The sequence below is a fragment of the Apodemus sylvaticus genome, chromosome 5 (assembly GCF_947179515.1).
Source record: "Apodemus sylvaticus chromosome 5, mApoSyl1.1, whole genome shotgun sequence".
Taxonomy (NCBI): domain Eukaryota; kingdom Metazoa; phylum Chordata; class Mammalia; order Rodentia; family Muridae; genus Apodemus; species Apodemus sylvaticus.
This window is the reverse complement of record NC_067476.1, coordinates 143,805,102-144,083,955: the sequence shown is the minus strand read 5'-3', so window position 1 is coordinate 144,083,955 and position 278,854 is coordinate 143,805,102. Positions and strand designations below refer to the sequence as shown.

The following is a 278,854-nucleotide window of genomic DNA, read 5'->3' as shown; positions in this document are numbered from 1 at the left end:
TACCATCCCTGCGGTCTTTTTAGATTAGCTCGGGTCAGTGCACAAGTAGGGCGGCCTGAGGGCTTTGACCAGCGAGTAGGAGCTGCTAGGACGAGTCGGACTCCCCCTAGCCCCTCCCCCTTCAACTCAAGCACCTCACAGTCTCTGGAAGAGGTCTCTGTCCAAGGTAGGAGACCTCCATACAATAGACAAGAGTGCCCCTCATCGCCCCGCAACCATCCCTTCCTTCACATGCTCACTGCAAAAGCCCCACCTCCTGCTAAACCTTGACCAAAATCTCCTCCCTAGCAAGACTGCGAAATATGGACACCGTCAGGCACTTGATAGAAGCAAAGAAAGTGAACTCGGGCACCTCACCTTCCCAAAAGGTTTTGGACAGAAGAGACTCTCCACCCCAGAGCTTCCTCCAGACAAGGGTGTCCATCCATCCCCTTCCCCGCTCCCCTTTCCTGGAGGAATTCCTTTGCCCACCTGACATATCAGTCAGAGAGTCCTAGTACCTTTGTAATGACCTTCTCGCGTGCCCCTCCACACCTTGAGATGGTCATGGATGTCTTCTTTGACAAAGAGGTCCCAAGTACTTAGCTTCTCCCTCCTTTGCAGTGCTTTTGCTATAGGAAGCAGGATGGGATGCAGGGTTCTTTCATCAATGAGAAATGGGGCCATTTATGTATTCACTTTTTTACGACCCTAACTGTGCATGGCTATTCTGTTGGAATTACCAGAGCAAGTGTAGCTGCCACCTGCACTCCTTACCCGCAATTCTTGGCTCTGAGACACAGTTCTGAGAGATCGATTTATCCTGTCTTCCACCTTCAAATATCCTGACTGGGCCTCTTTTTTTTTTTTTTTAAATACTTTTTTTTCTATATTCTTTGTTTACATTCCAAATGATTTTCCCTTCCCCATGCTGGGACTCTTTTTATTCCTAATTTTACAGATAAGCCAACCCACAAGCCTGCAATGCAATGAAGTGTCCTGCTCAGTGTTATCCAGAACCAGAGAGAAAGCCAGATTAGAACCCAGGAAGTTAGATGCTTCCCCCAGGGTACCTTCCCCTGTGGAAACCTCCACCCCTTCTCTCAGGCGGTTGTCTGGTTTTTTTTGATCCTTCACTGCCCAGAGAAATGAAATCCAAAATCAGATCTCAGTTCCTCTAGTTAAAATGAACTGTCAGCTGTTGGGAAAGGAACTCCTTCTCCTGCTGTTTGCAATAAATGCCTCTTCCCAGGCAGAAAGTGGCTGTGACAAGCTCCCAAACAGCAGGATAATCCTGCTTCTGGCTTCACCATAACCATATCCGAGCTCTGGGTGCTGGATCTAGCTATCTATCTTCCAGCTTCCTCTTATCTTCATTTCTTCATCCCTACCCTGTGAGAGCAGCTTTATATAATTATTCAAGAATCCAAAAGACTCTTGTATGCAAAATGCTTATAATCTGTGTTTTGTACCTAATACGTGGAAGCCGTTGCTACTGGTATTTTTGTTACTGTACCCCAACTGCTCCTTATTTTTGTGTGGGGGACAGATGTGTAAACAAAAAGCATGTGACTGTGTCTGAGCAAATAGGGCTAGGATACTTTTGGTCTCAGCCCCACCTGTCTCTGTCCCTGCCCCTTCCAGGTCTGATGTGACCCCGGGATAACAGAATGATGGTCACAGAGAGAACATGAGACCTGGGAGGTGGCCTCAGGAGGTCAAAGCACTAAGCCAGCTGAAGATAAGTTAGGCTGTGCTCTAGTGAAACCAACTATATGACCCTTAGTAGAAACATCGCATATACACATACATGTTTTTCACATACACACACACACACACACACACACACGCACACACACACACACACCACACAATGACAAATCAAGGGACAGAGACATGCAGAAATGAGGACCAACCTATAGCTTTAAGTACATTGGGAGATTGATCCAGATTGACAGAACTACATAGAGATCAAGGACAGCCCAGCACACAGACAATGCAGCATTCGTACTAAGACTGGCCACCGTGCAAAGAAACCAGACGTGGAGGATTCCTTCTCACAGGCAGATAAACACGATCAGACACAAATCAACACAAAGGATAGAAAGGGACATGGAGACTCGTACACCAGTAGGCTCCCAGACATGAGGACAGGGACACACACAGTTCACACCGAGGGCAACTGAGAGCAACACTCGGAAGGACACGGCCTTCCGTGATCACTGATTGTGAAGAGGGGAGAACAAAGAAGGAGAGGGGGCAGAGAGACAGAAAGAAACAAGAGAAAGAAAGAGGCTGCCAGGCAGAGCCATGAGCCAGCAGAACACAGAGGGGGAAGAGGCTAAGGTTCCATAGCTTTTCCATCCGGCTGAGAACTGGGGAGTGAAGGCTATGGGGGGCGGGGCGGGGGGAGCTGGAGCAGAGCTGCCCAGTCTGGAAGTGGGTGGGGGAGTCTTCTTCTAGGGCCATCATGGGTTCTACTGTCTGGGGGAGCTTGAGCTTCCTGAAAGAGTATACATGGAGACTCCCAGGACTCCTGCGGAGCCTGCTGATTCTGGGTCTATGGACCAGGATTCTGGGGTCCAGATAAGACATATCTGTTTTCCTGATGCAAGAGCACCAGCAGTCACTGAAGCCTTTCGGTATCCAGGGAGTTAAATGCCTGCCCGACTGAGATGGAAGCCACTTTGTGGTGTTGGGGGGGGGGAGGAAGAGGTAGGGTTAAATAGAACTGGGCTTATCTCCCAGAGCAGGCAGTGACATGGGGGAGGGGGACCCGGAGCCCTTGAATTAATGGCCTGAAAAAGCAGTCATCATGAGCATCATTTCGGGGCTGAGTGATCACAGACAGACCCCTTTCCCTGCCCCCACTGTGGCTCAGAGCCTTCCTTTGCCTTTTCCTGCTGAGGGGGCAGGCTCTGATGATATCCTGGGGTGGAAGCATCCTAAGGTTTTTCCTAACAGCAGGGAGAAATCATGTGGTCTTGTCCAACAGCAGAATCCATTTTCCTCATGCTATGTCCACAGGCACAAAGGAGGGGCAGACAGCCAGACAGCTGGTTCCGAGTGGGCAGTATACACATGGAACAAAGATCCCGTTTCTGCATACAGTGGCGCAAACTAGAGGGTAGTTTGCTGGCTCAGGGTAAAACACAGTCAAGTACATTAGTGACTGTAAACCCAGAAAGTTTCCTTGCTGAGTAGAGAGAGGCTCAATGTCCTTCCGGGGGCAGTGCCTAAAGATGACTAGATTTCATTATTGTTGGGCCTCTAGGTTCAGGTTTTCTGTGGAAAGCAACCAGGGGGCAAGGGACAGGCGGGCACAGTCCTTGCTCTTGGAAGTCCTTAAAGTCACAGGAAGCTGCACAGAATTAAAGGAAGAGCCCCGGGCCTGATTGGTGGATTTGGATGATGTGCTCCTTTGTGAAAATACAGTCCTTCCCATCACATGTGTGTGTGTGTGTGTGTGTGGTGTAGTGTGTGTATGTGTGCATGTAAGTCTGGCCCTAAATTCTGATTTCTGTAACTCACGTGGCTTCCATACACACACACACACACACACACACACACATGAGATGTAAGGTTGTAAGGTCTTATTTTTTGTTGTTGTTTTTTTTTTTTTTAGACTAGCTTGAGGACCATGCTCAGATCTAGAAAGTTCCTTTTGGAACCTGACATTACAGATACAATACCTGAGAGAGACAGAGGGACAGAGGCTCTGATCCAACAAACCATGTTACAAGGATCCTAGGCTCCAGGAGCTCAAAAGCAGTTTTTGAGCCTTATACTCTGGGGCCTGTTGGGGTAGTGTGAGGCCTATGGGGCTTTGGGTGTGCTTGATGCTATTGAAGGCCTCTCTGGAGATTATTCCTTCACTGTCTCAAGGTGAGACATTTTCAAATACACCAGTGAGTGCCAGTAGCTTCATGTTCTTTTGTTATGGTAGTCCACCACCACTGTAGGTGGTTTCAAAGCAGAGACTGCAGAACAGGACGCTCATTCAGAGATGACATTGTATGGGCAGTGGCACAAACAGAAGGAGGGGGGAAGCCTGGGAGGGACCATGGTGGCTGGGGCAGGGGTGGGGGTTGGGTTACTGAGGGTAAGGGAGCAGGCCTTGCTTCAACTAGAGGCTTCTTTGGTCAGCCTTTGCTGGACAAAACCCACACTCAAGTTGGGTTTGACGGCTCAGGCAATTGGGAGACAGCCTTGGAGGCTAGCCTGGGCTACATGGTGATATTCTACCTCAAAAATTAAAAAAACAAATAGGGCCAGTGTGATGCCTCAGGAGGTAAAAATGCATTTACCTGGTGATTGGTATTTGATCTCTAGACACCACATCAGGAGAGAACTGACTCCCTGGGGCCATCCTCTGGTCTCTCTCCCTCTCCCTCTCCCTCTCCTTCTCCCTCTCCCTCTCCCTCTCCCTCTCCCTCTCCTTCTTCCTCTCCCTCTCCCTCCCTCTCTCTATATGGGTGTGTATATATAACATACAAACACACATTAATAGTAAGCATTATTATAATAAACCTAATCAATGAGTGAAACAAACAATTATGAGGCTGTAGCTAGTCTGACATGCACAAAGCCTTGGGTTCCATCTCCAGCACAGATAAACTGGGTATGCTAAGACCTGCCTCTGCCAGACTCTGGCAGTTCAGGGACCAAGGGTTCCTCTCAATTTCAACCCTTGTGGACATATGATGGGGGCCACAGTTCCCTATCTGGATCCAACCCTGGTGAGTCCATGGTCCAAGGATTCAAACTGGAAGCTTCTATCAGAAACGTCTTTTTTGTTGTTGTGTTTTTTGGTTTTTGGATTTTTTTTTTTTCCGAGACAGGGTTTCTCTGTATGGCTGTCCTGGAACTCTGTAGACCAGGCTGGCCTCGAACTCAGAAATCCACCTGCCTCTGCCTCCCAGAGTGCTGGGATTACTGGTATACACCACCACCACCTGGCTTTATCAGAAACCTCTTGCAGTTCTGTTGAAAGCTAGATTGAGTTGAGATATCAAAAGTAACATTTGGGGCTGATGAGATGGCTTTGTGGGTGTGGCACTTATGTGCAAGTCTGATGGCCCTTGGTCAATTCCTGGGACCTCCAGTGGCAGAAGAGGCTCTACTTCTGAGTTTTCCTCTGACCTCCACACAGGCACTAGGACATGTGCGCATTCTCTCTCTCTCTCTCTCTCTCTCTCTCTCTCTCTCTCTCTCTCTCTCACACACACACACACACACACACACAAATAATAAGATTTTTTAGCCAGCCTGGTCTATAGAGTAAGTTCCAGGACATCTGGGGCTACATAGAAAAACACTGTCTAAAAAAAGAAAAAGAAAAAGAAAAAAAAAAAGGCATGTACCACATGCCTTTAATCCTAGCACTTGGGAAGCAGAGGCAGGTGGATTTCTGTGAGTTCAAGGACAGCCAGGACGACACAGAGACCCTGTCTCAAAAAAACCAAAGCCAAACAAACAAATAATAAAATAAAAATAAAAGACTTTTTAGATTTATCTTATGTTTTACCTGGATGCATCTGTGCACCACATACATGCCTAGTGCCCACAGAGGTCAGAAGAGGCATCCCATAGCCTGAAACCAGAATTACAGATGGTTGTAAACCACCATGTAGGTGCTGGGAACTGAACCCACATCCTCTGAAGGAACATCAATTGCTTTCAATCAGTAAGCCATTTCTCCAGCTCAAGAATAATTTTAGTAGCATTTAATAAGCATTCATTCTCCACTAGGTCAAGGCTAAATGTACAGTTTGGGTTACAGCACCAGAAACAAGTCTCACAACATCACCGTGAGTGTTAATAAGTTTCATGTCCATTTTACAGACTGAGACATTGCAATATAAGATTAAGTAGCTTTCCCAATGCCTCATGGCAAGGTGGTAGAAGGCCAAGATGCAAACCTAAGACCAGAACAGCCTCTGTATTCAGGCCAGTCTGCCAGGAAAAGCTTTGCCAGGGAGGGGGGTTACAACCTGGTATGACCCCCTCTGGCCAAACACATCAGCTCTAGAGCATTCTACCTTCAAGGGCTCAAAGGGCCTTGATCTGGCCTCTGTGGTTGTCATATGCCCTGGGCTTTCCAAGAACATGTAGCTCTTTCCACAGGATAGCTTGGACTCCTGGGATACTTAGCTGCTTCCTAGAATGGCGTTAGAGCTCTGATTGAGAATTACCTGATTTCCTATTGTATTATTTTACATCTAGAATATCTACCAGCAGGTGGTTCTAAGTCTCTTGGATGACCCAATCCTGCTTTAATTGCCGTGGGTCTTAAGATAAAAGAAACAGAGGGGGACTAAACACTGAAGCCAGGGAGCCGTGATCACCAGGTGAGTGCAATTTAATTTGTGTCGTGGCCCCATCCATCACGTTGCATTAATTGTGTTATTTTGAATTTGCTGGTTTCATAGCTCCACATTGAAGTGCTTTATTTTATTTGCACTTCCAGTTGTATGTTGCTAGAAGGATAAGACGTCTGTCTGAACCCAGTTTTCCATGTGTGCCTGTTCTAGTAACATTATAATAAAGATAATGTGTCAACTGCCGGGATGCGACTCTGGATTCCAACTCCTTAAAACTGGCTTGTGTGTTATTCGAGTGTGAGAAGCATGCGTTTAATTCAGTCTGACCAAGTAGAAAATAAGCTCCGCACACTGGTGCCCCCCACTGCCCCTGCCACCTGGGCCGGCCTCCATCCATTTGGCTCCCCCACCGCTGCCTTCGAGGGGAAATATGACAGCATAATGAACAGTTGTACGACGTGCTATAAAAAGGCAATTAAGGGAACTATCAGACTGGGACAAGCCAGCACGACCTGGTTAATAGCTCTGAGCTCTGAGTGGGGCCGTGGGGAGGACTGGCTAAAGGAGGGGGAGGGGAGCTTGCTGTTTACAGTGAGGGGCTGAAGTTATTCTAGCAACTGTCAGCTAGCAAAGAGCACCTGCCTGCCGGCCTCGTGACCGCTGGGTCCAGGGACAACTCTAGGGTCATGTTGGAAAAGAGTAAAGCTCAGCTCCCAACCCTGCTGCTGGTGGCCTTGACCTGGGCGAATGACCTCCAGTCTCTCTGCTACAGTTTCCTGTTTTGTTAAATGGAATGATCAGCGGGGAACTGTGATCCGGAAGTGGGGGAAAGGATACATTCATTGTTTTTATTTGGTGTTCTTGTGTGTGTGTGTGTGTGTACATATACACATTCATATATACATACACATACACACACACATACACATACACATACATCATATATGCCATGTACAATACACATGCACACACACAGATGTATATGTATATATATGGGTATTAGAATCACTTTCAGGCTCTGTGCTAATTAATCCAACAATGGCAGGCTATGAAGAGAAGGTTCAAAAATCCAGAAGTTTCTCAGTCTGTGAGGCTGACGATTCAGCTGGTCTTCAGCAGATGCTGGAATTCTGAGGAAGTAGGCTCTAATGCGGTGATTCTCAACCTTCTTGATGTTGCGACCCTTTAATATAGTCCTTCATGTTATGGTGACCCCCCAGTCATAAATTATTTCATTGCTACTTCATAACTGTAATTTTGCTACAGCTATGAGTTGTAATGTAAATCTATGAGATGCAGGATATCTGATATGCAACCCCCAGAAAGGTCATGATCCACAGGTTGAGACTGGCTCTAATGCCAGTGAAGGAATCGACTTACTAGCAGGGCAGAGTGAGCAAAAGCTTCCTTCTTCCATGTCCTTATATAGGTTTCCAGAAGAAGGTGTGGCCCAAGTTAAAGGGGTGTCTTTCCACCTGATCAAAGGCATGTATCTTCCTAGAAGTGGATCTACCCACTTCACATTAACCAAAAATAACCTCTCACAGGCATGCCCTCCTCTTCTGGATTATAGTATATTCCAAATGTAGTTAACAACCAAGAATAGCCATCTCAAGGTCTTTCAATGACTCAATGACTCAATGACTTTCAATGACTCTTTCAATGGCTCACTGCTCTAGCTAGATTGTCTGCCCAGCAAGTCCCTGGAATCCATCTGTCTCTGTTTGCCAGCACAGGGTCACTGGTGGGAAAGGCCACTCCCAGCTTCTTACACGAGTGCTGAGATCATGCGTATGCTAACTCATACTTATGTGCAGCAAAACTTCTGCACAGGAAGCCATCTCCCAGCCTGGATGGGAAGGTTTTCATTGTTGAATGTCAGTGCAGCCAAAGGAACTCAGGTGGAGGCTTTCTGTGATGCCCCAGTAGGGATCTCCAGTTGAGTACAGTCTTGGGCTGTGGTGAGTGCTAGAGGCTAATCTGGGCCCTTCACCCTTCATGGGGATGCAAGCTCTCTGGGCAGCTCTAGTCAGCCCAGGCCATTCTTTTTCCCTTTAGGATCCTTCGCATCACCACCTCCACTCCCCGGGCCTGCTGCCTTCTTATTTTCTCTTTGTGGTTCACTTTCAGCATGTGGCCTGTGGGATGGGGTCAGAGGTTCTCAAGCTCGCCCTGGTGTTCGCTTCCCTTAACTTCCAGTGCTGGTGGGAGGAGTGATGGGCGTTCATCCTACACAGGGTAGGAAGTCACCACCCGGCACATGGCAAAGGCCCCATGGGTATCAGTTACTGCTTAGATCATGAGGCTCTGGGTTTGTATTTAGTACGCAGCTCTGCCTGGCCACAGAGTAAGTGTTTGGTAGCTGCCTGTTGTCTGAAGTGTTGGAGGAAATTTCACCTGGGTCCTGCTGTCTATCAAACCTCTGAACCCATTGTCCATCAGTCCCATAGGGAGACGAGCCTGCCCAGTGGCTGGAGAAATGAGCCATCTGTGGAGTGGTCCCTGTACATCCCCACCACATCCTGTGCCTGAATTTCCCAGCACCCAGGGAGTATTCAGCTTTCCCACCACAGGGGTTTATCTTAAAATAGGAAACCAGTGTGCTTAGGGTCTGCGGAGACCCCATCCCCCTACCCCTGCTGCTGCAGATGCAAGCGGCTGACAGCCAGCCCAGTGACAAAGGAGCAATCAGCAGTCATTAGGGCTCATTTAAGGACAGCTCAAGGATGGCTTGAAAATCCCAGCATGCTCCTCACTCCAGATAGAAGAGGGTCTGAGTCCCTGGGCTCTTTCTCTTCAGCACCTACCCCAGAGGAGGGCTGTGCCAGGCAAGTGGCCCAGGACTCTGTCACCTTCAGGCCTGTGTGCTGGCATCCCTTACCACTGCAGGCTGCCTGTGAGGGCACAACATCACTCAAGTCGGGTTTGGTTCTCACCATTGAGCCACCCTCACGTCAGGAGCAAAATTGATCCCCAGCCCCAGAGCAGAGCAGAGGGCAAATCTGATCTCCTATGTGACCAGGAGACCCATTCTACCCACACAGAACCTCAGTTTCCTTGCCTGCTTGCTGGGCATAATTAGACCTTCCCCTGAGAGTGGTCAAGAGGACTGAAGGAAGTGCTTACATGTAATATGAACCTACATACATATTCCACAGGATCACTGCTCATTCTTAGGTCTCTACTTAGAGACTACCTCCAGTTTGCACGTAAGTTCTCTTGAGTCTTCAAGTTCCAAGCTTGTGTTCTGCTCCTAAGTGTTTTGACACCCTCTGTGTGTTTCCCTGGAATGTTGCACACATATGTGGGTGTGGGTGTGAATCGAGGTGCTCAGTATGAGTTGTATCAAAGAGGAGGCTGTCCACAGACCTGTGGTGAGACCACTGTGCTGAGAGCCCAGAGAGGGCTGAATGAGATGCTGAAGTCACTGGGAGCAGAGTTCCCATTAGCCTGGACTCGGGGAGGTGGGAGTGAGTCACCCAGCTCTGTATGTCAGCAAGACTCACCTTCTTCTCACCCTTTCTGGGATGTTTTCCTCTCTTGAGACCTCCTATGCTTGTCCAGGGAGTCCTGCTGGACCATCCAGCTCACAGTGGTGTGTAGAAATCGAACCTGCCTTTCTCTAGCCACAGATTGACTCTCACAGGATGCATATGGGTGTAGTCTGTGTTCTTGTCCCAGCATTTATTATAAATCGTTCTCATTTTCCCCATCTGGTGGGCTGAGTGTCCCTGGTGTATCACCTTATTACAACCTTAGCTTCAGTCACTAACTCCAGCCCAAAGGACCATTCTTGGAAGGATCCCAAGGTTCCAGGGCACTGCCTGAAAGGCAGAGGCTTCAGGAGAGCTGGGACCAGGGTCCCTCTGCTTTTTCTCAGACTACAAGATTCTCAGACCAGAGTTAGATGATTGGGTCTAGCTGGCCAGATTCCTTAAGACAAAGAGACAGTCCTACCCCAGGGGAGTCACCTTTGAGATGAGAGATTCAGAAGCAGTTAGCACTGAGTTTAAAGATGCCTTTCGAAGACAACCAGTAAGAACTCACCCCAGCACTAAATATCACTGTTCGCAGTGTCACACAGCGTCGGGGCATGACCCAGTAGAACTGCTGGGAGTCTCTTGACGAGATACCAGGTCTGCCATTGCTTCCCCAGGTGGGTACAGATAGGGTGCAGCAAAGCAGGGGCAGGGATTGGGATTTTGCCACCAGTCGCGTCTTTCCTCTTCTCCTTTTCACTCTGTCCCAGGATGACCTCTGACCTCCCCATGGAGGTTTTTCTTCATGTTTTTATCTCTAGCAGCCACCACCAGCTCTGCCCCTCTGTCCCCATGGGAGCACATGCAGGGACCACAGGCGACACACAACAGAGATGTGTAGTTTAGGGAAGTGACTTTGAAAATCCCCAAGGCTCCACAGAATCCATCTAATGTTTCTGCTCTAAGATCAATAGGTGAGGAGACCCCCAAGCCTATAATTAGCTTGAAACCTCGAGAGGGGCCGGAAGGAGATAATCACTCAGCATCCCCAGACAGCGGGCAAGGGACACAACCTCTTATTGCAGATTTCCCCAGAACAGAAAGTTCCAATACTTCCTCCTTTTCTAAATTCACTTTTATTTCATACGATTCAGAAATGCGTGTGTCTACATGTTCATGGTATGAGATGCATGTGATGAACTATACCTCCTATCTCCGCTACAGCTGACTTGAACTGCTTATGGCTGTTCCTGGGGAGGCAGCAGTGGCTGTGAACACAGTGGGACACACAGGCAGATGTCTCATTTACCCTCTCCGTTTGCTTATTTGCTTGTTTATATTTGTTTTGCTTTCTTGGTTTTTTCTAGATTAAAACAATCTTCTAAAATTTTGTTTTATGTGTATACATGTGTGTGCGTGGGCGCACACGTGCCATGGTGCAGTGTGGAGGTCAGGGGACAAACTTGTGTGAATCACTTCCGTCTCTAGGCCAGAGAGCAAACTCAAGTGGTGTCAGGTTTGGTCGCAAATGCCTTTATCTGTTGAACTATCTTTTCAGGCTCTTAATTATTTATTGGCATATATTAATTAGTTAAGCATAATAACGTGATTCATACAATGTGCCCGATCTACTCACTTTCCATTGCTCCCTTACTACTGATGTTGTCCCCTTTGACACTCACACCTTTTTAAATTTTGGTTTTGTAACCTGAAGAGTTTCATTACCATTGCTTACAGTTGCCTGGGTGAGAGCCACTTACCACTGAAACCCTCTCTTTGCCCCAAGCCATCACCTGCCTTAGCTCCTCGCGGAGGGGTGGAGCCTTATGCTAAATGACAGGAAGTTGATGGGACTGATATTAGGCTGGTTCTTTCATTTATTTATTTTCTATGCAAAACACAGAGCACTCCCCACCCTCTGGGCCCTCTGGTTTTAAAAAATTGCCTTTGGAGTTCTTTAATTAAAAATGTAGACATTGGGGTGTAGGTGAGGTTGGAGAAGACAGCTCAGAGGTTAGAGCTGCTGCTGTTCTTGCAGAGGACCTGGGTCTGGTTCTCAGCACTGAGGGGCCCACAACAGTGTCCTCTTCTGGTCTCTGTGGACCCCAGGTGTGCATACAATTCACATACACACATACAGGCAAAGAATGCATACACACAAAATGGAAATAGTAATCTTCCAAAAAATTTCTGAAATGAAGACATTATTCAGCATTTTTGAAGAGCTGAGAATGAACAACGGCCTTTATTTTTTCCCTTCTCTTTCCTCTTGTAAGCTTTGTAATCTGTAGTCCCCAAATAGGCTTTTCCCTTTCTTTTGTTCCCAGCACCACCAATCTCTTTCTTCACTCTCTAATGCTCTACCCAGCACTGGTTCCTGTGATTGGTGCTGGATTGTAAAAATAAATTTACTTACTTTCTTCCCTTGGAGAAAATGGTGCAGACATGGCCACCCCCATGAGCCATGGCTGAGGGTAGAAAAACCTTAGCTGATTTTCCTACCTGTGCCTTGTGTCTTCTATGCCACCTGGAGTTCCCTCTTTTCTTGACTTCTCTTAGCCTTTCTATGCCTGTCTGCCCACTGAGACGTCCAGGGGAACCAACTCCTCCTACTCAGAAGCAGTAATGGTTCAGCTAGGCTGAAAGACTTATAAGGAACTCTAACCAAGGGTGGGTCTAAGATAATTTTAATTTATTTTTTTGGGGTACTGGAAATGTAGGGTTTAATGTGGGAAAATGAGCCAGGGATATGGGGTGGAGGATGCACACAGAAAAAAATGGTTTCTGTCTAAGCATCAAAGCCTCCCTTCCCAAACATCAAAGTCCACCCATGGGAACCTCGGGGCGCTGGACAGCATGGTATAAGTTTGTTACAAGACATTTTTTTCTTTTTTTCCTTTCTGTTTCTGACAATCTCACGGAGCACAGGCAGGATAAGCTGGCCATGAACTCCTGACCTTCTTCTACCTCCCTAGGTCTAGGTTTTATGAATGCAAATGCATTATCAGAATTTAAGTGGGCCTCTGGGGAATCAACCAAAAAAAAAAGTGTATTGTCTTCCTTTGTTCAGTTGTGGGCACGAATGCGTGTGCAGAGGCGTGTGCCTGCCACACTGCACAGTGAGGGTCGGAGGACAATGCTCAGGTGCCAGGTGGCTCTTTCCTTCTGCTACGTGGATTCTGGGAGTGAACTGCGTCATCACGCTTGTCCTTTTTGCGTTTCCTTTGACTGTTGTGTCAATGTTTTCTATGGTATCTTCTGCACCTGAGATTCTCTCTTCTATCTCTTGTAATCTGTTGGTGATGCTTGTACCTGTGACTCCTGATCTCTTTCCTAGGTTTTCTTTCTCCAGAGTTGTCTCTGTTTGTGATTTTTTTAAATGGTTTTTACTTCCATTTTTAACCCTCAATTCTGAACATCTATACTCCAAATGCAAGGGCACCCACATTTATAAAAGAACCTTTACTAAAGCTCGAAGCACACATTGCACCGCACATAATAAGAGTGGGAGACTTCAACACTCCACTCTCATCAATGAGCAGATCAGGGAAGCACACACTAAACAGACACACAGTGAAACCAACAGAAGCTATGAACCAAATGGATTTAACAGATATCTCTAGAACCTTTTATCCTAAAACAAAAGAACATACCTTCTTCTCAGCACCTCACAGTGCCTTCTCCAAAATTGACCATATAATTGGTCACAAAACAGGCCTCAACAGATACAAGAAGATTGAAATAGTCCCATCACGTTTGTCCAGTAAACACTTTTACTTACTGAACTGTTTCTCTCTGAGTTATGTTCTTAATACACAGAACAGAAAAAACGGTACCCAGACAAGCCTGCTGGCTGCAGAGAGATGCCAAGAACAGAGTGAGAGGCTCAATGGGCCTGAAAGAGTATGAATGAAGACTCTTGGTTTTTCGAGACAGGGTTTCTCTGTGTAGTCCTGGTTGTCCTGGAACTCACTCTGTAGACCAGGCTGGCCTTGAACTCAGAAATCTACCTGCCTCTGCCTCCCAAGTGCTGGGATTTAAGGCATGTGCCACCAGTGCCTGGTGTGAATGAGGACTCTTAACTTATAATGGCCATTTCCTTTGTTGGGAGCATATGTCGCATCCAGTTCTTGCAAGGCTATACCAGCGCCTACCCTCAAGACACACAGACACTACTTACTAACTGAAGCCAATCAGTGTCCCAGAAGCCACATGAGGTGGAGATGCTTGTCACCCACACAGTGCCTATGAGGAGGCTGAGGCACAGAGACTGAGTATCATAAGCGGTTTCCCTGTTTCCAGAGTCGGTGACCACTGTGAGATACCGTCCCCAGAGAGGGGTCCATCTCTCTGGGTCTCAGCATTTCTTATCAGCATAATAGGTCTCACAGGACATCAAAGGACTGATCTGAGGATTTAAAGTGACAGTGCTTATCGAGTATCTTGCCCAGTGACTGCTATTAATATGATCTGAGGTTATTATCAGCAATAATGCCATTTTCAGGCTGCTGGGAAGGGGTCACTTCAGGGCAGAGCCCTGGGAAGACTGTTTTGTGGGCCAGGAGGTGAGAAAGTAGAGGATCAAGGAGAGCTCATTGTTTTAATAAACTCACTCTCAGTCTCAGTCTCTGTTTCTTCGTCTCCTCAGAGCCGGTCCTCTGCTGGCATGCTAGGCTCCCTCTGGGCAGGGAAGTCTGTTCTGCTCCGGTTCCCATTACACACTCCGTTGAGCATGGGAGAAGGGGAGCCAGCCGCCAGCCGGCAGTAATTAATTGCCTATTTGGACTCCTGCTGTGGCCTGGAAGGGAGGATGCTGGACAGCTCCCTCTTGGCCCAGCCCATTGACGCTGAGAGCAAGGGTCTTGCCCATCTCCCCACAATATCTACTCCGAATCCATGCCCAGGCCGGGAGGGACCTGGGCAGCATCGGGACCACATCTGTTCACTGATCTTTCCGTAGTGTTTCTTCCACTACCTTCTCAGAGAGCTCTGCCCACCATGGGGCTTTCTAGAAGGCCAGGAGGGTGGCTCTCAGTCCAAGGAAAGAACCTGAATCCAACATTTTTTGAATCCCTGTATCTCAGTCCTGGTTTTAATACACATCGGCTATGTGACTTTGGGCAGGACACCAGCCCTCCTAGATGGTCCCTGTCCACTGTCCTCCGTGGAGTGGGACAGCAATGGCGACAGGCCCTCTTTATCCAAGGTTTTGCTTTCTGGGGTTTAGTTGCCTGCAGACAACTGAACTCTGAAAATCCAATTTGTTTTGAATCTCTCTAGAGAGGAGACCACATTTTGTTAATGGTTCCTGTGATACTCATTAGAATTGTCCAGATTGATAGCAATGGTAGTTAATCTTTGTGTTTCATTTATAAATGAAACTGTTCTGTACCATGTATGCACACAGAAAGAGTATGGATCTGTGGCTCAAAGCTGATGTTTTAAGGAGCACGACACCTCCCTCACAAACAGGGCTGTTGACTCTTGCCTGCTTGTGCTCACTGTCCCTCCAGAGTCTGTTCTCTGGAGCATTTCACACCAATCCCCCCCCCCCCAATCTATGCTGTCTAGGTGAGGTCTCCCTTAGGCTTTATGGACAGATGTAGTCTGGCTTAGACATCCTGTGGGGATTTTTCTAGTAAAAATCAAGGTGTGTGTGTGTGTGCACTACTGGACACTACTGTATATATATATATATATATATATATATATATATATATATATATATATATATACACTACTGTTGCTTTTAAGTTACAAAGGTCTGACTCAAGTCTAGTTGCAATTACCCACATCAAGCAGCCCATAACAGCTTGTAATTCCATGCACGCACACACGTCTGCACAAACACACACATTATTAAACATATAATAATACATTTATTATATATGAAATATATTAAACATATAATAATACATTCATTATATATGAAATATATTAAACATATAATAATACATTTATTATATATGAAATATATTAAACATAATAAATATATAATAAAATATAAATAATTCTTTAAAAACAACAAAGGCATGGAAAAAAAGAAGAAAGAAGAGAAAACACCATCACCACCAGCAACAACAATAAAGACTGATTGGCTGTGGTGATGCACACCTTTAATGCCAGCACTTGGGAGGGAGATGCAGGCAGATCTCTGAGTTTGAGGCCAGCCTGGTCTTCAGGGTGAATTACAGAACAGCCAGAGCTACACAGAGAAACCATGTCTTGAAAAAACAAGGCAACAATAAACAAAAATCAAGAAAGAACAACAAAGGCCTTACCAATACCTGTCGTTGGTAAGTATGATGATAAGCTGTAGAAAAAAATAATCACCAGCTGCACTTTGCAAGCCTCAAACCATAAAACATATCTACAGTTGTCATTGTCATCATCATTGTCACCATCACCACCACCACCACCACCACCACCACCACCATCATCATCATCATCATCATCATCTGGCCTAAAGACATTCGCTGAATTATAGATATATCCCTCAGTCTTTTGGCCACAGCTGGCAGGCAAGCACCCTGGAGTCTGAAGGCAAGTTTATGTGGATGAGAAGAATTATGACAATTAATTAGTAATGCCAGCCCTGGGTCCTTGATGGGATGAGGAATCATTCAATGGACATGCAGTATTAAAAAAAAAAAAAAAAAAAGATGCTCATGGAGACAGGTGTTGGTGGCGTACACCGTTAGTCCCAGCACTCAAAAGAAGACAGAGGCAGTCAGATATGAGTTTGAGTATATCCTGGTTTACACAAAAAGTTTCGGGACAGTTAGGGTTACATAGAGAAACCTTGGCTCAGAATAAAAAATGTTCAGGGATGGAGATTGGAGGGATAGCTCAGTAGAGGACCCAAGTTCAGTTCCCAGCACCTACATAAGGTGGCTCACCACCATCTATGACCCCTGCTCCAGTCTCTCTGATTCTTTGGCTTCTGTAGACAGACAGACACAGACACACAGACACACAGACACACACACACACACACACACACATTTAAAAATAGAATTTGAGTCTTTTAGCAACACTTCTGGTATTTGAAGTTAATGTGGAACTCCAAACTAGAGGACATGAGGGTTCATTAGAAGCAGGCCTGATTTTATCCATCCAAAGCCAGAGTTCATGAGAGCCCTTCCTTCCCAACGGTGCAGTGGGGGTCTGGATTTGAGGACTAATGTTATATTCTTCTCGTTTTGTTTTTGTTTAAGGCAGGGTCTCTCTGTCTAGTCCTGCATGTGAGAACTCACTGTACTAGGATTAAAGGTGTGTGCTAGCACACCTGGCTTCAGATTCTCTGCTCTCAACATCTGGAGAGAAGCATGGACGAGAGGTTCCCAGGAAGGCAGCTGGAGGCGCTAGGCCTGGAGGTCTGTGGTTGCGCCTCCTGGGCTGTGTGCTGACATTCTCACCTGCCACCTGCTGGATGATGGTGTCACCCCCTTCATCCTCACAATGGAGTTTGGGATTTGGCTCAAGAGTCTGCAACCAGAACTATGCCTCTCACTGTCCTATGGTCCACATCCGTTGCTAACTCTCAGCCGCAGCCTTGCCAAAGGCTCACTCCCCTTTTCCCTGCCACAGTTTCCACACAGAAGCAAGGATGGCCCTGTGTAAGTCTGACCCTGTCCTGTCCTGTGGCTTTCCTCTCATTCACCTCAATGGCCAGAGACATTCCTGAGGACCTCGAGGTCCTGCACCACCTCCCTGCCTCTCCTCTGATGCTTTCTTCATTAGACCATCTTGCTTAGACTCGCTTGTCATGTTTGCTCTTGCACTAGCTGTCCCCAGCACCTAAGGAATTCTCTCCTCCCATGTCCACTGACTTGCCTCTCACCCTCCTTGGCACTTCCAGGCGGCCTTATGAATGGCCAGGGTCAGCTCTCAGAACCAGAGGAAGCCTCGGGCTGAGAAGTGTGAACTGGGGATCTGAAACGGGCATTGGCCCATGGACTCTGGGACAGTCCGCCAAGGCTTTCGATCAGCTAAAGTGTGTGGGGAATGTGTGGGCAAGCCTCAACAGCCTGCCTGAGGCCATCACTGAAGCACCCCATAACCTTCCCTTCCAGACAGCCTCAGAATCCTTGTCATTGTGGTGTTTGAGACTGCCACATGTTCTTTGGGGACATTCGGAATAAAGTCTGTTTGGGACTCTATGATTCCATGTACACATGAAGAAGCCCCCGGGGCAATGGGGGAGGGGGAGGACAGGCCAGAACAGTGAGTGACATTGCGTGTAGTGACACAACCTGGTATTTGTCAGGGACTGAGACAAAGCCCGATCTCTGACCATGGGGCTGACCTTTAGGCATCTGGGTCCCATCAGAGAAGGATCTTTCTTATGCTATACATTCCTGCAGGAAACCGCCAGAGCAGATGGCAGGCCTGGCCAAGGGAGGCAGGCAGGGTTTATAGAGAGCAGTACCATGTGATAGTGTCCAAGCTGCTTCCCTCTCAGCCTGAGCAGAGGAATCCTGTCCAGATGGAGCCGCCAGGGCTGCAGCTGCTGGAGGTCTGGGCAGAGTGTACCCAGCCTCCTACTTGCTTCCCAGTCTTGGGTCTTCCTGGGTGGCCCCAGCAGGATGGTGAGTTGGGGAGAAGTGTTAAGGGATGTGGTTGGAGACATAGCCTGTGATCTCAACAATGCCTTGAAAATGGAGACTTCAATAGATTAAATGCATCAGGCACCTGATAGATCAAAGCAGGCCAGGTGTGGGGGCCTTTGTCTATAATCCCAGTGCTCAGGAATTAGAGACAGGACCAGGGGTTGAAGGCCAGCCTTAGCTACATAATGAGCTTTAGAATAGCCTGGGTTACCTAAGACCCTGTTTTTTTGTTTTGTTGTACACACATGAACACACACACACCTACACAGTTAAGGAGGCAGGTATACTGTAAGGACATTTACTATTGAGCCATCACCTGTCACCTTCCACAGTGGGGAAGGGTCTCAGACATCAGGTTGGAAAGTAATGACACTCCCTCTTGCAACTTTCTTCTCTTTGAGAGCCTCACCCAGCTACAGGCTAAGGGACCTGGTGGGCTCATCTTTTCACCTGCCTTAGGACTGGGGCACTGAGGAGTCAGTCTTAGGGTCAGGAGGTAAGGCTGGCACTTTGTCGCAGGCTCTACAACTAGTAAGAGAGAAAGCAAGTGCGGAGAGAAGAGAAGCGAGTCACAGAGAGTAGCTAGGAAGAGGGGCTGCTCACCCGTTTGTTTTTCTTGCTTACACCACTGGGCTCAGAGATAGCATAATAACATACCTGGGTCAGACGGACCGGGATGCAGTGGACGGCTGGTTCTTCTCTCCCATCATGTCACAGGCTAAGGGTTGCTCCCAGAGCTGACTTCCTAGGTGTTTTGTCCCTGTGTAGGCTGGAGAGTTCAAAACCCAAAAAGTAACTAACTTGACTAAGCGCTGCCTTAGTCCCCATCAAATCACACCTTTGGTTGCTTCCTGGGAATCTTAAGCAGGAATCCTTGTGATTCAAGGACGTGGGGAGCTGTTGCGTACTGAAGCTCCCTGGCCCTGCCTTGGGCTTGGTGGCCACTGAGGCCCTCCTTGCTTCTCCATAAAGGCAGTTTCCTTTCATCGGTCTCTGCATCTGATACCTTGTGGGTGTCATCTTTGCCCTGGAAGGACTGTCCCAGGTTAGACCCTCCACGTAGCAGCTGAAGAGACGTGTTTCTTCATCCCAATGAGAGCCCATGAATATCTGCCCAGATGCTCCTCAGAGTGTCCCTGGAGCACTGGGAAGGAAAATAGGGACTCCAGTCCTCCTAGTCATTAGAGCAGGGGCAACAGGGAATTTGAGAAATCCGCCGGGTATGTTTACACTGTCTCCCTGACTTCAGTGTGCACAGTACACAGCTCACAGCCTCGCATGGTCGCATTGTAGAAAGGAGGCCTTTGCACAGGACCAGACTGCCTGACTTATAAATGCTAATTCAGTGATAATTTTACAGTGTGTGTGTACAGATACACACATGTGAAGATGTCTCGCTCTGAACCACCAAACCACACCCAATCACACATTATCTCATGTAACACCCAGGCTCACAGTTTATCACAACATGGAACTGAATTCTGTTAGAAAAGTCCATGTTTCGCTGGGTGGTGATGGCACATGCCTTTAATCCCAGCACTTGGGAGGCAGAGGCAGGTGGATTTCTGAGTTCGAGGCCAGCCTGGTCTACAGAGTGAGTTCCAAGACAGCCAGGGATATACAGAGAAACCCTGTCTCGAAAAACCAAAAAGCAAAACAAACAAAAAAAACCCAAAAAACCAAAAACAAACAATGTCTCATGACCTGTGGTCTTCTAATAACACAGTTACCCATGACATAATGTCGTGGGGTGTCCACCAGAGAAGACTGCTCAGACGCTCAGACACGGATTTAAGCCAATAGAAAGTCTTTGTTAGCCAGCAACAATTACACTGCATGTTTGGGATCCCAGTGTAGACCCAAGCCTCTCTCAGGGTGACTGTTTAAAAAACAAAAACCATGTCCAGGGTCAATATACTCTGTTAACAAGAACAGTTTGCCAGAATCAGAACTACAGAAGCTTAAGGTTAGTACATTTAGAGACTTTCCCAGAACTCTATAGACTTTGTGGGTTAGGTCTTTGTTTTTATTTTGGCAGGTGATGCTGTCTATGTGCTGAGTTTTATAGCCTGAATGTTACTTCCATCATGGAGTCAGTTGTGCTAAAGTGTGGGGCTTACTAAGGTCTGGGACCCTGTTACAATAATACATTTACATAATAGAACAGTGTTGCATAAACACACACACATACACACATGCACACATACACACACAAGTAACTAAGCCCATGGGAACACTCACAGACTTCTACACACTGACAAAAAGAAACCCACCTTGATCAAAGCCTCCACGGAACATGCATCATAGTGAAGGTCGTCATATAACAACACTCCCTCCTCAGCAGCATGCTCTTGTGGCCTAGGGTAGAGCAGCAGTAACGTACAGCCCTGACTCACTAATTCAGTCTACAGAAGCAGAATAGGGAGTGGAAAGAATCCTGTGAGGAGAAAGGGTGACTTTGTTTGAACAGATGTCTCATAAAAGGGCCTGGTATTATTTAGCTGCTTTCCTGAGCTAATGGATTCCAGTAGCTCAGGAGTCTGGGGGATTTATTAGTGGCCCCAAGAGCAATGGCTTCCACCCTCGCTGATTTCTTACTTCCTGACAGTACAGCACCCTCCATCCCCAAAGTGATGCCTTGTTTGAAGAAGAGCAGAAGCCGAGCAAATATTTGTGCCTCCAGGCCCCACTTGGCACTCGCTGCGTTGGAGTTCTCTGCTGGGACTGACAGCAAGCCTTTGCAGGCAGATTCTGCTCTGCACAGCCTGGGAGAGATGCCAGGACCCTGGCCAGGGTCTGTCCTGCGCATTCATGTGCTGCTGGGATGGCCCCTCTCTCCACCTCCCTCATTGCAATGCCTCCTCTTTGTTCAGAGCATGCTTCTTCAAAGAATGGTCCATGCCCCAGCCCGCAGCCCTCTGTAATGTAACCGCTGGCCCATGCCCCAGCCCACAGCCCTCTGTAAGGTAACTGCCATCCCAGCCTTCCACACTGTTCCCTTACAGACCTCGGATGCCATCCTCCCTCCCATCACTTCATGGTCATTTCTGCCTGTAACCAAATTCTTTCTTTTCTGACTTCTGCTGCTTTTTCTGCCTCTCAGACGGCCCCTTCCATCTCCTCCTGAACTACTTGTCAGTTTTTAACCCACACCCTCCAGACCCCAGTGCCATTCATCAGGGTTGAGCCAAGGAAAAGAGGAGAACGCAGACATCTTGATACCCTCCTTCATGACTCTTAGAACTACAGAAAGCAGAGGAGGGTATCCATACGGAGAGGAGTCAGGGCAATGGGACTCATCTCAGACTAGGGCTCTGGTCTGGACTTGGAAGCTCTGCCCCATGGCCAGTCGAGAAAGCACAAATGGGAAGAATCCAGGAAATTCAGGTTCCAAGAGTCAGAGATATGGCTGCTCAGTGTCAGGGTGGGTTCTATTGCTGCGGCAGCACACTGCGTCCATAAACAACCCGGGGAAGAAAGGATTTATTTCACTTGCATTTCCGTATCACAGTTCATTATCAAAGGAAGGCAGGTCAGAAACTCAAACAGGGAAAGAACCTAGAGGCGGGAGCTGATACAAAGGCCACGGAGGGGTGTTGCTTACTGGCAAGCTCCTCATAGCTTGCTCTGCCTGCTTTCTTGTGGAGCCCAGGACCCAGCCCAGGGATGGCATCGTTCCCTCACCAGCTACCCAATAAATGCACCACAGGCCAATATTGTGGGGACATTTTCTCAATTGAGATTCCTTCTTTTAAAACTTCTCTAGCTTGTGTCAAGTTTGAAGAACACTACCCAGCACAGGGGACTTGCCTAGCATACAGAGAAACCTGGGTCTAATCCTAAGTACCCGTAAACACAACAATTTGAAGTATTCAGAGGCCATTGAAGTAGGAGGGTTACTGAAAGTTTGAGGTCAGCTTTGGATGTATAGCGAGTTCCAGGGCATTCAATGTGAGACCTGGAGTGGGGAGAAGGAAAAAAAGGAGGAGGAGGAGGAGGAGGTGGTGGAGGAGGAGGTGGTGGAAGAGGAGGAAGAGGAGGAGGTGGAGGAGGAGGAGGTGGTGGAGGAGGAGGAAGAGGAGAAGGTGGAGGAGGAGGAGGTGGTGGAGGAGGAGGAGGAGGTGGAGGAGGAGGAGGAGGAGGTGGTGGAGGAGGAGGTGAAGGAGGAGGAGGAGGAGGTGGTGGAGGAGGAGGAGGTGGAGGAGGAGGAGGGATGAAGTGGAAATTTCTGGTTTCTCTGGAGACCCAGTTGTGTCATGTGATTCTTTTTCTGGAAACTGACTTATGAGAGGATGTTTTGCTGAAGCAGACTCGCGGGAGGATGTTTTGTTGAGAACAGACCCATGGTGTTTTTCTGAAAGCTGACTGGTGAAGGAACATGTGGTGCTTTGCTGGCGTGGACACTTGAGAGAACACGTGACCTTTGGAAAGGGGCTACGTATAAAGCAGCAGACAGTGCGTGACTCGCTGGCCTTGCTTCACCCTGCTGCTCGGCACTGGCCTTTGCTGACAGCACTCTGGCCTTGGTTCACCATGCTTTCTTCTCTGATCTTTGCTTGTCATAACGTTGTAGAGAAAAACACACCAAAAACCTTATGGTGGTGTTCTGGCTGCTTCTGGCCGCTTTGGGACACTTAGGTTTATCCGTGGAGCCTCTTGGTTACTTCTGGATGGAACTGGTAGAGCTGATTTAAGTTTCATGGATTTTTTTAATTCCCTCCCTGTCTACCCTCTGACTGTTCCGCATCTTGTACCTCCTCCCCTCTCCCCTGTCTCCATGAGGATGTCCCCACCCCCACCTCACCAGACCTCTAAACTCTCTGGGGCCTCCAATGTCTTGAGGGTTAGGTGCATCTTCTCTGACTAAACCCAAACCCTATAGTTCTCTGCTGTATATGTGTTGGGGGACTCATATCAGCTGGTGTATGCTGATGAGGTTGTGGAGAAAGAGGAATACTCCTCCATTGCTGGTGAGATTGAAAACTGATACAACCATTCTGGAAATCAATCTGTAGGTGCCTCGGAATATTGGAAATAGATCTACCTGAAAACCCAGCAATACCACTGTTGGGGATATACCCAAAAGATGCCCCACCATGCCACAGGGCCACATGTTCCACTATGTTCATAGCTGCCTTGTTCGTGATAGCCAGAAGTTTGATGTTTTGCAAATAGACTAGACTGCTGACAACAAATATTGGAATCACCTCAAAGAACTCCTTCTAAACAGTCCACGTCTCCCTTGTCCTATTAGCCATCCTCCTCCCATACCTTGATTGGTGGGTTATAAGGAGGTGGAAGAGTTTAAGAACCCTTATTAAAATAGGTTTTTTTTTAAATAAGCCTATAGAGGAGGAGCAAGAGGGGGGAGAAGAGGAAGAGGGGGAACAGAAAGAAGAAGAGGGGGGAAGGGAAGAAAGAAGGTGTACCTTTATGTTTTTAAACTTATTTTTAATATGATTCTTAAATGCTTTCCCCCCTTTTAGCCCACCACCAACCAGAGGTAGTGGGAAAGAAAGGATAGATGAGAAATGGACCTGTTTGGAAAGGTTCTTTTGGGGAAACTCCAATCTGTGTTGTCTGGAAATAGACAATAGTTTAGTTCACAGGTCAATAGCAGCAGCTCAATACATTCGTAAACACTTTATGAATACACCAGCAGTCCAGTTCAGTAGAGTCAGGACTGCAAACACAAATCACCAGTGGTGGAATGACCTAACAGAGACAGCCAGGCCTCAGCATCTGCACAAGTCAACAGGAAGGGCCAGCAGGAACACCAGGAGAAATTCTTGTCTGTGCCTCTCTCATTGAATGAAGATCAGTGAAGACGTGAGACCAACAAGCATCTCACAGCCAGCTCTGTAAGCACGCCTAGCTCAGCCTCTGTCACTGTCTGATCATTCCTTTTTATACTTCCTCTAAACATCACATGTCCTCCATGTGTCTTGTCTCAGCACAGGTCTTGCCTCAACACATGCATCTGTCTCAGCTGACATCACTCTGTCAATCAGCCTGAGTCAACAAAAGCGACAAAAAAGCCGTCCCATGCCACCAGAAGTTTTTTTTGGTGCATTTCTCTCTATGGAGTCCTGACAAAAAGAGCTCAACTATGCAAAACTCAGGAGACAGCAGGTGTTGGCAAGGATGTGGTAGAAAAAGAGGAACACTTCTCCCCTGATGGTGGGATTGCAAGCTGGTACAACCACTCTGGAAATCAGTCTGGCGGTTCCTCAGAAAACTGGGCATGACACTTCCAGAGGACCCTGTTATACCACTCCTGGGCATATACCCAGAGGATTCCCCAGCATGTAATAAGAACACATGCTCCACTAGATTCATAGAAGCCTTATTTATAATAGCCAGAAACTGGAAAGAACCCAAATGTCACTCAATGGAGGAATGGATACAGAAAATGTGGTATATTTACACAATGGAATACTACTCAGCAATTAAAAACAATGAATTCATGAAATTCTTAGGCAAATGGTTGAAACTGGAAAATATCATCCTAAGTGAGGTAACTCATTCACAAAAGAACACACATGGAATGCAGTCACTGATAAATGGATATTAGCCCAGAAGCTCTGAATACCCAAGACACAACTCACATATCAGATCATTCCCAAGAAGAAAGAAGGAGAGGGCTCTGGTCCTGGAAAGGCTTGATGTAGCATTGTAGGGGATTACCAGGACAGAGAAGTGGGAAGGGGTTGATTGGGGACCAGGCAGAGGGAAGAGGGCTTATGGGATTTATGGGGAGGGAGGAACCAGGAAAGGGAAAATCATTTGGAATGTAAACAAAGAATATAGAAAATTAAAAAAAAAAAAAGGCAGACCAGTGCATGTGTGTCATTAGCAAATCCTTTAACACATCTTTTCACATGCTTGCTTTAGTAGGACATTTTTTTCTCCTGTGTCTGTTTTAGCTAAACATTCCTTCATGTGTCTGCCTTAGTCTTTCACCAGTGGCCACTTCAGGAAAACACTCTTTTACGAATTCGCCCCAGCAAAACACCATCTAACACAACTGACTCTCTAAAGAATCCTTAAGTTTCCACTTCAGGAAGGATGAAAGGGAAGAAGGAAGGAAGGAAAGAGGGAGGAAGGAAATGTTAGATGCTGGTTGCAGCCCCTCTTTGGGCACATTTCCGCCTGCTCTAGATGCTGGAGAGGCTGCTTGGACTCAGTCCGCAGCTTGGACAGACCCCTTACTTAACACTGTTTATTCTGCCCTATTCCTTAGGCAGGCTATGTGAGGCAGAGACAAGGGGGAGAAACCGCCTGTCTGCTGTCAGTCATTAACACCTGTGTCTAGAGATAACACGATTAATCCCTAAAAATAGAGGCCAGAAGATTTGGCTCTGTAATTGACTGAAGGGCCCCAGGATGGCAGGAGGCAGCTCTGGGGAAACTCGGGAAGGACGGGGGGCCTGACAGCCATCTAAGGTCAAAGACCAGCTTAACTCCTCTTTCCCTAGGTAGAGGGGCTGCTCTCTGTTCCCTTATCTCTGCGAGCCAGTGACGGTCTGTCCTCTAAGGTTGCTGATGACTTGTATGTTATCAATTCTGCCTGTCATCGCCAGGGCTATGGGGCTGTCGATGTCTGATGAACAGCACCTGAGCGCCAAAGGGACCCTGCTCACGGTCTTATCTTGGGCCTCTGTATCCTTCTGGGGTTCTATGTTCTGGTCCCTTTGGGGCAGTCACTGAACCCACAGCTTTCCCCGAGGCACCTAGATAAGGCACGGTCTGGATCCTGACGCTCTGAAGTCAGTGAATGGGGGAGGAACAGTGGCCAGCTGGCATCTCTGATCCAGGATGTTGTCTGTTGGGGCACTGCGGCTGCTCTGGCCACATGAAAGGCAGAGAACTCGGTTTCCAAAATGTTCCAGGATTCAACACTCAGCCCCTTGGTATTCCATGCCTTTCCTCTGTTGTAAACTGATTTCTCCTCCAGCTGAGGGAAATATAGGTCAGAACCAAGGACAGCGCTCTGCGAGGCCTTTCCAAGAAGGGAGATCTGGAGGGAAAAGAAGAGGATAAAGGAGCTGAGAGGGAGGGTGTGGTGAGGAAAGGGAGGAAGAGTATCCCCCAAAGCCCAGTGGTAGTGAGACGTTTCTGTGTCTCCTCTCTACGTTCAGCGTTCCGTCCAGCTGACCGGTGGTTGAAGAAAAGATAGCTCAGCTAAGGAGAGACTAAAGGAATTGGAGGCACTTAGACTCCAAAGGGTATAACTGAATACAACAGATTCACACCTTGAGGGAAAGGTCAAAAATAGCTCTCAGAGAAATAAAAGAAGAGCAGAAAAGGTTTTTTAAAAGAGTAGAAAAAGATTTATTAGTTGCAGTGAGCAAGGAGAACAGGGTTGTTTCCAAAACAGCCCCTCCTCCATGAACAAAAAAATGTGTGACTGTTAAGGTCGCAACTAAAGGACACAGTGTGGAGCGTGTGTAACTCAAGGTTCAAGGAGTTCACGTTCACAAGGCTAAAATGGTGGATGGGGAGACGTTTGGGCCTGGTTGTAATCATGAAGACAGAAGCCAGGAGCACCTCTGGGCATGCTCGAATCACAAAGTTTTAGCTGAAATAAAGAAAGGGCATCTTAGCAATGTACTGGTGTAGGAGACTGTCCAAGGCGCCTGCCTCACTTAGCAGCTAGCCAAGGAACTCATGGCAGCAGCAAGAACAAAACAGCTCTGCCTTGTCCCAGGAGAAAGTGTTTGTTGGTTGTATTCCTTGATTAGTTAGCCCATAACTTGTGAAGTAAATGCTACCAAAGCTCTCACAAATAAACAGGAATGGGGAGTACTTAATATCCCTCCTGGGTGGGCATCACAATATAGCAGTGTCTGTCTTTGGAGGAAGTAGTTTCCTGCTTAGTTCCGCCTTCACCCCAGTGCCTGCCTATTATCTATTTTGACTATATGATGACTTTAATGTGTGTGTGTGTGTGTGTGTATGTGTATTTGTGCACAAATGCATGTGTGTTGAGTGCCCATGAGTGTGCATGGGCATGTGTGCGTATGCATGTGTGTGTTCATGTGTGTGCATTTTTATGTTGAAGGCCTATGAGTGTATGTATACTCAGAGGCCAGAACAAGGTGACTTTCTGTAAAACTCCTCACCTTATTCAAGGTCTCTCACTGAACAGAACAAGACAGTGAAGCTCACTGTCTTAGTTAGGGTTTTATTGCTGTGAAGAGATACCAGGACCAAGGCAATTCTTATAAGGAAAACATTGAATTGGAACTGGCTCAGACTTTCAGTGGTGTGGCCCATTATATTAATGGCAGGAAGCATGGCAGCATGCAGGTAGACATGGTGCTGGAGAAGGAGCCTGTGATGCTTAGGCAGCAGAAGGAGACTGTGTTACTCTGACCAGACTGGAGCATATATCAGATCCCAAAGTTTACCTCCCTACACTTCCTCCAACAAGACCATGCTTCCCAGTAGTGCCACTCCCTATGGGACAATGGGGGCCAATTATATTTAAACCACCACACTTACATTTTCCACTAAACTGGGCAGCCAGCTAGCTACAGCAATCTACCTGGCTCTGTCTCCCTTAGGGCTGGAGTTATAAGCATACATGGACCAAACTCAAGCTTGTCAAATGGCTGCTGAGATCCAAACTCTGGTCCTCATGTCTGCCCAGCAAGTGCTTTTACACTCTGAGCCATCTTTCCATCCCTCCTTTTGATATAGAGTTCTTTCCTTAAACTGGCCAACTCAACCCTGCTTGTTAAAACAGAGTAGAGTTTCTACTTCTTGGCGTACAAAGCTCTTGGGTTTCTCTGAGCTGCAATCATCCAATGCATGGTGTGGCTCCATTAGGCAAAGGAATTGCTGTTTAGAGACTGACCCAAGGTTCCATTGTCAAGCTACAGTGAATTCCCAAGGACCAGGGAAGACTTAAATCTGAGCTAATGAACCCACCTTGATCATGCAGGGATATTTCATACATATCTGGCTATTCCAAGGTAAGGATAGTAAGCCAGGAAGGATGAAGATCAAGCCCCAGTTGGCTGTGAGCCTGCCACGGTCCTGGGGAAATCTTCCTTGGCTCCAGGCTACAGAATCCCCAGCCTCGGACTGAAAATCAGCACACGCTACTATTTTTCTTTGGAAAGTGGAAAGGGCTTTATCACTTCATAGCCTCACTCCATCTGACTGCCTGAGCTTGTCTTCCACCGGAACACTGAGCCATGGGAGGGTGGGTAGGAGGAAACCAGGCAGCTCTGATAAGTGAGAGTTGCCATATCCTAACTCCTGGGGAGCAGGGTATCAGAGATCACTGCTGATGATCCATATACACTGAATCCCCGGGGACTTTCATTCCTGAGTCACAGGAATGATAAGGAAGGTATAACTTCAAAAGGAAGAAATAATACTGCCACAGTGCTCTCTAACGAGCCCTCTTCCCTCCGACTGCATCCTGCTAGTGACTTATTTCTTGACTGGGGTCCAGCCTCTCTTCGGGATCGGGGACAGTTTGTGTAGCTTCATGGATGTCACAGTGGTCCAGAGGTGAGAGGGGGAGGGGTTGGCGGAACCCTGTGAGCAGAGACTGCATTGGGGAGTTTTTAAATTATTTTTTGATTTTGTTTGTGTGTGTGAGGTCATATATCTGGTGTATACAAGCACATGGGGGGAACAGGTGCCCATGCTTGGTACAGAGGCCAGTGGGGGACATCGGGTGTCCTGTTCCACCACTTTCTATCTTAATCCTTTGAGGCTGAGTCTTCTCTGAGCCTGAGCTTAGCTGGAGGCCAGAAAAATCTCAGCCATTCTCCCATCTATAAACAATACTGTAAGCCAGAGCAGTTGTCATGGTTTGAATCTGCTGGGCCCAGGGAGTGGCACTATTACAAGGTGTGGCCCTGTTGGAGTAGGTGTCTCACTGTGGGTATGGGTGTGGGTGTGGGCTTTAAGATCATCATCCTAGCTGCCTGGAAGCCAGTAGTCTTCCACTAGTAGCCTTCAGATGAACTCTTGTTTGTTTGTTTTGTTTTGGTTTTGGTTTTTGTTTTGCTCTTTTGAGGCAGGGTTTCTCTGTGTAGCCCTGTCTGTCCAGAAACTCACTCTGTAGACCACTCTGTAGTCCAGAAATCTGCCTGCCTCTGCCTCCCAAATACTGGGATTAAAGGTGTGTGCCACCACTGCCTGGCCTACACCATTCCTGACAGGATGCTGCCACGCTCCCATCTTGAAAACAGACTGAATCTCTGAACCTGTAAGCCAGCCCCAATTAAATGTTGTCCTTTAGAAGACTTGCCTTGGTTATGGTGTCTGTTTATAGCAGTAAAACACTAAGATAGCAGTGTATGGCTTTCCTGTGGGACCAGGTTACTTTGAACAAGTCAATTAAGGTGTCCTGCAGTTTCCTCACCCACAAAATCGGACTGCCAAGGACACCTACCCCACTATTCTGTGGATAGAATTGATATTTCTGAGCTCTACCTGTTCAGGGTCTGGAAAATTCTCCACAGATGAGGAGCACCCATCAATCCTCAGCAGAATGTCAAGGCATTCTCTCATTTAAAGAAACAAAAAGCAAAAACCCAACCACATGCATCAGCTAGAAAGATTAAGCAGTTAGGAGCACTGGCTGCTCTTCCAGAGGACTGGGGTTCAAGTCCCAGCACACAATTGCAAGTCCAGTTTCAAGGGATCCAGTATCTTCTTCCTACCTCCTTGGGTACCACATGTATGTAGTGCACAGACACACTTGCACGCAACACACACACATAAAATAAAAATGCATCTTAAATAGTATTAAATTGCATGCAGTTTTATACACTTTCCTCTGGTGCTCAGCATCAAACCCAGGCCATGGGCATGACTAGAAAGCTCTGCTACCAAGCCAATCATCCCATCTCAGACACGGGGAGCTTCCACTGGAGTCTGGAGTTTCTCATGGCTAAGGAGTTCATCACTGTACAAGTGTCTTAGCAAGGGTTTTACTGCTGTGAACAGACACCATGACCAAGACAACTCTTATAAAGACAACATTTTGCTGGAGCTGGCTTGCAGGCTCAGAGGTTCAGTCCATTATCATCAAGGTGGGAACATGGCAGCATCCAGGCAGGCATGGCACAAGAGGAGCTAAAAGTTCTGCATCTTCATCTGAAGGCTGCTAGCAGAAGACTGGCTTCCAGACTGCTAAGATAAGGGTCTAAAAGCCCACACCCACAGTGATGCACCTACTCTAACAAGGCCACCCCTACTCCAATATGCCCACACCCGCTAATTGTGCCACCTCTTGGACTGAGCATATACAAACCATCACAACAAGCAAAATCCAACTCACATTCCCTGGCCTGTGGATCAGTATTGAATACACACCTTTGTTTAAAACTCAGAGAATAAACATGAGTGTGGCCAGAGAGGTCAAGGCTAATTCTCAAAAGGACACCCTTAGGGGTTTCTGGGCTCAGAAGTCATGGGTGGAAAGGAGACCCCAGAACCAAGCCTGGCTGTGACACACCAGCTTTCCATCTCGGGAGCCTGGAAACCTTCTGCTTGGGCAGTGGTGTCAGTAGTCCCAGCTCCTTCCAAGCATCAGAAGTCAATAAGGCCAGGTCTGTGCCAGACATTTGCTTCCTCAGATGAACCAGTGAGGCAGAAAATGCAGATAATAAAGAGAGCGAACAGCGGGCTTCCCCAGCTGCTGGGGTTGATCCCTGGGGAGGGAGGAGTCAATGAGCTCTTGAGCTGGGAGTCTCAATCTCTTCATCTTTACACTCTTGCACAGACCCCTTCCTGGGCTGTGCAAGTGAAAGCCATGCAGTGAAATGAAACTCGACAGGCTCTGGGAATATCTGGAGGTCTGTGATGGGGGTGGGGCAGGGGAACTTGCTTCCCTTGAAAGAGACATGGTGTCACCAGCTGCTTCCCAGAAGGAACGTCTTCAAGTATCTCACCATGAAGATGCTGAATACGCAGGAGGGCCCTGCTTTAATCCCCATGGATAGTAATAGGGGTAACAGGAACTCACCCCAAGGAAGGGAATGTGTGTCAAGTACTAGACCAAACGCATTGTCTATGATACCCCAGTTAGACCAATAGCAATCTCCCTTAAAAACATTCTTTTAGATTTATTTATTTTAGTTTACGTATAAAGATGTTTTAACTGTATGTATGCATATACACTGTGTATATATGTACATATGGTTTATATGTATGTATGTGTGTGTGTGTGTGTGTGTGTGTGTGTGTGTGCGCGCGATGCCCAGTGAGGTCAGAAGAAGGTATTGGATATCCTAGAGATGGAGTTATACATATCTGTGAGTTGTCATGTGGATCCTGAACATCAAAGCTAGCTCCTCTAGAAGAGCTGCCCTCTCTCCATCCCCTACAACAGCCTTATAGCCATGGTCCTATTAGCACTCCCATCTCATGGTTGAGGAGACTAAACTCAAAAGTGATACTGTTTCCCAGACTGGGGATGTGGCTTAGTGGTCGAGTACTTGACTGGCATACACAAAGTCTGGGTTCAAACCCGCTGCTGTATGGATGAAGTATGCCTGTGCACACCAGAACTTGGGAGCTGGAGGCAGGTGTTCGGGATCATCCCCAGCTACACAGTAAGTTGAAGGACATTGTGGAATACTTAGACCCTGGCATTGTTTTAAGGGCTGTATCATTTCTATGGGCCAACCAAACCCTCAGTGGGTTTGAGAATCATACCTGCCTCCAGTCTGTGACCAGACTGCCTCCGTCATCACCCTGGTGAAACCACCATCCATTTCATTCATAGTCTTCAGTATTTGGTCAGCCTTCTACTGAGGCTGCTGGTGTAGCTCAGTGGAGAGCACTTGCCCAGAATAAACCAGGTGCTAGGTTCCATCCTCAGAGTACTGCAAAAGAGACAAATAGTCGTCAGTAAGGCAGGAAAGTGATCATTAAACCAAGTCTCTGTTACTTCCTTGCCAGGGGGAACTTGACCTTTACTAGAAAAACCTTGGGCTGGGCATTCTTCTAACATTGAGTCATGTGCGTGACTGTCTTAGTTGGGGTTTTATTGTGAAGAAACACCATGACCAATGCAACTCTTATAGAGGAAAACATTTCATTGGGGTTGGCTTATAGTTCAGAGGTTCAGTCCATTATTGTCATGCCGGGAAGCATGGCATTGTGCGGGCAGACATGGTGCTGGAAGGGCCAAGAGGTCTACATCTTGATCCAAAGGTAGTCAGAAGAGGTCTTCTGAGGGCATCCAGGAGGAAACTCTCTCTTCTGCACTGGGTGGAGCTTGAATACTAGGAGACCTTAAAGCCCACCCACACAGTGATGCACTTTCTCCAACAAGGCCACCCTCCTCATAGTGCCACTTCCTGTGGGCCAAGCATATTTGAACTGCCACAGTGACATTCTTGAGTTCATTGTTGACTGGAACCTTTCCTTCTCTTGCAAGTGAGGCTGAGTCAGGTCGGTGTCCTTCCATCTAATCTAAACAATGTGCAGTATCAATAGGTTTTCCTGACTCTGGGACATGACTCAGTGGTAGAGTCTACCCAGCATAAAGCCTCAAGCCCACTTCCCATTATTTCAGAGAGATTATTCTAAATACTCTACTTGTCACTGTCTTCCAAAAATTAAGAATTTAGTTGCTTTCTGGACCTGGCCGATCAGAAGGTGCCATCATGGCTGTTGACAGCTGCCACAGCAAGGACCGAAAGGTTCGGCACAAGGAGCCCAAGAGCCGGGACATCTCCCTGCGGCTGCTAGTCAAGCTGGACAGGTTTCTGGCCACACGGACCAACTCCACCTTCAACCAGGTTGTGCTGAAGAGTTTATTTATGAGCCACACTAACTGACCACCTTTGTCCCTGTCCTGGATGATACAAAAGATGAAGCTTCCTGGCCGGGAGAACAAGACTGCTGTGGTTGTGGGAACGGTCACAGATGATGTGCAGATTCTGGATGTAACCATGCTGAAGGTGTGTGCACTGCGGGTGAGCGGCCGGGCCTGAAGTCGCATCCTCCAGGCTGGGGGGTAAGATCCTCACCTTTGACCAGCTGGCTCTGGAGTCTCCCAAGGGCCTAGGTACTGTGCTCCTGCCTGGTCCTTGGAAGGGCAGAGAGGTCTACCGACATTTTGGTAAGGCCCCAGGAACCCCACACAGCCACACCAAACCCTATGTCTATTCCAAGGGCGGGAAGGTTGAGCATGCCAGAGGCCGAAGGGCCAGCCGAGGCTACAAAAACTAACCCTGGATCTTACTTACTGTTAATAAAAAAAGCTTTGGATGTTGAAAAAAATAAATTAGTCATCCCTAATTCTAGTTCACCAAAATCTCCCACCTCCCAAGATCAACTCTGAGACTCACTAAAAGAGCGATGGTTTGGAGTTCATAAAAAGATCAACGATTTGGGGCTGATATTCTTTGTTTGTAGAGCATCCCCACCAGTGGTGTCCGAGTGGTGTGCCACACGCCTGCCATTCCAGAGCTCTGGAGGCAGATGTACTGGCTAGTTTCGTGTGTCAACTTGACACAGGCTGGAGTTATCACTGAGAAAGGAGTTTCAGTTGGGGAAGTGCCTCCATGAGATCCAGCTGTGGGGCATTTTCTCAATTAGTGATCAAGGAGGGAGGGCCCCTTGTGGGTGGTTCCACCTTTGGGCTGGTGCCCTTGGGTTCTATAAGAAAGCAGGCTGAGCAAGCCAGGGGAAGCAAGCCAGTAAGAAACATCCCTCCATGGCCTCTGCATCAGCTCCTGCTTCCTGACCTGCTTGAGTTCCAGTCCTGACTTCCTTTTTGTGATGAACTGCAACATGGAAGTGTAAGCTCAATAAACCCTTTCCTCCCCCAACTTGCTTCTTGGTCATGATGTTTGTGCAGGAATAGAAACCCTGACTGAGACAGCAGATATGGTAAGATTGCCTGCTCAAGGTTAGCTTGAGTTAAAATGAGTCTGTTAGAAGGACAGGCATTGTTGTGCATGGAAAGGATCCTTAACTTTAATGACATAGCATAGCACCTGCCAGGGTGTTTCTTCTTGGCCAAAAAAAAAAAAAAAAAAAAAAAAAAACGAACCTATATAGGATGTCAATCCCCTGGAGACCACAGGGCAGGCATTTGCCTCTGGGAGGGGTAGATTTGATCAAGAGAGTCTCTCACCAGACAGTCAGTGCTTCGGACAGCTCAGCCGCAATTACAGGAGTCTCGGTGGAAATCTGACTAAATAGAAAAGCATTTTTTACATTATCTTTTCTCACTTCATTATTTAAACAAGCGTCCCTGTTCATACACACGCCTTCTCTTTACACTCTTAAGCCTCCGTCTTAGACTGTTTGCCTCTCAGCCTGCAATTCCCCAGCAAAATGGCTAGCTACAATCCGAGCCTCACAAATGCCAATTTTAATTAAAAGTGCAATTTTCAAATCTACCCAAAGCTCCGATAGGATATGGCACATTTGCTGCCCCGTGATCCTCCCGGCTGCCTTGTTGATTAAAAGGGGTGCTGTGCTAAGTGCTTTGTCAAATCTTCACCAAAAAGAGGATAGGAGGTTGACATTTATACCTTTATACTGGCAAGAAAAGTGATATATTAGACTCTCTCCTGTTGCAACAAAAGCTGGAGTGTGGCTTAAAGGAGGTGTTAGGCCAAAAGGTCCCCGGTGACAGCTCTGTTCTGAAGCTTCAGCCTTCTTTGACTGATGCTGATGTTGGGGATAGTGAGGCTTGGGATAATGGTGATAGAGATGGGGGAAGGAATGGGGGTGATAGAGGTGGGGCAGGGATGGGGTGATAGTGGAGGATGCGGAAGATGGGGTGATGGAGGGAGTGGAAGATGGGGTGATACAGGCAGTGGTGGTGGATGGGGTTATAGAGGGAATGTAGGGGGTACAGGTAATGGAGGTGGAGGAGGGATGGGGAGATCCAAAGGGTGGAGATGGGAGTGAAGAAGTGGGGGTGGAGGTGATAGGGAGGGATGGAGTCAGGGTGATGGGGGAGGGGGAGTCACCATGCCCTTTTCAAATCCGTCTTCACAGTCAGTGTCCTTTGCTTCTATCCAAGGACCTTGATGGGGTCCTAGCTCTCTAGCATTACTGAGTACAAGAAAAAAATTCTGGCTAGGCAGTGGTGGTATATGCCTTTAATCCCAACACTTGGGAGGCAGAAGCAGGTGGATTTCTGAGTTCAAGGACAGACTGGTCTACAGAGTGAGTTCCAGGACATTCAGGGCTACACAGAGAAACCCTGTCTCAAACACACACACACACACACACACACACACACACACACACACACAAGAAATCTTCAAAATCTCACTTCAAATGCAGATTCTTTGAGTCCACTTGTAGAGATTCAGACTTGGTAGCTGGCATATGGCCACAGGACATGTGTGTGTGTGTGTGTGTGTGTGTGTTTGTGTGTGTGTGTGTGTGTATACCAGAGGAACACATTGGGAAATGTAATGGCTAATAGGGGTTGACAGCTTGACTGTATCTAAAAACACAAACCCAAGCTGTGGGGTATTCTCATGAGGGATTTTCTTAATTAGATTATTTGAGTTGGAAGAACCACCTTAAATGTGCTTTAACAGAACCATGCCTTTTGGTAGCAGCCCATAGAAAAGGACTCAGAAGAAGAAAACTTGGATCTTGTTTGCTTGCCCTCGCTGGCAAGTTCATCTCTCTTGCTACTGTGGCATTCTGTCTTAATTGGGGCTTTTGTGCCGTGAAGAGACACCATGACCACAGCAACTCTTGTAAAGGGAAACATTTCATTGGGTCTGCCTTACAGGTTCAGAGGTTCAGTCCATTATCATCATGGCGGGAAACATGGCAGCAGGCAGGCAGACATGGTGCTGGAGGAGATGCTGACAGTGCTACATCTTGCTCCACAGGCAGTAGAAGGAGACCATATTCCACACTGGGCCTAGCTTGAGCATAGGAGACCTCAAAGCCCACTCCCACAGTGACACACTTACTCCAACAAGTCTACACCTATTCCAGCAAGGCCACACTTCCTAATAATATCACTCTCTATGGGCCAAGTATTCAAACACATAAGTCTATGGGGCCATTCCTATTCAAACCACCACACACTCCTTTACCAATATTAGACACTATTTCTTGGGATTCCGACACACACTGAAAACCAACAGCTTTCCAGGAATCTGCCTGTCCTTCAAGGCCAGGTTGAAACATCCAGCCTCCCAGACTGAACGGCTACTAGACTCTCAGTTTCTCCACTGTGCGGCAACCATTGTTGAAATACCAGGATGGTATTGTATAAGCCAATCTAGTCAATGCCCTTTATATATATTGGATCTCACCAATTCAACTAGACTGGGTGACCAGCCAACTCTGCTCCCATCCCTGTCCCCCAGCCCCAGGGTTACAGGCATTACGCAGCTATGCCCAACATGACATGGTCCTAGGGATTCAAACTCAGATCCTCAAGTTGCTTACCACTCTCTTTACCAACTGAGCCTCCTCCCCAAACATGAAACCTGGATTTCAGTGACGTTCCTAGTGATTCCATAAAGGAAGTCTTTAGATAATATGCTGAGAAAGTCTACTTTAATACCTCCCAGGCAACCTCCGTGAGGTTCTGAGCTGGGACATGGGTCCAGACATAACCCTGTGCAAGACACCTAAAAGCACGACCCTCTCCAGCCTTGACACATGCATTCTAGTGTCTACGGGAAACTCACTATATTATTCACTGCCCTGTCAATAAAATGGAAGATAGTACACCAGATGACAGATTAATATGGTGGTAGTTTGTTTTGAGACAGAATCTCCAATCCAAACTAGCTTGAAGCTCACTATACACCTGAAGGTGATCACACACTGCTAATGCCCCTGCTTCCACCTCTCAATGATGGGACCACAGATGCTCACAATAACATTGTGGGGTGTGTGTGTGGAGGTGTGTGTGGAGGTGTGTGTGTTCGTTCACTGTGTGCGCGCGCATGCGTGTGCGTGTGCGTGTGCGTGTGTGTGTGTGTGTGTGTGTGTGTGTGTATAATATTGGGAGTGGACCCAGGGCTTCATGCCCACTAGACAAGCACTCTGAGAACTGAACTATGTCCTCAGCCCTGACTTCATTCTCTAAACGTGTAAAAAACCTCCTGCAAACCAGTAATGTGAAGAGAAATCATTTGACAGAAAGCTAGAAAAGGCACAAGTTATCATTCCTGGAGAAGAAAATATAACAATAGATGCAGGAAAAGATAACCACCAATAGTGGCTAGGCGTGAATTTAAAAAATAGGTAAAGTTTGGCCATTGTCTTGGATTTTTGTTTCTGCATATCTCTCTTCTTTGGTCAATTGTTGATGATATTATATGAGGCAAGTGGAAGGGTGTGGGGAACTCCCCAAGAATTGATAACACCCAGTGTTGAAATGTTGTAGATAAATAAGACTCTCCTGTGTCTAGAGTAAATGTGTGAATGACTGTAATCTTTGAGAGAGTAATCTGTCAGGGTTCATTAAAATCAAAATGTGAATTCTTTCACTTAGCACGTCAGCTTTGGGTATCTATTCTGCAGAAAGAAAGGCTTCAGGATGTGTGGGCATGTGCAGTGGACATCTATTGAACATTCCCTGTGCTGGTGGAAACTGGAAATTACCTAAGAGTTGAGTAAATTCTTCTACATCCAAACTCAGGAATATTCCACAACTATTGAGAAAAGAAATTGATTACTACAGAAAAGTTGATCATTAATCATGTTCATGGTAGGTAGGAACATAGAAATATCGAATCACAGAGAAATTAGTACAATGTGTGTTCTGGCTAATTTTATGTCAACTTGACACAAGTTAAAGTCATCAAAGAGAAGGGCTTCCATAAAACCAGGCTGCAGGCAAGCCTTTAAGACATTTTTTTTCATTAGTGACTGATGGAGGAGGGCCCAGCCCACTGTGGGTAGTGCCATCCCTGGGCTGGTGGTGCTGGGTTCCATAAGAAAGCAGATTAAGCAAGCTATGAGGAGTAAGTCAGTAAGCAACAGCCCTCCATGGCCTCTGAATCAGCTGCTGCCTCCAAGTTCCTGCCCTGTGTGAGTTCCTACCCTCACTGTTTTTGATGAAGAACTGTTATCTGGAACTGTGATTGAAATAAACCCTTTCCTCCCCATTGTTTTTGGTCATGGTGTTTCATCCCAGCAATTGTAACACTAATTAAGACAATGTGATACCATTTAAAAACAAATAAGCCCTGGGCTGTGTTTATATGTGTGTGGTGTTGGAGGGGGTTATCATGAAGAACATATACTGATATATTTTTATTAGATGCCTGGCTTGTTGTGTGGGCTCTGGGATCTGAACTTTGGTCCTCATGATTGTGTAGCAAGATCTCTTAACCTCTGAGCCTTGCCTCTAGTCCTAATTTGGGTTCCTTTGTAAGACAAGTTCACAAGGGGACAGGACACGACACTGCTGTCTACATTTATGTCCACATTGCAACACTTGCCCCAGAAGAGCAGATACCTCTTACGAATAACTATATACGGTTCATCAATAGCCAAAGAACATAAAGTCTGGATTCAAGCAACCACTCAGTTTCCCCAGAGTCCTACCTCCCTTGTGACATTCATGCCCTTTCCCAGTCTGACTCAAGCTCACTTGTGTCAAAGATCCTGAGTCACCCAGAGACAGAGCTTCAAGGCAATGCCCACCCTGCTTATGGTAGTTAATTGTCACTGTTAGCATGGTCAGACTTAGAACAGCCTTGATGAGTGTTAAGGTGCACTTACTGATTTGTCCTGAGAGTGTCTCTAGATTATTCACTGGGAGAAATCTGCCCTGAATGGGATGGCACCATCCCGTAGACTGAAGGCTTGGGAAGAACAAAAATGGGGAAAGAAGAATGCTAAGAGATGGCGACCTCTGCTCTCTTTCTCTCCTTCTTGGTCTGTCATAACATGAGCCAGGATGCTCCACCATGCTGTTCCTCTATGACAGACCGAACCCTCTGAAATCACAAGCAAAACTACAACCTTCTTCTCTTCAGTCACTCCTGTCAGGCACTGGGTCACAGGGATGGAAAGTAACTAGTGCTCCAGTGTGCATCTGGAAACACTGTCAGTTCGGTTCTGTGATCACATTGCACTCTTAGGGACCTAACCTGTCCCAGAGACTTGCAGGCAGAAGGCCAAGGCAAGGCCAGAGCTCCTCAGGGCCTCACTGAGCATCAGCTGGCTTCTTCCTCAGTCTTCAAAATGCTCGGGTCTGTCTGAGACTCTCTGGAGGCTAAGCCATGTGTATCTCATGGAGATGGTTTAAGAGGAATCTACAAGACTTCAGGTCTCAGGTGCACACACACACACACACACTCACTTGCATTTTCTCTCTCTTACACACACACACACACAAACATACATGCATGCGTGTGCATGCACACACACACACACTCACACACCAGAGTAGGGTCGTACCTCCAGAAGGTTCCATGAGTTACTCTCGGCCTTCCCGCCTTCCTGCTGGCCTTCTCGTGGTTATGCACAGTGTAGAGAACCTGGGACAGAGGATTTCCTTTTATTCTCTACTTTATTTTTACCATTTTATATGTATTTTTAGATATTTTGCCTGCATGCACATCTATGCACCACCTTCATATCTAGTGACTTCAGAAGCCAGAAGAAGATGTTGGATCCCCTGGAACATTCTAGTTGTGAAGCAGCATGCATGTGTGCTGGCAACTGGACGTGGGTCTTGAAGAACCACGAGTGCCTGTGAACATGAAGCTGTTGCTCTAGCTCCTATTCCTTACTTAAGAAATAGTCTACAAATGCAGATAAATTCAAGAATCTGATTGTGCACAGTTCACCCAATAATGCTAGCCACCATCACAACTCTAACTCAGGTCAGTGACTAGACCCTCTTCTAGACCTGCCCTTGGAACTCTCCTCTCCTATGTCCTCTTTCTCTCCCCAGAAAAAGTCACATTCTGGCTTCTGAAGTCAAGAACTCCCTCACTTTCTTTTACAGTCTGCTGTCCTTGTGTGCATTCTCAAACAATATTTTATTTGGTTGGTTGGTAGGTAGGTTGGTTGGTTTGCAGGAAGTCTACATGTGGGGTCTTGTGCATGCTAGGTAAATGCTATAACATTGAGATACATCCTCAGCCCACTGGGCTGCATCCTTAATGTTTCAGCCTTACCTGCCTGGTACCTGCCTGGTACTGGATACAGCTGAGCTTGTGTCACTCTTGTTTGTTGGCGTTGCTGTGAGGAAGACCTGTCATGTTGATGTGTTGCATGTTCCATGTTCCCACTGCTCTGTCTGTGATTACACCACAGTGTGTCATTCCGCCCATGTCAGGGACTTTGGTCATTTCGTGTAGTATCTCCTAGGTGCACATGCCCCTTAATGTGTTTTCTGCTCCTAGAAAGAAGCACAGCTCTGTCCGAGGACTTGCACACCTCTGACTTTATTAGGCAATCTCCAGCTGATTTTCCAAAATGACCACGTGGCCCTTGTGGGCACAGCAGCAGCAAATGAGAATTCTCAACAACCCAACATCTGACCACAGGTCTTTTTGGATGATCTTTACTTTGAAGCCTTTGACAGGGTTGGTCCTACTTTCTAGAACATTCCATTTACCTAGGTCACAAGGACTCTTATTCCCAGAAGCCTTCTGGGACTCCTGTAGTCCATATTACCTGCCACCCTTGGCTCCCATAGCTCACCACACCTCCCAGCCCACAGTAGACCTCACAGTGCTTAGCTGCAGCCCTTTCCTTCCACCCTGCCTCCCACTGGCCTTGGGACTCCTGAAGATAGGATGCACGTCTAGGACAGGTGCGAAGTTGGTGTTTGGTCCATAACTGTTGAACAAATTGGTTGCAATCCCTTCCTTCCCCCAACCCACGACTCTCCTCAACCACTGGGAGGCCAGGTAACTATTAAGGCTTTTCATAGAATTGTTGCCAAAACAACAAATAATAACTCTGGGGAAATTAATTGTCAGATCTGCTCTTTTCATTAGTGGCTCATCAGAGGACTGTGAACCCCCAGGGGGACTCTTAAAACTAAGTAACCGATCAGCATGGGAGGAGGCATCTTCTCCCCGGAAGCCCCCTCCACCAACACAACATGCAAACAGACACACCTCCTGTGAATTGCCAGGCTTGGCCATTTAACACAGTTATTACCAACTCCCCCTTCGTGAATTACAGGCAAGAGCCTCGGGAGAGCTTTCAGAGTTCTTCAAATGGATGTCTAAAAGCCTGCCGTTGCTCAGACTGGCTTAGCTAATGGCATTTATTACTTGGAGAACAGGGTATTTACATAAAGCTGGATTTTTATTAGAGTGGTCAGGTGGTTCCTGAGAGGGAGGGTAGAAGGAGAAGATGGAGAAGCACAAAATTCTGCCTCAGCTTCTCGGCAGATGCTGTCGAGCTCTGACCCCACGGGAAGGCTGGTCCTCTCACATGTCAGTACAGGAGCAGAGCCTAGGGATTGAGAGTGTGGCGGCCCAGGTGAGAGTGCCCAGCACAGACCACCTCTGCATTTCCCTGGTGTGCAGAATCAGGACCGTGGACAGCTCACAGGGGGCAGGGCATCGACTCCCTTGGTTGGAGTTACCCTTTCTTCGGTAAGACAACAAACACCATTAATGTTAGCTCCTTGATGATTTCACACATAATATATTCCGGTTACTCTCTCCCTGATCTCCCTCCCACCCCTGTCAATTCTAACTGCTCACCACCAGTCCCTTTCCCAGATGAAGACTTTCAGTTTTGTTTTGTGACCCATTTAGAACAACCAGAGCTATCTTTGTGACCATTGGATCAGTATTCTCCATTGCACCTTCAGGAGGTCACACAACAAAGGTAATGCCTCTTCCTCTCCCTGAATCTATCAGGAGGCAGTAGCTCAGCAGTGTGGACAAGGACCCCCTAAACTCCCCTTCCATCCCCTCCATCCCTTCTTTCCCATCCCTTCCATCCCATCCCCTCCATCTGTGCTTTACTCTGACAGATCCGCTCTTATGCAGACCCCAGGCAGTCACCCACAGTGGCTGGGAGTTCATGGTTGCAAGGGCTGTGGAGTTCGCAGATGTCAGGTTTTTAATTGAAGGTTTAGGGGAGGTGTCTCACTACGTTCAACCCTAGTCTGGATCGTCGGAGACAGTGAGCCACTGGCTTTGCCAGCAGTTGGAGGAGGAGAGTTCTGTATACTCTAGAGCATAGCAAGGCAAGATGAAGGTAAACTCAGGCCACTGGGTACTGGTTCAAGGAGCCTCTGTTAACTGTCCATTGCTATATGGGGCCTAAGAGATGGCTCGGAGATGAAGAGAATATAATATTCTTGCAGAGAACTGGAACTCCGATCCCAGATTGGGTGGATCACAAACAGCTGAAACTTGTGCTCCAGGGTATCTGATACTCTATTCCAGGCACACCTGTATTCATATGCAGATAGTCACACACACACACACACACACACACACACAGCACCTTATTATTCTTCATGAGTCTGTATTCTCAGGAGATTCCTCTCCTAGACTTGCATGGATAATCTATCCAATTGCAATCAGCTGCCAGATCACTTGGGGCCAGGGATCAGATTATGAGTATGGAGTTAATGAAGGAATTAATGAAAGCAAGGAGCCTAGAAGAGGAGCAGGTGTTTGGAGCGATGAATATTTAAGTAATTGCCGCCTCTGGGATGCGATGCTGAGCTGAGCAGGTGTACCGCTACGCTTTGTTCTCTCAGAATTCCCATTCTACAGATGAAAACACGAAGACTTCCCAGCGACAGTGATGTGACTCAGAACCCAGGAGTTGTGGCTTCAGAGCTAGCAGTTTTGATTTCAATACCCCATAACCTTTCAGAGTGGGTAAAATACACATACCTGACAGCACACACAATATGCAGACACCACAAACATCCACCCAGAGCCGGGAGAGACAGCACACACCTGTAATCCCAGTACTCTGGAGGTGTAGTGTTGTGTGACTTTTCCTGGGGAGAGGGTACCAACAACAGCGTAAATAAATTATCACATTAAAGCTAGCTTAATGGACCAATGAGTTTTGGGGGGGGGTTACTAAATGGGGAGAATGTGGTGGGTGAGGGGTTATCTACAGGATCACAGATGGCTCAAAGGCAGCTGTGTCCCTGACAAGCCCACCTCAGGAAGGTGATAAATTAAAAAGCCACACTAGCACAGGAGATGTCTCATGGAGCCTGCATCCCTAGAGGTTCCTACTCTTCAATCTGAAGACTGGCCAGAGATGTGAAGAGCTACCAGTGGTTCCTAGCCCTGCTCACTCTGTCCATCCTACACCAACATACCTTTCATTGCTTCTCTGATGGGCCAGGCACTGCCTCCAGCAGTGAATGAGGCCATGCTGAAAGAGCTTCCAGTAGACACCCACAAACTTCTTCCATCTTCCCTCAGAGGGAGAGTTGACGTCTCCGAAGCCAGTCGGGTTTTTCTCTGCGTTGCTTTCTGTGAGGCACGAGCTCATAGCCTTGAGCTGGACCCAAGAGTCTCAGAGCCCTTCTGCATGAAAGTGTATCCTCTGCCTTCCTGGGGTATCACACCCCAGAGGCTGGGCGTTGGTCCTTCACTCGGGGAGGATAATGGCAATATCTAACATCAAACATCAAAGGGAGACCCAAGCCCTTCCTGCAGGTGCCCTTTGGTCCCCCTGGTGTTCCAGAGTTCTTGAAGTGTGTATGCAGACTGCACGCACCCCAGTGAGACTACCACAAAAGCATCCCAGAACACAAGCAGTTAAAAGAAACTGTTGAAATGCATCTTCTTTTATCTGTCTGATTTTCCAACACAAACTGACAGACCAGCAGGCTTAATTCAAATGAAATGCACGTAGTTGGCTCTATAAAAAAATGACTTTATCGTGGCGAGGAAGAGCGATTAGGAGAAATAAATATGTGTGTGATTGAAGACAGGATGCTCAGTGACAGGAGATAAAGAACGTTTCAGCCCAGGCTGGACTGCTGAAGCTCCGGAGGCTGTCCCCCTCACCCCTCAGAGGTAAATGGCCTCAGAGTCAACCCTACCACAGCCGCATGTGGCAGCTGCCCCTCAACACAGAAAACAGCCAGTCCAGGATACCCCGGGCACCCTGGCCTCCTGATGTAGTTGGCACAAAGGAAGCAGAAAGGGAAGATGGTGTGTGGCCCCAGCCTGCTTGGGTCTGGATGTCAGCTGTCCCCTGTAACAGCTGTGTGGCCTTAGGAAAGTTGCTTAGCCTAACCTCACTGTCTCGGCTGGGGAACGGAGCTAATGATAACAGCGTGGACTTCGTCGCTCTATTTTGCTGCAAAGAGTAAGTCCTTAACACACATAAAGCAGTGACGGTTGGCTGGGCAGGTGGCTCAGTTGCCTGCAGCCTTGGGTTCAAGCCCCAGGACTGAATAAATCCACTGTGGTGGTGGATGCCTATAACTGCAGCATTGGAGAGGTGAATGAAGAAGGACCGGAAGTACAAGGACAGCCTCAGCTACATCTCGAGTTTAAGGCCAGCCTGAGGCATAAGAGATCCTGTCTCAAAAAAAAAAAAAAAAAAAGGTGATGTTCCACTATGGAAGCCAGGCAGGACAATGGTGCTAGCTTATTTAATCACTTTACCTACTGCTTTCCCTAGCCTGGGCGGGGCCACTCAAATAGGGCGGGGCCTGGGCGGGGCCACTCCGACCTATTTGAGCTAGGGATATTTGCAATGGAGCAAGCACGCCTGCAAGCTGCTCCACCAAGCAACAGCAGCCGTGCACGAAGCTGCCTGCTAGCAGGACAGCTGCGGGGCTAACCTCTGCAGGTCAGAGACTCCTGGCACTTGGTAGCTGTGTGTCGTCGGCAATGCTTCTACCTCTCTGAGTCTCAGCACCCAGCAGCCCTCATGTCATAGGGAAGGACGGATAAGTCCTTGCAACAGGCAGCTCAGTCCTGAGAGGGAAGACTCAATCAACGCCAACAACTACTAGTATCCATCATCCTGACCTGTCTCACCTGGAGTCTAGCTATTATCTAGCGGGTTGGTTTCCACAGGACCTCTTGCTCATGCAAGTATCACGCAAAGTGCTGAAACCTATTCTCGTACTCTCTCTGCCTCCTCCCCTCGCTCTCTCCGTTCCTTCCTCGGCTAGATAATGCTGCCTCAGACCCCAGCTAAACCCCACAGAACCAGAGTTCTGGGTGTCATCCTTACCCACCCCACCCCCAAGTGCCCAGGATCTAGAATACAAAATAACCAATCCTTTCTCCTCAAGGCCAACCCCACTCCCCTCCATCCCCCTCCTAGGATGCCGGGTAGTCTATGTGAAGTCAAGGCCCTTCCAGGAGCCCCCCGGGAGCCCCCTGCTGTGGGCCCCGAGGCCTGGATCCTTCAGGTTTGGTCCGGGCCTTAAGTGGGTGTCCACACAGGAAGAAGGCTCCTGACTCTGCATCCTAGAGAGAACATCGATCTTTTCCCAGCGGCAAAGGGCTGGGGATGGGATGGCAGCTGAAAACGGGAGCACGGTAACAGGCTGCATCTAGGCTAGCCTGATACTTAAGAGGTCCAAAACCAAAACCAAACCAAACCAAACAAACAAACAAACAAAAAAAGGGAGCACCAGTCCCTGAGTATCAGGACCCCTCTCCGAACCCTCTTTGAAGCATGAGAGTTCCCTGAAGAAACGGGAGTAAGGTCTAGCCTGAGGCACAGAGCCACAGACCACAGGATAGGTGGTTTCACCTGGAGTCTACCTGCCCCTGACAGCTTGGAGCCAACTTTGAAGTCCACAGCATCTCCACCATGGAAACCACAAAGTCCTGGGCACATTCCTCGTTCTTCCTCTGTTCCTGGGCAAACTGCTGACCCACCCCCTCCTTCAGGTCTTAGCATAACTGCCCCTCCTCTGGGCAGCCTTCCTGGCCAGGGCTGCCCGTGGATGCTTCCCGGCCTCCTGGTAGGAACAGGAACAGCGTTATGTCCTCTTTGCTGAAGCCCAGAGAGGTTAAGCAACTAGCCAAAGGCCACACCGCGGGGAGGAGAGGAGTGGGAACTGAGGTGTGGAACTGGAGCCGCATCCCAGCAGCCGCACTCCACGACCAGTCTCCTTAGGCACCATCCTGTCTCATTCCTAAGAGCCCAGCTGGGCGACTCAGAGCTGCAGCTCGGGGCCTCATAGTGAGATCTTCAACTACGACTTTAGTTTCCAGTCTGCTAACATGGTTAGGGATAAGCTGTGTCCAGTAGGGAATGGTAAATGTGAGCTCTGGCACACTACAGCTAGAGGAGTCCTGGGGGCCAGGGCATGAACCCTGGCCAGGCCACTACCCGGCATGCCCTTCCCCTCCCTGGGTCTCCAGACAGAACCACAACCCACTGCCCACAGTGTGCCAGGTAGTGTGTGAGGTTCTCTCATGTGTCATGATAAACTTCAGTCTGGATGGTCACTGTCATTTGGGAAAGGAGAAACTGAGGCTGGGAAATGTGAAATTCCTCACAAGGGGAAGGGCGGCACCCAGTTTGGTGGAGGAAAGCAGTGTGCAGCCCTTTAGGCATGGTGAGAGGGAGGAGAGACCGAGCCAGCCTATCTTTTTTACATGAATAGTTAAGAGGCAATTATGATGCTAATTTGCAGCAGTTAAGGGAGGGCAGAGCTGAGCAGGGACTGGCCCTCTCCCAGGAGAGTCCCCGGCCTGGCGGAGACAGGGCACACGCATGGCTCCCCAGAAGGAAGCAACTCCTCTTATCTCACAAGGTTCGCCTCCACCAGACTCCTACAAAACCAGGGTGAGGTGAAAATGACTGGGGACAGCCCTGATTCTTCCTGCCTCAGGACAACTAAAACAATTGCACAGGACGGGTGCCTGTGCGTGTGTGTGCGTGTGTGTGTGTGTGTGTGTGTGTGTGTGTGTTTAACTCCTGTGTCTCAGTTTACTTGTCTGTAAAATGGGGCGATGTCGTGCCCATGCCAGGTTTGAAGGACACTGGACACGGCACCTGGCATGTCCTGCTGCAGTGTCCAGGGTCCCAGCCTTGTGCTGAAGGAAGAGACAATTATGTGATTAGGCAACAGGTAGGGAAGGCTGGGAAGTTATGGATCAAGATGATAGTGTGGGTGCTGCTGGCTGGGGGAGAGGGCTCCATGGTAGAACACCCCTCTGTCACGCTCAGAAGCAAGTCTACACTGGCTGTCCTGATGATGCACACCTTTAATCTCAGGCCGAGGTAGGCAGATCTCTGAGTTCAAGGCTAGCCTGGCCTACAAAGTGAGTTCCAGGATAGCCGGGGATATCCTGAGAAACCCTGTCTCAAAGGAAGAAAAGAGGAAGGAGGAGGAGCAGAAAGAAGAGGAGGGGGAAGAGGTGGAATAGAAGAAGAAGAGGAGGAGAAGGAGGAGGAGGAGGCTACATTCACCAGAGGCTAGACTGAGGGTGAGGGGTACTGCCAAAGTAGCCTCTCACCACCTGTGTCCCAGCCACAGGCAGAGGCCGCTTATCACACACACATACACACACACACACACACACATGTTCCCGGCCCCCACACACAAGCACATATGTCTTAGAATTGAGGCTGGGCTGAACCACTGGAGTGGTTAATGCAATGCTTGTTCACAACATCGGCTCATAAAGAAGGGACTTGACCACAAGTGTGTCCTTGTGACAGGAGCTGTAGCCATGATCAAGAGCCCTTGAGAAAGAGACAGTGACAGAGATTAGCATCAGGTGAGGCTACTTCATATTTATATATATTTCTTACAATTTAATAATTACTAAACAACATAATGTTACATATTATAATCATATAACATAAATATAAACATATATACATTTATATGTAAATATAAAATCATGTTTGTCTTATAAATTATATAAATATATTTTTATAGATTTATATTTACATCACATCAGAAAGAGCCTGGAGGAAAGGACAGCCTGGCTTCCTTCCTTCCGGATCAACTCTCAGAGCCTGTCCAGGAAAAGGAGGATTTATAGCCAGGTACCCAGAGTGCTCAAGAATTTAGTATTGCTGTTGTTGTAAGACATTTTCTCCTTGTAGCCCTACTGTGCTCCTTTAATCCCAGCACTTGGGCAGTGGGAGAAGGGCAGAGGCAGGCAGATGTCTCTGAGTTCAAGGCCAGCCTGGCCTACAGAGTAAATTCCAGGAGAGCCAGGGATTCACAGAGAAACTCTGTCTCAAAAACCAAAACCAACAAAACAAAAATTAATAATAATTATTATTTTTTTTCAAGACAGAGTTTCTCTGTGTAGCCCTGGCTGTCCTGGAACTCACTCTGTAGACCAGGTTGGCCTCGAACTCAGAAATCCACCTGCCTCTGCCTCCCAAGTGCTGGGATTACAGGCATGCGCCACCAGCACCCGGCTTCTAATTATTATTTTTTTAAAAATAATAATATTATTATTTATTAATATATCATTTTAAAAATTATTTTTTTAAAGATAGGGTCTCATGTAGCTCATGCGTGCCTCAAACTAGCTATGGAGCTAGGAACTCGAATGTCTAACTGCCCCACCTCCTAAGGGCTGCAATTACAGGCGTGTGCACCATCACATCCAGTCTGTGCAGGGCTGGGGATCAAATCCAGAACCTTGGGCATGCTGGGTAAGCATCCTGTACAGAGTGGGGAATTATGTTCTGTTCCCAGGGTTAGCTGAGGCTCTCCAGCCTGTACCCCGATCCCCCACCCCCCACCCCCCTCCCACCCCCATCCCCCACCCCACCCCCATCCTCCACCCCACCCCCATCATCCTGACCCCAGGCTGTCTTGCCTCTCTGAACACTCATTCCATAAGAAGACAGAAGGACCTTTCCACCCCTAGCCTGGCAAGTGAGAGGCCGGGAGGTGAAGACTTTGAGAGTGGGGACCTCATAGAGGGTTATCAGTGTGTTGGGGCTGAGGAGTTTGCTTCCTGCAAAATGGCTGCGTGGGGGGGGGCCGGGTGGCTGGGTTGTCCCAGGCCCATCTCCAGTTCATTCATTGATGGAGACTTGAAAAAAAATACTGATTTTCCCCCAGCACTGGAGACAGAGAGCAATCTGGGTTGCTATGCAACCAGCGCCTGTGCCCAGCAGATAACACCGGAGGAATTAACTGTCCTTGTCCTGCGCGGGCTCTGGAGGAGGCGTTGATGCCAGTGATTGGACCGCAGCCTCCCCCACCTGCCAACCTCTGGCTCCGTTATGGAGGGGAACCTGGAGCCAGGTCCCAATCCCTTGCTTCCAAAGCATCCAAAGGGGAGCCCTTGCCTCCAGCTTAGGGGGTACCAGGCTGCAGGGTGAGGAGGGGGCTGTCTGAGCTCTTAGATGCTGGATGCCCCTGCCCGCTTTGATCTGCAAATGAACTGTGAATTCAAAACAAACCTGGACTGGAAGAGAAGCTGTGAGGAGGCCCTGGCTGCTGACAGGCTGTTGAGGGGCTAGCCAGAGCTGGAAACAAGATAGGCAGAATGAGGCCATCTCCTGGGGCCTCAGAGAGGCCTGTGTGCAGCGCCGGCCTAGCTCGCCGGCCTCGCTCGCCGGCCTAGCTCCTGCAACAAGCCTCCAGGCCCAAAGAGGAGCCTTGCTGGGGTGAGAGTCAGTTGGTCCTGAAGAAGACAAGACCCTTGAAGCTGAGGGGGGGGGGGGTGGCTTGGCCTTCTGGGAAGATCAGGAACTGACAGATCCTGGGTCTGGAGAACCGAATGCAGCCTGTCTGAGGGACTTGGGAATAATGGGTGGGGCCTAGGGAAATGTAGCAATACACGCCTGAGCTTCAGGCTGAGCCAGCGACACAGTTCCTGTGCTGTTGGTGACCCACCCCGGAGCCCGCACCCTGGGATCCACACACCTTCCCAGGAGCAAGGCAGCGAAACCGGCAGATGTGGGTATCCTAACTGCTGTTTCTTTGTTTCCATCCTGGGCAAAGTGGAGATGACTAAGAGTCTCTTTTCTAAAATTTAGCCCCCCAAGATGGTAAATAAGTTTCTTTTTCCACTTTCATATAAATATGTTATTTGCTTGTAGTGTGGGCAAGTGTTCAGACCCAGAGCCAGGCTATGTGGTAGCAAGACCTGGGTTCAAATGCACGCAGAGCTGTGTGACCTTGGGCCAGTCACTTGACCTCTCTGAACATCTGTCAATCTGTGTCTCTTCCATGAACGAATCCTGAGGATGGAAGGGACTGTGTGCCAGGCTGAGCTCATGACAAACTGCCTTCACTGTGGGTGAAAGCAGGCTCAGCGTTGGTTCTTTCTTTTGGTTCGGACTCGGGAGATATATGGTATGTGGAGATATATGTTGCGGTCCTCTGTAGTCCTGGGCAGCTAGATGCCAAAGGACTGCAGGGTCTAAGCCACAGGTTGCAAGTCGATATCCCCAGGGCCAGAAGATGCAGACTGGTGATGAGGAAACTTCCTATGGCCCAGGAGAATTCCCCAGCCTCAGAGGCCAAGTTCACAGGCCTTCCCTCCAGGCTGGCAATGGCCGGCCCCCATTCCCACCTTCCCCTCCGTGCCCCACTTACTGAGCAAAAGTCTTGTTTCTGAGTTGCCATGGTTACCATTTCCTTGTGCACTCTCACACCAGGCTCCGAGCTCACAGGCCGGGCCGGCATTATTAACTCATTTATTCGGAACGGCAGCGGAACTTGGACCTTATTTTTAACCCTTTGGGAGGTCATCCTAAGGCTTTATTTTGTGGAGACAGCATTCCTGAACAGGAAATGCTCTTATTTTAACAGCACCGTTCCAAGAATTTGGACAAATGTTACTATAATCCATGGAATTCTCTCTGGGCTAATTAAGATAGTTTCCTTACCCGCAGAGTTCCCTGTACTCCCTTGTCCATCCCTTTAATCACGGAGTAGCCGTTGTGGACTGATTTGTGAGCGGAGAAACCTCTGAGGAAGCCACACACGCCAGCCCTTTCAGTTGAGTCACAGCCGTGGTGTTAGGTCAGGCACACCCCATGAGGATGAGTTTTACACTTCAGGACCTGGGGCCCAGCAACAACCAGCAACATGCCCAAGGCTCTGAAGTTCCTCTCAGAGCTACCAGGACCCCCCGCAGACCTAAAGCCCCTGGGCTCTCCAGTCTTCAGCAGCATTTGGACGTAAGGCCCGACGGTCTGCATATAGCTGAGAACCCAGCCATCGAATCTTTAACAGGGTTTTATTTGGAGATCTGGCAACACTCCAAGAACTGGTTGTTCCCTTCTTTAGCCAGTGGATTCCATAGATGAGGCAATCGGTAGATGGTTTTTAAAGTTTAGTCCTGCCCTCTGGGATTATAAATGCCATGGCTGCCAAGTCAAGTCTTACATTCCTCCCAAGCCAAGATGGGTAGTTCAGATGCCTTCGAGGCTGAAAGTTAGTTCAGCACACTCTCCATATATGTGGGAGATTCCTTCCTCAGAATGAAGGGCAAGTGTGCCTGCCTTGTGCTGGAGAATATGCAGCTCTCCTGACTGCAGGCCTTTACCAACCCCAGGTCTCAGCAGAGGAGGCTGGGGGATGGCCAAAATTGGACCTTACCTAGCAACAGAAACAGGGTATAGTAAACATATGAATGCTGATGTAGTTAGGGGTCCACTTGGTCTCAACTGTGAGGTGTTTTATCTTCGTCCAGCAGGGTTATTGTCTTAGGGTTTTACTGCTGTGAACAGTCACCATGACCAAGGCAACTCTTATAAAGGACAACATTTAATCGGGGCTGGCTTACAGGTTCAAAGGTTCAGTCCATTATCATCAAGGCAGGAGCATGGCAGCATCCAGGAAGGCATGGTGCAGGAGGAGCTGAGAGTTCTACATCTTGTTCTGAAGACAAACAGAAGGCTGGCTTCCAGACAGCTAGGATGAGGGTCTTAAAGTCCACGCCCACAGTGACACACCAACTCCAATAAGGCCACACCTTCTAATTCCGCCACTCCCTGGGCCAAGCATAGGCAAATCACCACAGTTACCTTGGAGTTGTAGGCAAGGCCAAGTTTTATAATTGGGGCTTTGAGTCCTTGCCTCTGTGGTGACCCAGGCTTGCCTTCACTCTGGTCTCAGTCTCTCCCATGGGGTGTTCTCAAATCCTGTTGACATGCCTCCATCAAGGGGTGAGGCACAGAGGGCCTGGCTGACCGGTCTGCTTCTTAAAGTTAAGGTATGATGTCATAAGGATGTGAACACTAGCCTTCCGGTCTGTCTTTCTGAGATGTGGTTAGAGTCTAACAAAACCAAGCAGGGACAAATACTAGCATATGATGGGTAAGACAGTAAAACCAGTCACTTGACTGGACTTCTGAGGGGGTCACCCACAGCAGGCCTGGGTAAGCGATGTAACCCCCAACTCTGGTGTTCAAATCCTTCCTGGGGCTGGTGAAGGCTGTGCTTTCTCAGTGAGGTGATCCTGGGCCACACAGGGTCTTCCACACTGGGTGGATCCCACTAGTTCTAGAAACCAGTGTCTGGCTAGAGGTTAGCTGCCGAAGGCGTGGGAGGGACTGAAGGAATCCCAGCCCATTTTCTCAGGGGCTAGTCTGTTTGCTGGCCTTCATAACCTAAGCACTGGTACTGTGGGACACATGGCTTGCTACGTTTTTGTAAAAAGGAAAGGCTCCCTGTATGCCTGGCCCATAAGGTGGTGTCCAGGAGCTGTTGGCACCAGTGACTGGCCTCCTGAGACTGCTGCTTATGGGGAAGTTTTAGGAGAGGGGTTGCTAACAGGCAGACTGCCCTGCCTGCCTCTTCACAGGGCACATGGTTGTTCGAGGGAAACTTCTCTGCTGAGGGACTTGGAGCTCGTGATGTCACCCTCCTGGCTTCTGCCCACATCCATTCTTTAAAAGCTGGACATGGCCGGCTAGAGAGTCGACTCAGCAGTTAAGAGCACTTGCTGCTCTTGTAGGGAACCCAGGTTCAGTTCCCAGCATCCACACGGCAACTCACAACTGCCTGTAACTCCAGTTTCAGGGGATCCAATGCCCTCTTCTGGCTTCTGTGGGCATCAGGAATACACACGATACACAGATGTACATACGTGCAGCCAAAGCACATAAGGGTAAATATATATTCATTTAGACAGGACCTCACTATGTAGCCCTGGCTATCTTGGAACTCACTATGTAGACGAGGCTGGCCTCAAGCTCACAGAGATCCACCTGCCTCTGTCTCTAAAGATGTGCACCTCCACACCGGGCTTAAATAGATAATTTTTAGAAACTGGTTGCATAGTGAATACTTATGCAATATTAATGATGAGCAACATATTGCAGTGTGGAGATGAGTGGGAAAAATAGAGATGAGAAACCAGGGCTGGAGATATGGTTCAGTGGTTAAGAGCACTGACTGTTTTCCGAGAGGTCCTGAGTTCAATTCCCAGCAGCCACATGGTGGCTCACGATCATCTGTGGGATCTGATGCTCTTTTCTGGTGTGTCTGCAGATAGCAACAGTATACTCATATACATAAATTAAATAAATAAATCTTAAAAAAAAAGAAAAACTAGAGTCTCACAGAATGTAAAATACAGTATCGATGTTGAATATTAGAATGTTTGTACCATACAAGCAAACTCAATGTTACTAATTTGAAAGGGTTTCTATTATTATTATATTATTATATTTTATTATTATTATCTATTATATTAAGGAAACTTTTGGACATTGCTTTCTGGCAGAATTTTTAAAAACGTTTGTGTGTGTGTGTGTGTGTGTGTGCACATACATGTACACATGCATGCATCCCATGGTACCCATGATACATACACATGACACATGGAGGTCAAAACACAAGTTTCCAGAGTCCGTTCTCTCCTTCTACCATGTGGGCCCCCAGGCTAGAACTTAGCCATCAGTCTTGGCATCTAGAGCCTTATCCACTGGGATACACCTTGCTGGCCCTGCTAAGTTTCAAAGGGCATGTGTGACACATACCGCAAATGTGGTTCAATAAATGTGACACCACAGAATTTCTTTAAAATTGAATTTTAATAAAATTAAGTAAATTAACTTTTTAAAATTAATTTTAAAAATCTGTCCAAAAACTGAAGGAATTACCAGTGGAAAAGCCAAAGGCTCTCTCCCTGAGACCTGTTATTCTCAAAATGTCTGCTTGGCTGGACCAGACCTGAGCAGACCCCTGACCTCCTTTAGGGTTCCAAGTGGAACAGGGTTAGGGTACCCCAAGGAAAAGAGCATCGAGCCTGGCATCTGCAGCGTGAAGAGCAAAAGGGAATGGGAGCCCCTGCACCCCCCCCCGCCCCCTGGGAGGGGAGCCCAAGGCTGCTGCCAGGGCCAGAGGGCGTGGCTTGCCAAGGGGTCTGCTCTGGGCCCAGCTCACAGCTGGGGTGGGGCTATTTGCCATTTCTCTACTTCTTACTTAGAGCTCTGGGGGGAGGAAGGGGGGGATACAAACAAGATCAAAGTCAGGTAGCCATAAGGTGTGGGGTTCCGTGAAAGGTAAAGAACCCAGAGTGTGTGTGTATGTGTGTGTGTGTGTGTAGTCGTATATTTTCCATAAAGAAGAAGAATCTTAACGAGAGGGAAAAGCAGGGGAAAGCGGGGTTTCCTGCATTTCCCATCCCTAGCAGCCCTGTTCGGCTTGCTCCCACCCACCCCTCTCTGTGACTCACTCCCACCCCCCTCAGATCCATCAGGGCCCATTGTTCTCTGGTCTCCTCAGTCCAAAGCTCTTGATGGATTTGGTAATTGGGGTAATTACGGTAATTTTACCTTAAAGACAGACAGCTGCGGATTCCCTATTGGGGAGCCCCTCCCTGGGCCGCCTGCCAGTATTCAAGGACAATGACAAGTGGCTCCCATTCCCCTCCCCCAGAATACAAAGTGGCTGGGTAGGGGTAGGAGTAATACATAGACTGCCTCTCTGGCAGCCCACGGGAGTGGGGGAGGTGGGGGCTGGGACAGCACAGGGTCATTTTCCTCTTTACCACCCAGCTTTGGTTCTAGGGATTTGTCAATCCAACATACACACACACACACACACACACACACTTTTCCCTTTCAGGCCTGAAAATTCAGGCAGATAAACCCCACTGTCCCCGGTACGAGGACGACGTCCCTGAGCAACGCCTAAAAGGTTTCCTTGAGCCCATCCTTGTAATCTCTAAGGATGAAGGACAAGAAAGAAAGATGGACCTGGGTGTCATTTGCCCCAAACCTGCACCTGCGGGGCTCGGAGGAACCAGAGCCCGCGCTGCTCTGCCCCCAGCGGCATCTTGTGGAACTGCATCCTAATCCACTGCCCCAGCCGCCAGCACCGCTGGGGAAGATCGCTGAATGCTCGCTCTGTCTTCAGAATTTCAGTATGGAAGGGGTCTCAGAGAGGCCGAGATATTCCACCAAGGCCACCAAAAATGTGTGACACTACTACCACCACCGCCGCCGCCGCTGCCTACACACACACACACACACACACACACACACACTTTTGCAGGGACATTAAGAGTTGTGTTTAGGGGTAACTGAGGCAGTCCTTGGGTAGACTCAAAATTCCAAGTTGGTGGTTTCCTTCTTCCAAACCCTGCTGGAATGCATCTCATCTCCTGTCTCTCACCAGGCAGCTCACAGTTCTGTCACCACGCAGGATACCCCAGCCTGCAGCATCTCTGCCAGGAAACAAACTTCCTCACACTTTAGCTCCGAGTACACTGTCGTCCCCCGACCCCTCTTGGGGAGGGGGATGGTCCTTCCACCTGTCGCTTGCTTACCCTCCCCTTAAGCTCCACTGTGTTTAAGCGCCCCGTCTCTGGAAGCTCCCCTTTCTCCATACATTGCGGGGAAACTCCAGGGCCGGCTGCATCTTCTCCTCTCCGCACACTGAGGAACCCCTGCCCCCTCCACCGCCCCGATCCTGTTCCTCTCGGTTGCCAGTTGTAATCATACAGCAATTTCTGAGGTGCCCTATGTTAACGTAACTAATTTCTTCCACCAGACTGCAGACTCAAGAGGAAATGCGGCCTCTGTTTGGCCTCCTGTAACTGAGAGAGGGAATCTGTTGCTGCGTGTTGGGAATCCACATCACTGACCAGCGAGAGACGCTTATCTGGCTTGACCCGCAGCCTCCCTGCCTTAATCCTCTGCTAGGCAGCACCTCTGGGTCCCACTCTCCTCCCCCAATGTAGGGCTCAGACTTCCTGGATAGGACGCTCCCACCCCAAAGCCCCACCCCAAAGCCCCACCCCTGTACTGAATAGCAAATCCCTGATTTGACTGGAAGTTGGGGGCGGGGAAAAGGAAAAAGCTTGACCTGAGATCCGGACAAGAACCAGACAAGAAAGCTGTAGGGTGGACTGAGCTGTCCCTCTGCCCCAGCCGCCTGAAGGCCTCTCTGATTCATACACCCTGGGGAATTTCAAGGCGACTCTGGCTAGAATTTTTCCAGCCCCTTCTATTTGCAGGTCTTTGCGGCCAGCAGTCCCCACCGCTGGTTCCTTTACAGCAGTTTGGAATCTGTTCAAGTGTCATGTCCTTCTTGGATGCCTATGGGCTCATTCCACCCGCCACGCTACCTGGGCACCCATGACCCATGACGTCATTGGGGTACTCTGTACAAGGTCTTGTCTGTCACGGAAGTGGTTTAGCCTGCCTGCAGGTGGGCCGCGCTGGGGTTGCTGAGAAATCCGTCACCCGTCGTCCCCACCCCACCCTCACCTCCACATCTCATAACCAGGAACAGGAATCCGCAGGATACACTCCACCGCTAGATGGCGGACACGCGACTGAGGCGCAGAACTCCCCAATAGCTCTGAGCCCCAGTAGCCCACTGGCCTCCTTTGGAGGGCCCGAATCTGGACCACGCTGAACCCCACACGTTCCTAGCTTCCTCTCTCCTCTCTATCCATTCGATTTTCTCAAAATGTGATGCCTTTCATTTCTGCATTGATGCCTGTCTTGCCCGTCTATGAGCTCTCTGCAGCCTGGGTCCTTTCCTGCCCTTTGCTATACTCTGAATGTAGCCCAGCCCAGAGCTGGGCACCCATAAGGCACTCGCCACAAATGCTGAAAGCCTGTAGGCCCCTGACTCCATCCCCATGGTTCTCTCTGCAACTTGAGCAGAGTACAGTACGCGCGCGCTCGAGCAGATGTCATGGTATCCACGGCTATGTCTAACTCCGCATAGCCCTGCTAAATGCTGCCTTTCCCTGGGAAGCATGCCGTTGGCCACCAGGCTATTCTCATCTCCTGCTGGGCGTTACTGCCACCCTTTGCCCTACCCATTTGAGGACATCTGGCTAATTCCCATCATTCTTCCTCTCAGACATGTGGAAGGGGGGGGGGGGTGCCCTGCTATAAGAGCCTTAGCAACTTTATGTCAGTCCCTTGCAGACAGCACAGTGTCTGAGACTTTACTCTTGGACTTCTAGCTTTAGACCTGCCTCGATGTGCTTCCTAGAGAGGTTGTCTTCCTGCCTCTGACTGTCTTCCCCATCTCTGTGTCCTCGCCTGGCCTTTCTTGTGTGCTTTGGATGGGGAGAGGATTCCTATGATGCCTCTTTTCCCCATCCAGGCACCAGTACTATTGACTAGCACCCTACACTATTGTCTCTTGGAACATCTATTGACTTTAATTTGGTTATAAAGCACCTTAAAGGCTTCCTTTCCAAATATGGTCACTTGGGGGTCAGAGCTTTAAGTTTGGGTTTGGGGAGGATGTGATTTGGTTCCTAAGAGACTCCAGCCCAGTCTGCAGAGCCTGCAAAAGCTGAGCCCCAACTGTGAGTTGTACTAAGCCGGCAGAGAGGCTTCTGTGAGATCATCAATCATAAAGATGGGACTGGCTGGAAAGCGATGAGTTCTCAGATACCGCGGAAGATGAATGGGGTAACGGGCATGCGAGTGAACTGGACTCCTCCCCCACAGGCAGGGCAATCGCCTGCAGTGGTAGCACACAGCCAACCCGGGGGTCCCATAGGACATCCAGCACACATGGTGCCTACCTCCTGCCAAGGTTAACCAACTTTCTAACTACAGAACTTTTGGGTCATTCCTGCTAGTTGAAAAAGTGGACGTGGTATTCGATGAGACCAGCAAAGGTGCTGAGACCCACCCGTGTGGGGAGAGTAGCAGTTACCACTGCAGGCTGCCGGCTTCTCCTTAACAAGGGGATGGTTTGGAGAATGGTGCTATGGGCATGCCCCATGAGCTTTCTCATCTGTGTTTACCAAACAGGCAGGTCAGATGGAGACAGACGACGGACCGAGGACATGAACACATTCGCTCATGCAGGGGAGCAGCTTTTACTATGCGTGTATAGTGTGGTTGAAGCCACAAACGCAAGAAAACCCCTAAGTGGTGTCTGCCCCTGAGAGGCTGCTCCCCAATCAGGGAGACGAGCGAAAACTCAGTCAACGAGATGGTTGCCGACAGTGTTAAATGCTAAGAAAAAGTTATTGATGGAAAGATTCATTTATGAGAGAGACAGACAGACAGACAGAGAAAGGGAGAGAACACAAGGAAACAGCTTCAGGGGTGGCCTCTTGGAGAGGGGACATTAGACCTGAGACCTGACGAGGAAGGAGCTGTGGGAAGGATTCTACATGGAGGAAGGACAAGGGTAAAAGCTCTGAAGCAGAAAGCGACATGGGTTCTCTGGGACCTAGAAGGACGTGCATGTGTCCGGTTGTGCAAAGGCAAATGACGGCGGAGAGGTAGAGTCAGGGACATAGGCAGCCTGGAGGCCAGAGAACAGATTGGGACACTGCTTTAAATGCTGGAGGGTCTTCTAGGTTTTCAGTGCAAAGTTTGTCCCACGATTGAGATTATCATCATCATCATTGTCTTCGTCATCATCATCATCATCATCATCATCATCACCATCATCATCAACCTCCATTACAACCACTACCTCCATTTCCTGCACTTCCGCCAGCATCACTATTACATGCTTTAGGCCTGAAGAAGTGCTGTCAGTTGCATGTAAGTCTTTCTACGATGATTTGCAGCCCTACTCCATATGAGGGCCTACCTTAGGAGTGTGTGACACACACCAGTGGAGTCTTAGACCCACCACAGTAGCAAAGTGTCCCTCAGGTACCCATGAGCACCTAACTTGGGAAGGCAGAGGCCCTGCTGAAAGCAGGTAAGCTGTCTTTATGCCGTTCTGTTTTCTGTCCACAATGTCTGAGCACATTCAGTTCCCGAGTTCTTTATGTCCGCTCTGGTTTGGAAGTTCTCCCACTTCTAAACTCACATATAAACTCACATATAATACCAATACAGTATTTTAAATCTGTAGAGGAAGAAATGGCTCACTCTTTCAGAGAGCCTGGGTTTGACTCCAAGCACCCTCACAGTAGCTCACAACCATCTGGTTGCCTTCGTCTGGTCTCTGTAGGCACCAGACATACAAAGGGTGCACAGACACACACGCAGGCAAAACACATGTAAAATAGGTATTTAAATGGTCTGTCTTTACACAGTCATAGCACCCAACATGGCGCCACCACTATTGCCACCATCATCATCACCATTACCATCACCACCATCATTGCCACCATCACCACCATCACCATCATCTTATTAGCCACTGTCATCACTACCACCATCCTGTGACCATTACTATCATCACTCCTATCACCACAAGATCACCCTCATCCCCATCAGCATCACCACAGGATCACCCTCATCCCCATTAGCATCACCACAGGATCACCCTCATCCCCATCAGCATCACCACAGGATCACCCTCATCCCCATAAGCATCACCACAGGATCACCCTCATCCCCACCATCATCACCACAGGATCACCCTCATCTCCATCAGCATCACCACAGGATCACCCTCATCCCTACCATCATCACCACAGGATCACCCTCATCCCCATCAGCATCACCACAGGATCACCCTCATCCCTACCATCATCACCACAGGATCACCCTCATCCCCATCAGCATCACCACAGGATCACCCTCATCCCCATCAGCATCACCACAGGATCACCCTCATTCCCACCATCATCACCAGAGGATCACCCTCATCCCCATCAGCATCACCACAGGATCACCCTCATCCCTACCATCATCACCACAAGATCACCCTCATCTCCATCAGTATCAACACGGAATTACCCTCATCCCTACCATCATCACCACAGGATCACCCTAATCCCCATCAGGATCACCCTCATCCCCATCATCATCACCACAGGATCACCCTCATCCCCATCATCGTCACCATCATCACAACCATCATTACCAGCCATTGGATGAAGTAGATGCTATCGGTGCAAACCCACGTCTGTCCCTCCAGCATCACAGAGTCCGTGTGCAGTGACCATCTGAACTGTACCTGTATCTCTAGTCAAGAGTTCACTGGCAGTCAGAGGCGCTCTGCCAGGCCCCAGACAGTCCAGAAGTGTAAGGGAGCAATGTCCACCACAGTCGGGAGCAGCCTGTATCAGTGCCTGGACTTGACTCCTTCCTTCGTGCTCCCATGTGCCCACTACCCCTGTTCTTTACCCCTGGGATGGGGTGACTCAAATGGACAGCGTCTACATTGTTTCTCAGGGTCCCTCAGCACAAGTAAGCTCTATTTGCCCAGTGTGGCAACTTGTTTGATAATGCACCCGCTGGTGGCCATGGAGCACTACTCTCCAGACTCCTGGGAGCACCGCTTGCTCTTCGATCTTCGTCTCAGAGTCTACTGAGGAGTGCTGAGATGGAAACACTGGAGATGGAGTTTGTAAAAACTTTTGGTATAAATTAGATGTTCAACATATTTATTATCGAATGAATGAACGAGGCTTCACTTCCCCTCCCCCCACCCCCTGAGGAGAAGACAGACTTGGGCAGAGAAAGAAGGGGTAGAGCTAGGGTCATAAGGGGCAGGGTTGGAGGTGCCAGCACTTCACCTTGACCTTGAGCCCTGCTGCCCCTCGTCCATCAGGGCTCCCTACTCTAAGCACTGCTCTCGGCCCTGCTGGATGAGGTGAGGGTGTGGCCAGAGCTTGTGGGCAAGCACAGCTAAGCGTTTTATCTCCAGCTCCAGTCAGCGACCACCGTGAGCCAGGCCGGGGAGAACAGGTGAACACGGGGTCGAGCTAGTTGTGCGTTTAATGTTGAAGCAACTTAAATAAGGTATAAAACGACACCGTCCCGTAAAACAGCATTTAAGACACAAGAGAACAAAGGGAAGCTTATCATCTGGGCAGCTCTCCTAGGGCTGTCGTGGCATCTTTAGGGTCACAGAGATGACAAGGGGTTTCCCACTCCACACTGTGGGGATGCCCCCAGAGCCATAATTTCTGGAAACTTCTGCCTGTCCCCGAGCCACAGTTTTTATTCCCCTTGTGTCTGGAAATCGTGGACAAACCCCTGTAGAGAGGCAGGCACCGGGTGGCATCCTCCAGGCATGAGGTGAGGGGCAGGCATGCTCTGTGTTGCCGGCCGTAGAAGAGGTATTTTCTGGAAGGGAGACTCGGGAGGAAGACCCAGCCTCTCCATGTGAACAGCTCTGCCCCCAGGCTGGATTTCCAGGCTGTCTCTTAGGTGGGGCCCTGTCTAATGACCCACTCTCCATGGGGGTTGGCACGGTACAGATCTAAGAGATAGGCATCTGGGTCCAGGCGACGTTCACCTGTGGAGAGAAGGGATTCAAGAGGCTGGGAAAATGGCAGGGAAAGATGCTGTTATCTAAGAGATTCTCCCCAGACAAGGTACCACCCTCTGGTTACAGCAGCCTTCCAGGGGCTCACGGTTACCCTTTTTCTGAGGAGAAAAAAATTAGTAGAAGATGCTTTGCCAGGAAGTTTAATCCCTCTTCCCCAGACGTCCACACCAGAGGTGCCAAAAACCAGCAACCTTTGGAGCTGATGCAGCCACACAAGCACGAGTCCCAGAGCTCCTGGTGGATCTGGCAACCTCCCGAAATGCCTTTCCTAGCCTCCTTCACTCCTTCCATTCAAAGCTGTCTTTCAGTCACCCAAAACTCCTGGACCTTGGGTTATCTCCCCTTCTTGGCCACTGGCTCTCTGAGGGAAGTCTGGTCCTTGGACCAGCAGTCTCATCTTCATGGGGGAATTAATTAGAAACACACGTTCACAAGATACCGCCATTTCTCATCCCAGCCCTGGAAGATTCTAATGCCCTACTCAAGTTTGAGGAGCACTGGTTGTCACAAAGCAAAGTCACTTGGAGCCTACAGCATCCATAAAGGCATCCACATCCGGAGCTGAGATGCCCCTTCCCCAGGGTGTCCTTGAGACATCAGTGGTAGCACTGACAGCTTTCACACCAAACACCAGTCGGCTCCGGGTAGAGCTGCCCACGAAGGGTGGAGAGTTCCTAAGTCAGCCTAGCTCTTCTTGACCCTCACAGCAGGGGAGACCAAAGCCTGAAGGCCCCTACTGTGGGCTCGCTTCTCACAAGGGAACTTACCGATATTTCCTCCAACTTCATAAACGAGGAAGGTGACCGGCTTCGTGTTACTGTAAAACAGAGAAAACCCCGCTGGGCTCTGCTACAGAAGGCAAGACCACCCCAGGTCTGGAAGGAGCATCCTCAGGGATTTGTGGTCCTAGTAGGAAGGGTCTGAGGATTCTTCTGGGAGAACTGGAGCCAATGAGGAAGCCAGCACCCAGGGGCAGGGGGAGGCAGGGAGAGGCAGGGAGAGGCAGGGAGAGGCAGGGAGAGGCAGGGAGAGGCAGAGGGAGGCAGGGAGAGGCAGGGAGAGGCAGGGAGAGGCAGGGAGATAATCCTTGGAGAATATCAGCCCCAGGTGCTCTGCCAAGGGGCATCAGAAGTGGGCTTCAGGGTGTGAGGCCAGGGTGACAAATGGAGAGAGCACCCCGCTGTGAGCACCAGATTCGGCATCAAGGAGGAATGTGGACACTGTATGATTATGTGTGGGTTATAATGATACAAGTATACAATTATCTGACCATAATTGTAGGTATCCTGCCTTCGGCTCTAGGATCTCCCTGTGACTAGCTTTGTGTCTTTGGACCTGCCCTACCCCCTCTGGGCCTTCGTTTTTCTCATTGGTATCAGAAGGAATTGGGTCAGACACTTGGTAAGGGCTGGTCCTCTGGGGGTCTTTGTGTCAACCCCGTGAAGAAGCTCCCAAGGGCTCCGGCTACTCCTTGTGCCTGGGATTGACAGTCACATATCTGCCCCTGATGCATTTGGCCACACCTTCTTGCTTCCCTAGGATCTCTGCACGGGTAGTTTTCTGTGCCCGGAAGCTTTGTTTACTCCTCAGATTACACTAGGCACCTCAGTGCACATTCATGCTGCTCTCTGTATTTCTTAGAAAAGATAATATAGTTTTTAACTTGACTTGGCTATTTAATTTATGTCTGTCTCTTTCTCATGACATGAGCCTTTGTTGGTTATTTTTTTAATGTTTTCTTTTCTTTTCTTTTCTTTTCTTTTCTTTCTTTCATTTATTTTCTTCTTTTTTGACACAGTTTCTCTGTGTAACAGCCTGGCTGTCTAGAAACTTGCTTGGTAGACCAAGCTGGCCTCAAACTCAGAGATCGTCCTGCCTCTGCCTTCCAAGTGCTGGGACTAACGACATGCCACACCACTGCTGGCTATTTATGTTTAATTACGAGTTGGGGGTGGCGTACATTGTGTGTGTGTGTGGAGGGGGGGTGTGGAGGCCAGATTGTTGTACACCCGGGAGCTGGAGTTACAGGTGCTCATGAACTGCCTGACTCAGGCAGCTGGGAACCAAACTCCTGTCCTCTGCAACAGTAGTCGGTGCTCTTAACCACTGTGCTATCTCCAGCCCCTCTGTCAAGGCCTTTCGCTACCATTTTAGCATTCTTTGTGGTGTCCGATCTACAGTAGCTGTTTATTAATATATATTAAAATCAGTCATGAACGGTGTCCCTTTTTCATTATTATTTGGAGCCAAGAAGCTCTAAAAAGGCTGATCACCACAGAAAGAGGAAGGCCAGGGACAGACACATGTAACTGACTCCTCACGGCCTTCAGCTGGAAGGGACCAAGCCCCACCCCTTCCCACACCATGCAGGGCAGAAGGGAGGCTCCTGCCTCAGGAAGGTGGCACTTACTTGGAGAGAAGGCTGTTTGGGTTACCCCTGCCCTCTGTGGGCTGTGAGCCAGGGTTGAGGTGCTCTGTGAACAGCTTCAGGACGTGGGTCACCCTGGTGCTAGGATTCAGAGGCACCTGCAGAAGACCCGTGCTCGGCCAGCTCGCCTGGACCTGGATCTTTGCCACTTTGGGAGTCTGGAGATGGAGATTTGGAGATGGAGAATCTAAGACCCTTCCATCCCTAGAATTCATGCACACATGTCTACTTAGACCAGTAGTCAACATCACATGCATACACAGACCCACATCTACATCCAGGTGTGGAAATGCATAAACACAGTAGCACATTCGAGCTACATACAACTGTGCACACATAGACCCAGGCTCATGTCTTCCGGTCAACATACACAGTCACAGATACAAAGACACACACAGAGATACACAAACAGTACACACAGAGACAGACACAAAGAGAGAGATACACAGACACACACAGAGAGAAACACAGACACACAGCAATACACAGACATACCACACACACAGACATACACACAGAGACACACACAGACACACAGACAGAGATACACAGACTCACAGAGAGAAACACAGACACACAGAAATACACAGACACACCACACACAGAGATATACACAAGACACACACACAGACACACAGAGATACAGACATGCACATAGAGAAACACAGACACATAGCAATACACAGACAACACACACACACACACACACACACACGCACATGCACATACACACAGAGACAGACACACACAAAGATACACAGTCACACACACAGAAACACACACACACACACACACACACACACACACACACACGACTTTCCCAAGTGGCTGTGTTGAAGACTCCTTCCTGCTCTGTGTTCTGGAAAGAGTCTTCGATTCTTCCACGTCCCTGCCCCACAGAGCAGCCCTGCCCACTTTCTGAACCCCGCTCCAGGCACACAAAGGACTTTCTAAACTTAGGGCCAAGTCTGTGTCTTCCAGAACCCCCTACCAGGCCAGCTTCCCCTCCCTCAGCCCCTGTCTCTGGTTCCGCAACGCCTCGATCTCTGCGATGCGGCTCGGGCGCCGCCTGGAGGTCACAGATGGTTATGCATGGCAGCTTGGTGGCAGGAAAGAGGAAAAACCCTGATGGCCTCCCCTCAACCTTCCCTCCACCTTCGGTTTCTCCATTTGCCTGGTGTGGGAGCCACTCACCGCCTCGAGCGCGTCCCCAACCTTGTCTCTGTCTACGGGTGTCCTCCGCAGCCAAGTCTTGAGGCCCCCATCACAGAGCTGGGAACGACGGCCATTACTGTCGTTCAGTTTTCGAACTTGGGCTACCAAGAAAGAGGCGACCTGTCCAGAAAGAATCATGTTTCAGCGGAGCTGCTGTGACAGTGGCAAGCAAGGCCCCATTTCAGCCACCGCTGCTTCTCCCACACAGGGCTTGAGACTGACTCCCTGAAGTGGCTGCCAGAGATGTTAGACGTTTAGCCCCAGTGAGGACCCCGGCGTATTGGACTCAGGATGGAGCAGTCTCTGAGACAGAGCTGCGCTTGAGGGAAGCTCCTCATCGGCACACCAAGCAGAAATGTCCCCCAAACATATCTGGCCTGCAGAATTCCTGGAGACCTGCAGGTCAGCTCAGCCACTGTGCAGTGAGAATCTAGCAAAGATGCAGCGACTCTCTTTCCAAGGTTCGACAGACTATGAGGTGTAGAAACCTAATTACAGTGACACGCGGAGAAGCGCGTGCCTGGTACCCATGGAGGGCAGAAGAGGGCACCGGAATCTCTAGAACTGGAGTTATAGACTGCTGTGAGCTGCCATGTGGGTGCTGGGAATCAAACTCAGGTCTTCTGGAAAAGCAGTATGTGCTCTTAACCACTGAGCCATCTCTCTAGCCACCACTGCTCCCACCCTGGTGCATTTAAAACAGCAACTGGCTCAAGAGAGAAGATCTGGGGCTACTCAAAGAAAAAATGCATTTGATCGGATCTGAAGGGAACAGTCTAGCTTGTGAATGAAGGGAGGAATAAGAGGATGGATGGGTAGATGGTGGGTGGATAAATAGATGTTAGGTAGGCGAATGGGCGGGTACATGGTGGAGTAGGCAGTGGGTGATAGGGGGATGCGTACGCGAGTCAATGCATAGCGGATAACGGATGCATGACTGATCAGGTGGGTGATGGGTGATGGGTGATGGCTAGCTAGACGAGTGGGAGTGGGTGAGTGGTGAGTAAGTGGGGATTGTTTGGTCAAATGGGTAAGCAGATGACTGATTAGTGGATAAATGGGAGGTTGGATCCGTGGGTGGAAAGTTATTTGGTCCAACATTTGGGCAAATGGATAGGAAACCAATGGACGAGCAAACGGTCTGAGCAGCCTCTGGGGGAGGTGCTTTTGTGTGGTGGGAATACTGAGGACTAGAAGGTTCTTCTCAGGCTCCTGCCCCACCGCCAGCTTCCGCAGACTAGGACCAGGTGTGACATCCCCTCTGCGATGCCCCTCCCCCACTCCTGCTTCTCTGCATGTTTTCAGGGCGTGGCGGGGGTTGGGGGGTGGGTAGGGACATCTCTGATGTCTGGTTGTGGCCTTCCCGGGGCAGGACTTACGCCCCTCAGTCTCAAAGCTGGACATTCTTGCTAGACTAAACTAGGGGCGATGGGGGAGCGGGAGGGCTGTGAGTCGGCTGAGGGGTGAGAGGTATGGGTTGTAGGGAAAGAAAACGTAGGCTTCTCAGACTTGAATGCTGGGAAGGAAAATCCTGGGCTCTGCACCGTCCTGCAGAGAGCTAGGAAGAACTCTACATAGCGGCATCTGCTCCGGGGGAGTGCAGAATGGTGGAGACTGTGATGGACGGACAGATGGACAGACAGACCCACTGCCACTGCCATCCCTCACCGTCCAAAGCAGGTCCTGGTACTGCACCATCATGCACACCACTTCAGCTGCACCCTCTGCCAGCTGCTTCTCCCCCTTGGCGAGCTTGGGAGGCCGTCCTCGGGGCAGGAAGAGATTGGGCGCCATCACCGTGGAAACATTCCACAAGGTCATCTTGTTGTGCTGCTCCTGGGCTGCCACCTTCCTGAGGAATTCCAGGAGTGCCTGGGGAAGGACACAGACCGGCCTCAGATCCCAGCACAGCCCTCTTTACAGGAGCCTGGGAAGAAAGGCGTGGATCACAGCTACCGTCCATTGCTGCCTTGTGCCCTGGCCCAGCAGCAAGCCTCGCACATGTGCTTGCATCTCACCAATGGTAAGTCAGCTGCCATGTGCCTCAGGAAGGCTTTACTGTTGGACCCATTTTACAGAGAAAGAATCTGGCTCAGCAAATGTGCCAAGGACCACCCACATAGTAAAGATGAAGAGGGAGGGAGGGATGGATGATGGATGGATGATGGATGGATGGATGGATGGATGGTGGATGATGGATGGATGGATGGATGATGGATGATGGATGGATGGATGATGGATGGATGGATGATGGATGACGGATGATGGATGGATGGATGGATGGATGATGGATGGATGGATGGTGGATGGATGATGGATGGATGGATGATGGATGGATGGATGATGGATGGATGGTGGATGGATGGATGATGGATGGATGGATGATGGGTGGATGGATGGATGGTGGATGATGGATGGATGGATGGATGATGGATGGATGGATGATGGATGGATGGTGGATGATGGATGGATGGATGGATGATGGATGGATGGATGATGGATGGATGGATGATGGATGGATGGATGGATGATGGATGGATGGATGGATGGTGGATGATGGATGGATGGATGATGGATGGATGGATGGATGATGGATGGATGGATGATGGATGGATGGGTGAATGGATGGATGATGGATGGATGGATGATGGATGGAAGGATAGATGAAAAGATAAATGGATGGATGGAAAGATGGATGGATAAAAAGACAATACACCAAAAGAAGAAAGGTAAGGAAAGGAAGAAGAAAGTGATAAAAAAAAAGACAATAGGTGGTTAGAGAAAAAATGAAGAGGATGGGATGGGGGTTTCTGAAGGGGAGACATGGAAAGGGGAAAACATTTGAAATGTAAATAAAGAAAATATCCAATTTTAAAAAAAGAAGCAAAAGAAAAAATGATGAGGAAAAGTCTGAGGTAAAGGAGAGAAGGGGAAGAAGGGAGGGAGGAAGGGAGAGGGAGAAAGGAAGCAAGGAAGGAAGAAAGGAAGGAAGGAAGGAAGGAAGGAAGGAAGGAAGGAAGGAAGGAAGGAAGGAAAGAAGACTATATATTGAGCTCCTACAGGGGCCCACATCCTCTATCCCATGATTTCTCCTGTGCCAGCTCCTATAGCACCAAAACAATCAAACAAAATCCTCCATCATCCTTAGTGACTAACCGGGAGTAGACATTCCAAAATGAAGACCCCAGGCCTTTGCAGGCCCATCAGGCCCAGCCCTCAGCACCCACTCCCAGGTCACACGGTAAAGGGCCCCGGCCCTCAGCACCCACTCCCAGGTCACACGGTGAAGGGCCCCAGAGGGGACTCTCCATAGAACACTAACAGCACACCACGTATCCTACAGCTGAGGACAGTGAGCAGCTGAGTTTGGGATGCGCTGGCTGCCCCATCGCCACTCTGAGATGCCCAAGGCCGTGGCACAGCAAAGCCTCAGAGAGGCTCTCAGGGAGAGTAGTCTGCATCTCCCCCTGCTCACCAGACTACTCAGCACACAGAGCCCTTGCCTGGAAGATGCCAGCACCTCAGGTGTGCTCTGAGAACTCTCCTGCTTTCTTTGGGGAAGGCTGTCAGACAAGGACTGGGTAGATCAGCAGTCACCACACCCCCACCTGGTATGGCTGTGTGACAAAGGTATGAACAGACGGGTGAGCACCTTCAGAGCCAGCACTGAGGCTGAGACCTGAGACCAGGGCCCAAAAGCCACCTTTACCTTCAAGGTGTTGCGGTTGGGTTCAGGCAGGAGAAGGACTAGCAGGTGGAGAGCCTGCAGGCGCTGCTTCAGGTCAGGGATGTCTGCAGCAGAGGGAGGGAGGGAGGGAGGAAGAAGCTCAGGAATGCTCCATCATTGCTCTAGCCTGGTCCTGGGGAAAATTCCGGGCTGGGAAGCCTAGCAGGCCCTTTTCCACAGGGTTTACCACTACTTCCTGGCTAGCATGCTCAGACAGAAACCCAGGAAGGCCTGGTCAAGTCACCACACTAGCAAACTAGCACACAAGCTCAAGCCATATGCACCCACATATGCATATGTGTGTTTGTATACATGCCCAGACAGACAGACAAACAGACAGACGCTGAGCTGAATTATGGCCCAGTGTCAGGAATGCCAGAGGCCAGAAAGTCATCCCTGGGAGGAAACCTTGATAGCTTACTCGTCCAGGATAGAAGGTTTCCTGATATTCTCCACAAGATGAGGATTGGAAAGGAAAAGCTAGCCCACACCTGAGGTCAGCATCTCCAGGAGGAAGAGGGCGGGAAGGTACGGAAAGGACGGTATCGCATGTCAGGTCAGAGGTCCCTGAAGCACTGATGTTTGAACTTGGGCAGGAGGCGGTGGGGGAAACCCCTTCCAGTCAGAGCAGCCAGCTGGGATCATGAGGGGACAGCTGAGGATGGAGGAGGATGGAGGAGCATCTCCTGTGGGTCTTACTACAGGGAGGGAGGGCCCAGGAGGAGGTGGGTCAAGTCCTTTAGGAAGTGTGTTGGGGACAGTTGGCTTGATGCATGTTTTGAAAGGAGACTGTGAGACACAAAGTGTGTGTGTGTGTGTGTGTGTGTGAGAGAGAGAGAGAGAGAGAGAGAGAGAGAGAGAGAGAGAGAGAGAGAGAGAGAGAGAGAGATGGGAGAGATATCCAGGCTTTTCTGGGTTTCTACAAGGAGGGTTATATAGAAGCCCAGTGAGGAATCTGTGGACCTACGATGTAGGAGGGTCTGACCTCTTGAACATAGACAGAAAGGCCAACACACACAGGTGTCCATAGTTACAGGCGCCTGATAATCTCCAGCCCATGGATGTCAAGAACTCCAGACACCACATGATAAAAGGAGGAAACAGATTCCTGGAGGTTGTCCTCCAACCTCCACAGGTGCTCCATGGCATGTGCTCCACCCACCCCTCCCCCACACAAAGCTTTTAACCTTTTAAGAAAGCTGAAGCTAGCTAGTGCCCCCCCCCCCCATCCATACCAGGACTGACAGCAAGGTCAGCTGCCAAAGCCCCAGCTCTTTCTCCCCTGTTACTCTATACACACATGTACAAATACACACACTTGACAGACACATGCACCAATACCCACCCCGCCACATGCCTGTGCATCCATGTACATGCGTATACACATGCAAATGCACTTCCAGCCCCATCAGCTTGGGACCCCAGAAGACAGACATTTCTGAACAGGTGTCCAGTCTGCCTGCCGCTGCCCTTCTGCACCTCCCCCACCAGAGTGAGGGAGAGGCTTCCGACCTCCCGCCAGCCCCTGCACACGCACACCACTGTCACACGCACTGGGCACGGATGCAAAGGCTGGGAGGTACTCGGCTGTGAGCAGAGGTGCGGGCAGCTTCCGGAGGAACCGCTTGAGCAAGTCAGACGCGTCGTTGGGATGAACCTTGTCCCAGCGGACGAGGCCCGCATAGAAGTCCTTCTCCAGCTTCTGCTCCAGTCCCTAGAGAACAGAGGGCCACCAAGAAGTTTCCCACAGTGCCCTTAGAGGCTGCTCCCTCTGTCTGAGCTTCAGTGTCCTCTTGCAAGACCGGGGGTGGGGTGGGGCAGCGCCAGCACTTCCCTGACACCGTTGCTGTGAGGATGGGATGCCATCCTGTGTTGAACCACAGGGTGCAGGGAAGGCTCTGGTCCACGGGTGTTGGCAGTTGTGACTCCAGAGCCCACTGTTCTACTGGGCTACCTTTCTGTCTCCTGGAATCCCACAGCCATACCAAAGGCTGGCCACAGAGTAGCCAGGACCCTGATTCTCTCGCAGCCAAACACACAGCACAGGGCTTGAAAGGTGAGGCAGCCATTAGCATGAAGAAGCCGGACATTACCTTGACCCTGGCCTGGGATCCAGGCACTCTGAGGATGCCTTCTGTGTCCAGTCCTCTTTTTTCCAGACAGGATAGCAACTATCAGAGAGAGAAATCATCGCTGAAGCTAACCGCCATGGACAAGTGGGTCCGAGCAGGGTATGTCTGTTTGTCATGAGAACCAGGAGGGGGCGCTACAAATGACAAGAGCCCTTGCTATTGTTTCCGTAGTTCTGGGGATGGAGCCAGGGTCACGGCCATGTTGGGCAAGGGTTCTACCCCTGAGCCAAATCCTCAGCTTATCTGAGTTTCTAGAACCACTTTGTGAGCCAAGTGGCTGCTGAGAGCTTCAGAGACATAGTTTTCATTTAATCTTCAACTAAAGGAGACTGTTGTTAGAACTCCAGCTCACAGCCATCAAAAGGAAGGATCTAGAAGGTCAGAACTGCACCCATCCCAGCTCCCCTTCTCTGAAGCCCTCTTTCCCCTGAGGCAGGCATCTCTCGGATGGTCCCCAGAGCCTGCTCTCCAAGGGCCAAGCAAACCCCCGCTGGGGACAACTTACAGCTTGCAGGAGCAGTGGGACCTGGGCGCTGGGGAAGACTCTGTGGTCAGCTTCCAGGAGGCTGTGAAGGGGCACGCCAAAAAGGCCGGAGTCTGCAGGGGGCCGGAAGAGCAGAGGGCGCATCTCAAGAATAGAATCAGACTCGTTTCTCCAGAGGACCACGCTCTGGAGAGAGTGGAACTGAAGCTCCTGGCCTCAGAACTGGTGACATCAGGTATGCCACAGCACAGCCCTCTCCCCTGGGTAAGGAAAAACTAAAAGGAAAACGTCCGCTGCCTTAGTGTGAGCCAACAGACCAGGGCAGAGCTGCCTCGCTCTGCAGGACTGGGCCAAGAGCCAGGGGTCTCAGCCATCCTGGCTTAAGGTTGTTCCCAGACAAACCCTTCACTGTCTTCTCTTCTGCTCTTTCTTCCACGGCCTTCTTTTCTCTACTTGACCCTTCCTGACTCCTTCCTAATCCACCACCCCTGTCTCTGAAGAACCCCGACAAAGCCACAAATGCATGATGGGATGCTGAGAGCGATACCGTCGGATGAGCACACCCTAAATGGTACCATATGCCCAGAACCTGATAAGAACTGGGTACAGCAGCTCATGCCTGTAGTCCTAGCACTCCAGAGGCTGAGGCAGGGGGATAGAAAGCCTAAAGCCAGCCTGGGCTATGCTTTGTGAGATTCTGTCTCATAAAATTATTTTTTAAACTTTGATGCATTCATACTGTTAGATATAACAACTGTGACTGTGTTTTGTACCGACATAAGACTTGTCCTCTAGTAGGGAAATGGTTAAATAGACTACAGCATAGTCATGGGAAGGAACGTGGTGTAATGGCTAAAAACAATGATTTCCTTTAAACCACTGAAGACATAAATTGAGGAAGACATTAAGGAACAGACAGGCTTACCACGTTCATGGAGTAGCAGAATTAGTATTGTAGAAACGGCCATAGTATAGATTATCAATATTCCAATGACATTCTCCTCAGGATTAGAAAAAGCAATCCTAAAATTCACACGGAAGCACAGAAGACTCTGAATGGCCAAACCAAATCCTGAGCAGAAAGATCTGCAATAGAAACCTCACAACACCCGGTCTAAACTACACTACAGAGACGTCTTGACAAAATGCCAGACAGAAACATGCACACACAGGCGACTGGACTAGAGCACAGGGTCCAGGAATAAAGTCACAAGCTATGGCGGCCGAACGTTTGACAAAGGCGGAGAAAAGAAGCCTCTTCAATGGCGTCAGGGAAGCTGCGTAGAAGAATGAAACTAGAGCCATTATTTCCTCCAAATAAACTCAAAATGCATCAAAGGCTTTAATGTAAGACCAAAGCTCTGACGTGGTTAGGGGAAAATCCTGCTAGACAATGACACAGGCAAGGGCGTTCTGGAAAGGATCCAAGGAGCAAAAACATCAGCCCAAGACTGATGGATGCGACTGAATGAAAGTTTTTAAAAATCCACACAAAGAAAGGAACAATTGCCAGACAGTCCACAAAGCAAGAGAAAAGTGTGGTCGAACTATATAGATACCAGAGTATCAATATTTAGGATACACAAAGAACTCCAAATAACGAATACCAAAAAATCCAAATTGTGCCATCAATAACAGGATAACACACTGAATAGACAATTCTGGAAAAAAATACAAATAACTAATAAATATTTTAGGGGAAAGTTCAACATCCTTACTCATCAGAGAAATGCAAGTCAAAACTGTACTGAGATTTCATGTCATCCCTTCAGAACACCTGTCATCAAAACTAATGAATGCTAACAAGTGCTGGCAAGGATATCAGGGGAAATGAACCCGTATACAGCACACTGCTGGTGGGAATCCCCGCTGTGAAGCCACTGTGGAAAACTTACAGCAATTCACAAAACAAAACAAAACAAAAAAAAAAAACCCCACCACATAACTGGAGCTAGAGAGGTTGCCCAACAGTTAAGAGCACTTGTGACTCTTTCTGAAGACCCAAGTAAGGTCTCCAGCACCACATGGTTGGTGACAACTCCAGTTTCAAAGGATCTGTCGCCCTCTTCTGACATCAGCAGGGCACTGTACACACATGGTGCACAGGCACACTCGAAGGGGTCTGAACATAAAAGAAAAATAGACTTTAAAAAAAGCCTTCTATAGGACTACAGTAAGACCCCCACAGGAAGTAAGCCAGAAAAACACAGACACAGACATTCCCACACCTGTGTTACTGAGCAGTACTCACTATAGCCAAGATGCAGAAGCAGCTTAGACGTCCATGAGTGATGTGTAGATGAAACTGTGGAACCTGGGTGTGATGGCCTGCTATTCAGCCAGAGAGAATGAAATGCTACGTGCAGGAAGATTGGCAGAGATCATCCTGGTAAGTGAAATAAGCCACTCAAAAGGACAAATGCCCTGTGTTTTTTCTCATGTACAGAATCTAAATTTAACACACATATACACATTCACATATACACATATTCACACATATACACACTCACATACATACACACACTCACACGCACTCATACACACTCACACATACACACACTCACACGCACTCATACACACACATACACACACTCATACGCACTCATACACACTCACATATACACACACTCACATACATACATACACTCACATGCACTCATACACACTCACACATACACACGCTCACATACACACATACATACACACTCACATACACACACTCACATACACACACACACTCATACACACATATACACTCACACATACATACACTCACACATATATACATACATACACACATACATACATATACACATATACATACACACACTCACACATACACACACTCACACACACATACTCACATACATACACACATATACACACTATTACACACTTACACACTCACACTCATACACACACACAATAGAAAGAGTCTTTAAGGGAGAAAAGGATCTAAATGTTGGTTGTTTGGGAGAAGAAGAGACGGTGATTAGGGGAAAGACAAAAATATCACATTTTCTCTCATATGTGGAAGGAGAACTATTGTTCCAAATTCAACACACCTTCTCTGCCGTAGGAACCTGTGCTGTGTCCCCACTGGAGACAAGTGTGCACCTCCACCCTTTGTGTGGGGCCTGGCCGTGTGAACAGCGGAGCTCGCTGGCGCTGGAGCCTACACAATGCAGACAGAGGTTTTGGAGCTGTTAGCTGGGGGCCTGCGCTCCCTGTTTCTGCTCTTGTCAGGAGAATCTGCTCCATTTGTCCTGGTGGTCCAGAGAGGAGGCGAGCTAGACTGACCCACAGCTAAAGCCACACCCAAGCTAGACCAATCAAGCAGCCTCCTGCTCACCCACGGGACAAGAATGGCTAAGTCCTGGTGCTGGGGGCTGCCCATTATGGAAGACTACTGTAGAAAAGTGCAGGATGTAGGACTGGGAAAATGGAAAATGTCACAATTTATCATGTTAAGAGAAAAAATACACTCACACTTACATGAGGTGTGGGGTGGAGAGAGAGAGAGAGAGAGAGAGAGAGAGAGAGAGAGAGAGAGAGAGAGAGAGAACATGGACAGTGAATACTGCTTGTATCTGCCTTGTAGTCTCCACCATGCATTTACTCAAATAGGAACGGGGTTTAATGAACAAGAGTCAGGTTTTGTTTGACTGGTTGATTTCTTCAAACAGATTCTTGCTATGTAGCCCAGGCTGGGCACAAATCCATGATCCTCCTGCCTCAGTCTCCCAAAAGCCAGGATTACAGTTTTACCATGCCACTGGCTAGAAACTGTTTTTACTTGCAGAAAAAAAAAATCTACAGGTACAAACCCACAGAAGCTAACCCTTAGTGGTGGGGTGGGCAACCCGAGTTCACAGGGCAAAGGGTAGGCACAGAGGTGGCAGGTTTGAAGGGGCAGCCAGGTTTCAGGCACACGCGCTCACCTGGGCCTTTCCACTTCCCGCCTTTGCTTCTCTTCAGGTCCAGGCCCAGGATGTCATAGAGTGCTGTCAGCTCTATCAGCGCCAAGGGAGGAATCTTCTTCATGTCCCTCGAAGACAAGTCTCCTATCCTGGTCACACCCAGTCTGCCTTTGGGAATTCTGAACCTCTAGGGTAGGTGGTAAAGACAGCCTATCAGGAGGCGTGTGGGTGATATGAGGTGGTAAGGTTCACCGGCCCCTGGGCATTTGGGTGAGAGAATTACAGAGTGGGTGAGACTCCAGTCAGGGACCACAGTGCAGTCAAGTCTCAGTGAGCTCTGCCTCTGGCCCCATGATAACATCTGAACAGTTCTGCACCGGGAGCTGTTAAAAGGCTCGTGCCTCAGAAGGCCTTTGTGGCAACATTGTGTCAGGCCACCACATGAGGTTGTTTTTGCAAGCTACAATTCAAGAAAGGGCCTGAATCTCTTGCTCGGCTCACATGTGCTTCTGTTCCACCCCTCGGCCTAGGCAGGCATAGCTCCTCTTTCTGCCTATGACCTGGGTGGAGACTGAAAAGATGAGGGCTGCTCAGCTGCTCCACCTAGAGGCCACTTTGGAGCTCTGCAGGCAGCTTTCAGCATTGTGGTGGCCAGCAAGAGGGACAGGTCTCTGGCTCTTCCTGACAGGCTTGATCAGATCACCCTCCAGTGTCCCATGAGAACACCCAAAGGAAGTGGAAGATGTTTCTTTTGGCATGTATGCATGTATGGTATACATGCATGTGTGTGGATGGATGTAGGTACACACATGCATGTGGAAGCCAGAAGTTGAGTCAGAAGTCCTCCTCAATCAGTATATATGTATGTATGTATGTATGTATTATGCATTATGCATGTATTATGCGTGTATTGTGTGTATGTATGAATGTATGTATGTATTAGATACAGGATATTACTATGTAGACCAAGCTGGCTTTTAACTCACAGAGATCTGCATGCCTCCCCCACCTGAGTGCTGGAATTCAAGGTGTGTAGCACCACACCTGTCAATCCCTTGTCATTGTATTTATTGAGGCAAATTTTATACATATCTGTGTTTTATAATCATGACTAGGCTATAGCACATAAGTTAGGGATCCTACTTCATAGATTCAAGTGCTGACTTGCATTTTAATCCTAGCACTCAGGAGGCAGAGGCACTCAGAACTCTGAGTTTGAGGCCAGCCTTGTCTATAAGCTGTGTGTGTGTGTGTGTGTAGCCATACATGTGCCACAACAACATGTGGCAGTCAGAGGACAATTCGGAGTACTCAGTTCTGTCCTTCTACCATGTGGGAGCCAGAGACTCAACTCTGGCTGTCAGGCTTGGCAACAAACACCTCTGTCCACCAAACCATTACACTGACGCCCATTCCTGGTCCCTGACGCCCAAAAGCCACCCAGATAACATCTGCAGGAGGAATCAAGGGAATGAAAGGTCCAATAACTTCCCTGCTAGGTGGCTGGCAGCCTGGCAGGTGTGAAGAACTGAAGGATGGGGTAGCGCTCAGAGGCCTAGGGCCAGCATCCTCACCGGCAGGGGTCCCTTGCCCCAGGCAGCAGTGCCTCCTGGGGATGGCCAGGTCCTCTGTAGAAGCACTGCAGCTTGTTCGGAGTAAGCAGAGTCCATGTTGAAGACCTCCTCCATCCCAGCTGGCTCCTGTGGTTCCCCAGGCTCCGCAGGCCCTTTAAAATGAAAGCAGAGAGACAGGTGTGACTGGGAAGCAAGTTCTTAGGCTAAGGACTCAGGCTCACTGTCCAGGAAGTGATGTTCTAGCTGCGGCCCATTGCCCAGGAAGTGAGTTCTTATCTGAGGCCAACAAACGTGTTCACCTAGGTACAGGGTTTCTAGACTGAGGCCCGTGGGCCTGAAGACAGTGGTCCATTTAGGGAAGGTCTTGTCCCCTTGGAGTTTCTTCCTGATACCCCTGTGCAGGGAGGGAGAGGAACCAGAGGAAGGAGGCTCAGAGAAGAGCGTCCTCTTGCTTCACGGAGAGGCTGAAGTAGTCTGGATTCTTAGGGCCCTGAAGAATGAAGCCCACTTACTCGGGGGAGATGCAGAATCCTCAGAATTGATCTTGGTCCATTTCATTCCTGGGTCTGCATTCTCAGGAGTCACTTCCTGTACAATTACAGACAGCAGCCAATTAGTTCTCTGGGAAGGTAATACACAGACCCTGGGAGATAAGAACCATTTACAGGACGAGCACCTGAAGCCCAGAGGGGCTATGTTACTTAGCCAGGATCCCACAGAAGCTGAGTAGATGGGAAGAAACGTGGGTGCCTGACTGTCTAGCTTCGAGCTTATCATTTTAACCACAGCGTTGTATCCTTCCTATGGATGCCAGAGAGAAGACGCCCACAGCTTGCCCGGCTCCAGTGGCAGCAGAACATGAAAATAACAACCCAAAGTGCTACATTTGTATTGGTGGTGACTTCGACAGAACCAAAGCTTTCAGATGCATCCAGGGACATGGTGGCAACAAGTGCATGCGCACAGGGCAGGGCAGCACACAAACACCCCCACCCAGCATGGGGACAGGACACACTGGCATGCAGCAAGACACAGGATAGCAGAAGTGACATCACAGAAGCCCCAGAAAGATAGCGCCTAATGTCCCTTACCCTTGACGTGACTACCCCAAAGATATCCCTGACGTCTCTGACGGGTGCCTTCTGTCGTCTTCGGGCCGAGCGGGCATAGACATCTAGCCGGCGGCACACAGCAGCCACCTGGGTCTGTGTCAGTGTAGACAGGAGTCCCTGGTGATCACCATCCAAGTCCAGGCCACCAACAAGACCCGACAGGCCTGTGTCCTGTAGCCACTGGGATTCAGTGTCCCCTTTGGCCAACAGAGGGAGGACATCGGATAAACACATAGAACTCCATACCTGGCTTAGCCATGCTCGCTAATGTAAGCCCCACATAAAGCCATATGTTCACTTGGACATGAAGAGATTCTGCAGTGCTCATGTTAAGGCACATGATCCTCCCCAGGTGAGAACTGGGGGTGTTTACAACATTGGCTGCCATCCAGATTAAAACTCGTATGAACAAACTTTTAGAGACAGCAAGCCAGGGAGGGCCCCGTGCACTCAGGTTCTGGAATATAGGCATGAAATTACGTCCACTCCAAGTTCTGGTAAAGACACCAACCACAGGGTCATGGAGGTCCAGCCGTGCACAGCACGAACTCTCTCTGTTCAAGACCTGTATATGTTGGAATAGTGCCCGTGGTTGGATTTCATGCCAGGATCCTATAGCAAAATCACGCTAAGACTACAGCATCTGGTCCCGCCTGCTGGGACTCTGCTCCAGGAACTCAGGCTAGGGGCTGGGACGCTGCACCTAGGCCACCAGCCCCAGCTACCCTAACTTGGTGCTCTTCAGACCACCCTGGGGAGACACTGCCTTGTTGTGGGAGGAACAGTCAAGGAACCTGTGCAGAACTGCGAAAGAGCTAGCCCGAACACACGCAATTGTACCTCATGTGTGGAACAGGTTAGCCCAGAAGGAGCTGATGGTTTCAAAAATAACCAAACAAAGGCCTGGGGAGATGGCTTAGAGTCTAAGAGCACTGGCTGCTTTCCCAGAGGACCCCAGTTTGGTTCTCAACAGCTGAAGCCCTCTTCTGGCAACTGTAGGTACCACATGCACATGTTGCAGGGATAGACATGTAGATAAAATGCCCATACCCAGAAAACTAAAAAAAAAAAAAAAAAAAAAAAAAAAAAAAAAAAAAAAAAAATCTTTAAATATTATAAGTTTCTGTAATATATTCTAGCATAGCACTAAGAAAGGCAATTAATAAACTCATATAATGTTCATTTATATCTAATTATTTATACCTAATTATTTGCTAAATATTTCCCCTTAGTCACCAACTATACTTTTAACTTTTCTGTTTTTGATTTTGTTTTTTTTTTTTTAAGCTTGAGGACAATTTTATTAGAGCTTAAAAGAAAAAAATGCCCAAGACAGGCAAGCTATAAACCTCAGCAGCTGTCCAGATGGGGGCAGGGAGAGAAAGGGAGGGGGAGCACCATGCTGTTTGAGTTATGGCACGGAGAGTCATCCTTAGAGAACCAGCAGGCACGTGATAGGTAGAGTTTTGAAGACAGGATGGTAAGTACAAACTCCCAGAGGAAGTGAGTCTAGGCTCTGGGCAGCATCCGGAAGAAAGAGACAGAAGAAAAGAAAACGGGAAAGTTAAGCCCTTCCGAGTCCTGACTCAAAGGTAGGCTTAGACCCAGCAGAGCTTTGGAGTCTAAGAACAGAACTGTGAGAGGAGAATTCTGTGTGCTTGAGAGAACACTCCAAGATAAGAAGGCAGTCTTGTGCTTCCGATTTCTTCAAAACAGGGAGTTTTTCTTGGAATGCGCTTTCCTGCCTCTCCCAGATATAGTGGATAGGAGTGAGTTTGCCTCAGATCATCCGTCGCAGCTGGCTGTGATTATTTGTTTATTTGCTTCTACGGAAAAGCATGGTTTTGCCCACATGCAGCTTGTCCTTGTGATTGTACCCTTTCCTCACGTGATTCTTCTTAATCCTCAGAGGATAAATTGTCTGATGCTCTGAATAAAGCTGGCTGTTTCATGAGACTTTGCCTTATTTGAGGGCTCCCTTCTCCCAGGTCCACCTACCAACAACAGTGGTAAACAGTAGGGACTAGCTTAAAGCTGTTGTAAAGGAACAATACCCGTGTGAGGGGAGGGCTTGCCATCACCGGCCATACATAGAAGTTAAGAGGAAAATGAACCTCAGAACAGTCCAGGGACGAGAGAGAGCACCAGCTAGCTATGAGCAAAGAAGAATGATATGTGTGTACAAAAGCAGCACAATGAAACCCATCATTCCTGGCCTGGAGAGATGGCTCAGTGGGTAAGAGCACTGACTGCTCTTCCAGAGGTTCTAAGTTTAAGTCCCAGCAACCACATGGTGGCTCACAACCTTCTGTAATGGGATCCGATGCCCTCTTCTGGTATGTCTGAAGACAGCTACAGTATATTCAAAATAATTAATACAAATATGTTATGTCTATATTATCAATATAGTATATATATCAATATTATATATAATAATTAATATAAATGTAAAATAAATAATTTTTAAAGAAAGATACCACTCATTCCTATACTAAAGTAGAACGATAATAGTGAACTCTCTCAGTTCCATCTGTCCCCAGTCTACACAAGTTCTGTGTTTATTTTGTTGTCTGAAGAGGCTCCAGCCGTCCTGCCTTCCGACTCCCGCCCTTGTTGGGGCTTTGATGTACTTTCTGACTATAGTATAAGGCAGGAAAGCCCGTCTCTTGTATCAACCTCTGGTTTCACCAGAGATTTGCATTTCTTGGAGCCCCTGCACCCAGAAATCAGCATCAGCCAGGAAGACCTGAAAATCTCAAATGCCCGATTTGATCAACCAAGACCAGCAAGGCTGAAGCATTGGCCAAGGCAGAGAGTTTCTCTGTGGGCAACACCATCACACCTGCCTTACTACCTCACTTGCCAAACAAGGAAGGATGAGGCGTTGGGCATGTGGCCAGTTGTTCCAGATTCTAGCACGCAGGCTGAAGTGGGAGGGTCTGGTGATGGCCTGGCCTCATCAAAAGCGAATGATGGTTGTGTGTGAGCAACTGTTACGGTAATGTCAAGGCATGAGAATTGTTACAGCAACGAATAACATCGGCCTGGAGTCCAGGGGTTGTCAGAGTACTGTAGGATAGAGGGAAGCTAGGAAGAACTCTCTGAGCTCGGCAACTAGCTAAGCGCAGATCATCTTGTACGGTTCCCGAACAAAGAATATTCTAGAAAGAGGAAGCAGTGAGGACAAAGGCAGGGGTATTCTTTCATGGTCAGAAACGGCAAGGAGGCCTCAGGGGAGAAGAACATGGTGGAGTGACAGACTGGAGAATGAGACAGAGACAGGCCCCCGCCAGTTCTGGAAAGGCTTGTGGGCGAGGGGAAGGGTCATCTCACCAAGGGATGGGGTCTGATTCCCCTCCCTTAAACCATGGATGCACATAGGATGACAGAAAGCACTAAGCAATGGTGGCTGCCTTTCACGGCTGGCTGGAAGCATCCACTGTGACTCTTCCTCAGGCTTTACTCTTTAAGCCCAGATGTCACATTGTGAGGAGGCCTGGACCACACACAGAGGCCATGTGGAGGCAATCTAGACCCAGGCTGCAAATGTGGAAGGTCACGCTTGCTTCCAGACACGTGAGTAAGAAGTCCTTTGAGATCACTGAGCCAGATGGCCTTGGGCTTCCTCACTAAAGGAGATCCATCCAAGCCCTGTCACCCCCAGAACAGTGAGGCGTGTTAGCAATGGCTTTCGATGCGGTTACAGGGACACATGGCCGCTGACATAGGGAGTTGAGAGTATTGTATAGAGTGCTTAGAATCTATAGAATGTCAGGTCCTCATAGACTGTCTCCATTGTATCCCAGTGTCTAAACACTGGGCCTGGCAGGCGAGAGATAGTGGATAGATATTTACTGAATTAGTTCATCAAACGGGAGACAGACCGATGGGCCTTATAGGATAATCCTTTTTGACAATGGCATAGAAAAAAGATGTCAGGGTGCTCAACGGGGAGACTATCACAACAGTCCAAACAAAGAACTCCTCTGTGCTCTAGCTCGTGAGTGAGCCCTGACACACTGCTCCCCTCGGAAGAGGCAGCTTGTGCGCCCAGCAAGCCTCACCTTCTAGGAGCTGGCTTCTGCCTCCACCCTGGTCCTCCTCCTTCACTTCGCCTCTCTGTTGGATCTGTTCCACCTCCATCCAGAAGCCATCCATGGACAAGCTTTCTGCCCAGGACAGCCGGGAGTGGGAGCTGTCGGCAGGGCGTGGCTTCCGAGGACGCTGTTGCAGATTTGTGGGGCCCGTAGAGGGACCAGGACTGTGCAAGTAAAAGAAAGGGGGTGGTGGTCAGGGCAGCTCAGCTCTTGCTGTGCCAGGCCTGGGTCTGTCCTGAAGTTAGTGCGGTCCCAGATACTAGACACTGGCTCTCAGTAAACTGACCCGTGATGTTTTCAGAATCCGAGGTCACAGCCATGCTGCTAATGCCAAAGTACTCCCTTGGCGTGGCTAACGGTCTTTATTTTGTATAACGGTCAATCTCAACTGTCAACTTGGTAAGACCTAGAATCACCCAGGAGACTGGGCTCTTCAGCCACAAAAAATGGAGTTGGGGTCCCAGTGTCAGACTGTTGTGACCCAGACTGTGCAGTTTGGGAACTCTTGCATCCCTTCCTTGACCTTCCTTGTCATTCTACACAATATGGGATAATTTTGCACTTTGTGCAGTCAGATAACTCCAGAATGAGACAGAGTCAGGCTCCTGGTCCCACTAAATGGCAGCCCAGGACTAGCAATAAGCTCGGGTTGAAGTCTCTCTGCTCCCTTCAGAACCAGAGACTTCAGAGGCCTTGGTGCAAATAGTGCCCCAAATACTTACCCTGCCACCCACCAGCTGCTGGACCTGTAACGGGCCCTATGAGGTGAGAAGGAGAGAGAAGAGCCCCAGGTTCCTCAAATGAGAAGTGAGTATATCTAGAAAATTCTATGTTTGAGCTTAGTATTGATACCAGGCAAACTCCCTCCATGTCTCTGGTCCCTCTAATGAAAACAGTAAATGTCTTCAAGCTTTGAACTGTCCGAATTAAAAAACAAAGCAAAACAAAAAAAAAAAAACTCTAAATGCTCAATTTTAAAAATGTCACAAAGACGCTGCTTTTTAAAGGGAGGAGAGCTCTGGCCACACAGGAAGAGGACTGGAGATCAGATCCCTGGCACCTCATCAGTGCTGGGCCTGTCACCCTAGTACGCAGATGCAGACGGCAGAGACAGCCGGTCCCCAGGGGCAAGCTGGCTAACTAGACTAGCTAAATTAGCAAATTCTGGGTTCAAGTGAACGATCCCACTTCCTTTTATGAGGTAGAGAGCATCCGAGGCGACACCCACTGTGTCAACCTCTGCCCTCCACACACACAGTGTACAAAGACACATCCCCACACACATAAAGGTGAACAGGCACATACTACAGAATGGCAAAGGTTAAAATAGAAGAAAAGTTGCCTGGGGCGTGACTTGGTTGCAGAGTGCTTATTCTATGTGCAAAAGGTTGTAGATTCAGTCCCCAGCACAGAACACACACACACACACACACACACATATACAGGGGGAAGGGGATGAAAAATGAACACAGGCTGAGCAAAGTTGGATGAGCGCTAACAAAGACAACGGGGAAACACACACACACACACACACACACACCAAAGACAGCAATCCCAATACTACTTTCAGATTAGGATGCATTCTGGGGAAGAGAAACACATTCAGAAAGAACTTACGATGGGAACTTTCATGTCTGTGTCTGCATGGGAACATAGGGGAACACAGCAAAATCCAAACCCAGCAACCACCCAGGTGAGTGGTCAAGTACCCACAGAAAACTGTGAACCTGGTGACGTGGCGGGCCTCTTGTCTAGCCGTTTCCCGCTAAGCACCTGGCGGTGCAGTCACGACAGTTAGACTACTGCAGCTCGCCTTCCTAAATTATGGAGGTGAGATCTGGGTTGCACGGTCAGCTCCACCGATGCACCCAGGGAGAGTGTACATAGGAAATTTTTATTCCTGGCTTCATGTTCTGTTGACATCATACTGGGATTTTATTTTATTTTATTTTAGCCAGGGTCTCTTGTAGTACAAGTTGGCTTTAAATTCACTACACGTTATAGCAGAGAATGACCCTACACTTTTGGAGTGTCGGAATTACAGGTGTGCGCTATGGGCATCCAACTTTCTATGGGGCTGAGGATCGAACCTAGGACCCTGTGCAGGCTGGATGAGCCCTAACAGAGCCTCACCTCCAGCTCTACCATCTTGGAATTTCCATCGTTCCTGCATGAAGACCTCCACACTCTTTTTTACACATGGCTTGTCCTACCTGTACCTCAGCCCAGGCCCCTGGCTGTGCCTCCGCCCCCCCCATGTCAGGTCACTGAGTTCCATCTGGAGCTGTCCACTGTTCCACCCCTAAACGCACTCGGGTGTGACAAAGGGTGAGTGTTTCAGGGTCTGGAGGAAGAGTCAACGGCTAGCCATTTTCTCCCAGCAGAAATATCCTAACTGGAGATCAATTCCCAGTTAAAGATAGAATTGGCTGCTGTGCCGGTGGTGCTTTTCCAGATGGCCGGAGCCAGTTCCTCCCGGGAGTCTGTTTGCATCTCCTGCTGGCACACAGCTCTGTTCTAGTAGCATTGAAAAATCCCCCGCATGCATTCCAGTGTTTCCCTGACACTTGGAAAACTGGAACAACTAAGCCCAAACAAGGGCCAACCTCCGTGCCACCTTTCGCTAGCTAAGTGGCGAGCGTGGAACAGCCATCCCACGGTGAACTTTCTGGGGAGGTCAGAGCGGGCAAGTGAAAGCATGGGAAGAAACCGCGGCACACCGACAGTTTCTGAGGTCTCACCATGCTGTGTGCACATGAGTCCCATTTTAGCAAGAAGAGGCACATTTAGCCTAGTCATGGAATTTGCTGGGAGCCTCCCAACAAGCCTTGGTTTGATGCCAGTGCCTTGTTGCTGCACGGGGTGCACAGGTAGGCAAAGCATGGCTACTTCCGGCTCCCAGGCCTAGTTTAAACATTACTGCGCATGCGCATGTGCCCCACAGCCGACCCAGCCAAATTTCAAGTTGATATATCAGCCCCATGTGGGGGACACAATTTTCCCCAATGCACAGACAAGGAAATAATTCCAGAGAGATACGGGGAGCCACTCAGACTTTTCCAGTAAGCAAAGGACAGAGCTAGAACCTAATACCAGGTTTTAGGCTCAAAAGCTCTTGATGTGTGGTATGTACGCATATATGTGCTGTGTATATGTACATGATCATGTGTGGATGTGTGGTGTGGTGTTCAGCCTCGGTCAGTTTCCACCTTATGATTATTTATTATTATTCTTTGGGCTTTTTGTGACAGGGTATTCCTGTGTATCCGAACTCAGAGACAGCCTGCCTCCGCGTCCTGAGTCCTGGATTAAAGGTGTGCACCACCACGCCCAGCGTCCACCTCAGGGTCGTCCACTGAGCCCAAAGCTCACTGATCCAGCACAGTTGGTTGCTCGCTGAGCCCCAGAGACCCACCTGACTCTGTCTGTCCGTTACAGACCCAGACCTGGTGCTGGGTGCTGGGGATTTAACTCAGGGTCTCCTTGTGTGGCGAGTACTTTATCTTCTGAGATATTCCCCTGGCTCTTAACAGCTGCCCTGGATGGTTTAGTAGCCCTGGGTGTCGATGAGAGAGAGGATCTGATTGTGTTGGCTGCCCCACAGTAAAGCTGTTTCTCTCTGAATTCTCTACGGCACCTTCTTTTTTCTCTGATGGTCCAGGGGTGAGGTGGTGGTGGTGGTGGTGGTGCTAGAGGTCCTTGGTGGCAGCTCACCCTCACTCTATGTGACAGTGGATATGACTTTCACTCCCTGACCTGGTTTTTATAAGTGTAAAATGCAGCCATGGAAATGCAGGTGTCCTGCGCTGCAATCTCACCAGCTGACAGGGGCAAAGGCCTCCACTGAAGAGCAGAGCAGGGCAGAGCTTCAGAAACACACGAAAAGAGCCCACAGAAGGGAGGGAGAAACTCCTCGGAGGCCAAGGTCAACATGACCCAGGGACCAAGAATGTGGCACAACCTGGTGAGCAGGACCTGTTAGAGGTGTGGCTGGGCTCCTTGCCAGAAGCCACTAAGGCTGGACCAGGACAGGTGGCTCAGCCTGGCACACTGGGAATAAGAGCCCAGATACTGCAGGAACAGTCACAGCAGCGCCATTGTCCTTGTCATAAATGTTAGAGGAGATTGACATAAGGAACAGGCTCTTGTCACAAATGTGGCTTATGTGGCTTATGTGGCAGCTGACCCTAACACAAACCCCCCCCCCCAGTGAACTTGCATTAGGATTTGCCTGTGGGAGGCTCTGTTCTGACCCCCGCACTGTGGCTCCCCACCTGGCACTGGCAGGTCACTTGTTTGTAATGAGGGTCACCCCTTGCATTAGGACTGTTAACAGCATCTCTGGCCTCTGTCCAACTGAAACCAAGAGCATCCCTTTGTTGGGACAGCCAGAGTGCATCAAACGTTGCCCAGGGAACAGTCACAGGGTATTATGAATGGGGACACTCCCCATTCACCTGGGTCAATTCAATCAGTCCGCACTACTTCCCGCTGTTATTATCCCATCTTGCAGGTGAGAAAGCAGAGGTGCGGAATGAGAGGTAGTTCATCCAAGGTTTCCTGCCAAGCCAGGGCAGTCCATGCATTCTGACCCCTTAGACTATATTCTCCAGCACTAGGCAAGTTCCCTGTGCACCTTTCCTGCTAGGTGTGGCTTCTCTTTCATTGGCTGGACACAGCACCTGGATGGAGAGGGACTGCCACCCTCTGCAGTGCCCATCTTGGCTCTATCAGGTGAAATCCCTGTCCCTGTCACCCCAGGCACAGGGCCATTGGCCTGTTTGGGAGCCTCCTCCTGTCTCCTAACTGCTCTTATGCAATGCTAATTCGGTTGTGACGGACTGAGACAGGTCCCAGTGGGGCATGCTGGGGGTGCACCAGGCTGTCACAGCCTTTGGCTTTTGGGCAAGCCCTGTAGATCCTAGGTTAGATTAGCTAACCTCAGCCAAACTCAGACTCTTGAACAGAACAAGCAGTTGTAGATTTTAGAAATGACTGAGAGTTGAATTCAGGATCCTTTGTTACGCAGCAGTAGCTGACTGATACAGTATTCTGCTGAGCAGCCAAACCACTCTGCTGAGAGGGGCAAAAACCTACATTCTCCCACTCATACACATTCCCAGATGCCACACACATGCCACCGCAGTGTGTATACCTCAGATGTTCCCATTTCTAACACTAATGAGTGACTCAAGTTTCAAGAAGGGCAGGAATCAGGCCTCTGAGAACAGAGACATGGCCATCGATCGTGATCTCAGGACATAGCCATGTGTACATGGCTGGGGCAGGGAACCTTGGTACATACCCTTCCGTGAGCATGTACACAGACATGCACTGTCAGGACTCAGCCTAGGAGCAGGGTATGAATGGCCTACCTGTGGCGTCACATCCTTATTACACAATGCATGGAACGCAATCTGAACCTTGTCGCACAGTGCACAGCCTGCCTGCACATCGGACATCTGTGAGGCCGGGTGCATGTGGGGAGGACCGGGGAGTGAGAGGTTGGTTATAAAGGCTGCAAATGCCTCTGAGGCAGTAAGTAGTTTTCCTTTCAAGACAAAAACAATAAAAGCAAAACAGGACTCAGCCCGTGTACTCATTTGTTGAATTATAATGGTACCCACTGGGCTGAGCATGTAGCTCAAGCAGAAGGCTTGCCTAGCCTGTACAAGGCCCTGGGCACACATGCACAAATGCACATGTGCTCGTGCACACACACTCATGCACACACATAGACATGCATATACATGTGCACACACACAGCATTCATCCGCCTCTGCCTGTGTGTTCTGTTCCCTCACACTGTAGGCCAGATGGAACCTTCTTTTCTTAAATTGCTTTTGTCAGATACCTTGCCACAAGTGGGGAAAGGAGCTCCCATGGTGTGGAGGTGTGTTCAGGACACCTAGGGAGCCGGAACCCGTGGCTCAGTTGTTTCTCTGTGAGCTCTCAGTGCACACAGAAGCTTTCAGATGAGAAAGCAGCATCACAGTGGATGTTACTATAAGCGAAAACTAGGTGCCAGGTTCGGAAGATGTCCTGATTGAAATGTAAAATGACTACCCATTAAGATTTCATATTGGTTATGTGTTAAAATATTCTGGAAATACCTGGTGAAAGATGTATCACTGACCACATTAAGCAGCCCTGCACCCCAAATCCCACCAGAGTCTTCCCTGCACCCTTGTGTGTAGCCTTCATGGTCCAACCAACCCATGGGGCCCTGGCGGTTATGGCTGTCTTTTGGGAAGGAGGTTAGGGAGAGCTTTTGAAATCCCCGAGAGGCACTAGAGATGGTTCTGGGAGGAACGTGCTTGCAGTACAAGCATGAAGAGCTGAGCTTGGGTCCCCAGAACACAGGAAAAGCCCGGCACGGTACACGCATCTGGAAACCTAGCACTGGATCAGAGGACATGGAAAGGCGGATCCCACGGCTTGCTGATGGATAAGCTAGCCCAACTGCTGGCTCACAGTGGAAACTTCTGGCCTTCACATGTGAGCACATATGTGCAATTACTCCTAGATGCACGAGTGCACACAGGAAACACATGCTCACGCAAATACCACACACACTCAGGTTTTGTTTGCTTGTTGTTTTTTAAGAAAAAAACCCTCCACAATTTGTAGGTTTTTCTCTCCAGACAGTGGCATGCTTGTAGATGACCAACACCGACGGTTTCAGTGGCTCTTGGGTCTTACAGGGGCCACCCGTGTTTCCAAAACACCCTCTCTACCAAGCAGCCAGAAACTAATATCACAGAGAGAAAAGCACCGGCTGCCTGCCTTGGGCTGACTTGTAACCCTTATCTTGCTGCAAAGGCCTTCATGGTAGGATTTTATCTTTCACCATTTCCCTGGGATATTTAAGGGCTTAAGAGGCAGACTATCTAGGCTGGGGGTGGCTCAGGGGGATAAAGTGCAACTTGAGGACCTGAGTCTGGAGCCCCAGCGCCTACCAAAACACCTGGTGCAGTAATGTGTGTCTGTAATCCAGGAGCTGGGGGAGGGTTGGGAATGGGAGGACCCCAGAGGTTCGTTGGCTCTCAATGCAGCTGAAACGGTGAACTTAATCTAGTGAAAGACACTACGCTAAAAATAAATAAATAATTAAATAATAAGAGAGCAATACAAGAAGAAACCTCAGGTGAAACCCTATCTCCTCACCCAGATGAGCAGGCAGGCATACACCACACGCATATACACTCAAGCACACACAAATATACGTATGTGTACACACATACATATGTGCATGCAAGCATATACCACACACATACACCACAGGCATACACACGCTCACATACACACACCATACATACACACATACACACATGCACACACATGCACACCACACACATACACACATGCATACACCACATACACACACATATGCATATACCACACACATACCACACAGATATACACATGCTCACACATACATGCATACAACACACACACACATACACACATATACCACACATACACACAAGTAAATGTAATTAAAAACTAGGTGACAATACCTTATCTAATTTAGAAAGAGTTTCCAGAAATCAAGAATAAACTATCAGTAGGCCAGGAAAGTTGATATATTCTACTCACTTTGGAAATGAGACATTGGTGCTCTCTTTGAAAGGACGCAGAACCCACAGTGGTCAGGAAAATGTACCTCTGAACTGGTAAAACAGTTGGCCCACCATAATGACAAGCAGCCAAGGAAATCCTCACATCCATCACGAGTGTGAGTCACGACAGAGGCATTCCATTATCATACTGCATGAGCGACTGCTGAGGAGCTGGTAGTCACAGATGCCTGAGGCAGGGTATGGAAACAGGGTCCATACTGCAGACAGGATGAAAACCCCAAGGCAGAGACGAGCAGCACCCTGGGGACCAGCCTACGGCCTTGGTGCTTTCTGACAGCTCTGTGTCCCACAGTGGAGATCCCCAAGGATATTCACGTGGATGACAACCACTCTCAGAGTGGCACAAATTTGAGCACCAAAGGATGGGCTTGGAGAGGGGGTGCTTTCATTAGGAGGGTGTGGATTCAGAATTCTAAATCAAACTATCTAATGGCAGCCGGGGAGGGGGTGGATCTGCTGTTCCCATGGGAACGGGCATCTCCAAGCATGCTCCCTTTGACCACTGACAGCCGAGGTACATCAGTCATGTCCTGAGCATCAGACACTAGGCCAAGCGTTGACTCCATTTTACCCTCACAGTGAGCCCACGCAGGCCCTGCTGGTCACAACCACTTAAAGCCAAGGCTCAGAGAGGTTGAGTCATGTCCCTCAGAGGCCCACAGCTGGCACGTGCTGCAGGCACTGAGATGCAGACTGACCTTGTCACTTCCACTGTGCACTTGTGATTCATTCCGATCTTGCATCTGCAGACATATCTGGAGGTCAGCTGGCACTGACCTCGGTGACAGAGACTTGAGCTGCAGGTGACTGAAGTATAAGCGGAGGATATAAAGGGTGATTTGGCTCATGAGCGACTTGGGTGTGGTCAGCCAAGTTACCTAGCTATTATTGGTGGAGAGAATCTGACAGTTGCTCTAGGATCTAAATGGGTCTTCCTGCCTCTCGGCTCCAGCTTGGACACTCTGCCAGGGACTGAGCATGAGAAACGCTGCCCAACCTGTGGACAGCGAGCTTAGAAAGGCGAATGATGGGGCTGGAGATGTGCACACCTGTGATCCCAGTGCTCTGAGGCAGGAGGATTGCAGTCCAAGGTTGTCTTCACCTACATTCTGAGTTTACGATAGCCTGGATAACATCAGACACTGTCTCAAAAGACCAACAGATCACACACACACACACACACACTACAAGAAGTTTATTTGGATTTGGTTAACAAAAACTAAAAAGTACAATAACTTACCATCAAGAATGAGCCAGGTGGGCTGGAGAGATGGCTCACATTAGGCTCACAACCAAAAATATAAGAATGAGCCGGGTAGTGGCACGTGCCTTTAATCCAAGGATTCTAGAAGCAAAGGTAAGCAGATAGATCTCTGGGTTCAAAGCCATGTCTACAGAGTGAGTTCCAGGACACCCACAGCTACATAGTGAGACCTTGTCTTTACAAAATAATAATAATAACCAAGAAACAGAGCCAGGGAGAGGATACAGAGGGCAGAGAGCTTGCTGTGCAAGCTTCATGATCTGAGTTTGATTCCCAGGACCCACAGAAAGGTGAGCCGGGCGGTGGTGGTACACGCCTTTAATCCCAGCACTTGGGAGGCAGAGGCAGGCGGATTTCTGAGTTCGAGGCCAGCCTGGTCTACAGAGTGAGTTCCAGGACAGCCAGGGCTACACAGAGAAACCCTGTCTGGAAGAAGAAAAAAAAAGGTAGAAAGAAACAACCAACTCCACAAAGTCTTTCTTTCATCCCACATGCACTGTGGTAAATAGCATGTGGCATTAGAAAAACAAACAAAAATGTCCCTAACTGAAATACAAATTTAAAAACAAGGATGCTGAGAGCATAAAGAATCAAGTCCACAGCCTCCTGTGACGACAGTAAGGGACACAGCTTGCTTGGAACCCCCTAAGGGCACACATCAATGTTCTCAAAGTTTACCTGGCAAGGCCAGTGATCCTTGTGGAGGGAATTTGTCACAGGAGAAATCTCCAGAGATACAGCATGAGAACATTGCAGGGCGCCTTACAGTAGCACCCCCAAAAGAACAAGAGCCAGGAAAGGACCCCAAATTCCACTCAGAAGAGACCACCAAACAAGGCACAAAAGGAGAAGCCAGGCAGCCGTGGAGAGGCGATGTAGACCTGTCTCCAGGAGTTGTTCTCAAGTGGGAAAGGGTGTTCTTTGGTAGACTGTACCATATACCGCAAAGTGTATGAACGTGTGCCTCCACAAATACATGCAGTTAGAATATGAAAAGATCATATATAATGTCTTAGTTATATAATGAAGAGCTTCCTGCTGTTGTGATAAAACATCTGGCAAAAGCAACTTAAGGATGGAAATCTTTCCTTCCGCTCAGAGTGGGAGAATGCAGTCGGTCATTGTGGGGGGTCAAGAATAAACACACTTGGTTACATTGTATCTGTGGCTAGGAAGTGGGATGATGGATACTTATGCTCAGCTTGAGTCTTTTTATCTATCTGTCTGTCTGTCTGTCATCTATCATCTATCTATGTAACATCTATCCATCTATCATCTATCTATCTAACATCTATCTATCTATCTATCTACCTATTTATCTATCTATCTCTCTATCTACCTACCTATCTATCCATGGGATCTCTCACTACGCAATGCTGACTGACCTGGGACTCTCTATGGAGACCAGACTGGCCTTGAACTCACAGAGATCTCCCCACCTCTGCATCCTGAGTGCTGAGGTAAAAGGCATATGTACCCCAGACAGTTTCTTCTTCTTGATATCGTCTAGGGAATAGTGTCTGCCTCCCCTTTAGGGTAGATCGTCACCCCTAATCAAGACAGCCCCTCAGAGTCAAGCTTAGAGGAATGTAATCTAAACAATCCTTCATAGGAATGCGATGATTAGTATATGCTTGGCCCAGGGAGTGGCACTATTCAGAGGTGGGCCTTGTTGGAGCAGGTGAGGCCTTATTGAAGTAGGTGTTTCACTGTGGGCATAGGCTTTAAGACCCTACTCCCAGCTGTCTGGAATGGAGTCTTCGGCTAACAGCCTTCAGATGAAGATGTAGAACCCTCAGCTCTGCCTGCACCATGCCTGCCTGGATGCTGCCCTGTTCCTGCCTTGATGATAATGAACTGAACCTCTGAACCTGTAAGCCAGCCCCAATTAAATGTTGTCCTTATAAGACTTGCCTTGGTCATGGTGACTGTTCACAGCAGTAAAACCCTAACTAGACAGTTGTGATGGGGTTTGTCTCCTAGTAATAACAGATCCTATCAAGTTGACAACACGCACCATCACATAGATATTTTACATATAAATGTACATGTATGTATACTTACAAAGCATAACATCCTACAGGATGTGCACTGAACATTCTTGCTGACTGTCCTTGTGGGTTGGAGGTGGGAAAGATGGGTGAATTTTGCTTCTAATTTTTTCACAGTAAACACTGCTTTTTCGTGGCAGTCAGTGCAAGTCAGTAAATACTGGTACCCAAAGAGGTCAAAATTGCTCAGCACATCCCTGGTCCACAGAGAGCTGGATGAACTGATGGTGTGATGGTTAGGATGGCGGAAGTGCGTCCTGTGCACAGATAAACAGCAAATGCTGTCCCCACTGTGAAACTACGGAGACTTCTCTTCGAGGGCACTGGCTGCCTGTCCTGCCCATGCACTGGCTGGTGCTATTCCCCAGAAACAGCTTGTGTTTCCCCGGTTTTGAAGTGTTGATGGTCCTCTCCCAAAATCTAGGCAAGAGTCAGCAGATGCCGCAGCATTGTGGCTCAGTTACTGCTTGTCAACCATGAGTGGCTGCCAGGAACAAAGTCACCACATGGTGACTGTGGCTGTGGCCACTGAGATGCCTCAGCCGGCAAAGACGCTTGCCACCCAACCTGACAACCTGGGTTCCATCTCTAGGTCCCCCACGGTTAGAGGAGAGAGCCAGCTCATGCAAACTGTCCTCTGACAACCCCCACACACATGCAAGCTGTGGCATGCATGTGCATGTATATGCACGTGCCCGCAGGCACACACACACACACACACACACACACACACACGCACTCACGCACGCACCGACATGTACACACATGTACACACAGGTAAGTAGGTGGTGTAATGTAAATATTTCCTAGTTACCACGTGGGAAAAGGAACTTTCCTTGCCATTTTGTGTAGGTAACAGAAAATATATTTCTACGGGAGAGTGGAAAGAGATCCCGCCAAATCCACCCAGCTCAGATGGAACTTTAAGACTCTTCCCAAGATCAACACTGTAATATTGCACAGTTTTCAAGATTCTATGCCTTGGCCCCGTTCCCTCTTTGGGAAGTCCTAATAGATGGACCACTGACTTTTGCCACACCCCACTGCAAACCTTTCTGTGTCTTCCCCCCAGTCTAACCATTTGGCCTTCCACCTCCCTGCCCACTAGAACGTCACAAACCAGCAGTGAGATTTAATTCATTGAATGACTGCTTCCCCAACAGATCTGAGGGGCTAGCCCCGGACTGGCACATCGAGACACACAGGTGAGGAAGCCATGCCAAATGGAGCATGACCTGAAGGCTGTGGCCTTGCTGGGGTTTTCTGGATAAATAAACGACTCAGTGAATGCCTGGTGAGAGGAATAGTCTCGGTGGTGGGAGACTTGACAGGGCAACTTGTGGATGGTATATAATGCCTAGAGGGAACACAGCCACGCCATCCCAAGGATGGGGGACAGTGAACTCCATTCTCAACAAACGGAGAAAGAGAATCTGCTGTTCAGTGTTCCTGGTGGGAGTTCACTGAAAAGCATCTGTGACTATATACTTAATATCATGTTGATGAACAAAACTATTCAATATATTGTACACTGGAGGACACGTTTTCAGTGGTAATTTTTTTCAGTTTTATTTGCGTGTACGTATGTATGTATGTATGTGTGTGGGTGGGTATGTGTTATCTGTGTATGTATGGGTGTGTGTATGTGTCTGTGTGTGTATGGGTGTGTCTGTGTGTAAATGGGTATCTGTGTATGGGTGTCTATGGGTATATGCATGTGTGTGTGTGTATGTGGTGTGGTATGTGCATGGGTGTAATGGAAGGGATGCGCTCGCCTGTGCAGGTCAACAGTAGCCCTTTGCATTAGTTTCTGCCTCTAATGCTCAAGACAACATCTCTTGCCAGATCTGCAGCTCTCGTATTCCGATAGACTGATGAGCTGGAGAGATCCACCTGGATTCACACAGCCCCGCCCTAGCTCTTGAGGCCAGAAGTGCACACCACTGTGCCTGGCTTTTATCTGAATGCTTTGGATCTGAATTGAGGTCCTTGTGTGTTTGCACAGCAAGCACTTCACCCACTAGGCCATCTCGTGGGCCGCTTCACTGGGATCCTTCCTAAATCACTTAAACTGCAGCACTGCTGGGTACGGTGTCCTCAGCACTGGGGAGGCTGATGCAAAGGGACTGAAGCAAGCTCAGGCTACTCGTGTAGTAAGAGGATGCCTCAGAAACAAGACAAATACAACTTAAGACAAAGCTTATGTAACCCTGTTGTTTAGAAAGCCACTGTCCTGAAAGTGAGCACACGGCTTTTGTCCCCTTCATATTGTTGTAAGTAAACAAAGGGGAGCTATGAAATTTCACACTCTTGAAGGATCATTCATCTGTTCATCCAGCCATAGTTGCTGAGAACATTTTGTGGCCAGCCGTTCTCACAGGTGGATCAGTATTAATAGACTCAGGAGATTAAGGCGGGGGTGGGGGGGGTGGGGGGAGGGAGAGTAAGAAAGGCCACTTTAGTAGATAGGTCGTTAGGTAGGTCGATGGAGAGAGATTATAGGTAGGTCGATAGAGGGATGGACAGATGGATGGATTGGACAGACAGATGGACTGATAGGTAATAAATGGCTGGTGATAGCGCAGTAGATAAGAGTGATGAGATAGAATATCGATGGCCCCTCATTTAACATTCGCATTTAATCCCCAGAATTTGTGACTATGTTCTGGTGGGGGCAGGAGGGGGACTTTACAGATATGGCTGTGGTTGTTCAGGCCCTCAAGATGAGGGAGAGCTGGGATCATCTGAGTAGGCCCAAGGCTGTCACTGATGTCACTCTGTTAGTGGCAGAGGCAGGCAGGAGAGGCAATGGAGATGGAAGGGAAGGTCACGGCCAAGAGTCAAAGGTGCTCAGTGGTGGCCTTGCAGATGGGGAGGCCATGAGCCAAGCAATGTGTGGGCCCTCCACATCTGGGAAAGGAAGCCAGGTCCCCTGGGAGCCTGATGGTGGAGAAAGAGCCCTTGGTACGGGGACTCCCAGCACACTGGACTCAAAGACAGTAACTGCTGTTTGACATCTCCAAACAGCACCAGCAGGAAGCCAACACGTTTGACAGACTGATGGGGCAAAGTGGACAGACAAACAGGTTTCACCTGTTGAGCCCATTTCCCTCTGATGGGACAGAGCCCCCACAGTCCCCTCACAGGTGCTCAAGGAATGTGCTTGTTATGTGGCACAAAGACCTATCTGCATGAGTGCTGCCTCCGCCAGGGCCCAAGTCACCCCTTCTGAGAGTACCAACCCCGCTTCCTGAATTTCTTCCTGGGGAAGGACCACATCCAGTCTCCAGGTGTTCAGGCTGAAATGTGTGTGGCAAGAGCTGTCACACCTGTAATTATCCATTAAGAATGGATTTGCCCAGGCTAGTCCTCTAGTCTTAACTTAGAATTGTTAAAAATCAGGACCAGCCTAAAGGTGCTCTTGCCTCACAGAACTGTTGTGAAGACTGAGGTGACACCTGTCCCCAACACACAGCAGATCCAGTCCTCCCTCCACCACCCTTGACAACGGTACCTGCAGCCCAGGTGGGCCCATCTCCCCGGCTGCCTGGAGATGCGGGCTCGTGGGATCCGGGGACAGGGTGAGGCCAGGGGCAGCAGAGCCAGCCCTTCCATCTGGGCAGCAGGGAGAAGGGACGGCTCTGTCATGGACAGGCACACACGGCTCCTAGTGCTACCTCTGGGACTGAATGAATCACTGTGAGAGTCAGAGGAAGGTAGCAGAGCCTGTGGCACACCCTTCCAAGACACCCCCATATGGAGGTGGGGCTGACTCAGCCAGAACCGCCTACAGGCAGGTATGTGAGCACATACATCTTGGCCCCTAGCCAAAAACAGATATGACACAAAAAAGAAGCAGGCATGAGTTGAGCATGTTACACATGCCTGTAATCCCAGAAGTTAGAAGGTAGCGAAAGAGAGTCATGTGTTCAAGGTCAGCCTGGACTGGAGATGGCTCAGCAGTTAGGAATACTGGCTGACGGAGTTTTGATTCCCCCAGCACCGGCAGCTCACAACCATCTGCAACTCCAGTTCCAGGAGATTCCGAAGTCCTCTTCTGACCCATGTGGTACACATGCATATGGTACAGACATACACGCAGGCAAAATATCCATACACATTTTTTTTAAATCTAAAAGAAAAAAAAGGATTAAAAAACCAATCAACCAGCCAAACACACTTGCAGCAGACGTAAAACACGCTATTGGTGTGGGCACTCTCCTCTCCCACAGCCTTCCCAATTTCAAAACCAAACCAAAAGGAAAGAATAAAGCAAGTGACTAGTGGTGACCTGGGGCTTCGCCTCAGCTTAGTCCCGTGTCACAGGAGCTCTAATTTGCAGGTGGCCCTTGCTGGCTCCGCCAGACCATGCAGATGAACATCTAACCACCTTCCCACAACTCCTTCCTCAGAAGAAGACAAAAGAACCACATCCCAGGAAGCGGGCGGAGATGGGGCCCGACTGCTGCCGAAGCTCCTCCCCGTGTATAAAGTGAATCGGCACAGAGGACGGGTGTGAGGCTGGCGCATGATGAGGCTTCATGAAGCTTTGTGTGAGGAACACAGTAGGTGCTTAATGAAGGATAGATGCACAGGTGGGTGAGCAGGGAGTGGGTGGATGGACACACATGTGGACAAACGAATGGATGGATGGATGGATGGATGGATGGATGGATGGACGGCTAGATGGATGGATGGATGGACAGATGGACGGAAGGATGGATGGATGGATGGATGGATGGATGGATGGGTGGGTAGATGGACGGACGGACAGAAGGAAGGAAGGATGAATGGATGGACAGACGGACAGACGGATGGAAGCAAGGAAGGAAGGATGGATGGATGGACGGACAGACAGAAGGATGGATGGATGGACAGACAGACGGAAGGATGGATGGATGGACGGACGGACGGAAGGATGGATGGATGGACGGACAGACGGACAGAAGGAAGGAAGGAAGGATGGATGGATGGATGGATGGATGGATGGATGGATGATGGATGGATGGACGGATGGACGGATGGATGGATGGATGAGGGTTGGGATGAGAAAATGGCTGAATAAGGAGCTAGAGAGATATACATTGGTTATGAGAACTTCTGCTCTTCTGTGGGCTGGAGTTGGCAGTTCGCAAGGCTCACACTGATTCGCCCACAACCACCTTTCAGCTCCAGTTCCAGGGAATCCAATGCCCTCTTCTGGCCAGCTTGGACACCTGCCCATGCATGGTGTACATATGTGTACACCCCCCCCCTCTCTCTCTCACACACACACACACACACCCCTTAAGAAAATGGCTGAGTGAGAAAGATAACCAGGAGGACCTTTAAGTGAGAGGATGGGTGGCTGATGGACAGACAGCTGGACGGGTGAGGACAGAATGTCCCTGTGTGGGAATGGGAGACAGCAGGCCTGTGATAAATCAGTGAACCACTGGGGAGTAAGAATGGACACAGAAAAGAATGCCAAGTGAGGAAGCCAGGGCCCATGGAAATGGCTAACCTAGAACCTCCCAGCCAGCTGCCGGGAGAAAGCAAGAGTGACAATCAGCCCGGATCCTCTGGCAGGAAGTGCCACCTCCCAGCTTCCTGGAGAGTTGTGTGTCTCCAGAATGAAGCCTGGAGGTGTGAGTGCGCCCCACCTCAGCTCCCTGGCGACATTCCTCAGCCCAGTGGCCTTGTCACTGGAGTATCGGCCAGGCCGGCTAGGTCACAGTGGTGACTCAGACCTGTGGGCACTGCGCCTGGCAGCCTGCCGACACCTCCCTCGGCAACCTGAGATCTGGACAACCCTCTTCCTACTAAACTCCTTCTGTGTCCCTCACACCAGGAGGCCCCAGAGACCATGTCCTTGGCTTAGAATCTGTTCCATATCTCTGTGCCCACTACACAGCGCATTACCCCTGGGACAATGTTAATCCGCTCTGTAGAGAATACTGGAGCCTCATCCGGAGGGCTGCCTGCCTACCCTCAGCTTTCCCTCTGAGCTCTGTGACTTCAGGCAAACACCTTAACTGCTCTGGTTCACGGCTTTCTCATTTAAATGAAAGCATTGGAAGTTCTGAGAGTTGGTAGTAGGGACTCAGAGAAACCCACAGCACTTTAATTGCCCCTGGCCTACATGAGACACAGCACCCCTTGTTTCCAGGGGCCTAACTTTTTTTAAAAATTAATTTCTATATGAGTGTTCTGTGTGAATAAATGGCGTATGCCAGAAAAGGGCATCGGATGCCATTACAGATGGTTGTAAGCCACCATGTGGTTGCTGGGAATTGAACTCAGAATCTCTGGAACAGCAGCCAGTGCTCTTAATCACTGAGCCATCTCTCAAAACCCCTTGCCTTTTTTTTTTTTTTTAATGAAAATGTATAGGCCACTTGCAAAGTGCCAGCCAAGTTCTACCCTCAGAGCCCTGCACGGGTATCCATCCACGCAGCTATTAAAGTCCTAACCCCCAGGATATGAAGACATGACTATAGGTGAACACAGGGTGTGGACAGAGGAAATCAAACAAAAATGAGCTATTAGAGCAGGCTCCAGGTCAGCGTAAGCAGAGTCCTGGCACAGAGGGCAACTCTGGGGGAGAGAGCGTGAAGACAGGTTTGATGGCATTGCCTCAGGCCAAGGAAGAGTCATAGCCACTAGATGTTGGGCAGTCCTGGAGGATGGGGGGATGGGTGAATGGGGGGGACTCTGACACACAGCCTTCAGTGGGGTCAGCCTGGGGTACACCCACCTCACACTGACAGTTTCTGTCACTGAGATGCTGCCTGTTGCTGCTCAAGGCCCCTGGGCTTGTTCCTGCAGGATGGTTCCCTAGAAGGGACTGTGTTGGCTCTACAGATGAAGACATAAGACTCAAAGAAATGGTAGGAGGAGATGGGGGAAGGGGACTGAGGAGCGGGGGGGGGGGGGGGGGTCCTGGCCTGTAACCCAAAGTTCAGAGTGGAAAGTCAGAGGGCACGATTGTCGGTGTGACAAGGCACATGGGACAGTGTGAGAGACCTAGATACTGTCAGAAGGACCCAGGCACCCATGTTATCATGGTGGCTATCTTCAACATCTGACTGGGTGTGACCAGGGTCATAGGTTATATCAGAGGTCCAGACAATCATGTTTTCTCCCCTCAGTTTAAGGAGGTGCAGAGGGTCTGGCTGCCCCTGCTTTCCCTCAGGGTCCATCCTACGTACCTCTCAACAGGCTGGGACAATGATCTGGGGGCTGGACAGTATACCCAGGACTGCAGGGAAGCTGGACTTTGGGGTTGCTTATACCAGGGTTTATGGAGAAGACTTCAGGCAAAGCCAGGAGGCAGCTCTGGCTCCGGCCTTGCTGAATGAGGATTGTTACCAAAGGAAGCCCAGCCCTACCACAAAGCCTGAGTAGAGCTTTGTGTGTGAGCATGTGAGTGTGTAGGCATGTGAGAGCATGGTGGGGAGGGGTTTGAGCCTGTGTGTGTCTGCGTGTTTGGGGGATGTGTAGAGGCTACAGAAGTGTGGCGTTCTCACTCCTTTGGTGTCACCTTCTATAGGAAGACTTGGGGACTTCTGCAAGCTGCACTGTGGGGTTGTATCATACACACCACAGCACACAGCACACCCTGAACCTTCTGCAACATTTCCACGCAGGGGCAGGCTTGTGGGTGAAGGACAGGTCACTGCGCCCACTGGGAGGGGAGAAGAAGCCCCCATTCAGCAACCTCAGCTGAGTTCAGATCCCAATGGGCAGCGCTGCACTGGACAAAGAACTGAGACTCCAGCCGGGAGCACGGGGAGCCACAGGTCTTTTATTTTATTTTATTTTATTCATTTTATTTTTTATTTTTTTAGGAAGATGGGGTAAGGGGTGTTCTGGTGGGTGCTGTGACTGAGTCACTCTGACAGGACAGAAGGGGCGGTAGCTAATGGCCACAGACTAGCAAGTCAGGCTCTGTCTTCTCCCTGGGAGATCTTCAGTCTTTGTGGTGTCCAGCAGGATGCTGGGGGTGGGGGTGGGGACAAAGTGGTATCCGATGGTACTCAGGAGGCCTGTCATCTCCCAGGGAACATCTTCCAGTTGCCTTGGGGTCACCAGAAGGGCTGCAGGAGACTTTGGTAATTCTCTGAGACCCAGGACCTTAAAATGTAGCCAGGCACAGTGACACATGCCTTGAGTTCCAGCACTCTGGAGGCAGAGGCAGGCAGAGCTCTGTGAGTTTGAGGCTAATCTGGTCTACGTGGCAAGTTCTAGGCCAGAGCTAGAGACACCTATCTCAATGTGTGTGTGTGTGTGTGTGTGTGTGTGTGTGTGTGTGTTAATCTCTCACTACTGTCTCCAGCTCCCCACCTGGAGAGGAAGAACACTGTGCATCAGTATTGGGCTCAGGAGTCACTGGGGCTGGGTTTGACTCTCTGCTCCTCCACCATGACTTGGCAAAGTTTCTTAAGTGCTATGCCTCAGTTTCCTTCTCTGTAACTCAGGGATAAGTTAATCAAGATAAACTCATAGAACTCTTACTAACAATGGTCCTGGATGAAGCACTTAGGACAGTGTGGCTCACATAGATACTCTTTGCTCCTGAGGTAAGGCGGCCCTGACAGACACCAGGCGGACATTCACACTTTAGTCTAATCAAGGATCAAGCTTGTGACGTGATGCTGAAAGCTCAGGGTGCTGGGCTTTGTCAGCAGACATGGGGCTGGGACAGCGCAGAGAGAGTCATGGTGAATGAATGGACACCAGGAGCTCCGTCAGGGCACAAGAGCACCCCCATTTCTTTAATAGGTACCCGGCACCTCCTGTGAGCTGAGCTGGCCAGCTGCCCCCATAAGCTGTTCTTCAGGTTCCGGGTCAGCTGTGATGATGGAGAATGGATGGTTTGGCAAGAGGCTTGGCAGGTCTGACACCCGGAGGTCCCAGGGAAGGTCGTCGGTCACCAGTGCTCTCCTCCCACCATCCACTTAGGCCCAAGGCACCTAGACAAACAAGCCATAAACACGTGGGGCTTGGGCTAGAGATGAAGCCAGAATGGAGGCTAAGAGACGTGGAGCAATGGTGGCTCGGGCAGGGCTTTCTAGATGGGCAGGGTCCTTTGGATCCGGAAGTGGCTCAGGTACAGAGCTTACCTAGTACCCTTGAGACTCTGGGTTCAAACCCTAGTACTGCTAAGACACCAAAACAAATAAATGCGTAAGTCATAACAGAGAGCCATATCAAACACAGTGGCTTTTGAAGGACTCTGAAGCTTAGGAGGACTCAGGGAGGGGTCCCACTTCTCAATCCACCTCCTCCCTCCCATCCAGCTGTACACCATGGCCCCTGACCCCTCATCCAGCTGTGCACCATGGCCCCTGCCCCCCCCATCCAGCTGTGCACCATGGCCCCTGACCCCCCCATCCAGCTGTGCACCATGGCCCCTGACCCCTCCATCCAGCTGTGCACCATGGCCCCTGACCCCTCATCCAGCGGTGCACCATGGCCCCTGCCCCCCCATCCAGCTGTGCACCATGGCCCCTGTTGCTCCAGTTAGATCAAGTTCCTGAAGCCACGGAGATCATGGCAGAACAGTCAGTTCTTCAGTAAGGCCAAGGCACAGGGCGTCCATACAGCAAGGCATCCCTGCTCCAAGGGTCAGCTGCGAGGCTTTGTGCAGGCCCAGAGTCTTCTTACAGCCTCCTATCCCTATCGAAGGCCTTACCTGGCAGAGCAGGCTCACCAGTGGAGCCTGTCCTCCTGGCCAGGAAATGTCCCCTCACAGCCGGACTCAGATGGTCTTTTGCTCCAGGGTTCCCAGTTGAAACATAAATCTGAATCATCTTCCTTTGACTCTGTGGAGACCAGGGACAAAGCTTCTGTGGTGGGCACAGCCTGTAGTGCTCCCCAGCTCCAAAGGAGACATCTGCCAGGCCTGGGGCCCATGTGGCCCTTTATAAGACCAGAAGCTTGTGGGGGGTGTTGGGAGGTGGGGGCTAGCTCTGAGACTTCATGGTCTTGGATGCAGAACAAGGAGGGCCCTAGAAATAAGATTCTCTCAGAGACAGTGGCCATATTCACCTACTAAAAACAGAAGGACCCAGGAGGTGCAGATGCCCCACTGCTGAATGGTCTCACGACCAGGAATAGTAACGAGATCATGGGAACCCTTGGTCCCCAGCAAGGGGAAGTCTGTAGAAACTGCAGCAAGTGGAGCCTCTGGAGGGCACGGAGAGCTGGGGACCACCTGGGGGCTTTAGCAGCCTCCTCCTCTTACCGGTCTCTGAGTCCCGACTCAGACGTGATGTGGCTGACACCCAGGCTCTGCCACACCCTCCCCATCATGGTCCCCACTTAAACCCGGAGCCTTCCTTCCCTAACTGGCTTTTGTCTGGTTTTTTTTGTCGTAGTCACAAGAATGGTAATGAAGGTACCTGCTGCACTGGGCATTGTCCCTGACCTGCCCATCACCCATCTTCTAGGCTACTCATCACCAACTATCTGTGCTTTCTACTGCCTGGAGGTAGTAACTCCTCCAGGTAGATGCAGGAACTCCTGAAAGCACACAGGAGTGGCCTGAATGACCTGACCACCCTTCACTTCACAGCGCTCCAGCACACAGGGGCACACCTGAAGCCGATGAATGACTGACGTCTGTCTGTCTTTCAGCTTGCAGCCTGTTAGAAGGCAGTGATGCCAGAGTGCCGCCCATCACCTCTGAATGGTCCCCAAAGAGCAAAGGGTTTATTTCAAAGGTGGAGGTATGATGTCCTCTCCAGAGAGACCACCCAAAGTCACTCCTATCCTCGCTCCCATGGTGACAACGCCACCACTGATGGAGCCAACAAACATCTAGTGTGTGCCATGAGCTGAGGTCATTGTGTCTCTGCAGCAAGAGCTCTAGACCTGTCTCCAGTCTGAAAGGTGTGTGTGTGTGTGTCTGTATGTGTGTATATGTGTGTGTCTGTGTGTATATGTGTGTCTGTATATGTGTCTGTGTAATGTGTATGTGTATGAGTGTGTGTGTATATGTGTGTGTATGTGTGTCTGTGTGTATGTGTGTGTCTATGTGTGTGTATGTGTGTGTGTGTGTCTATGTGTGTGTATGTGTGTGTGTATGTGTGTGTGTGTGTATTGGGGGTTAAGATTACACTCTCTTGTGGTGAGGAAACTGAGTCTCAGGCAGCCCCACCCTAAAGCCACATGGCCAATGGATGGAACACAAGGATTTGAAGTTTGCACTAACTCTTCATAGGCTATGCCTGGAGCAGGTTGCTTCTCCTTTGCAAGCCTCAGTTTCCCCCACCTGGGTGGTTAGGATTGCTTCATAGGGTTATCCAGGATTGGAGGGAGAGGGAACCCGACCCACATTCAGTATAGCTTCTCTGTGTTCAGAAGAGGTTAACTTTGCTCTAAGCGTGGAGGAGGGAGGAGGCTGGGGGACACAGGGCTTTGCTCTGAGAGTCTCATGTATCCCACACCTCAGATTTGCTACATAGCTAAGAGTGATCTGATCCCCTCATCTTTACCTCCCGAGTGCTGGGATGTCACACGTGTGTTACCATGCCTGGTTTATGCAGTGCTGAAGCTCAAACCCATGGCATCCCTCCCTCATGCTGAGCCAGAGGCAGCTTCCACAGCCAGCACACAAGCATTTGAGCCCCCTCACTGTCAGGCCTAATGCCTGGGCTGGGCCCCAAGGGAGGGTTCTAACTCACCCTGAAAGTGACTCGAATAAGCTTCAAAACGTGTTTTTTCAGAAACCTAAGGCCCATTGAGGCTCTTGCCAGGAAATAGTAAGGAGACCATTAGCAGCCCATGCAAGGCGGATTGTGAGGTTGGCCATTGCAGGGTGCTGTTCATGTTGCTTCAGTAACTTGTGACCAGATCTGGCAGCATGCTGGGTACATTGCTGCCCAGTCGGCCTAAGGTCACAGAGCCAAGAAGCAGAGAGAGAGAGAGAGAGAGAGAGAGAGAGAGAGAGAGAGAGAGAGAGAAAGAGAGAAGCCTTGGGGCTAAGCGGGGTATTTATGGAGACTGAATGCCCCTTACCTATCCCACCCCACCTGCCCCCAGCCTCTTCCAGGGCCAGTTTGTCAGGGCCTTCAGCTCAGTGGCTCCCAACTTCCCTAATGCTGCAACTGTTAATTTTACTACTGTTATGAGCTGGGATATAAATATCTGATAATGACCCCTGTGAAAGGGGTCTCGAGCCACAGGTTGAGAATCACTGCTTCAGCTAATCTTGCCAATTTGCTGAGGCCAGGCTCATAGTCACCAAGCTTCCATCATCTCCTGTTGCAGAGGAGGCCAGCTCGTCTCTACGTTTGATCTGGTCAAAAACCGGGATAGTATGTGAGCACCTCCCAAAACAGCAGAGGCTGCTGTGCTCTGCGGGGCAAGTTGTTAACAAAAGCATGCAGGGAAGGGTGTGAGGGACGCTGAGAGCCAGCCCAGGCTCTGCTCTGCCTTTTGCGCAGAAAGAGGCACCTTTTCCTAATTCAGCAACCTCTCCTATGCACTAGCAGGGGCCCTGAGGGGCTGTGGACACACACGAACATGCTGCTTCAAACAAGGGACTCTATCAGGATTAAGAAACCCCCCCATCTGCCAGCATGGTGGTGCACACCTTTAATTCCAGCTCTCCGGAGGCAGAGGCAGGGAAATCTGAGTTCAAAACCCTCTACAGTGAGTTCCAGGACAGCCAGGGATACCTGGTAAGATATCTCAAAAAAAAAAAAAAAAGCAAACAAAAATGGAAAAATTAAAAAAAAAAGAGGAAGAAGGAATAAAAGAACCTTTTTCTTACAGTTGGACAGCATTTAAAATGCTGCGCATTCTCCCCTCTGTAATTGTTTCAGAGAACTTTATTCTGATTAGGCCCCTGCCCAGCTCCAAAATGAAAGAGTGCAGCCTGAACCAGAGCTCACCTTGACTAAGTAAGAAGTGTAACCAGACGATCATCAAGAACAGCAGCAAAGCCACAGGCAGGCACAGCCAGAAAACCAGGAAAGAGAGAGTGAGGTCATTCACCAGCGGCACCAGAGGGTACTTCATTGTGGACCTGTGGCCCGGCAGGGCCACCTGGATTCAGTGGGAGGGCTGCCCCTGAGGACCTGTCAGCTTGGCCAAGCTCTGCTTTCAGCCCAATTGTGACTTACCCGGAGTGTGATGTAACAAGGAAGTCACAGTGTCCTCGGGCAGAGAGAGCCTACAGGGGAGGAAGCTGAGAGGGGCCGGCTGGACCTCTGGCTGGAGAGGCCCAAGTTTCTAACAAGGATGGCCAGGGCTGGCCGGACCCAGCAGTCACTGGGTTCATGTGAGCCTTTGACCTGCTTATGAAAGAAAACTGAGTAATTCTAAAATCATAAAAACAGACAGGACAGGACAAACATCAGCCCATGTAAGGCATACTGGTTACAGTGTGTCCAGGAACCAGCCAAGTCCTTGGGTCTTCCCTCCCAGTAGCACATACGTATATATGTTGCCAAGGTCGTGGACAGAGGACTCTAGGGAATGGGGGGAGCTCAGCGCTGGAAGGTAAGAGGCTGGAGGCTGCAATAGTTGTATTGCAGGAAAAACAGGTTCAGCGTTGCTACACTGCAGGCTCTCACAACAGTGCGAGTCTGGCTGTTTTGCAAGTGGGCAGTGTGGACTCTCCCAAGTTCAAAACAGGAGATTGTGGGGGGGGGGTAGTGAGGTATAAAACACTCGGTCCAAAATATGAGGCCCAGAGCTGGGGTCTCCAGAGTCCACATAAAGTCTGGTGTCCTTGTTGGTCTGCCTATGCAGGGGGCCCTGGAGCTAAGCCAGTTAGCCAGAATAGCTGAACTAGCTAAATTCAGCAGGAACCTGTGTCAATATATAATGTAGAGATAGATAAGAGAAACATCTTGGACAACACCCCCTCCATAGACTCCAACAGGCGGGCAGGCTGTCTGTCAGGTCATTCACTGTGCATCCATTTAAAACTTTAGCACACTGATTTACTTTGAAGTTTCCCCACTTGTCCTTATTAGGAAGTCTTAGTGAGGGACTTCTAAAGCTTGCCCTCTTATCTCAGCGGGCAGGGCAAGACAAATGCCAACCCCACTCACCTTGCCTGTTAGTCATCCACCCAAGTATTTACTAAAACGTGTGGCAGGAAGTCAGCACTGGGGATCAGTTTAAGTCTGTAACGTAGATGGGCTGGTACACAAGCTTCAAAGGATGGACGGGGCAGGGAGGTACAATAAACACGCCTGTAGGGCATGTGGACTGAGCTACAAGACAAGCAGAACAAGTGAGATGGGGCATGCTCAAACACCGGGAATCTCAGAGGTGTGAGCTGCCCGCTCCCTGCCTCTAGTGCTTGCTCTGGACGCGTAACCACAATCCTCAACTGAGAGGACCACAGGCGGCCAGTCATACAGCAGCATCTAGAATACCTCTCCATGCTAAGGAGGTATCTCAATAGCCTTGGCCTTCAGCCAATGACCTTCCCCCTTCCTGGACATTCTCATGCCCTTCCCCAAAATTATAGAATCCCTCATTCACCCTGAATAAAACATATTTGTTCACATAAAGAAACATGAACAAGCTAAGATCATCTCAGAGAGCTGCTTCATTAGACATCTCCACCGGAAAGGCCTTCACCTAAGAGCCATGACACACTCGCTCCCAACTGGATCAGATCCTGTTCAGATAGGGCAGCTCTCCCCTTCAGGTCTGGCTGTGCAGTGGTGATCACTCCGAAAGGGAGATGCCCTCTACCTCACCCCACCCTGTTCCTGACTTCCTCTCCTAGCAGCACCCAGGTACCCAGAAAGAGGAAATTGGGACCACAGCATTCATTTCAGACCCCCTTCTCCTTCCAGCTGTGAGCCGATGCCCCAAGAGAAATGCAATTGCCCCCACCCCCAACTTTGCCCTGCCTGTGAATTGGTGAACAGAGGCAGAACCTGGGACCCTCAATGAACTCGGGTACCTACATGCCAGTTCCAAGGCTCATCCTCATCTACAGAGGCTACACCCCCGAGTGCATCAGGACTGAGGGGAGGCAGGCCGGACTTGGGAGAACACAGCAACTCACAGCTGAAAAGCACAGGGTAAAGCTCTAGTGAGGAAAGCTCATGTATGAAGTTGGGCATTAGGGACGGAGTCATGGGGGAAAGGCAACCAGGCCAAGTAAGGGGAGAAGAGCTGAAACTTGACTTGGTGGTTTATGGGGAATTTCAGCCTCACTAGATGGATCCACAGGAGGGGTCTGGGTACACAGTATTCAAACATGTATCAAAGAGCAGTACACAGGCAGGGTGTGGTCAATACAGGCTGGGATTTCTAGGTGCTGGGTCAGAAATGGAAAAATTTGAATATATTTTTGGCTATGAATCCTTCCCAAACTCCAAAATGAGATCATCAAAGTAACTTCTTTGGCCAACGGGCCTGTCTGGAGGTCCTGTGGTTGGCAAGCAGAGCTAGTGTAAGAAAAATGCAGAAAGCGGTTCTGTGTGCCAGGCAGTTCAGACACGGCAGGAGAGCAGCTCGTGGGTTGGGTGCCACACTGGAGGGCTGGCTCATGCTTTCCCGTTTCCAAGGTTCACCAGCCCACCACCTATGCCCCAGGCTTGTGGCCCCAACATGTTCCCTGTAGAATCTTCTGCAGCCAACCTATGAAAAGGGACAGCGAGGGCATGGGATGACATCCGTGCCTTCCCTTCCTGGAAATGTCTACCCCAGGACTTGCTCACACCCCAAGTGTGGCCCTTGTGTATTAATGCTCCATGCTCCTGTAAGGATTACAAGATCATGTATTTTTCTCTTAAATAAGTTAGCTCACTTTTGAATATTTCAGTAAAACTAAAAAGCCAGAATGAAAACCTAGATCAGTTCAAATTGAGCAGACTCTCCTGGAGAGTATGACTTGAGACCCCTGCAGGAGCCAGGCCTGTTAACCAACCAGGAGCCAGCCCCACAGCCTCTAACCAAAAGCACACACCAAGTTATTAGATAAGAAGCTCCTTAAAATTTAATTGACTGCGTGTAGTACATTCAATATCCCGTGGGTTTCTTGTGGACAAAGGACAGGCATAAATACGAACAGCTCTGCACCTTCTTCCCAGGCTGACACAGATCCAACAGAGGCAGCAAGGGACACAGGCACACCTTCATATTTACATCTCCTTTACTTTACAAGTCAGTGGCAGAAATATTTACAGAAAATACAATAGGAAAAAGATCCCATCTTGGCAATATACCGAAATTCATACAAATTGTAAATATGGTTTCGAGCAAATAATGATGCTTAGTTTTTAGCCACAACCGCCAAGCCCTTCAGAGGAGGAAGATGCCTTGGTCACTGTGGGAACAAGGAACTTGATTTGCTTCAACAAATAGGTATTGGGCGCCTACTGTATGCAAGGCACTGTGGAATCCCAAATTATACCTTCTCCCTCACCATTAAAAAAGCCTGTGTGAAGAACGAGGGTGGCTACTGGGAGCAAACCCTGTGCAGTGGTGCATGGCTCGGCCAGCAGTCGGATCAGCAGTTCCCTGTCCAGGTGGACCCCTCAAGAAGAGGGGCTGCCAGGAAGTGCTAGAACAGATGGGCGGATGCTAATGGTCGGCACAGAAGATCTGGCCTGAACAGGCTTTAAATGTTCAAGGACAGCTACTTCCAAGAGAGTGCCACAGAGCCTCCAAGGCAGTTGCTACCAGCTACCCAGTTGTACCCAAGGCTGACTATGTGTGGGAAGTTGCACTTTTTAAACAGGAATAAACATTCGGAAACCTCATCACTGTAACGGTCAGCCTACAGAACCTGGTTCTTTCCTAGCTCATAAATAGGGGAGCCAGTCTTCTAGACTGTCCTACTACCTGTGGGTCAGATACCGAGAGGGCCGGCCAAACTGCAGGTCTATTTTAAGTGAGTCCAGAGATGGCGCTAACCTAAGATCAAGGTGCTGGAAGGGGAGATGCTTGTGTGCACATGTATGTACACATCAGTATGGCTGGGGAGGACTGCCCTACCATTTAACTATTCTTTTCAAGGGGCCAAAGGCCAGGAAGGACTAAGGAAGAAATCCTAGACAAGAGGGAAAGGTGGCTGTGAGGACTGAAGATGTCAAGAGCCCTGTTTCTGGTGTTCCCCGGCCAAAGCAGAAACCCCACCCCCACCCTCAAAAATGAACAGAGTGGGCCACCTGCCTAAATACGCTTGGGAAATGGTTTCCTGCTTGAAGGTGCCTGGGTATCCAAGTACAGCAACTGAATAATTTAAGCCATAGTCCAGACTGGTCCCAGTTCCCCCCAAAGTGTCTGAACCTGTGGTTGCAAATTTATCAAGTGAACTACTGAGATGATTGTTAGGTCCTAAGTATACTCCTCTGACACAATTCTGTTCCAAGTGATCTGAGTGCAGGCAGGAGGCACTCAGGGAGCAGGATTCCAAACCCCTCGGCAGAGGCCCCAGGCTCTGCTTCCCAGTCTTTTGTTGAGTAGATGGTGTGTGGAGCAGGAGTAACCAGGGAAGGGGTGTATTCCAAGTTCTGCTGGCTATGCACACCAGGACTTCTGTCTTTGCGGGGGAGGGGGGGGCTTTTTCCTTGGGGAAACACTGCATGCCCCAAAATACAACTGCATCTGCCATGGCTGTTCTCTTACCAAAATAATCAGAATTACAGAGTTATCAAAAATCAGAGTCAACTGAAGGGGAAAGGCCAGTAAGCCCACCACAACATACATAACCCATATGTTATTTTTCTGATATAATTTTTAAAAACATCCAAACAAGGTTTTCAGAAGAATCACACTAAGGAAGTGCATCCTTATCAGTTATTTGTACCCTCTGGAATGTCAGAAGTTGCAAGTGTACGTATAAATTCTTTGCTCACCTTTGATAGAACAAGAACCCACTCTGCCCATGAAGGGTCAAATCTGGAAGCATCTTAGATATTCAATTTCACCTAGTCTTGCTGAGTTACTAGAATATTTTTAGGGTAAAACTCACTAATTTTTACCATTCCCCACCTCAGCGTATTACCTGGAAACATTAGATTATTGCCTGACTCAAAGGGAATCAAAGACAAACGGCTCAAACGGAAACTGGACTCACAGGGGAGAAAAAGACAAGCAAGATGGGGGTGAGCTGGGGGGGGGGGATGTCTGTACCTGAGCTGAGGGGAAAAAAAGGGTGGTGGCAAACTTCAGGCCAAGGACTGCTACAGCCACGGTTCTTACTCCCAGACGGCAGAGCACACATGCCCAGAATGGAGGCACCTGCACAGGAGAGCCGGCCCAACACTGCCCCTGATATCCTAGAAAAGAAATAACCCTCAAACCCAACAGTGGAATCCTGATTTACGCTTTAACGACAACAGAGGGCCAGTGAGAACACCCCCATTCAAGTGTGATTATTTCTCTTTGGACTATGTATGTCACTTGTAAGACAAAACAATCTTACTGAAGGAGAACATAAAAACAGGTACATACTGAGCACTGTAACAGGAGTCCTTCTAAAACAGTTTGGTTTTGGCCACCTCCTAAGCTTTGTCCCTGGCAGAAAAGCAGCAGTGAGGTGACAGAAATATTCCAGAGCCCTGGTGGTGGCCTGTGCCTTCATCTGGCTAAGGCCAGAAAGCACACAGCACCACCACCTAAGGCGGTGGCACTGAGTTCTGTGGACTGTGGGCTAGGTGCTCTCTAAGGAGCTGAGTGCGACGACGCTACTTCCTGAGCCACAAATTAGAACCCTTCAGCAACTACTGCGGCTTGCAGTTTGGTCCTGAAATCAATGATGGATGAAGCCAAATACTTCTGAGCCACTGCTATGAACTCACATTTCTTGGTATTTAATGAAGGAGCCATGCCTGACCTATCTATCGCCTGTCCAGTAAACTGAACAGCAATGGAGAGGGGAGGCGCTGCTCTCTCTCACAGCTTTTACCCACAAACATGACTAGCATACCCTTCAGAGAACACAGCGGGGCCTCCATGCCTGCTTAGCCATGGGACAGGGCTCCACAGCGATGAGAGGGACACCTTGTTAAATATGGAGAGAAAATAGGAAATATTTTAATGTCAGACTTCTTATCTGAACAAAACTCATTTATGTTTCACCCTGTCAGTGTGACAGGGGTGACAAATGGATTCACACGAGACAACACTGCAGCCTTTCCTTCTCCACAGTGTCAACTTGAGCCTAAAAAGTTCTGGAAGATTCTGAGACAGATTTTAATTTTGAATACACCCTCCTAAAAAGCGAGGTATAAAACTATCTTCAGTTTCTAACTTGCAAACTTGTTGACACTATCAATGCATGTATTTAACTGATGCATAAAAGCCTTTTTCTTCAAAAGGCTAGTATTTTACTAAAATTGTCACTTTTAAAAGAAAGTTTATGGCTAAAATGCTTGTTGTTATTTTCAGCAGGAGTGTGACGGTGCAGGGTCCCTTCACTGGAGAGCTGGGCTTCAAGCCAGTGGCTTCACATCGTTCTTCTGGTGAGCCAACAGAGAGCTCTTGGGAGTGATTAGCTTTGATTTTTACAGAACTGTCTTGCTTTGATGTTAGAGCCCACTCTGGAGTTCACTGACCTAGACGAACTACCTTCTAAGAACTGCAGTTCTTGAGTCCAACCTCCTGGAAAAGGGCAGTATAGAACTCTGGCTCCAACTGCTTGTTCCGATACTTGTTGACAATGTCAGTGATTTTCTGTTTCCGACGGACATGTGGTGGGCTGTAGGAATCGCTCTCCAGTCTCTTTCTTCTACAAATGTTTATTACTGTCTGTCTCACCAGAAAGCCTTAAAAACAGAGGTCAGAATAACTGTTAATAAGCTGCCAGATGAACTGTGTTCACAAGACCCATTTCCCGAGGACTCTAATTCTTCCACTGCAATCCTCTAATTTCCCACCTCAGAAACAAACAAGACACCAAGATAAAATTACAGAGACATTAGCGTGAGACCAGAGTCAAGCCTGCTCTCAAAGAGCCCTGTCCTCTGCTCCACAACAACTGTTACCTCTTCTAATCCTGGCAGGTAGTGAAGGCCCATTTCTATCACTAGATTAAAGCTTAAACGGATGGCAGGCAATACAACACCCACCCCTTCTTAAAGGCAGTAAGCATGTGCAGGCACTAGGATGCAATAAGACCATTTCCTTACTTTTACTTACTTGAGCTTTAACAAAGTCTTAAACAAAGAAGGCAAGCAGTAGTGTACTCACCGACATCCTATGCTTCAGTGGATGGCTACCCACACCCATACAGGGAGCCCCATTTAAATCAGGTGGGACACACACACACCATGAAAGAAGGTTGTCAGGGCTTCAGTAGTATGGAGAGAATGAGGAAAGGTACTATGAGGTGAAAAGGATTGAAATTCCTTAAATACATGTATGAGACTGTCAAAGAATAAAAATTAAAAGTGAGGGGGAAAAAGAAGAAAGCAAGGGACCTAGCCCTTCAGCACCCACAAGGGACCTAGCCCTTCAGCACCCACAAAGCCCTTACCAAGTGCTCGCCGGCTGACTATCATCCCATCAACCAGAGGTATGACCATGTTAAATTTTCCAGTGGCTCCTTGGATTTTTATCCGGAACAATCCAGTGTTTAAAGGGTGAATGAAGATTACTGGGACTTCTTTTTCAAGAGTTGTAGATCTTAGAAAAGATAAGGTTTTTTAGTCCAGACACACAAAAATCTTTCCTATGCAGTACAAGAGCAAATACCAGGGTCTGGGGACCTGTTGTCAGCAAAGTTTGAACAGTGTGCTCAGAATATTCTTCCTGGGAACCCACACTGCTGCAGCTGGAACCACTAGTCATTAGTACTTATTCCTGGAGTTAAGCTTTTTAGATAACCAAGAGAGTCTGAAAAATTATTCTTAGGCAACCACTTCTAAGATGTGGGGTAGAATGGCCAGGCAATTTTATATTACAGAGGACTAACATCTGGCGGCCAACTACGGGATTTTTGTTCAGTCCCGTGCTTCAGGAGCAGAAGTGTGGAGCAGAGTCCAAGCAGGAATGTGAAAGCCCAAGGTGGGAATTCTATATAGGATTTTTTTCTCAAGACAGGGGTTGGGATAAACCTTAGAAATAGCATGCTAAGAGAATAAAGTCATCATGCACAAGGAGACAAATTCTACAAAGTAGCATTTATCTAAAGAGTAGAAAATAAAGTCAGAGTACACAGTGCTTAAAGACAAAATAGAGAGGTTTTTATTAGAATAAAAGATTTCAGTTGTACAGAGTAAGTCCTAGATGTCAACTGTCCACTGTACTGAGTAAAGCTATACTGTACTATATAATTAAAAGCCTGAGGGCAGAGCAAGTAGTAGTAGTAGAAGTAGTAGTAGTAGTAGTGGTAGTAGTAGTAGTGGTAGTAGTAGTAGGGTGAAGAGATGGCTCAGTGGTTAAGAGCACTAACTGCTCCTCCAGAGGTCCTGAATTCAATTCCCAGCAACCAAATGGCTCACAACCATCGTAATAGGATCCAATGCCCTCTTGCCCTCTTCTGGTGTGTCTGAACAGCTATAGTGTGTATATACATAAAATAAATAATAAAACTTAAAATAAAAATAATAATAGTAAAATGATAGCTACATGGGTGGCAGGCATCTGAGAGTCTCACTATGGTGGTTTTTTTTTCCTCTCTCCATGATCCTGAGAAGACTGAGACAGATTGGGAGACCAGTGCAACATCTATCAGCTCTACCTACTACTCTATCAAACACTCAACATGGAAATAAGGGCCACAATAAGCATGCCATCTTGCTAGCCCTTTGACTCTTTATTTAAAAATTGTATTTAGCTTATTTTTATTCATATCCGTGTACACATGAGCAAATGTATGACTGGTGTTTTCAGAGGTCAGAGGAAGGAGTTGGATCCCCTGGAACTGAATGTACAGGTAGCTGTGAGCCACCATGTGGGGGTCTGGGAACACAGCCTGGATCGTCTGCAAGAGTAAGTGTTCTTAACCACTGAGCCATCTCTCCAGCTCCAGGTTCGTTACTTTTTGTCTTTAAGTACTGTTCATTCTAAATCTTTTATTAAGCTGTAACCATGCTGATAACCCCAGGCAAGTAAGAGAATATACCTCAGAGAAGTGCTACTATTTGCAGTAGTCTCCACACCAGTGCTGATCTCTGTCATCAGATCTGAGAGCGGAAAGTTTTCTGGAAGAAAACAGTTCAGTTACTACCACTCAGGTTCCCACATTCACACAAGTCCACAGTCTGTGCTGTACCACAATGCAGAATCCTATGGCTCCCTACATAGAAGACAATCTTCTTTTACAACATGCTTTGGACAAGCTCACCTATAGCAGAAGGCTTTTGGAGAATTTGATCTGTGACTGTGAGGGCTTGGTCACAAGTGGCCATGACACTTTTTCATGAACTCTGAGATGGACCGGGTTCTAGGCTGAGGTTCTAACATTGTTCACACAAAAACCCTAAGAAACTGGTCCACGGCAGAACTTACAACATGCTACATAAGACTGAATGGAAGCTGGGGTATGGGCCCTGGCTATGACGTCAAGCCTCTGCACCTACCCTTCTCAGACACTGAGAAGTCACTGTCACCTTATCATCTTGCTCAGAAAAACCCTTTCCCCAGAGAGTACCTATATCATCGTAGCGTTCCACCCAGACTACAGCTACTCTTGTCTCAGGTCCGAGCGGGGGCACAGGCCGACCCTGCGGCAGCTTCTTCATCCTGGAACTGGGGCTGAGCTACATGAAGAGAAGAGCAAAAAAAGGGGGCGGGGTTGGTTGTTGGTTGGTTGGTTTTGTTTTTAAAAGCTACCTGATCGGACATTTATCAAGATGATTAGTGATGTGTTTTATGTCACCAAAGTCACTTTGGGAAGAAAGTGTGAAATAAATTTGCCAAAACAGCTCTTCTTCAGTATCTTTGCTCAGAAGCTTGAAATACCACCACTTTGGGGATCTTAGCCTCTAAAATGCAACCCTGACAAGTTATTCCCAGCTTCTAGATGAGGTGTTCCTGTAGTAATCTATACCTAATTGTCCTCATGTTGTCTGCAAAAAGACAAGAGTTCACTGGTCTTTAGAGAAAGCTCATACACACTTTTGTCTTTTCAGCCATTCAACTGGCTTATTTTTATTTTTTTATTTTTTTGGATTTGGTTTTTTTCGAGACAGGGTTTCTCTGTACAGCCCTGGCTGTCCTGGAACTCACTCTGTAGACCAGGTTGGCCTCGAACTCAGAAATCCGCCTGCCTCTGCCTCCCAGAGTGCTGGGATTACAGGTGTACGCCACTGCTGCCTGGCTCTAACTGGCTTATTTTTAATGAACTATTTTTGGTATGTGTCTTTAAATCATTATATAAGGGTGTGTTTATTATTATGCTTAACAACTTATAGTACATAAATTTCACTATTTAATCATTCTTCAGTTAATGGCCATTGGGATCTTTTACTTTTTAAATATATGCTCAAACAGTGCTGCAATAAACATCTTTGTTCCTATTTATTTAAAAAATTGAAGACATATATCTTTGATGTTGACCACACACCAGATCATCCCCTCCTTCCTCTCATCTTCCATATTCTCTCCACTTCTGTTTGCCCCTTTGTTGCTCTACATAATTTCACTTCTACATTTTTATATATGCATACATAATGCTATGACTATTCAAATTCTAGAACCCACAAAAAAGACAATCTGTTTTTCTGAACTGGCCTTTTTTAGTTGCATCTGTTTTGTTTTGTTTTGTGTTTTTTTTTTTTTTTGAAAAAGACTTATTATCTGTCTACATATCTGTATGTGCCTATGTGTCTGTATATGCGCATGTGTATGTAGGTACCCAAGGAGGGCCAGAGAGGGCACAGGATCCTCTGGAGCTGGGGTGATAGGTGGTTGTGAGGCACCCAACAGAGATGCTGGGAAGCAAACAGTAATTGCTTTATTTAACCATTAAGCCGTCTCTCTAGCCCTGCTTCAGGGCTTTTATCAGGAAGGAATTCAGAGCTTGTCATAAAATTTTTTCATCTATTGAGATGACCATCTAATATCTATCCCTGAGTAAACATTTATGTGGTGTATTACTACATTTACTGATTTTTTTCAGTTTTTCTTTTTTTTTTTAAAGATTTATTCATTTTATTTATATAAGTACACTGTAGCCGTCTTCAGACATCCCAGAAGAGAGCACTAGATCCCATTATAGATGGTTATGAGCCACCATGTGGTTGCTGGGAATTGAACTCAGGACCTCTGGAAGAGCAGTCAGTGCTCTTAACTGCTGAGCCATCTCTCTGGCCTCCTATTGATGATTTTTGAATGTTGAACCATAGCTAAATCTCTAGAATAAAGACAACTTGATCATGATCTTTTGATACACTCTTGATTTAAACATGTAAATATTTGGTTGGGAATTTTTACAGACATGTAGCTTGGTCTATAATCTTCTTCAGAAAAACCCCTGAAACTACCTCATCATTTCCTGCATTAGCCTTTAGAAGTCAGCGGGACTCCGCAGTCATGCTTATCCAAGTCTGGCTCTCTTTCAGGAAACCCTTCCTTCCTTCCTTCCTTTTTCTTAAATAAGTACTTCAACAGTGTTACTTGTTATATGTTAAAAAGATATCAACTTTGATTTAATTTTGATATACCTATATATCCAGAAAATTGCCCATGTTTCTGGATTTTCTGTGTAATATGTTTTAAGGCATGTCCTGATGATTTTCTGAATTTCATTGTTTTCTTATTTTTCCAAGATCTTAAGGTGAACTGTTAAACTGAAATCTATCTGATTTCTTAAATGTGAACACTTACAGCTATAATCCTCCTCTTAGGCCTGCTTTCACTGTATCCCACATTTTGGTATTTTCATTTGAGTATAAGGATATTTTTTAATTTCCTTATTTTTTCAATAACTTATTCATTAATGGAGTGTTTTGCTTAATTGCCATTAATGTTTACACTTGTTATAACTTCCTTCGTGTCCTACTGGACAATCTGTTTCTTAATTTATTTTTGTTGAGATGGCCTGTCAGTTGGTGAATATCAGACACTTTTCCTATGCCAGGTGTGAGTTCACATTTAGTAATTTTTGCTTTATGAAACAATGTGTACCCATTTTCAATATAGATTTTAGAATTACAATGTCCTCTTAATGGGCTATTCCCTTGATGGAATGAGTCTTCAAAGTAGATCTGACTTGAAGTCTATTTTTATCAGATTTAGAATAACAACATAGGCTTGTTTCCCAGTTCCATTTGACTAAATTACCTTACCCCATCCTTTAAGCCTATAGTAGATAGTTTTATCTGTCTTTTGTGGTGAGGTGTGTTTCTTTTTCTTTCCCCATGTGCACGGGTGTTTTGCTTGCATTTATATCTGTGTGAGGGTGTTAAATCCCCTGGAACTGGAATTACGGACAATTGTGAGCTGCCATGTTGAAACTGGGAATTGAACCCCAGGTCTTTTGGAAGAACCTGGGTCTTCTAGAAGAATAGCCAGTGTTCTTAACCACTGAGCCACCTCTTCAGACTCAAGGTGTGTTTCTCGGTGGCAATAAATCCCTTTTTAAAATTCAATCATGTCAGTCTGTGTGTTCTGATTGGGGAAATGAGACCATTACTATTGAAAAGTGTTAACAGGACTATATTAACTCCTGTCATTTTGTTGGTCTTAAAATGGTGTTTTCCCATTCTCCTTGCTTAACTAAAAGGGGTTGCTTGCTTCTATACCTTCACAGATGTATTTAGATTCCTATTTACTCCAAGGATTCCCTTTGTTATCTCTATGGAGCTAGCTCAGCTATCATGAGTTCTTTTAGCCACATCACAGAATGCTTCTTTTTCAATTATGATCAACTTGCTGAGGATAGTAGTCTGGGTTGACAACTGCCTTACAAAATATGCTATTTCCCATGATTTTAAAAAGGTTTTCTGGCCAGGCAGTGGTGGCGCACACCTTTAATCCCAGCACTTGAGAGGCAGAGGCAGGCGGATTTCTGAGTTGGAGGCCAGCCTGGTCTACAGAGTGAGTTCCAGGATAGCCAGGGCTACACAGAGAAACCCTGTCTCAAGAAACCAAAAAAAAAAAAAAAAAAAGAGGCCATGATTTTGAAAGAGAGCAAGAAGGGGTATGTGGGAAGGTTTGGAGAGAGGAAAGAAAAGGGAGGAATGCTATAACTATAATATCTCAAAAATAAAAAGCAAAACCTGTAAAGAAGATTCTGTTGAAGAAATCTACATTTACTCTGATATATCTGCCTTTACACATGATTTGGTGTTTCTTTCTTGATGCTTTCAAATTTTTTCTTTGTGTGTGTACACATACACATTTCATTTGTGTGAAGATCAGAGTAACAACAGTGGGTGGGTGTTGTTCCTCTGGTGCTATCCACTCTCTATGATAAAGACAGTTTTTTAGACTAGTCAGGTGCAGCAGTGAGAAGGGGACAATGTGTAACTGACTGTGAACCAGCAACTGGGATGACACATGACCTTCAACCAGCCAAGACAGGGTCTTCCACTGACCTGAAGCTCACGAAGTAGGCTAGGTGAGCACACCAGTGTGCCTGAGAACTGCCTGTCTCTCCAGTGCTGGAATCCTAAGCACATGTATTCCTAGTTTGTAACATGGGTGGTTAATTGAACTCAGTGCTCTAGCCACCACCCTGACCACTGAGCCACCTCCTTAGCCCAGCACAGTTTCTTTGTTAGGTGTACTCAGTGATTCAATCATGCTGGGATGTGGGAGGGTCTTTTTTACTCTCACATTCTAAATGCTTCCTGTATTTGGATTGGCATCTTTTCCCCTAATTTTGGGAAATGTTCTGAATTTACTGAAATGGTAAAGCCATTCTTTAGAATGAATTTACAAAATCGTTATATCTTTAGAATGAAATTTTCCTTTCCCTATGCCTGTAATTCTCAGGTCTGGTCTTCACAGTACCACATACATCTTGAAAACACTGCTCTTATTTTCTTATTAATGTAATCTTTGCCCATGTTCAATTGTCCCAACTTCTCTACCTTGTTTTTAAATTCTGATATGCTCTCCTCTCCTTGATTACTCACTTCTATTATAGAATATAATAGAATATTCTATTCTATTCATCTTATTGTGTTTTTCAATTCCAGAATTTCAATTTATTTGTTCTTCAGTATTTCTCATTATTGAATTGGCTCTTTCATAGCCTGTATTGGCTGTCTTAATTAAAAACGTTTTTACGTTTACTTTTTATGTACATGCTACATACATGTTGAGGTCAGAGGATAACTTGTGGAAATTGACAACTATTCCTCTCCTATGCAGGTCACTGGCTCCTATGTCAGCATTCTCCTTTCAGCCAGCTCTTTTCTCTTTTCTTAGAATCCATTCAGGAATGTGTGTGTTTCTCTATTCCTTTCTTATTTATTTATTTAATTTTTTCTTCCCCTCTCCAAGACAGGGTCTCACTATGTAGCTCTGGCTGAGTATGAACTCATATAGATCTGCCTCCTCTGCCTCCCAAGTGCTAAGATTAAAGGTGTGCGCCACCACACCTAGCCCATCTTTGATCATGCATATAGTATTAAAGTACTTATTCTTTGAGTTCTTTAGGATTTCTTGTGATTCTCTTACAGTAGGCCATTACTAAGAGATTAGTGACTTTCTTCTTTTTTATTACAAAGTCTCACTGCACCTTGGCTGGCCTGGAACTGATAGAGATCTGCTGCCAGTGCTGAGATTAAAAGTATTCTCCACCATGCCCTGCCTGGATTAGTGATTTCTGGAGGAGTTAGGTTGCCATGGTTTTCCACATTACTTGTGATTTTACACTGAGACTTACACATCTGTGGTTAAGTTACTGGTTGAATTTATTTTTAGTTTTCCTGCTCTATACCCTACCCAACTATTTCCCTTTCACAGTTTTTCATCTTTCAGTTAGCAAGCTAACTCCATCCGGCTCTCTTCTTACCCGGTATAAAACACTTTTCCTTTCTATACTCCTTTTTTTCTCTTTAATGTTTTTTTTCACTGTTATTCTTTTATCAGGGAGTGTTTTTTTCAGGGTAAGCTATGGACAGGAGATATAGTTTTCCTCTGCTAAATTAGTGATCAATGCACCACGCTCACTTGCAAGTTGATTGAAAGACAGTCAAAAGGTAGACCCATGAAAATACAGAAATAGAGTAGTTGTTTGTTTGTTTTAGAAATACAATGAAGGGGTTGTAGAGATGGCTGGCTCACTGGCATTTGATGCTCTTGCAGAGGACCTAGATTTGATTCCTAGCACCTACATGAAATCTTATGACCATCTGTAACTTCAATTCCAGGAGTCTCTACACTTTCTTCTGGCCTTCTTATACACCAGGCAGGCATGCATGGGATGCACAAGTATATATACACAGGCAAAATACTGATACAGAGAAAATAAAAATAAATTTTAAAAAGGGAAGGGGCTTGCAATTAAAGCATGTAAAGTATTTACAGCTCTTGAAATGCTGAGACACAGAGATCCTGCAAAGCTGTCCAGTCAATGTTCTTTGAGAGAAAAACAATTAAAGAAAAAGAATGGAGTATAAAAGGAAAAGTATTTTATACTGGGTAAGAAGAGAGCTGGATGGGGGCTGGTGAGATGGCTCAGCGGTTAAGAACACTGACTGTTCTTCCATAGGTCTTGAGTTCAAATCCCAGCAACCACATGGTGGCTCACAATCATCCGTAATGAGATCCAACACCCTCTTCTGGTCTTTCTCAAGATAGCTACAGTGCACTTAGATATAATAATAAATAAATCTTGGGGCCTGAGGAGTGAGCAGAAGTCCTGAATTCAATTTCCAGCAACCACATGGTGGATCACAACCATCTGTACAGCTACAGTGTACTCATATACATAAAATAAATAAATAAATCTTTTTTAAAAAAAGATAGTGGATGGAATCAGCTTGCTAACTGAAAGATGAAAAACTGTGAAAGGGAAATAGTTGGGTAGGGTATAGGGCAGGAAAGCAGCTGGCCTATATTTTGTTTGTCTACTTTTAAGACAGGGTCTTATATAGCCCACAATGGCCTCAAACTTACTATGTAGCTGAGGTTGACCCTGAATTCCTGATTCTTGTGCTTCTACCACTCAAGTGCAAGAATTATAGGTATGTGCAATAATGCCTGGCTCACCCAATCAGCTTTAAGTTTCTTTGCAAGGTTAGCAGGACTATGTGAATGCCCTTTAGCACACTGGCACTCTGAGCCATACCACTTGTATGACACATAGCAGATCTATGTCTGTGCTAATAACCAAACAATGTGCAGCAGGAGATTCCCAAACTTAAGTTGAATTTTATTAGGATAGAAACGTGTATATCAGATATACTGCCAAATGACCAGAGCCCCATGACAAGCTCTCAGACTCTTATTTCTATCTGGATCACAGAAAATGAGTAAAAGATTTCTCTCAAACAAATCCAAGCATTTCCAGGAACTGCTCTCTTAGCAGAGCAGTGTTTAATAAACTACTCTCTTTTTCTCTGGGTTGTAGTGCAGACTTACGGAGCCCCTATCTGAACATCACCTACATTTTGATTGCCTTAAAGTAATTTTAATTATATGCACGAGCTCCCACTGCCATGAAATATACATCATCATTGGGTACACCATCACAGTCATGGGTTTTATCATACAGATGAGGAAGACAATTAAAAGGCCAGGGACACTGGGAATCATCTTCAATCCTTGGTCAACACAGCGGCATTCTTTCCTGAAGTCCTGCTAAGTTCACTTAATGATTCCAATGGACTTAAACAGATTACTTCATGTTTTCCTATGTACACAGTCATGCCATTCATTGGCAAATACAGTTCTATTCTTTGCTTTACATTTATGTTTTTTTTTTTAAATTTTTTGCCTTATTTTTCTGTTTGACCTCTATTTATACACCAAGAAGCAGAAGAAAGAGAAAATATCTTGGCACTCTCTTTCACCTTAGAGGAAAATGTTTAAAACAATGCAGAACATGCAGACCGGCTGCTCTTTTACTCATTGAGCTTTATGGTTTTAAAGAGGCTCACTTCTGTTCAGGGTTTGCTGACTTGCTCCTCACCAGCAAGTGTTAAACTTTAGGGTGGATTTTTTTTCAGTCAAAAGAAAATTGATTAAAAAAACAAGATGCTTTAAGAGCTGTCATTCTCTGGGTATGAAAGCATAACTGTGTTAGCATTCAGAATAAAAGAATCAGGATAATGTCTGCACTCCCCATTCCTTTCAAGCTGTGTTCTGTGAGGCCTCTTAACCTCATGAAGTTTAAAATCAGTCCATGTTTAGGAGTCATACAACTTGGTATTTTTACCAAATTAAGCATGTACCTATGCAAAAAGTAATCTTCATAGCTACAGCTAGGGATGCTGCTGAGGCGGGAGAACAGGAAATTCAAGGCTTGTCTGTGCTGCACAATGTGTTCTAGTCAGCTGGGGCAACTTAGTGAGATCCTGTCTCACTAAGGACTGCTGATATAGCTTAGTGGAAAAACATTTGGCTAGCATGAGTGAGCTCCAAGCTTAATCCCCCCCAGTACTGGGGACAGAGAGGAGAGGGAGTAGTAATTTTTACTGTAGAAGGAACCAAACTAAAATCATATATAAATGTAAGAATGAATGACTGTGGTAGGGTTTATACTTCATCTTTTTTATTATTTGTTCTAAATCAATCTTTTCATTCTTATACTCTGATCATGTATTTTTGTTATCACTTACTTGGTCATTTTTCAATAAATATTAAGGGGGAAACACAGATAAAGAGATAACATCCAATAATAAGAAATATACAAAGCCTCTCATATGCAGTAGGAGCCATGTGCCATACTCAATAGATTTAACCATACACATAGCCCCTTATGCACAGCAGTACATGCAAAGATTTCCCACAGGTTTTTGAAGCCATAGTTACTACCCAGTCCTATAAGTACTCTTTTTCCAGTGCACAACTACAAGAAAATCAAAACAACAACAACAAAAACACCCTTGAAAAAGGTGTTTTAACCACAGTAATAAAATGGGACAATTACAATGTATTTTAATAAAGGCCTATGTGAATTTGTCTCTTTCCTCAAGAACCCTTTCCATGATATATTCATTCTCTTCCTGTGATGATGTAATGTAAAGCAATGCCCTCATGAGTGAGATACAATAAAGCACTGTGACGATGTAAGCATCGCAGCACTACATTTCATGACAGCAAACTAATACAGTGGGTATGGGGCAGCACATCTGATACTGAACAAGTATCAGATATTGGTACAGATACTGGACAAAAGGATGACCAACATTCTAGGCTGGAAGAGGCAGATTTCACCAAGCTGTCCCGAATGTTACATTATTTTAAACTTAAAGGTTGCTTATTTCTGTAATTTTCCTTTTAATGTTTTTAGATCATAGTTGAATCTGGGTGACAAAATGGCTGAAAGCAAAGCAACAGACAAGGGAGAACTGCAGTCCTTTTAGTCTCCAAAATGCTGCCACCTTTCTACGGTCAGTTCTTAGCTGAATAGTGTGAGATTACAAAATCAACAGACAGCACTGAGCTGTCTGTTCAGTGGCTATTTATTAGCGACAAAGAAAAGCCTCCACTGAAACAGGAAGTTCAAGGCTTGCCTGAGCTGCTGCAGAAGGTGTTTTAGTCAGGCGAGAGAACCAACCATGGCATCAGAATGTCAAAACAAGGAAAATGCTGTCTTAGAACTAACTGTTTTTTATAGATTGGAAAAATAAAATTCAAGAACTTATTTTAAAATATTTAAGTTAATGAATCAGTAATCTTGCTATACTCCCTGCTTTCAAAAACTGAGAAACTTGCAGAGTTGATTCTACAATTACTGCCACTTCACCACAAAATTTTGGGCAAGTCAATAAAACAACTTACCCTCTGTGAGGAATTAAGACTGTCTGTGTGATTAGGGACCAACTCAAGTGTCAGGGGTGGCTGCTTCAGAATTCCCGGCATAAGATCCATATTTGAGTCACTATCTTGGTCTGAGATGTTACTTTCCAGGGAATCAGCTACAAGGTAAAGAAAAAAGATTATAGTATCTGCTACTTTTCTGGAGCAGACGTTTAATTATGTTACTACTCTAACTACCCTAAGTAACTTGAACAAAGCACCGGCTCCATAGCAAGTTCTAGCAGATATCCTATGAAGGAGCAGGGGACCTTAACACAGGATTTGCTGGTCATAGAGGTCTTTGTAGCAAACTCTTCTTTGCATTTTATTTACAACTTGAAAAAATGTAAAAGTTGGGGCTGGAGAGACAGCTCAGCAGCTAAGAGCAATGGCTGCTATTGCAGAGGACCTGGATCTGGTTCCCAGCACACACATGGTGGTTTATAACCATCTGTGACTGCAGTTCCGGGGCACCCCTGCTGTCTTCTAGCCTTCATGGGCACCAAAGGCATATGAGTCATGCACATACATATCTGGAAGCAAAATATCCATACATAGAAAAGAAACACTTTAAATTTTTAAAGCCATAAACTCATTCTTGGCTTAATTTGTCTTGTGCACTATAGTTTGTCATCTCCTGTTCTACAGGATAACTGAGATAAGACTAGAAAATAATAAACTCAAGGCTATCTGTTATTTTCTGAATTATTTATATTATATACTCAATCAAAAGCACCATCCTAAGTAGACACTGAGACACCTAAAAGACACCAAGGACCTAGTCTGAATTTAAAGAACAATCTGGTACCAGTAAAAACTAAGCAAATGAGCAAAACCCCCTGAAAAATACAAATATTTATTTTATGTAAACAAATGGTTTGGGCTGCATGTATGTAAATGTATCACATATATATATATATATATATATATATGGTACCCAAGAAAGTCATAAAAGGGTCCTGGATTCCCTGGAACTGGAGTTACAGATGGTTGTAGGCTACCATGTAGGTATTGGGAATCAAACCTGGATCATCTGGAAGAGCAACAAATACTCTAAACTAGAGCCTTCCTTCGAACCCCAGAATGTAAATATTAACACAAGTTGAGTCAGGGCACCCAATGGAAGTGGCATTAGGCATGTATCATGACTGTAGGCTAAGACTCAATTGTGGAAACCACAATGTAAACCAAAAGGTTCTAGGTCTGGGAAAACTGTCTAGTGTAGGCGATTCAACCAGAGAAACCAGACAACACTCAACCTACAGAGAAAGGTGGGCCAATTGCTGGAATAAGGAGGCAGACCACAGCTTTGAATGGAAGGCAAATAAATACTATGATACAGATCAAGGAAGGTTCATTCTACTAGGAACAAAAATAATACAAAGTATTTAACAGAGAGAGGCCTACAGTGTAAAATCAAGGTCTAATACAAAGGTAGGGAAGTTGCTAAGCTATATAGCAATAGTATTTACTCTGGAGATGAAACTATCAAGTGTGATGCATCATATCTCACACTTATGAAGGTGATTTTTTTCTACTTACTGTCTAGCCAGACAAGAAAAGAGCAATATTTTTCAAAGGTATTTAAGTGTGTGTGTGTGTGTGTGTGTGTGTGTGTGTGTGTGTGTGTGTGTGTGTTGAACACAGCTATAAAAAGCTGTAGGACCTAGAACTAGAGTTATAGGTGATAGAGCCACTCAGCATGGGTGCTAGAAACAGAAGCTGGGTCTACTAGAAGAACAAGTGGTCTTAACTGCCGAGCCATCTCTCCAGGCCACACCAATATTTTAAGCAAAGCCCTTGAGTTTAGATTAAGAGAGAATTCTCATACTCAATCTATAAGAACTGTGCCATCTCTTCTGGGCTGCTCAAGCATACTGCCTAATGTCCAAAGATGAGCGTGAAGGCATCGAGATCCTGCTAGTTGTAGGTTTATATGGGGCTCCACATAAAGGCTCTTACATGGGTACCGAAGACAGGTAGGCTTTACTCACGACTGAGGAAGAAATGACCAGAGCCTTTACATAGTCAAACTAAACAAAAAGACAATACTAGGGTTGAAGTGGGATTTCACTCAAAAGATTCATTAGATGAGCATACAAAGAAAAACAAAATTATGTCAAATGCTGGAAACTGGATCAAACTGGAGATCACAGTGTCCAATGAAATGACCATGAAAGACAAACCTCTCATTTTCTCATCTATGAAATCTAGATATACATAAAATCTCCAATAAGAAGGAAGAAGGGAGAGGAATAAGCCTGCCGTGAGAAGGGAACAAGTGGGATGGGGGAGATGATAAGCCAGAGCATGTTTTCTTTCATGTTAAATTTCAATTTAACAATGTATGTATGGAGGGATATGCAAAAGGCTAGTGGAGAAATATACACACACTACAACATATACACATGAAAATGTGATGCCCCCCCCCCCAAAGGGCAGAATTAACAGTACCTCACTTCTCTTTTAAATATGCCTGGCTTGTTTTCTTTTCTTTTTTTCTTTTGGTTTTTCGAGACAGGGTTTCTCTGTGTAGCCCTGGCTGTCCTGGAGCTCACTCTGTAGACCAGTCTAGCCCCGAACTCAGAAAACCACCTGCCTCTGCCTCCCAAAAGTGCTGGAATTAAAGGCATGTGATACCACTGCCCAGCTCAGCTGTGTTTTCAATAAATACGAAACTGCCTTCACAGGCTCCTACTTTGAACCCTTCTTCTCTGGCTGGTTGCACTACTCTGGAGAGGCGGGGAGCCTTAGTGGGTAGGGCTGTCAGGGGAGACTAGGTCACTGGGAAAGGTCCTTTGAAGTAAATACCTAGCCATTGATTCTTACCCTGGTGCCCACTTCCTGGTCTGCATTGGTGAGAAGCCGCTACTATATACTATCATAGTTATGGACTAAGCCATTCTGCCGTGGCATTATCACAGTGAGGATGAAAACTTCGAAAACCATCAACCAAAAATAGGTCCTTCATCCCTTATTTCTGTCAGATAGTTTGGTAACCAACGCTGTCTAGTTTTCTTGTCAACTTGGCATACATGGGAAGGAGACTCAAATGAACTGCCCTCATCAGACTGGCCTGTGGGCATGTCTTTTGGGTATTTTTTAATCACTAACTGATGCAGGAGGGCCCAACCCACTCAGAACATGGGGATTATAGGTCTTAAGGACTGATCAGCAAGGGAATGTTTGCAGATGTAAGCGAGCCTAGTGGTCAGCTCGAGTAGGACCAGAGATGCCAGCAGAGACTCAGACAGCAAACACTGCTCACAGAGTTTCAGAACAAAGAGTTTACTAGGAACTGACTGAAAGTTACTCATATCACATTCTGGCAAAGGATTTATCTACATTCTATCAATGCCTTGAAAAACTCAATGAGGCTGATATAAAAAAATAATGGACTAAGCTGGGCATGGTAGCACACACCTTTAATCCCAGCACTCAGGAGGGAGGCAGGTGGATCTCTGTGAGTCTGAGGTCAGCCTGGTCTACAGAGTGAGGTCCACCACAGCCAGGGCTACTCAAAAAAATCCGTCTCAAAATTCCTCCCATCCCTTCCCAAAAAGAAAAAAGCCTGTGAGGCAGGCAGTATGTCGTGAAGTGGAAACCTTGCAAGAAGCCCCAGAGCAGGTTGTGTGTGAAGCTGTTAAAGGCGAAACCAAAGTTGAGATTATAGCATGTCAGAGATGTTAGGTGCTGCTGTCGAAAGCTGTAGGTGGAGTGGAATGAGACCTCGATGTACCTTACAGAGTATTCCAACTCTAAAGGGCATAGGGGCAGGATGTTCAAGTCTGTTCCGAGTTCACATCACATAACAATGTTCCCAGATTGCCAGATGATCAGTTCCAGGATAACATTTGGACTTGTGGACTTTAGTCTTGCTTCGGCCCCATCTTTCTCAGCTACTTCCTTACTCCCTGGTTTTGGAAAGTGAATGCTTTACTCTGTGCCATTCTCTATCAGATGGATGCGACTTTCTTTTTATTTGACAAGGACTTTTGCAGGTGACAGTTCCCTTGAGTCTGAGAAAGAGACTTGGCATTTTTGAATGCTGTGGAAACTGTTAAGAGTTGTGACAACTTTTTAGAGTTGGACTGACAGCATTATGTATTATGAGATGGTTTTAAGCCACTGGGGCTAGATACAGAGTATTGAAGTTGTATCTGAGAAATTCTTTATAGGTTCATATGTTAAGTGCTTCTTTCCTTTCTAGTTAATGGTGCTATTGGGAGACTGCAGAGCCTTTAGGAAGTGGAACTAGATGGCAGAACTAGGTCACTGGGAAGGGACCTTTAAGGTTAAGGCCTGATTGCTGGTTCTGGCTCTGGTCCCCACTTCCTAGACTGCTGTCACATAAGAAGCTGTCCAAGTTCCCACTGCCAGGGACTAAGCCATTCCACCATGTCTTTTCCATCATAATGGCCTGAAACTCCTGAAACTATGTTTTAGAATAAATTAGTCATAAAACCAGAAAAGTAATTAGCATACTACAGAAAGTTAAGTGAGAACTGGACCTAACAGTTATAGCCCCTTTGCTTAGAAGCTAAATATTGTGTCTGAGGACTTCAAAATCTCCTCCAATGAATAACATCATTGTATCAAGTAGTGATCAGACGGCAAAACAGCACTATGCAAAACATGTTCTTACTCAATGACTCCACAGGAGAAGGAACCACAAAAGCTATTTCTGTTAGGGCATCAGCATAATACAGCACCTTCTTCTGCCCGTTGAAAATGCTAGCCCCAACGTCTTCAGAGGATGTTATTTCATCTATGAACAAGAAACAACACATCACTACATTCATCTTCCTGTTCATGAAATCTAGCCACTTTATAAAGCAATAGCATTTTTAACAAGAACCAGTTTGTAGGTGAGAAGAACAAACCATGAGTATTGATTAAGTGTCCTTATGATAATTTTGCATCATAATTTCCTAGCTTGTGAGATTATTCTGTAGTAGACCTGTACTTCCTACTGCTCCTCAGCTCAGCTTCTCCTCTCTCTCCTCTGATGATCAGTGATGTAAAAACATGCAAGGGAAGAATCTGCTCTGCGTCAGAAAGATTGAGTTAAAGCACCCTAACTACTCTGTGTCTCAGTTAAAAGGCACATACAATAATCAATATGACATAAAAGATCAGAACCTTCACATGAAGTTGGCACAGATTTCCAGGAAAGGAAATATATAAAGACATGCTTACTTTTTAATCATAACTAGGAAAATTTCACCTAACAAATTACAAGACAATGCTTGTAAAGATGTGGTATACAAGAAGTTTAGAGCAGAGACTGACACAATTTTTGTAAAGGACCAGATATTAATACGTGATGCTCTGAAGGCAGTATGTCTCTGCTACAACTCTCCACTTCTAGCACTGTAGGACCAGAGGAGGTATATACAACACACAAATGGAGTGTGGGTAAATTCTAGTAACAGTCTACTTATAAAAAGAAAACTGCAAACAAAATAAACTGAACCATTTTGGAATTTCTTGGTCCATAGGAGAAATAAATGATCTTCAAATTTTAAGCCAAGGTCAGTGGAATTGGTTTAGTGAGTAAAAGTACTTTCTGCAAAGTCTGAAAATCTGAGCTTAATTCCTAGAATCCATGTAAGGGTGAAAGAAGAGAACTGCCTTTTGAGCCTACATATGCAGTGGCATGTGCATACCTGCCACATACACACATGTATCATACACATACACTTTTTTTTAAGAACGTCTTACTATGTATCCCTAGCTAGCCTGGAACTCTCTATACAGACAGGCTAGCCTTAAAATCCACTTGCTTCTGCCAAATGCTGGGATTAAAGATATGAGCCACCACATAGTAGCCAATAATAATACATTTATATTAATGTATAATAAAAATCTCAGCTATTTTCAATCAGGTTTTCTGTCTCTCTTAAAACCATAAGCATTTGCAGGATGTATTTATAAAGTGGTGTAGAAAATCTATTCATTGGTAGAGTTTTCCAAACACACGTGAGGCCATAAAGTTCAATTCCCAGCACCACATATAAAAAAACACTGCTATGTTCAATAATATATTTACAAAAATGAATCTGTGCATATTCTTTATCAATTCTACTTTTAGAAACTTAAGGTTTACATATAAACCTTAAGTTTTCCATGGATACATGGAAATTAAAATTATGGTATATCCCAAAAATATTTTGCTCCAACTTGAGTAAAAAGTAGAAACTAGATGTCAGGTCACACTGGTGCCAAAGGGAAACTGTGAGAAAGCGTGACCCTGAGATGAGAACAACCTTAGACCTCAGGAGCCCAGAACACCTAGATTCTGCCTCAAGTTTTAATCCATGCTGCTCTTTGATACTATAGCTACAGAGCTCAGAAGGCATGTAACAATGGGTAAGAACCTGAGACAGACAGCTTAGCATCAAAGATTCATGTTTCTAGCACTTGGGAGCACAGGTTAGCCTGATATACATGAGGTCTCTGTGAGTTCAAGGCCAGCCTGGTTTACATAGCAAGTTCCAAGACAGCAAGAGCTGTTACACAGAGAAACCCTATCTTGATAGACTCCCCACCAAAAACAAACAAGCAAACAAACAAAAAACAAAAACGGTTGTTTATTAGATATATTGAAAGTATTTTTATAGGGAGTTGTATTTGTTTCTTTACATATAAAGGAACAAATCAGCACAGTAATAACTAAGTAGTTAATTTTGTATTGGCTTACCCTATCATTACATCTTTCAAACCACAGAAAATATCTATAAAACTAGACAAACTAGAAGTGGCAAGATGGTTCTGTAAGTAAAGGCTCTTGCCTCCAAGCCCACTGACCTGAGTTTCAAACCTGCGGCTCATACGGTGGAGTAACCTGACTCCCCAGGCTGCCCTCCACACTCAGGGCACATACATATCCCTCGTTCCCTAACCCTCCCACACAAAATGCATAATTCTAAAAAGAGAGAGAATATAAAAACTACAACATGACCCCAAAAAGATTAGCACTGAGGAAAGGAGACCTTCCCTTGATATAATCTGTTTAAAATACTAACAGTTCACAGGAAAGGGGACGGAGAGGCAAGAACGAGCAAACAAGAAAACAGTGAGCAGCTATTCCAAGCTTTACCTTGTTCAGACCCTTCGCCATCATCACAACTATTAATTGACCAACTGGTGGACACATGTCCCGTCCAACCGGGGTGTCTTCCCACATCTACTGACCAGCCCAGTGAAAGCAAAAATTCTAGAAAATGTGGCTGAACATTTCTGGAAGACTCGACATTCTTTAAAATCTGAAATATACAGCAAGCATCAGTTATGAAGGGAATACAAGGACATACAAAAATAAACACACCTGAAAACTGATGAGATTTGAAGCTTCTGACAAATCAAGGCAGGCCCAGTTTAGCATGAATTTGGGAATATACTACCATAGTGAAAAATGCATGTTCTAGAGTTGGCTGGCTGGGCTGGAGGGCCCGTGTCTCTGTTTCTTCATGTGCAAAGTGGGGATAATGATGATTGTGAAGATTATAGGACATGATGCAAATAAAATCCTAAGCTCCCCTCTGGCAAAACAGTTACTGAGCCAGATCTGCTTGATGAAAAATGCTAAAAAGGTGTGTGGTAGCAACCTTGACAAATGTATAAAACTACAAGCTTAGATGAAATTCAGTAAAGATTAGGTATAATTAATAAATAAATGTGAAAACACCCTTTCCTTAGTCCAAAGGAGAGAATATAGGTAGTATTGAAAAACAAAGTAACTAGAAGTTTCTCTCTTCTTCAACTGGCCAGAGAAACCCTCATTCTAAACAGTGGTTTTGGGGGCTGGTGAAATGGCTCAGTGGTAAGGGAGCTTGTTACTGATCCTGATAATATGAATTTGATCCCAGAATCCCATGCACAACAGTAGAAGGAGAAAACTGACTCCCACAAGTTGCCCTCGGACCTCCACTCACATACCATGGCATGTGGATGGGTACAGCATACAAATAAATAGATACGATAACACAGGAAAATTTAAACAGTCATTCTCATCTTGAGGCCATTTTGCACTCCAGGTAACAATACGTCTAGAGATAATTCTGGCTGTCACAATATAATGGTTAGGATGTACTGTCAGCTTGACAAGATCTGGGAAAGAGTCTCAATGAGGAACTGTCTAGATTAGGGTGGTCTATGGGCATGTCTGTGAGGGTTCTCTTTTCCTTCTTTACTTCTCCATCTCTCTCTTTCTTTCTCCTCCCTCATCCATCTGTCGTCCGTCCATCTGTCTTCTCACTGTATAGCCCTGGCTGTACTGGATCACTATGTAGATCAGGCTCACTTTGAACTCAAAAGTGATTGATCTGTCTGCTTCTGCCTCCTGGGTGCTGGGATTAAAGGTGTGCATCAGCATCACATTGAATCTCTAGACCTCCACAAGGTATTTTCTTAACTGGGTTCACTGGGGTGGGAAGAACCACCTTGAACGCAGGAAGATCAATTCTGGGTTGATGATGTAAAGCACAAAGAGAGGGCATTAAATGCAAGCCTTCATGCTGCTCCCTGAGTATGGGGTGATATGTGGCCAGCCTCCCCCGCCCCTCGTAATTCCTGCCTGACTTCCCTGACATAATGGACTTGGAATGATGAGCTAAAGAAGCCCTTTTCCTCTAACATTGGTTTTGTCAAAGTATCTTATCACAGTAACTGAAAAAGAAACTAAGACACACACAGTGATAGAACAATGATGGGATCCAAAGTCAAAGATGCTTCTCAACAGTCTGAAATACACTGGGTAGCTCCCACAACAAAGAAACAGCTGCTCTCAAGCACTCAGTTCTACAGGAAGGAAAATATGGAATTCCTTTGTGAATGAAAAATAAAAAGGAGGCAGGAAGAATGTGCCAAAACCATATGGAAAATTTTCTAAAAATAAGATTCTCTTAGTTTGCCTCAGGCTTATAGCGCAAATGCAAGACCTTAAAATGATTTTTAAAGGCTCTTCTCAGATGACTGAAGCAGCTAGTCTATAAATCTTTAGTCATTTATGCAATGATAATTGATGGCAATACTCTGCATGCCTGAAATAAAAGAAAGTTACAGCTATCTCTTCTCAGTCTATTGTGTCACGGCCACAATTATCTTTTGCACATAGAATCAGTCTCTAGAATTATGTTTGTTTTGTTCACCAATAGCTCTCAAGTTCATTTTAAACACTGTTTATTTATTTGGCTGTTTATTTAGTGTGTAAGAGACAGCCAGAGAGAGAAAGAGAAAAAAAAAAAGAGTATGAGACCAAGTGTGACAGCATTCACACTGCCTTGGCATGTGGAGGTCAGAACACAGTTCCAGGAGTCAGTTTTCTCCTCCATGGAGGTCTAGAGACCCAATGCAGACCACCAGATGTGGCTTGCAGTAAGCTCCTTTACCCCAGGTGCCATCTCACTTGATGCTAGGAAACAGGGTCTCTCTCATATATGACCCCGGCTCTGCTTGACCTTTCCATCTGTCTGTAGCCTGACTAGATGTTGAAGTCTGTAAGTAAATAACGTCTGAAAATTTAATCAAAAAGCAGTAGGTGATTCAAATTTATCTTGAAGCTCACCTGCTAGCAGCCAGAATCTCCACTGGCTAGGGAGAGGTTTCAAATATTCTCCAGAAGTGTTCAGAAACCTTCATGGCTTCTTGATCACCCTCAACGCCCAGAAGCCCAAGGAAACTGAATGGATTAGGCATAACTCAGGGACTGTGTCTTTTAGAGGTAGGAGAAAGGTTTCCCCATATTTTCATGTGAGCAACACCCTAATCTTACTAATCCAATTTTACTGGGATCCTAACAAATTAAAGCACAAAGTCTCATTTCTGGCTGCCACCATCTTCCCTTCTCAAAACCTCTAAGCATACTCTGTATCCTGATGAATTTCATGAAGATGTAATAATGCTCTTTTTACCTCTGAGGAACTTATGTTATGGTCAGTGTACACTCAAACTAATGAAATGGCCTTGTCTCAAGAACCTTAAAACCAGGTGAAGTCTCTCAAGCTCCTAAGGCACAATTAACACCCCATAAACACCCTCTATCATAAGCACTTCTTCCAGGTCTGCCTTCCCCTTAGATAGTGATACGGCCTTTTAGATACTGTTTGCCTGTATCCTGGAGCCTAACATAAAGGAGAAATGTAGTGTGTGCTGAGTCAGTAACAGAAATGAGAAGACTGAGAAGAACTCTCTCATCAGCAGCTCACTGAGTCACAATCTGAGACAGTGCTTTTATGGAACCCTTCTGTAACTTCAGTAAGTTTCTACAGGTATGTTAATTTAATAACAGGTTAGTGACAGGGCAATTCTAACATCATTGGCCACTGCACCCTAGCACCTTCCTTTGACCCTCTCCTCCTCACAGCCACTGTCTAGTCCGTGTTTCAATTTCTTGTTTTCAACAGAAACTTCCTCTCAGCTCTCCATTCTCACATCACACACCCTTCAACCCTCCTAGTCTTTTTCCCGTGACCCATATCCAGCTGTGTCTTACTTCATTGTGTTTTATGCTTTACTCAGTAGAAATGACTTATTACTCTAAGAAGAAAGCCTGCTGCTTACTTCCATCTTGCAGGAGCCCCAGGGAAGATTGTCAGGAAGCCTTTAAGACTACTGTCCTACTTTGAAGCTTGAGGCCTAGTTCTGGCTCCCTTCAGGTGATTTAGTTTCCTCTGCCTCATGAGTATGAATTCCTCATGGAAAAGGAATCCATGCCTCTAACCCTTCTCCTTGATGGTAGAATGGCTCAGGACACTAGACTCAGAGTTACATTCACTCAGTTTCTAAATGAAACAACAAGCCTTAAGCATCAATACAAAATTCTCATGTCAAGTATAAATATAAACAGCTAACATAAAGACTTGTATGTTGATAGCACAGAAAGAAGGGGAAAGTTCAGAATTCTTACCTCTTGGTTTGTTTTCTGACCTGGTTTCATGTAGAAAATAAAAACTGTGTCAAAAGGCCGGCATGGCAAGAGATCCAGATACCCAATGTCATCAAAAAACCCAGGTATGGTAGAATCGAGTGCAATAAGGTGAGGAGGTAGACGACTATTTGCAGGTTCCTGTCACACAAAACAAAGAAGCAATTGTTATCACTGCATTATTCCAATCATAAAGCAGAATTTGTGACTGTGACAGTCTGGTTGATTGGTCATTCATTCATTCCAGTAGTCTCAGAATAACATGGTATCCCAGATTAGCCTCCAACTCACTGTGTAGCCTTATCTGTCCCTGTATGTGTTCATACTTCAAGTTATTTTTATTTGCTTCAGACAACTGAGGTTATAGTGTATATATAATCCAAGATCCTTTTTTCCTCTAGAATATAATGCTTTGTAGAATGAAAAAATATGTGTATATGTGCCCCACATAAATGCCTTGTGCCCACAGAGGCCAGAAAGGGCATAGGCTCCTCTGGGGCTAGTTATGGTTGTTAGCAGCCATGTGGGGCTGGGAATTTAATCTGTGTCCTCTGGAAGAACAGACGGTATTTGTAAAAGCTGAATCATTTTTATAGCCCCTTCAGAACTTTTTAAAAATGTATTTTAAAAACTCATCCATTGCCAATATAGACATAAAAGAGTATAGTTACTTTGGAAGATAATTGACAGTTTTGTGCCAACACACTGTCTTAAATACAATGTAGCAACTGCATACCTTGGTATTTTTCCCACTGCAAGAAAAACATAATCACAGAAAATGATGGACATGATTATATATAGCAGCTTCATTCATAACTGCCAACATGTACAAGAAGCCAAGATGTTTTTCAATAGGTGAATAGATAAACAAACTGCTTATTAATGAAAATAAATGAGGTATTAATTAAGTCCTAGAGACATGCAAGAATTTTAATTCACAGTCACTAAGTGGAAAAATAACAGTGCAAGACTGTATTGCACATGATTCTAAACATATACCATTATGGAACAGGTACAACAACACAGAAAGAGTACAAAGACCAGTGTTTACAGGAATCTGTGGTGGCAGCAGGAACTCTGCACACAGGAACATTCATGTGCCCATACATGCATATATAAACAAACCCTATAATATTTTTTAAATTCTTCAATGGTGGGCACATGTTATACAATTTGTATAACAAACCTACTGGCCTGTTACAATAATGAACCTCCAGTTAATAATCCATGACTACATGTTACATAGCAAACATACCACGTCAATGGAAGTTGCTACCACAGAAAAGTCTGGAAGCTGGTGTAATACAGAAGCCCTACACTTCTTTCTTGGCTATTATATAAACCTAAAAGTTCTTGAAAAATGCAAAATTCATTAACTTAAATGCATTCAGGGAACTGGAGAGATGGCTCGGCAGTTAAGAGCACTGGCTGCTCTTCCAGAGGTCCTGAGTTCAATTCCCAGTGACCACATAGTGGCTTATAATCATCTGTAATAGGGTATGATTCCCAATTATGGCTTACAGAACATCCATATATATAAAACAGATAAATCAAATGCATTTTTGTTTCATTTTTCTTCTAATCCCTTATCTTCTTTGATCTTACCAAATAAAATTTTAACAAAATAAGGTTTTGCCGGCAGTCGTGTGTGTTTTTGTTGTTTTAAGAAATCCACTCTCAGGGGTGGTAAGAACCACTCTTTTTCACAGAGGAGAGAGTCTGAACTTGGTCTGTTAATTGGATACTTAAAATCCTACAAGAGTTGGGAAACACTCACCACAGACATTATATTCTTGATATAAAACAGAAGTCACAGTAGAAGATTACAAATAGTCCCATGACAATTCAGGGCATATTTTTTTGGTTTTGTTTTTCAGAGATGGAGACTTATTATAGATCTTTGTCTGGTCTGGAACTCTCTCTGTATACCAGGCTGGCCTTGAACTTAGAGATCCACCTATCTTGGCTTCTCAAGTGCTAGGAGTAAAGGTGTGCTCAGATTTTTGCCACTCAATGAATTTTCTTGAAATATAGTCAGACCTCCCAGTTTTCTACTTTTACTTTGAAATTGTGGATGAGGAACTGTGAGTGTGGGCATGCTGTAGACACCATGTGAGCAGAATGTTCACATATTTGTGATTTTCCTTTGTTTCCTCCTATAGCTCTTACACAAAGTTTTTTAGGGTAAATATAATTTGTGTTACTATTTCAGCTGCAGATGGAGTATTTTCACACTCCTTGAGTTGTGTGTGTATATGTATTGCTGTTTGTTTATTTTTGAGACAGGATCTCATTATGTAGCTTAGGTTAGAATAGAACTCAACTATGAAGACCAGGCCGGTCACAAATTCACAGAGATCTGCCTGCCTGTCTCCAGAGTTCTAGGATTAAAAAATGTACACCACCACACCTAATTTCACACTGCAGTTATGAACTTTTACTTTTTAATTTGCAAAGTGTATGCATGCACCTATGTGAAAGTCAGAGGACAACTTTTGGAAGTCAGCTCTCTATCATCCCTACCTCAACTCCAATGAGATCCAGGAATCAAACTCTGTTTGCACAGGCCTTTACAGAAGTACATCTCCCAGCTAAGACATCAACAGTCTATCACACTATACTTTCAACTGGATCTTACAAGTAGCCATTACTTTAACTCACTTATCTTAAATATTGTATTGATGGTTGCCAAATTAAGAAGTCAGTTTCTCTTCAAACTGTCTCCTTCCCAATGAAACCTCTTACATAGTTTATTTTCATTTTTCTTTCTTCATTTTTTCCTTGTAGTGTAAGGTGTCAACATGGGAAATCTTCCTCAACATTATTTTAGAACAGTTTATTAATCTACAATTATTTAAGAGTAAAAGTTAAAAAAAAAAACTCACTGTCTAAATGTTCTCATTATTACTTATTACCAATTTGTCAAGGTACAAATTACCTCTGATTTGTACAAAAGATGGCTCTAACTTGCTGGGGGTTGGGGTGGGACACTTCAAAGGCCTTTGAGGTACAGATTCATAGTATGTGCCCTAAACTTAAGGGCATTCTTTTTTTGATGTTGTTGGTTTTTGTTTGTTTTGTTTGTTTTCGAGACAGGGTTTCTCTGTGTAGCCCTGGCTGTCCTGGAACTCACTCTGTAAACCAGGCTGGCCTTAAACGCAGAAATCCGTCTGCCTCTGCCTCCAAGTGCTGGGACTAAAGGCATGCGCCATCATCACCTGGCTAAGGGCATTCTTTTTTTGGCTTTTTGGATTTGGTTTTTTGGAGACAGGGTTTCTCTGTATAGCCCTGGCTGTCCTGGAACTCACTCTGAAGACCAGGCTGCCCTCGAACTCAGAAATCTGCCTGCCTCTGCCTCCCAGAGTGCTGGGATTACAGGCATGCGCCACCATCACCCGGCACAATATGTATACTCACTTATGAGTGGATATTAGCTATAAAGTATAGAATATCCGCACTACATTCCACAGACCCAACAAGGAAGGCCTAAGTGAGGATGCTTGAGTCTCACTCAAAGAGGAAATCAAATAGTCATTTGAAGCAGATGAAGGGAGGACCTGAGTGAGAGAAGGGTTGGGGACCAGAATCAGGTTTGGGGAGAGATGAGAAGAGAGACAGGGAGAACGAATGGAAATAAACAGCTAGGGATGGGGGCGCAAACACATCTCTAGGACATGCCAGAGACCTGAGACAGGGGAGACTTCCAGGGGGAGGTTATGAGGTGACTGTAGCTGAGACTCCTGGAAGTGGGGGATTTAGAACCTAAAGTGGCTACCTCCTGTATCTAGACAAGACCCTCAGTGGAAAAATAAGGACACCAACCCACCCACAAAACCTTTGAACCAAAATTCATTCTGCCTACAAGAAGTGCCGGGATGAAGGTGGAGCAGAGACTGAGGGAAAGGCCAACAAATGACTAGCCTGACTTGGGGCTCATCCTATGGACAAGAACCAATCCCTGACAGTATTAATGATACTCTGTTATGCTTGCAGACAAGACCCCAGCATAACTGTCCTCTGACAAGCTCCATCCAGCAGAGACCCACAGCTAAACATTGGACAGAGCTCGGTGGGTCCTGTGGAAGAGTTGGGGGAAGGATTGAAGGGCCCAGAGCAGATAGGAACTCCACAGGAAGACCAATAGAGTCAACTAACTTGGACCTCTGGGCTCCCACAGATTGAACCACCAACCAATGAGCATACATAGGCTGGACCTAGCCCACCCCCCACCCCCCAATACATGTGTAGTAGATGTGCAACTCGGTCTTCATGAGGGTCCCCCAACAACTGGAGCAGAGGCTGTTCCCAGATCTGGTGCCTGACTATGGATCCCGTTCCCCTAACTGAGGCCATCTTGTCTGGTGAGAAAGGATGCACTGAGTTCTGCAGTGACTTGATGTGCCAGGGGTTGATACTCCATGGGTGCAACCCCCTTCTCAGAAAAGGGAAAGGGGAGCAGGGTAAAGAGCCGTGTGAGAGGGATACCAGCAGAGGAGGGAGAAACTGTGATTGGGATGTAAAGTGAATAAATAATCTAAAAAATAGAAAAACCCTACACTTTCAGGAACAAGGCTAGTAAAGGATGTAATAATTTTCATCCTAGACATTTCAATTTACTATTTCTTCTATGGTAACTTATTCCACTAGGAATATCACTAATCATCTGTAGGATAGATCTTTGTTCTGTGCCTTTCTTATTTTCTTCTGCATCTATTATTTTCCATTATCTGCACTTTTACTTTGCATTTATTTATTTATTTAGAGACAGGATCTCACTATGAACCCTGGCTGGAACCCACTCTGTGGACGACCAGGCTGGCCTCTAACTCAAAAGATCTGTCTTCCTGTCTCTGCCTCTCAAGCACTAGGATTAAAGGTGTGTAGTACTACATCAGGTTCTTCCCTTTCCCTTTTAAGAAGTTTAATGTTTACATTCCACATCTCAAACTAATTTCTACAGTATAAAATATATTCTCTCTACATGATGAAATCCAAATCAATCAGCAACATCTTTCTGCTTTCCTAAAAAATTAAATGACATATGTCTGGGTTAGTTATACTTTCAGGCAAGTTATCTACCTATCTATCTACCTACAATACTAGGGTATATAAACCCCTACCCCCATTTAAAGACAGGATCTCACTATGTAGACCAGGCTGGTCTTGAACTTTTCTGTCTCCACATAAGCACGAGCCGCCATGACCAGCTAATCTCACCAACTGTGCAACGTAAGCGTGTGTGGCCTGGGTTGTAATACTATAGAACTGGGGCTGAGGATGGGACTTGATGGGATAAGCATGACAGCATGCTTGTCTAACATGTGTATTCAGTTCTTAGAACCACAAACCTAAGCTCAAATACACAATAATAAATGAAAATTCTACTACAGAATTAACTTCATCCTTTTAAAGAGTAGCATGAAAGAACCAATTCCGAGCTCAGCTTACCATAGAAGCAATCCCTTCACAGGTGTACTGACCCGGAGCCCGAACTGAGCCCACAACAGCAGCACAGAATCCCACTGACTTGAATGCAAATAATATAAGCTCGATTTTTTGTTGTTCATTAGTTTTAAACTTTTCTTCATTTTGACAAAAGTTTATACCTATCATCAATAGATGGTTAATCTGTGAATATATTTATTCATAGAAGTTCCTAAAAACTTACCTTCAATGCCTCTAAGGACAAAAATCCAAAGTGAGAAAGGAAAAGGCGGGCTGTCTGGAATTCCTGGGCAGGAGGTGGGGGCTTACAGTCCGTCACAGGGTCAGGGAAGCTTCGCTTCTGCAATTCCCCCTCACTCTGCTGTTCCAGGTGCATCTCATAAGCAATCTGCTGTGCCATACCACTTCTTAATTTTTCATGCCTCTCTTCTAACTGAAATTAAGTCAGATACTTTTAAAACATTTCCTCAAAATGAAGTTTCTTTTAACTTTAAAACAAAAATAAAGCAAAACACAACAAAGAAAATGTTAAGTTCTGCTGATCAATACTATGTCTCAATTAAACATAGAGCACAGCATTAAGCCAACACGGTTCAAAGTTAGAACTATAACCCAGAATTCTTCCCCAGGACCTCACCAATTACTTCTGCATCTCCTGCTATCTCTGAGCTGTTTTCTCGCTTGACTCCCAGATGGTTTTCTTACCCCGGCAGTTCCTATCTTTTTAAAGTACTTACCCATATGGATTCCTTACCTTCTGAGCAATCCTATAGTAGTTTCATTCCTTCGTGCATGAAGACACGTCTAACACCTTGGCTTACTAATCCAACCACCTCAGCCTTCACTATTCAGACCAGGCATGAGCAAATGCTCTGCGCTTCAGACCTTAGCCACTTTTAAGGGTTGTATATCCCTCTCCAATCCCAACCACACTTCTTAAGCTATCCAAATATCTGCCTTTACTACCAGATTTTGATCGTGTTATCATACTACTGAAATTTATTGTCAACAGCCCAGGCAGCCTGTCTCTAAGAGATATTTAGTTCTTAACAATTGGCCCAAATCTACATACCCATCCTCTGATGTGTCAAACTGCTGATGGCAGTCACACCTTCTTCTCTCCCGCCTAACACTAAAGGCAATGTCTGACCACATATACCACCTAAGAATGTTGTATTTATCTTTTCAGCAGGAGGTAACAGTAACTTGTCTTACTTCTTCAGTGACAATTTCATGTAAATCTGGAATGCTCAAGTCTGCTTTTACAAAAGGAATCTTGTCCACCTCTTCAGGAAATGGCCGATGTTTCACAGAATATTTAAATCCAACATCATTTTTAGGAACTGGGCGAGGTTCAGGCACAAAAAGCTGTTAAAATAACACAAATGAAATTATGGGCATTACACATCATCCAACAACAACTGCTAAGGATGTATCTTCTGGCCCTCCCCTGGTCTGCTTTAATGCTTCTACTTTCCTAAGTGTATGTATCATCAACACTCATCAAATCTGCATATGTTGCGATAATGGTGCAAGAAGGAAACCTATATACTATGTACTCAATTTCATTTCTCTAAAAATATGTGCCAACTTACAGATTCCATGAGTAATAAACAGCTGCAGACCTCTACTGTCTAGGCACCAGGCATCCACACATAACTCTTAAGTTAACAATTAAGGCAGTTTAAAGTTAAGACTCAAATTTTCTTAAGTTTCTACACTGTCCTAGGTGTTTTGTTTTGTTTTTTGAGACAGGGTTTCTCTGTGTAGCCATGGCTGTCCTAGAACTCTGTAGACCAAGTCTACCTCAAACTCATAGAGCTATGCCTGCCTCTGCCTCCTGAGTGCTCCAGGATTAAAGGTTTGCGCCACTAGGCCATGTCCAGTTGCCCTAGGCTTTATCTCCAGTGCAAAACAAAGTAACAAACAAAGACCAAAGACCCAAACTTCCTTTTTTCCTAAGAGCTCTCAAGTCACTCCACACATGTCTAGAAAGCATGTTTGATTAGAACCTTAGCTGGCTTAACTAAGAGTATGAGCCCAAATCTAGGCCTTCATGGCCCCAACATGCTGTCCTAGTTATGTACATTGCACACACTGAATCTTCCAAAAATGTAGTTCCTTTCCTATTCTGCCCGCCCCTAGAGGCTTACAGAGCCACAACAGAATGCAATCTGCTCAGCTCACTAACAGATACATCTCAGGTGTTAAATTTGGAGAGAATCCAAATGAAGAGGAATTTCATTATAATATTTAAAAATAATTTTAGTAACATAAGTAAATTCTTTAAAAGTTATAATTTACCAAATACTATACCAAATGCATATTTCTTTAAGCTGCTAACCTTGTACAGAAAGAAAAATGATTTGGAGAAAACTGAGTAAAATTATCAGCATATCAGTGTATCTAACAAACTCTGGCTATCTTCCTCTGAAAAGTGACTACAGGAGATTTAACATTTCCTCTTTTATATCTGAATTTTCCAACAAGTAGGTAATATCCACATGATTTTAAATGTTATAAATTATGTAGTATATTAGCAATTATACGAATGAATCATGCAAAACAATGTTAAACCTCTCAACGGTCTATCTAAGCCTCTCTCACGCACAGTATGCATCTGACTTTTTAAAGTTGCATAGAAACGTCTGGGACCACTGTTTTAGAATAGTAGTCCTTATTCCTGAGTATCGGGATCACCAGAAAAGTTTTTGGAAACTATCCTTACTTTAAAGGTTCCTATAAGGAGTTCATTTATTATATGTAATTATACTGTAGCTGTCTTCACACACCCAGAAGAGGGCATCAGATCTCTACGGATGGTTGGGAATTCTAGGTTCCCAAGATGATTGTAAAGTAAATTCAGTGACAGAGAACCTGGCTAGGGACACAAAACATTCAGTAACCTTTCTGTTGGAATGTTATTTAATCTTCAAATGACCTCACATATAGATTCATACACACAACCATATGCACCTACGTATATGTACTCACTCACACACGGTAACTTCTGATGTACCTTCTGATTTGCTTTTGCTCCTCTAGGTAAAAGGCAAAGTTGCTGAGCCCACGCAAGTCTTCCCGACATTCCCCGGACCAGCACAGTGACAGAGGGGAAAAAGTCATCTAGAATAAAATGTATAGGTCTAAGTTTTTATCTCAGATAACAAGCATATAATATACAGCCTGCTATATCACCTGCAGGGCATCTCATGGTTAAAGTCCTATGTCGCAACGCCGCAGAACTCAATGCCATGAGAACTGCTGACCCACTCTACACCAAGCCCTCTGCTGGAGCTCTTCTGACATCCTCGAGGACATCAAGGCAAACACTCTTAAACTTCCAGTTGAAGACAACTTTTATGAGAAAAAGCAGGTTGGCCATCTGCAGTGTTGACATCACATTTGCTCAGGCTGGGCTCCTACTACCTACTGTAGGCAGGCACTGATTCCTCCCAGCAGAAGTTCAGGGATGGAGGTGTATATAAAGAGTCAGAATCCTTTTTATTCCCTTTCTTAGTCTCAGTTATAGAAATTACAACTGGTTCAAACACTCTCATTTCTTCTGTTATTAACTATCTCAATAAATATCTTTATATTGTATAAAACTGCTTTATTTTTGTTTTTTATTTCATTTTCATTTTTTTTGTTATTTTTTGTTTTGTTTTCGTTTTTTGGAGTAGATGGGTCTATGCAGCATATTTACTTGGAATAAGAGTAAGACAATCCCGGGGCTGAAGAGATGCTCTTTCGAAGGTCCTGAATTCAAATCCCAGCAACCACATGATAGCTCACAACCATCCATAGAGATTTGATGCCCCTCTTCTGGGTGTCTGAAGACAGCTACAGTGTACTTACATGAAAGAAAAGAAGGAAAGGAAAGGAAAAGGAAAAGGAAAAGGAAAAGGAAAAGGAAAAGGAAAAGGAAAAGGAAAGAAAGGCAATCGTAAAAAAACTGCAAGAGAACCAGAAGGCCTAAAGGGGACATTAGGACTTTTCAGGCTGCTCAGCAGGTGGTTTAGTGTGGGAGGACAGTTTATAATGAGAAGTGGGCAGCTGGGAGAGAGAGCCAGGCAGGCCTTAGCTCGGGGATAAAGAGGGTAACTGACCAGTGATGAATGGTGCATTCTATCTCATAGTAACACTACTAAACTCACACCTAACTGGACAGAAATATGTGATAGTATCATATTGCAGCCAGGGCTGGCTCTCTTGTTTGGCAGAATTATGACAGCCTGTTTATAGTCAACAGAGGCTGTGTAGGACTCACAGACTCTGTGTACCTTTGCATGTGTCTTTAGTCCCTGAGGAAGTCCTACTGTGGTGGGACAACAACAGAAAATGGTATTGTTTGGAAACCCTGAATTTGAATCCTAGTTATATACTTCTCAAGTCACCCTAAGCAAATCACACACCCTCTGTGAGCTAAGAACCGGGGAACAGTGCATGCCCTGTTGATGAGATCACTCCAGTGTTTCAGCAGCACAGCCACATGCTCAAGGATGAGCACTATGGTATGGGGAAGGAAGTTAAGGACCAGCAAATTTTTGAACCACCAAAGGGGATATCAGACCAGGTAGAAAATACAACAAATCAATGCAAGATGTTAATAAGGCCTTCCATTTGGATGCACTGGGAGGAATATAAAGGAAAGATTCAAGAGTCACTGGGGCAGTAGAGACACTGAGACTAATTATATAAGGAAGTGGGAGGGGGCAGAGATGACCTCTCCAATTTTCCCTGTGTAGGTAATAATGACTGAAACAGAACAATGATGGGTCAAGGGGAAGGGAGCAGAGTGGCAGGATCCAAGGTTTACATGAACACAAAGTGGATAATGATTTTTATAAACAGTAAATATAAAATATCTCACACTAAGGAAGCTTTATGTAAAAGTTTTTGACACCATGCTATTTCAGGCACACATACAGAATCTTTAAACAATTCTACTTCATATGCACGTTCTATTTTCTGACCTCTCTTTAAGTTTTTTTTTTGACAAATAGGTACTTGGAACTCACATCTCTGCTTCCCTGAAAGAACTGAGCACACTGTTTGAGCAGAAGGGAAAGCTAAGAGTGCTACAACTTACTCTGCTCATTTCCAAGAGGTTGCTCGAGCATCGCCAGGATGACGCTGTTATCCAAAACAAAGTACCGGAAACTATGCTTGTTTATGGTTGGCAGCCTGGAGTATTTGATCAGAGTAGTCTCATTCACCAGACTACAAGGAGAGGCAGGACCGCTGGGTGAAGGAAATGCGCCAAGCAACTGCATGATGCTACAAAGAATGGAAGAAAAAACAATTAATTCCCCCCCAAAATTCTACCTTTAGCTCCTGGATCTATGCATCCTTCTGCCCCTCTGAACTACCTGAATACAGCTATGCTTCCTCTTCACAGTCAGATATACTCCCTGTGGCATGCTGGGTAGAACATGCGCCCTAATAAGGAAATCCACTCTCCTGAGCAGGGTAACAGCAGCCACAGCTTTCAACTGACCTCAGCCATGAACAGCTCACCCAGCACCACTACTTCCTTCTCGGACAGGACATACTCACTGGTTAGTACACGGGTCCTAGGTCCCAACTCCCTCCCAGCTAGAGAGAAGGTCAAGTGAGCTTAAGCACTGGTTGCAACTGCCTCCACTGTCTAGCACCTTTGTTCCTCTACCTGCCCAGTACTGCTTCCTTCCAACAAAACAATGCAAGTAGATTTCTCTCTATCCGTTACTCAGGGAATAGAGCTGACTACAGGTCCAAATTAGGAAGTTCCTAAGGACACATTTAAAACCGTGGTTGTATGCTCCAAGTTTCAGGATTATAACAGCCAAAGTATCCTAGGCCCAGAAAAGGACATAAAGATCAGCCAGACTGCCTTACTTTTCAGATCAGGAAATTTAAGACTCCAAAGAGCTAAGTGGCTCTTAAGAGGTCAAAACCCAAGGCCTGCTGCCTTCTTCCTAAATGGCAAAGGAATAGACATATCCTCATTTCAGGTAAGGAACCTGAGGTACTAAGAGTTAAATCTCAAAAAACTATCATAAATAAAATTATAACACAAAATGCTTTATAAAGCAGACTGATCATGACTTACTACTCAGAAATGTTTGTATGAGTGAATACAGTGTGTACATACGCTTATCCACACACAGTGAGAACATAAAGATTTCTGCATCTATGCAAGGAACTTAAAAGCTTGCCTAGCCCTCACTATGAATCAAGTACTAGTCTAGGCACTTCATACATATTTTTCATATGGTTTCATAATAATCATATGAATTAGGTACCATCATTATTTTCATTTTTATTACTCTCAGTTAAAATAATAGACTGAAGCTCAAAGAAAAAATAGTCTGTATTTAAGCAAAGATTTTTATCACATAATGTCAACCTGGCTTTTCATATGTATCTCATATGGAAAACTATTTCTCAACATTTTTGTGTGTGCCTGTGAGCATGTACATGTGTTGTGTGTATACTGTATGCATACATGGGATGTTTGTATGTAGTGGAGGACATGAAGTGTCCTGTTGTATTATTTGCTGCCTTGTATTATTTGCTGTCTCTTAATGAATGTGAACTCGGCTGGCAGCCAATAGCCCCAGTGAACCCACCTCCGCCTTCCTCTCCAGCACTGGGTAAGGTTCCAGGAGCACATAGCCATGTCCAATCTTTCACATGAGCACTGGAGATCTGAACCCAGGTACTCATGCTTGTGTGACAAGTGCTCTTTCCCACTGAGCCACTCCCAGCCCTCAATAGCATTTTATCATTGAAGCACTGCTTCCTTTTAGTTCTCACTCCTCCTACAAGTACTGCTACAATTCAAGGAACCAGGGAACTCCTCAGTAAATTCAGCACTCTAAGACTGTGAGAAACAGGAGACATCCAGAAGACTAGTGCTAAGAAAATACAGCATTGGCTTTCTCTCATGGAACAAACACAGATGCTACAAAGCACATAGACCAGGTGAGCTTGTCACGTCCCAGTTAAGGTCTACAATGTCATCAAACAGGCTGCTGGGAGAGGTTGGGTCCCTTAGATGAGATCACTCCCAGCCTCACCACATTCTTCTCTTCCTGGTGCTGACTAGACTGGAGTGGTGAGTAGATAAAGATTAAAATCCCGTGAACCTCTGGGAGAAAGTCTCTGTTGGTATACTCTGAGGTTCAACCTCTGCTTTCTATAAGCCGTGTTTTGATTAGAACATAAAAAAATGCTCATAATGCTTGTTCATGCCTGCAATAGCAACACCCAGGAAGGTGAGGCAAGAGGACTGCCATGAATCTGAGACCAGCCTAGGCTAAAAAGTGAGACTCTGCTTCAAGAATAAACAGGAGTCAGTAAGCTGCTTCAGTAGGTACAGACTATCGCTATCAGTCCCAACAACCAAAACTGGATTCCCTGAAGCTCACGTGGAGGAAGAGAAGACTGTCAAAAGTTATCTTCTGACATCCACAGGCCCATGCACACAGACAATTGTTTTGTTTCGTTTCTGTAAAGAGCGAAGTATAGTGGTGCATGTCTTTAATCCCAGCACTAGGAAGGCAGAGGCAGGCAAATCTCTGTGAGTTCAAGGCCAGCATGGCCTACACAGTTCTGGCACAACCAGAGCTGCATAATGAGACCTGGGCGGGAGGAGGGGCCAAAAGGAAGAAAAAACAAACCAAAAACCTACAATAGACTAGAACTTAATCTGTAAAGATCATATATCAGAATAAGGGTTAGGATTTAAAGACTACACACAATGTCTTTTTTATCTTTTTATTTTTATCTTATAAAAAAAAAATTTAAGCACTCCCAAACAAATAAGCTTAGGGCGAGAGTAACAGATGAAAAGGGAACATGAAGAAGACTGGACGAGTCCAGTTAACTCTATGAAAATCTGAGTGCAGATGAGTCTTGCGGCAGTCTCCCTACAGATGCTGATGAAATACCCTGTTCTACAGAGTTTGAAGACATTCAGATCTCATAGAGAACACTGTACTCAATAGTCTACCTGTGAGAGAGCCATGGTCAAAGCCACGCCCGCTGAGTGACAGGATAATAAAGATACCCAAATCCATGTACCATGAAAACCCATGAAGGAACTGGCAGAAAGGAAGAGCTACATAAGCACTGCTGCTGTGGACTGCTGCTGCCTACAGACAGGGTTTAACTACCAGAACTCTGAATAAGGACCAAGGAGAGTAAGTTTAACATAAGAGGTTTTTGGCTGATGCAGAATATCAGGCTTTTACTAATTAAACCAAGTGGAAAGCTTAGGGGCTGGACTCTAAACCCAATTAAATCCAAGCATTTAGTAAATATACCGTAAGCAGAGAGAACCACTGAAATGACTTCTAGGTTTATCCTATATGTCAAGGTCAGGAAAACCAACCAGTTAATATGTACATTGTAAAGGTTATCAAAGATAAACTGGCACATACCAAACTAACTCAGTATGACTGTGAGAATATGGACGCTCATACTGTGTGAGACAGGCCAGTACAAGTAGTGAAAACAGCTGTGCTTCCAAAATCAGAGTAACAGAAGGAGGCTCCTACAAGTAGCTAGATTTACTGTGAGCATGAAAAGTCTATGTTGGTGCCTGAAATGCAAGAGAACGATATAAGCAAGTGTGAGCATGCCCAGTTCAGCACTACAAGTAGCCCAGCTATGGCAAGGGAGGGGCTCGAGAGCAATGGTGGGAGAAATAGGATCACGTCCCTGAGCCTCCACTGGAACTCAGACATGGGAAACAAGGCTTTTAATCACTCAAACAGTAGCACGAAATGTTAATGAGTTTAGCCACAGAATTCAAGACAAACATGAAGAGTTGAGAGACTGGATACAAAAATCAGGCAAAAAGTGAAATAATCTAGTACAGAATATTATCTAGGGCTTCAGGGGAATGGTGGGAAGACCATACAAAGAAAGTCTAAGGGACTCTCTTGATGGCCTCATGAGGAATGACAGATACACGGCAGAGAAAAAGCTGAGTAGAAGCAATGCCGACAGCTGGGCATAGTGGCACAGCACTTGGGAGACAGAGGCAGGTGGATGGATCTCTGTGAGTCTGAGACCAGCCTGGTCTATTTAGTGAGTTCCAGGACAGCCCGGGCTACACACTGAAGCCCTGCCTCAAAAAATAAAAAACAAGCTAATAATAATAATAATAATAGTTTCAAAACAAACACAAAAAAAGTGATGCCAATGAAAAAAAGCAACAACTGTGAGAACTGACTGGTACATGTTACTCCATGAAGAAGAGTAGAAACGAAAGACTTCATAATGGACTTGCTAATAGATACAAGAAAGCAGAAAATGAAGACAAAAGCCATTCGGGTAACTACACTCTGAGGGAGAAAGCCCCCAGGCACACAGCCAGCCCTCAAAAGCAACTGTGCTTTCATAGGAACACTCATGCTAGAGGAGAACAAACTTCTTGCAGCACAAAGAACTCAAGAACTACTAATGAGCAGGCTCCCTGCTATCTCCTAGCCCTCTTCCTCTTCCTGGTGTCTATCAAGTCCAGTTCTGTGGCACTTTATGGCTGCCCCAGTCCGCGTGTTGCACAGCACATGCTCTCCTGGCTATCTTCACCAGTCTAGGCACTGAAAGTCTAGCCATTAACACAACACACAGTTCTAAACAAAAGCAAGCATCCTTCTGAAAATTATCACCTAAGCCTAAGAAGAACAGAAACAAATCCAATTATTCTGAATACAACCCAAAGAAGAAAAGGGTACTGTACTCACAAAGATTTCAGGATCTTAGGCAGAGCTGGCTTACACACAAGTCTTCAAGTCAGTCCTTAGTAACCTAACATTCTTCCTTCCTGTAGTTCTGTTTTCTTAGGTTCTCATTCATTCACTTTCTTGCATGAACCATATTTTTACAAATACTATGAATCTATGTAATCTCTACCTTTAAGTCCCTTCAAGCTGTAGATGTGCCCAAACACAATCTCTTTCCAGTCCCCAATCCAGCAGGAACAGGATTCTCTCAAAGACAGAACCTCTAGTTTCCATGTGACATGCGTTCCTATTTGCCTACCATGCTGCTCACAGCTCAAAGGTTCCCCATGCTCTCAGTCTGGGTCAGTGTGGTTCCCTAAGCATGCTACTCTGCTCTCATTTTATCTCTAAGGACCCTCTGCCTACTCCAAGTTCCCTGATATTTTCTTTGTATCTCTTCTTTGGGGGCACTAACTATCCACGTGATACTAAAGAACTTTTTATTTCTATTTCATCTCCCCTATGTACCAGAATGATATTCACTGTAATAATTGAATCTAAGTTATCTGTATAGATTCTATTACCAAGCTTTTACAAGGGAGCTAAAAAAAAATCTTAACTGAATATAACATAAAGATGTAGTCACTGGGCAGCAGATGTGATGCTGTAACACAGCTCATCTCTGGGCTAGGCCATCAAAGAAAGCGATGATATTAACTCCAAGTTACTTCCTGGCTCTAACGTGGTCTGGCCTGAGTTAGTATCAGCCAGTACAGAAACACAAACATCCCAACCTAATGGTTTCCTGTGGTCTAAGAATGAGTACAAAAAGAATTATTTCCTTCCATTTTGTGTCTGGAGATGCAGCACCCTACAGGGGCTGAGTTACTTTGTGCTGAATAAGGGAGACAAAGCAGCAGAGGCCACTGCTGTCCTGTCTGTTACAGTTCAGTCCTCAGCAGCTGTTTGCATACCATGTTAGAGTGGCTTCTGCGGCGTCCTTTACCCTCATGGACGCAGGGTTCGGCTCCTTATCACCTTTGTACTTGACTTCTTGCTCACTGTTCTTGGATTTGCTTCCTGAGATACCCAATTCTACAATCTCCAGTACTTCCTTAAGGCAATCCTAGAATCAGGAAAACATGATTTTTAAAAATATTTCAAATACATTATTTTACTTAAGAAAAAATATATGTGTGTTTGTGTAAAAGCCAAGGTCAGAGAACACTTTTGGAAGTTGGTTCTCGACTCCCACCATCTGGGATTGAGATATCAAACAAGTCACGAGACTTGGTGATGAGCAGTTTTATTTGCTGAGCTATTTCATCAACCCCAGATCAATTTTTATATGTTACTTAAAAGAAGATAAGGATCCCGTAACAGTGGTTATATTTTGGAGGTGGAGCTCCAGTTTCTAATGCTCTTTAACATATATATGTTTGTATCATAATATAGTATACTTAACCTTCTGTTAAATTTCTTTTAAAAGAACTAAATTTGTATATTTAAAGAGGACTACAGACAGGTTTTAATTTAGTAGTTATAGAGCTCACAAAATTACCGTGGACTGTCACAAATCCTAGAGGGCTAAGTAAAACAGACTCACAAGTAATTCCGTCAAACCTAGAAGGTTTAAGACACATCAGATTACCTAATGTATCAGAGAGAATTACTTATTTTTTGAAGAGTGTCTCAAATATGGCACTCAGGCTGGTTTCAAACTCAAGTATGCAGTCCAAGCTGGCCTTAAACCCAGAACCCTCTGCCTCTGCTTAAGTGGTAGGATTACAGGCAGGTGCTACTATCTGCAACTCCAATGATTGACATCTTAAAATAATTTCTTTTTAAAACTGTTTTTGTGTAACAGAGTTTCATGTAGCCCAGGCCAGCCTCTAACTCATTATATAGACAGGGATGACTTTGACCATCTGATCCCTCTTCTACTACCTCCCAAGTACCTGAAATTACAAATAAGGTCCATCACAGCTGATTTATGTTGTGCTAGATATCAAACTGAGTGCTTCATAAACACTAAGCAGGCATTCTGTTAAACTTAGTTAAAAGTCCAGTCCTGGAAGCAATTTCTGATACCATAACTTTAAAAGCCACAATGAAACTAACTCAGATTTTATGGACAATATAAATATTCAGTGATCTTGGAAAACTCTACTGTTACTGAGCTCATTACACCTGCTTCCTTATAAGGTACAGTGGCTAAGAAAACAGACTAGATATCTGTGCCCTCTTAACAGTGCAGAAACCTGTGAAAAATACAATGTTTCTACAATAGTAACTTTTATAGCCCAGTTGCTACCCTAGCATTCCAGATTCACAATGAGGTATCCATTATTTGATAACAGGAAACCAAACAGCTTTAACAGCTATTTCCAGTCTACCATCCTATTAAAAAAAAAAAAAAAAAAAAAAAAAAGTACCTTTCCAGACACAACAGTTATGCATATGATCTCATAGCAACTGTGAAAGTGTACACAAACTTGAGCAGGCTCAAGCTAAATAAAATTCCAACATGGATGGTAAAAATGGGCAAAACTATTATCACTAAATAGGGAGCTACTGGCATGTGTGATCATGTAGGAGAGCTGCTGGGAGAGGCAGAACCGACTTTGTTAAGGACATGATTACTGGTAGGTTGGCCACGCTCCAGGGCAGGCCCCAATCTCAATAGTAGCTAGGAAACACAATCGACTCAACACAAGGCAAAAACTCTCAAAACTGTGTAGGTAAAAAAAAAAAAAAAAAAGAAAGTGAGGATAGAATGAGTAGAACTTGGTGAAAAGACAAGAATGTCCAAAATACACGGTATGAAATTTTACAAATATTAATGAAAACATTATTTTTTATAAAAGAGATCTTGCTGGTTTAGATAGATTAAGCAATTTCATAAAGAATTTCTCTGTGGAGTTATTTGGAACCAAATCTAAGCATGGTGATAGTTTTCAAGCTAATGCTCAAAAGAGTAAGCATCCTACTGAAATCAAACAAGTAAATTCAAAGTGATGCTGTGTTTAAATTCGGATATTCTTTTTCAAAGGGATGTTTTCTCAACATCCAGTTTCCTGCTTGGTGTTTCAAGACTGAATGAATAAGCTCACCTTTTCGTCCAGCATATCAGGGTGCTCTGTCAGCCAGACACAGAGACACTGAAATGCTGCCACTATCATGGAGTGCAGATCCCGGGAGTGGAGAGGAGCTGGCCGACTGCACTGGTATACGATGTAACTGCACACAGAACTGATGGCACGCTTCCGGTCTCCCGAGTCAACCATTACCTTCACCTACACATGTCCATTTAAGGAAGAAAACCAGTCAGTCAGGAACCACTACACCAAGCATTTGCCCTGCAACTGATGCTATCTGAAATGTGATATAAAACAGGCCTTGTTTTTAAATATTATTTAATAGGAATAGAATATTCTAGATATACCATTATATGTAACAAAAAAAGTGGTATTCTCAAATCCAAAGCTGTACTGTACTCTAGCATGGTTGTTCATAGCTTAAAACCCAAAGTTCTTGGATACACTTACTCATATTGCAAAATGTGCAGGAATGGCCAGAAAAGAAACAGGTGCATACTTTAAGGTCCCTAACCCAACCTCATAGTGATAAGTTTTGCTCTGCACAAAGTCTAGTGAAATAGCCCAAAGGTTTAATTATCAATTACAGTAAGCTATACATGTTCAAAGTATTACTACAATCAGATAACAAACATAAATCACCCCCAAATCTCCTCATGCACCTTCGTAAGCTTCCTCCCGTTCTTCTTGCCCCTCTGTGAGGAACTGCTATCATTCTCTGCTACCATAATTGATCAGACTATATTTTCTAAAGTATATATAAGTTCTACAGTATTTATTTTAGGGAGAGGTATTTGGCTAGCTTCTTTCTTCTATTTAGCATATTTAATTACTTCCAGGTGTATCTAGTTTTGTAACATTTCTTTCTTTTTATTGAGTTGTAGTCTAGTAAACAAATATAGAACGATTTGTCTAACCAGTAACTTCTTAATGGACATTTGAGTTACTTACACCCTATGGAAATATAGTTGCTATGAACACCATGTCACTAAATGGACATGTTCTCTTATACTGGGACTGAATGACAAGGTCATGAGATACAAGTGTAATTAAATGGGTTTTTAGTTTTGGGGTTTTTTTTCATAATTTATTTCCTGTGCATTGGTGTTTTGCATACATGTATGTTTGTGTGAGGGTGTCAGATCCTCTGGAACAGCTGTTATAGACAAGTGTAAGATGCCATGTGTGTGCTGGGAATTGAACCCTGGTCCTCTGGAAGAGCAGCCAGTGCTCTTAACCACTGAACCATCTCTTTCCAGCCCATATGATTAAATTTTTAAGGATTTGCCAAACATTTTTCCAAAGTGGTTATTATAATTAACATTCTCATTAACATTTTCCTTATATCTTCATCAACATTTGGTACAGTCAAGTCCTTTTTTTTGTTGTTTTGTTTTGTTTTGGAGACAGGGTTTCTCTGTGTAGACCTGGCTGTCCTGGACTCACTCTGTACACCAGGCTGGCCTAGAACTCAGAAATCCACCTGCTTCTGCCTCCCAAGTGCTGGAATTAAAGGCGTGTGCCACCACTGCCGGGACAGTCAAGTCTTTTTAAATTTAGCCTATCTTTGTTCCTTTGTGTGTAAATGTGGGATATGCACATGATATATGCATATGTATATATGCAGAGGCAACAGGAGGACTGCTGGCTGTCTTCCTATATCACAGTGGTTCTCAACCGTCCTAATGCTATGACCCTTTAATACAGTTCCTCATGCTGTAGTGACCCCAACCATAAAATTATCTTCATTGCTATTTTTAATTAATTTAAATTTAATTAATTTTGCTACTGTTGTGAACTATAATGTAAATACCTGTTTTATGATGGTTGAGGTGACCCCTGTAAAGGGTCATTCAACCCCAAAAGGGTTACACACAGATTGAGAACCACTGCCCTAACGCTTTCTGCATTATTCCCTTTAGATGGAGGACTTTTAGAAAACCTAAAGCTTGCTGTTTCAGCTAGGCTGACAGGCTAGTAAATTCCTGAGATCTGCCTATCTCTACCTACCACTCTGAGGTCCATGTTGTCCTGCTTGGCCTCTTAGGTGGGTGCTGGGGATTTGGATTTAAATTCTCATGCTTAATTAACAGGCACTCTTGCCCTGAGCTATACTCCTAGCCCTCAATGTTAGCCATTCTAATGTTATGTCAAAGTATTTCAACTTGACTCTAATTACATTTCCCTAACAACTAAGGATATTGAGGTAGGAAAACTCACCTTAAAGGAGAGTGGCACTATTCCCTGGGTTTGGGTCCTGGACTGCATAAAAAGGAGGAAGCCAGCTGAGCACAAGCATTCATCTGCTCTCTTCTTCCTGACTGCAGACTCAACGTGACTAGCTGCTTCAAGCTCCTGCCACCTTGACATCCCCGCCATAATGGACTGTACCCTTGAACTGTGAGCCAAGATAAACCCTTCCATCCTTAAGTTGATTTTGTCAGGGTATTTTGTCACAGCATGAGACAAGTGACACTTTACATTTAAGTCTACAATCAATTTTTAGCTGATTTTTATACCTACCATATACCAAACAGGTATAAAACCAAGTTTTCTACTAGTTCCACTGGTCGAAAGACTAACCTTACTCCTTAGAGTTATATCTCTGCAGTTTTGGCAAAAATCAGACAGCCACTTAAGTGTGGTCATGAAGTCTCAATTACAGACCACTAGTCTATTCATTCAACCCTGTTCTAACACCAGCCTGTTTTAATCATTTTATCTTTATAGAAAGTTATGAAATTAGGTAGTATTAGCCCATTGTATACGATGGCACAGGTCCAAAGCAATGCCCGATCCAAGCCAATCCATCTTCAACCGAAAGTGAACCACAAGTCACAGGGAGCAGCACCTCATCCTCTGTATGGTCCACCATGTCTCATGGGTAGCTATCCTAACATTCCATATCAGCAACTGCTCCTCACGTATCTATTACATTTGGAGATTTGTGAAGTAAAGTTCCGAGTAGTGTTGAGAACACACATACGTTTTTTGTCTATTTTGTTTCTCATAGCTTACAGGACAGCTCTGACATAAAGACCTAAGCTTCATCATCTCAGACACTACTGCTCTGTGGTGACTTATCACTCTACGTAATCACAATGCATTTTATACTTTCATCTCATCTGCTCCTCACAACACCAACTAGTATATAAAAAATATTCTTTTCCATTTTAATAGTAAAAAGTATTCAGATGCTAGCAATGATGTACAAAATTTGGAACCCTTGTATGTTGCTGTGGAACAACAATTTGCAGTTCTTCAAAAGCTAAACAGAATTATCATAAACCCAAGAATTTTACCCCTCAGAACATACCCCAAAGAACTGAAATTGATATTCCAAATAAATACACATACAGCAACCCTAGTAGTAAGAGCGGAGGATGGAAACAGTCTAAATACCCCTCAACTGGTGAACAGGCAAACAACAGTGATAATGACATTCAGCCCAGTGCCGGGCAACCATAAAACAGGGCTGAAACTAAAAAATTACGTCAAGTGAGAAAGAAGGCACTCTTGACATGACACACATAACATAATTTTCATGTGCTCCCTTTATGTGAACGGTCCTGACTAGGGAGATCCAAAGAAGCAAAAGCTCAGTGGCTATCAGGAGCGGTGGCTGGGTGGGTAGGCTAGAAGGCAGCTGCTTTGAGGCCTGGGGGTTCTGAGGTGACAAAACACACTGCAAGTGTGGCTGGTGAGCTGCATCACACAGCACACGTACTAACGCCACCGCCTCACTTGCTGTAAAGTGGTTAGTTTTATGTTACATAAATTTAAGAAAGAGAACAAGAAACTGGTGTGTACATGCAAAAAGATCCCACACTTCCAAAACTCCATAAAATTCAAATAACAGAGAAAATTGAATATATAGTCAACTTGTGCTCATTACTGATAACAGAAAATTGTAATCACAGAAATACTTTATAATAAACTCTTTATAAAATTAAAAAATACACTATTACGTGCAAATAATCACCAGTATTGAAATGTTTTCTGTACCTTAACAGAAAGATTCTATCTTTTGACCTATTTTTCAAAATTTCATTTGTAGGCTTGATTTTGTATACTCTGAATGTAAAAAACTCATGCATACTGACTACACTAAGATACCCACACAAAGGAGTATGTCAAAATTGGGGGGGCGGGGAAGCATGACGACAGTCTACTGGGCTAAATTAAAGGGCTGTCTCACCTTTGCCAGGCCAGAGAGAAGCTCCAGAGCTGCCAAGGATATGCTCATATCTTGCCGCCACTGGGAGTTGAGTCGTTGAGTGACGAGATGAATGCTGCGAATCAGGAGCCCGGCAGCTGAATCTGTATTAAGAGCTAGGATATAACCCAATGCCACATCCACAGGGAGGGAAAACAACTAAGCATTAGTAACAGAAGCACAGCATCCCACCAGGCACAGACCACAGCAGCACAGTGAGCACAATGGGCACCCACACAGAGCTATGCTCCCCGCCCACCGTGCTGAGCCCCAGGCTTGACTGATGGACAAAGCACACGGGGCTGGGCCAGCTTCTAGCTCCCAGTCTACACTTTAACAAAGAGCACTATGGACTTGGCAATTTCAGTAAAATCCTTATAACAAAAACTGATGTCTTAAATTTTTAAATAAGTAACTTATAGAACTTAATCTTCAAAACAAACAATGAAAAGGCACCCAAGTATTTCCTAGAGTTTTACAGAGGCAAAAATCGAACCTTATAGCCTCCTCAGACACTAGGAATTACTTTAAAGCATCTGTTGAAATGACAGGGTTTAAGCCAGTAAAACCCACATGCAATGCCTTTTCAAACCCATGTTTACATTTTGCTCTTTACCACCACTTTAATACCTTTATAAAGGTAAAATAACCAAATCAGTGTTTTTACTTGGACTTCAATTTTATATTTATAGTAATTATTACTTAAAGAGTGAATTCTAAGAAATTAAACAATGGTAAATTCTAATTATAAAGGAAGCTTTAGGGGCATTATACCTGTGGATCCTATCAGAAAGAGGGCAGTGACAACAGAAAAAGGAATGATCATTAAAGAGAGACAGTCATGCGACACTAACACAAATCTGGATTTCTTAGTAAAAAATATGACATAACAAGCAGAGCTCACTAACACCAGCTGAAAATGCTGGAACAAGCAATCACTTCAAACACTTATGTACAACACATGCTGGAACACAAAATTATCTTTAGTTCTGAAATGTCTTAGAAAAGTACAAGAAAGAACTTCAACCTAGAGAATGCCTAAGTCTACATAAGTAACAATTTAAATGTACTGACTGTCCACATAATGACTATGTATTTGTCATGCTGATGGGTAATGTATCATAAACTTCAATTGAAAGCATCCCTATGAACACAAATCAAAAATTCTCCAGATGACTAAAAAGTCAAGCTCACATCTAGGGAATTAGATATGCTAATCTCATGGAATAAACACTCATAGATTTAATCACTATTAGCACTTGTACATAACATTATAAAGTGTTCACACTAAGTCCATAAAATGATTGCTCAGTGTAAAGGACACCATTGAACAGGATGCTTTGCTGGCAAGTATTTTTTTAGCAGGGCAAAAGTGTCTCTTTATGCTTGTAACTGAAGAACCTAACAAGACAGAGTATCTAAGTAAGCTTTAACATGGAAACACATGTCCCTCTGGGTCTCCTCCAATACAAGCTCCATCACTTCCCTCACAATGCAATTACTTGGCTTGCTGACCATCTCTGCCATTATTCTGATGCAAGGTCCACATCTTAGCCTATATCACCACTGCTTGGTGCAGAACATAAACCTTTTATCATAAACATCTGTAAGATCTAGCAAACTCCAAAACAGATCTACAAAAAAAATCATAAAAATACTTTTTCCTTAGTTTTTTTAGACTAACATCTTCTATTATACCTAAGTAGACAGATTCTTTTTTGTTGTTGTTTTGTTTTCAATTCTTGAAAAGCTTTTGTTTTGCTTATTTTGTAAATCTGAGAATTACCTCATGTGTAACTGCTCACAGACTGTTTTAAGCACAGCTTACCATAATCCCTCAGAAGAGCTTGAGCAGGTCTCTCACTATCAGGGGTTGTAGGCTCTGTGCTTCCTCCACTTGCTGAGCTAATGCCACTGTTGGTGCGACTATGACTCTTCAGGTTGTTTTCTCCGCCACCCTAGTCAAATGAACCAAGATGAAGAGTTTACAAGTATAAAAAGTTAATTATGAAGACCTGTTAGAGTTGGGGCTGTGGCTCAGGAGTACAGCCCTTGCCTCACATGCAGGAGGCCCTGGGTTCATCCCAGTACTGAAACAGTTAGCAGGCTAACTAGCACAGGTGATCACAGATAAACAAACAAGGAATTAAAATCACTGTGGTACTGTTGCTCAGATGACATCCGTTAAAAGGATACACAGGGTTTGATAACTACAAATATCTATACTGGGGTCTCCTGTGCTGTTTTTCAAACAGTCACCTTAGAACCCTTTAAATATGCTAGAGTTCTCTAGCTAATAATGACTTCAAGTCATTAAGGAAAATACCTTTACAGCAAAACCTCAGAACAGGAATATAATCTTCAAGTAAAGACAATATGGGTCTGGGAAATAAGCTCAGACAAGAAAGTATTTGCCACTCACGAAAAAGGACCTAAGTTTGATTCCCAGAACCTACTTTAAATTAAAAAAAAAAAATGGCAGAAGGAGGGAAAACCTAGGAGGATGGTTTAGTGGGCAAGAGCACTTATTACACAAGTAGTAAAACCACAGTTCAAATCCCCAACACCTACTTAAAAGCTGAGCATGGCCACCCATATGCCTATAAAGTCAGGGCTGTGAGGGATCAAAATAGGAGCTTCCCTGGGCTTGCTGGCAGCCAGTCTAGCTCCATGCTCATCAAAAGATACTGTATCAAGGTAATAGGACAAAGTTATAGCACAGAATACTTGACAGCCTGCTCTTACCTCCATGCTCATACCCATGCACACCCTCACACACACACACACACACAAGCAAACCCAGACACATGTATCTATACATACATGAAGACCCACATCCATTTGGGTACACATACACATAAAAGAGCAACTTTAAATGTAGTTATACAATAAAGTACAAACAATAAGATTCTATAATTAGTATGAGTTCCCATACACACACAGGAGCAAATAAACCCATTTGGTTTTGGCTGTTGTTGTTGTTGTTTTATTTGTTTGTTTGGTTTTTTGGATTTGGTTTTTTTCTAGACAGGGTTTCTCTGTATAGCCCAGGCTGTCCTGGAACTCACTCTGTAGACCAGGCTAGCCTCAAGCTCAGAAATCTGCCTGCCTCTGCCTCCCAGAGTGCTGGGGTTCCAGGCATGCGCCACCACTGCCCGGCTATAAATCCATTTGTTAAAGATTCCTTGTACCTTTCCCCATATAAACAGAACTTGTTGTATCTAGATCAGCACATTATTAGCCATCTACTGGAACATGAATGAATTTCCTTAATAATTTTTTTACTTATCCAGCTCAACCTATTATATCTTATTATTTCCCCCATAGCCCAGTCTGTACCCCAAGTATAACATGTATCTTTAGGGATAGTGTCCATATCTGGGGAGCTTTTTAAATATTTTGAAAAACGTTATAGTGCTTTGGGGCACCTGTAAACTTCTGTCTACAGAACTACAAACAAGATAGCACATCTAACAGGTAGTCCTCTATCTGTGGGGGATAAGAGGAACTAGAAAGGCCTTTTCTAGAATATTCAGACTAGTTGATTGGTACTTTGAAACAATCCCAACTGGTGTTTCTCTCATGGAGGATTTCTCAAGGACCTAATGAGAAAAATCTCAGTATATGTGATGTTTTAAAATAGGGTCCTTCTAAGTCTATGAAATGGCTTTAAAAACCAGGTGTGACAGTGCAAACCTGTGGAGGCAAGAAGACCAAGAGTCTAAGGTCATCTTCAGCTATATACCCAGTTTGAGACTATCCTGGGCTACACGAGACACTGCCTCAAAAAATAAAGACAAAGGGCTAAGAACACAGCTTGGTGGTAGACAACTTGTTCAGCATTGTGTTGAGGCTCTAGGTTCAGTTGCAGCACTGCTGAATATGATTTACATAAAATCAGAAGCAAACATTCTATGACAGATTATGTAAGGTCTTACCATTTCCATTTGGCAACCAATGGCTTCTAAAAGTGCAGAATCTTGAACAATATTTAACATTGCCCCTGCAATAACAAAACAAACAAACAGAAGCAGTTACATGACATACAACTGCAGTGCGATGGCTCAGTCGGGGCAAAGAGACTATGATTTGCAGCCAGGCTTGGTCAAATACATAACCCTAGCAGTCAGAGGCCTGAGGCAGACGGACTGCTAGCAGCTGAAGCCACCTGGCTACACAGCAAGTATAGGGCTACATAGACTCTGTCTCCTCCCCCCCCCCCTAAAAAAAGAAAAGGGAAATTTTGGTAAAATATTCCTGAAATTCTCTGAAGATTACAAATAAATACACTGACAGGTTAAAACAGGCAATGCTTTAAAAATCCCCATATTCTGATATGCCTTCCAAGGTTTTATCCTTTCATTTATGGGGCAGGGGTGGCTGCATACAAGCGCATGCCACAGCATATGTAGATGGTAAAGGACAACATTCAGGATTCAGTTCTCTCCTTCCAAGTTAGGGTCATTAGTTCTGTAAGGCAAGCACCTTTACCTCATTGAGCACTTTAACCCAATTTACTGCCAGTTTCCAAAAGTCTACCCTCCCCTGCAACCACCCCATCCCACCCCTCCAACCCCTGGACTGTACTAAACTTTTTGTATTCTTTTATTTCTGACAATTCCCTTCATGGGAACATTATTTTTTCTCTCTTTCTGGCTTAAAACATTTTTCTAACATGTAAAATCTGTGTGCAATTCTCAAGTACAAAATTTAAACAGCTGAATTCTCTTGCTTCTAGTTTTTTCCCTTGGCTTTTTTCTGTTTCTATAGCCACATCAACAGTAATGTGAAAAGGTGTGTTATCACCTGTTTCTTCAGCTCCTTGTCAAACTAACAACTTACCATTTACTACTGAGTCCTCCTCATTGACTAACATGCCACACCTCCCAACTACTCCCAAGTACTGAAAGGAAAAGGGCAGAGAAGGAGGAACATCGGGACAAAAGAGAAAAAGCGTAGACAAGACCACTAAATGCTCATCTTCGCTCATCTCCTTAAATCTTTTTTTAAAATTGTGTATTACATTTATTTATTTACTTACTTACTTGCTTACTTGGGGAGAGAAAGGCTATGTGCCTGCCATGGCATGTGTGTGGAGGTCAAAGGGCAGCTAAAGAGAGCCAGTTCTCTCCTCTCACCCTGTGGGACCTGGGGATTAAACTCAGGTCTGTGTCAGACTAGGAGAGTACACAATCTTTAACCACTGAATTATTTTACCAGATCCCCTTAGGCCTTTTTTTCTATAAAAAGCAAAAAAAGATGAAACCAAGAAACCTCTACTTCTGAATCAGAATAGTAACAGTTGCATTAGGCATGGGCTCCTCTCTCCTGTGTCTCTAGCATGCCTAGGATCATTAGTATCTGGGTTTCACTTAACAAAACACAAAACAAAACTGTCTGGACACAAACCTAGTATCATTTGGGTGTTATTGGGGTCCGTTTCTGTTTGCAAGGCACCTATTAGTATATTCACAAGTCTCAGCTTCAGGGACAGAAAAGTTATTGGTTTATCATAAGAAGAGCTGTCATCATTACTAAACTTTCCTTCTAGGACCACCTGGAGAAAAAAAAGAAAGAATATTTAACATCAGCTATTGTATATGATGCCCATTTAGAAAAGCAGGAGGAGACAAGAGGTGAACAGGCTAATGATCCAGGCTTCCAGTCTAACTGTAGTCAGACATCATGTGTTAGTCTATAACACATGAACAGTAAGCCATGACATATTGGCACTTCCAAAATCATAAATACTCAAACCAAAAAACCCTCATTAATTCATTAGAAATGTATCTTTTTAAATATTTGTTTATATACTGAATGTTGAGACAAGGTCTTACTGCATAGCCCTGGCTAGCTTCAAAGTCACAAAGCTCCTCCTGCCTCCACCTTCAAGTGCTAGGATTAAAAGCTTGTGTAGCCATGCAGGGCAAGAAAGACACTTTTTAAAAGTCCTGCTCCATTTTGTTAAAAGTGCAGTTTGACTTAAATTAGCATACAGAATACAAAAAAAATGTTAATAATGATGCTTAGCAGAATACCAGACAGAAGGGTTTTAAGTTTGCAACTAAATTGAGCTTCCTAGCAAGACTGTGGTGCATCATGGGGGTGGGGTGGGGAGACAGGGAATGGAGGGGAAGGAAGAGAAGACAGAAAAAGAAATAATTAAAGAAACATTACCTCAGATCTGACTGTGCCAAAATGATGAGGGAGGGGCAACAAAGAAAGCAGGATATTAATAGATGATCTTCTCAATTCTGTTGGATTTACATAGCTTTTGAATTTTGAGAGTTCTCTGCCAAAAAATTTAAAAAAAAAACTATTAGTATTTTTCAACTAAAGAGTATTTTTAGCTGCTTTCATATATACTATGCCACTTTTCCCACAACCCAAGCATTGTATATGTGAGAACTGCTTTGTTACACACTTACTGAATTAAAGCTAGAATTTAATTGAAAATGTAAGGCCTACTTTATATCAGTAGGATTTCAGGTCTGATCCATCTAGATCCATAGACATATGAGAACTGAAGGCACCTAGGGACTGGAGTGTTTGGATGCACTGTACTCAACCTAAGGGAGCCTAGGTCCCATTGGACTGTGAAGACAACTAGATAGAGTAAACTAGCAAACGGGAGGAGGCACCAAAACAAACCACACCAACCAGACAACTGACACAGTCATAGAGAGTGACAGCTTACCTGTCAGGCAAAATGGTTTCAAGAGCTGAAATAAAGTAAGGAACCACAACATCAATCCCTTTCAAGTCACAGCAGAACAAAGGAGGGGAGTTTAGAATAACGCTGGCCAACACAGGATGGCATACATAATCGTTTATCTGCAAACCTTGAATTAAAAGCATGTAAAATCTAGGAAAGCAAGAAAAAAAATTTTAAACAAAGTGCTGACCAAATGTTTCCAAATTATTAGCATTTTCTACATAGTTATCTGAAGAGCCTTTGTCCACTCTGCCCTCTAGTTTCTAAACTTTAATGAACTACTAGGAGTCAGCAATTCAACAATCATACAATCCATTATATTTTTTTTCAAAAAGTTTTAACTCTTTGTACATCAAATTACAGGTGTCTACAAATAAGATACCCACACCAAAATAAATATCTGAGTACTTATCAATCAATTGGTGGACCCAATTAATCAAATTCTAAAGTAGTAAAATTTTGTAGCATTCACAATCCTAAGAAACAGGTGAGTCTATCTTTTTCCTTCCTCCACTGCTTCTGAGGGGTTAGTGAGAAAAAGGAGCCCCAGCAGACTCTGTGCTTATCAGAGTATGGAGATCACACTAAGATACCCGTGAGGAATCCATCTGAGCATAGCTTCCTTTTCCTACAATCTCCAACTACAACCAAGTCACGCAGCATCTAGTACCCTGTTACTCAAGAGCAAGTATACTGCTCTACTCTTCTTATCACAAGATATTTCTTCCTTCTCTGCAAAACTCTTTCAAAACAATCTCCTCACTCACTGGTGCCTATTCAACTCATTTCAATCTATCTTCTGTAGATAGATTGAACTCAATTAAACAGGCACATAATATGCAGTTCTTGATAAATAGCCCCATGCCCTTGGAATGCAACACTGAAACGTAAATACATCATTTGTCCTCTCACAAGCTTGCTGAGTTTGTCACCTGACCTGTCACCCAGTCTTTTGAACTAGATAGAAAGCTCATGTCCATAACCTTCTCCCTTCCTGCTATTGATACAATTTGAAATAACTCTTCAGTCCAAGGTCTCCCTCAGAGAAATGGGCCCTCCTCGTGAGGAGTAAACTCCAACACCTATGTGATCTTCTCTCACAGCTATGTGTAGCTAGAGGAGAGGCAGACACCTAATTAATCAGATCTTCTTTCCCAAGACTCTCACATTTCAGAGATGCTAACTAACCCCAGTGGACTTCCAGACAAAGACTATGACAACTAGGAGCATAGAAACACATTGCAGTATAAGGAAAATGATCTGCAGAGAAGAATGAGCAGTTCTAGGAGACAGAAGCCCAGGAGGCAGGAGAGTTGTTCTGGACCCTGGACACTTTCCAGTCCCTGATTCCTACTTTTTATATGCTTTACTGTACTGCTTGACCTTAACTTTAAGTATCACTAGCATCTCATAATTTACTCACTTTGACTTAAACCAGATTTAAAGATAAGAGCCTATGGTAAAAACTGTTCTCACTAGTATATACCATGGTTCCCCTGACTTGTTTCAGACTTGGCCCTCTCTTTCCTAAGCACCTAGCGGTACAGTATCTCGGTGGTCTACCTGACTGTAACCCCACTTCAGTAACCATGTAAACAAGTAGTGAAAAAGAGCAAAGCAGAATCAAGAATTACAAATTTCCACCAAAGAATAACAAACCTGAAGTGCTATGGTAAGAACAGAGTGAAGAGAGAAATGAGAGAGCTAAATGCTACAAGGCACGAGTTGAATAATCAACCCAAGATGAAAGGAGAGGCAAATGATGCCTAGGCCTTGGTCTGAGCAGCTGAATGGATGACAGAGGCATTCACAGATGTGGAAGCCAGAGATTTGGAAAAGATTATCCTACCCGACCTCACAACAGTCTAAACACTACCCATCTTTCCTAAATCCAGTATAAACATCTAATAATAATATTCAGAACTCTTTCCTGAATCCTCTAGGCTAAGTATGAGCTGCTCTTTCCTCCAAACATTCAAAACCATTATGTCTCTCTCCTACCAACTTGTGCTTCCTATTACATGACTGTAATTTTGCTTGAATCTCTTCAGCACAGTCATTAAACTCCTTGGAGTAAAGATTCACAGCTGACTTATTTCTGGACTGTACACAGAACCTAGCATTGTCCCAAAAATCTATTAACAAACTATTGTGGGTACTTCCAAATCTCTCCAGAATTTACAAATGACAGAATAAATAATAACTCTAGAATAGATCTTAAAAAGTCTTTACCAGATCTAATGAGGCAGGTAAAATAGAATTCAAGCAGTTTTCAATTACATAAAGACACTAGCAAGTATTTCAGACCAACAATGGCTTACTGATTTAGCCTACAAAGCCATGCCACAATAGTATTTCACCATCAAATGATATAAATGCAAAATAAACAAAAAAGTTCTAAAACCTGGATAAATAAGCTGGCAGAATCTCTTCTCCAGTCTTCTTGCTACAAAAAATTCTACATAATGTCCCACAAGCCTCAGCTCTTCCTGCTTCATAGTTATCAGGAAATTCACTTGCATCAAACACAGGATTGGAAACCATGGTGTCTGTTGACATTTGGGACCCTTTCCGTCGAAACTCCATGCTAGCTTGTGTTGCAATGGCTGGGGAGAAAAAAGGAGCAATTTATTATTGTTATCAAAATGCCAAATAGGCTCATGGGACCCTGGACACAAAGATCAAATGTTGGTGTCATTACATAACTACTTCAATAGAATCCAATAATGCTTTGGTTAGCAACTATGTCATAATTTATTTTTTAAAGGGCTCTCTGATATCTTCTTTGAAATAGCAGCTAATTTACAATAACACTGTGAACAGATTCTACAAAAATTATTTTTTTTCATTGAATTTCTGGTCAGAAGACTATAATTGTATATACATCTGCATACAGATAATATACAGAATTTGCCTTTTCTATTATTTATTTTCTGGGGTTTTTTTTTCCTCCTTCTATAGAATGATGCTTAACCATGAAGAAAAGTAGCAATTAAAATTTATACAATTAACGCAAATGGACAAAGTAATTAAGAGGGCAAGTGCATGCCAGTTTGAGTACTTTATGACATGACAAGGTAAGGATAAGAACTGAGTAAAGAAGGCAAAGAGGGCATTCCCACCACCCTCCCAGCTCCAAAGCACACACCAAAGAGCTGCCCAACCAAGCAAATGAGAATGAATTTTAACAACCACAGACAGCAGCAAACTTGAGGTTGGTAAATCAGAAAATTGGGCTGGTAAGGAGGATTATCATGGTCATTCGTTGTCAACAAAACAGAAGCCCTTCGAAAGTTGCTTTTAACAAAAGATTTCATAGCACACAGATCACTCTGAAATCTTTTATTACTCTACATAAAATATTTAAATTGTTTTGTAATGATAGGAGGCTTAATAGATGCAGAGTCAAGCATAAATCTTTATGCAACTTCCCATGAGCCATTTTAGTCCTGAATAAACTATCCAGCAATAATACATTTGGAAAACACTCCATGCAGAATGCATACAAATCAAACACTAAATCTGTATAAAAATAAGCTTAAAGCTAAAAAAAAAAAAAAAAAAGAAAGAAAGAAAGAAAGAAAAAAAAGCCAAAACACAGTTAGTGCAAAGTCCTGGAATTCATGACATGACCAGACTAGTATACAGAAATAATGGGATTGATTCAGGCAGATTAATTTGCTTTTGCCAACAATCTTCCCCATTCAAAACACAGAAAAAATAGTTTTCTTCCCAAGTGCAAAAACTACAATAGACAATGACAATCAAAAATTTTAATGGAATTATGGAAAAAATAAAAACATGACTGCGATTAAGGAGAAGCTTCTGGTTCCTACTTACAAGATTTATAAGAAAGAAGAATTTGGATAAAAGATGCTGCAAGATAATAGAAATAAATGGAAACAAATCAAAGGACAGCAGTAATTATAAAATACTTTAAAGATGGTGAAATTTTACAATAAATTAAGAAGCTTTTTAGCTTTTTCAAAGTTAGATTTAAAGCTTTACGATACCACAAGCTAATTCAAAAACATAGGAAATTGTGCATTCAGGTCCGAAATTATGATTTTTTTGTATCATGCAAAACAATGAACAAAGAAAATTACATAGCTACAAAGAATTAAGGTTTTGAACTGCCCATAACGTGCATTAAAGTTTTTAGTTTATTAACCCTTCCCAGCTCAATGTTATTTTTACAAAGCACAGTGCATGAGGTAAACTAAAAGCTAAGAATTCAAAGAAGCAAATAGTTGAGTTAAAGGTGAACTGCATGGCAGAATTCCTTGATGGCAGCCAGTACTTAGAAAACACATGATACCCCCAATCCGTGGCGCCTCCCATCCAAGACTTCAAGACTGGCACCCAAGAACACTCTAAACCCACTTTAACTATCCGGACACCTCACATCTCCTGGGTAATGTAACAGCCTTCAGAATCCTGGCCATGATAGGAGGCGTGGCTCTCACTTGTGAGCCAAGCAGAAGGTGAGCAATGGAGGAACAGTGGTGTGCTGCTCATTCATCACTTCAATTCTGGCTCTACCTTCTAGTGCAGTGAGCGAACAAAGCTGTTAAACTCTCCAGAGACAGAAAGCTCTAGATTCACATTGTACAAGCCTTCCACAAAGCAGCAGATTGAGCCATGCTAGATTCAAAGATGTCAAGGCCAACAGCTTCTCAACAGTTAATTTATATCGTAAGAATTATACCTTATCAAAATAAATTAAATAAAAGGTTGATTGACTCTGGATATTAACATATAAATTAATAAACATGGTTCAGAAAACTCAAATATATGGCATATGACATAATGAAAATATATCCATGAATGGTTTTAAAAAACTTTCACTTACTCAAGCTCATGAATAAAACTGTAATGAAGAAATGGTAAAATATAAAGTACCTGAATTTAAACAAACTAAAGCAAGCAAAAGAATTTCTAACTCACTCATGCAGCCTCATATCCCATAACATCTTCACACTTAAGACTTTTCTAAATTATTTAAAAGATTCATAAGAATATCCAAAATAATTATATTTATAAACTACTCATAGTAGTTGTGAATAGTTGTGAATGAGCTTCTAAGAAAAAAACAGAATCCCTTTTGAACACTGTTAACTTTATCCCTGGATTCAAAACTCTTCCAGGAAAATAATACTATGAGAAAATAATACTATCAGACATCTTTTTACCTCAGTCTGTCCCCAATGCCTGTAAAAAAGTACTTTTCAGAAAACAACTAATACACTCATTAATACATAAACATGATACCTGGCACACATTAACAGCGCTCAATAAATGCCAGCCATTATTACTAATCAACTGTGCAAGACAGATGATGACCAATCAAAACATTCTGCACTACCTCACCACCCATCTGGCACTTGCATCAAGAGTACTGGTAACAAATCCAATTTCATTTTAGACAATTTCATTCTATAGTAAAATCTCATAAAGATACTAGGGTCGGTTTGTAGAATTGTAGAATACTCTACAATTCTTACAAAGTTACAGAGCAGATCATATTTTCTCTAAACTAAAACCTGAGATGTTAGGGTCTACCCCAAAGCAAAAAGAAAATTCCTGGTATTTACATGTATTGATGAAAAATCTAAGAAAACATTTCAATGAGTGAATTTTCACTCAAAATCTTTAATTATTCATATATCTATTATCATCCTGGCTGACATAAAGAGAATTTCCAGGTCACCTACAAAATGGAATTTGATTCAACAGAAAGTGACTAACCTTAAGTGTCCCTAATAAAACCAGACAAAAGCTAAACTTCATAAAATACACATTAAAAAGGATAGATAAGAAAGCTTCACATGATTCTATTGGTTCAGCTGGAAGGGGTTAAGCACAGCATATTGTTTGGTTAGAAACAGGGTGCTTTTCAAGATCTGTATTAATCTTGCAGGTAGGAAAGACTAAAAAGAAAGAAACAGAAAGGGGATAATGACTTCATGTTTCTGGGCATATTTACCAGTCATGCTGCTGTCTCTGTTTATTCCATTATGAAGTTTACAGTGAACAAATGCTGCATCGAATAACCACGATCCAAAGAGATTCAAGATGCTGTTAACCTTTGGTCTTCGGGGGGCAGGCAGCGGCCTGGGTTCTGAACTAGTCTGATTTGGACTGGACAGAGGAGAAGTGGAGGATGCCTGGTGCTGGACTTTTGAGGTGTGAGCAGTAGTAACCTACGAGACGAATACAAGTAAGTGTCCACAGACATGAAAAGTTTGAGAAAATTAAAGTTGTAGGACTTAACCTCCATAAAACAAAACAACAATGCTGAACGTTCTTACTGTACTTGTCTTCATTGTGGCCTTGTTCACGGTAACAGCCCGGTGCCTCCGGTTATGTGGTGGTGTGGTGTTCACAGCAGCACTCTGGGGCATACTTAATCTGTTCACAGGTGTTGGGGGAGCACTGTCTGATCGAGGTCGAGAAATGCCTTAAGAAAAAAAAAGTTTTGTTTTTGTTTTAAGAAAAACAGCTGCCCCATGATCCATCCAGCCTTTCTTCCTAAGTAGTAGAACTTATTTCAGTTGGATAGGAACCCAGAAGAAATGACTATCTCTTTTTCTTGGTACTTTTGTTTGATTTGCAGAAAGACAGTAGTTTTCTAGCTATCACAATTTGCTGAAAATAAATTTTCCTAGGTCATTATTTGCCAAGTTTGTTCCTCTGTCTCTGGGCTTCCCTATGAAGATCCAGCATTAAATTATAGAATATCTACCCACAGCTCTTCAAACACCTAAGAAACATACACAAAATTCACCTAAGAATGCATCCACCAGACAGCTGATTCCACGCATGGCACGAAAGAATATCTGAGGCAGATGTTTAAGGCAGGGGTACTGGCTCAGCTCCTGTGGCATCCCGCTCACATTCAGGAACTGTTCCTGAAACTTGGGGGTTGAGCTTATAACGGCTGGGTTACTCAGATCCACGGGATTACTATTGAAAAGGAAAAAGAATTAATTATACTTAATTATACACTTAGAGATGTTTATAGCAATAAAAAAATGCACGCAATCCAATTTAAGAATTAGGACTATTCCTGATGGTAGTGCACACCTTCAGTCCCACCATTCAGTGGGCAGAGGGAAGCAGATCCCTCTGACTTTCTCCTCTATATAGTGAGTTAACCCCAGACAACCGACACCATCTAGCAAGACACTGTCTCAAAAACAAACAAATAAACAACAAAAAAGAACAGGACTGCTTGTGCCTGTATCTTTAGTGTGGAGGAGACTGACTTTATTTGATGAGCTAGGGACTCAAACTTGAATGTTTCTATATATGCTTGCATGTTTAATTGCTTTTTAAATAATGGTTAATTCTTTGAGAATTTAATACAATGTTTTGGTTTATGTGTTTCTTGAGACAGAGTCTCATTATGTAGCTCTGACTAGTCTGGAGTTGGCTATGCAGATAATACTGGCCTTGAACTCAGATATCCAATTCTGTCTGCCTTCTATACTCTGCCTACCTACCTCTTCCTCCCAATTGCTGGGTTTAAAGGTATAAGCAATGATATCTAGCTTGCTCTTTTTTAAAAAACAAAATAAAGAAAAAGCAAGAACCTACTTTCTTCATAGAATGAGAAGCAAGCTAGACTAGAAAGTTTTAATTTTTAAGAAATGTTTTCACCCAGCATCATGGCTATGTCTTTAATCCCAGATCCTAGGAGGCAAAGGCAGGCAAATCTCTGAGTTCCAGGCCAGCCTGGTCTACAAAGCTGTTACACAGAGAAACCCTGTCTAAAACAAAGGAGGAGGAGGAGGTTTTTTTTGTTTTGTTTTGTTTTGTTTTAATGTTTGGAACTAAGTAATAAAAAGTCAACAAGAATTTCATGAAGAAATTTTTAATATAAACATCTGTCCATATGTATGGACTTACCAACAAATGCAAGGACAACATTTGAGAATAGCATCAGTAAAAAAAATCAATCGGAACCTTGTTTTTTCCAGGAAAAAGATGACGCTACTATACTAGACCAGATTCTGTTTATACTCCACATCACATTCAGCCCTCTTCCCAGGAAATTTGCCAAAGGACACAATGGCCCCTTCTGAGTAATCCTCATAGCCCTGCTTCTAACCCACCAACAGCTCACTTAAATAAAAACATAAAATGTATCCAAAAAGAATCCATCCAAATGTCTGTGAGAAAATCCATAACCACTTTAGCCTAATTAACAAAAATAATTTGACCTAATATGTCTCTTTTGAGGGAAAGTCCCAGTAACCTAAAAGAGCAGTGCTCACAGCTGTTCCTGATACTAAATCACATATGCCTGAAAGGCAAGGGAAAAGAAACAAGGAAACAGTCTACCAGAGAGATAGAATGTATGTACAAGACAAGAAAGCTGAGATAGTGCCAGGCAGTTGTGGTACATGCCTTTAATCCCAGCACTTGGACAGCAGAGGCAGGCGGATTTCTGAGTTCAAGACCAGCCTGGTCTACAGAGTGAGTTCCAGGACAGGCAGGGCTACACAGAGGAACCCTGTCTCAAAGAAAAAAAGAAAAAGAAAAAGAAAAAGAAAGCTGAGATAGAGAAAGCCAAGTGTCAAGGCTTCACCTTTCCCAACTGCTTCTGAAGAGTTTAATGAGGGCTCTCCATGGATTCACAGTGACCTCCCCTCACAATGGTGGCAATAGTGTGTGTGTGTGTGTGTGGGTAAGCAGAGCAAACATTTGCATACCCAGGTTTCTATTATTTATAATAACAAATTCTGACTAAAACACCAGTATTATTCCAAGAACAAAGATAAAGCCTAAGATATGAATTAGGAATGAAAAAAATTAAAAAGTGTTAGGCAACAAGATTTTAATTTAAAAAACTTTGTAAACAGAGTCTTATACTGAGGTTATAGACTAGCATGAAACTCATTACATATCCCATATTGGGCTTAAATTTATGATCCTCCTGCCTCATATAAGAATATAGTAATATAACAAAGGGGAGAGTCCTACTATCTTAGCAATACTTGCAAATAATGATATAAGAAATAGACCGGGTGGTGGTGCCACATGCCTTTAATCCCAGCACTTGGGAGGCAGAGGCAGGTGGATTTCTGAGTTCAAGACCAGCCTGGTCTACAAAGTGAGTTCCAGGAAAGCCAGGGCTACACAGAGAAACCCTGTCTCGAAAAAAAACAAACACACACACATACAAAAAAAAAAAAGAAAAGAATTATACAAATTTTGTGGATAAAACATTTCTGTTTGCATGTAAGACTCTTAAAAGAGGGGCTTCAGCTGGGTGGTGGTGGCACACACCTGTAATCCCAGCACTCTGGGAGGCAGAGGCAGGCGGATTTCTGAGTTCTTGAGGCCAGCCTGGTCTACAGAGTGAGTTCCAGGACAGCCAGGACTATACAGAGAAATCCTGTCTCGGAAAAAACCAAATCCAAAAAAAAAAAGAGGGGCTTCAGGGTAACAGTGGCTCAAATTCAGTGCTGAGGAAGTGTAAGGCCAGTAGGTTCAAGGCTAGTCTGAGCTACAGAGCAAAGCTTTGTTTAAAATAATAAACCAATAAAGGAGTAGAATATGTCTAAGTGGTAGACTACATGCTTACATGTACAAATTCAAGTTCAATTCCTAGCACCAAATAAAACATTTGAATGGGGCTGGAGAGATGACTTAGGGGTTAAGAGTGTACCCTGCTCTTCCAGAAAACTCGAGGCTGGTTCCCAACATCCACATCCAGTGACTCACAACCTCCTATAATTCCAGTCTCATGGATATGGTGTTCTCTTTTGCCACTTAAGGGTACCCAAATACACAGCATACACTCACACAGAGAGATACACATACATACCAATAAAAAAAATGTTTTTTTTATTTTAAAATTGGATCCTGAGGCTGGAGAGATAGCTCAGTGGTTAAGAGCAATGGCTGCTCTTCCAGAGGTCCTGAGTTCAATTCCCAGCAACCACATGGTGGCTCACAACCATCTGTAATGGGATCTGATGCCCTTTTCTGGCTTATCTGAAGAGAGTGACAGTGTACTCAAATATATATATATATAAAGTAAATAAATCTTTAAAATTAGATCCTAAGAACCACAGTTCTTACATTTTGTAGGTTACCTTTTTCTACTTTTCTTTTCCTCCTCTGTTCCCTTTCTAAAAATTTTATTTTATTGAGCCAATGAAATGGCTAATAGACTGATGATAGAGAAAGGAGCTCAATTCCCCAAAGAATGTGAGAAAATCCTGGAAGAAACATCATCATCTAAGATGCAGTAACAAGCAAAAAAACAAATTCCTAAAGAAGGCAGCCAAAACCAGCTGAGGGCAACTGGAGCACCCTGGAATGGATAGACAGGAGACAGATGCATGATGCAGACATGCACGCTCCGTCCAGTGGACTGCGCTTAGCACACATATTGCACTCCAGCAGAAGCACAGGGGGGAAATACCTTAGCATATGTAAAAATCGAAACCATGTTTGTGCAATACACTCATTGTCCATTTCTGGAGGGATCAGATTGGCATCTTCATCAGGAACTTTAAACGGAGGAAATGAAGGACCGTATGTAAAGCGGAGCAATCTGGAAAAGAAAAGCACACACTACTAAGTCCAGTTCTGTCTTTCAGGTTTTGTCTTCTTTTTCTTTTGATGGTATTGAAGACTGTACCTAGACCTCGCACATTCAAGCAAGTGAGCTTTATCCTAGCCTATTTAACTTTTTATTTTGAAACAAGATCTCACTAAATTGCAGAGGCTGGCTATGAACTTCTGATCCTACTAACAAAGCTTATAGTCTTTATATAACACCAGGTCCAGCTACCAAGTCCATTATCAACAAATTAAACAAACATTCAAGGATTATACAAGAAAACAGATTAAACATGCCTTAACATAAAAATAACTTTTATTCTCTTGCTCTAATTGTCATTTCTAAGGCTTACTGCCTCAGTCTTTTAACCCAGGCCTAGTCCTGGAAGCTTCTAGCCTCTGTACAATCTTATCTAAGCCTAGAATGTTTTCAGCCTCTGAGACTTACTGCTGAATAAGCTCACTCCTTCTGGAACTCTGGATGGTCAACTCAGCTGTTTTGGCTCAAAACTCATCTCCAGGCTGACTAGTTCAATATGGCTTCTCTCATTTCTCACTGAATTATTCTACTTGGGTTCATACTAACTTTGGCAAGATATTCTCTAATCTTCTGGCTCATTCTCATTCTCTGACTTATTCTGTCTTCACCTGTCACTAGCTTGTTCTCTCTCTGCAACCTGCCTTTATACAACTGTCTCTGTAAAACTGTCTCCCCTCTCCACATTGCTGTCTCTTAAGTAGCCTCTCTTTTCTCTCTCTATTCCTATGAGAGCTGGGCATATCCTATTCTGTCAAATCTTTTTCTGATTCATCACTTTGTCTGCCACACAATTAAACATCACTTGCAAATATGGGTGCTTCCTTCTACAAACTAACTTTACTTTCATTGCTTGGATTAAAGGTGTATACTAAGGACATATCTGTATTCCAGCCAAAGGAATTAAGGTGTGTGCTAAAGCTGTGCTATACTACAACTAGAAACAAGTTTTCCCAGTAAACAACACAATCTCAGAGTTCACAGTGTGATCAACTATCCTGTAACACCTTACCTAAGTAAAAAAGCTATATGAAAACTCTGATTTGTAAAAACAAACTGCAAGGAATTTCAAGATTTTTTTTTTAAAGTTTAAAGTTGTATGTGAAATATTCAAACTATTTAAGTTAACTTATTTATAAAACTTTCAAATAATAAATTGTGTATTTTATTATATTAGGTATTTGTATTTATTATATATTAATAAATTATGTATTATTGTTGTGTATATGTATTATATATACCTATATAATTACATTATTAAACATGAAAGTAACATATACATTATTTCTTTCCTTTTTTGTTTGGTTGGATGGTTTTAATTTTTGTGTTTATTTTGAGGCAGTCTTAACATGTAGTTCTGGCTAGCATGGAACTCACCTTGAAACCAGGTTGGCAATAATCTCACTACACACACCAGGCTGGCCTCAAACTCAGAGATCTGCCTACTCCTTCCTCCTGAACACTGGGATTAAAGGTGTATGCCACCACACCCAGCTTCCTATAATTTTTTAAAAAGTAGCACCACTGTAAATCCTTCAATAAAACTAAGGTATAATTTGTTTATAACAACTTTACGTGAGGCTCAGAATTTAGTATGTATGTTCAGAATATAGTACATTTTTATGATGTACCATAAAAGTTAACTGAATTCAACAACTTATTTACTAACAGTAATATTCTGCACGTGTTGGGGCTTTTCAAAGCCACTAGGGATCATATTCTAATAAAGCAATCAAAATATATATAAAATTATATAAAGCATCCCTTCAACAAAATTTCTAAAGCATATTTTTATCAAAATAGAAATTATTAAATTATTTAAGACTATAAAGTTACTAAAATGTTACTCAAGAATTATTTACAAATAAATACATGTAATTAAAATGACTTGGATCGGACATCAAACAGAAACACCTGTTATCTCAAACTTGTTTTGTTTTTAATTAAGCAGGAACTAAATGGGGGAAAGTACAGCGGAAAACAGTTTTAAATGATGGGATATTATTCTGCATTTCCAATTTTGCTATTATCAGAACATATGGCTTTTATAATCAAAACTAATTAAAAGAAGACATAGTTCTTTAGCCATCATTATGATATAACATGCATGGAGAGGTCAAAGGATAACTCTCCTTTTGCCTTTACATGGGTTCTGGGGAAAAACTCAGACTGTCAGGCTTGCATGGCAAGAACATCTACCATGAGCCATCCCCCTGACTTTACTTCTTTTAAATTGGTGCAGTCCATAAAGTACAATAATGAAGGATCCAGACCTTTCAAAATATATTCCATGAACTGCTCAAAGACAGAACCAGAAACGAGCCAGATGGATGAGGAAGACACTGACTTACCTGGAGGTCAGTGCACAGATGGCCTTGCTCCACTGCTCTACCACTGCAGGGTGGTGCCTCCAGTTAGCCACCATCTCCTTGGCTGTCTTCCAATACGGAGGTGTTGGGAAGCACCTGGTGCAAGCTAGTAACCAAACTTCAAAGAGAACACCAATCAGCTTCTCTGCTAGGTTCTCAGCAATGCCACCTAGGCAAGGAAAAAAAGAACATAACTTGGCATGCTTATTTTTAAAGTAGAGTCTTTCACTCATTTTATTGGAAAACTGGTCAAAAGTTAAATAGTTGTAATGTTAGTAAGAATTTTTCAAATTTGTGATTTTTAGGAGGAAGTGCCTATAAAGGAATCATAGAGAGCATCAATGAATCACTTTTTGAGAATTTTCAAACTGCCCTGCTAATTTTTTTAGTACAGATCTTAAGGTTCTAGCTAGGGACAAAAAGGAAAGAAAGAAAAAGATGGATACCAACAGTGAGCGACCACTATAAATCACCTTCTGTGCCAAGCAGTTCACACGTGGCCTCACATAACCCTCTCATTTATTTCTTCAGGACAGGTATTTGTAAATACCTGTTAGGTTTTGTTTAAAGACATGGCCCTGTCATGTAACTCAAGTTAACCTGGAACTATGTAGTAAAGTGTAACCCTGATCTTCTAATGCCAGTATGTTTCCACTCCACCTAGCCAATAAAAAAGAACTCAGAACAAATACTGAGGTCTTCCTGACTCCAAAGTATGCAAGAAAATGCTCCAGGTGCTTAAAGCTGCCCTTCAGTGAAGAAAAACAAAGAGAAAGCTAAGCACTAGGACCAGATTAGACCAAACCTTAAAACAGAAGACAAAACTGTCCTTCTAGTCAAAGTCCTGAAACCAGAAGGGGCAGTGGACATGCACAGCTCAAGAAAACAGAGTTAGACTAGAAGGGAAAGTAATTGGAATGTGCAAACAAGCAAAATCAAAGTTCCAATAATAAAGAGCCCAAGGAGGGGACAAGTTGCCTGATTCCCACTGCTGAGTCAGTCACTAGCATGGAGAACAATAGCAGAAAGCCAAGGAAATCAGCGCTTTGACTGGCAAGTTATTTTCAGTTCCTATCAAAGTCCTTTCCCAATTTACAATTCCATGAGTCCTTCCAGACATTCCTCGGTCAGTGCATCTATCTGACAGCACAAGCATGCTAGAATACACAGAGAATAAGAGCAGACCCTGGAACTCAATTATCAACTTATACTTTATGTACGTTCTGCTTCAACGTATGAAGCCGGGCTTCTGAAATACACTGCAAAACTGTATAAAAATAGAGGCTTTTTATGGATTGCTAATGAATTTCATACTTCCAAATCAAACACCTTAAGACTTTGGAGGTTTTATTTGTCAAACAAGGTATTTTCTGGGCTGGAGGTGGAGCTCAGTCTTGATGGTTAAGTGTTTGCCTACCAAGGGCAAGGCCCTGGGTCATTTCTAAGAGCAAGATATCTCACTAGCATCACTATCCAATTTTTAGACTCTACTTTGATAACAATTTTGCCATCCAATGCATTATCCATAGACTCTAACTTAGTGTTTGCTGTTCCTAGACAGGCTCTATACTACTGCACAAAACAAACTATTGTTCCTATCCTTTTCCAACATACTAAATTACAAGTCTTTTTCTGTAGGGATAATCTCTTGTGCACTGTATGGAAACATCACCTGTCAATAAAAAGCTAACAGCCAATGAGTTGAGGCAGGATTAGAAGGTGAGACAACCGAGAGAGAGAAACTCTGAGATAGTCAGGTGAGGGAGATTTATCACCCAGACTCTGAGCATGAAACTGGGGAGAGGTAACTAGCCTTGTAACAGATACAGAATAATACAAATAGCTAGTTAGGAAACAAGCCAAATCTTATGACCTGAGGATTTATTCATAAATAAGCCTCCAAGTCGTTATTTGAGAACTGGGGCACAGGTGGAAAAACTCAGTTACATTTTTCTACATTAGCAAAATAATCACCAAAGGTAAAATAACTTAGACATACAACCCCCGACCTCTTTTTAAGATAGAGCCTTACTGTGTCACCCTAGCTGGCCTAGGACTCACTCTGTAGATCAGGCAGGGCTTGAACTTACAGTCTGCCTGGCTCTGTCTTCTGAACTCTAGGATTAAGGGAAGGTGTCACCACCTCCAATCCATGTTGTATCTTTCCAACCTAAAAATTGTTAAACTTTGGTTTGTCAACATTCTTACCAAATTTGAAATTTCCAAAGTCTATCATTCACTAAGTTTAAATGTAAACTATATCAGAATTCAGAAATATATGGGTAAAATTTATTAACAAACCTTGAACAGTTGGTGGGGCCAGAAGTATGTCATTAATTTGCAGAAGAAACAACAGTAAGACTTCCCAGGTTTCTCGAGCCATAATGGATGACTCACGGGCCAGTTTCTGAATGGCTCTTAGAACTTGTAAGCATAGTCGGATTTGACTGGAGCCCTGTTCCTGTCTGAAGAAGACAGACAGATATCACTGACAGGCCTGGAAGAGAGACAGCAACAGCCAAAGAATAGGAAACTTACTGACGTAGAACAGTGGTCCAGTGACACTGCCTAAGCACTAGTGAAAAGCACAACCCTCCTCCATTTACAGCTAATGGCCCCCCATTATGCAGTTCAGCACCCTGAGATCTCCATCCACCTCTTCTGTGAAAAATTATCTTCTGTGAGAAAACAAGAGAACTAGAATGTAAAGTTCACCTCTGGATTTCCTTTCTGAAATGTGTCTGGCACAAATAGCAGATATTCAACTAATTCCTGAAAGATGAGTACATGCCTAGTTACCTCTGCTCTTCATACTGGAGCAGAAAAGGAAAAGCCTTTATATTCTTTTCAATTTTCTGAAACCCACAGTCAGAAGAATTCTTCAGGTGTTTACAGTTCACATCACCCCACAGGTCACCTCTGTTAGAGGCCCAATAGTAGACCCAAATGGATGAAGCATGTCAGCATCACCTCAGAGGAGTGCCTGCTATGACTGCTCTAACAAAAATACAGCATTCCATCCGAAGGGCTCCAAGGACTCCTCAAACAGGAGTTGCCAAATTCTCTTTAGACATTTTTGCTCCTTAAGAGAAGAAAACTATTCAATAAAATAAGGGTAGAAGTGACAGCTAGGGATCCAGGGCCCAGCCCTTGCCTCTCTTTTCAGAATTCCCAACCTGAGAATTTCAAGAACAGCTTTAATGACTGGTGAGCTGGCCTCCAGATTTCCCAGAAACCTGGGATTTTTGAGAAACCCAATGCAATACTGCTAGAAACTATAAAGTCAAATTTCTATAAATTGTGACTTGACACAAAGAGCTGGAGAGTCTTAAGAAATGTCAGTAAATCATCTGCTCCTAGAATGCCTACTCCTTAGACCTAGATCATGACCCAGAAAGCTGGACCTTACCCTAAAGTTACAGACAAATCACACTACTGTTCCCTAAAGAAGTCAGAACTGGGCCAAAGAAATATGTTTGAACAGATAAGATCATTCACTGTTCAAACATATAAGGACCTAGGTTCAAATCCCTAGCACTCACATAAAAAGCTAGGCATGGCTCTGTGAAGCTGTAGCCCCAGCACTGTGGGGTAGAGACAGGTGGATCCTGAAAGCTCGCTCGCCAGGCAGCTGAGCCGAAATGGCAAGCTTCTAGCTCAGCAAAAAGCCCTGTCTCAAGGGAGGGAAGCAGAGAGCAACAGAGGAAGACACCCATTTCCTCCTCTGACCTCTGCATGCAGACACACCTACACTTGTGCATGGATCACAGACACACCCCACATCCATCTAGAGCTGAAGCTAGTCCATAAGACGCCACACAGCTCAAGGATGTGTCTGTTCTGCCTTACTTGAGGAAGAACAAGGAATAAAGCTACCTTCAAGGCTTATTCACCCACAGAATATATAAGCCCAAAATAAGAACCAAAAGCACCACAGGCTCTGAGCTGACATTCTTCTGAGGTGGTTATTACAGTGCATGCTTCCCACAGTAGCTGCTCTTTCCAGGTGTAAAGCCTGGCCGGCAGCAGGAAAAGAAATAAATCCTCACCCAAAAAGCTGAATTCAGGAACAGGATTCAAGATTCTAAAGCTAGAAGAAATAGGATAGTCTTTATATAAAAAGTGGGAAGGTCTGAACAAAAGAGATTTTCTTCGATCTCAAAAGTGACTGTAGTTTTCAGAAAAACTTTCAGACAGGAGCTAGTGAACCAGTCAGAACTTAACCAGCCTGCCTTTGTAACACACTACTTCTTTGTTTAATTTTTAAGTTGGCATCCTGCCTGCAAGTATACTATGTATCAAGTATATATCTTGTCTACAGATGCCAAAAACAATCATACACCCTGGACTAGAGTTATATAGATGGCTGTGAGTCACCATGTAAAGTGCTGGGAATCAAACCCAGGTCCTGTGGGAAAATCAGTCACTGCTCTTAACTGCTGAGTCATCCCCAGCTGCCTTTGTAGGTAAAGTTCTTATTTCTTAATTTAGTAGTCATAATTTAATATCTGCTTTCCTGCTCTACCACAGACCTGAGGAGAAACATTAGCTAGCTTTAAAAAAAAAAAAAGTAGACCACTGCCTTAGGAGACATGTACACAAGGGTCAGGAAAAACAGATACTCATTTCTTATAATGTATATATCTAAGCAATTAAAACGCCAATCAATTTCAACAGATAGCATATCCTTCACTCGATTATGAAAAAGATATCAAACTAATGGGAAAAAAGAGGAAATCATATTAACTTAATCTCTAGCAAAAGGTAAAGGCAGTTTCCTCTACTTCGAGAATCAGTTAAACAACTAGCTAAGTTCTGATAACATTTTGATGAACTAGCTAAAATTTTTAAACTGAAACTTCCAATAATAGAAGATTAAATCAGAAGTCTCAATATACAGCACTGAAAATGTTCACCTAATCTTCATGTATCTGAGGAACAAGCTAATTATCAAATACCAAAACAACTTATAGTTATGCTTTCCAAGAAAGAAAAGTAAAAGCAAAAGCACAATTTATTCATATGCCATTACTTTTTTCAGTAATACGCCAGGCTTAGTGGCAAGCACTACCCACTGAGCCATCTCACTGGTCTTTTTTGGCTTCTTTGAGACAGGGGCTCATGATGTAACTCAGGTTAGCCTTCATCTCCTTCTGTAGACAATACTGTCTTCAACTCCCCATCTTGACTCCACCTCTAAAGTACTGGGAATATAGGTATAGCCGCCATGCTGGGTCTATTTGCTTAATTCTATGCCTTCACACATCACAAGATTATTTTAAGGTAAGAACAGTTGCCTTTGGTGTAAGCAGAGACAAGAATTATAATATACAAAACTATGCACAAGTTGAGTGACTTTTAAAACATTTAATTGGTGCATGTGCAGACATCCTTGTGGGTGTCCCTCTGCTTCTACTGCATGGGTCCCAAAGATCACACTCTGGTCACTGGGCTTAGTGGCTAGCACCTTTACCCACTGAGCCATCTTGCCAGCTCTACCCCCCCAAAAAAATGTTTAAAGAGGGAAAGAAATATGTCACCATCACCAAATTTTAATATCCAACATCTCAAAAATAAGGCCAGAAGTATTTAAAATAAAGGCACACCTATTTAAAAACGTGTGCTAAATCCAAGAGTGATAGAACACACCTGTAATCTCAGAACTCAAAAGGCTAAGACAGGAGGATTATGAGTTTAGATCAACATTACACAGCAAGTTCATGACCAGTCTGGCTATGCAGTGAGATGCCATCTCAAAAAAAAAAACCTCTGTAAATGCTACATGGCCCTGTAAGCTTATCTCTTTTATTCATATTTATAGAGCCAAAAAGTGAATGAGTAAAAGTTCAAAGGACTTACAATAAAATTAGCTTTTATATTTAATAAAAGTGACATTATAATGTTACTTTTTTATGATCTTGATAATGACCAGATAATTAAGTCCAACTTACCTTGGTACAAAAAGATTTTGTAGATGTTTTAATATACTTTGAACATATAGATTAGGTTCTTTAATAACTGGTAATGGAATAGAGTCTTTTGGCAACACCAAAGCCATAATCCAATCTGTATATACATCAACACAATATTTTACAGTCTCTCCATCCAACGGAAGGGTCAGTCCATAGCAAATTACTTCCATGGTCCATTTTACCTAGGCAAAAGAAAACATTCACAAATATTATAGATCTTTATCATCATCATCTTCTAGTGCCCAGAATTGAAGATAGAGTCATCTCAACATACACAACAAATTTAATATAGGCATATACTTTTGATGTTGTAGAAGTATTAATATATTTGTCAAGCAAATTTCAGGAGAAATTAAATTGTTATTTTTAAATATTAAGTCCATGTATGTTTTACCCTTTTAATATCATTACCATTCACTCTATAAAATGAACCTTTCAATGTTTAGACACTAGAAATAAAAAACCAGAAAATGCAGGGGCTAGAGGAATGGCTCAGTGGTTAAGAAGTCCTTAACTCAATTCCCAGCACCCACATGGCGGCTCACAACCACCTATAGCTATGATCTCATGGGATCCAATGCTCTCTTCTGGTGTATAAAATACATAGACAAAACACCAATATGCATAAAGAATAAATAAATACATCTTTTTAAAAAAGAAAATTTAGCCGTGCGGTGGTGGCGCACACCTGCAATCCCAGCACTGTGGGAGGCAGAGGCAGGCGGATTTCTGAGTTCGAGGCCAGCCTGGTCTACAGAGTAAGTTCCAGGACTGCCAGGGCTATACAGAGAATCCCTGTCTCGAAAAAACCAAATCCAAAAAACAAAAACAAAACAAACAAACAAACAAATAGTATTTTTATTCTAGTCAATTCGCATATGTAAATATATATCATTTAAAAAATCATTCCAATTACATTCTATCCTCAGATTATGCCAACAGGAACAAATGACAGAAAGGAAGATGAATCATTCAACTTATTACACAACTTGTTTTCTCTGTCAAAAAACAAAACAAAACAAAACAAAAAGCCTATAACACTAGAGTGGACAGGTAAAACTCGCAGAGGTAAAGGAGCACTGAATGGATAAGGTCTTAACTAGGCACCTAGCCACACTGACCATCTGAAACACATTCTAAGTGCTAAAGAAATAAGATACTAAGAGAAAGGAAATAAATTTCCCAATTTGGAAAAGAAAAATGAAACTAGAGTCTAGACACCAAAGCCTAGAATGCTTAAATGAGTTCCAGATAAAATTGTGGACAAATACTAAGCAGTTGATCAGTAAACATTCAATAAAAGGGATATGTAAGCACTGAGAACAGGCTGCTCAAACAGAGAGTCAAGCCAGATAAACATTACCAACAGGCTCATTATGAGAAGCGCTGACAATTGTATAGTCACTGCAATCTAAAAATACCTTCATGAAAGTCACCATCACTGCAACCCTATGTAACAGGGTAACTATTCTCATTTCATACATCAGAAAAATAAAACTTAGCATATTTAAATAATTCAGCCACCATTGGTTCATAAATAGTAAAGCTGAAAATGAACCTTGTCTTCCAGTGAGAAACATGAACCCGGTTTCCCAAGTCACTAAACCATTAACAAGTGTTTCCAGCATCAGAGTATCTTATCTTTAAAAGGAAATGTGGCAAGAAATCCTTACAGACAAGGATGAAGACATAACCACCTGCAGGATGTAGAATGGCCGGATTTATACGTGGCCCAAATACCACACAAGACAATAACAGAATGAAGGTTCTAAAATTATTTGGGGAAAGGGTGACACTGGCTTATCAAAAGCTATACCATGTTCATGTTGTTGTTGAGGCTGCCGTTTGGTGGTGCTAGGGACCACTAAACCCAGAGCACTAAGCACAACCAGGGAAGCACTCTCCTGCTTAACTATACTACACCTACCTTGCCAAAACTTTTATTTAAGCCAAACATGGTTGATGTTGCCAACACTCCCCAGTGCTAAGGCAGGGAGATCTCAAGTTCAAGGAAGCCTGAGCTACACAATGAGTCCAAGACAGCCTGAACTAAACAGAAAGATCCTATCTCAAAATAATAATAATAATAACAACAACAACAAAAACAATGGACAATTATCTGTAATCAACACACAAGACAAAAAGGATGGTCAGTTTGTAAGATATAATTTAGGATTCAAAATTGCTTTAAAGGCTTGTTAAATTTGAATTTGATAAAATAAATACCTACATTGAATTTTAGGGGTAAAGGATAGGTTTGGGAAAGGGTCCTGTTAGATAGCCCTGGCTATTCTGACACTCAGGATTCTCTTGCCTAAGCCTGCCAATGGTCAAAAACAACTACAAAGGCTAAAGGTAGGACATTAATGGTTAGCAGCAACAAATGCTAAAGAAAACTGTAACCACAGTGAAACTGTGACATATTCAGAGCAGGGTGTGTTGGATGTTAAACCACACAAGAAAACAGAGTGTGGATGCGCACATATAAACATGGGTGCATGCATGTGTACCTGTGCCTGTATGTAGATGCCAGAGGTCTACCTCAGGTGTCACTGCTCAGGTACTGTCCACCTACCTTGGTGAGACAGATATGTCACTGACCTGGGGCTTGCATTTAGGCTATACTGGCTGTGAGCCCCAAAGATCCTCCTGTCTCTTTATTCCCAGTGCTGAAATGATAATAATTAAAGTACATGCCACTATGCTGTTTTGGGTTTTTTGGCAGGTTTTTTGTTTGTTTTGTGGTTTTGTTTCTGTTTTTGCATGGGTTCCACTATGTAGCCCTAGCTGGCCTAGAACTTTCTATGTAGACCAGGGTGGATTAAAGCTGGATTGCACAGCAAGCACTTTACCAACTAAGACCTCAAGTTCAAGGCAGCCTGAGCTATATAGCCATCTCCCCAAACCCAAAAAGAAATCTTAAAAGGAGCTATAGATCCCTAATTATTAGTAGAAAGAAAAAAGATGAGTTATTTTTGGGATAATGTCATAGTATTTCAATTGTTCTAAAGGAAAAATACCCTTGATGACTCAGAGGGTAAAACCATTTCCTGCAAATATCTGACAGCCTGAGTTGGATTCTAAGGACCAGAAGAAAAGACGTGATTTCCAAAACTTGTCCTCTAATGTATGAATGTGGCACACATGCCTCCCTGTCCCCAACCTCCAACACAAACAATAATAAATAAAACTTGAAAACCAAGTACCTTTCTATAATCTTCTGAGGGCAGTAAAGACAATGACCAAGGATATACTAGGTCACTTTCTATCTATCTACATGCCATGTCATCTAAGGGAAAGGCAGCAAGGATAACAACTAAAACTAGAAAGGGTGTCAGGTCCTTTCATGAGAAAACTACGAAGATTGAAGGGGTTCAACCTTTAGCAATCCTTGGGCAAGAGAGGATAAACAAACTGCCCTGAACTTGAGATCTCCCTGCCTTAGCACCTGGGAAGGCTGAAACGTCATGAATGATCAAAAGGAAGAAGTGCTAGACACGATGGCTTATTCCTGTAATCCCAACACTTGAGGCACTGAGACAGGAGAATGACTGCAAATTTGAGACTACTCTGGTTACAGTTTGAGTTCTAGGTCAATCTGATCTATAGAATAAGACCTTATCAATAATAATTATAATAATGATAAAATAAAATAATGCCTCTATGTAAACGCTGGGGGCCATCCAGCTGCAGAAGCATCTCCTGCAGGAGGATCTAATTGAGGACTGCAGGAGAAAGCAAGGACTTCCAGTGCAAATGATACCTGCCAATCAGGAACTTATGTTTAGAAGAGATGCTTTCTTGGAACCAATGGTGGCATGAGTGGAGGGTATTAAAGGACTTGCAGCAGTGCTCAGGTGAGCTTGCTGCAGCATTTTCTTACCTGCTCCTAGAGTATGTGTTGTTGACTCTGAGTCAACTTGCCTCCCAATCCCCAAGAACAGGTAGGGTCAGGCAGAGAGCTGTCCAGGGCACAGGCAACAGCCTATAATCCCAGCACTTGAGAGGCAGAGGCAAGTGGATCTCTGTAAATTCAAGTCCAATATGGTCTACAACGTGAATTCGAGGCCAGCCAGGGATACAGTGAAACCCTGCTACCAAGAAAGGACGGGGAGAATAGGCCTAAAAAGCCTGCATGAACTTTCTTAAACAGAGGGAACAGAGTTCTACCCCTATATAGGATCATGTCATTCTTGGGGTTCCTTTACAACTTCCCACTGAGGTTTTATGTCAACTTACTGCCCGATATGAACAGAAAACCAGTTCCAAAACAAAATATTCCAGGAAGCCTTTGAACAGCAAGTTTAGGAACAGCAATTCCAAACCCAATTCCAACTAGCCCAGCTTACAACCAGAAGGGCCGTTGTTCTGCATCACCCTTAAGTCTGGAAGCTAGGCTAGATAATAGAGTGGGAGACACAGGAGAGCTCCAGCTCAGCACATACACATAGCCTGGAAATCTGACACAGTGAGGCTTTCAGTCACTGTCTACCTTTAAGAAGGGAAGGGGCCTATGCTAACTAGTTGTAGGTCAGTTTGAAACAAAGTATAGTCATCTTCAAGAAGATAATCTCAATTGAAATTTTTTTCTTAACTACTGATGGGGGAGGGCCCAACTCACTGTAGGTGGTGCCACCCTAGCCTGGTGGTCCTGGGATCTATAAGAAAGCAGGCTGAGCAAGTCAAGAGGAGCAAGCCAGTAAGCAGCACTCCTCTATGGTCTCTGCATCAGGTCCCGCCTCCAGGTTCCTGCACTGTTTGAGTTCTTGCCTTGGTTTTCTTTAAGGGACTATGCAAGCTAAATAATCTGTTTCCTCCTCAAATTGCTTTTGGTCACGGTGTTTCATCTCAACAATAGTATTCCTAACTAAGACAGGAACTTCCAAACAGAAACAGAAATGGAAATCTGAAAACTGAGCCTAGCATTTAAGGGTCTGACACTTGATTTTCTGTCTTAACCACTCAGCTCACATGGAGGGGGCCAGTGAGAAGCCTCAGCAGCAAAAAGGCACAACCCTTTCTTTTTATCTCTCATAGGCCCCAAGTCCCAGCACAGAATCCAAAGGAGATAAAAACTAAGAACTTTCACTACATTGGGCAGCAGCCCATTAAAAAGTCAACATTGTAACAATGCACAGTGTTCCTGCAGAGAACCCAAGTTTGATCCCATCCACCATGCCAGATGGATCACAAGCACTGCTAACTCCAGTTGCAGAGGAATCCAGCAACCCTGGCTTCCATAACCATCTGCACTCATGTATACATACTCACATACAGTCTATACACAGATACAAGATTAAAAGTAATAAAACTATTTTTATTACTTTTTAAAAAGTCAACGCTAAGTAAGTTTTTAGAAATAAATGCATATTTTCACACAATAGGATAAAATGAAAGAGCACTTACTTCTTTGTCAGTTTTTAACAAACTCTCACTACCAGCCACTGAAGAGGTACCTAATGCCTGCCCAAGAGGACGGACCACCGCATTCGCCACCTCTCGTCCAACACTCTCTGGATAGCTGTGTAGCACACTGGTGTGGCCTTGATCATTCTGAATCACCAAATGCAGTGACCGCCACTCAGAGTACATTGTGCCACTAAAGTACTATCCAAATGGCACCTGAAAAGACAAAACAGTTATGCATGTCAAATTATGTTTATTGCTAATAAAAAAGATTTACACTAGGTAGCATAATAAAATGGGTGGCAACAAAGATTCTAAAAAACATGTTGTTTCAGAAAAAAAAAATGTAACTAGAGGGACTCAGGTTAGGAGTGCTCGCTGCTCTTCCTAGGACCAGAGCTCAATCTCAGCACTTTCACCTGGTGGCTCACTTCCTGTAACTTCATTTCAAGGCAATTTAATGCCCTCTGGTGGCCTCCACAAACACCAGCACTCCTAGGTATATACCTGACACACAAGTGCATAATTAAAAATAAAAGTAATTTTTAAAATGTATCTAAATGTTCTGAGCTATCTAAAAGCTTCATGGTGAAATCAGGTGACAAGATAGCCCGAGAGATAGTTAGATGAGCACTACTGCTTCTGAGTAGATTAGCCAGCCTACGCAATATAGGAGGACCTGTCTCAGACAATGTTAAATACAAGGAGAATCTGAGAATATACATCAGTGATAGAATAGTTGCCTAGCATGCTCAAAGATTCAAAACAGAAGTACTGGAAAGAAAACACAAACACACACACACCTACACACACTCATATGAGAGAGAGAGAAAGAGAGAGAAGAAATGAAAAAAAAAAAAAAAAAACCAACCCAGAACTTTCCTACAACATAAGGACATTTCCCCTCAACAGTCCTAAGACAGAATGTGAATGTGAGCTAGCGTGTCCTAGATGCTATCTTAGGGCAACTTTATGTGTACATACAGTCTCTTAGGTTTTCTTTCAATGTTCTTCACACTTAAGTTTTGTGTTCATCCGGAATTTACTTCTACAAATGATGTAAGAAAAGGTGTCCTTCAGATGTGCAATTGAGTTTGGCATCACCTATTCAAAATACATCCCTAGTGTCTTCCATCCCTCTGCCTCTTACAATCTTTCCACCTCTTCTTCTGCATAGCTCCTTGAGCCCCAAGGAGAGGGTTTGATGAAGACATCCCATTTAGGACTGAGTGTTCCAAAGACTCTTACTCGCTGCACACTGACCAGATGTGTCTCCAACTGAAAACAGCTTGTAAAGGAAAAACCAGTGTTCTCCAATGGAGTCTCACCAGGTTTATAATCACACTTAACAGTAGGCCCTATGTCCAAAACAAAAACAAACTCAATGATGTTTGTGTAGAATCTTTTTTTTTTTTGTCTCATATTGCTATGACTAGGCATTTTAACTAGTCTTTTTCTTGACTAGTTACAGTTTTGTAGAACAGGCTGGCCTTGAACTCACAGAGATCTGCCTACCTCTCCCTCCTGAGTGCTGGAACTATAGGTGTGCATCCCTATGCCTGGCTGAAATGAAAGTTTTATTCATTTGAATGAATGAATAAATAAATGAAATGAAAATAAAGCAATTTTTTTATTTTCAAAAAGTTATACTAGCTATCAAATCCCATATACACATAAAAATTATCTATGACACTTTGACTGGAAAAAGCAATTTCCTGTGCCTCAACTTTAGAAATTCTGATTGAGTAGGTTTAGGCTAGAACATGAGGTCATCTTTTTTTTTTTTTTTAAGATTTATTTTTGTCTTATATGCATGGGTGTTTTGCCTGCATGTATGTCTATGCAAGTAGCACATGCAATGCCCAAAGAAGACAGAATGGGAGGCCAAGTCCTCTGAAACTGGAATTATAAATGGTTGTTAGCAGCTCTGTGGTACTAGGAACCAAATACCATTCCTTTACAAAAGCTCCAAGTGCTCTTCACCTGAGCTATTGCTCCAGTCCCTAAAAGTTACTTGTCCCATTTCTGAGAATCCAAAACTGTAAAAAAACAAAACAAAACAAAAAAAAACAAAACAAAATCTCAAGGGAGAACAGCCTGTTTCACTGGTGCTGGGAGAATTAAAGAATTAAGATTTATATTTGAGCAGGGCGGTGGTGGTGCATGCCTGTAATCCCAGCACTCTGAGAGGCAGAGGCAGGTGGATTTCTGAGTTTGAGGCCAGCAGCTGGGTCTACAGAGTGAGTTCCAGGACAGCCAGGGCTATACAGAGAAACCCTATCTTGAAAAAACTACCACCCCCACCCCCACCACCACCACCCTCCTCCCCGGAAAAAAAAAGATTTATATTTGGGGCTTGTCCTAGTTAATAGTAAGGGAACAGTGAATGATAGTTATTAACTGGAGCAAAGTATATATCATAATAACAACCAGGCAAACATGTATGACTTCAGATTAGATAGATGAAAGATAAGATGTGCTATGAAAGATGAAAGAAAGTAATACTATTACTACAATTTAATACAATAAATTTATGCTAATCTTCATGTCAGAGAATTAATAAAAATGTTAGTATCCTGATTGCTTGTGACAATTCAGTCACTAACAGAAACCACCAGACTGCGTCAGGTCATGATTATGCATATCTTTAATCCCAGCCCTCCAGAGCTAGAGGCCTGAGAGTTCCGGGCCAGTCTGGTCTACAGAGGGAGTTCCAAGACAGCCAGGACTACATAGTGAAATCCTATATTGGAAAAACAAAAAAACAAAAGAAAGAAAGAAATCACAAGTTGACTCATTCAATAGTTATTAAACATCTATTACATAGACAGTGTATTAATAAATGCATAATAAGTCCATAAATATATTAACAGACAGTGTTAACACCAAGGAGATGACTAAGAGACCCACATCCTGTTTTCAATTAAATTACAGTTTAAACACAATAACTATGATGCAAATTGGGACACTAAGGTGCTAAATACAAAAATTATAACCATAGAAATTCAGGGAAAAGACTACTTTTGATACAAAGAGAGTGACCTAAAAACCAGGTAGGTTTGGGGTACAAGAAGGATATGGAGCATACAAGTTGGATATTGATTACAAGAAAACTGAATAGGTAGGAATGAGAGTAAGAAAGGGCAGCCATTAAAGACAGTAATAATAGGGAATAGATTATAATGGCATACACCTGCAATTCTAACACTGGAAAGGCCAAGGCAAAGACTGCAAGTTCAAAGCTACCACAGTAAAATCCTTCTTCTTTTTTTTTATTGAATATAATCTTCATTAACATTTCAAATGCTAAAACCTTTCCCGGTTTCCCCCCTTCCCCAAAAATCCCAACCCCTCCTCCCACGCCCTGCCTCCAAGTATATGCCCCTCCATCTGACCAACTCCCACCTCCCCCCCCTCGATTTCCCTTTGTTGGGGCATCTACCGAGCCTTCAACTGACCAAGGACCACTCCTCCTGCTGATGCCCGACAAGGCATTCCTCTGTCACATTTTTGGCTGGACCAAATAAACAAGAAGAAAAACAAAAATAAACAGGACTGGAGAAATGGCTCAGCAGTTAAAAACACTTTCCACTCTTCCAAGAGACCTGAGTTCAAACCCAAGCACCTGTATTAAAAGCAGGTCACAACTGCCTGTAACTCAAGCTCCAGGAATCTGATATTGATACTCTCTTCTAGACTCCCTGGGTACCTGCACACCTATTGCATATACACTCACAGACAGACACAATGACTGACAGACACACACACACACACACACACACACACACACACTCTATTTTTCTAATGTTTTAGAATGAATCCACATCTGGATCAAGATGCTCAGCGTGGAAAGGGAAGAAGATTATATTGTAGACAGTAATAGGATTTTATTTGAAAAAAAGGTCAGACATGGTGGTATATGCTTTTAGTTTCAGAGCTAGGAAAGTGGAGGCAGGTCTATCCATGTGAGGTCAGGCCAGCCTGGTCTACATAGGTTTGAAGTGAAACCCTGCCTCAAAAAAAAATAATTTTTCCATTAATTTAAATAATTTTTAAAATGTAAGCAATGCCCAATTTTGAAGGGCTTTGAAAGGCAGGATTAGAGATTTATAATTAATTCAGTAAAAACTGGAGGCAAGGCCTGTGAGATGACTCAGCAAGACTAAGGACCTAAATTCAACCCACAGGATCCACGTGGGAGAGAACAGAATCCTACAAGTTGTCCTCTAACCAAATACACACAATGCCATACACTCACTCAATTAAAAAAATAAAAGCAAAAAACTAGAGATAGACTGTGTCCACATGAACTAAAACTCTGCAACAAGAAAAAGTGCAAGTACAGCCAACTTCAGATATGGGATACAGAAAATTAAACCAGAAGCTACCCTCCAAGGAAGATATATCCTAGCAGCACGATGCATCTGGCCCCTTCTGCAATCACACCACCAGCATCCCTGTATAGTGTTCCAGAAGAATTCTACACACTTACCTATCAGAACCAGTGGGTGTAATACAGGGACTAAATAATCATCTGGGAAGAAGTCAGTAAATCCACTTCCTAAATACCAATATAGAGATATTCCAGGGGTTCAAGTGTGGTGAGTGTGGCTTCAAGACTATCACACACTTCTATACAGGATTAGATATTAGAGTGTGCAGCTGTGGGGAGCTGTGCCAGAAGTAAATACTTTTTTTATTATTTTATTTTATTTTTTTTATTTACATTGCAAATGATTTCCCCTTTTCTGGGTCCCCACTCCCCGCAAGTCCCATAAGCCCTCTTCCATCCCCCTATTCTTCCATCCACCCCAGAAGTAAATACTATAGGAACAAGATAAAGTGCACCCTGTTGATCACTAGTTTCCTTCTTAACTCCACATGGACCCTTTTCCAAGTATCTTCTCTAAGGGTTGTCATTGTATGACTCTGCTGCTTACCAGCTTACGTATGTAAGCACTCCATATATAAGTTCAGTCTAAATGACAATAACCAAAAAAAGCAATACAATGGTGACCCACAAAGGCTACAACCTAATATTAGTTACATCAACTGACTCAAATACTAGTCACCATATGTATTCTATACAGCAAACACAGGTAGTACTACAGTAATAAACTATTCCCAAGGAGTGTTAAATCAAACTATAAAGAACAATTGTTTGCAAACTTCCTGAAGTAAATCGAGATATTGGTTACATCACTAAGCAAATATTATTAAGCACCTGTATTATCATGTTGTCCTAGGATTTAGGTATGTAACTAAAAACAGAACACAACTACTAAGACAAAGTTTTACGATGATTAAGACAGAAATCAATGAGATATCATTCAAAATAGCACTTAATATGATCAATGATGTGATCAGCTACAAGGCAACAGATTAGAACTTGAAAATAACATGCCTTTGTGTAACTGTAATTGACCAATTTCTAAGAACTTTCACAAGTTGTTTAATTTTATTCCAACAACTACTTTAGGCTGTTTAAGTTAGACTCACTAGCCGTTAGGAAAGGACACCTAGGAAATAAGACTACCACTCATTCTGGGTCACACCAGGTAACTGCAACATCGGGACAAGAAACTCTACCTCTGTGCTTCACATATGACCTTGGACAAGTCATTCTGTCTACTTTCACAGTCTCCCTGTTTCTAAAACAGGGTGAGCACTTTCAGTGCTTATCTAGAAAGACTTGGGAGAAGGAGCAAATAAAGCAGCCTAAGTCAACAACATACTTGAGAAAATATAAAGAAAGGTCCATGTTAAATCAGGGTAAAGGGTAGCAGTGTGCCACATAAATAGAGTCACTGAATCTTAAGGCACAGGTGCACACAAATTACATAAATAAAGTTATGACAGAAGGACGACATTTCTCAATTTTGTTGTGGTCTTAACGACTCTTCAAGGCAAACATCCATCAAGCTGGCACTTTTTAAAAAGGGGGAGGATGGGGGATAGTGTCACCTATGCACTAGACTGTAACTGCTAAGGATCCTATCAAGCTCTTGAATTACAGGAGAGAGACGAGTTCTGCCTGCATTTCTTCCCAGAGATTAAAAAAACAGATGGTTTTTGCTAGTCTATGAAAGAAAATGTAAATACACTCCTAGCTCCCAGCCAGAACTATCACAACTGTTCCGGCTGATATTCCCAGTATCATATCTACTGGCATGGGTAACTACAAATTTAGAACCCAGTTCCTTTACTGCATTTAAAGTGTTTAGTAGGCGCACAGAATTAGTACACAATGTACTGGACTGATCAGACAGACATGACAGAAAATTCTATTTCACAGGGATGTTTAAGGTACTATATTTTTTTATTGGAATTCTAACTACGGAACTTAAATATAGAAGCTGTGTCTTACACTCAACACCTCCAGTTTCTGTAACAAAATGCATGTGACATACCAAACATTCACTACCATCCTAATCTTAAATACTGAAACACAGATTACACTGTTCAGCTTTCCCATCCCCAATCGACTCTCCACAAAAGAGCATGTCACACGGGGGACAGCAGGAACGATATGGAAAAGGACAGTCTGGAAGGATACAGTCCTGAGTATCCTAGAAGCTTTAGACACAATTTATCTATAAAAGGTTAAAACTAAAACTATCTAAAACATCTTGGGAAAAGGAGGTGAGACAGGCTCTCACTATACACCCCAGGGTGGCCTCAAACTTGTCCCAATCTGCCTGCTTTATTGAAGATTATAGGTGTGAGCAGAAGAGCCAGCTTAAAACTTTTACACAAGAACCATTCATTCTGTCTAAAAGACCTCTGTACATGTCCAGAACAATACAGACAGGTACCTCAATTCAGACAGAATCCTTGCCAAAGTCATAGCTTACTGTGATTACAGCTACTTTTAGTCACTAACTGAGCATGTGAACATTTTCACCCATACACTGGAAGTCAACTAAAAACTTTAACCTCAAGCTTAAAAAAACTGACTTTCTCCCATGTGCCAAGATCAGAACTTGATACTCTGTCTGTATCTGATCAGAGAACAAGGCTAAGTTTCTTGAGAGGCTAAATTTAACACCTTTTATCCCATCACTTTCTCTATTAGCCTCAGCCTAAAAACCAAGCAAACTGTATAGAAGAGTGAGACAAGAGAACCTTCCCCTAATAATAGTACACTGTAAAAATTACTTTATGAAATATGTATTTTTATTCAATCTACATACTTCACATTTAACTGGGGAGAAATAACCCATCAAGGCATGCTGGGACAGGCCTGCAATCCCAGCTACTTAGGAAGCTGAGGCAGGAGGACCAGAAGTTCAAGGCCTGCTTAAGCTAAAGACTGAGTTCAAGGTCAACCCAGGTAGCCTGGTATGATCTTGTTTCTAAATAAAAAATTATAGTCAGGTGTGGTGGCACATGCCTTTAATCTCTCAGGTGGTAGAGACATAAGAACCTCCATGAGTTCAAGAACATCATGTTCTACATAGCCGGGGCTACATAGTGAAACCCTATTCAGAAAAAATAATAATAAAATTTAGTTTTTTTAAATGTATATATATATATATATATATATATATATATATATGCACACACACACACACACACTAAAATAAAATGGAAATCAAGACTCAGTGGTACACTTGTACTCAACCGCCAGTACCAATATAAAAAGACAAAGGTACGGGGAATCTTCAATGTCAACAAACTTCTTCATAATGACCCCATACTATTTAATCACCTTAATCTCCTATGGCTTTAAGAATAACCAAGAACAAAGGACTAGAGAACTGACTCAGTGGTTAAGAGCACTTATTGGCTGCTCTGGCAGAGCACCCACGTTCACGTTCCGGCAACTGCATGGAAGCTCACAACCCTCTGTAACTTCAGTTCCAGAGGATCTGACACCTTACCAGACATCCAAGTAGTGCACGCAATCATGCATGCAATCAAAATGCCCATACACATAAAAATAAATTTTACCAAAAAAAAGGGGGAGGTACCAAAACCAGAAGCAATCTGAACTATTGCATTGACTTCCTTTAAAACTGATAAGCATGAGCAGCAATGGCAGTTCAGACATTATATAATAAACTACACCTAGTTTGTCAGTTGTCCTGATACAAAGTTTTACTGTCTCCCATCAGATGGGATGAACTATAACTGGGAACTATCCCATCTGCTTCTGTTGATACACACTCATTTAGACAATACTTCTTTTAGACAATGAGGAAAGATCACATGCAAAACCCCAATGGCAATAAAAAGTCATTAAAGAATAGATTGTCTGATATGGAAGTTAACATTAAAGTTCACAATGTTTTTGTTTTGTTTGTTGTGTGTTGATTGGTTGCATAGAGGTTTTCTTGAGGCTGGCCTCTGCAGGAGCCCTGGCTATCCTGTCACTAACTCACTGTATAGAGCAGGCTGGCATTGAACTCACAGATGCACCAGTATCTACCTCATGAGTACAGGGATTAAGGTGTCTGCCACCTCACCCAGCTAAACCAACCAATATTGCTGGAACATAGTCATACATAGTGCCTTATCATAGATATGGATTCAACAATTTATTCATCTGCTGAATAAATGAATAAGCCTAGAATATTCCTAAGGGAAAAGGAAAAACCCTTATGCTAAAAACATCAAAGATCTTTTACCAAAACAGAAAACAAATGCCTCTGCAGCATGAGGTCCATGACATAAGGGGAGTAAACATTGTATTCAAAAAAGGTTTGTCAGTCTCTATGTCAAAGTACTCCAAGAACAAAAGACCAAGAAAGCATGGTCCCCACCATCAAAACCTTATAGAAGGAGCTAGAAGCACAACACAGCTACTCTATAATAATGACAAGGTGGGCAGAGCTCAGGGGAGACAGACGATCTTGAAGGAAATGTGGAGAGCTAGGCAACAGACAGAAATGATGCCTATGAGAAGGTGTCTGTATTTGGGTAGTGTGCTGAGAAAACACGGAGGACTGTCTTGGAAAAAGAACAGTATATGCAAAAGTCCAGAGGTTGAGAAAACATAACCTCGAGTGCTGTGTATTAAGGAAAAATTGCAAACCAACAGTTTTTTGCAAGGGATGTACACATTTTTTAAAACTCGCTGACTAAGAATCCATAATTAGGTCTCACCTTCAAGGAGGCCTACCTACCAAAGGGGTGGTAGTCAGTGGACTTAAGGAAAAGCTCTCGCTTAGGAACAGCTACAGCTATGGTCCCAGCACTCAGGAGGCTGAGGCAGAAAAATGGAGAGTTCCAGCAATAGAACAAGGGTGCGCTGGGGGTGGGGAAGACGGGACAAGATGAATCTCTGCCAGTGGAATCCGCACTTTTAACAAGCATCCTCCTGCACACATTCGCTGAAGAGACACTGTCGGACCTCTGCAATCACACGCTTTCACAGTTGCCAAACCTTACTATAGCCCAGAACCACGAGGGGAATCTCCGGAAAGTTAAATACTAGAAAGATACTGGTATTTGTCTCCCCCTACCCTCTAGGCATGGTGGTTTAATTAGCTTGGGGTGCTATGACACCAGGAATCTTTTTCAAACTCCCCCAAGTGATTTTACGGTGCATCAAAGTTAGAGATCCAATGACCTAATTGGTTAAGAACCAGGACTGGACTGTCAAGGCTACTTGAGTTCAAATTACCCAGCTATATGACCTTGGGCACCAAAGGCGCCCGATCGCTCGGGGCCTCGGTTGCCCGGTCCGTAGAATGGGGTAACAGTCCTGCCCTGCAGGGTGCCTGGGCCTGGCGGACTGCGAGCTTTTGCGGAGGGTGGCTGTTTACTCTCCTCCAAGCGTCACCGTGCTCCGGGCAGCAGCATCCCTCACCGGACGGCAGCAACTTCACCTGGCCCTCGGTGGACCGCATTCTCCCCGGAGTGGCCGGCCGCCACTCCAGACCCGCCCCTGTCCCCAGGCTGCTAGGGGAGCGCTCCGCCACTCCGACCCTCCTGGGTTCGCTCACACCCGGCAGAACCCGCGGGCCAGGACTGTGCTCCCGCGCCCGGTGCGTCCACTTCAGAACCCAGGAATGCGCCTGCCAACGCTCGGCCCCGGGAGTAGCGGAGGTTGAAAGAGCCCCTGCCTCGCTGTCTGCTGAGAGGGGGGAAAAACACGGCGAGAGGGGAGGGTCCGGCCGCACCGCGCTGGCCGCCGCGTACCTGAGGCGACGGGCGGGGCCCGCATCGCTGGGCGGGCGCACCGCGGGCCGCACTCGGCCAGCCGCCTCACGCGACCCGCGCCATCCGGCCCGCGCTGCCACTGCCCCGGCCGGCCCTCCACCGGCAGTCAGTCTGTCCACCCGTCAGTGACTCTCACAGGGCGCCCAGGGGACGACGAACACCGGTCGCTTGGCCGGCCGGCTGGGCTCCGTTCAAGCAACTTCCGACTGCCAGGGGCGGTGGCGTCAAATAATTCCCCAGCCGAAGGGACTACTGCGCCTGCGCGGCGCGGCTGACCCGAGACTTCTGAAGGAACCGAGTGGGCAGCGTCAAATAAATCTCGAAGCCTGGAGCCGGAAGCTGCGCGTGCGCAGCCGTCCCAGAGGGCCGCGCGAAGCGCGATTGCCGACACCGCCCCCTTTCGGGCTCCAGTGGAGAGGGAGGAGTAAAGTGACAGAGCAGTTACCTCATCGCGGTGCAGGCTATAGAAAACAATCTGGCTTCTACTTGTTCTTACTGCAGAAGAGTAAGGGGCTTCTCTGTGAAAAGTTGTCTGCCATTCAGGCCAAAGGAATATCTCACATCCCAGCATTGTAGCTGCTCCTTTGCCCAGCCCCTTATTACATGGGCGCAGCATTATAATGGCATCCTGGCCAGGCCTGGTGTGCTTTAAAAGGATGATTCAGAACCTGTCATCAACCAGTTGAATCCGATCTAGGAGATAAGCTATTACTAGCTAGAGATACAAGTTCGAGCACCTGCAATGTGCTGGACGTTTTGCAAACAGTACCACCGTCAATAATTTAGTTTCAACTTCCATGAAGTCTCAGAAAAAAAGCAACAAGGGCCAGGCAGTGGTGGCACATGCCTTTAATCCCGGCACTTGGGAGGCAAAGGCAGGTGGATTTCTGAGTTTGAGGCTGGCCTGGTCTACAGAGTGAGTTCCAGGACAGCCAGGGCTACACAGAGAAATCCTGTCTCAGAAAAAACAAACAAACAAACAAAAAACAAAACAAAAAATGAGAGTACTTGGAAAAGTGAAAATACCTCTAGCCCCTCTACCTTGAAAGTTTAATTCACAGCGTACCTAGTTCTTTTAAGTAGAGCTATGGGGGAGGGAGGTTTCCATTCCTTTTCCATGAAGAAAGTAACAACATTTGAGACGACATACTCCCCACGTGTCAGGCTGAGAGGAAAGAGGGATGGCGACAGCTTCATAAAGAGCCTGGCCTTGTGACTGACCTTGGAATTCTGAGGTGGAGGGATCAGGACGTTAGGTTGTGCAAAGAACACATTTGTGGAAAGCAGAGAAAACAGTGACCGTCACCCTCCGAAGAGACCATGATCCAAGTAGGAGTGAAGAAAAAACTGGTGCCCTCGTAGAGGAGATTAAACAAGGATTTCTTCAAGACCACAGCCTCACCTACAGGAAGAGGGGAAGGAGTGGGTAACCATGTGGCAGGACAGTGTGTGGGATGAAACAATATAGTTAAGTTAAACATAGTTTTTGATAAGTGCTTTACCAAATTCAGTCACTCTTCCATGCCACTCTCCCCTTCCTATTTCTACACTATAGAGGCCAAAAAGCAAAGCCCCCTCCCCTGCTTGCTAGCATACCAGTGAAACAAAGTTCTAGTCCATAACACATAAACCAAAGTTCCAAGGGATATCTAGGATATAAAGGAAGTCCTGGAAAATTTTGTGTCCTTCAACTTTCCCCTACTTCATGATTGGAACAGCGGTGTGATACAATGACAGGAGGTGTGGCAGTCATTGTGAGACCTTGAGGAAGACTCTATTATAAATGTAAAACAAGGCAAAGAACCCTGCCTCTTTAGGACACACTAAGGAAACTGCATAAACCCTGTACTCCTTTCCTGCTTTAAAGAGGATAGTGGACCTTATTTATACCACAGTCCGTTGCGTTTTCTCTCACTTGTGACCATATTCCTAACACTGTAAATATTGAACATCTATGGTAGATCAGACAACCTGATAGGGTTGAAGAGCAGCAGGTGGCAGGAATTGGAAAAGTGACAGACACAGAGGACTGGGGACCTTTTTAAAGCCCGTGGAGCTGCAGATGTAGCTCAGTTGGTGGAATACCTGCCTGATTCCCAGTACTACACAAACGGGACATTGTAGCAGATTCATACTTGAACTTGCTGCACAGAGTGCTTTAGGCCAGCTTGGGCTACATAAGATCAAGTCTCAGAAAAAAAACCAACAAGGGCCAGGCGGTGGTGGCACACACCTTTAATCCCAGCACTTGGGAGGCAGAGGCAGAGGCAGGTGGATTTCTGAGTTTGAGGCCAGCCTGGTCTACAGAGTGAGTTCCAGGACAGCCAGGGCTACACAGAGAAACCCTGTCTCAGAAAAAAAAAAAAAAAACAAGCAAAAAACAAAACAAAAAATGAGAGTACTTGGAAAAGTGAAAATACCTCTAGCCCCTCTACCTTGAAAGTTTAATTCACAGTGTAGCTAGTTCTTTTAAGTAGAGCTATGGGGGGAGAGGTTTCCATTCCTTTAAATGAGGGAAAGAAGTTGTGCTCAGCTCCAACTTGAGACACCTAGACTTTATCATTTTTATTTCACACACAAAAAAGAACTGTTGTAAAAAAAGATTAGAAGTAGAACAAATCGAAGTTTTAGAACTTCCAACTACCCAGCTAGGAAGTTTTCACATTATTTATAGCTCACCAGCCATGGTAGATACAGATCTGTACTGGGATTCTTTTCCACGATATAACATTTAATTTAATCATGTTTTAATATTCTTTTTATTGACACCTAGTAATTGGACATGGTATACATATTTATGAGGTCCAGTGTGACATTTCAACATATGCAAACAATGTATAGTAGACAGAAATGTGTAAGCAATGGACACTAGACCGAGTGCTTTAATTTAGTGTCTTGTTGCTATGGTAAAATGCTGACCAGCAGATTAGAGGAGAAAGGGTTTCTTTTATCTTATAATTCCAAGTTACACTCCATCATTTGTGTAGAAGTTGAGGCAGCAGAAAGTTGATGCAGCCAGTCACATCAACTGTCAAGAGCAGATAGAAAGGGCACGAATGTTTACGCTGTCCTCAAGTTCACTTTTACACAGTCCAAGACCTAAGCCTAGGGAATGGTGCCGCCTACAGTGGACTGAGTCCTCCTGCATCAGCTAATCAGTAAAATCCCCACAGGCCAATCTGATCTAGACTATCTGTCCGTGACTTTAGACTGTGACAAGAGGACAATCAAGACTGACCATCACACAGGGTAAAAAGCATATCTATTGAACCACACATTGTATGTGTTGGGAGGCCTCAGTTGCTCTTCAATGGGTATATTGAAATATTTCATGAATTATTGTCAATTATGACTATCCCACTATGCAAGGAAGACCATAAGAAGTTACTCCTCCTATCCTACCCATCTCAGCACCATTAGTTGCCCTCTCTCCATCTGACCCTCCCATGACTTCCTCTACTTTCAGGCAAACTTTCGAGCTGCTGTATGCATGCAGATGCTGTATTTCATCTGTCTGTACTTGTTTCTTCGAATAATGACATCCAGTTCCATCCTCATATGCTGTAAAGGGTAGGATGTCGTTCTCTTTACTGCTCTTCACTATTCCATTGTGCATGCATGAGTTCTTGACTCATTCTTACATCAGCAGATGCAGAGGCTGCTTCCATATCTTGGCTTACTTGAAACGCGCTACCACAACACGGAAGTGCAAGTGTCCCTCTGACACTGGTTTCAGCTCCTTTAAATGTCTTCCCTTCCACCCATGACGTCGTTTGAGCAGATATTTTTTCTGCTTTTTAAAAGGAACTTTCCATAATGTCTGTAGTAATTTACATTTTCTCCTTTAGTGTATGAGGGTTGTGTTTCTGACTCACCAGCACTTCTTTACTCTTTTTAACTTTTTTTTTTTTTGCTTTGTGTATGGATGCTTTGCATGAGTGTATGCCTATCTGTGCACCACTTTTGTGACTGGTGCCCAGGAAAGCCAGAAGAGGGTGGCTTACAGTTGTCAGAATGAGTTACAGATGTGAGCCACCATGTGGGTCCTGAGAATCGAACTCTGATCTTCTAGAAGAGCAGGCAGTACTCTTAACTAATGATCTCTTTCTCCAGCCCTACCTTTAATCTCCTTTATAACAGCCTTTCTAAGTTGGGTAAGATGACGTGTTCCTGTGGTTCCCACATAGTTCTTGATAATTCCCCAATTAACTTTTTTTGTAGACTTGTTTGTTGGTCATTTGGCTAATTTTTTTAAATGTCTACTTATATCATTTTCTCATTTTAAAATCAAATCAATTGCTTTTTTTTAAACTATTGAATTGAGTTTCTTACATATTCTACAGATTAACCATCTTTCTAAACTGTTTAGTTTGCAAAGGCTTTCTCCCCTCCCACAGGCCACATCTCTCTATTTCATTTGCTGTGCAAGAGACTTGTAATTTGTTGTAATTTGAGTTATAATTTTTTGCTTTTGTTGTCTACTTCTGAAAAAAAAAACAAAACCAAAAACTCTTCTTGGACCAATGCCCAGAGCATTTCACCCACGTGTTTTGTTTTAGTAGCTTGATTATATCTAAGCTTTTCATTCATTTTAATTTGGTTTTTTTTAGATTTTTTTTTTAATGAGTGTGAGTGGTTTTAGCTACATGTGTGTATACGCATGCCTGGTGACTGTAGAGACCAATAGAGATAGAGTAGAGTGTCAGATACCCTGGAACTGGAATCACAGATGATGTGAGCCACCACGTGGGTAGCAAGAGACAAACCAGGGTCCTCTGCAAGAGCAATAAGTGTGCTTAACTGCTGAGCTACTTAAGCTATTTTCTTTTGGCGAGAGATGGAGGCTTAGAGCCTTTCTTCTATATATTAATCTCCACATTTCTTGCAGTTTTTAAAAACAGGATGTCGTTCTGACCCCAGGCTGGCCTCCAGCTCATGATCATCCTGCTGTAGTCTCTCAGCTGAGAGGTCGTAAGCATGCGTGTGTACCCGCTTCCTGAGCCTTTGATTCAAGAGACATTTTCCCTTTCTGTTTTCATCAAAACTCACTTGCCTGGGGGTGGAGAGAAGTTAAAAGTATGCACTGCTCTTCCAGAGGCCCAGGCCCACTTCTCAGCACTCACAGAGCTGCTCACACACTTCTGCAACTCCCCAACCCTCTCTTTCTGATACCAGGCGTGCATGCACGCAGTGCATACTTATGTGCAAGCAAAACATTCACACACATAAAATTAATCTTTTTTCTAAATCAGCTGGCTGTACTTACATGCATTTCTTTCTGTCCTATTGGTCTACGTGTCTGTTTTTTGGCCAGTACTTGTTTTGGTTGCTATTACATTGTAGTATATGTAAAGCAATGCACATAATGAAATGCTGCTAGCTTTTCTTTTTTTTTTCTTAATTGCATATAAAATATGCATATTTTTAGCCAAATATTTTAACCAAAAAGCTAAAATAGACACCATAAACTTAATGGCCTTAAAATATGGCTTTTAAGGATGAAGATTTACTGCATTGTTGAGAAGATGAAGTTTAATATCAGGTGTCAATGTAAAAGATTTGAGTGAGTTGTTCTGTAAATGATGATTTTTATATAATTTGTTCACTTTTATTTTATGTGCATTTGTGTTTTGTATTCATGTATGTCTGTATGAGTGTAGTGGATCGATGACAGAGTTACAGACGGTTGTGAGCTGCCATGTGGGTGCTGGGGAATTGAACCTGGGTCCTTTGGAGGAGCGGTTAGTGCTCTTAACCATTCAGCCGCCTCTCCAGCCCAGTGATTTATATATATATATATATATATATATATATATATATATATATATATATAATTTTTATTTAATTTGCAAGATCTTCACTTAAACCAACTTGAGACACATATGCACACACACACATTTCTTGAGGGAAAATTAAAGGTTAACTATCTGAACACTCTGGGGCATTAGCACATCAAGCATATATAATAAATAGCAGACACAGGAGATGCTGGGCAGAATAAAAGCACTGTTTTCTTTATGCCCAGCATGATTCTCATTTGTTCCACAGCACAGTCACAGCCTAGACGTGGAAGCTGAATGGGAGATGTGTTTGTATGGAACCACGATGCCAAAATGTCCCTGTGTTGGACACAGGAAGGCATTACCTTGGAAAGAAGGAAGGACTAATTATGTCAGCTCACAGGACAGACTGTTTTCCAAAGATGGTCATCAATCATATGGCCCATTCTACAGATATTATTACAGTATAACTGATGCTCCTCCTGCTGAGAGGCAGGTCAGGGTTTCAACCCTCTTCGGATCTGGCTGATGTCATGACCATTCCAACCCATAGGGTAGAAGTAATGCTATCGAAAAAAGTCAAGTGCACCCAGTTAAAGCATCTACAAAGGGTAAAGGGTAACTGAAGGTTTTTCCAAGCAGTGCATGGGTTTTTGTTTTTGTTGGTTTGGGTTTTGGTTTTGGTTTTGGTTTTTGGCTAGGATTTTATCCCTTAAAATTTTCTCAGTCCCATGGTTAGACTGGCCAGGCTCATGCGTGCCAGCTAGAGCTAGCAGAACAACTGGGCCCCAGACCTGGAGGGCCCAATGGCCATGTTTTCTTCTTCAGGGTACTTATGTGCAGAGTAAATTGGTGTTTATGAGTTGAATGGCAGACTCTCATGTTCGACTCAGGACGAGTTCAAGACTCTGGGATACAAGTTGCCCTCTTCAAAACCTGGACTTGAGCTCCTTTCCTTTTCCTCTTCCAGGGACGGTGCGTAGCAGCACTCAGAATGGTCCAGCGTTTGAATTCTGTCATAAACTCTCTTACAATACAGCTTCTTGAAGCCCTGACACAAGACTGTTCACCTTTATACCAAGAAGGTTGGGGAAAGCACCTGAATCTTCCTTCATGTGGCATGTGCCCAGGGAGACTGCAAGGGACTCATGCCATGAGACCTAAAGTCCTTGTGATTGTCTAACACAAAGAGGCAGGCCAGCTGGGTTCCGTGTGAACCGGGTTAAGTCTGTGACAGGATCTAGAGTGCTTTCCTTATCAAGGTGCAGGAAATTGTCATGAGAGTGTTGAAGGCACAAGGGCAGATTCAGACAGCAAAATAAATAAATATGCAGCTTTTTTAAATAACAAAAATCAAGGCTTGAGCCAGGCAGTGGTGGCACACGCCTTTAATCCCAGCACTTGGGAAGCAGAGGCAGGTGGATTTCTGAGTTTGAGGCCAGCCTGGTCTACAGAGTGAGTTCCAGGACAACAAAGGCTATACAGAGAAACCCTATCTTGAAAAACAAAAAACAAAAAACAAAAAACAAACAAACAAAAAGCTTGATCAAAAAAAAAAAAAGAAAAAAAAGAAAAAACAGGGCTGGTGAGATGGCTCAACAGGTAAGAGCACTGACTGCTCTTCTGAAGGTCCTGAGTTCAAATCCCAACAACCACATGGTGGCTCACAACCATCCTTAATGAGATCTGACTCCCTCTTCTGGTGCATCTGAAGACAGCTACAGTGTACTTACTTATAGTAATAATAAAGTCTTAAAAAAAAAAAAAAAGAAAAGAAAAAACAACCTAGACTTGAGCTTTATGGGAGAGGAATGTCCAAGTGTTGCCTGCTATCTTTGTGTTCAGAATTCACCACCCACCACACCTGACCCGTAGCAGCCCAGATGGTGTGCCCCAGTCATCTTTTGCCTGTGGCCTTTTGGCCTATGTGCAGACAGGCAGACCCTGACTGACTCTTCTCTTGTGTCAGACAGTCCTCCCACAATGGCAAATCTTCTGTCAGGCTGCTCAGGCTGCAATTGCAAAACCCAACCGCTGGGGACCTTATTTCTCAAAATTCTGGGAGCCAGGAGTCCAAATCCAAGGGATTAGCCAGCTCAGTTCTGATGAGGGCACTGCTCCTGGTTCATCTTCTTGCTGTGTCCGCACTTGGTAAAGGGAGGAAACTCTGGTATCTCTCTCTTCCTAGGAAGACACTAAACCTATCATTAGAGCTCCACCCTCAGGGTTTCATCGAAACTTAATTACCTTCTTGAATGGTTAGTGTTGTCAGTTTGACAGGAGCTAGAGTCACCTGGGAGATAGGCCTCATAAATCAATTGGTGTGGGAAGAACTGTCTTAATTGTGGGCAGGTCCACCCCTCAGGCAGGGATCCCAGGTGTGGAAATAGAGAAGCAAGCTTAGTAGCAGCACTAGTCCCTTTCTGTTTCTGACTACAGATGCAATGTGACCAGCTCACTAGCTCCTGCCACTGTGGCTTCCCCAGCACAATGGACTGTAACCGCAACAGACCCTTCCTCCCTTGAGATGCTGTGTCAGATTGTTTCATTACAGATACAGGAAAAGAAAGAAAAACATATTCCAAGGCTCTGCATCCTAATCCAACCACAAGGGGTCACAGGCTGTTCACATACACATCAGAGGACATACATGATCAGCCTGCAATGCTTACCTTGGCCACTGTTCTAAGGCTAGGAGCCAGCATGACCAAGGTAACTCTCACAAAAGAATGCGTTTGATTGGGGCTTTGCTTACCATTTTCAAGGGTTAGTTCATTAATGTCATGGTGAGAAGCAGACAGACCCAGCGCGGAAGCAATAGCTGAGAGCTTACCATTCCGATCCCCAGGCTGCAGACAGAGAAAGAAAGACTGGGCCTGACATGGGCTTTTGAAATCTCAAAACCCACTCCCAGTGACACACCTTCTCCAACAAGGCCACCACCCCTCTCAATTCTTCCCAAAACGTTTCTCTAACCGAGGAACAAGCATTCAAGCATGAGTCCAAGGGCAATCAGTTTTCATTTAAACCCACACAATGCCCTGGAGGCTTCTTTGAGACTTCCCTAGACTGAGGTCCACCTCTCAGGCTGTTCTTCAAATAGTGCAAAGGCTTCATTCTCTCATCGGTCTTGATGCATGGAAAGGAGACGGGTGCCCCGTCAGGCTGCCTACTGATGGCAGCAAATGGCAAACAGAGACAAAGTCAACACTAGAAGCCATCAACTGAAGGATGGCAGCAGTCTTGGACTAGAGAGTTCATGATGCAGTTGAGAAATGTGTTCCACATTGTTCTTGTTGTTGTTTCTCAATTTTTATTATTTGCAGGGCTAGGGATTGAATCCAGGGCCTTGTACCCACTGCTAGGTAAGTGCCCCACTGTTGGGCTCCTTGTTGCTGGTGTTTCTCCCTTCTTATGAAGACACCTAGGTGATAAATGCAGAATGACTGGAAGATGATTGACTGTCGGGAGCCATCTTGGATAGGTTAAGGCTAGCCAGCAGCCTTCCTGAAGGTGGCCCACTACTTTTGCATGGTCTGTGATTGGTGAGCTTGATGACAAGGTCCCAAAGAGACTTCATCTCAGGATTGCTTCTTGCAGCTGATATGCCTTTCCAGTCATAAATTAATATAATAGTCCCTGGGCATTAGCCCACCCTACTGATCAGATTTCCTGCAGATCAACATAAAGATGAACTTTCAGGAATTAATGCTGTTTAGATGAATTAATGACTCTACAGAATTTCTGATCTGATTCAAATAATTTTAGGAAGAAAGTTTTAAGAGATGGCCTTAGTTGCTTTGCTAGAAAGATGTAATAAAGTTAGAATCAATAGTAGAATGTGCCCACTCTTCATAATAGTAAGTAAAGTCTGCATACTAAGAAATACAATGACCATTCATAATTACACTACAAAGAGAAATAGGTTTGGGACAAATTTGTGTTCAAGAAAAAACATTTAGGTCCAAGGATAAAGCCACAGGTGTGTGCACTATAAGGCAAAGCCATGTAAAAACTGTTGCTTTTAATTTATAATGTGCATATTAGAATAAAACATTGCTTCGAACTTAATATCAACATCCTTCTGAAACTCCCATTCTATGTAACATTTTATCTCTGAGGTAATTTTCTAAAGAACTTTTTGTCTAAGAAGGTATTTAAAAGGACAGAGAAAAGAAATAAAATTTTTGATTGAATGGTTTAGCTTGGGGAGCTCCGCCCCATCCATCCATCCATCCATCCATCCAAATGTATATGTCTGTTTGTATATACGTGTGTAAGTGTGTGTGTGTATTTTGTAAGCATGCATGAATGAATACTTGTGGAATATACGAGACAGGTGGCTGGGCCCAACAAAAATGGGAATAGGTTAATGTGTAAATAAGAATGTGAATGAAAATATAAATATGTGTATGAATGTATATATGTCTGCACATATTTGCCTGTATAAAGCATCTTAATTTTGTCCTTTCTTTCCTCTCTAGTTCACAAAGAGTTAACCAGCCAAGCCAGAGAAGTGCTTCTCACTGGCCAGAGAAGGGAGTCTTAGAAATAAATCTTTTCCCTAATCACTCTTCTTCCCCTTTCCCTTTACCTAATCACTCATACCTCCACCCCACCCCACCTCCCCACCCATCTCCCCACCCCCACTCCTGTTAACAACAAGTGTCAATAGATCTAGAAGCCTGCAGCTTCAGGCCTTAGAGTAACTTAAAGTCAAGATAGGCATAAGTTATTACAAAATGCAACCCTATTCTCTTATAACACCAAGTATTGCCCCCCCTACATATCCACCTCCCCCCCACACACACACACACCACACCCTGCCTCCCACACCCCACCCTGCCACTGATGCTCTTCCTCCTTGGCAGCTTCAGAGAGGACCCAGCCCAGGGATAAGCCCCATGCAATTGACATTTTATCACAGACTCCAGATAAAATGGTCAATTTGCCGCTTTCATTGGGGAAGCATGGAATTCTGGTTCCATTTATACTGCTATGAGGAAATACACCTACCAAGTGAACTTACGGGAAGGAGGGTTTATTTTAGTTGACAATTCCAGATTACAGGCTATCATTTCAGGGAAGTCAAGGTAGGTGGGCATTGAGGCAGCAGTTGCCTCCCGTCCACAGCCAACAAAGAGAAAAGCACACACCCTTGCTGCACCCTTGCAGCCTCTTGGCTTCATGCTCTCTAAATTCTAACACAGTTCCAACCCAGCTCATGAAACAATGCCAGCAAAGTTCATGGCGGAACTTCCCATCCTAATAACAATCAAGGCTGTCCCTCACAGACAAGCCCACAGACTAACTGCTCAAGGAAACTCCTTACTGAGGCGCGCTTCTCAGGTGATTCTAGATTTGTCAAATTGGCCATTAAAACTAATCAGCCTAGGGCTGGAAAGATGGCTTGGTGGTTAAGAGCACTGACTACTCTTCCAGAGGTCCTGAGTTCAATTCCCAGAAACCACATGCTAGCTCACAAACATCGGTAATGGGATCTGATGCCCTCTTCTGGTATGTCTGAAGACAACTACAGTGAACTCATATGCATAAGATAAATAAATCAATCTTAAAATTAACCTGTCTAGACAGTAGCATGTTTGTTTGTTTGAGGCAGAGTCTCTCGTGTTTCCCACATAGACCTTGAGTTTGCCCCTCTGCCAGAGAAAATGGCAACCTTCTGATGTTCCTGCCTCCACTTCCTGAATGCTGGTTTTGTTGTTGTTGTTGTTGTTGTTTGTTTGTTTGTTTGTTTGTTTGTTTGGTTTTTTGAGACAGGGTTTCTCTGTGTAGCCCTGGCTGTCCTGGAACTCACTCTATAGACCAGGCTGGTCTCGAACTCAGAAATCTGCCTGCCTCTGCCTCCCAAGTGCTGAGATTACAGGCGTGTGCCACCACTGCCCGGCTGCATGCTGAATTTTTTAAAAGGCTTATGTCCCCATGCCCAGTTTCATACTCTTTAAGGACAAGCCATCCACCCATAAGCAATGAAACATGAAAAGCATTGATGCATCTGGCATTAAAGAGCTGTGGGGGGCACTGCCGAGCCGAGGCTACCCCGAGGCCTCCTTAAGGAGAAAGAGAATAGAGGAAGCAGGAACGGACTGTTGTAAAACAACAACAAAAAGTAAAATCCTTTAAAGACTGGAGCAGGAAAAGATAAGAGCCCCACAAATAACAGTGGCCAACAATCTTACACATGAAGACCTGCCTTGGCTGGTGTCTCTTCTTCTACCCATAATCCCCTCTAAACTCACCTGGCCTAATTGCCCACCTAAGCCCTCGTTTGTAATTGAGAATACCAAAACACCCGAAATACCCAATATACAGTATTTCCTGCTTGGAGGAAATGGGCCAGCAAATGTGTGCATGTGTGTCTGCGTGTGTCTGTGTCTGTGTGTGTCTGCATATATTTATGTCTGTGTGTGTTTCTAAGTGTGTGTCTGTGTGTTTCTCTGTGTGTCTCTGTGTGTGTGTGTCTGTGCATGTCTGTGTGTCTTTGTGTGTCTGTGTGTTTATCTGTGTATATCTGTCTGGTGTATGCGTGCGTATGCGTCTGTTTAGGTATACATATGCATGCATGTGGAGGCCAGAGATCAGCATCTGATGTCTCCCTCCAGAACATTCACCTTAATCTTTGAGTAAAGTTTCTTACTGAACCGGAAGCTCATTGATTCAACGATGGCCAGTGAGCTCCAGGAATCCACCCGTCACCACCAGCAGACCCCTAGCTCTGGGGTTACATACACACCCTAGTACACCCACCTGTTTTATATGCAGATGCTGCGAATCCAAGCCCAGGTCCTCATGTCTATTCAGCATGTACGTTACAGACTGCGCCATCTCTCCATCTCTTGAAGCTGCATTTTCAGTGCCTAAAGATGTGTTTAGTGGTTAGTGAGTACTGGGAGTCACTGAAGACCTGTCTGAGGGCTGCGGGGAGGCGGGTAGGCATCTATCTTCTACTGAGGGAAGGAGAGACTGCCCTGCAGAGTTGGGCAGTTGCTACACTACATAGCTCATGAAAGCCACTGATAACAGGAACCTTCGGATGTGATGTGATGAGGGACCTTTGGCCTTGAGGTAACTTCCCTCTAAACCTTCAACGTCCAGTCTGATTGTGAGAAAAGAGCAGAAGCCAAGCTGAGAGGCACGTTCCAGGACACCTGGCTACCCCTCGAACACCAAGGGCAAGCTGAGTGGCACCCTCAGGACACCTCCATGCTCCTCTCACGTCATGGTCAGCTAGGCAGAGTGGTACCCACCTGCAATCCCAGCTCTGGAGAGGCTGAGCTCATAGGAACACTAACTCTGGGATAACTCTTGTGCTGCTTGGTGAGATGTGGTCGCAACAAGATGGAAAATAAAATTGAATAAAAGTAGTTGTCCTGGTAGGGAAAAGCCAACTCTCTCTAACTGTAGGAAACAATGGAGAGACCGTGATTAAATGCTGTGCTATTTTTGGATGGGATCTTGGCAAAAAAGAAAAAAGAAAGAAAGAAAGAAAAAAGCAGGCATCAGTGGGGAGAATGATAGAATATAGTTCTGTATATAGTTCAGGTGATGGAAATATCCTGATATGAACTCTTTCATTTTGAGAAATGTTTCATGGTTCCATATGACACTGACATTAGGGGAAGCTGGGAGGAGGCCGTATGGAAATTCTCTGTATTAACTTTAAATTTTTTTCTATTAGTCTAAAATTATTTTAAAATGCAAGGCCTGGTTTTATTTTATGTGTACCAGTGTTTCATGTGTTTGCATACCACATTCATGCCCGGTGCCCACTGAGGCCAGAAGAGGGTACCAATCCCCTTGCACTGGAGTTACAGATGTTAGGGGCCTCCAAATGAGAGCCCAGATTTGAACCCCAGTCCTCTAGAAGAGTAGCAACTGCTCTGAACCACTGATCCATTTCTCCAGCCCTCATAAGAATTTTTTGTTTGTTTGTTTGTTTGTTTGTTTGTTTAATCGAGTTTACTAGGCAGGTAAGCTAGTTCGGTGCCCAGGGGCACTCACTACCCAGCTTGAACTCTGAGTTTGATTCTGAGGACCCACATAGAGGAAAGAAAGAACCAACAACTTCCGTGTGTGCACCATGGAACACCCATGCACACAAATAGATAAATGGAATAAGAATGTTCAAACAAACCTGGGAGGTGGTGGCACATGCCTTTAATGCCAGCACTTGAGAGGCAGAGACAGGCGGATTTATGAGTTTGAGGCCAGCCTGGTCTACAGAGTGAGTTCCAGGACAGTCAGGGCTACACAGAGAAACAAAACAAACAAACAAACAAACAAACAATAAAGAATGTTCAAACAAGCTTGCTGGTTGCATAGTTCAAATATTTACTAATAATTTTAAATATTTATTTTATTTGAGCATGTGTGCTAGTATGTGTGTGTGTGTGGGGGGGGGGGTGATGGGAACTAAAGTTGTGCCCTTAGAAAGAACAAAACAGGCTCTTAAGCACTGAGCAGTCTCTCCAGCCCCTATTTCAAATCTTTTAATACAAATAGAATAAACATCCTAGGCGAGGTCCGGCATGTCTATAATCTTAGCACTGTGGAGGCAGAGGGAAGACTGCTTTTGGTTGAGTTCAAGGCCAGCTTGGTCTCCATAACAAGTGTCAAGGTAGCCAGGGCTACATAATGAAAAGTCTTAGGATCTCAAGTTCAAGTCCTGACTGGGATGCAGAATGAGTTCCAGTCCAGTGTGAACAACATAATGAGCCCTTGTCTCAAAAAGTAAGAAGCGGGATCTGGAGAGACTGCTCTTCCAAAGGTCCTGAGTTCAAATCCCAGAAAACACATGGTGACTCACAACCATCTGTAATGAGATCTGACGCCCTCTTCTGGAGTACACTGAAGACAGCGACAGTGTACATATATATAATAAATAAATAAATCTTTTTTAAAAAAATTTTTTTAAAAAGTAAGAGTCTGGGACTGGAGCTCAGGACTATCATGCTTGCCTGATTTACACACAGCCTGGGATGGATCCCCAGCACAGAATAAACGACGCACTGACTAACCGGATGTGACCTGGCAGCACCCTGAGCATTGAGATTGGTGACAGCAGTACTAAGTTAATGCATTCCAAAGGTGATAGTCAAAGGGATGCTGGGTCAGATACAGAGGCAGGTGATGCAGCGCTGTAAAGGGAACTTAAACATTCAAAATAATGTTAGTCCTTGATCTGTGACATTCAGACTTTCTACAGTTGTAGAAGTTCCAGTTAGTCAGTGCATCTCCAGAACCTTCAACACAGGTGTGGCTTTCCCACAGAACTTTGGTTCACATCAGTCTGTGCAAGCGTCACCACACCCCTCTAAAGGTGATAAATTCAGAGAGGCTGGAGTCTGTCACCCAGGCCACCCTGCTGGGTTGGACAGGTTTTCATGGCTCTGAATCCAGAGCTCTTACTGTGCTTCAGACTCATGTCCCACAGCCTTGCTGCTGCCACAAACAAACCCTCTGGTCGAGTTAAACCTGCTGCCTTTATGCCAGAGGTCAGAGGTCCCTAATTAGTCTCACAACTTCCCTTTCTCTTCCATTGTGTTTCCTAAGGCTTTTAATCATTTCTTTGTTGATAGCTAATTTCTCAAGTTTTTACATTTATTTAGTGTGTGTGTGTGTGTGTGTGTGAGAGAGAGAGAGAGAGAGAGAGAGAGAGAGAGAGAGAGAGAAGACATTCTTTGGAAGTTAGTTCTCTCCAAATACTATGTGGGATTCTAGAGGAAGAGCTCAGGTATTGGGGCTTTGTAGCTCAGGCCTTTATCTGTTGAGCCATCAGAAACCAGCCCCAGCAGGTAACTCTGTTACCTTAACAAAATAGCAATTGGCAGGTCATGGCCATGCATTCTCTATCTGTTGATTCAACCAGTGTCAAGCTGTTAGGAAACTAGTTAGATATTAACAGGCTTGAAGCACTATGAAGCTAGACCCTGCCCCTAATAATCATCAATCTGTAAGACCAGGGGCTAGAACTTCAGGGCTCTACTGAGTGTTCAAAAGAATGGGATCTGGGCCCTATCCCTGGCCCTGAGGCAGGTGGGAGCTTAGGGCTTAGAGTGGTAGTGGGCATCACACAGACATCCTGAACTGCCTGGAAAGTTGCTATGGCAACTATCTAAACCTGGGTCCCGGAGCACCAAACCTTAGGAGGCAGCTCTAAAAACAAAGACATATCAAAAAGTACCCTTCCTGGGAGAGGCAGGTCAAATGAGTCTGTCGATCACGATTGTTCTACAGAGGTTAGAAACAGTATAAATCTAAAATGTAGATCTCAACAGTAGTCCATTTGGTCATCGTCCACTCTCATCCTGTGAGATTGGTCCTTTTACATTATGGCATGGGTGTCTTGGTAGGATTCTTTCAATGGAGATCGCAAAGACTGGGAACCAAGAACCCAGACCAAGATCCTGGGGACAAGATGGGAAATAACTGAGGAAAAGTTCTAGAGAGTACCAAACATCAGAATTTGAATTGTCTACTTGCTGAGCACTAGGCCAAGTGTGTGTGAATGGCATGGCATGTGGGTGCACCAGGCTGTAGCCTCCTGACTTTCCAACAGGATCAGCCTTTGTCCAGCTCCCACTTGAGCAGTTTTCACTTTGAGTCCTATTCACGGACTGTGTGGTTTGATGATGTTGGACCAGAAGCTTGAAGTTGGTTGTCAGCTTGACAGAATCTGGAATCATCTACACAACATGCCTCCAAGTGTACCCGTGAGAGATCATCTTGCTCTGGTGAGCTTCTGGCCATGCTTGGGAGGGAATCTGTTGGTTGAGCTAACTGAGGTTGGAAGACCCACCCTCATGTGGACAGTACCATCCCATACCCTGGGATCTGGACTGGGAAAGAAGGAAGGCCTTTGGTAAGGTCCTGCACTCATTGCTCTCATCTTTCTGACGGTCTTAGTTACTTTTCTGTCGCCTTGATAACACAGCAGGACCAAGGTGACTCCTGAAAGGAATCGTTTAATTGGACTTTTGGTCTCACAGAGTCTGAGTTCACGATGGCAGAACAAAGACGTGGTGGCAGGAAGAGCCGAGAGCTCATATCTTGGTCCCCAAACAAGAAGGAGAGGACACACTGAGAATGCCATGAGTTCTTTACATCCTCAAAGCCTACTATGCTGGTGTAAATAAGAATGGGCCCTATTGACTCAGAAATTTGAAATGTTTAGTCACCAGGGAGGGGAGTGACACTATTTGAAAGGATTAGAAAGATTAAGAGGGGTAGCTGGAGAGATGGCTCAGTGGATCAGAGCACTGACCTCTCTTCCAAAGGTCCTGAGTTCAATTCCCAGCAACCACATGGTGGCTCACAATCATCTGTAAAGAGATCTGATGCCCTTTTCTGGTGTATCTGAAGACAGCTACAGTGTACTCATATATAATAAATAAATAAATCTTTAAAAAAAAAAAGAAAGAAAGAAAGATTAAGAGGTGTGGCCTTGTTGGAAATGTGCCACTGGAAGTGGGCTTTGACAGTTCAAAACCCCATACCAAGGCGAGAAAGTCTCTCTCTCTCTCTCTCTCTCTCTCTCTCTCTCTCTCTCCTCTCTCTCTCTCTCTCCAGATCAGAATGTATTCTCAGCCACTGCTTGAGAGTCTGCCTGCATGCTGCCATGCTTCCTGCCAACGATGAGAACAGACTACCCCTCTGAAACTGTAAGCAAGCACCCGATTAAATGGTCTCTTTTATAAGTTGCCTTTGTCATGGTGTCTCTTCACAGCAATAGAACAGTGAGTGACTAAAACACCTACCCCCAGTAACACACCTTCTCCGACCAGGCCACACCTCCAATACCTTCCCTAACAGGTCTACCAACTGAATCAAGTATTTAAACATAGGAGCCAATTGGAGCCATTCCCATTCACACCACCACTCACACCACCATTCACACCACCACACTGACTATGGACAATGGGACCAGCGGTCTAGACTTGCCCTCCATAATAAACTGTTGTACCCTTGAACCATGAGCCAACAGAAAGCATCCCTCTAGATAGTTAACATTTTTTTAATGTTTACTTATTTTCAACACACACACACACACACACACACACACACACACACACACGCATGCACACACACACACATGCATGGACATCAGATGGCAGCTATTGGGACCTAGTTCTCTTCTTCTACAGTGTGGGTTCCAGGAATCCATTCAGGTCATCATGCTTAGCAACAAGTACCTCAATCCCACAAAATATCTCATTGGCCCTTGTCAAGGTATTTTACCATGGCAACAGAAGTACTAAGACATACCAAGTGTGAAGACAAAGAGCATTTTCTTTGTCATTATTCTCTGCAATATATAGTGTTTACATTACACCACATGATATGAGTAGTCAAGAGTTATGTACAAGAGGATGCCCTTACGTGATTGTCTTAGTCTTACTATCTACTGGGAAAAGACATCATAACTGGGGTTTGACTACAGTTTCAGAGCTTCAGATCATTTTCACTATGGTGAGAGCACGGTGGCACACAGGCAGGCATGGTGTTGGAGAAGCCACCGAAAGTTAGACATCCAGATCAGTAGGCAGCAGGAAGAGAAAGTCTCTGGACCTGGCTTGAGTTTTGAAACCCAAAGCCTACCCCCAAATTGCATGCTTCCTTTGAAAAGGCCACACCTCCTAATTCCTCTTGTCTTAGTTAGGGTTTTACTGCTGTGAACCGACACCATGAGCAAGGCAACTCTTATAAGGGCAACATTTCGTTGGATCTGACTTACAGGTTCAGAGATTCAGTCCATTATCATCAAGGCAGGAGCATGGCAGCATCCAGGCAGGCATAGTGCAGGGGGAGCTGAGAGTTCAATATCCTCATCTGAAGGCTGCTAGTGAAAGAACTGACTTCCAGGTAGCTAAGACTAGAATATTAAAGCCCACACCCACAGTTACACACCTACTCCAACAAGGCCACACCTCCAAATAGTACCACTCCCCAGGCCAAGCATATACAAACCATCACACCCCTCAAGTAGTGTCACTCCCCAGTGACCAAGCATTCAAATGTATGAGCCTCTGACATTTTTATTCAAACTACAACAGTTATATATGATACTACATCACTTTGCAGAAGGAGGTAAGTGCTGTGAACTTTGGTATCATCTGAGGTCCTAGAACCAAACCAATGCATATTGAGGGGTGACAATGTATATACTAACACTGATGTGTACTTCCTGTGCTTAGCTCTTAGTAGGTGAGCACTTGGAGGTGCTCAGTAAGGGACTAGTGACTGTCCAAGGGGACAAACTCTGGCTTACTGAAGTTAACTCCAGTATGTAGCATGTGCTGGATGGGGGAGGGGAACAGTCTTACTCAGGGTGTTACTGCTGTGAACAGACACCATGACCAAAATGACTCTTACAAGGACAACATTTAACTGTGGCTAACTGATAGGTTCAGAGGTTCAGTCCATTATCATCAAGGTAGGAACATGGCAGCTTCCAGGCAGGTATGGTGCAGGAGGAATTGACAGTTCTCCATCTTCATCTGAAGGCTGCTAGCAGAATACTGGCTTCCAGGCAGCTAGGAAGAGAGTCTCATGACCCACGCCCACAGTGACACACCTACTCCAACAAGGCCACACCTTCTAATCCTACCACTCCCAGGGCTGTCTACAGAAGGTCCTGAAATAAGATGCATGATTCCATACGAAAAAATTATAAGTAGCTGGTTCCTCTATGCCAAGACAGAAGTGAAGGGATACAGGAGAATGGGGAACCCTGGGTACAGCAGCTTCTGTAAGCGCCTACAAGATGCAGCCCTCCTGCAAAGCAAGCATCCCCAAACACCGTGTTTTCCATAGTTCTTATAAGGACTTATCCTCTAGATCAGCAATGTCTGATAAGGTGGCCACATGTGGCCAGTGGGCATTTTAAACATACCTAGTTTAAATTGGGGCAGGGAGGGGGCTGGAGAGCTGGATCTGCAGTTAAATGTACTTATGGCTATAAAAACAAACAAACAGAGCCAGGTGGTGGTGGCGCAGGCCTGTAATCCCAGCACTCTGGGAGGCAGAGGCAGGTGGATTTCTTAGTTCGAGGCCAGCCTGGTCTATAGAGTGAGTTACAGGACAGCCAGGGCTATACAGAGAAACCCTGTCTCAAAAAAACCAAATCCAAAAAAACCAACCAAACAACAACAAAACCAGGTTCAGTTCCCAAGAGTCACATTAGGTGGCCCACAATCACCTGTAATTTCAGTTCTGGTGATCCAGTGCCCTCTTTCTCTGGCATCCTCAGGAACCAACGTGCACAAAGGACACATAAACACACACACACACACACACACACACACTTTTAAAAAATCTTTAAGAAGTAAAAAAAAAAAAGAAAGAAAGAAAGAAAAGAAAAGAAATTGAGATGTGCAGTAAAATACACACCAAATTTCAATGAAGTTTAGGGGAAATCTCATTAATCCAGGTAGGAGGGGGCATGCTGGTGATTACAACACACGAGAGGCTAAGGCAAAAGGACTTCAATCACAGGGTCCGTCCAAGCTGCAGTGTAAGACCATCTGAAAATAAAAATCTCATTGAAAAACAATAGTGAGCCGGGTGGTGGTGGTGGCACACGCCTTTAATCCCAGCACTTGGAGCCAGAGACTGGTGGATTTCTGAGTTCAAGACCAGCCCAGTCTACAGAGTGAGTTCCAGGACAGCCAAGGCTATATGGAGAAACCCTGTCTCAAAAAAAAAAAAAATTAAAACAAAACAAAACAAAACAAAAAACAAAACAAAACAAGAAACAAAAAAAAAAGAATAGAAAAGAAAAACAATAGTGGTTTGTTGGTTTTTTTTTTTTTTGCCACTGAAGCCCAAGCTAGTGTCACCTATGGCAAGCCTCCTGCCTCAGCTTCCCAAGTGCTGAGATTTCAGGTATGCACTACCATATCTGACTCACCTCAAAAGTTCTCAATGTTGATTATGCGCTAAAATGACCGTTTTTATACGGTCAGCTCAAATACGTTTTTTAAAATACATTTTTCTTTTGTTTCCCCCCTACACACACACACACACACACACACACACACACACACACACACACACATGCACACTTCTTTAATGTGACTCCGGGGACAGTTAAATGGAGTGCAAGGCTCATGTTGTTTCTTTCAGGGGCACAGGTCCATTAATTTGTCAACTTGTGTTTGTGGGTGACCCTGGGGCGTGAACCCAGGGCCTTGCCCAGGTTAGACAAATGTTCCTCCACTGAGCATAGCCCAGGCCACAGCTCAGCCCCTTAAGCATCCCCATCTGCTCTGCTTGGAGCCCTGTGCCATGCCCAGAACATGGCGAACCAATGGAACTTCATATATACGCAGACCTGGGTGGCCTAGAACTCAGTATGTAGATAGGCTGGCCTTGAACTCACAGAGATCTGCCTCCCTCATTTTCTAGGATGCTACAAGTAAAGGCATGTACCATCATGCCTGGCTAGATAGAGGCTTTCTTATCTACCAACTTAACTCTATTCTCAATCTAAAAACTGGTATCTTTTTTGGGGTGGTGGTGGTGGTAAGGAGTGGTCTCTACATAGCCTTAGCTAGCCCTGTAACTCACAGAGATCCATCTGCCTCTGAGGGCTGAGTTCTGAATGTTGGGACTAAAGGCATGTGCTACCACATCCACTGAAACTAAGATGTCTGTTGGGGGGTGGGGGGGTGGGGGGAGGATTGGGCGAAGGATGATTCATTAAGGCTCTCACTCTGTTCTCCTGGCTGGATTCTACCACAGAATCTCCCAGAGCTGCCTCACAAGAGTCTCTGGTACCAGGCCACAACTTCCTAGGAGGATTATGGTCCTTCTTGAGCCACCTTGGTAACATCCTTTTGGAGTTTCTTCAATCTTTAGAGCCCCAGGATAACTCCAGGATACCTGCTGCTCAGGCACCAGCTGAAATAAGCCTATTGTCCCTGGACATGTCTGGCCGACTAGTTCAACCAGCACAGTTGTTAGTTCAGATGGGGAATACATTGGAGAGCCTGGGCGACACCTGGCAGTTATCTGAGCAGCTGGAAGGGCCGGTGAAGTGTCTCAAGCTTCGATTTCCCATAGAAACCCAATACCCAATGGGCGGGCGTGCCCGGTCTCTTATGACCAGGCCTCCAAACTGTGCATACTGAAAAAGCAAGTCCTGCCTGAGCATGAAGTGGGTCTCTCTGTTTCTCTACACCTTGGCTTCCTGGGTGGTGAAACAGTGTCAATTAAATCTACCTCACTGGGTTGTGGGGATTAAATGAGATGATTACCTGTATTGGCTAACACCGTGCATGGCGCTTAGTACAAGTTCAATCTATCATCAGTGATGACTAGCAGCTGCCCCACTGAGATGCCTGCAGATTAGCAGACCAGAAGGGATGTGATGTCACCTGAACGGAGGAGGCTATTGTTGGTGGCATTTTGTATTTCTTATTCATCTGAGCTACCAATCATCTATACATGCTCATTGGACAAAAATAGCTGACATTTATTGAGTACTCAGCACAGGGTGCTGAGTATGTAACACACATCGTCCCATTCGGTCCTTACTAGTTAAGGCCAGTGCTAATTTGTGGTCAACTTACATTGCTGAAAACAGAAGTTCAGAGTGGCAAAAGATGATGCCCCAGGCCTCACAGCAACTGACTACATTAGTCAGTGTGCTTTCACCTCGTGGCTTCTAGATGAAAGCTGGGCCAGTACTCCCGGAGATGTGGTAGGTGTCAACACAGGGGCACAGGGGACTGCATGAGCTATTCCGGTTACACACTGCCAAAGGCCACCAACAGCCTTACTCCTCTTCCTTGTGTGCTGATGGACACCCTCCGGGTGATAGGCACTCTGCTGGTATGTCTGGAAGGAATGAACACAGTCTCACTGTAGCCAAATGAAAAGAAAAGAGACAGGAATCTGGCTCACGTGACCACTCTTTCTATCACAGAAGACTGCATCCCTGGGCCTGGTGGGTGCTACCCACACTAAGGCTTTGTCTATTGAAAAAAATGATAATTTTTGTAAAGATTTATTTATTTACTTAGTGATTGATTGATTGTGTGTGTGTGTGTGTGGAGGGGGGGTTCGCCTGCATGTATGTGCATGCCTCGTGCATACTTGGTACTCTTAAAGGTCAGAAGAGGCCCTTGGATCCCCTGGGACTGGAGTTACAGACATGAGTTGCCATGAAGGTACAAGAAAGCACACCAGACCTCTGAAATAGCCACATGCTTGTGGCTTTAACCACTGAGCCATCTTTCAAGCCCCTGAAACTTCAACTTTATGTGGTGGGCTAACTATAATACATTACTACATAAATGTGGTTTAGAAACTAGACAATCATTTTCTGCCTGGAAGAACCTAAGATGCTCTTCTCTTACCCGGGACAAGAGTTCAGGGCTCTGCTTCCCAAGTGCAGCTGTAGCCAGGTGTGGTGGCGCACGCCTGTAATCCCAGCTCTCGGGAGGCAGAGGCAGGTGGATTTCTGAGTTCGAGGCCAGCCTGGTCTACAGAGTGAGTTCCAGGACAGCCAGGGCTATACAGAGAAACTCTGTCTCAAAACCAAACCAAACCAAACCAAACCAAACCAAACCAAACCAAACACCAAGTGCAGCTGCTAAGGCCCAGTTCCTTTCTCCCTCTCCATGTCTCTCTCCCTGTTAACCCATCACTCCCTAGAACTCTTAACACAGTGGAGCTCCCCAAAAAGGAATCTCCAGTCCTGTAAATACTTCTCATGGCTTAGGCCTATCAATGGCTGCCCTTGGGTGATTTCTTAGTCTATTAAGCTACGGTTAAGGTAAAGGAGAAGTGGAGTTAGCAGGTGTAGAACTTGGCTACAGATATACCCAACCTGGTGCTAGCTGCAAACCCTGGCCAGACCCAGATCCCATCTTTACCTTAATGGCTGACAGACATTTACAACTAGGAATGACTCCGAAGGCCTCAGACACGGTGGTCTTCCCAGATCACTGAATATCTCTTCTGGTATCCTCTCCATCCTGGTCAAAGCTGTGACGAAACTTAAATGGGTTGGAGTGATACCAGAGGTAAAAGCCCCTCTTACGTATGTCCCATCACCTAGGTGACGTTCAGTCTACTGAGCGCAAAATGCCACTTTTCTGGACTTCCTCACCTCACTCTGTAGATCAGGCTGGCCTCGAACTCAGAAATACACCTGCCTCTGCCTCCCAAGTGCTGGTATTACAGGCATGTGCCGACACTGCCCAGCTACCATGGAAGTTCTTTGGTCAATCTTCTGCCCCTGTCCTCTGCAACGTCAGTCCTAAGAACGAGAGATCTGTTCTTTGGTTTGTTTGCTTGGCTAAGTCCTAGAACTGCCTGCATTAACTGGTAAGGGAGGGGCAGATAAAGTGCTCTTGTAGGAGGAGGTGACGTTTCTGAGCTGGTTGCCCAGTGGACGGTACAGGGAAAGAACACATTCAGAACTAGACACTGGCTGGGGGCTGGGGGCTGCATGGAAATTTACTGCACAGGGGGAAGGTGGAGGGGCTGGTTTGGCAGAAGAGAAATGGGAGCCTCACCCATGTTCTCTGCTGGCCGAGAGTCAGACAGGGTGCAAGAAGCTAAGAGCAACAGGGAGAGGCTGGGCCAGAGCTGAGGATCATTCGGTGAATGAATTAAGGGGCTGAGTTGGGAAGAGCTGTCCCTTGCTGAGTTCTGACTTTGGAAACCTGAGCTATGCTCTCTGACACAGTCTTTCACCACCTGTCTTAGGGACTTTTCTGTCGTGATAAAACACGTGACCAGAGGCAACTTAAAGAAGACATTGTTTATTTTGGCAAGTGGCTCCTGAAGAGATGAGTTCATTAAGGCAGGAGGGCATGAGAACACACAGCAGGTGTGGTGGCAGGGGCATGACACTGAGAAATCACACCTTGAATATCAAGCATAGAGCAGGGACTAACTTGGAAGCAAGGCGAGGCGTTGAGACTCTCAAAGCCCTCCCCTCCCTCGGGGGCATACTTCCTCCACCAAGGCCAGCAGACTAAAGATTTGCAGGAGGCAAGAAGGCAGTCGATTCAACACTACTCAGTAGCTGGTCTTGGTCCAAGCCGAACAATCTATACATCACATCATATAACTATAATTTCCTCCATCAGAGCTTTCTAAAGAGTATTACATTAAGCTAAAACCTGTATCATTACATTTGAACTGCTCAGTCTAATTAAAATGCCACTCATTTATGTGTCTAAATGTTTCTATAGTCTTTGTCCAGACAACTGGTCCCAAAGGATAAAAACAATTATTAGCACAGCAGAACAACATCCTACTGTGTCCCATTCCAGGTACGACCTTTAGCCCTCCTGACAAAAGGCATTTGGATTCTTCACGGATAGGCTGAGAATCAACATGTAACACAGTCATTTTGGGGTCCGCAGGATCAAGTCCTCATTGTTTCCCCCAAAGTCTTAGTTAGACCAGTTAAAGTCTCTCCACATTACTGGCTTCCTCTTCCTCTTGGGACGTCTCCACTTGGTGGGTTTGCCGTCTAGCTTCAACCCCTCGCCAGCCAGTCTGGTGGTCTCTGGGATGCAGTCCTTGTCCGATGTGTCACAGCAGGAGCCACCGGGGACCTCGTTTAATAATTTTCTGCAAGACATAAACATAACTTTGCCTCGATGGTAGGACATCGGGCACTTCCCATTGATTAGTTGCTAGGTTTGGGGTTTTTATTTTATTTTGTTTTGTTTTATTTTAAAAAAAAAAATGTACTCTAGGAAGTGTCTCCTTTGGGCAAAATGCTTTTAGAAGCAGAAAAAGCACTATCTCTTAAAATGAAAAACTTTAAAGATAGCCTAACTAAATGTAGCATAGGATGTGGGAATTTAAATTTGTAATTAAAGTATTTGATTGTGTTGTTTTACAATAGTTTGACACTGTCTATTGTAAGGGAGTTTAGTAACACGATTAATATTCCATAAACTTCAAAAACATTTTTAAAGCATTTGCTAGTAAAAGCAAGTCCATTATCAGTTTTTTAATTGTAATGGGAGTCCTAGAAAGAAATGTTTAAAAAGCTGAAGGTATGATAGAATGGTATTTTCCTGGAGCCCCCAGGCCCTATGCCACACCTGGGGCTGTGTTCTACTGCTGTCCAGTTAGGGAGAGGCATCATGCATGCCTGCAGTGCACAGGAAGCACAGGTCTCTACACACCTGACAGAAGAGAAGGCCCCAGACACAGAACGCTCTAGGTGTAGATGTCACGCTGGTGTGAGAATCACTCTCTACTAATATGTACAAGAAACTTAGGATACTGTGTAACATAAGCCTTGAACAGAAGGCAGGGCTCTTGAGCCTACCCTAACTTCTTCCTTTGTCAAGAGTCTGCTCCTTTATGTCAGACCAAGGGCAAGCTCAAAACTAAACCACAAGCAAAACCTACTTAATTCATATTAACTTTGAAAGATTTAAACCTAAGCCTATTTATGTAAGATTTGGGATCTTTAAAATTTAAGGCAATTTGAAGTCTGAGTTCAAGAAGACTTTCCTATCAGGTTAACAGGAGGTCCCAAAGCACCGGAGGAACAATCACAGACTATCCCGAAGTGGGGGGACAACGGGCTGTCCCATGAGTGCACCAAAGAACACGTCCGGCTGATACTGCAAGCAAAACAAACATGTGAACAGCACCAAAGTATAACATTTCCATGGAAGAACTTTCTGGAAGGTTCTAGTTCTTACTACATTGCACATATTCTCAGGCTGTATTAAAAATAATTTTAGGTGAAAAACTTTCAAATAATCTAACTCCTATCGACTACACTCCTGCTTTTCAGTCCTTGGCCACCATATTATCTGTAAGAAATATTCCTTCTTGGTTCCAATTTGCTCCTATTTTTTTTTTAAATCCATGTTCATTTTGATCACATTGCCATTTAAATCTTTTTTCTGTTGTATAAAGATACAACTTTAAGACATGAAGTTTTAGTAATCATAAATACAAAGAAATCTGGGTGGGGTTTGGTCTCTTGGTGCCTAAAAGGCTTGAAGTCCAATTTTTTTTTTTTTTTATGGAAAGGACAAGATAAAATTGCTTATTTTGCTAAGGCTGAACAGACAGAGACAATGAAGACAATGGAGCACTGTGACCAAGACAATGAAAGCCCTGAATAATCCTGGCTGGTCATCCTCCAGAAGGTCCCTGACGAGCGCCAGCAGCGGAGTCCACGGAGTCCAAGCAGCCTGCCGAGAAAGCAGAAGCCTCATTAATGATCTGCCTCCTCCCTAGAGAGGGCGATGGTGAGCCCCATGGATAAGCGCGACTCCAGCTAGCAAGATAATTGGCACGCATTTTATCTCATCTTTAGGAGCCGATCGACACTGGCTCCTATGCATTTCCAATTTTCTCTTTTGTTTTTATTTTCTTTGTTTTGTTTTGTTTTTTGTTTTTTAGCCCTGGTAGTTCTTCTGGCACTTTCTCTCTAGACCGTCACCACCACCTGGCTGTATTTCCAATTTTCAACATCAATCGTTTCTTGTTCAGGAAGCCAAGGACTGAATCTGACTGGCACTTGAACAGAGCTGAAGCTCTGTTGCTTTAACTATCTCCCTCCTTGGGATCCTAACCAACAGCTCTGTAATTGTAAAAACTGCTTTTTGTCTCAGACTTATTTTATCTTCCCACTTACTTGTGACCTCCTGGGTGAGGACACACACAGCTCCTGGGTGACCCTTGATTCTATTTAAAGAAAAATTCTCTTACCTTCTCCAAGACTGGAGCCCCTCATGTTGGCCGCCATTGTGGGGGTCCCTGCAGGCACCGCAAACAGCCAGGGTGATAATCCAAGTAAGGTAAAAAAGGCTATCTGGCTCAACATGACTCAGTAGCCAGTGTTGATTCAAATGTTTTTATTACTTTATTTTACTTTACTTAATTCTATGTTTGAGACAGGGTTTCTCTGTGTAATCCTGGCTGTCCTGGACTCACTCTGTAGACCAGGCCAGCCTCTAACTCAAAGATTCACCTGTCTCTGCCTCCCAAGTGCTGGGATTAAAGGCGTGCGCCACCATCGCCCGGCTAAGTGTTGGTTCAAACTTCAAGAGTCTGATACCAGGTAGTTTTTAACATAATAAAGCTGAAGCCATGATGACATCTATAAAGTGCCTGTGACATGTTCCATAAAGATGATTGACTACACAGGACACCTTTTTTAAAAATTGTTTATTTATTTACTTTTTGTTTTTTGAGACAGAAAGTTTCTCTGTGTAGTCCTGGCTGACCTGGACTCACTCGGTAGACCAGGCTGGCCTCGAACTCAGAGATCCACCTGCCTTTGCCACCCAAGTCCTGGAAATAAAGGCACGTACCACCCCCACCCAGGTGACTGATTACATATGACAGCTTAAGGGTTTAGGGGAAGAATGCAGAGATCCACTGCCTTCGCCACCAGAATACTGAAGTAAAGGCACGCACCACCACCACCTAGCTGACTGATTATATAAGATATCTTAAAGTTATCATATCTAGGGGAGGATCTGGCATGGCCTTGGTCATACAGATAGCACAAAGTTCGCCAGGATATTAAACACCTCCCCTCCCAGCCTTCTGGGAGGAAAACAGGATATATGTCTCTCCCTTTGAAGAGACAACCCTGCGTGTTTAATATTGCTGGTTTCCCGGGTGCTTATTTGTGAGAGCAAGGACCTCAGTGCCACATGGCATTCTGTGGCTCTAAGGGGAGGGACAGAACTAGCTAGTCTCTAACTTTGGTCCCCAAGTCTGCAGAGTCAAGGCCCTTCCCTCTACATACCTACCGAAGTAAAAAAGGTGCTCCTTGGTGGTGAAACGATGACCCGAAGGGCGACCTTGCCCTTCCTGGACACCCATGGATACCGACACCATAGCCTAAGGCAGAAAATCAGGCAAGGCCAGCAGTTTATAATTTTCATTCCAGATTGTGTATTGTGACCCAGCGGTCTGGCAGTAGCTCACCTAGATAAGGCCCCAGCAGGCGATCACGGTGAGACGGTCATGGTCTCTGGTCTTTCCACACTGATGTTGGAGAGTACGCTCCTAATTAATGACGGACAGAAAGTGAACATGCATGCAATCTTATGAGTCTAAAACAGCTTCCCACAAGACACCTGAGCAGTCATATAAATGGCAGAGACATAGCTCAGAGGCTTCCTCTCAGGGCTCCTCCCCCCCAAGGTCTCTCCACCCAGCAGTCTTCCCTATACACTGTCATTAGAGGCCTGCTCCTCAACCACAGAGTCCCTCCCAAACCTTCTCCTACAAGTCTCCTTTGTTCATTGAATCTAATTTCTACAAAGGTTCACTCAGGCATGTTTACCAACTTCAAAAGATCGCTTCTGCCAGGCGTGGTGATGCACGCTTTTAATCCCAGCCACTCTACAGGCAGAAGCAGGAGACTCTCTGTGAGTTCGAGGCCAGCCTGGGCCACAAAGCAAGTTAGAGGACTCCAAAGAGAGTCTGTCTCAAGAACAGAAACACCTTGTAGTGTTGAGTACACATGAATAAAAAACAAAAACAAAAACAAAAAAAAAAAAACCTTGTAGTGTTGAGTACATATCACCATTATGTGTAATTCACCTTGGCCTTCCTAGATCCTAAAGTGTCAAAACCTTGGTCTCTGATAGCAGTGAGCCAAACTGAGAGAGCCTAAGCCAAAAATGTAAATGTATTTATTTACTTAATGTATGAGAGCTCTGCTGCCTGTGCACCCAAACGCCAGCAGAGGGCATCAGATCCCCTTATAGATAGTCATGTGCCACCTTGTGGTGGCTGGAAATTGAACTTAAGACCCTCTGGAAGAGCTTCCAGTGCTTTTAACTGCTGAGCCATCTCTGCAGCCCCAGTACATGTCTCTTTTAATCTTAGCACTTGGGAGACAGAGTAGGCCAGCCAGACCCACATTGTGAGACCCTGTCTCAAAATAAACAAAACAAAGTAGAACAAAACCAAGATGACTTGCCGGGCAGTGGTGGCGCACGCCTGTGATCCCAGCACTTAGGAGGCAGAGGCAGGCAGATTTCTGAGTTCGAGGCCAGCCTGGTTTACAGAGTGAGTTCCAGGACAGCCAGGGCTATACAGAGAAACCCTGTCTCGAACCCCCCCCCAAACAAAACAAAAACAAAAACAAAAAAGCCAAGATGACCGCTTAGGCAGCGGTCCAGGCCCTGTGGGGAGGCTGAAATGTTGGCAGGAGTGTGTGAAAGCACCAGCATTTGAGAGGGAGGAGTGGACCCTTCAAACACGGGAAATGGCTTTCAGCAACTCCTCTCCCTGCATTGTGGATGACCAGAGCACACACAGCCCGTGGTCGGCTTCTAAATGCAGGTGCAGACGCAGGAACACACACGAGGCCACGAAGAGATGCAGATACCGGAGGCCTGCAGGGTTGAGTCCAGGGAAGAGCCTAGCCAAGCACAGCTCCCCCGCCATGGTCCTTCCTTCCTTCCTACTAAGGCCCCATAAAGCCTCACGGTCATAGCCTCAAGGAAAACCAAAGATTCCCTGGGGAGAGCTATTGGGAGGCATAAGGGGCCGGGACAGACACATTAGCTCAAGTGGAACAGAAGTTATCTCTGCCTCTGTCATTGTCTTATTTTTCCTTCTTCTTTTTTCTTTTTAAAGATTTATTAATTTTATATATGTGAGTACACTCACTCTCTTCAGACACACCAGAAGAGGGCATGGGACCCCATTACAGATGGTTGAGAGCCACCATGTGATTGCTGGGAATTGAACTCAGGACCTCTGGAAAAGAAGGTGCTCTTAACAGCTGAGCCATCTCTCCAGCTGCCTTTCTTTTCTTCTTTTCCTTCCTTTTCTTTTCTTTCTTTTTTTTTTGTTTGTTTGTTTTTAATTGGATATTTTCTTTTTTTTTTTTACATTTCAACTGTTATCCCCTTTCCCTGTTTCCCCCACTCCCTCGTAAGTTTTTCATTTTTTGAGGGAGGATTCTCTGCATGTAGCCCTGGTGTCCTGGAACTTGCTCTATAGACCAGGCTGGTCTCAAACTCATAGAGATCTCTGTCTCCCAAGGGCTGGCATTAAAGGTGTGCATCACTATATCTAGCTATCCTTTCATTTTTTTTTTTCACATGCTGAAAATGAAGTTCTGAGTCTGTCTTTGACTCAGAGAGTGACAGAGCAGGAGTCTCTTCCCCAGTCAGCCCTTGTTTCATCGCTGAAAGCCCGTGGTAGCATGCATGGTACTGATTTAGATGCAAGGGACCAATGTTCCAGAGAATGGACTGGACAAGAGATCTGACCTCAAGTACAGGTGGGTCTAGAATGTTCCTGACATGGCAACTCCCAGGATGCTTCTATATGCAGTGGAGTCACCTGCAAAGCACATGAAACCCGGTTGAGTACCCAGCTTGCCGCTGCCCACAGCAGGGCATGGTGGGTATGGGGCAATGGGTTGGCACAGGAGTTACCAGTCAGTAAGCATCCTGAACCTGTTGTCTTATTTCCTTTGTGACCATCTAAGAGAACCTAATACCCAGGACAGGAAACAAAAGCCCCAGTGACAGTAATGATGCACACGTGAGCATCTCCAACCCTCCAAAAGGCCCAAAGGTATGCAGAGTTGAGAGACTACAGCGTGGGGACGCTCCCAGCACTGGAAGGCATGGGTGTGGACCTTCCAAACACTGGATAGTTCTTTCTACATTTCCTCTACCTGCACTACCAATGGCCAGGGCATGGGTATCCCCTGATCACTTAGGAACGCAGGGCCAGAGAAGGTACAGGGCCTGCTGTCAAATGCAGAAGCTTAGAGCAGTCGGCTCAGCTGAGTACAAGGACCTAGGAAATACATCTAATCCTGCAAAAATTCCTTCCACACATCAACAGGGGAGACAAGAAACACACACAGCCAGTGTTCTTAGGTTGTGGAACAAGAGGGTTCCTGACCCTAAGGAAAACAGTCTAATTGTTCTGCTTTCTAGAGAATGAGATCTTGTCCTGGATAGTTTTATGTCAACTTGACACAGACTAGAGTTATCTGAACGGAGGGAACCTCAATTGAGAAGATGCCTCCATAAGATTGGGCTGTAGGCAAGCCTGTAGAGTGTTTTGTTTTTTTTTTTTTTAATTAGTGATTGATGTGGGAGGGCTCAGCCCATTGTGGGCGGGGCCATCCCTGGGCTGGAGATCCTGGGTTCTATAAGAAAGCAGGCTGAGTAAGCCATGGGGAACAAGGCAGGAAATAGACCCCTCCATGGGCTCTGCATCAGCTCCTGCCTCCAGGTTCCTGGCCATGTTTGGGTTTTTATCCTGGTTTCAATCCTGGTTTCCTTTGATGATAAACAGCGATGTGGAAGTGTAAGCCAAATAAACCCTTTCCTCCCCAAACTGCTTTGGTCATGGTGTTTCATTGCAGCAAGAGGAAGCTCAACCACGACAGACCTGGGTATAGGTAGATATGGTGCAGCACTCTCCTGTGTCTGATTCAGACCTTCGGCAGCTAACCCACCAAAGCAAGAAGCATTGTGGAGGACTCAGACTGAAGCAGGCACAACAAAAATTAGATGTACATCAGTGGTCCAAGGGAGAATAAAATGGGGGGGGCAGGGATGCAGTCGCCTTCATCTTCTGTCCACTTACTTCCCAGTCTATCCCATTCCTGGGAACTTGTGAGCGTCCCTTAGGGCAGCCATCTTTTATATATATATATTGAATATATTTATTTATTTATTTACTTATTTGTTTTATATGTGTACACTGTAGCTGTCTTCAGACATACCATAAGAGGCATCAGATCCCATTACAGATGGCTGTGAGCCACTATGTGGTTGCTGGGAATTGAACTCAGGACCTCTGGATGAGCAATCAGTGCTCTTAACGGCTGAGCCATCTCCAGCCCTCCCTTCCCCTCCCTTCCTCTCCCTTCCCCTCCCTTCCTCTCCCTTCCTCTCCCCTTTCCCTCCCTTCCCTCTCCCCCCTCCCACCCCAGGGCAGCCATCTTAAATTCAGAACCTACCTTGGGAGCGCTGTGGTCCAGCTGCTTCCTGGCAGGATAAAGACAGCTCTCATGTCCCCTCTGCACCAAGCTGTTAATTTTGCAATAAACAAAAAAAAAGCATTTAAATAAGCATCTAAATATCACTCGGTCAAATCTGTCCTGGGCAGCGCACGAAGAGTCCCTGGTGCAACAGCCAAATACAACAGATACACCAGAGGCTGGGTTATTCGTGACGCAGCATTTTCTCGTGACACAGCATTTTTTTTTTTCCTCGTGAACAAAGACGCTAGCAACAAATCACCTATGTCAGAGAACACTTTTCAGGTGTCCCTGCAAGCTCTGATAAATGGCAGCAAATGATAAATGATAAAAGGTTCTTTTATTCCGTCCCCTGCCATAGAACCTTAAATGGAAAAAATACTGTCTAGCCACTGGCTTCAAAGACCTCAGCCTTATGAAATCATCCTTTCAGGTAAGACTCTTCCTGCCACCCACAAGAAGACCAACAGGTTCATAATGAGAAATCGGTTTCATTCACACCACACGGCATAGCTACCATACACAACAGCACTAGGGTTCAAAATAAGACAAGCAGCCAGATCTGCCTTTGCAATGTCCCTACCTGGGAATGAAGGAACTAACTCACAGAGGACCTTGGGTCTTTATGGCCTGAGTCCACCCTCCCAAGCTTTCCTGGACAGGGTCTTTGCTAGGCTTGTCCTCTGGACATGGGTGAATGCTACCACTACCCCTCCACTGGTGCCCATAGGAAGGTTAAAATCAGGTAGTACTCAGGCTTCAAGGGGCACCGCCGCACTTACCGGGATACTGGTGGCACCCACCAGTGAGTGCGGAGAATGGGGGGAGGGGCGTTGGCTGCCGCAGAACCTGCGTCATCAGCCTTCTTGGTGTCAAGAGGGCCTTGCGGCAAAGGCCCTTCAGGGAAGCAAGCGCTTGAGAAGGGGTCCACAGCAAGGCGCCACACGGGAGTCCTAGCATCTGGTCCTAGGGACCTGGGCTTATCAGCTTGGAAGGACGCGTGTCAGCATTCCGAGGACCCTGTGTAAGAAAGGACAAACAGCTTCGCATGCCTCATGAACCTCACCTGGGTTCAGCCCCCAACCCTCCACCTCCGCCCGGATGCACTAATTCTGTGTCCCCTTGTCTCAATCTCTCTCTCTCTCTCTCTCTCTCTCTCTCTCTCTCTCTCTCTCTCTCTCTCTCTCTCTCTCTCTCTCTCTCTCTCTCTCTCTCTCTCTCTCTCCTACCGGCTCCCTCCCCTGAGGCTGGTCTTAAACTCAGCTCGAGCCCACCGACCCTGAAAGGCAGAGGTCGCATCCTACCAACGATCTCCTTTCGAGTAGTCCAGCAGGTCCACAGCTCTCGAGGGTGGAAGGATCAAGCCTGCTCCCTAGCTTCCCGGTTCCTGGGTTTTCCCGGTTAAAGGAGACTGGAGGCCTTAGGGGCGGCCAAGAGCGCAGAGCCGAGGTGACTCGCCTAGCAGGCTGAGTGCGTGAGTGCTGCAGTGCGGGACTGCGCAGGACGCTCCCCGAACACCGCAGTGTCTGCCCAGCTGCGGCTGCGCGCGCTGCGGTCCTCCTGCTTCGCCTTTGCGCAACTGGCCAGTGGGTGTGGCTCTGCAGCGTCCCCTGCAGGAGTAAAACCGAAATGCTCTCCTTCCTTAGTCCTAGCTTCCGTTCTTTCAAGCACTCAGTCCATGCATCCATTTTGCCAGAAAATATGTGCGGAACATCAGCTTCCTCTCATCCCATTAGTCGTTCATCATTCTGACCCATCTGCCTTATGTATCTAAATATTCATCTTCATGCGTCTGCCTACCTGTTCATCCATCCATCTATTTATCCATCCACTCATCCAGCTTTGCATCCACCCATAATATCCGCCAAGGAACTATTTCGTATCAACGGCCAGACGACGCACTAAAAATAAAAGGAATAAGACAGACATGATCTGTAACTCGGTTACACTTTAATGATTATGACAAACAAATAGGCAAGAAAATTCGACCACTAAAAATCATAAGTGTGGGGTTGGAGAGATGTCTCAGAGCACTGAGAGACTGACTGACTGACTGCTCTTCCAAATACCCGGGTTCAATTCCCAGCACCCAGATGGCAGCTCATAACTGTCTGTAACTGCAAAAATCTGACACAGACATATATGCAAAAAAAAAAAAAAAACTAATGTACATAAAATAAAATAAATTTTAGAAAAACCATAAGTACTACAAATGAAATAGTGGTAGCCAGATTGTGACAGTGGTAACTTATTTATTTATCCAGAGTAGATAGCAGGGCCTTCTCTGAAGAAAAGACAAACTAAATAAAGCCTGATGGAAAACAAGGACTGAATTATGAAATGTTCAGTATATTATATCCAGGAGTATATGTAAAAGGTGAAGTGGGGGCATAAAGCATGCAAATGGGTCAACAGTGCTTCTTGTTTTAGTTTGATTTGCCTGAGACAGGGTCTCTCTCTCTATGTAGTCTTGGCTGTCCTGGAACTCACTATGTAGATCAGGCTAACTTTGAAGAACTCATAAAAATCCTCCTGACCTATGAGATTAAAGCTGTGTGCCACCATGCCCTGCTGTTTCGTGTGCCCTTTTTAAAAGGTTATGTTGATGTGTGTGTGTGTGTTTGCACACATGTCATGGTGCACATTTAAATATCAGAGGACCACTTCTGAGTTGGTCTCTTCTACCATGTGGTCCTGGGGTTGTTTTTGTTTTGTTTTGTTTCAGAGACAGGGTTTCTCTGTGTAGCCTTGGCTGTCTTAGAAATCGCTCAGTAGACCAGGCTGGCCTCAAGGCCTCAAACTCAGAGATCTACATACCTATATTGGGATTAAAGGCAAGTACCACAACTGCCTGGCAGGTTGTCATTCCCGAGAACAGGTGCCTTTACTGGCTGCACCATCTAGCCCAGTCTAGCCATGCTATCCCAGTGCGATACAACCCTCATACCTGTTCTCAAGGCAATGAAGGGACACAACTAGCAGCCAGTATTTTTGAGCACACAAAATATTTCAGGTGTTTTGACCTGTTTGTTATTCCAGTATTACAGACTGAATGGTGATTCCCTCCCCTCAGTCCATTTTGAAACCCTATGTCCCGCCATGGTAGTATCAGGTTGCAGGATCTTAGGTGGGGTGTGTGTGATCAGGCTATGAGGGACCCCTGGATCTTGCTTCTCCCTTCTGCCACTTGGGAACAATAGGAAGGCATTCATAGGCCTGTGATACAGGAGTGCAGTGAGGCGGTGCTCAGATTCTGCAGACTCCCAGTGTGATTCTGGGCCAAAATACCAAGGAAAGCATCTTAAAGAGGAGAGCTTTGTATTAGCTTTTGATCACTTGGCTTTGTGGATTCTGGGCCTCTAGTGAGGTGTCAAGTGCTCATGACAAGGAGCCTGTGGTGGGACAAAGCTGCTCATGGTGGCCAGAGAGCAAAAGAGAGCGGTCTGTGAAGTAGAAACTTAAGAGTTCTTCGGAAAGTCAGTTTATGGTGTTTTGTTGGGACAAACATGTGAAGGAACGTTTAGCTGAAGTGGACACAGGTAAAAGTCTAAGGCAGACTCAAGAAGGAATGTTTCACTGAAGCAGACACAGGAGAGAGGATGTTCTGCTAAAGCAAGCGTGTGAAAGGACATGTGATGAAGGATTCTTTGCTAACCACGCACATGTATTGATCCGCCTTACATTGCATAGTTGATCTGCATTTGCCGGGGCTCCAGAGAGAGAGAAATGCACGGAAAAACTTCTGGTGGTGTGCCAAGGGTTTTGTTTTGTTTTGTTTTGAGACAGGGTTTCTCTGTGCAGCCCTGGCTGTCCTGGAACTCACTCTGTAGAGCAGGCTGGCCTTGAACTCAGAAATCTGCCTGCCTCTGCCTCCCAAATGCTGGGATTACAGGCGTGCGTCCCCACCGTCTGGCCCGGCGCTGAGGCTTTTTTGCTGCTTCTGTGGACTCAGGCTGATTGGCAGCAGAGTGATATCAGCTGAGAAAGACACGTGTGCTGAGGCAAGACCCGAGGAGGGCACGTGACATTTGAAGGGAGTATAACTAGAACTTGACGGACAGTGACGTGACGACAGTGATGAAGGCTGAGCTAGGCACGCTTACAGAGCTGGCTGTGCAATGCTTGTTGGTCTCGAGTCTTCGCTGATCCTCACTTCACCGAGAGAGCCTAACATTTCATTGACCGTGGCCCTCCTTGTGCTGAGGCTGGGGCCTGACTGTCTCTGCTAGGTTGCACCACTGCTGCTGATTCGTGTTTGCTATCCCAACACTGCTGAACTGAACTGCTGGTGTATTCTGAAGTGTTTGAGATTGGCCTGCCACTGCTAACCTGTGAATTGAACTGTCGATTTCCAGACAACACAGATGGGAGTTGCTCCAAAGAAACTTTCTAAACAGGTCCACTTCCCCCATATTCTTTCTTTTTCACTGCCTCTGGAGGGCGGTGGGCTACAAGGGAGGTTAAAGCATTTAAGAACTACCATTACAAGCAGACTTTGAGACAAATTAAAATTACAGGTCTGGGTTTCCAATACTCTTCTGAGGGCAATCCTCAGTCACCTCTCCTCCTTCTACTAGCCTCTAGCTACTAAGTCATAAACACAGAGCCTTTGGGGTCATTTCCATTTCAAAGCATACCATCTAGGCTTCAGAAACCACAAGAAATAGATTTCTATTGTTTACAAGCCATACAACTCATAAATCATCTGCAGCTCCAGCCACAAGGAGGCCAACACACTCTGCTGGCCTCTCCTGGCACCACACACACACACACACACACACACACCACATACACAGCCCACAATTGGTGTCTTAATTAATTAGGGTTTTATTGCTGTGAAGAGACACCATGACCAAGACAACTCTTGTACAGGCAAACAGTTCATTGGAGCTTAAAGTGTCAGAGGTTCAGTCCATTACCATCATCATGGGAAGCATGGCATTGTGCAGGCAGACTTGGTGCTGGAGGAGCCAAGAGTTCTACATCTTGAACCAAGGGAGACTATCCTCTACAGGCTCCTCCGCGGGGCAGGACGTAGCTCTCTTCTGTCTATGGCAGAGCTTGAACACTAGGCATTCTCAAAGACCACCCTGACAGAGATGCATTTCCTCCAACAAGGCCACACCTATTCTAACAAGGCCACAGCTCTTTTTTTGTTTGTTTATAAGCCATACATGTTTTGTTTTGTTTTGTTTTTTTGTTTTGTCGAGACAGGGTTTCTCTGTGTAGCCCTGGCTGTCCTGGAACTCACTCTGTAGACCAGGCTGGCCTTGAACTCAGAAATCCACCTGCCTCTGCCTCCCAAGTGCTGGGATTAAAGGCGTGCACCACCACCGGCTGGATAATAGTACCACTTCCTGTGGGCCAACCATTTTCAAACGGACGAGTCCAGGAGGGCCAAACCTATTCAAACCACTACAGTTAGCCAGAAAGGATCTTGGATAGCATTGAGCTATGCAGGTACAAGGTAACCCCTCGACCCCATCAGTGCCACACGTGTGCTCAACCATCAAGACAAGTTAGGTGGTGGATATCAGAGGGGGTGACTTCTCCTGCAGCTATGAAAAGAGTGGAAGTAAGGATCCATGGTAGGAAAGCTAATTTTAGTTGTCAGGTTGACAGGATCTAGAATACTTAGGAGATGAGGTTCCAGATTGGGTGGAAAACTCCACTCTGAATGTGGGGTAGCATCAACCCACAGGTCCGAGGCTGAATAAGAAGGAGATAGCAGGCATTAGGGTGCCATCATCTTTCCCTACTTCTGATTTTGGATATAGCACAGCCGGCTGCCTCCTATTCCTACCACCACGCTGTGATCCTGCCATCGTGATTTCTGCCATCTCCACTGTGATGGACTGTAACCTCAAACTGTGAGCCAAAAGAAACCCTCCCCTCCCCCTAAGAGGCTTGTACCAGACGTCTCGTTGCAGCAAGAAGAGCAACAAGTGATACACGTTGGCTCTGGAGACAGCTGAGCATTGAGCTTAGGATCCACGAAGGGAAGGACTGTCTGTCTCAGGGACCCTGCCTAGGGCTCACACATTCTTCACCTTCAGGGGCCCCTCCCAGTCTCGCTCTCTCAGGCTTAATATTCTGCTTTGCTGCATGAAGTCGGGATGGCGTGAAGGTCAACCCTGTAAATACACTATTAGAAGATATTCCCAGGAGGCTTTACTAGAAGGACCTGCCCTTTAAGCATTGGATGATGTAATACAGGGTCACTCTGCTGTACCAGAGGGGGCTTCCTGGAAAAGTTTCACCTTTTAGTCATATGCGTTTGTGGCATTAGCTCAACCAAGCATTCCCAATACCGCTGCTTCCCAGCCACGGACTATGATGCCAATGTGCCCAGTGCCCAGTCTGCACAGCTTTATGTGCTAGTAGTCTCCGGGGCAGTTCAGAAACGGCTGAGTGGCCTTGGCTGCTGTGCCAAGGCTCCCGTTAGGTTCCAGTCCCTGACCTCAGGAGCCAGAGCTTATTCCCTCACATAGGTGCAGTAACAGATGAGCAGAAAGAAGCCGAGGAGGAGGAGGAGGAGGAAGAGGAGGAGGAGGAGGAAGAGGAGGAGGAGGAGGAGGAGGAGGAGGACAGGTACAGCGTAGCGCCCAGCAGGACAGTCATTTGCACTCAGGGATGGGGCCTGGAGCTCTGGCAGGCCTCAGTGACCCAGCTGCTGGCTTCTTGCCTGGACCCTCCTTGGAACACTCTGTGTTTGACTCAGCCTTGACTCCTCCTCCTCCTCTGAGGTCCTCCTCCAAAGGGAAGAGCCCCAGGCCTCTGGCATCCTCAGCTCCTGCTGGTGAGGTCACAAACTCTCAGAGGGTGGGGCTTTGTTCCTCCAGCTCTAGCTGCATTGAAAAAAAGAATCCTGACATAGAAACTTGTTTGTTTTTCTCTTTATTCTTGCTAAGCAGGCATGTTTTTCCCCCCTAGGATATGCTTAGAAAGCCTTGGGCATGTCCTATAACCTTTTTGAGTTATTCTTAAAAAACAAATAAGTCTTATGAAAGCTGGGTGTGACTAGGTATGTGTGTGTCTCAACCTATACTTTTAGTCCCAACACTCTGGAGGCAGAAGCAGAAGCAGAAGCAGCTGGATCTTTTAAGTATATTGTATATTGTATACAATATATACAATGGTGTATATTGTAAGTTCCAGGCTTCCCAAAATGGCAGGGGTACATAGGGAGGCTTGTCAAAAAGGAAGGAAGGAAGGAAGGAAGGAAGGAAGGAAGAGAAAGAAAAGAAAGAAAGGAAAAGAAAGAAATAAAAGAAGGAAGAAAAGAAAGAAAGAAAGAAAGAAAGAAAGAAAGAAAGAAAGAAAGAAAGAAAGAAAGAAAGAAAGAAAGAAAGAAAGAAAGAGTGGCACGGACCTATACTCCCTATATTCTCGATATGGGTTTCTGAGGGTTTATGTCCACCTTGGGCTACGGAGTAAGACCCTGTCTTAGAAGGGCTAGGGATGTAGCTCAGTGGTGGCATGTCTACTTGGTATACACAAGGCCTTCAACTTGATTTTTACCACAAAAATGCAAAATAAAACTAATCTTCAATCACTAGAAATCAGAAGCAGAGTTTCTTCCCAGTTACTTTAATGCTTAGCCCAACTGTATTGTTTTTTTTATAACCATCCATGGTTAAGAACTCTCTCTTCCCTACAGCTGGGGGTGAGCGCAGGGGACTGCTGTCGGCTAGGAGTGGTTGTCCTCCAGGGGTTTTATGGGTGATACCGAATGTGAGGGAAGCTTTGTCTCAGTGATAATGGAGATGAAGCAGCAGAATATACCAGCCCTCAGACAGGACTTTCATGGTAAGCAGCTCCCCAAGAATGGGCTTTAGCCCACCTGGCTCGTTTGACTGAAAAGCACTGAGGAGTCGGACCAGCCCTGGGCAAAGGAGGTGAAGATGAGACTCTTGCTTGTGTGCAGTGGGCCAAAGGCAGAGTGTGCATGTGTTGGGGAGGCAAATCGCTGGGCCAGTTGGTTCTGCACGCACTCGTGCGCACACACACACACACACACACACACACACACACACTGGATGGATGAAGCAAAGTTCAACAAGCTCCATCCATTATTTTTCTCCACAGCTTCCATATCCTAACAGAATCTTTTAAGCAATATAGAAATTACAATGTGATTATCTGTTCTTCTTATAGTGAATGATTTTTTTTAAAGTGTGGTTTCTCAATACCGTTACATGAAACCACATTTTACCTGATACAGGCAAAAAAAATTTATGCCAAGAACCCACATACATTTTTAACTAAGCAACTTACTATAGATTAACAAAGTGTGAACAGCAAGGTAATTTTCTCAACCAGTTTTTCTTACTGGCAGGCATCAATTTGCAATTACAAAGAAAGGAACAAATATTTTGTGATTTATCTTAAAAAGTAATCTCACAAAAATCTTAATGAATCACACATCTAAATATATATATATATATATATATATATAGTCATTTCTACTTTAAATCCTCAGAATACACATCTACTCATCAGCAATTTTTATTAAACTATATCAAGAAGCGTAGGGCAAAAATGGATAAAAAAAAAAAAAAGTTAATGATCACCAGTCCAGCCTCAGTGAGTCACATCAGCCAGTGCTAATTAGGCTGCCACTGTTCTTGTTCCCTGACCTCAAAAGTCCACAGCTGGGAGCTGGAGAGATGGCTCAGTGGTTAAGACTGCTCTTCCTAAGGTCCTGAGTTCAAATCCCAGCAACCACATAGTGGCTGACAACCATCCATAAAAGAGATCTGGCGCCCTCTTCTGGTACATCTGGAAACAGCTACAGTGTTCTTAGATATAATAATAGATAAATCTTTTTTTTAAGTCCACAGCTTAAATTTTCTGAACTTCAAACTGTTCCCTAAGATTTTCCATGACATCAGTTAATTTTTTCCAAATGTTTTTCTAAGAATGATGGTCACAGCTGACAATCTGCATCTCTAAGTTCTTTCCAAGGGTGGTGATTAAATCATTGATCTGCTCCAACAGCAATGTCTGAAAGAGATCAATCATTATCAGTGTGCCAGTGACACTGCCCAGTGAGAGGCTGGAAGCCCCCTTAGAGTTTTCATGCAGTTCTTAGATTAAGAAGGATTTGAGGGCAACAAGCAGAGCAGAACTCCACAGCAGCATGAAGTCCTCTGGACATGCAGTCCCAGGGTTCTGCCCTCCAAGGCACACCCATTGTGATGGTGTTAACCAGCAGGCTGCATTCTGTGAGTTCTAATGCCTCTGTTGTCCCTCCTACCATGGCCCTCCACACCAGCTTTGACAGGGCAGGTTTTTAGGAAGATGTGTAGAGTTAGCAGCTAAGCACACAGCAGATTTTTTCCTCTGAGGAACACACACACATACACACACACACACACACACACACATACATGCACACACAAGCACACACACATGGTGGATGAAGCAAGTCTTTAACAAATTTATTTTTTCTCTTAGCCTTTTTATACTACCTAAGAAAAAATGTTTATGTAAGGAAACAGATCACAAGCTAAAGAGATAGCTCAGAGGTTAAGAGTACTGGCTGCTCTTCCAGAGGTCCTGAGTTCAATTCCCAGCAACCACATAATGGCTCACAACCATCTGTAACAGGATCCAGAGCCCTCTTCTAGTGTGTCTGAAGACAGCAACAGTGTGCTTATACAAATAAAATAAATAAATAAATCTAAAATAAAGATTGTCTCATATCCACAAGTTACATAGTCTCCAAAAATAACTACCAGAAAAACATATTCTTCAAACCAGATTAAAATCATTATGCAAAAGGAAATTATGACATGTTACTGGTTGTATATTCTCCTTTTGAAACCCACACCTAACTGAATATTTCTGACTTATCTTTCCATAAATTCATCCTAACTTCAAGCCAAGTTTATCACTATACTTTACTTAGCTGAGAGCTATTTGTATTTATCAAGAAACAAATCATTTATCTTAGTTTATTTTTGAAATCTTATTTAGCTAACCTGGCTAATCACCTAGCCTCTCTTCTTATTAACTCTTCGTTTATAACCCTGCCTTTCCATGGTGCACACTAAAACCTGTGACTATATCCTTAGGTCACAAGATCCAGGAACTCAGACCCAACCTAGGCTTCTTTGATCATTAACCTGTCTCAAGCCTAATTTCCTTTCCACAAGAACAATTATGTGCCTGTACTGCATGAAATCTCCCGTACCCCTTTCCTAGCCTATACAGCCCCACTACTCTACAGAGAGGGGCATGTTCTACTCTTCAGTTCTACACCTTTAATCTGGGCCACACCCTCTGCTGGAGACCTACAAAAGGACATTGTCAGAAGACTCACTCACTCTTCCTTCCTTGCCTGCTTCCCTCATGGGACTGAGTAATTGCTAGGTCCTTGGACTGCCATCCACAGCTGCTGCTGACCATTGTTATGGAGTTGGACTACAGACTGTAAGTAAACAACAAATTCCCTAACTATATAGAGACTACCCGTACATTCTGTGACACTAGAGAACCCTGACTAATGCACCTGGAAAATCATTAATTCATCTAAATAACATTAGTCTATGAAAATTCAGCTTTATTCTGATTTACAGAAAAATTGACCAATAGAGTGGGCTCTCTCCCATGAAGCCATCGCACCAGACTATAAGCAGTGAGGGTCTCCTTACGCCCATTCATGCCATGCCAGATCCAGGAGGAACAGAGCCAACGACAGCAGCAAGAAGCAACCCCGGAACGAACCCCCAGGGGCTGTGCCTCTCTGAGGTACATCCATCACAGCTGTGCAAAATGGTGGATCATCTCCAGGAAGTTCACTTGCCCACTGAAGTCCCCCCCAACATGGCAGCTTCCAGGCTAGCCTGCTTAATTTAGTGGACCCACTTAAAAATTATGTATATATATATATATACACACACACATACACACACACATATATATACACACAAATACACATAAATACATATGTGTGTATGTTTGTGTATTTTCTGTGCATTGGTGTTTTGCCTGCGTGTTTGTCTGTGTGAGAGTGTCCAATCCCTGGGAACTGGAGTTACAGATACTCGTAAGTTGCCATGTGGGTGCTGGAAATTGAACCTGGATTCTCTGGAAGAGGAGTCAGTACTCTCAACTGCTGGACTCTCTCTCCAGCCCCTCAAACTTAAATTTCAAAGGAGGGCTGGGGTTTGGGCTCAACAGCAAAGTAATCGCCGAGCAGGAATGAAGCGTTTAGTACTGGCTTAACCTCTAGTATCCAGAGAGGAAAAGAAAAACAACAATATGATGACATCAGTCGCTTCCTCGTTGCTCTGTAAGATGCGCTGACAAAAGCCAGCCGACCAGGGAGGAAGCCATCCTGGCTCGCAGTTTGCGGGTACAGTCTATCATGGGAGGGAAGTTCTGGTTGAGGTGGCTGGTCCCGCTCTGCATTCAGAGCTGGGACACAAGGACTAACAATCCCTACTGCTCAGCTGGCTCTCCCCTGTTAGTTCAGCTCAAGACCCCAGACCACAGAGTGGTGCTGCCCACACCCGGTTAAGGTGGGCTTTCTCGTCTCACTTAATGTAATCTAGATCATTCCTTTACAGGCACGCCCACCGGCCAACTTAAGCTAGGTGTCCCTCACAGGTGCACCTAGCCCATCCTCTTCTAGGTGATTCTGGATCCTGTCAAATTGGCAATATTAATCATGATAATGCTGACACAATGTTTTGTTACAGTAATGAATTATAAAAATACATCATTAGAATTAATTCTACCTTTTGACTTAAAAAAAATTTTTTTTTTTTGGTTTTTTTCGAGACAGGGTTTCTCTGTATAGCCCTGGCTGTCCTGGAACTCACTCTGTAGACCAGGCTGGCCTCGAACTCAGAAATCCGCCTGCCTCTGCCTCCCAGAGTGCTGGGATTACAGGCGTGTGCCACCACCGCCCGCCCTAAAATTTTTTTTTAATGCTAGCACTTAGGAGTGTTTTTGCCTGAAATACTATGTATACTATATTTACATGCAGTGTTCACAATGCCCAGAAGAGGGCATCATATCCCTAGACAAACATTAGGCTCTGTATGAGTACTGGCAATTGAACTCAGGTCCTCTGCGATCACTCCAGCCCAGACTATCTTTTGTCCTTTAGTCACCCTTAGAGGCTGGAGAGATGTCTCAGAGGTTAAGAGCACTGGCTGCTATTCCTGAGGTACTGAGTTCAATTCCTAGCAACCACATGGAATCTGATGCTCTCTTCTGGCACGCAAGTGTACACACAGATAGAACACTCAGACATTAAATAAATAAATAAATCTTAAAGAGTCACTCTTAGGCACAGCAGTGGTGGTGCATGCCTAGCACGCGGGAGGCAGAGGGTCAGTATACCCCAATAACAACATCCCACAGTTCCTCCTATCACAGAGATGCACAATGTGCAATCTCAGAACCCTATGAGCATCTCCTAAGTATGGAATCTAAGACTCCCATTTCCTTCAAGGACACACAGGACAAATCTGGATTTCCGTTTTCTCCTGACCTAGCCAGCCTCTGGACTCTTTCAGTGGGGTTTCTTCTTCAGACCCAAGGGCAGAGTTGCCCTACCTAGTGCCAAGAGCCACATTTGACCTGGGGTCAAGGCGGAATTTTCGAGTGTAAAGACTTGGAGACCCGTGAGCTCCTTCTCGGACATCCGTCTGTCATCTCTGTTACTTGGATCAGGACTTTTCTGGTTAAGGGAGTCGTTCCATCTGCCTTGTGGTAGACATTTAGCAAAGCATTCTTTTTTGGCGATGCCTCTGGGCTCATCACTTTAAAATGCCAGCTTCAAGCCATTACTGACCTCGTATGTGGTGTTTAAAGAAACACGACTGTAAGTCATCATTTGTTCCTTCGTGACACCACTGAGCCAGGTGTATGGAATCAGTAGCTAGTAAGACAGATCTGTTTCAGAACAGAGAGAGAGAGAAAAAAAAAGCAAAAGAGGGAAAGTTTCCTCCTAAAACCTATCATTGTTACAAAATAACTTAATACAAACAGTTGTTAGTCTCCTCTCCTCCAGGGGGCGGTAGAGGGCCCGCAGCTCGGACATGCTGCTCTAGGCTGCACTGCGCTTTATCATCTATCTGTACTTCCGCCGGCGCTCATCGTCAAGAGCAAAGTTTCCTGTCGCGTGGTTGTGTTTCCTCTCTGGCCAATGCATCCGTCCGTATCTACAGACAGTCTATATGTTCCCGGAATGTGTTCAGCTCCCCAGTGTAGGGCACCAGGGTGAGTGCAGCGGGGTGCATGGGCAGCGCCATTCCCTCTGTCAAGGAAACAGGGCTGCGGGTCGTCGGTGGGCGGCTGGTCAGGGTATAGAGGAGGACCTCAAGCAGTGTGCTTTTCGCTGCATGAGTATCTGAAAGCCATGTCTGTCGCCTACATGAAGTGGGTCGCTATTTACGACCTGTGTTCCATGTTTTTAGCATCCTACCAAGGCGAATCCGGGACCCCGGGTGCGCCGTCTGGGTCCCCCTGCCCAGCCTTGCACTGCCGGGCTGTAGACTGCTCAGCCGTCCTCCTGGAGACAGATGGAAGCTCCTTGGGTCGACGGATTACAGCTTCTGCAGCAGCTGGAGCCCCCTACTCCCCTCAACTCCGTGGTGGGTTCCCACTCTCCAGGGACAGGATGTCTGAGTAAGTGCTGCTATTCCGGAGCAACTTGAAACCCGGGTGTCCCTAAATGGCCTTCCCATGGGCACCAGCAGAGGAGTGGGGTGAAGTTCTGGTAACTTTTGAGAAATGCCCAAGAGTAAGGCTCTGGGTCCATGTTTCGTAGTGAGAGTCCCAAATAGATTACAGAGGAAAGGGGGTGGTATGGGGCCAGTGCCACGTGGTTTGCTGCCTGGCAGCTTCTGTGTCTGGGATTCTGGGTGCTTCCCAGGTAACTGGGTGCTGTTTCGGTGGCTCACATGGACTTATGCTTATAATTATTATTTTGCAGGAATAATAGCCTGGATCTAAAGTGGCTATAAGAGTTGTCTCCATTTTGCTAGACTGACGGACCACGTTGTTTCCAGAGTGAGGATTGTGCCCTCCTCGGGGGTGCAGTTTCTTCAATTATAGTTGGAAGTATGTGAAGGTAAGGTGAGCCTGGGTGCTTTGAGGTGTGCCTGAGTCTTGCTGTGCCCACTTGGGATCTGTGTCTTGTGTGTCCTCTGTTCCCACCGTCCCTTCTGTGCCCCTCTACTTTACTTTGGTGGGTTGAGAGCAGAACGGAAAGGAAGCGGAAAAATTTGGGGGTCATATGCGCTATCCAGATTTCAGTCACTGCTCTCCCCTAGCTTCCGGGTCTTTTCTGGTTCTTGGTTCCCTCATCTGAAAAAATGGGACTACCAGTTCCTGCCTCTGTCACATAAGAGTTCTGTTACCTTAGCTCTGCCAGCTGCGCAGGTTGTGTTCATCCAAGACAGCAAGTGCTGAGTCTGCTGCAGGCCTAGTGGCCAGTACTCTTTAGAACTGTCACCTCCTGGCCAGTCTTCCCAGCTCTCCTTAAGGAACGACTGTTGCTCCGATAGGAGCAGCTTCTTTCCTTTGTCTGTTGTCTGGCTGTTGCCTGTCTTCCCTCCTCTTCCCAGTTTAGCCGTTACTCATGTGGTTGACTCTCTGCTCTTTGCCCCTGTATTCGAAAGTGATTGTGGGCTGCGGTGCCCTGGTCATTGATACTGCAGGGAGAGGACGCCGAAAGCCTTTCCCCGTGTTTGGAGGATCCGTACTTGTCCTTGCCAAACCCTGGTACTTTCCCACACGGCCTGCTGCCTGTCCTTCCGGCACTGCTGTGAAGCGGTGGCAGGGAGCTCAGGCGTTGGCCGCTTCCTTCAGATGCTTTCCCGGCCCCCACACCCAGTCATGGCCTCTTCAGGACACTTGAGAATTTGTAGAAAATGTTACATTGCTTCTAGCATGCATCTTGCTATGTTCTGTTCGTCAAGACTCGGGGTTCTGGCTAAACAAATGACGGCCAAGGGACAGTCACTCCCTGTAAGGCCATGTCCCCTGTAAACTGAGTAGGCAGCCTGACAGGCAGGCCCAGGAGGAGCAGATTTGCTGTTTTGCTTCCTTGAATTCTTCCCTTGTGGCCTGCTTTTGACCCTTGCCTTAGGAAGCAGATCTTGGGAAGGGTTTTTCTCTCCACCCACGACAACAGGCGAGAATGAGGGTCCGACAGTACAGAGTGGGTGATGTGTCTGTGCTGCTCTTACATGCCCAGTGCCAGGAGAGACAGTCCACTCCAGAGCGCCATGCCCTGACGTGCCTTTGAGCAGCCAGCGCTTCGGATTGGATCATCAAGGTGTCTCCGGAGAGCTCCGGTCTCCTCCAGAGAAGAAGTGGGTCCTCTGGCAGCTCAGGAGGCCATAACAGGTAAGTCACATACTTGCCACTGTTCAGAGGCCTGGTCAAGGGATTGGAGTGTGAGAGAACGCAAGGATGGCTCTGTCCAGTCTGGAGCCCCATCCTTTGAGTCTCTAGAGTTTTGTAGTTTGTTCTGCTGCTTTGGTGGCACAGCAGGGACAGGGGATGAATAGGGAGTGGTGTGTGGATCCCTCCACCTCCCTAGGAGACCTAGGTCGTTCGTGGTACCTCCAGATACCTGATATGGGTGAGTGTTAGGTCTTTCCAGTGTTCGTGAGTTGTAAGAGCAAGAGGGAGGATGTAGGCATTGGAGACACCTGTATGTGCCACCGTCTCCTCGCCTTTATCTTGGTCATTGTGTTGGGTAGCAATGACTTGTTAGTAATGGAGGGATAATTCATAGCTGGACAATGAGAGAGAGGTAGGGTGGTCTAGAGCGTCTGCACTGGCTTTCTGAGGCATCCTCCCTCAGCATCAGAGCAGGACCCATTCTTCCCACAGTGACAGAAGTGCATCCATGTGTGCCTTGCCGCTTCCCTGGAAAGCAGGGGCTCAGCCTAGACACTGTTGCCTTGAGCCCTAGCTGGTGCCCAGATTCTACTGTAAGCAATCTTACCTATTTTGAACCTCCATTTCCTGGCTTGGAAAACCAAAGCTAAGGACTGACTCTCCCTTATTCTTGGCAGGTCGGTGGGGTTCTGTGCAGTTGATGCTTACCACATGGTCCCCGTGGCTTGCATCTGTTCCTGGCATCCATCTCCCGTCTCCCCTAGGTTTCCTTTTGTCCTTTTCTGCCCCTGCATCCGAAAGTGACCTTGGCTGCCTGTGCCCTGGTCATTGGTAGTGCAGGGAAAGGATGCTGAAAGACATGTTCCGAGTTTGGGGGTGTCTGTCCTGACCCCTCCAGATCCTGGAGCTTTTCCTACACTTGTGTCTTTCTCTGCAACCTTACAGAAGTGTGGTGCATCCCAGAAGCTACACAAGTCAGTGCTGGGTCTTGGCAACTTTGTGTTGTGTTTCCAGAAACTTGGTATTTGCACAAATTTTCAAAGGGTCCCTACAGAGGTTCCTTAAGTTTCCACCTAGGAGCAGAGGGGAGATAACAGGAGGAAATGTGGGGCTGGACTGAGGGGAGCTGTGGGAGGTGGGTAGAACACATGGCAAGAGCCTTGCGCATGTGTTGAGAGAAGGAGCTCCCTGGACCGTGCAGCTCACCTCCTAGCCCTGGAGTCCTCCGTGGCCTGATGTGTGTATTTACATCACTTGTGAGCCGCCGGTCTTAGCCATCCGTTCTGCCGGTTGTCTGGCCCTTTGGAGCATTCTTTTAAATGCATGGTTTGCAGACCAAAATGCAATCCGAATTTTTTTTTTTTTTAATTTTGTGTGTTTATATGAATGCACGAATGTATGTATATCATGTGTGCTTAGTGCCCATGAAGAGTTCATTGGGGGCTAAGAATTTCAGAGGGTGAGTCTATTGAGGACCAGTATGGCTTCAGGCATGGCCGTGTTTGAGCAGTAGCTGGGAGCTCATGTCATGATACAACCACCAAGCATGGGCTTTTGAAGCCTCAAAGCTCTCCTACCCCACCCCCATGACACCTCCTCGGACAAGGCCACACCTCCTAATGGTCCCAAGCAGTTCTACCAACTAGGGACCAAGTATTCAGATATATGAGCCTTCTCATTCAAGTCTCCACACATAGCCAGACTGCTTCTTAACAAAACTAAAAAGCAGGAAAGCCAACTTTATCAGAAGTTAACAATGTAATCAGTGTGAGGAAAGAAGTAAACCCATACTCCTGAGATAGTAGCCAAGACTCAGCCTTCAGCTGTGGAGGATGGGTGCATTCAGAAGGAAAAGAATGGAAGTGGGGGACAGAGGGGGTCGCCTTGAGTTGAGTGCCCAACATGGAAGAAGCTGTGGTAGCTACCTTGTATCCCACCCACCCCCGACTAATAGTTGTGCCTTGGTTCCTGTTGAAATCCTGGTTGACTATGCGATCCTGAGTGTGGCTTGTCTCTCCAGGATTGTCACTTGATCTCTGCCGCATGTGCTGAACAGTCCTCAGCTTTCTAGAAGAGGCTGAACAGCCCTTTATTCATGAAGGTATGAATCCAGACGCCTCACTAGAGAGCAGCAGTGGTCTAGCAAGGCCACAGTCAGAAGGAAAAGCAGAGGCTGCTTCTCCAGCAGGGACTGCCTTCCCCAGCCCCTGCCACGTCACTTCTCCATATCTTCATGGTGTACAGTAAAGAACTACTCTGGGATCACAGGAGCCCCCAGGAAACTGCATGCCCCTCGCTTTCCTTGGGATCTGCAGTGCTTATTGACTTGAGAAGGGCTACAGTTGGGGTGCAGTTAGCCTTCTCTGTACTGTGGTGAGCATTTGTTAGGGAGCAGTCTCCTAGTAAGAGACCACTGAAGTAATGGTTCCCAAATTGTCTCTGAAGTAGCGCTACCACCATCCATCCCTTGGACTGTGTAAGAGTGATGGTACCTGTGGGCAGCAGTGTTTAGCAGCTCTCTGGGGGATTTATGTTCGAGAAGCTTGGAGAGTTGGGCAGCTACTACCTCTGTTAGAAACTGTATATATATATATATATATATATATATATATATATATATATATATATATATATATATATATATATATATGGTCACCATTTCCTGGTCACTTCTCACAGTTTGGCCCTTTCCTAAGCTGCTCATCCATTGTGGCTTCCCTTCTGCTCCTGTGTTTGGAAGTGATTGTGGGCTGCCAGTGCCCTGGTCATTGATGCCTCAGGGACAGGGTGCCAAGAGCCTTCTCCGTGTTTGGAGGGTCTGCTGTCCTTACCAAACCCTGGTGCTTTTGAACACATCTTCTTTTCATGGCCTATTTGGTCTCTTGGCTGCTGATAACCAGGCTCCCTGAGTGTCCTCCACCAGTGCTGGGCAGTCCTCAGAGGCTTCTGGAAGGGAGATAGAAGCTGACCTCTGCCTTGAGGACTTTTATTCTGGCTCAAGTTTACAAATATTCCATGAGCCCCAGTCACATTCTCCTTCCATGGGTGCGGACAAGGGGCCTACAGAAGCCTGTCTGGAAGAAAGCTGGCGTGTTCCCACATGCAGTGTCAGGAGAAGAGTAAACTTGGCTAACAGAGACTCTAGCTCTAACCTGTTCTCAGCTTCCAGTTAGCTAACAGTGCCAGAAGCTATGTAATGATCATGTGTTCTCGTTCTCCCCCCCCCCCAACACCCCTCTATTTTCTAGATGTTTGTGGACACCAGAGGACCAAAGACCACGCTCAAAGTGACCCTGGAGACTGTTCCCTCAGCATCACGAACCAGCTTTTTACTGTGCTTAGTCACTGCCTCATGCATGGGAGACTCTAGCACAGTCTTGACACTAAGACCTCAGAGGGCTGTGTTCTGTGTCAGTGCCTGGAGTGATTAGTGACAAGAACTTATAGCCAACTTCCTGTTACCTCCCTAACAGCTATGCAATAAACTTTATAGGTTAATTCAGTCTGCCTTTTAAATCCATGTCCACTCATGAACTCACAGGGCTGGGTGTGGAAAAGGAACGCCAGCTCCTGTCACTCCTTGTGTCTTTTCTGTTCTTAATGTCCCCGAGGCTTGGCCTTCAGGGAGTTGGAAGTAGGCAGGTAGGACTGGGGCTAGTAGCCTATATGCATTTAGGGTTTGTGAGAATTGAAATATAACTGAGCAGCCAAGGTCAGGACCTGGGGAAGGTGCCTGCGTTAGTAAAGAACACTGGGGTGTCTTAGAGTTCTAGGAAGTGACAAATGGCCAAAGGTTCTGGGATATAAAATGCACTGTCTAGCTGACAGGACATGTTGCTGTAGACAGGTGGGAGTCGTTGCCATGGAAACTAGGGTATGCTCCAGGTGCTGGCTTTGGGAGCCCTTAAGGAACAGAAGTGCCCCCACTGGGTGGGTGGGGTGCCAGGTAGGGTGGAACAGAAGAAACTCTTAAGTAACTATTGGATACCAAGAGGGCCAAAGGAAAACTGGCAGAAAGGATGGGTTTATAACTAGGCCTGTTTTTTTTTTTTTTTTTTTTTTTTTAGATTTATTTTTTTGTATATGAATACATTGTAGCTGTTTCCAGACACACCAGAAGAGGGTGTCAGATCCCTTTATAGATGGTTGTGAGCCACCATGTGCTTGCTGGGGATTGAATTCAAGACCTTTAGAAGAGCAGTCAGTGCTCCTAACCACTGAGCTTAATTCCCAGAACACAAACAGGTAAATGATACATTTACGGAAGTTACACAGTTTTCTTGTTAGAGAATTTCTAAATTTTGCTTTTTAATCTATGTCTGTGTAAGAAGGTATGTAGTTCACAAATAGAAGGCTTGTGATCACTGGGATTTAGAGGTGGGCGTGAACCTTCTGACATGAATGCTGGGGACTGAATTGATCTCTGCAGGGACTGAATTCCTTTTTAACAGATGAACCATCTTTCCAGGCCAGCGAAGAGCTTGCTAGCAGGCTGTGCATGTGGACAGTTAAGATGCTCCTGGGGTCGTGGGAACACAAAAGCTAGCTTTTTATTTTAGAGAAAATTTGAGTTATTAAATCTAAGTGGGGTGATCTTTTCCATCCTGAGAAGGTATTAGCTAAGATTTGTCTTTGATACATGACCTCGCTTTTGCAGTGGTTTATAAGCTTCCTGGAAATCTGTCATTTGAGCTAGAGAAAGTTCTAGGGATGTTCTTGAATTTTTATGTGAAGACTTCTAATGTTAACTGGGCTTCATGATGGACACTTACCAAGACTGGGATTGACACTAACTTATTTTTAGCTTTTGGGCATTCCCATTAACATTGGCTACTATACAGATTTGTTTAATAAAGAGTCCTGAATGATCAAGGAAGAGAATGGAGCCTCCACTGTTGGTTGGAAAGAAAGTTACCATTGATACCTCTAGCAGGACTAGCTCAGACTGGCCAATGGTATGATGACACAAGAGAGTTACTAATATTTTAAAGCTCATGCCTTTTGCTGAATCTCCAGACCACCATGTGGCCAGATCTACCTCTGCTCCAGTCCGGTTGTCTGTTCACTTCTTGTGAGGCTGAATCTTCTGCCTCTGATTTCTTCTCCCAGAGTCCTCCTCTGCCCAGAAGATCCTCCTTCCACTTCCTGTCCAGCTATTGTCCACCCAGGTATTGTCCTTTGGCTCTTTATTACAGCCAGTCATAATTCTAGATTGTCTTAGGCAGGTAAGGAAGAGCAAATATTTACAAAATAGAAATCCAGGTACTGGCGATACCAGAATCCTGCCAGTATTCAGCTCTCCTGGAACAGGCAAACGGGAGGGCACAGGGCAGAGCCATTGCCACAGGCCCTGGTTTCAGGAACGGCAGTGCGGAGGGGATGTAGGTGTCTTGCCATTAGCAGATCGATTTTCAGAGACTCTCCTTCGTTTCTGTTTGAAGAACAGTGGCAGGCAAGCAGAAGCAGGGTAGCGGCTTAGGGGGCAGACAAGCAGCTGCATGAGAAGCATCCGCAACTTGAATTACAAAGGTAGAGGCAGAAGACAAGAACTTTTGGTGCAAGGATAAAGGTATGATGTTGGATAAATGAAGCTAGAGTCAGAGAAATATGTAAGGCACAATACCTTGTGCTTATACGTATAAATCTATAAAATGAGATATATATCCATACACACACAGACACACAATTATATATAATTTTAATGTGCTTTTCTATTTTGTTTTTCCCAGTATGTAATCTTTATTCAAATATGCCTTAGGTATCTTTTTCACCAAAGGAGACCAAAATGTCAGTTTTGGACTTGAACCATGCAACGAAATAGCAAAGTGGGATTCTTTAGGCCTGTCTATTGTTCCTCATACTAATAAACAATCTGTCCCAGGCAATTTTCACATCGTGAGAGAGAAGCTTTTGTCCACTCATCAAGTCTTAACTGGGACCAGGAAGAAGATGGATATAACTATGGGCCACAAAAGAAAGGCATGTTGCTTTTCTGACCTCGAACGACAGGAAGTAGGAGATCAGAGAACTCTGGTAGGAGTCTAAGGCAGGCATCCCCGCTAACAGCAGACCGGAGGCCAGGAAGGCCCAGTTTCCCTTGTCTGGACTTAAGCTTAGAGGGTGCAAGTATGTGACTGGAACTTTGAAGAAGGAAATCACAGACTCTGCTTGTCACTTAACACTTGTAAGAAGCCACCTCTAAAGTGTCCACCACCTCAACCTGGAGAGTAGCCAGGACAGCTGGATACTGGTGGGGCGGAGGTAGGCGTATCCATCAGAGATGTCATGGTAAAATGCTACCTGCTAGTGGCTTCGGTGATGGAATTAGTTTTCTCACAGTTTTGGAGCTGACATGTCCAAGGTCAAGGTGCCAGCTGCTTTAGTGACTCGGGTGTTTTCTCCATGGTGTTCAGAAGGCCTCCTCGTATCTTCATGTGATGGGGTGAGAATGGCCTCTCAGGATCTTTGTGATAAGAACATCTATTCTACCAGTTTGCCTCATAGAACCTTAACTTCCCTCTCTAATCCTCCTGTCCCCACAGTCCTATTAGAGGTTAAGATTAAATAGACAAACTGGGCAGATGGTGACCCTATTCAGTCCACAGCAAGAGGGGACCTGCAAGATGGCAAGCAGGCCCAGGAGTTGAAGAGCCAGGAGCCTACAGGAGAGCTGGCCAAGAGGCCGTGGAATCAGGTCTGTCTTCTGCTTAGGATCTGGCACTGGCCATGGTCAACGGTTGACACTTGACAAAGATTTATCATAAGAATCCGTGTGTGTGCCAGGGGGTTGGGGGGGGGGGAGGCTCCCTAGTTCTCCGCCCTCTAGAAGCCACCTTTTCCTTGAGTAGCTGCTGCAGTGGCTCTTCTCAAAGCTGTTGTTCTTTTCCAGTGAGTGACATTTTGTGCCAAGCATCCTTAGGGTCCTGGGCAGCAAGGGCCTTTGTGGCTGGATCTTTTCTTTCTTTCTTTCTTTCTTTCTTTCTTTCTTTCTTTCTTTCTTTCTTTCTTTCTTTCTTTCTTTCTTTCTTTCTTTCTTTCTTTCTTTCTTTCTTTCTTTCTTTTTTTTTTTGGTTTTTTTGGATTTGATTTTTTCAAGACAGGGTTTCTCTGTATAGCCCTGGCTGTCCTGGAACTCACTCTGTAGACCAGGCTGGCCTTGAACTCAGAGGTCCGCCTGCCTCTGCTTCCCAGAGTGCTGGGATTACAGGTGTGCGCCACCACCTCCCGGCTTCTTATTTCTGTTTTTACTTTGCATCTGGAGTCCTGGTTCAGGGTAACAGCAAGATGTCTCCTTGCTCTTTAGGCAGGGCAGCTTGCAAAGGATTCAACTGAGAGAATGCACAGATGGGCCAGAGACCAACAGTCCTATGTCTCGGGTAGAAGAAGGTGATGGGTAATGGTAGCACACCATTGTAAGTGGAAAGAAGGGAACTGAATCGGGGGAAGATGGGGGCAGGAGGGGGCGTGCTCCTTTACGTCAGGCAGGAGAGCAAGCCGTGGCCGAGCAGGTAGCCTTCGAGATGCTTGAGGGAAACAGGGCCCTATTCTATTTACTCTTATCTCTAGAGAAAGAATGTTCTGGGCAGAGGAAACAGCACAAGGGCTCTGACAGCAGAAGCGCTCACACATACTTGGGGCACTTAGACTGAACCTTGGGGGGGGGGGTGTCTCTGAAAAGGTATTGCTGTTTTGTGGAAGAGTGAAGGGTATGAGAAGACAGGAGACAAAGAATATGGTAGCAAATAAGAAGAAAAGGAGGGCTGGAGAGATGGCTCAGTGGTAAAGAGCACTGACTGCTCTTCCGAAGGTCCTGAGTTCAAATCCCAGCAACCACGTGGTGGCTCACAACCATCTGTAATGAGATCTGATGCCATTTTCTGGGGTGTCTGAAGACAGCTACAGTGTACTTACATATAATAAATAAATAAATCTTAAAAAAAGAAGAAGAAGAAAAGGAGCAGATACTTTAGCTTAACCCATCTGAATGTGAGCTTTAGTTCCGCATCAATCCCTGGAAGTCATGTTCAAGCAGGATCACCCGGCTCTGGCCAGTTCTGAATCTGTGTTGGGTGGGAACAAGAGTCTTTCTTTGCAAAGATTTATTTTTGGTTACCTGTATGTGTTTATCTATGTACACATTAGTGCAAGTGCCTGCAGAGGCTGGAAGGCAAGTGTTGGATCCCCTGGGGTGGGATTACAGGTGGTTGTGAGCCGACTGATGTGGGTGCTGGGATCCAAACTTGGGTCCTCTGGAAGGGTAGTAAGTGTTCTTAAGCACAGTCGCATCTCTAGCCCCAAGAGTCCTCATTTCTAATTAAGTGCTTGCCGCTGCTCAGGGACCACACTTTGAGAACCGACCTCACTTCACACTAGCCTGGAGATGGCTCTTTTCCTACCTGTGAAGCTGCCTCCATGATGGACAGGCAGCCTGCTTCCTCCAGAAGAGCATGTGTCCAGCTGCCAACTCCATCTGCTTGTTCATGCCCTGGCAAGATGTCCACACATCTCTCAGGAACACTGATAAGCATCTTGGATCCAGCCCTTTCCTATCTTGTCAGAGGAGGGGTCCAAGCTTGGTAACGAGGCTTTGGTCCTCTGCCAGCCTCAGCCAGGTTGTATCTTCAGGTTGGCAAGAACCTTATCCTATGGTAGAGGGAAGACAGCCCAACTAAGTTCTGTCTCCCAAACAGCACACAGCTGCCCCAACACACAGGGGGAGGGATGGGGGAAAGTGAGTGACGTTGTCTACTCTGAAACCTTTTTATTTTCACCATGGAGCACAGGGGACGGTGTGTTTCTCTCACATGCCTATCCTGCAGTGTGATCTGTACAGCCCCGCCCTGTAATTGAGCATTCTAGATGGAAGTGGGGCTGTGGTGGGAGACAGGAACAAACGTGACATGCTTCAAGCTGGGCCCAGGCCAGAGTGAAGTGTAGAGAAAGAGGAGTGTCAACTGTGGCCACTGTGACTAAGAAGAGAGAAAGAGACTGGGGCTGGAGAGATGACTCAGTGGTTAAGAGCACTGACTGCTTTTCCAGAGGTTCTGAGTTCAATTGGATCTGTGTCCCGTGCTACCATCTCACCAGCAAAACGACATGGCACACTCAGGATCCTTCTGTAGAAAGCTTTAATGCATCTTGAGAGGGAGAGCATAAGCTTACAAAGCGGAGACTCCAACGGTCTGAAAACCCGTCCCTTATATAGGCTGGTAGGCCCGCCTAGGACGTGGCACTTCCTAATTGGTTGCAGCTCATTGGCCCATATTACGCCACGAGGTAGGCAGAGACCAAAGGACATTAAATCACTTCAGGCACACGCACTGATTTGTTCGCCGCTCAGCACAAGCTGGATGCGAACGCCATCTTGTAATGGAGTTTGCAGGAGCAACGGGCGGCTCCTCAGATCTGGTGCTCTCTTCTGGTGTGTCTGAAGACAGTGTACTCATATACATAAAATAAATCTTCAAAAAAAAAAAAGGCCCAAGGGTAGCAGTTGTGAGAGAGAGACCGAGACAGAGAGATAGAGAGAACCCCATCAGGATCTGGGATAAAATGTTTCTGATGCAACCACTGCCCTGTGCCACCGTCACCACCAAGAGGCCAGTTAGTATTCCTGATGCCTGTGATGGTCTGTATATGCTTGGCCCAGTGAGTGGCACTATTTAGAGGTGTAGCCTTGTTGGAGTAGGTGTGTCACTGTGGGTGTGGGCTTAAGACCCTCATCCTAGCTTCTTGGAAGTCAGCCTTCCACTAGCAGCCTTTAGATGAAGATGTAGAACCCCCAGCTCCTCCTGCACCATATCTGCCTGGATGCTGCCATGTTCCTGCCTTGGTGATAGTGGACTGAATCTCTGAACCTGTAAGCCAGCCCCAATTAAATATTGTCCATTATAAAACTTGTCTTGGTCATGGTATCTGTACAAAACAGTAAAACCCTAAGACAGTTTCTGATAAACTTTAACAGGATTAGAAGCTCTCTTTAGGGGAAATCAACTACCCAAACATCCAGTGATTATCAGACACTTTGTCTTTTGTTTGTTTGTTTTTGTTTTTTCAAGACAGGGTTTCTCTGTGTAGCCCTGGCTGTCCTGGAACTCACTCTGTAGACCAGGCTAACCTTGAACTCAGAAATCCATCTGCCTTTGCCTTCCAAGTGCCGGAATTAAAGCTGTGCACCACAACTGTCTGGCCAGCACCTTATGTCTTACATTTAGTTTAATAATGTTTATTCAACCGTTCTCTTTTCCCGAGAACCTTCCTTTCCGAAAGGAAGCTGTTGATTGGATTCTGTGGCAAGCTAGAAATGTAACGTGGAAGCAAGCTTGTAACCAATTTATCTAAAAAACCAAAACATTGTATAACTGACATTTTGAGAGGGCCCAAGAATAGTAGTTACGATTTTACTGCTGTTTGCCAGACAATATATTGACTGCTCGATAGTTCTATATAACGAGCTGAGTTATAATAGCAGTTTTCTTTCTGAGGTACTTAGAGAGGTTGGGTAACTCACTCAAGATCACACAGCTGGTAGCAGAAAACCCAGGTTTGGAATCTAAGCATCTGGGCCCAGAGCTGGAGCCTACCTTGGAGTCACACTTCTGCTTTGCTAAAAAAAAAAAATTACAGCAGGAGACAGAAAGTGGGTTAGTCCCTGAGAGAGGGGCTGGTGTTGCGCTATGGAACTGTAGAGGGCCTCCCTCATTGTCGGGCTTGAAGAAAAGTCAGGCTGTCCCAGAAGAGGAGGTAGGGAAAGGCCATATGAGCATGTCACAAATGGTGACCCATGAGCACATTGTGAAGAGACTGCAGATCTCGCTGACAGCCATGGGCAAGGACCCAGCCCTTCTATGGCTCTGACCTCTTGGATGTTTTATTCTTTGGATTCTAAGAGCCCGTTCCAACCCCATCCCTCCTTAGTGTGTGTGTGTGTGTGTGTGTGTGTGTGTGTGTGACCTTGGGCTCCTCCCTCCCCCACCCCACTGGACTGAGGTTTCTCTCACCTGCAGATGAAGGGCAGCCACAGCCCTCTGTAGGCTGCCAAGGATTCAAGGACACAGACCTGAAAAAGCAATTCGCACCTGCCTGGCGCCTACTAAGGGCTCCGGGAAACGGAAGCTATTACTGCTTGAGCGGCAGGACCCAGAATGGCGTTACAGCTCCATTTATTTGATTTGGGATGGGGGTGGGGATTAACTTGTCATCTTGCCTAATTTTACACTTTTTGAAAAGTTGTGAAGACTAGTACAAAAAAAAAAAATCCTGTGCAAGGATTATACAAAGGGTCATGACAGCCAGGGAAGGGCTGGCCATGCTGCTCAGTGGGTAGAGCGCCTGCCTCATGTGCATAAAGCTCCGGGTCCCACCCCCAGAATCTCATACACTGGGTGTGGGGGTGCCCACCTGTAATTCCAGCACTCAGGAGTTGGAGGCAGGACAAAGAGTTTGAAGCCAGCCTGGGCTACATGAGACCCTATCTCAGAATAAATATATGTAGAAATACATACAAGTGTATATGTACTTGTCTCTGAACTATTTGTAAGTCAAATACAGACTTGAACATTTTTCTGCTCAAGGTTATGAGTCTCAGGTGTTGGGACAAAGTTTCCAGCTACGGGTGTGTGTGTGTCACCTTTTTCTGCATGTTTTTTTGTTGATGACCTTAAAATAGAATACCAGAATGGGAAGAGGTGGGGGACACTGGACCACCTGAACCATAAGCGTCCCTCAGAACCTCTGCAAGTAGCATGTGGAATTCCAGGCTAATCAACCAAAACCTGTCATTTTCTTCCAGCCGGGACATTCCAAGCACGGCCAGCAGATGGCTCTGCAGCCCACGTTTCTGACGCAGCTCCAAAGGTTTGGAAAGCAACCCACTGGGCTTCTGGGGAAAGTAGGCCTGGAGCCCAAGGCAATCAATTTCCTCCTGTCGCTTCCCTAGAAAGGGAATTTACATCATCCATCTCTTGTCCCTTCAAAGTAACTTCTGTGGGTGCCTTGGGATTTTCGCAGGGCTCAGAATTGACTTGGGGTTCCTAAGCTACAACTGATCCATCTCATAAAATTGGACGCATCTCTGGTATTCCGTGGAGCAAGCCACGCAGGGACTAGTCCTAGTGTACCGGTTAGCATTTACTGGGGACTTGTGGCAAGCCAGATACTGTGGCAGGTTTTCCTAGGCTGTGCTCATTTAATGCTGAGACTCGTGTGAAGGGCTCCTGAGAAGGGGCGACAGAGAGGAAGTAACCTACCCAGGGTCACACAGCCAGTTGCCATCTCTGCAGCAGGAAGTTGCTTGAGCCCTGTAATATTGAGCCACCTTGCTGCCTCATGCTTCAAGAGCTCTGGTGAGTCTCTCTCTCTCTCTCTCTCTCTCTCTCTCTTACACTCACACACACAGACACACACACACACAGACACACAGACACACACACACACGGTGGGGGAGAGCAAGGGAGAGAATGAATTTTACTTATAATGGGGATTAGAACAGTGAGTGATATAGTGATATAGTGATATAGTGAGCAAGGAGAGCTCAGATTCACACATGGTGTGGGAGGGGAGAGACAGACAGACAGGCAGACTGACTGACTGACTGAGTGACTGACTTGACTTTTAATAGGGATTGGAATAATGAGTGATTACTAGTAAGAAAAGAGCTCAGAAGAGTATAGGGATAACATGAGGAGTGACTGCTGTTCCGGAAATCTGAACTTAGGTCTTCATGTTTGCCCACTGAGCCATCTCCCCTCTGTTACAGCTGAGATATCACCGGCCGGATCCTGGTACTTCTCACCACGGCTGAGAAGCAGGCTTTGCTGGGGATGGAGGATGACGGTGGCATGCTGTAGGTCACTAGATGTCACAGAGTCACTGTGGTCTGTGCTGGTGGGACGTGCTAGGATCTCTCTTGAACTTGCCCCTAAATGTCATTGCATCACTGGGAGCTGACAGCAGTTCCAATGACTGCATTCCACCATTGCATGCATTGCAGAATCTCCGCCTGTGCATGCTAGGACCAGAGGCTGGCTTCTTTTTGCTGCTGGTTGCTCTTCTCTGCAAGACTGCACCATGGGGAGCTGACAGCGCTGAGGCAGACTGCTGGGTAAGCAGACCTCCCTTAGCCAGGCGTGGTCAGACTTTTGAGGAATAAAACAAACAAAAACCTTAGAGGATCTTGTGTTTGGGCTCACTTTCCACATTGTGTGTTGTCTTCTCTTTCTCCTGCTCGAACATGGTCACGGAAGCTGCGGCCATTTTCGGGATGGTGGGCAGGCAAGCTAGGCAACTGAGCCCCTGGAGTCCCACTGGCCCAGGCCTTTCTTCTTTGGACTGCCTTTCTTCAGACTCCTCCTTGGGAGAGAAGAAAGCAAATTCCCATCTTGGCTGTGATGCTTGCTGTGATGTGGCTTGGTTCGCAGAGGTTGAGTATAACTCCCATTGGATGACTCTACTGTCAGTGGGGGTGATTGTTCCCCGGAACAATCTTCAGCCAGTGAACATAAAGCTTCCCACAAATATGACATCATCTTTTATCATGGACGCTTTGGCTTTCTTAAGGGGCAGGTAGAAAATAAGAATAAAAAAGTTCATCTCTGGACTGAAGAGTTGGCTCAGCTGTTAAGAGCACTGACTGCTCTTCCAGAGGTCCTGAGTTCAAATCCCAGCAACCACATGGTGGCTCACAACCATCTGAAATGAGATCTGACAACCTCTTCTGGAGCATCTGAAGACAGATACAGTGTACTTACATATAACAAATAAATAAATATTTAAAAAGAAAAATACATCTCAGTAGTTTTTAGCCTAATACTTCTTAAACTCCACATAGAAGTCTAACACACATATAAAAACACACCTGCACTCTTACTCGGGTAGAAGGCTGTTCATCACACTAATGAGTGTTTCAATATTACAGGAATGTTTTGAATTTTTCTCCCATAAAGAAACGATGGATGTTTGAGGAGGTAGACATGCTGTTCTAGGGTCCCCAGTGCAGTGAAGAACACCACGGCCAAAAGCAACGTGGGGAGGAAAGGGTTTATTCAGCTTACACTTCCACATCACTGTTCATCATCAAAAGAAGTCAGGACAGGAACTCAGGTAGGGCAGGAACTGGAGGCAGGAGCTGATGCAGAGGCCACGGAAGGGAGCTGCTTACTGGCTTGCTCCCATGGCTTGCTCAGCCTGCGTTCTTATAGAACCCAGACCCACCAGTCCAGGGATGGCCCCACAACGGGCTAGACCCTCCCCCACCGATTGTTAATTAAGAAAAAGCTCTATAGGCTTACCTACAGTCTAATCTTACAGAAACCTTTTCTCAAGCAAGGGTCTCTCCTCTTAGATGACTTTAGCTTGTGTCAAGTTGATACAAAACCAGTCAGCACACACACACATCTACCCCACATCTACCCTGATTAAACACTTTATAGCATATGTATCAAGACATTTCATGCCCTCCCCTAAATATGCACGATTTTGTTTTTAGGTATGGTCTTAAAAAATAATCTTGAGCCAGGCGGTGGTGGCGCATGCCTTTAATCCCAGCACTTGGGAGACAGAGGCAGGCAGATTTCTGAGTTCGAGGCCAGCCTGATCTACAAAGTGAGTTCCAGGACAGCCAGGGCTACACAGAGAAACCCCGTCTCCAAAAACCAAAAACCAAACCAAACCAAAACAAAACAAAAAATACATTGAATTGAACAAGACCAAAAAAGATTAGAGGCTATGGGAATGCCTTGTGTAAGGGCAGGAGAACTTTTAAAAATGTGTAGATCAGCTCTGGGGAAATGACCTTGCTGGTCATGCAAGCATAAGTTGTTTGTTGCATGTTTGAGGCACAGAACCCCTGTAAAGTTCTAGGCAGAGAAGTGTGATCTCAGTGCCAGAGAGTCAGAGACAGGCAGCTTTCTGGGGCTCCTGGCCTGGCCTAGAATCAGCCCCATTCCCAGTAAAACGACTCCATCTTTAAGAAAAAAAATTAGGGAGATACCTCCTCAGGAGTGACATCTCAGGATAATGTCTGGCCTTCGTGCACGCACATGCACCCATATGCAAACATATGCAAAACATATGCAAACATGTAAAAATTGTGGGGATGGATGAGATGATTCAACAGAAAAAAAGATCTGACACAAAAGGCCTCTACAGATCTGACAACTTGTGTTCAAGCTCTGGAACACACCACACACACACACACACACACACCACACACATGCAAATACACATGTGCACACACACTCACACCAATAATAAAGTTTTTTTATTTTATTTGTGTAAGACATGGTCATACTGTGTACACTAGCCTCTATCTCACAGTAATCTACCTCCCTCTGGCTTTCAAGCATTGGAATTAAAGGCTAACCAACACACAACTAAGCTTAAATGTGAATGAATGACGAGAAGCCAGCCTGGAGACCAGATGGGAGATCCTGGCCAGGCCAGGCCACACAATGTTCGGAACTTAGCATTACAGCGCCAAATATTCTCATAAGGTGGGCACGCAGTCATAGCTGCTGGGATCTGGAAATGTGATTGACTTGTACCCTGTGGGTTCTCCTCCTTGTCTGCGCAGTCATCACTCTAAGGGAACTGTGTCCCAACTTCGGACCACAGAGATTGCATTGCCTATTTTTGAAAGTTACATAAATGGCAGCTCACAGCATGAGGCCTTTTGTGTCTGGCTTTCTCTGAACATTGTGTTGGAGAATTCATGCATGCCGTTGCCCTGGGAACACTTATGCCAATCTCAGAGCTCGAGGAGCAGCTGGAGGGAAATGGTGCGTGAGATGGACAGACATTGCTTGCCTCCAGTGCATGCTGGGAGAAAGCATAGCTAGACAGGGCTGTGGGTGCAGGTCTCTGTGACCAGGCCACGTAGCTGCTAGCCTAGCACATTTATGCTGGAAATGCAACTCTAACACACAGAGCCAACGTTCTGTGTCCAGATGGATAGCTAATATTCTCTAGATAGCAGCCATCTTTGGAACCACAAGTCTTACAATTTATATCCCCAACAGTCCTTTCACTGACAATCACCCTTATCACACACTGCTTATGTCTTTAATTTTTTATTTTAGTTTTTGTTTTTGTTTTTGTTTTGTTTTGTTTTGTTTTGTTTTGTTTTGTTGGTTTTTCAAGACAGTGTTTCTCTGTGTAGCCCTGGCTGTCCTGGAACTCACTCTGTAGACCAGGCTGGCCTCGAACTCAGAAATTCGCCTGCCTCTGCCTCCCAGAGTGCTGGGATTACAGGCATGCACCACCACCGCCCGGCTTATTTTAGTTTTTTAAGACAAGGTTTCACTATGGCCTAGAACTCACTATGTAGTGCAGGCTGGACTTGAACTCATAGAGGTCTACCAACACTGTCTCTGGAGTGTTGGGACTAAAGTCATGTGCCATCATGCCTGGCCAGCTAATTATGCTTTACGTCTTTAAATGTCCATAGACAGGTAGACATCTTTCCTTCTCGCAGGTCTCCATGAATCCACTTACATGACACCACAGAGCCATTTGAGCAAAGTCTTTTCTACACCCTTCTTTCTCTGACATATTTATTTTGTGACTTTTCTTATCCAGAATCATCATCCCATTTTCTAAATGCTAAATGGAAGAAAGAGAGGCTGGACCAGCTGCCGCTATTCTGTTACCACAACCAAAGAGGCCGGATGTGGCTGCAGCATCCCTGGGGACTCAGGGACAAAGGGAAAGAGAAGGGGGGCTTCCTGCGAGTTTCTGTCTCTACGCTGTGCCTGAAGTCTGAGCTCATTTTCAGTCCCATGAACTGCAGGTCTCTTTCATGCCACAACTGACCTCGCTAGTTTTCTGGGGCTCAGGGAACAAATCTTGTCAGATCTATTGAGTGAAGAGACCTCAGAGGTCAAGAGAGGTGGCCGGATCTCTAGAATCCACAGAGCTTTGAGACCTGGTCCCAATGGCTCTGTAGACCATTTGTCCATTTGCAAGTCATCAATTTCTGGGTCTCATATATGGCCCCAGAGAGTCAGTCAATGGGCCCAACTCTTTGTGGGAGCTTCCTTGGATGAAACCAGCCAGGAGGGGCTGGTGTCTATCTTTGGCCATCATATGTGTGACCATCTGTGTCTGCCACTTCTGAGCCTTCTGGAAATGATGACTTCTTTAGGAAGAACCTGCTGTGCAGAATCTGGCCACCACAGTCAGAAGGTGTTGAGAGACCGAAGAAGGTTGGACAAACTTGGGATTTCACGGGGTACAAATTGTTAGTGACTACAGACAGGGACATGCGTTAGGCAGCAGTGACATAGGACGGTCACAGCCTCTAGGCAGGACTTTTGTCCTTTTGTGTGCCCATCTCTTTCTCTGTCTTCGTGGCTCCACTCCTATCTGTCCGCCTGTCTGCTCTGCCACCTCTGCCCACTCTTCAGGTTCCCAGTGCCCCCCAACCCCTGCCCTAACAAACCTAGTCCAGATCTGTTGCATGACACAATCACTCAGGCACACCTTGGCATATATTTCACAGTGCCCACCAAGGTGGACACTTCTATGTGATTCAGACAACTCTTAAAAATATTTTGAAAATATTTTATTTTAATTAATTCCTTTTTTCCCAAGAAAGGGTTTCTCCTGTCCTGGATGGAACTTGCTTTATAGACTAGGCTGGCCTCAAACTCACAGAGATCAGCCTAGCTCTACCTTCTAAGTGCTAGGATGAAAGGCGTGGGCCACCACCACCTGGCCTTATTTATTATTATTATTTTTTGTTATTGATTTTATTTTATTTGTCCCCTGTGATTTTATCTGTACTGTGGGCCTCACCTAATCAGCCGCCCAGGGCACAGGAGGGAGAGAAGGGAAATGACCAACATCACTCTTGCATAAGTCCAGCTGAATGATCAAACCAGCCAGGCCACACTGGGTCAAGGGTGACCAAGGACTAAGAATGACCTGCAGTCCCAGGGCAGGTTGGAGATCTGAGCTGAACGGCCAGCCAGGCCAGTGTCCAGGTAGTGTCCTGGCGAGTGACCTGCACACAGAGGCCACTCTTTACACACACACACACACACACACACACACACACACGCAGAAACATTTATAAGGCAGACTGGGGCTCTGGTGATTTATGGTGCATATTATCAACTTGACAGGGTCGAGAAATCATCTAGTAAATAAGCCTCTGGGTTTGGCTGTGATGGGTCATCGAGATTAGGTTAATTAAATGGGAAGACTCACTTTTCCTGTGGGGAGCACTGCTTCATATCCTGGGGTACCAGGCGGAATGGAAAGGAGATAAGTTGAGCACCAGCGTTCAGCTCTGCTTTGATTGCAGATGCAATGAGACCAGCTTCCTCAAGCTCCCGGCATCCTAGCTTCTACCCCGCGAGGACCACACCCTCGAACTGTGAGCCCACATCCTAGCTTCTACACCGTGAGGACTGCACCCTCGATCCATGAGCCAAAAGAAACCCTTCTCTCTATGCGACCTTTATCAGGATGTTTTGTTTTTGGTTTGTTTTTAATTGTTTTATTGAATATCATCTTTATTTACATTGCCATGGTAAAACCTTTCCCAATTTCCCCCCTTCCCAAAGACTCCCAACCCTTCCTCCCTTCCCCTGCCTCCACATATATGCCCCTCCACCTGACACACTCCACCTCCCGCCCTCAGTTTCCCTTTGTTGGGGCCTCTGTTGAACCTTTACCTGACCAAGGACCATTCCTCCCACTGATGCCCAATAAGGCCTTCCTCTGCCACATTTTTGGCTGGAACCATGTGTGCCCCTTGGTTGATGGTTCAGTCCCTGGGAGTCTTGGGGCATCTGGGTGGCTGAAATCATTGTTCTTCCCATGGGGCTGTAAACCCCTTCAACTCCTCTGGACCATCCTCCAGCTCCTCCATTGGGGATCCCATGCCCAGTCCAATAGTTGGTTGTTAGCATCTGCCCCTGTGTTTGTAAGTCTCTGGCAGGGCCCCTCTGGAGACAACCATGGCATGCTCCTTTTGGTATACACTTCTTGTCGTCTTTAGTAGTGTCGGGGTTTGGTGACTGTTTATAGGATGTTTTCCCAGGTAGGGCAGTCTTTGCCATGATAAAACCTTTCCCAATTTCCCCCTCCCCTTTACTTCAGCCACTGCTCCACACATTGTCTCCCTTATTGCTCCTGCGAGTATTTTGTCCCCTTTCTTAGAGGAACCAAAGCATCCTTACTTAAGTTCTTCTTGAGCCTCCTGTGCTGGGTGAATTGTAACTTGTTTATTTTGAGCTTTTGGGCTAACCTTATTAGTGAGTGCATACCATGTGTGATCTTTTGTGATTGGGTTGCCTCACTCAGGATGATGCTTTCTAGTTCCATCCATTTGCCTAAGAATTTAATAAATTCATTGTTTTTAATATCTGAATAGTACTCCGTTGTATATATATACCACAGTTTCTGTATCCATTCTTCCGTTCAGAGACATCTGGGTTCTTTCCAGCTTCTGGCTATTATAAATAAGGCAGCAATGAGCATAGTGGAGCATGTGTCCTTATTACATGTAGGAGCATCTTCTGGGTATATGCTCAGGAGTGGTATAGCTGGATCAGCAGGTAGTACTATGTCTAATTTTCTGAGGAATCGCCAAACTGATTTCCAAAGTGGTTTTACCAGCCTGCAATCCCACCAACAATGGAGAAGTGTTCCTTTTCCCCACATTCTCTCCAGCATCTGCTGTCCCCTGAGTTTTTCATCTTAGCCATTCTGACTGGTGTAAGGTGGAATTTCGGTGTTGTTTTGATTTGCATTTCCCTAATAACTAAGGATGCTGAATGTTTCTTTAGGTGCTTTCGGGCCATTTGAGTTTCCTCAGTTGAGAATTCCCTATCAGGATGTTTTGTCACAGCAATGAGACAAGTGACTAGCACAGTGACTAGAACAGTGCATTCCCATGTTAGAGACACCAGACGCCATGTTACTTAACAGTCAACCTGGAATTAAATCAAAAGTAGAAAGGACACAAAGGCCAAAGACCCAAAACATTTGACACCCTCTCTTCAGCTCCATGTGAGAACAACTAGATGTCAAAATTGCAAGTTCAAAATCAAATAAGAAAAAAAAACCACATTGCATCAAAAGTGGTGAGATCCGGGGGCTGGAGAGGTGGCTCCAGGGTTAAGAGCACTGGCTGCTCTTGCAGAGGACCTGGGTCCTGTTCCCAGGACCCACGTGGTAGCCCACAACCCTCGATAACTCCAGTCCCAGGGAAGCAGACTCCCTCTTTTGGCCTCTACAGACACCAGGCATGCACGGGTGCATACACATACATGCTGGCCAACACTCAGTACACATAAAGGAAAAATAAATTTCTCTCTTTTTTTAGTGATGAGATTCAGCTAAGATCAAATTAAAAGGAAAACTGTCGTTTCTGAAAAAGAGGTAAACAGGTGAATGAAAGACGTATTCAACCCATAAAGACATAAAAAGAGCAACAAAATAGATGTGAGAAAAGATGGAGTGAAGACAGGCAGAAACAGGCAGAATGAATCTGGATCCTTCATTGAAATAAGCACGATTAACTGAAGAGCTGCATGCCCGCCTACAAGCCTCTAGAGGGCGCCACGAGGCAGCCTAAGGAGGGCCAAAAGAATATACTTATAAGGAAGCACACTTAACTCGTCGGAGGACAGAAGAATAAGCACAAGACACTTAATATGCATTTTAATTGCATAAATAATGCATGGGTGCATATTTACTGGAGATAGAAGTCAAATCAAAAGAATAGACAGAGCAAAATGCAGAGACCCTCTTCTCAGGGTCTGCAGGGGTGCCATGACCGTGATGGAAGCCTTGGAAGGCACCCACTCTTCCGAGGCCGCTCTCCTTGTTTGTCCCTCATGCTGTTGTCTCCCTGGGCATAAGCAGCCTGGTGTCTCTGCTCACCTGCATTTCCTCTACTGGAGTTCGGTGAGATTGGACCGGGTGCCCCGATTGCCGGATTTGAATTCAGTCACTTTCCCAAAGGCTATGACTCCAATCACAGTCCCGTTCTGAGGTGCAGGGTGGAGGTGGGCATAGCAGTGAGGCCAGAGCTTCTACTTGGAAGGTCGCAGATCAGCTAGTGACACTGTCTTCCACCAGTATCCTCTCAACTTCTAGAAGGCTTTCCAGGAGTCACGTGACTGTCCACGTTAGTGGGGCCTGCACAGCCAAACCAAGGCTAGGTGGGTTCAGCGTCACCCTTCCTATGTCTATGTACTGGGATCATATCCTACCAGGCAACACTGTTCTCTCAGCTAAGCAAGCATGCTCTGATAGAGAACTGGGGTGGGGAGAAGGCTCAGTGGTTAAGAGCACTGACTGCTCATCCAGAGGTCCTGAGTTCAAATCCCAACAACCACATGGTGGCTTACAACCATCTATAACCAGATCTGAAGCCCTCTTCTGACACACAGGTGTACATGCAGATAGAGTACTTATATACATACAATAGATAAATTGAAAAAAACCCCACAATGCCAATTTCCTTAAAAAGTAGGGTGATTTAATTAAAAAAAAAAATAAGCTTAAGAAAACAAATTTCAAAAGTTGACTACAATTGGCTATTAATGTCTGGGAACCAACCGGAAATGGTTGGAAGCAGTCAAGGATCCATCCAAGGTGAATGATGGATGACGCTAACATTCCTTCTGTTGCTCTCAAGTTATTTCAACGGCCAGTGAGGGATGCCACGTGAGCTCGTGCTACTGATGAGGAAGCTGACACCCTGAAGACAGTATTCTCACTGGAGGATGTAAGGCTGTTTGTTAAAAGGATCACACACAGATCTGTTTGTTCTGCTCTGTAAATATGAGAATATGGCAATTGAGCTCTTCAGTAAAATGAACCCCATTCAGTAAAATGAATGAGAGCCAGGGTTCTCCACTAAGAAAAAAAGTTACAAGTAAGGAGGGTTGAAGGATATAGCTAAGCGGTAGAGCATTTGCCTCGTTCTCATGAGGCCCTGAGTTCAAAAATAGGCAAATAAGAGAGGAGAACTAGAATGAACTCTGTGTAGTGTTGGGTTGGAATCAGGAATGGTGGTAGGAATGGTTTTTACTAAATAAATATCCATATCCATATACACACAGAGAGACGGACGGACACAGAGGCATGAGTGTCTTTGTTCTGCCCACTCAGAAGCCCACAGGCAATGACACCCAGCAACACCGGGCACATCCCGAGATTTTCTGGCTGGACCTTGGCCTCTCAGGTCCATTTGCCAGTAAAAGGAGACAGAGTTGTCTGAGGAGAAGAGTAACCTGGGGTGTGGCAAGGAAAGTGCCGGGTGAGCCTGGCTCGTGTGGTGGCGCTCTAGAGCAGGGAAGTGTGCAGAAAGCGAGGGCCAAAGCCTGTGGGAGCATTCGGAGGCCATTTCTAGTGACTGACGCTGGGGCCGTCTCAGTACTAAAATCAAAGCTGCACTATACCCTTGCTGTATAAGTAAGTCTCAACAGCGATGGGGAGAGGGGTGCGGGACCTTGCATCACTTCCAGTGCAATGCTTCTTGGGTCTGGATTCTTAGTTGATCTGTACTCTAATCAAATGTTCATTTGCATTCATTGCCTGTGTCCCAGCCATTAGAATATAATTTTTGCATAAGTGGGGCATGGGTCACATGCCCCAAGCATGTAGTGCCTCATCAGTACCCACAAGAGCCTCTGATCTGAGGTGTATGCTCAAATGTACATATTGACTGAATTCTCTTTTTTTCCCTTTGCCACACCCATCTGGGACACTTTTCTGCTGAAAACAAAAAATGGAACTTTCCAGACCATTGAACACTAAGCAGCGGCAGCTCGAACCTCTGTCTCAGAGCACGAGACTCATGTTGGTGGGCAGGGAGAGTCCCAGGAAAACTGAGCAACGTAGAACATTCTCCCAGGAAGAGTGCTTGGCAGACTGGGAGCCATTAGCCTGGCAGTACTTCGGATGGTTTTTCTTGCAATGGGGTGCTCTCTGTGCGGCCACCCGGGAGGTGGCTTTAGGGAGGACAGCTGATACGCACAGCATTGCTTTAATCAAAGCTGAAGCCCTCCCATCCTAGTGAGGTCATTTGTGTCCACCTATGGTTACAGAAAAGGGACACGGACAGCACATCCATATTCTAGGGCTGCTGGGTAACGGTGCCACTCGCCAAGTGGATTAAAGGCAACAGGGGATTGAGAGGACAGGTGATGTTTTGGGGAGCATATAAGTAAGTCTCAACAGACAGTGATGGGGAGAGGGGGTGGGGGGTTGCATGGCTTGCTGTGCAGTGCTTCTTGGGTCTGGATTCTTTGTTGATCTTCAGTTTGTTGAAAGAGGCATGATAGAAAACTTGTCCTGGTGTTCCTGCTGGTTGGTTCTAGTTGCTCCTGCTGACGTGTGCCAATTCAGCAGAGGCCTGGATGTTTCTGCTGGACCATGCTGCTGCTGCTGCTGCTGCTGCTGCTGCTGCTGCTGCTACAGATTTGTGTTTGTTATCCTGATACTATTGAACTAGACTGCTGGTCTCCTGACAATGGAGGTTGGAATTACCTTAAAGAACTACATCTAAATAGGTCCATGTCCCCTTGTCCTATTTATTATCTTTTCTCCTCTACCTTTGGATAGTGAGTTAGATTTAGGATGAAAGCATTTGAGAATCCCTAATAAAGTAGGTTTTGAAAACTCTGAGCCTACAGGGGATACATTGTCACAGAGTTCTGAAGATCAGAAATCTAGGTGTCCATAGGTCATGCACCTTTGAAGATGGTCACCTCCTGGCTTCTGGGACTCGAGCCTCCACTATCTCACAGTTGAGCCCAAGTCACGTGCCTCTAAGTGGTCCCAGTCTGATTAAATTAGGGCCCATCCTAATAACTCCATTATAGCCTGGGAACTTCTCTCAAGAGCCTCAAAAAAAGGGTCACACTCCAAAAATTGGATCAACACTTCTGGAATGGATTATACATTGGAGATTCTGGGGATTGAGACCTCAGCATATCTTTGGGGATGGGCGTCACAGACCAACTTGTATCCGTAAGTAACTACAACTCAGGAAACACTGGCCAACAGGGAGTTTTTCCATTTCATCTTCACTGCTCCTGTGTGTGTGTGTGTGTGTGTGTGTGTGTGTGTGTTTGTCTTAGTCCTGCCCAGGCTTTCCTGAAATGGGACACTGTCACGGAAACTCACCAAAAAGCCAGCAATGATAAACTCTGGTCGCTTTGGTTCAGGGTGACCCTTATTGAAAGGTCCATTCTTATTGCCTTTGGTTTGAGCTCCCACCTCCAGACTTGACATTTCATAGCCTGTAGACCTTCCAATTATCTCAAGTCCCCAGACAGTTCAGAGCCTCTGGAAAGAGTGAGCGCAGAGTGGCTAATCCTCTTATGGTGGTGTCTGTGCTCTGAGCAGGAGTGGTCTGCAGGGATACCGGGGGCAGCTGAGCATGTGCAGTGTGTGCATTTGAGATCACTTACAGCTGGCAATAAGCAGGAGGATCATGGCCCAGGGCAGCTCCATACCACAGGAGGACTGGAGCATTGGATTAAATGAGGAGACTCAAATCAACAGTACACATGAAGGGCCCAACCAGCCTTGCACTGAGACACAGAGGATACAGAAATGCCTGCTTCCTGCCCTCTAGGCAATTATAATCTGTTTAGGACGCAGACATAAAACAGGAGAAAGAGATGGCAAAGCAGTTAAATAGCAATTCACAGTTCCGCACCTCCATTAGCTGTCCAACGAACTGCAGTAGGAATGACAAACATTACTGGAATTGTGGACTAGGAGAGATTATTTGGTTGTTCATGGCATGTGGATCGATGCCTGCTGTCTTCCTGGGGGAAAGGAAGAGTTAACAAACACTGCAGTTTGGAGAGCTCCGAGCACCTCAGTGTTTGTGATAGCTGGACTCTCCATTTGCTGAGCGCTTACTACAGAAGGTAGCAATTCTCATACCTTAATGCTCTTGCCTCCAAGTCTCTGTCCCTCCTTTTCTATATTCTGTATTAACTAAAGCCAACACTGGTGAACAAGACAAGTCCCGCTCTCAGGGCCTAACTGTATCAGTGGTTTATTGGCACACACAGCACGGCTTGGTTTTGGAAACCTGACTGGGATTTGAAGGAAAGAAGAGAGGACAGACACACGGACACATGTACAGAAAGGTTGAGATCAGGTGGACCATGCTGGCTCTGATGGAGAAGCACCAACTACACAAGAACCCAGAATCTCAGAGTATTTATTATGTCCAGCAGGAGAAGGAGGGTTGGCTAGTCTTGGTGGGTAGTCTCTGTAGGGGAGCACTCTGGTGCTGTAGACATCCTGGAAGATGTCTTCTGTGTACTCTGCAGACATTCCCACACAGACCAGAGGAAGGCTTTGCCAATTCTGGTGGGTCTGCGGTACCCATCCTTATCCCTAAACAACACAGCCTCTGCTCCCCACGGTTTATTTCAGCTGGTATAATGAAGTCCAGATGACGGTGTATGTTGTTATGGGTGTCAACATGGGGGTGGTAAGCAGGAGGTAAGAGGGATCAAGGAAGGTCAGTGTGGAGGGAGAGGTATAAGAATAGCTGCACCCCCAATCATATGTGTATGGTTTCTTAAAATGGGGCCTTTGCAAGATAAGTAGGTCGTGACTACCATGGAGTTAGTGCCCTTACAAGAAGAGACAGACTGACTGACTTTCTGCCTCTTTGCTTTCTATCATGTAAGGGTGCTAAGAAAAGAGAGTCACCTTTCAACCAGGCAGACTCCCTCACGGAGCACCAGACCTGTCAGCACCTTAATCTTATCTGCCCTCCTCTCCAACTATGAGGAATATTTGCTCATTTCTCGAGCTGCCCAGTCTGGTAATTCTTTAGTACAGCCCGCAATGGCTGGACCAGCTCCCACTAGCAGTGCATGGCTTCCCAGTCACTCAGCATTCTTTCCGTTTGTTGGAGTCTTTTCTTCTTCTTCTTCTTCTTCTTCTTCTTCTTCTTCTTCTTCTTCTTCTTCTTCTTCTTCTTGTTTTTTTTTTTTTTTTTTTTTTTTTTTTGTTGTTGTTGCTGTTGTTTGGTTTTTTTGAGACAGGGTTTCTCTGTGTAGTCCTGGATGTCCTGAAACTTACTCTGTAGACCAGACTGGCCTTGCACTCAGAAATCTGCCTGCCTCTGCATCACAAGTGCTGGGATTACAGGCGTGTGCTACCACGCCTGGCTCAAGCCTTTTCTTAACAATTGTTTTGTATTGCCTCTTAGCAGGCCGCTTCCAGAGCCTTGATTTCTCTAGGAAGCCTGTGGGGAGGCGGGGGCATTGAAAGGAAACCAACCTTGATTGGGTCTGGGGGATGCAGGTGCTTCAGAGCTAAAGATCTGAGCAGGCAAGATCGTCCTTCTGCAGCTGCCCACTTGTGCCTGGGGTTTCTGCTGCAGAGGCGATGCTTATGACCCCACGAGATCACTCAAGATACCTTCTCAGAGGAAACCAGAGAAGGGGGCCTTGGATTCTTTAGTGGCCCCAGGTGGGAAGTCATTTTCATCTGGCTCATAAGGTAGCCATCTGTTCCGCTGTGTTTTACTACCTCTGTTTCTCAGAGGGCCGGGGGAGGCAGGCCCAGGTGGGCATGCTGCAGGGGGTGGATGCTCTGGGCTCCAAGGGGAACCCACAATGCCTTTACCTTCCCAACATACTGGCTAGGTGCAGTCTTCTAAATGCAGCAAGCAAAAAGAGATGTTAAAGCCACAGTCAGGGGACAGCTGATCAACTAAGCATCTCCCTTCTGCTGGGCCAGAAACTGGGTCTGGAACAGTGTGATGGCTAACTTAGCAACTTGACATGCCTGGAATGAGGGATCGCTTCCATCAGATTGGCCTGTGATCATAACTATGGGGAATTTCCTTGATTGCCAGTTGATGGAGGAAGTCCCAGTCCAGTGAGGGCAAAATTAGTCAGAAACAGTCCAGGCTATGTGACAAGGATTGCCGGAAGTCAGCCTGGGAGGAAACCACTGAGCAGCATTTTCCTGTGGTCTCTGCTTTATAATCCGGCCTTCAGTCCTTGCCTTGGTTACCCTGTAAGCTAAAATAAACCCTTTCCTCCTTAGGTTGCTTTTGATTATGGTGTTCATCCCAACAACAGAAAGCTAAGACAGACAGCTTCAGAGTCTTACCGGCTGGCTCCCTGTGGGAGAAGGCAGAGAAGAAGGCCAAGACTTGTCTCTGACAAGTGCACATAGCAGGCAGAGGAGGGCTCCTGGGAGGGGGCAGGAGAGAAGACAGTGGAGGGGGTCTGGGCACAGCTTAGGGAAGATGGATTCTTTTGTTTTGTTTTGTTTTGTTTTGTTTTGTTGTGTTGTGTTGTGTTGTGTTGTGTTTTTGACAGGGCTTCATCTAGGCTGGTTTCAAACTCCCTATATAGCTAAGGATTATCTAGAACCTCCAACTTCCTGCCTCCACCTCCCGTGGGCTGGGATTATAGGTATGCATAACCATGCCCATTTTGATTCGGTACTGGGGATTAAACTGAAAGCTTTTTGCACGCTAGACAGGTAGGTGTTCTACCAAGTGAGCTCCAGACCAAACCTGTGGCTGTTGTTATTGTGGGAAGACTTGTGTTGGAAGGGTTTCTCTGAAGGATTTGAGTTCTCTCCCCAGAGTTCAGATGCCTCTCGTTAACATGGAAGAATGTGGGCACACAGAACTCTTGTTTTCAAGGCAAGTGCACCAGGTTGGATTCTACCCATATCTAAGTTATATATAGTCCCTTTTGAAGAGCAATAGAAACCCTGCTAATGCAGATTCTCTCTGTTCTGTAGCTTAGCACAGCTCCAGCCAATCAATTACCACTACCCTCTATGGGAGGAAGGTTAGTGTAGGCTTCTCTGGTCTCCATCTCCTGGGGGACACTTGCCTTTTGACCTCTTGCTACTTGGCTGAAAAAAGGTTGAGGGCTTAAATGTTTTTTTAAACATTTAGACCCCTGTGTGGTGGCTCTTGTCTGTAACTGTAGCACTTTAGGAGGCTGAGGCAGGAGGATCAGTGATATTGCTGGGAGCTGTAGACCAGCCTTGGCAAAAGACAAATGAAAAAGGGAATGTACCCAGGTAGTGGCACGCGCCTTTAATCCCAGTGTGTGGGCTTAGTCCACAATGCTTGCAGAGGGCGAGCTCCTACCATGTGATCACAGGTTCCACTGCCAGTTTCCATAGCACACAGTCTAGTCCTCACACGTTAACAGAGACTCTTCTCAGGCAAAACATCCCAAGGGCTCAAAAATGACCTCTCAGAGTCCAAGAATTGCTGTGATGGCCTGGGCAGAGGCTTCCCTCTACAAGGCCAGACTTCTGTATCTAAGGGTTCCACACCCATTGTTTTAATCAATCTATGAGTGAGAACATCAATACAATATGGCCGATGGTGTTTGCCTTGTACTGGGTATAAACAGCCGAGAGATGGTTTTAAGAATATGGGATGATGCGTGTAGGTCATATGCAAACACTATGCTATTTCATATATGGAATCTGCACAGCTGCCGAGTTTGGTACCCAATGGGAAGGGATCTCCCTGGAAACCATCCTCCAGGGATACTGAGAGGTGACAATAGGAAGATGCCACTTCTGTGACAGTTGATTCTTAACGTCAAGTTGACTGGATTTAGAATCACCTAGGAGATTGATGAGGGTGTCTCCACAGAGCACTGACTGAGCTGGGAGCCATCACTGGGTATGGGAAACACCATTCCATGTCCTGGAGGCCATGATGGTGAGGAAGGGAGCAAACACGAAAGAGAACTGAATGTTGGTGAGGGGGTTTATTTTGGTTTTGATTTCTGTTTTTTGTCAACTTGACACAAGCTGGAGTCATCAGGAAAGAACAAATTTCAGTTGAGGAACCCTTTCCACCAGACTGGCCTGTGGGGCATTTTTTTGATTGATGACTGATGTGGGTGGTCCCATGCCTGGGCAGGTGATGCTGCGATGAATAAGAAATTAGCTCAGACAAGCCTGTAAGCAGCGTTCTTCCCTGGTCTCTGCTTTGGTTCCTGCTTCCTGGTTCTTACTGTAGGCTCTTGCCCCGACTTCCCTTCACGATGGACTGTGACCAGAACATGTAAGCCAAATAAACCCTTTCCTGCTACTGTTAACGGTTAGCCATGGTAGTTTATCACAGCAATAGGGAGTGAACTGAGAGCCAGTTTTCTCCTTGACTCTGTGACTGGGCCCCAAGACATGAGCTACTCAGCTCTGCTAAGTATAGACTGACGGGTGTGACCGGGACCCTGAGCATGAGCCAAACTGAAGCATTTTTTTAAAAACAGTTCTGTCCTTTCATTGTCAAAAGGGACAGACTTGCAGTGGGTGGGGGAGGAGTCTGTTGAGCTGCTCAGTTTCCTCATGGGCTTGAAGTGCAGTCACGTGCAAGCTCGCCCACACCCTTTATAGCTGCCCTCAGTTTTCCCTCTTGCTCCCCAACCTCCTCTGTCCTTCCTTCTCTATCCTTCTTTCAAATACATAACGCTCCCTTTGTCCTGGGCTCTGCTTCTGGGAAGCCCAGGGCAACACAGGTGACAACTGTATCTGCCATCTGCAGGACTTGGCTATGCCCTGGGCATTCATGGGAACGTGATGTGAGCCTCAAGGCGTCTTGCCACATTGCCAGGGAATGAGCTATTCCCAGCCTCATTTGACAGGCGAGGACACAGAGGCTCAGAGATACTTGGCCCAAGGCCCAGGGTAGGCCAGTTGCTAACCGGAATGACTCTTCTCTGAAGACCCAAGGTAGGGCTTTCAGAAGTGAGGGTTGGAGCTGGGACTGTGCTGCCTGGTCCTTTGCAGCCAGGGACTAACTCTTCATTGTGGTTAAGAGGTCAGGGAGCATGGACAGGCAACCTTTCTATTCTGTAAGGCCATTCACACTTCATATGGTAGGAATAGCTCATATACACCGCTAAGTGTTTGCTTGTTCTGAGTTAAGCCCCAGCCGGGGTGGCATTTGGAGGGATGCTGGGTTGATTCCAGCAGACACTAACCAAATCCAGCATCTCTGGGAGTGTCTGAACACTCTGTTCTCGCCACGAAGCCCCTGCCACAGGGGTCAACAAAAAAGGGACATGGCCAAGGTCCAGCTTTGGAGACCACAGTAGAGGCTGGATAGCCAAGACTGGCTGAGGCTAGACCAGTGGGAAGGGTGCAGTTAAAAGGTTCAGCCAGAGACATAATTAGGGAGAAGTTGAGGAGATAAGAGAGACACATGTCACCACGAATCTCTGGGACTCACGTGACCCCTGACCAGAGGGCGACACTCAGTTCTGAGATGACTGGCTTGTTTCCGTCCTATACGACCTGCTGGCAGGAGCGTAGTACTTCTTGGGTCACTAGCCCCCCTGAATAAAGTACAGCTTGAGGACTTAGCTCCTGTGTCTGCTTCATGGTAGGTACTACAGGTGGTGGGCAACAGGAACTCCAGAATTCTGGTTCTGCTTGGACGGATATGACTTAATGTTGTGACCATAAGGCCGGAGGCTATGACTGTGATACCATTATCTTCAGAGACAAGTGGTGCAAGGAGGGAGTGACCTGCCCTGGGCCACAGGAAGAAGCCCAAGCCCCTCCCACACTCTTCACGGGGATGGCAAGGAGTAGGGAGGCTGAGAAGCCATGCGTCACCCTGCCACCAGCTTGTGACAGCACATCCTC

General features: G+C 45.4%; 3 protein-coding genes, 2 long non-coding RNA genes, 5 other non-coding genes and 1 pseudogene across 20 annotated transcripts; 5 read left to right on the top strand and 6 right to left on the bottom strand.

Annotated features, from left to right (window-relative positions):
- Window positions 1-33,038: 33,038 nt before the first annotated feature.
- On the top strand, window positions 33,039-33,606 carry LOC127684674 (60S ribosomal protein L18-like; annotated as a pseudogene).
- A 28,202-nt stretch (window positions 33,607-61,808) lies between these two features.
- On the bottom strand, window positions 61,809-97,228 carry Arhgap40 (Rho GTPase activating protein 40). The gene is made up of 15 exons (XM_052181553.1): window positions 97,095-97,228; window positions 82,590-82,786; window positions 78,505-78,722; window positions 77,926-78,001; window positions 77,414-77,565; window positions 75,861-76,026; window positions 71,941-72,032; window positions 71,397-71,474; window positions 70,858-71,017; window positions 69,286-69,368; window positions 67,245-67,448; window positions 65,556-65,696; window positions 64,344-64,519; window positions 62,701-62,750; window positions 61,809-61,900 (listed from the first exon to the last, which is right to left on the bottom strand). The coding sequence occupies exons 1-15, from the start codon at window positions 97,226-97,228 to the stop codon at window positions 61,809-61,811; spliced, it is 2,019 nt and encodes a 672-aa protein (XP_052037513.1).
- Window positions 97,229-101,396: 4,168 nt separating this feature from the next.
- Adig (adipogenin) lies at window positions 101,397-106,682 on the bottom strand. Its single transcript, XM_052181552.1, has 3 exons — window positions 106,462-106,682; window positions 103,257-103,386; window positions 101,397-102,534 (listed from the first exon to the last, which is right to left on the bottom strand). The coding sequence occupies exons 1-2, from the start codon at window positions 106,586-106,588 to the stop codon at window positions 103,271-103,273; spliced, it is 243 nt and encodes an 80-aa protein (XP_052037512.1). The 5' UTR covers window positions 106,589-106,682; the 3' UTR covers window positions 101,397-102,534; window positions 103,257-103,270.
- A 2,994-nt stretch (window positions 106,683-109,676) lies between these two features.
- Window positions 109,677-200,298, bottom strand: Ralgapb (Ral GTPase activating protein non-catalytic subunit beta). Of its 4 annotated transcripts, none has more exons than XM_052184155.1 (30): window positions 200,039-200,297; window positions 189,893-190,108; window positions 184,466-184,668; window positions 180,816-180,979; window positions 178,497-178,683; window positions 175,969-176,100; window positions 172,318-172,496; window positions 171,842-171,990; window positions 171,517-171,733; window positions 167,935-168,136; window positions 165,513-165,680; window positions 164,993-165,107; window positions 164,225-164,372; window positions 162,754-162,818; window positions 160,644-160,773; window positions 158,798-158,931; window positions 154,615-154,797; window positions 152,476-152,627; window positions 146,875-147,062; window positions 144,802-144,908; window positions 142,998-143,150; window positions 142,006-142,215; window positions 136,320-136,478; window positions 132,513-132,678; window positions 130,056-130,178; window positions 125,393-125,529; window positions 116,142-116,250; window positions 115,614-115,692; window positions 114,024-114,172; window positions 109,677-113,313 (listed from the first exon to the last, which is right to left on the bottom strand). In XM_052184155.1, the coding sequence occupies exons 2-30, from the start codon at window positions 190,076-190,078 to the stop codon at window positions 113,120-113,122; spliced, it is 4,488 nt and encodes a 1,495-aa protein (XP_052040115.1). In that variant the 5' UTR covers window positions 190,079-190,108; window positions 200,039-200,297; the 3' UTR covers window positions 109,677-113,119. The 4 variants fall into 4 exon arrangements, with proteins under 4 accessions (XP_052040115.1, XP_052040116.1, XP_052040117.1 ...); XM_052184156.1 differs by having other exon boundaries at window positions 158,798-158,919; XM_052184157.1 differs by lacking the exons at window positions 189,893-190,108; window positions 200,039-200,297 and having other exon boundaries at window positions 180,816-181,011; window positions 184,466-184,554.
- Window positions 200,299-224,617: 24,319 nt separating this feature from the next.
- LOC127686182 (uncharacterized) lies at window positions 224,618-234,411 on the bottom strand. 6 transcript variants are annotated; one of them, XR_007978000.1, is made up of 7 exons: window positions 234,145-234,411; window positions 233,623-233,860; window positions 232,820-232,889; window positions 228,799-228,879; window positions 228,617-228,711; window positions 227,569-227,616; window positions 225,403-227,048 (listed from the first exon to the last, which is right to left on the bottom strand). It is a non-coding gene; the product is annotated as an uncharacterized LOC127686182 (long non-coding RNA). The 6 variants fall into 6 exon arrangements; XR_007978002.1 differs by having other exon boundaries at window positions 228,621-228,711; XR_007977998.1 differs by having other exon boundaries at window positions 224,618-227,048; window positions 227,569-228,711.
- On the bottom strand, window positions 230,036-230,168 carry LOC127686505 (small nucleolar RNA SNORA71). The gene has a single exon (XR_007978129.1). It is a non-coding gene; the product is annotated as a small nucleolar RNA SNORA71 (small nucleolar RNA).
- On the bottom strand, window positions 231,439-231,572 carry LOC127686509 (small nucleolar RNA SNORA71). Its single transcript, XR_007978132.1, has one exon. It is a non-coding gene; the product is annotated as a small nucleolar RNA SNORA71 (small nucleolar RNA).
- Window positions 234,412-245,954: 11,543 nt separating the features above from the next.
- On the top strand, window positions 245,955-251,715 carry LOC127686181 (uncharacterized). 3 transcript variants are annotated; one of them, XR_007977996.1, is made up of 7 exons: window positions 245,955-246,079; window positions 246,277-246,487; window positions 246,795-246,932; window positions 248,061-248,212; window positions 248,705-248,805; window positions 250,233-250,313; window positions 251,461-251,715. It is a non-coding gene; the product is annotated as an uncharacterized LOC127686181 (long non-coding RNA). The 3 variants fall into 3 exon arrangements; XR_007977994.1 differs by lacking the exon at window positions 248,705-248,805; XR_007977995.1 differs by lacking the exons at window positions 246,277-246,487; window positions 248,705-248,805.
- Window positions 247,468-247,598, top strand: LOC127686504 (small nucleolar RNA SNORA71). Its single transcript, XR_007978128.1, has one exon. It is a non-coding gene; the product is annotated as a small nucleolar RNA SNORA71 (small nucleolar RNA).
- On the top strand, window positions 248,999-249,130 carry LOC127686508 (small nucleolar RNA SNORA71). The gene has a single exon (XR_007978131.1). It is a non-coding gene; the product is annotated as a small nucleolar RNA SNORA71 (small nucleolar RNA).
- On the top strand, window positions 250,938-251,065 carry LOC127686506 (small nucleolar RNA SNORA71). The gene has a single exon (XR_007978130.1). It is a non-coding gene; the product is annotated as a small nucleolar RNA SNORA71 (small nucleolar RNA).
- Window positions 251,716-278,854: the final 27,139 nt, after the last annotated feature.

Excerpts from the sequence above, each read along its gene's own strand:
- Ralgapb (XM_052184155.1), bottom strand. The coding sequence starts at position 190,078 with ATGTACTCTGAGTGGCGGTCACTGCATTTGGTGATTCAGAATGATCAA. Across the intron at positions 165,681-167,934 it reads CTGCCAGCTTATTTATCCAG|ATTTTACATGCTTTTAATTC; the intron begins GTTTTAGAACTT and ends TTGCTTTCCTAG. Across the intron at positions 114,173-115,613 it reads AATAGTAGCACTTCTCTGAG|ATCTACAACTCTTGAAAAAG; the intron begins GTATATTCTCTT and ends ATCTTTTCTAAG.
- Adig (XM_052181552.1), bottom strand. The coding sequence starts at position 106,588 with ATGAAGTACCCTCTGGTGCCGCTGGTGAATGACCTCACTCTCTCTTTC. Across the intron at positions 103,387-106,461 it reads ACACTTCTTACTTAGTCAAG|AGTCAAAGGAAGATGATTCA; the intron begins GTGAGCTCTGGT and ends TGGTCTCCACAG.
- Arhgap40 (XM_052181553.1), bottom strand. The coding sequence starts at position 97,228 with ATGACAGAGCCGTCCCTTCTCCCTGCTGCCCAGATGGAAGGGCTGGCT. Across the intron at positions 78,723-82,589 it reads CAGAAGCCAGCTCCTAGAAG|GGGACACTGAATCCCAGTGG; the intron begins GTGAGGCTTGCT and ends TGTTGGCCAAAG. Across the intron at positions 69,369-70,857 it reads AGCCTTTGCATCCGTGCCCA|ACATCCCTGACCTGAAGCAG; the intron begins GTGCGTGTGACA and ends CCTCTGCTGCAG.